We start from the raw sequence: 256,352 nt of genomic DNA on the forward strand, positions 1-256,352 counted from the left end.
TCTATTAGAACCTAGAACCATTATAAAGTAAGTATTGGACATTGAACTATGACATTCAAATCTCTACTCCAACTTGGTTCGTCTGGGCTGCTACAACGAAGGAGAAAATCAGGTATTTTACAATTTGTGTAATTTACATTGTTTGGTTTTATTTGAGGTTAAGCTAGAAAAATCTCAAAGTTGTTGGTTATCTGAGGAGAGCCAAAAAACTCAGAAGTGAGGGTTTTTAGAATTGTGTAAGCCCTTTAAAAAAGACAATTGTGAAGGTTTTAGGTGAACCTGTGAAAACTTATTTGATAGTGAATGCTAATATCCCCTGTGTGAGGATATTAGGAGTGGAGTAGCATTCTGTGTGGCTGTTGTTTAACAGCTGGTGAACACACAGGCGAACTACTATAATTCTATGTGTTGTGGATGTGTGATTTATATTTCCTATCTTTTATCATTTAGAATTGTGGAATGTATGTGTAAATGTGAATGTTGTAATCATTTCATTTCAAGCACAGTGGGGAATGTTGTAATAATTTATATTTACATTTCAGCATTAAATTTTTGCTATCTCTTTATTACGTTGAGCTTCAGTTTCTCTATTTATTCTAAAAATAAGGTTGTCCTACCATAAACTTTGGTTTTTGGTGTAAGGTTGTCCTTAGAACAATTTTTGTTTCAATTTCTCTATTTTAGGTTACTTTCCATTCCTATACTGTGATTGGTGTATAGTGCTATCTATTCCTTGTTTCATATTCCACAGTATTTATTTTTAATTTGGCATAGTCCTATTCACCCCCCCTCTAAGACAGATAGCTTGGCCATTTCACCAAATACAAAATTATAAGTTTAACCATGCTAAATAAACAAACTAAATCTAACAACTACTGATTCAACCCAAAATACTTTGTCGCCTCCTGACGCGGCTCTTCCTCATAGAACTATTCCTCTGCTCCTGCTGCATCGACTCCGGAATCCGTACCATAGTCATCCCTGCTTGCACCTGCATTCTCTGTCGGTTAAAAATTAGATGAATGAATGGCAAACTCAGTGTGAATTCCCCTCAAGATTACACCCCTCCACCTTAGACAAGTATAGCATGAAAATCAACAAGGCATACAAAACATAATAAGATGTAATCTTATTATATGTATGGATGCATGAATACATCATCGACCTGGGGATGCTCATCCAGTTGGACTTGGGCTCGTCACCCAAGCAAAAAGGGTGGTCATCAGCGCAGCACATCACGTGCATACATCACGTATCACATAATGACCAAGCCATCGTACATCACATTCGTAGATCATAGTCGGTGGTTTGGTAGCGAGCAAAATGATACCCCAATAAACCTAAGGGCACATGCTACAACATCCTGAAATAGCCACCCGTCATCGCCAATATGCCATGTATGCATGATTAGCTAGGCCATTATTTGTCCAATTACAATCAACTGGTTTAATAAAGCTCAAGGTCACTACTGGGGACTCATCGCCCAGTATAGGCTAACGGCTTAGTCAAAGTGTCCCATACCACCATCCCTGGCCCATGAGTCTACCTCCTTAGGTTGTTGATAGAACCCGTTAACACATGGCCAATCAACTCTCAACATATGGGAAGCTACTATCGTATGTTGAGTAGGAATGAAATGTCGAAGATACTAAATACAATGATTAAAATGAGTCGATATGTATGCTTTAAATATGAATAAACAATGGTGATCAAAATGTTAAATGGTTCATACCATAGACAGGTAGGTGGAATCACCCCATTGATGGTAAATCCCATGAATAATTTGCCACTAACTTAACCTCCATGTTAAGGGTCTATTCTCAGCATAACCAATCTCATTACACCCTAAGTACGGACTCTCTTTCATAGATAGAAGTTCCCCTCTTTGCCTAGAGAGATTTCGATTCCATATGTGTCTTGCGAACAATCCTATAGCATGTGAGAATGATATAGAAATCAAGTAAAGGAACCATCTTAAGTGACTAAGGTATCATTCAAATAATTAAGGTAAAACTTAAGTACACATGCAAATATAATTCAAGAGTCACTTAATGAATCAAGTTCTAGCATTTGCATTGGATATTTATGATCATGTATTATCAATGCTCAAACATATATTCAGGTAAGCTAATCAAATGATTAATCAAACTCTAGGACATCATTTATAGTCAATGTAAAAGTTATCCTTGATCTAATTTAGAGATGGAAAGCCCAAGGGGAGAAGTCATCACCTGGCGGTTCGTAGTTTCTTCCTTGATCCAAATTTCTACGGTCAACTAGCGGCCTGACACCACACGATTGATTACATAGGGTTATTCCCAAACTAAGAGTTTGTATTAGATAAGTGTTCTCAAGACCTATAACAGTCTGAATCATTACAATTAGGTGGGTTTTGTAAGGACCCATTAACATGTGAATTGGGCCTAAATTGGCCTAACACTTGAGGCCTGAACTGGCCCTGGTTTAGCCCAGTCTGTATTATACAATCAAGGCCCAGAAACTGGCTAAGTTGGACCATTCCTGGCCCAGCCAAGGACTTGTTCTATAGGCTTGTACTTCTCTATTCTTAGTGCTAAGGAGATAGGTAATAAGGTCTGGTGGATGAGATCTGATTGTCAGTTTAAGGTGTGATTAATGGCTGAGATCTCTTTGTAGGACAAAGTTCCAGCCCTTTTAAAACCTGGGCTAGGCCATCCCTGGCCCACCAGTTACCGTACGTGGGCTACCAGTTAGTGGCCCACAGGTTGGGCTGGACTCCTCGTAGCCCAACGATTGCATTCACATAACCCACACAGTGGTTGTTAGGCTGGGTTCGTCCTGGCCCAACTCCAGTTCCATTCACACAACCCACACAGTGGTCTGGGACGGGTCGATTCTGGCCAGCAACATGGTTGCAATCAAGGTGGGTTGGGCCGGATTCACTCTAGCCCAACAGCTACACCACCATGGGATGGACTGGTTGGACCGTTTCTGGCCTAGCGTTTGCTGACCAGAGGTCGGCTGGGCTGGCTTGCTTCAGCCCAGCAACAGCAGAATGTACCCAGCCCAAAGGCTGGCTGGGCAGGCTTGTTTCGGCCTAGCAATAGGGTCAAGTGCACAACTAAGGGCTAGTTTATTTATCCCATCTCTGGGCTGAGTTTGGCTCAGTTGCAACACCAACATGAGATGGGCTGGGGCTGAGCTGGGCCTACCATGGCGTAGCTGATTGATCTAAATCCATGGGGCCCATTAATTCGCAAATGGGACATGGCCCACTGCATCTAAACGGGAGTGCAACCCACTGAGTTATGTGGTGTGGCCCATTGAGTTCCAACTCAGGTGCGGCCCACTACGTTACTTGGTGTGGTCCACTGAGTTCCAACTCAGGTGTGGCCCATCGTGTGTGTGGTGTGCCCTACTAAGAAACGGAGAGATTACCTGGCTGTCTCTGAGTGCCTGCTGAGTCGGCCAATCGGTCCTCACAGATGAACAGTTCAACCCCGGGTGAACTCGAAGCGAACTCGGAGCTCGCTGAGTCGTTCCGACAGCTGCAATGGCTGGTAGACTTTCCTTCTTCCAAAGTTGAGAGTACCAGCCCATGGCTCTCTCTTTCTTTGGCTGCCCCTGGCCCACACTAACCTAACTCAATCCGAGCGAAATGGAGTGACTTAGTGCAGTGCGACACCGATCCAACACTCAAGCAAGCTCTCCCTTATCTCTTTCTTTCACTCTTTCTCCCACTTTTCTCTCCTTCTCTCTCTCTTCTCTATCTCTCTCTAGTGTGAATCCCAAGACGAACGCCCTCTCTTTATAGCCGATGGAATTGCTTACATGGCTCATCCAACGACTGAGATAAATGGACATATTCTCACACCTATCTTCATTTCCTGGATGCATGGGGTCCACCATCATGAGGGATGTGATCTGGCTGCCCTGGCCCGTCGAAAAAGTACATTTTCATCTATTGTGGGGTCCATCTCGTTAGAGTGGGTTGGACGAGTTAATGGAGAAGATGAGATGGCCATTAATTGCCAATCTCCGCCTACAATATTTCAGCAAGATCCGGTCTATTTGAACGGATTAGATAGGGCAGTTAATCACTGTGGGGCCCACTTTTAAGGCCATTCATCCGTGTTTCGGAAGTTCTCACGAGATAATCCTCATCTCCCAATCTTCTTATGAGACGAGTTGGTCTCCGCTTTCAGATCATGCCGCCCTAGGAGGGACGGTCGGAGCTCATCCACGTGGCCCAGGGAGGGCTCTGATCGAGCCAGCTGCCCTTACTAAAAGTGGCACTGTCTCCTCTAGCTTTTTCTTGATGCACGCGGGTACCTGTCCATTTTTAGCAATGGCAGGAGGGCGTGGATAATCCTCTGGATGAACGGCTAGGATGACGGGAGGGAGGCCGACGTGGATTGCCATGTGGAGCCTCAGAAGTCGCTTGATCTTCGGAGAATCATTGTGTCGTTACTGGCTGTCCACGGCTTGAGTACATGCTTGCTTACATGGAGAGGCTCGGATGACATGGGTCCGGTCATCCCGAACCTCCTTATGAGATGGATGGTTCGGATTACCCAGATGGTGTCCCGAGGTGGGCCACAACTTGTGATGAACGGACATTGTCCGTCCATTGCGTTTAACATATGTAACAGGGAGGTTTGCCTCCTTTTTTCAAATTTTTACGGGTCAGCGCCCGTTTAACCCTCAATGTGGTCCGGTGCACTTCATGCACGGGCGGTTGTGGTGTGCATGCACCCTGTGTGGGGGTCCTCCATGATGTTTGTGATAATTCCACTCCGTCCATTCTTTTAAGGAGCTCTACCTTGGGATCTTGGACCGTTGATCAGGATCGTCGGTGTGGGCCACTTACCCAAGCTCATGCACTCCATTCCTTAAGGAGTCTATGGTTGGATTTAATGGTTGGGTTAATCTCATAGGAAGTGGTGGATCCTAAGCTGGTGATTCGATAGTTAAAGTTGTTACTGTCCTGTTATTCTACGACCAGATGATTTGAAATCTACTCTAATTTGAGATGGTCAGTTAGGCTTACCATTGTGGCTAGTGTAGGGTCCTTCTTAGCTCATGGGGTGTCTGATGGATGGCCTCAATGATGAGTGGAGCCCCCTTCCTGTATAGTTGAATTAAAATTGTTTATTAACTAAGTTTGAAACTCCCCTCATACGGGTTTGAATGGTAACACCCACATACCAAAGGTGCGGGGTGTTATAGTCTACTCCTCTAAAAAAGAATTTCTCCCTCGAAATTACCTATGGTGTGTTATTGAATGGGTGAGGGTACTTCTCCATAACTTCTGCTTCCCTTTCCCAGGTTGCCTCCTCTTCGCCATGGTGTGACCAGAGAACCTTGACCAGTAGTATTGTTTTCATCCGCAAGACCTACTTGTTGCGATCAAGGATGCGAATAGGTTCCTCGGTGTAGGAAGCATCCTCGGTGAGCTCGACCTACTCCCAACTGACAATATGTGACTCATCTGGCTTGTACTTCTTCAGCATGGATACATGGAAGACGTTGTGGATGTTAGCCAGCACAGTAGGCAGTGCCAAGCGGTACGCCACAGCTCTCACACAATCCAGGATCTCGAACGGCCCAATGCAACTTCCCCTTTATTCAAACCTCATCAAACCCTTCATAGGTGAAATCTTTATGAACAAATGATCGCCTGCTGTAAATTTTAGGTCGTGACGTCGATTATCTGCATAACTCTTCTACCTACTTTGAGCGGTGCACAGTTGTTTCCAAACCACATCGATCACTTAAGTAGTAGGTTAGACAAGCTTAGGCCCTAGTAGACTCCTTTCTTTGACTTCTGCCCAACACTGGGGAACTCGGCAAGGGTGGCCATAGAGAGCCTCATAAGGAGCCATGCCTATGCTGGACTAGAAACTATTATTATATGCAAACTCCGCCAAAGCCAAATGATTGTCCCAGTTACCTTGAAAGTCCAGAACGCATATCCGTAACATATCTTCCAGAATCTAGTTTACCCTCTCAGTCTTCCTGTCTACCTGAGGATGGAAGGTCATGCTAAACTTGAGCTCTGCGCTCATCGCTTCCTGTAACCTCTTTCAAAAAGTAGAAGTAAACCTAGAGTCTCGGTCCGATATGATTTCCCGTGGGACTCCGTAGGACCACACGACTTCCCGAATGTATAACCTTGCCAGACAATCTGTCGAATCTATCGTATGAATCGAAAGGAACCGGGTAGACTTTGTTAGCCTGTCCACAATTACCCAAATCGAGTCATGCTTCCTTTGAGTCCCGGGAGTCCAGTGATGAAGTCCATTGAGATGTTGTCCCACTTCCATTCTGCCAGCGGTAGCAACTGAAGAAGGCCTGCAGGCTTGCGATGCTCGGCCTTTATCTTTTGGTGCACCATACATCTAACTACAAAGTCTGCTATGTCCCTCTTCATATTGCTCCACCAATACTGTCTCTTCACATTGTTGTACATCTTCATACTACTTGGGTGTATGGCCAATCTGGAATGATGCACTTCTACCATCACCCCTCTCTTCAGGTCTGCATTGTCGGGTACGCACACACGTCCCTGATATCGAAGACCGTCGTCACTTTCAACCCTCCAATCAGGCATTTCTTCATTTTTACATCTTTCCTTCATCTTGCTAAGCCATTCGTCCTGGCCTTGAGCAAGGATTATATGACGGACTAAGGTTGACTCTGTAGTTAAAAGAGCCACATAAGCATCTGGCTCATCGAGTGTGAGCTGGACATCGAAGTCTTAGACAAACTCCATCATTTCTCATTCCTTGATCATCAGGGTAGCTATCAGCTCATGCTTCTTCTTCCAACTCAGAGCGTCGGCCATGGAGTTTGCCTTACCAAGATGGTAAGATATATCAAAGTGGAAGTCCTTAAATGTCTCCATCCACCGACGCTGGCGCATATTCAAGTCCTTCTGCATGAAGATATATTTTAGACTTTTGTAGTCATAGAATAACTGGAATTCCTCCCCATAAAGATAATGCCTCCATATCTTTAAAGCGAAGACCACTGCTGCCAACTCTAGGTCATGCGTCGGGTAATTCTCCACGTGCTTCTTCAGCTGTCTCGAAGCATAAGCAATCACCCTATCATTCTGCATCAGCACACATCCTAGCCCCAACATCGATGCATCGCTATACACCATGAACTTTTCTCCCTCCTGTGGAAGAGTGAGTACTGGTGTGGAAGTCAATCTCATCTTTAGCTCTTGGAAGGCCGCTTCCGCATTCTCGTCCCATGTGAATCAGTTCTTTTTCTTCATCAGTTAGGTGAGCGGCCGCACAATCCTGGAGAATTCCTTGATGAAGCGTCTGTAATACCCTGCGATGCCTAGAAAACTCTGAACCTCAGTGACTGTGGTGGGCTGTTGCCATTTAAACACTGCTTCTACCTTGGCGGGATCAACTGCTATGCCTTCTGCTTTCACTACTTGTCCCAGGAACTTCACTGCCTCTTCCCAAAACTCACACTTGGTCAGCTTGGTGTATAGCTAATTTTCTTTCAGGGTGTTCAAGACCGTGCGCAGGTGTTGTTCGTGTTCTTCCTGGCTCTTCGAGTAGACCAAGATATTGTCAATGAACATGATTACAAACTGATCCAGGTACGACATGAATATCCAGTTCATCAGGTCCATAAATATGGCCGGGGCATTTTGAGGCCGAAAGACATTACCAAGAACTTATAGTTCCCATAGCGAGTTTTGAATGCCGTCTTAGGGATATCCTCATCCCTGATCCTCAACTGGTGGTACCCTGATTGCAGATCGATCTTAGAGAAATATCTGGCACCCTTAAGCTAATCAAACAAATTGTCGATGTGCAGTAGAGGGTACTTGTTCTTTATCATCACTTCGTTCAGTCTCCGATAATCAATACAGAGACGCATTGACCCGTCCTTCTTCTTCTCAAAAAGGACTGGCACTCCCCACAGGGAAACGCTGGTGTGGATGAATCCTTAGGTCAGCAACTCGTCTATCTGACTCCTCACTTCCTCCATCTCACAAGGAGGCATGCGAAATGGAGGTAGTGATATGGGGGCGGTCCCTGGCTTAAGGTCTATACAGAAGTCTACCGCTCACCTAGGGGGCAGTCCTGGTATTTCTTGAAACACCACAGGGAAGTCTCTCACTATTGGTACCGAGCTGATGGTAGCTTCAACTGTCTTGGGTTCACCTAGAGCCTGCAAACTTTCGAACATCTTGCACCTATCCCTCCCCTTCAGGGTGAAGGAGGCCGATCGGGGAATGGATATAGTGACTGTCTTGTCACGACAGTCCATGATTGCTCGTACCAACATAAGCCAATCCATCCCAAGGATGAGGTCAAACTATCTGACGGATATGACGATCAACTTCACAGTTACTTCATGATTCGTGAGAGTTATGAGACATGTCTTGCATACTTTGTCTATTTTTACGACTTTACCCATATGGGATGCTACGACTAGGGGGGCATGCATTTAAGTTGTGTTCAATTCTAGCCTAGTTGCAATAGCAAAATCAATGAAAGACAAAGTTGCATCGGAATCAAATAAGGTGAGTACAGGGGTACCGTTGATGTGACCGGTACCGTGAATGGTCTGGAGAGGGTCTTCTTCGGCCTCCGTAATGGCGACTGCATACATACGTGCTAGGGGAATCCTCTTCTGAGCTGGAGGTCCCTGTCTGGGTTGATGGGGCCTAGGTGCTGCCTTGGCTATTGCTCAATTTAGCTGGGGACGGTTTGCTCGTAACGGAATGCCCTCATTCCGCATTCTCTTATAGCAGTTCCGGGCAATGTGGTTCTCTCTACCATAGTAATCACAATGCTTGTTGGGAGGTACAAGCGGAGAACTCGCAGGTAGGATCTTGAACCTCCTCTTTGGGACAGGCAGGCGGGAGGCACCTACCTCGATCTGCCTGGGGCGTCTCTGACTGGGGGGCGTGCCCTGATAGTGCGCTCGAAGTCCTTCTTGACCCTCATCACCTTGTCCACCAATTCCGAGAAGTTCTTGAAGTCCCATGCACACAACCGCGACTGGATTCTTGGCTTGAGCCCCTCCTTGAACTTCTGTAACTTGTATTCCGCATCCTCGAGGGCCTTAGGCATGTACCAGGAGAGCTCATCAAATTGTGCCTCATATTGGGCTACGGTCATGTTCCCCTGCTCTAGGTTTAGAAATTGTGCGATCTTCTCATTTTTGCACGATTGCGAGAAATACTTCTCTAGGAACTTCATCCTGAATCCTGCCCATGTCCATGCATACCCAGATGACACGCCTCACTATATGCCTTGCCACCAATTCTCAGCTTCTCCCTCCAGCAGATATGTCGCCCCATGATTCCAGTCTCGCAGGGTTTCCATCATGAGGGCATGTGTGGCCTGCTGCTGTTGCATAAAGATAGCTTGCTACTATTGTATGGCCGCCACCATCTATTCGAAGGCTGCGAAAGCTACGGCCCCTGTCTATGCGTCTGCAGATCTGTCAGCGGAGGGTGTCCTCTGCTTAAAGTAGCGCGAAGGCATCGATGATGGAATAACCTCACGGAGGAGGAGAGTCCCCTCTAGCCTCAGACTCCATGTCCTAATCTGCCACTCCAGGCGGGAGTCCTAGTGTGTATACGGGGCTGTGCCCTCACTGGTGCTCCGTTGGCGGAAAGACCGGTATATCGATAGTATGGGCCCGCTACGATCGTAACACGGGTGGCATGGCTTCCTGTGAGGTTAGAATTTTATGGTTCAGGCATTAGGGAAAAGCGATTTTAGTCAAATGATAAAACAACACAAGGGTTAGAGATTTGTTATCTTCTTGTCACACTCACGTCATGGTGAGTATTTGTTCTCACATGATACACGAATCTAGTTCCTAAGTCTAATCGATACCCCTAGTAGCATTTCAAGGGGAATAACTTCATGTTCCTAGATTCAAACGACTAACCTAATGTTTTCTAAGGGATTTTAAATTCATTCCTAGCCTTAGTATCATTTAAGAAACCTTTTTAGGGAACCTAGGACTTCAAGTCATATTCTAAATTCCTTCTAGGTACTGGGGATTTCTTCGTAGGTTCAAGTGGTTATAATATCTGAGGGGGACCCTAAGTGTTTTGTTTCTATATTTGTTCATCCTAACTACTTTTGTAGGGGAATTTTCTAAGTTTCACCTAAGTTACTCCCTTATGAATTTTGTATATTGATCCCACAGCCTAGCTATCTCAGACTCCGCTTTGATACTAACTAATAACGCCCTGATTTTCAGAACCCGAGTATACAACTCGTTCCCTGAAAACTCGGGTGTTAACGATCAAACCAGTGGCAACAATAGCAAAATCAAAGCGTGATAACAAAACCAAGCATGGATAAAGCTGTAAAACTAATTAGTAATATCCTGGTCCACTCAGCTGGGGACCTAAATACAAGATTATAATTTTAACTGTGCTAAATAAACAAACTAAATCCAACAACTACTGATTCAACCCAAAATACTCTGCCACCTCCTGAGGTGGCTCTTCCTCGTAGAACTCTTCCTCCGCTCCTGCTGCATCGACTCTGGAATCTGTACCATAGTCGTCCCTGCTTGCACTTGCATTCTCTATATGGTTGAACATTGGATGAATGAGTGGCCAGCTCAGTGTGAATTCTGTAAGTGTTGTGTTGTAAGTGCACCATGTTTTATCAAATTTTGGTGTGCCAAACCACTCTAGAATCACTGACTCATTTTGATAGAAGGAAAGTTACCTTCATTCAAAGTTGTGTATCAAGATATCTACATTAACATCTAAAGGGTAGTCAACTTCAAGACAGTGTACATCCCTCAAGAACTCAAGCTCAAGTAATCTACTCAAGTTAAAGTTCATATACTCATACCTCAAGTTGGAACTCGAGTACTCGAACTCAAGCTCAAGTCACAAGGACTCAAGCTCAAGTCACAAGGGCACAAGCTAAAGCTCATGTTCGAGTATACAAGGACAAGCTTCATATACTTCAAGATAAACTATCAACCGAAGCGGACGATGTTTCAATGTTCTATATTCACCTATAAGATATGAATGACCCTAGGTTGACCATAGGTTAGGTCATATTGATTGCATATTTAATTTGGGTCATTATATAATTTTATAGGCTTTTTCTCGACTAGTTCAAGCACTGGCTTGACTAGTCTAGGGATTTTCTCAACCAGTCCAAGAATTGTTAAGGAATTTTGAAAATTTCTAGTGAAGGTTTGACGAGTCGAGCATCCTGCTCGACCGGTCGTGTACACTGGTTCGACCAGTCGATCAGGGCTCGACTCGAACTCCAGCAACGTGATTTTTATTCACTCGACCAGTCGAAAGCATTGCTCGACTGGTAGAGCAAGCCACTCGACTAGTCGAGCAAGTCACTCGACCAGTCAAGAAACTGTTTTTTTTATCGCGCCAGAAAATTTAAAAATTGGTTTTGTCTCGACCAGTCGATCTGAATCTTAGACCAGTCGAGAAACCCAATTTTCAGCCTATAAATTGAGGACATTTCTCAGAGATTTCAATTCATTTCATTCCAAATTAAGCCATCACTCTAAGAGATAAGTCCCCACTATTGTGAAGCTATTGGTTAGTAATTTTATATTTTTTTATAGCTTTTCTATTTGATTTTATTGATCTCCTTATTTGAATCTATTCTATTAAAAGGAACTCTGCTTAACCCTTTAAGATCTAAAATTAAATTCAAGCTAGCCCTAGGTTGATTTAATTTAAAATTCATCTAGACTTAGAACCCTTCCACTTGTGAGATTGAACATTGAACATCTACATCTACAAGGAATCGGTTCTACAGGGCTACATTGAAAAAGAATCTTTAGATAAGTATTATTTCAATTTTCTGTATTTTTGGTTTGTGAGATTCAGCCAGGAAAATCTCATCTTTTGGTTTTGTCTAAGATCAGCTAGGAAAATCTCCGAGTGGGATTTTTGTAATTGTGTAAGCCTATTTGAAAAACACAATTGTGAAGGTTTTAAGGTGAACCTTGGAAAACCTTATTTCATAGTGAATGTCAGTATCCCGTGGGTGTGGATATTGGGAGTGAAGTAGTTGTGTGGCTGTTTGCAAACAGTTGGTGTACACACATGAACCACTATAATTCTTGGAATTTTGATGATGATGATGGTACACGTGTTGTGGTGAATGTTGTAATAACTTAGTTTATTTTCTTCGCCTCTTTATTGGTTTGAGTTTTTGATACTTACCAAGGTTCTAGTAAGGTTGTCCTGCCATAAGCCTGGTACACATACATTCAGGCACGTGTACCACGTGTGGGACCATCTGAATTTCATATCTGTCTCATTCTCTTGTACTGCTGTGAAATGATCTCTATAGAGGATGGACAGTATGGGTCACACGTACAACGAGTGGGTCCCACCTTCTGGTGGACGGTGTGGATACAACAGATACATCATGGTGTGGGTCCCATCGTATAGCCATCTGGATGGTGTGGATAAGACCCATACATCACGGTGGGGTCCACAGAACTTGCTGGCTGCAATACAATAGCTATATAGCTAGTGTCAGCGTATACCAGCCAATCCTTTTCCATCAGGTGGGTCTCATACGGAGTGCTCCACCTAAGATTTGAATCTGCTTCATTCCTAGATGGACGATGTGGATTCACACGTACATTATGGTGGCCACATACAACCTAGATAAAATACATGGATCAGGTGGGTCCACATGTGTGGCCCACCAAAGCTTTGGGATAAAGCTAATATTTGTGTTTTCCCCTTAGTCCGGGCTAGTCCAAACGGATAGCAAGGTAAGCCCTGGACATGGCAGTGAGGTGGTGTAATAACCCAAATAAATCTTGACCGTCAAATTTTAACCGTTGACCAATGTACCCAATTAGCCTGATATGACCGTCGATCTACAAGATCAATTGGTTCAATCTCAACCATTAATTTGGACATATCCAATCCAACTGTTCGTTAACTAATAAATCCAACCATATATTTAACCATCCATCCAACAATACAACCATCAAACCGTCCATATGCTGAAATCATCAGAATACTTATCCATCCATCTACCATCCATCTAAACTGACCGTCCATCTCACCAATAATCCACAGGTACATAACAAAGTCCATTCCCCGATCTCATCTAGCCGTACATTTATCCATCCATCTACCCATACATCTATCCGTCCATCTATTATACACTAATCCATCCATCCATCTACATCATCCATGTACCATCAAATACATCCCAACCACACACATACACCAAACACATCACATACATACCTCTCACACACACGCAAGTAGCCATGCATGCATCATAGCTTACACATACATGTGGCACATGCATGTGGTGCACATAAGATGCATGGTGAATGTGTGTATTTAACCAGCCCACGTTGCAAAAGAAAAAAAAAGAAAGAAAGAAAAAAAAGAAACGTTATGAAAAGAATTGCAAAACGGAAGCATAAATGCATGTGAAGCATTTAGATTTGTGCACGTGGTGTAAACCAAAAGAAAGAAAGAAAGAAAGAAAGAAAAACGAAAGAAAACTGAAATTTTAAAAGACATTAATAGCACACGTGAGATGCTATCCTTATAAATAAGGAGCAAAGGAAGAGAAGTGGGATGTGGTGTGACTCTTACAAAAGAGAAGTAGATTGTTGGACATTCACGTTGGAAAGAGAGGAAGAGAGAGAAGAGAGAGAAAAAGGAAGAAAGAAAAGAAGAGAGAGAAAAAGGAAGAGAGAGGAAGAAAAGAAAAAAAAAAAAGAAAAAAAGAAAAAGAAAATACTTTTAAGAAAACGTGAGTTTTCTCTCACTTGATATTTATGAAAACTTTATATAATTTAATTTAATTCATTTTATTTGTTAATTCAATTGTACTTGTAATACAAAATTGCCATCTTGGATGTACTTTTTAATTTGACGTAATTACTTACCCTGCTTCTTAAAATGTTGTTTAAATTATTATTTTTATTGTCATTGCTTTAATATGATTTCATTGAAGTTTTATAGTCTTATTGTTAATCCTATCTATATATATATATATATATATATAGATATATATATATATTTAATATATATATATATATATATATTTTATTTATTTGCATTTAGATTTTGTTTTGTTAAAAGTTATTGCAAAATCTTGAGTTTATATATATTTTTTTATATAGATCTTAAATCGTATAAATCATGTTGCATGCTTATCTTTTTAATCAAGATTTAATAAATCACGTTGCATGTTTATTTTTTTCATTGTATTTTAACCATGATCTAATAGATTATGTCGAATGTTTATTTTATTTTTATGTAAAATTTTAATTATCTACATTCAATTTACATTGATTGAAAATTTTGTTTTTAGTTTATTAAATCATGTACATCAAGTATTATGGATTGACCAAAGAATAGTAGTCATTGAAGATATTTAGAAATATTTGATTTATGCAATATTAAAATCATGCATCATTAAAACAGTTATAAAACACCAGAAAATAGGTGAGGCGATCAAGTCCTCTGGGTTGAAAATCCCTAAAGCGTAAATAGGTAGGGCGATTAAGACCCTTGGGTTGAAAGTCCCAGAAACTCAACTGGTACCTTTTGGAACATCTACCGTACCCATTGAGTGGGTGAGCATGTCAGGATTGCAAAAGGTTCCCACTGCCAGGTTCGGTAGGGTAGTAGTTTGACCAGCTAACGTACAAATGGGTCCCTCACCAAGTGCCCTTTGGATGGGTGAGCATGTCATGCAAGAGGTTCCCATTGTCAGGCTAGGTGTTGTATTGGCGCAGGTGTTGGCCAACCGGTGTAAACTGGCCCTGGTGTTAAAAAGAATAAACCACACCTTTATTATGGAATATATCATATGTTGATTTCATTCATTCATGTTTCTTTGAATTTACGTTGAAATTTGGTGTTTATTAGATCTCCTCATTTGTTGTTTTACCTAAATAGATATTGTATCTTTTAATACTTTTATTCATGTTATATGAGGTTATTTTGAAACCTGTGTTGAGATTACTCACTAGACTTCGCAGCTTACCCTGTTGGGATTTTAAAATTTCAGGATCAGGATCACATGGAGGAGCTTAAAGAGATTTTCTTTTATTTATTTTGTTTCTTTACCATTTTCTAAATAAGTGTAAAGAACATTTAGTATGACAACATTACGATGATATGTGTTTGATGATAATCTTGAATAGTCGGAACATGGACATTTTTCTTTAAATAAATGTTTAATTATTAAAATTTTGGATTGTTATATTTTATGAATGAGGTTATTTTGTCAATATATGCGTGGAATATGAAGTGTAAACATACAAAACATAAGTCATGCCTGCGGGTACGGAATCGGGGTCGGATATACCCAGGTGCCGGATTTCGGGGCGTGACAGGTGGGCCCCACTTGGATAGTGGTGTGGTCCACTAAGTGTACGGCGTGGATAAAATACTTACATCATGGTGGTGGGCCATCAACAGGGAAAGAGAGAGAGAGAGAGAGAGAGAGAGAGAGAGAGATCAACTGATGGAGGGTTCCGCCACTATGAGCCCTCCTAGGATTATAATACATACAACAAGATGGGTCCCAAATAAGATCCATACCATCAATCGGTAGGCCCCACTTGGTCCATCACAAAAATCACAATCTAATCCTATAAACACTCACCTAAGGTCCTCTTCTTTAGCTCTTTGGAATGCTAAGCTCCTAAGTTCCTTCTTTAATGGAAGATGATGAAGATTGAAGGGTGGAAATGAAGATTTAGGGGTAGGGAGTGGGCCACACACTAAGCTTTCTCTCCTTAGAATTTTTTCTTATGGAGGCTTGGAAATGGTGAAGAGAATGAGAGAAGAGAGGGTGTTGTAAGAGAGATAGAATGGGAGGAATGGGTAAGGAAGGGATGGGTGGTGTAAGAGAGAGTTGACTTATGGGGAGTGAGGTGGCATGGGGTATAGGTTGCTTGTCTTTGTTGGTAAGAAAGGGATGAGAGAGGCATGGGTTGTGTACTTGACTAGTACTTAACGATTGATGTAATGGGTTGTAGAGATTCTCTCATAATTCGCAACATGTGACGTTTCTTTGAAATATATGCGGGCCCACAACTCCTGACCTGGGTATCGCATCGGTGTGCAAGACGCGGTGATGGTGCGGTCGCGATGGTATAAGTTTTGAGTCAAGCCAACTCAGATCTATTGGATGCGACTCAAGGTCGCATGCAAATGCCGATTATGGGTCGCGGGTTCTGAAATTTGACAGAGAGGATCACGGGAGTCTACAAAATAGTACAAACTAGGATACGGGCCTTACATTTGTGTGTTTTACTTCCCAAATTGAGCCAGCTAATGCGAAAGAGGCATTTACTGATGAAAACTGGATAGTAGCCATGCAAGATTAATTAAATCAATTTATAAGAAATGATGTATAGTATCTAGTTCCTAGACTAAATGATAAACATAAACATATCATAGGAACTAAGTGGATCTTTAAAAATAAATTTGATGAGTTAGGGAACATTATAAGAAATAAGGCAAGACTAGTTGTACAAGGGTACACTCAGATAGAAGGCATTGATTATGATGAAACCTTTGCTCCAGTAGCTCATCTTAAAACTATCAAATTATTCATATCCATTGCTTGTTTCAAAAAGTTTAAAATTTATCAGATAATGTCAAGAGTGCTTTCTTGAATGGTGATTTACATGAAGAGGTGTATGTTGAACAACTTAAAGGGTTTGAAGATCCTAAACACTCTGATCATGTGTATCGCCTGAAAAAGGCACTCTATGATTTAAAACAAGCTCCCAGAGCATGGTACGAGAAATTGACTAAGTTTTTACTAAGTCATAACTTTGTGATGGGGAGTGTTGATAAGGCACTGTTTGTAAAGAAACACAATGATCACATACTTATAGTACAGATGTATGTTGATGATATTATCTATGGTTCTACATGTTCTAACCTGTCTACTGAGTTTGCAGAGTTGATGAAATCCAAGTTCAAAATGAGCATGGTAGGAGAATTGAATTATTTCCTTGGACTACAAATGAAACAGCTTAAAGATGGAATTTTCATTTCTCAGACCAAGTATGCCCTAAACTTGGTTAAGAAGTTTAGATTTGAGAATGGTAAAAACTTCGATACTCCTATGAGTACAACTCTTAAGCTTTCTAAAGATGCTTCAGGTAAAAGTGTAGAGCCTAGGTTGTATCGCAGTATAATTGGAAGTTTATTTTATTTAATTGCATGCCAACCAGATATAGCATTCAGCGTAGGTATTTATGCTAGATATCAATCAGGCCCTAAGGAATCTCACCTAATTGTTGTTAAGAGAATTATTAGATATGTCACAAGTTTGGTTAATTTAGGTTTATGGTATCCACATGATATTAATGTTCAATTAGCCGGTTACTCGGATGCTAACTGGGCTGGGAATATAGATGATCGAAAGTCCACTAGTGGTGGATGTTTTTATGTTGGGAACTGTTTGGTTTCCTGGCATAGCAAGAAACAAAGTTCTGTATCTTTATCCACAGCTGAGGCTAAATATATTGCAGCCAGAAATGCTTGCACTCAACTTGTATGGATGAAAAGAATGTTACTTGACTATGGTATTTGCGCAAGATACTATGATTTTATATTGTGATAACTCGAGCACAATAAATATATCTAAGAATCCCATCCAGCATTCCCTTACCAAACATATTGATATACGGTATCATTATATTCGGGAATTAGTTGAAGAAAAAATTATTTTATTAGATTATGTGCAATATGAAAATCAACTTTCAGACATTTACTAAACCTCTGGATAGAAACAGGTTTTCTAAATTAAAGATTGATATTGGCATATGTAATTCTAATTGAGATTATCATGTTTAAATTGCTTTATTTTTGTACATTTTTACGTATTTTATTTCTGCATTTAAATTGAAAATTATGCAAACTTTTTTGTGCTTGCACAACCGATTGACCACCATACTTGACCAGTCGTGGTACGACCTGTCGAGTACTATACTCAACCAGTCATGGTGCACAAGCGGAATCCCCTTTTATGTGGAAAAAATCACTTTTTCACCATTTTTCTCATCTTCCTCAAGTGTTCCTTCCACGACCCGTCGAACCTATCTTTGATTCTTGCAAGTAAGTGCTCCATTTTATTTCCTTTTGGATTTAGGTTCCTAGAGTCACATCTTGCTTGGATCTTGTTTTTATTTAATTGATTATAGTGGTTTATTGGATCTTTTTGAGAAAATCTTGTTGGGTTTCATTTCCTAGCTTTCTTTGGTAGATCTTCTTGATTCATTGTGGTAATGGAACGTCGCACTAAGAAAACTTGAGCTTCTACTTCTTGTGAATCATTTGTTAGGGTGAGAACCCTACGGGCTCCTGGTGATGATCCGAATTATGTGCGTGACTTCCGTCAATGGAATGTCATTGTTGAACGGCTTGTTAATGCAAATCATATCACTCAATTCCAGATTATTCCTCTCCTTGTCGTTGTACGATTGGAAAATATTTTGAAACAGGGTGGACCTGCATACCAGTCCATTGCGCAGGCCATGTTTGCATGCATCATAGATGTCTCTCTAGATGACCTAACCTTCGAGAAGGCACCTTTAAAATTGATAAATTTATGATTGCTGATCAATTAGATGTAAGTGTGAATGATGAAGGTATTCCTATAACGGTCCTAGCTGAGAGAATTTCTGAGTCAGAAAAATGCCTTTTGACTCGTAAGTTATACAATATGGATACGGAATGGGTTTCTGGGAATGCACTCTGGGCCAATCAAATGTTGCCCAGATACAGAGCGCTTCATCGTATTTTTATTGCTAATGTGTATCCCAAATCAGGAAACAAGGCTGAATTAACTTCTTTTATGGTCCGTATCCTTCATTCTGTAGTGTCTGGTACTCCTGTTTATCTTCCTTCCTTGATATATTATATGATCATTCAGTTTAGACTTCATCCGGGTCACAGTGATATTCCTTTTGCTTATGTGATGACCACACTTGTCTTGCATTGCAATGTAGTCATGCCACCCGGTGAAGCACCTATCACTCTTCTCCCATTCAATAATTCAAACATTAATAAGATAAATTTGAAGTTAGCTCTTAGACAAACAGATGGGGAAGCTAAGGAAGCTAGAGAATGAGATGACTTGCCCACTAACACTAATATGAATGATTTGTTTGATGAACTAGAAGAAGATGATCCTGAGGTTGATCCTGACTTTTTGCCTTTTGATTTTGATGAGCGCCTTCACGCTTTGGAAGAAAAGGTGGATGGTTTGCATGTATCCCACGAGTCATAATTTAAATATATGCGGAAATATCTTCATCACATTAATAGGGGATTACATCAAATTGACCCATCTATTCCTCCGCCTTCTTCGTCTGGTTCTAATTAGTTTTTATTTGGGCATGTACTAAATATTAATACTTTCCTTTGCTTGGTTGTTACTTGATCATGTTACCTTGATGATACTCTATGGACATGTTATGTTTATTTGAGCTTGATGGATATATTTATAACTCTTGATGTTAACTCTATTTCTTACTCCTCTCTTTAAATTTTTTTTTACTCAATCATATATATATGTGTGTGTGTGTGTGTGTGTGTGTGTGTGTGTGTGTATCTTTTCTTCCTTTGTCATTTTGTGACAAAAAGGGGGAGAAATAATGAGGTATAATCGGTATAAGCAGCGTGATAATTTTTTTGATGATTGGTGGATGTGGTTGGTTATAGAGAAATATGGAAGTGCATATATGTATTTGCTTAATACAGGTACTCTACAATCATGCTTGGATTGAGGGGGAGTAGTAGATTGAGGGGGAGTAATATCATTGTCTCTCGATGTTATCATTGTCTTGCAATGTTTATAATCTAGTGCATGATTCTTTAGTTGGTTTTGTCACAAATTTGACAAAGGGGGAGATTGTAAGTGCACCATGTTTTGTCAAATTTTGGTGTGCCAAACCACTCTAGAATCATCGACTCATTTTGATAGATGGAAAGTTCACCTTCATTCGAAGTTGTATATCAAGCTGTCTACAACAACATCTAAAGGGTAGTCAACTTCATGATAGTGTGCATCCCTCAAGAACTCAAGCTCAAGTAATCTACTCAAGTTAACGTTCATATACTCATACCTCAAGTTGGAACTCAAGTACTCGGACTCAAGCTCAAGTCACAAGGACTCAAGCTTAAGCTCATGTTCGAGTATACAAAGACAAGCTTCATATACTTTAAGATAAACTATCAACCGAAGCGGACGATGTTTCAATGTTCTATATTCACCTATAAGGTATGAATAACCCTAGATTGACCATAGGTTAGGTCATATTGATTGCATATATCATTTGGGTCATTATATAATTTTATGGGCTTTTTCTCGACTAGTCCTAGCTATTGTTCGACTAGTCTAAGCACTGGCTTGACCAGTCTAGGGATTTTCTCGACCAGTCTAAGAATTGTTGAGGATTTTCGGGAATTTCTGGTGAAGGTTCAACCAGTCGAGCATCCTGCTCGACCGGTCGTGGAGACTGGTTCGACCAGTCGAGAAACTATTTTTTCTTATCATGCTAGAAAATTTGAAAATTGGTTTTGTCTCGACCAGTCAATCCGAATCTTAGACCAGTCAAGAAACCCGATTTTCAGCCTATAAATTGAGGATATTTCTCAGAGATTTCAATTCATTTCATTCCAAATCAAGCCATCACTCTAAGAGATAAGTCCCCACTATTGTAAAGCTATTGGTTAGTAATTTTATATTCTTTTATAGCTTTTCTATTTGATTTTATTGATCTTCTTATTCGAATCTATTCTATTAAAGGAAACTCTGCTTTACCCTTTGAGATCTAAAATTAAATTCAATCTAGCCCTAGGTTGATTTAATTTAAAATTCATCTAGACCTAGAACCCTTCCACTTGTGAGATTCAACAATAAACATATACATCTACAAGGAATTGGTTCTACCGAGCTACGCTGAAGAAGAATCTTCAGATAAGTATTATTTCAATTTTCTATATTTTTGGTTTGTGAGATTCAGCCAGGAAAAACTCATCTTTTGGTTTTGTCAGAGATCAACCAAGAAAATCTCCGAGTGGGATTTTTGTAATTGTGTAAGGCCATTTGAAAAATACAATTGTGAAGGTTTTAAGGTGAACCTTGGAAAACCTTATTTTATAGTGAGTGTCAGTATCCCATGGGTGTGGATATTGGGAGTGGAGTAGTTGTGTGGCTGTTTACGAACAGTTGGTGTACACACACGAACCACTATAATTCTTGCAGTTTTGATGATGATGATGGTACATGTGTTGTGATAAATGTTGTAATTTACTTTATGCACTTGTGGTGAATGTTGTGATAACTTAGTTTATTTCCTTTGCCTCTTTATTGGTTTGAGTTTTTTATACTTACCAACATTCTAGTAAGGTTGTCCTGCCATAAGCCTTTGGTTTTTGGTGTTAGGATTTACTTATGCTATCTTATTATTTATTTGTGATATCTGCCTTTATTTTTCACATTTATTTTTATTTGATATAGTCCTATTCACCCCCCCCCCCCCCCCCCAAGACTTAGAGCTCGCCCTTTTCAAATTCCCCTCAAAATTACACACCGCCGCCTTAAACAAGTATAGCATGAAAATCAACAAGGCATACAAAGCATAACAAGATGCATTCTTATTATATGCATAGATGTATGAATGGATCATCGACCTGGGGTGCTCATCCAGTCGGACTTGGGCTCGTCACCCATGCAAAAAGTCTGGTCATCAGCGCAGCATATCATGTACCCCATAATAACCAAGCCATCGTACATCACATAAGTAGCTCGATAGTCAGTGGTCTGACAGCTAGCGAAACGATATCCCAACAAACCTAAGGGCACGTGCTACAGCTGTAACGCCCCGTGTTTTAAGGACCCGAGTATATGACGTATTTCCTAAAAACCCGAGTGTTAACCTATAGAGAGCCAAATTCCATATGTGTGTGTGTGTATAATCTTTCAGAGTTAGCTATATATATATATAATCTTTTAGAGTTAGCAGTTTAGTGTAGAATGGACAAATCAACATAAAGAAAAATTTGCATTTACATTTAGAATATACAAGAGGCTGCCCATAATGACTTATACAAACCAATGTCCCAATACTTACAATTACAAAATGAGACAACATCACATGTGAAACGAATGCATCATAACAATCCTTGAGTTGTAAAATCACGTAGCAACTCTTAGCAATACAATCATGCATCTTTGACAATGGTACCCTGCTCCTCATTAATATGAACACGAATATCATCTAGGCCACCTGCTCTACCTGTATGGTTATATATTCGATAAATGAGTGGCCAACTCAATGTGAATTCCCTTTAAGATTACACACCACTGTATTAGGTAAGCATATTTATAAAAACATAACAAGTCATACAAAATAATACATGATGTAGTCTTATTAGATGCATGGATGCGTGAATGCATTATCAACCCGGGAATGCTCATCCGTTCGGCAGTTGGGCTCGTCACCCATGCAAAAGCTGGCCATTAGTGAAGCACATCACATGCGTACATCATGTATTGCATAATGACTACCTATCGTACATCACGTACGTAAATCGATAGTTGATGGTCTGGCAGCTAGTAAAACGATACCCCAATAACTGGGAGGCACGTGCTACAACATCCAGAAATATCCACCCATCATCGTAAATATGTCTTGTATGCATGATTAGGCAAACCATTATTAGTCCATTTACAATCAACTGATTTAATAAAGCTCAAAGGTCACTACTGGGAGTTCATAACCCAGCGCAGGCCGACAGCTCGAGCATAGGTCCCATATCACCATCTCCGGCTCATGAGGCTACCACCTTAGGATATTTAATGGAAACTCGTCGACTAGTGGCCAATCATATTTCAGTAAATGGGGCTTACCATTGCATGGTTGCCCAAAATAAAACGTCAAACCCATGTAAGGCAAATACCAAAACAAAGCCACCTATGGCGAATATCAAAACTAAGCCACATAGGGCAATTATCAAAACTAAGCCACATAGGGCCAATATCAAAACTAAGCCACATAGGGCCAATATCAAAACCATGGGATAAAAGACTATCCTTAAAAACTACTTAGACACATTAACCCCTAGATGATATGCCCGCATCAATATTCGATTTAAGCCACCATTCAATAACCACTAAGTCGAAGGTCCATTATAATCACAATCAATAAAGTTACATCCCAAGTATGGGTATACATTTATAAGTGGGGGTTTTCCACTGACGTACTAGTTTAAGTTCCATAAGAAATCCACAAGTAATCCACAAGCATAAGGATGTATATGTAAGATAATTATTAAGCATGTTATCTAGCATTTCAATTCTAACAATTAACACATGTGATTATAAGATAAAGATATCAATTAACAATCGAGATTAAAATTAAAACTATCACTTAAGCTAATGGGAAAATAGAAAGCTCAAGGGGAAGAAATCATCACCTGATGAAATGAATCCTTCTAGTGTCATTAAGTGCTTGCGCCCTTAGAATTGAATCCTATCACAAATCATGGACTTATACAATTAAATCCAAGTTCCATGCACTACGTAGGTTTAAGATCATAGCCTAGGGTTTGAATTACTTATCTTAGGGTTTTGATGTAAGATTAGGATTTTCATCCTAGGGTTTAATCTTAAACTTAGATTCTAGGATTTGAATCTTAAATTATTATTGTTGTTGTTGTTGTTGTTGTTGTTGTTATTGTTGTACAATAGATCGAATAATATTCATAATAGGAGTATTAATCCATCAATATTAATAATGATGGTTCATAGGTTCATATTTATATGTACTGATATTATCTAATTTCTTATAATGACTAATAATGTAAGACTCGACCCGAGTGCATGTGTGTGTGTGCATTTCGTTTCTCTTGGTCCCGCGGTCCTACTGGTCGAATCCCTGTGAACCGCGACCCTCGGATAGTGTTTGCGGTCATTGTCATGCCCCAAACTCAGAAATCGGCTCACAAAATTCCTGATCACCGAATCTAGTGCCAACAGCCTTCATAGTACCCCATTCTCGGCTCCTGGCACCCATACACCAGGTTCCGATCCTGGGATTCTACAAGGAGGATTTCAAACATGATTTTGATTCGTAATAAGCATAACCCACAAACAACAACCAACAACATCATCACAAAACCACTATGATAAAAAACTTTGAGTATAATATGCATAAAGGGAAATAAAGGATAATAATAATAGAAACTCCTGAAGCTCGACTGTACGCTCCTACTGTGGCGAGGCTACGGCTACATCCTGGTGTCACCTGTACGCATCAATCATGCATAAGATTATAGAAAGCTTAGAGGGTGGTGTAAGTATGTGCGTAATATGAACGTGCTCAGAATGTAATATTAGAGTAATGTGAAATCATGCTGATGGGTACATGAATGCAATCAGCCGTACCAAGGCTATGTGGTGCAAGATATGAATGTTATCGGCCATATCAAGACCATGCGATGTGAGATGCAACTCAAGCATGCCACATATCAATGCAACTCATGACTAAAGTATCAAATATCAGTATAGTTCTCACTCTGGATAATCACTGGGGTTTAGTACACTCCAAATGGCACTGCCCCTTTCCCAGGCGCGCAGTCCAAGTGAGCATTAGAAACCTCACTATCCACCTAGCCAATAGTTTGCCAATACCTATTTAGCACGTCGATAGTGAACTCATTTATGAGCTGGTCATACTCAGCCTAGCAATGCCCCCTACCCTTGGGCGGGTAAGGCCACACCCCTTTCCAACCAACCACGACACAGTGGGAGACGCGGCCTCCTGGTATTTGGCCTTCGTGCGCTCATGTATCCACTCGGTCTCGACATTGGAGTCATCCTCTGGTACCATCAGGTTTAGAGATTTTCACCCAGGGACTTCTATGGCGCCCCAATGCTAAAAATAGTATTTTCAGTATCCAATCTGGCCACCCACAATGTGTGTGTGGAGGCTATGGCCCTGATGTCGCTAGGGCATATAGTAATCACAATCACACAAATGCAAAGTGCATAAGTCATGTAGTCCAATCATGCATCAATCCTGCGCATATCGTGCGCTCATGTGGGATAACTCTACCTATCAGGGAGTCCCATAAACCACCTGCACTATGGTATATGCAATGGCCAATCACATTTCATAATAAACATACAGATGATGCATATGGGCATGTATCATAATGCTATGTTGTTACAAACTCATAATCGGTAACGGTAGCCTGTATCGGCAATCGGCATCGATAATCAACCTCAATGCGAGGCGGGGTCCATAGATGGACGACCGATGATGGATCAATTAAAATCAATGGGGCCAAGGTTTGGGTTAACCCACTAGAGAATAATGAGAATGGGCCTAACAAGGCCTAAGGGAAGGTCACAATGTGGACGTTCAACCATCATTGCCCATTAATGTGGTCCTTTAACCAACATTGCTCCCAAGGAGTGGCCCACATAGGGCTAAACATACAGTGGGCCCACGGCCTCGTGCAAGGGCCTAATATACATCATTATGGGCATCAATTGCATCAAATGGGCCGATTCAAATGGGCTGAATCAAATGGGCCGATCAAATAAGTCGAATCAAATAAGCCGAATCAAATGGGTCGATTCAAATGGGCCAAATCAAATGGGCCGAATCAAATGAGCCGAGTCGAATGTGCCGATCAAATGAGTCGAATTATATGGGCCATATCAAATGGGACAAATTAAATGGGCCGAATCAAATAGGCCAAGTCGAATGGGGCCAAACAACCACACCATTCATCTATAACTAGAGATCATTTTAGAGCATTATCACAAAATGAATCATATCCCAAGGATCATTGGACCATACCACAAATGGCAGTGGTGATAATGATTTCCACTATTGAATTCTAGTGGGTCCCACCATAGTATTCCATCCAGTCTGTTTATAAGGTCACAAGGACCTGAACAGGGAGGGAAAAATAAATATTATATTGATTTAAAACTTTTGCAATCCCAAAAGGGATTTCAATGGTAGACGTTCAACTCCAATGTTCACTGTAGTGTAGTCCACCTGATAACAAGATTTATCTTATTTTTAGTCTCAAGCCTTAGACCAGTTGCCAAATGGATGGACGATTCAGATGTAACACATACATCAAGGGTGGGGTCCACGTACGTGGCCCACCAGATATTTGAATCTGCTTCTTTTTTTGTCTCAAGCACTAAGATAAGCTCGTCAAATGGATAGACGGTTTGGATGTAATATATACATCATGGGAGGGCCCACATCCCTACTAGATGGTGGAGACCCCACACGTGTGGCTCCCACCATCCAGCCAGGTGGACGATGTAGATATAACACATATGGGGTGGGTCCCACCCGTTCAGAATTTTGGACGGTGTGGATAAGAACCATACATCACGTGCGACCCATCCAGCACCATCCAGAAGTGGATGGTGCGGATACAACACATACGTCAGCGGTGGGTCCCACATAGGTGGGCCACCCCACTTCCCTCTCCCTCTATATATATTATAATATATTATATTATATTAATTATTATATTTTATATATATATATATTTTATTTTTTTACACGCCAGTCATCCAGCGTCCTAGACGGACAGCTGGATGTAGGACCAGGGCATCAGGGGCCCACCGTCCTTAACATATGGACAGTGAAGGTAAATCACACGCATCATGGTGGTGCCATGTGGGTGGGCCACCATGATCTGGATCAAGATTATATTCGTGCTTTCCCTCCGTCCAGACCTAGTGTCTGGACGGTCTGGATGACTTAAACATCACGTGGCCCCACGTTTTCATCAAGCTAATATTTTTATTTTCTCTTCAACTGGACCTATCTAGACGGACAGGCCAGTGGGCCTGCTGCTAGACAGTCCAGCACGGTGGGCTGATATATGGATGGCATGGATATAATACATACTTCATGGTGGGCCACACACACACACCAGGTGGGCCACACACCTCTTCATCATCATCACCATACAAAGGAAGAGAGAGAGAGAGAGAGAGAGAGACAGTGATGGAGGGACCCTGCCACTATGGACCCCTCTTAATTACAACACATACATCAAAATGGGTCCCACCTACAAGTGGGCCCTCAAATGCAAATCAACGATAGATCACCCACTTATATCACTCCTTCTTTAGCTCCCTGCACTCCTAGGCTCCTTAGCTTGATGGAAGATGATGAAGTTTTGATGGTGGGGATGAGAGATTGGGTGGTAGAGAAGTGGGCCATAGTTGGGTTGCTCTTGGAATGCTTAGACGTTAGATTTTTTTGTTGCTTGGGAGTGAAGAGAGAGAATGAGAGAGAGAGAGGGGGAAGTGATGGAATGAAAAGAGATGGAGTGATGGGTGATGGGTGATGGGTGGAATGATGGAATTGTAAGAAAGGGATGGGTGGAGAGAGAGAGAGAGTTGACTTTGGGAATGGGAAAGGGATGGGTTGCTTGTACTTGTGGTATGGTATGTACTTAACTTGATTGATCGATTGATAGGATAGGTCATAGAGATTCTCTCGGAATTCGCACATGTGACGTTTTCCTTGAAATGAATGCGGGCCCACATCTTTTGCCCTAGTATCAGATAGGCGCATGAGACACGATGTTGGAAATGCGATCGCTAGGGTACAAGTTTCAGGACGAGCCGAATTCGCGATGTAGGACTCAGCTTAGGATCTCGCGCAAACGTCGAATATAGGTTGAGGGTTGCCAAAATCAACCGGGAGGACCGTGGAAGCCTACGGAATGGTACGGACTATGATACGGGTCTTACAGTCATCCTCAAGTCCGGTCACGTTGACCCGACACAGATCGACCCAAAACCTATGCCATCTTGTTCACATCGTCATTACAGTTCAGATGTCGCGTCCTGTGTGTCCAACCGATGTGTAGATCATAAGTTGTAGGCATTTCATTTTTAGCCCTTTAATCATGATCATGTGGCCCACCTAAAGAGATAAGCACATTTTTCTAAGATGGCCTACCCATTTGCACAATTTCCAACACACACTACCCACACCACCTAAGACTTCCATCTCCCACACTACCCACAACACCAAAACCACCCATCCTACCCCATAGCCCCCATATAGCTCTTCTTTTGCTAGCTCATGATGAGCTCTCTATCCAAGACACCATGATTGCTCTTTTCTAGCCATTTGTAATGATGGACTTTCTACAACTCCTTTCTCTCTCTTCTCTCCCTCTCATTTCTCCCTTCTCTCTTTTCATTCTCTCCCTAGCAAGAGGCTGGGATGTCCCCACCATCCTCTCACATTCCAAGGTCATGCAACGCAAGATGTAACTCAAGCATACCAATCCTCAACTGAGTTCACATATCAATATAGCTCAATTCTGAAATATCACCATGGTTTAGTACACTCCAAACCAGATTGCTGCCCCATCTTGTGTAACAATGTGACTGGAAGAGGCCTCACTATCCGCCTGCCAATATCGGGCTCAGCTCGTTGATAGCGGACCCATTCCTCGAGCTGGTCAAACTCATCCTAGCTTTGTCCCCTCCTCTCGGGCGGGTAAGGCCGCACCCCCTTCCAACCGACTACGAATAGTGGAAAGTGCGGTCTTCTGGTATCGGCACTCAGCGCTCATGCATCCACTTAGTCTAGACATTGGAGCAACCTCTTGGTACCATAACGGTTTAGGGAATTTCACCCAGAGACATCTATAGCACCCCATGTAGAACAATATTTTCGGTATCCAATCCTGCCAACCATGATATGCCTATGGAGGCTATGGCCCTGATGTCTCTAGGCCATACAGTAATCATGTCACACAATGTGAATTGCACGAATCACACTATTCAATCATGCAACAATTCTATCTGTATCGCGCGGTCATGTGGGAAATTCCCCCTATCAGGGAGTACCATAATAATCTGCCCAATGGCATGTACTATGATCAATCACTCCTCAAATCAAGCATACATATGATGCGTATGGGCATGGATCGTTGAGCTATACTAAGCATATTATTTGATGATCATATATTCCCCCTTATATCAAGGTTGGGCCTAAGCAGCCTACCTACAATCCTAGAGATCCAGAAAGGGCTCCTTCACCATACTATTGCATGGCCCGCTAGATACCTTGGGGGCCCAAAGGAGTCCTAGATGGACTCCAAAATAAAAGAAGTAATCCCACTAACAACTAATGGGGGCCCAACATCTTAGGACAACCCAATGAGAATAGATGGATCATACAAATGGAGCCCAATGACTAAGGTCAACCCACTTAGAGAATGATGAGAATGGGCCTAACAAGGCCCAAGGAAAGGTCACAACGTGGTCATTTAACCATCATTGCCCATCAATGTGGTCATCTAACCAACACTGCTCCCAAGGAGTGGCCCACATGGAGCCTAGCATATTGTGGTCCTATGGCCTCATTTAATGTAACGGGCCTCACGTACACCGTATTGGGCCTCACCCATGGGCCTCAAATACATCACAATGGGCCTTACCCATAGGCCTCGGATACATCACAATGGGCCTTGCCCATGGGCCTCATATTTAAACAGGTGGGCCCCATCATATGGCTCTTAAATACAAGGCAGGTGGGCCCTATTACATGGGCCTCAAATACAAGGCAGGTTAGCTCTATCACATGGGCCTCAAATATAAGGCAGGTGGGCCCTATCACATGGTTCTCAAATATATGTCATGATGGGCCTTAAATGGGCTTGGAACACACCAAAAATCATTTCAATAGTTGTAGGTGTAACATGCGTATCACTGTACACTATCATTTCATGGGGCACAAGGCCCACAATGATGATCAGCACTGTCCAAACATTGTCTAGGTAAATCAGCACCATTCAAACATTTTCCATGTAAATCAGCACCATCCAAATATTGCCTATGTAAATCAGCACCATCCAAACATTTCTCATGTAAATCAGTACCATCCAAACATTGTCCAGCGCTGTCTAGCACTATCTGGACAGTGTGGAGGAAACAAATACATCATGTGGGCCCTATGGTGGATGGATGGTTTAGATCCAACACATATCACACGTGGGACCCATAGAACTGCTGACGTCAGTCCAACGGTGGGTCCCACCATCTGGACGACTTGGATATAACATATACATCACATGGGACCCATGGAACTTGCTAACGTCAGTCAACAGATGGGTCCCACCATCTAGATAGCTTGGATATAACATATACATCACATGAGACCCACAGAACTTGCTGACATCAATCAGCAAATGGGTCCCACCATCTGGACAGCTTGGATATCACGTGGGTCGGTGGGCTCCACAGTGATAGATGAAACACACACGCCATGGTGGGGACCCACCGTCCAAGTTGTTGGACGGTGCAGATGCACCACATACATGAAGTGGGCTCCACCATGATAAATGGCGTGGATACACCACACGCATCAGGTGGGCCGCACGACATTAAGAGAGAGAGAGAGAGATATCGGCGGTGATGGAGGGGCCCTGCCACTATGGGCCCCTCATTGATACAAAGCATACAATAAGGTGGGTCCCACCATATGTGGGCCCTTAAATCACAAAGAAATACATAAATAAATAAATAAAAATAACAAAAATATAGATCCAAGATCACCCACCGTAGATTTCTCTTCCTTCTTCCGCCAATGCGATCTAGAGCTCCAAGGGGTGCAATTCAACGGTCGAGATGGACTTTGGATGGTGGGATTGGGGGGTAGGAAGGTGGGCCACACCTAGCTCTCTCATGGAGCTAGGATGATTCTCAAGTTTTCTTAGGAGATGGGTTTGAAAAATGAGAGAGAGAGAGAGGGTTGTAAGGAGAGAGAGGGATGGGTGAAGTGATGGGGAGTGATGGGTGTACTTGATGGGTGGAGAGAGAGAGAGTTGACTTTAGGGGTTGCTTGGGGATGGGGTTGTGAGGTGATGTGTACTTGACAATTGATGGGATGGATGGGACATGATTTGAAATTTATCTTAGGTTTGCAAATGCACTGCATTTTTCCTCAAACTGAACGCGGGCCCACATCTCCTGGCCTGGGTATCTCCTTGGTGCGTGAGACGCAGCGTTGGAATCACGGTGACGACGCGGTCGCTAGGGTACAAGTCTCAGCTTGAGTCGACTCAGGTTGACAGGGTGCGACTCAAGGTCACGCGTAAACGCCGATTACAGGTCGCGAGTCATCAAAATTTGACAAGGAGGATCGTAAGAATCTACGGAATGGTACGAAGTAAGATACAGGCCTTACAATTAGAAGCCTAGAGTTGGAGTTTTGGTGGAGATCAAGAGGTGGGTGATGTATATGGAGCTTCTTCCTTCTTTTCTTCTTGTATTTCTTTTCTAGAACATTTGGTGGTATGTAGGACCCACCAATCAATGGTGGAGGTCCTACATCACTCCATGATGAGAGGCCAAAGGCCTATTTCATGCATGCATGTTTTCATGGTGGGTCATTCTCCATGGACCCACCATGATGGATTTCTTTAATATAGGATCTTGTTTGGTCATCTAGAACATAGAACATATGTTAGGGATAGCATCAACAACTTCTTTGGATTGTAAGATCACATGCACGCATGACCTATGAAGGATGTATGTGTGATTATAATGGTGGAGGATTCATAGTACTGAAATCCTCCCCTATGGCCATTGATCTCTCTCTCCCTCCCTCTCTCTCTCTCTCTCTCTCTCTCTCTCTCTTTCTCTCTATTTATTTTCTCTATTTTTCTCCTGATGATTGGTGGCCCACTGATGTGCCACAAATGTCCCAAACCCCCAGATTTTTGGGACGTCCAGGCCCACTAGGTTGGACATCCCTATGCATGTTGCAAGCATGGGTTGGATGACCCCAAATGCTTGATTTTCTTGGAGATCTTTGATTGGGGATGGGCCTGGAATTTTTCTGGTCCATCTAAGTGGACCCCACTTGTATTATTCAAGCATTAATCCCCTTGGATATTTTTCTATTGGCTGGAAATGGACAACATATGTTGTTGTCCAAATTTCATACCCATTGGATGTATGATTTTGGGCATTGTTTTAGGCCTATTTGCAAGGCTTTTCTCCCTGATTTCTTTTAGGGTTTTCTAAGGTGTGGACCCCACCTTGATGTAGGATTGATCCCACACCACCTATCCCTGATTTGAGACCTATGGAGTGGTCCCAAGAGGGCTGGACTGTCCAGCAATCCTGCATGCAGAAAATGGACCTATTCACTTTGATTTTTGGGAAAGTGGGCCACTCCAGTGGACCCCACTTGCTGTCCATATATGGGACCATCAAATCCACCCATGTCCCCTTTGATTTGGCAGGACTAGGCCCACCCCATTAGGTGCCAAAGTTGGGGACAACAGCATTTTTTACAGCAGCAGATTTTAAATATACCTTACTGTCCATAAATTGTATAAATTCATTAGCATGCCTATTGGCCTCAAAATTTCTCTCCACCGTGGCCCACCTTGCTGCGACCCATCATACATGATTGGGGGCCATGTGGACCATCAGAACTTGGGGGAAACATGGCTGACTGGCAGCCATGCTGGGCATCCCATGGTGGTTGACGTCCAACATGGGCTGGCCTTCCCACCCCCAAACAGCCCACCTTGATGTATGGTTCAATCCACGCCATTCCTCCAGTGGGATGTCCACATGTGGGGCCCACTTTGATGTCTTTTAGGGGCAACCGCCCATGGCCCAAGACCGTCCACCAAGGATGCCCAGCCTATGGGCTGCTGTTGGACCTCTATTCCAGCAGCTGGCCCACTTGATATGTGTTGTATCCACCCCTTTCATCGGTGGGACCCACTATGACATGTGTGGGTCACCAAGGAACAAAACATTATATAAATTAAATTATTGTTGGATGCCATCTGGCCCAGAAAGTGGGTGGGTTAGAATTTCAGCAATAGGCCCAAACTTACTACCCATAAGTTTTTATTTTGGGGCAGCATGGCCCATCAGATTTGGGGATGTTTGCACACACATCTTGCCCTATTTCCTATCATGCTTTGGGCTTAATTAGTACAGGCCCACCCCAGTTGGGTTTTATTGGGTCCATGTACATAGTTAATTGGTGGATTCTTTTAGGCCTTATTAAGTTAGAACTTTCTAGATAGGTCCATTAGGCCCTTGGGCTCATATTTTAGTACATATTGTGATGGGTTTATGGGCCAAAATTTCACAAGTAGTTGGGCCTTTGGATTGCCCACCAAAATAACCTTATACTTGGGCCAAGTTGCAAGGCCTAATTCACTTGAATTAAACATAAGAATTGCCCATATGGTTGGAATAACGGACTACCCATTAGGCCCACCACAATATGTGGGTTTATGACCTTTATGATTGGGCCCAAACCTTGCTTATGAGCCCACAATATTGCTTATGAGTTGGGCTTTGTATGATTGCACACTAGGCCCATGATTTGGTATAGGCCTTGGGCCTTGATTCGTATTTGGTTAGAGGTGGGCTACCTCTTGGGAACTAATTGAGGTTGGATGTCCTCCTTGGTGATCCTAAGGTAGGCCCACGGGTTTTCTATGGGTGGTTAAAGGTCCACCATAAACCCTTATTAGGACTGCTTATCCTTTTAAGCTCATATATTGTATTCCTTAACCTTGTGGGCTACCCCAATCTATTGGGCCCCCACTAGAGGATGTCTCCTTAGAGGATCTATCTAAGTGCCTAGACTTGATCCCTCCTTGGGAAGGAGGAGTGTATTCCATGTCATCATTGCCATATGGCTGTAACGCCCAGGATTTCGAGGGTCGAGCAAAGCTCTACTCCCGAGATCCAGCACATCACTTATGCAACATGGATGATGATGTTCAGATTTCATCCATATTAATGAGTTAAACATGAGTGGGATTATACCAAATCAGCATATCATACTCCAGATATAATTAAATTAAGCAAGCGAAAGACTGAAACATATATATTTGAATAGGTAAGTGTTTCACAACCTCCAGAGTATGATTATGTAACCGGGCTGAATACTTACATGTATTGTTTCAAAATTTACAAAATATCAAAATGTAAAGTGTTCAACTAATCTATATGTCCCTGTAATCCCATTGAATTAGCACGAGATCTACATAGACCCGCCTAAGAGTTGAACGTAGGAAAATTCTTCCTCCTCATCTATGAAGTCCAACTCCGCTGCATAGGCTTCCCCATCACCTGCATTTAAACCATAGTCTGGTTGGTGTTTTAAAACACCATCCTAGGGTGGGAGTTAGTGATCAACTCAGTGGTACTATAAGGCAAAAGTTAACATGTTATCAAGTCAATCAAGCAGTAATGATAAAGCAATACAACAATCATTTCCTAACTACTCTTGTTAATGTAGGGATGGTATGCAGTAATGATGTATGCCCTTGCACAAAGCTCCCTCACAAGCGACTCCAACAACCAAATTCGCAGATGACAACCTCCCTAAAGTACACCTTCCTCACCAAAGCACATGCAATGAGGTGCATGGTTGTGTTAGCCGAATACTTAATTAAGCTTGTTCATACAATAGGTTCGGGAAGCTAAGGTACCTCCCTTTATATCATTAACCCAAACTAAGGATCCATCTAAGGTCGTCAATCTTAGTAAACCACATACGATAGGCAAGTTGCAGGGCATCACCCCTAATGGAAAGCAGTTGATAGGCAAATTCAAAAGTTTATACTCGTGGTCACTATGGGGAGGCTCGTCACCTCAGCATAGGCCGATAGCTAGAACATAGTGTCCCATACCACCATGCCCGGCACACGAGTCTGGGTTGCCACTGGTCACTACGGGGAGGCTTGTCACCCCAGCGTATGCCAACAGCTTGACCACGGTGTCCCATACCACCATGCCCGGCTTATAAGTCTTAGCGGATCGTGGTACCATGGTTGAAACGGGCTTTTACATTGGTAAGTGGTACCTTATATTCAAGCAGTAATGACCATACATGGTAAACACACAAAAGGATAATCGGTTTGTTTAGTAAATTCGAATGGTACGAGCACACGTTGACTGGATCGACATAGAGTGCAAAAGCACCCCTTGTGGCCTAACCACTGTCGACTCAAATACAATAGGTAGACACATGTGATAATCATATAGCATTTAACAAACAATCCAAATACAGCCCTCATTTGAGCATTCTATCAAACACATTGAACATGTCACCAAACACTTGCATTTTATCCATAAATTGCGTAGCAGCAATATGATTACATGAAAGAAGCTATACATATGATTGAAGTAATTGAGAATCCTATCTTAATACACATAATGAATACAAATCATTAACATTTTCTCATTCAGACATTTTATCAAACACTTAAGTTACACTTCACTAAATACATAGACTAGATTAGTTACGACGTATATTGTGGTAATTCCTTACATAGAGATCATTGTGCATACAACAAACATGAATCCTAGATTAATAGTCATGGCAAGCACAAATCACAATTTCATGTTCATTCAAACATTTCAACAAACACATGGGATGCATCTTCTATTCAACATAGTTCACACATGTATAACATATCGAAAACGTCGTATCTAAGACAATATGGCAGCAATCAAGTCAGACATAAATCATTAGCTGACATTGAAAGCATTGAAAACCATAACCTAAACGTTTATAGTCCGCACCTTTCGTCGGAATACACGATTCGGACTCGGTTCAAACACTACGTTCCCGACAACAGAACAACAGGTACCTAAACCATGAAATAGGTTAGCTAGTTTATCGATTACTCTATCTGGATCTCTAAATCAAGATTAGGGTTAGGGTTTCTTACCCAAATTGTAGTTAAAACAGGTTGGGTAGCGTAATAGAGAGGTGATTCAGTGCGTGGAGTAGTGGGAGAGAATCACAACAATAATCTCCCACTTGCATTCTTCTCTCTTTCTGCTTTTCTCTCCTTTTCTCTATCCCTTAAGGTTTTTTAAAAATTCTTATGAGAGAGAGATGGGGTGGTTTAAGGGATTTATATAGGCCCAGAACTGATGTAAATGGCCCCAGGGTCATGGTATACTTAGTTTATAACCAAAGGGCATCTGTTTTCAACAAACATGGCTCATATGGAGGTCCACTACTCACCTACGTCATAGGGTAAGTTCCCTGACAATGGATCTATGCCAGGATGTAATTTCGATGCGATCGGATAAGCAGATCGACTGTGGAGGACCTGTGTTAGATTAACAGTCATACTTACTCGATTGGGACCATAAGTATACGGATATGAGCAGGAAATTTTTTTTCCCATGGGTGAAGTTTGGTCAGAAACTAACGGTCCAAAATCCTCAATTTCGCGTGTGAGCGAATGGTCCAATTCACTTAAGTTTCAATACATTTTCTAAAGGTATTTGCATTTCTCACACACTTTACTCAGGCCTCAAGTTGTGCATTTCTAGATACTATCTGGGCTTGATTCCCGTGATGGTTGTCAAGCCTAGTAAGACGGATATAACCTATAGTTTCGCGGTCATCGGACTTTCGACGTGCGGTCCAGGTCTGATACGGAGTTTCAATGTACTCCCGAGAGCGACTGGCTCTTAGGATTTCTCCTAGATTTTTAAGGGATGTTGAGTCAGTGGTATTAATAGTTTTAGGTCTTGTCATTTCTGGAAACAGTGGTTTAAGTTAAATCCACTGATTATTTAGTTTTGCACTTAACCTATTTTCGCCTAAATTTCTACGGGATGCGATCCTTAGGCATTTCTGCCTGAGGTAGTACTCAGGTCTTTGTACGGATTTTTTCGAGACGTTACAATCTACCGCCCTTAAAGAAAAATTTCATCCCTAAAATTAGTACCTTTTCGTACTCCTTGAGGATCTGAGGGTAGTTCTTACGGACTTCGGCTTCTGTTTCCCAAGTAACCTCTTCCTCAGTGCGGTGTGTCCATAACACTTTCACGAGCAGGATCACTTTGCTGCGTAGCACTTGTTCCTTCCTATCTAGAATACGTATTGGTGGCAACACATAGGTAGCATCTTCACTTAGTTGTACTTGCTCCCATTTGATAATATGGGTAGGGTCAGGATCATATTTCTTTAGCATCGATACGTGAAACATATTGTGCATGCCTGCGAGTGGTGTGGGCAAGGCGAGACGGTATGCCACCACACCCACTCGGTCTAGAATCTGGAATGGGTTAATAAATCTTGGCGTGAATTTTCTTTTCTTGTCAAAATGAAGGACTCCCTTCATTGGGGAAACTTTAAGGAATACATGGTCTCCAACTTCAAATTCTAACTGTCTACGTCTTGTATCGACATAACTCTTCTATCTACTCTACGCTGCAAGAAGTCAACGCCTGATAATGTCTATCTTCTCTGAGGTTGCCTGTACCAAATCTGGGCCAACCAAACTTTTTTCGCCAACTTCTGCCCAATAATGTGGAGCTCGACATGGGCATCCATACAGAGCTTTGTAAGGAGCCATGCCAATGCTTGCTTGGAAGCTGTTTTTATAAGCAAACTTGGCAAAGGGGAGATAGTCATCCCAACTGTCCTTGAAATCAAGCATGCACGCTCGCAACATGTTTTCAAGTATCTGGTTTACCCGTTCCGTCTACCCATCGGTCTATGGGTGGAATACGGTACTGAACTTCAGTTTCACTCCCATTGCTTCTTGAATCCGAGTCCAGAAAATAGACGTGAATCGTGTGTCTCGGTCTGATATAATCTCCATAGGAACCCCATGTGGTCATACTATCTCCCTGATGTACAGCTTGGGTAGATCATCTGCCGAGTTAGAAATTCTGATCGGGAGGAAATGGGCTGATTTTGTCAATCAGTCCACAATCACCCAAATGGAGTCATACCCTTTTCTCGTCTTTGGTAACCCGAAAATGAAATCCATGGATATGAAATCCCATTTCTATTCAGCTATGGGCATGGGCTAAAGTAAACCAGGGGGTCGGCGATGCTCGGCCTTGACTTGCTGGCACGTGAGACAACGAGATATGAAGTCTGCTATCTGGGCCTTCATGTTGTCCCACCAGTACGAACGCTTCATGTCTCGATACATCTTCATACTACCTAGATGCATTGCCATCTTTGAATTGTGGGCGGCCTCTAAGACTTCTCTCCTCAAGTTGTGGCGGTTCGGGACGCATATGCGGCCACGATAAAGTCAATCCTCCATTCGGATTCTTCATTGTTGCTCGCACGCTCTCTCATTTCCATCAGTAGCTCATCTTCCTTCTGAGCCACAATGATTCGGCCATCAATAAGTGGCTGCAAGTGGAAGTGTGCGACGCTCTTGAATGGCTCCTCCATTGTCAGCTTCAGTTCAAAATCTCGCACAAATTCCACCATATTCCACTCTTCTATCATCAGTGGGGCCGCAAATTCTATAGTTTTCTTGTGGCTCAATGCATCGGACACAAGATTGGCCTTGTCAGGATGGTAGGAGACCTCAAACTTGAAGTCTTTTAAGGTTTTCATCCAACGACGTTGCCTCATATTCAGGTCCCTCTGTGTAAAGATGTACTTGAGGCTTTTGTGGTGGCAAAAGAGCTCGAACTCCTCTCCGTAGAGGTAGTGTTCCAAAGATTTAATGCAAAGATGACTGCCGCCAATTCCAGGTCATGAGTGGGGTAATTTTCTTCGTGTTTTCTCAACTGTCGCGAGGTATAGGCGATCACCCTATCCTTCTGCATAAGTATACATCCCAAACCAACACGAGAGGCATCAGTGTATATAGTATATTTGACCCCTTGCTCTGGCAGTACTAGCACGGGTGTGCACGTTAGCTTGTCCTTTAATTCTAAAAAGGCTACTTCTACTTTCTCGTTCCAAGAAAACTTAAGATCTTTCTGAGTGAGTTGCGACAATGGTCGGGCTATCTTGGAGAAATCTTTAATGAATCGACGATAATAGCCGGCAAGTGTAAGGAAGCTCCTCACTTTTATTACTGAACTGGGCTGCTCCTAGTCTTGTACCATAGCCACCTTGGCAAGGTCCACGGCTATTCCTTCCTTGAAAATCACGTGCCCTAAGAACTTGACTTCTTCCTTCTAGAAGTTGCATTTTCGGTACTGCCCAAATAATTGACTCTGCCTGAGAGTATTAAGGATTACTCGCAGGTGCTCTTCATGATCTTTCCGACTCTTAGAGTATATAAAAATGTCATCTATAAACACGATGACGAATCAGTACAGATACGGCCGAAATACCTTGTTCATGAGATCCATGAATACGGCCGGTGTGTTCGTAAGTCTAAATGACATCACGATGAATTCGTAGTGCCCAAAACTAATCCTGAATGTCGTTTTCTGCACGTCTTCATTCCTGACGCACAACTAATGATACCCAGACTGTAATTCTATCTTAGAAAAATACTGCGCCCCCTTCAACTGGTCAAACAGGTCATCTATCCTGGGCAAAGGATACTTGTTCTTAACCGTGACGTGATTCAGTCTGCAAAAATCAATACATAACCGTAGCGATCCATCTTTCTTTTTCACAAACAACACTGCTGCTCACCAAGGAGATACGCTCAGCCGTATAAAACCCGAATCCAATAAATCATTTGTCACGCCCCAAACTCGAAAACTGGGCTCACAAAAATTCCCGATCGCCGGATCCAGTGCCGACAGCCTCCATAATACCCCATTCTTGGCTTCCAGCGTCCATACACCAGATTCCAATCTTAAGATCCTACAAGGAGGATTTTTTAATGCATATTTAACTCGTAATAAGCATAACCACAAGTTTACCCAAATTACAAAGGCAACATGATCATCACATATCCACTAATATAAACATTTGAATACAATGCTGAAGAGGAAATACATAGACAAAATCAAAGCTCTAGAAGACCGCTGCACGCTCCATGCTTAACTTTGCTGCAACCTAACGCCCCCTGCACGTATCTATCGTGCATAAGCTTATAGAAAGCCTAAAGGGTGGTGTAGGTGTGTGCACAAGATAAGTACCAAGTAAGCCATATCAGAGTAATCAGAGCAAGCAGAAATACTGACAACCCCATAAATCATACAATATCAGAAATATTGGCAAGATCATAAATCATACGATTTCAGAGTAATGCAAAAACTTGCTGATAGGCCCATAAAAATCATCAGCCTTATCCAGGCTATACGATGCAAAAATATAATAAAAACAATATCATATACTGATGAAGCAATATAGATCAGCTATGCAATGCAGAGACAGTAAGCCAAATATCAGATGCTGATGATGTAATGCAATAGGCAAATCCTTATGAGTCCACGAATACCGTCAGCTGTATCTAGGTCATATAAATGCAGAAACATGGCAACCCAAAATGCTAAATGTCGTGGATGCAATGCAATATGCGGTGCGAATGAAATGACAAAGTTGGAGTAAAGTCGGAATGATAGTACGTAGTATCGTAGGCTATGGGGTCCATCACAAGGGACTTCTATCCAAACCAGTCCCATACCTAAATTTGGATAGCCAGACTCAATGTATTAGACTCCTGATCTCAAGTTAGTTGCGCGCCCTAACCGAAATCCTGGCCACTGGGAAGGTACACATAACAATTAGTTGCACACCACTAGCTCGAGTGGATAGTGAATGAATGAATAAATGAATATAATACTGAGTATACAACTCCTACTCCACAAATCAGTACTGTACATCTCCGGGATCATCACTGGGGTCTAGTATACTCTACACCAACTGCCGCCCCATCAAGCACACAACTAGGTAAGTGAAAAAGACATCACTATCCGCCTACCAATATCGGGCCCGACACATTGATAGCGGACCCATTCCTCAAGCTGGTTAGACTCAGCCTAGCTTTGCCTACTCCCTCAGGCGAGTAAGGCCACACCCACTCCCAACTGACCACGACACAGTGGGAGACATGGCCTACTGGTATACGGCCCTCATGTGCTCATATATATCCACTCGGTCTCGACGTTGGGGCATCCTCTAGTACCAAGAGGGTTTAGAGATTTTCACCCAGGGCCATCTATGGCAGCCCGATGCTAATAACATATTTTCAGTGTCCTATCTGGCCATCCACGATATGCCTGTGGAGGCTACGGCCCTAATGTCGCTAGAGCGTATAGTAATCACAACACACAATGTATGAGTCATACAATCCAGACATGCATCATTCCTGCGCATACCGTGCACTCATGTGAGATAACCTCCGCCTATCAGGGAATCTCATAACAACCTGTCCAATGACATATGCAATGGTCAACCACATCTCATAACAAACATGCAGATGATGCACATGGGCATGTATCATGATGCTATGCTATCATATACTCATAATCAGTATCAATAATCGGCACTGATAATCGGCATCGATAATCGGCCTTGACAATCGGAATTGGCCTTGACAATCAAAATCAGCCTCACAATCGAAATTAGCCTCGACAATCGGACTCAGCCTCGACAACGAAATCGGCCTCGGTAATTAGAATCAGCTTCAGCAATCGAAATCGGCCTCGACAATCGAAATCGACCTCGACAATCAAAATCGGCCTTGACAATCAGAATCAACCTCGACAATCGAAATCGGCCTCAACAATCGACCTCGGTAATTGAAATCAGCCTCGACAATTGGCCTTGACAATCAGAATCGGATTCTACAATCAAAATCAACCTTGATAATCGGAATCGACCTCGACAATCGGAATCAGCCTCGATAATCAGAATCGGTGAGAATGTGCCTAACAAGGCCTAAGGGAAGGTTATAATGTGGACATTCAACCATCATTGTCCATCAATGTGAACATTTAACCGACATTGCTCTCAAGGAGTGGCCCACATAGGGCCAAACATATAGCGGGCCCATGGCTTCACACAAGGGTGTAATATACATCACCATGGGCCTCACTCAAGGGCCTAATACACATCATATTAGGCCTCAAATACATCACAATGGGCCACGTCCCATGGGCCTCGAATACATCATATGGGCCTTAACATATGGGCCTCAAACATGGGCCATAAATACATCTCATCAGGCCTTGCCCATGGGCCTCGAATACATCACAATGGGCCCCACCCATGGGCCTCGTGTACATTACAATGGGCCTCGCCCATGGGCCTCGAGTACATCACAATGGGCTTCTCCCATAGGCCTTGAGTTCATCGCAATGGGCCTCACCCATGGGCCTTGAGTACATCACAATGGGCCACAACCCATTGGCTTCAAATACACAATAGGTGAGCCCTACACATGGGTCTTATACACATTAAATGGGCTACATCATTGGGCCACACTAATGGGCCTCATGCACATCAAGTGGGCTACTTCAATGGGCTGCACTAATGGGCCTCATACACATCAAGTGGGCTACATCAATGGGCCGCACTAATGGGCCTCATACACATTAAGTGGGCTACATCAATGGGCCGTACCACATGCCAAAAATAAATCATATCGAAAGATCATCTGGACCGCATTCCAAATAGCGGCGGAGATGATGATTGGAAGATCATTTGACCATACCACAAATAGTAGTGGTGATAATGATCTCCACCATTAAAATCCTATAGGACCCATGACAGAAAACCGTGGGAGCAACCACACCCACCATTAAACATTTATAGGACTCACCGTGATGCATTTTTGATATCTAACTATTCATAAGTTAACATAGAGATAGATGAAGTGAAAACAAAATATCATCTTGTTTGGAAACTATTGTGGCCCTTAGGAGTTTGAACGGTGGATGTCACTGTGCCCCACTATTATTGCAAATGGTGCGGTCCACTTGAACTTTGGATCTAACTCACTCATTTTTCCCGTGCCATAAAATGATCTCACAAATGGTTGGACAGTTTGGATACAACACATGCATCATGGTGGGTCCCATAGATAGACAACATGGATGAACAAGTGGGACCCACAGAAATTGTTGTTGTTAGTACAGCAGTTAGCTGTGGGGTCCACATAGCCGGACGGTGTGGATTACATCCACATGTACAGCAGGTCCCACAGACCTTGCTAACATCAATATAGCAGCTATATAGCTGCTATACGTTGCAGCTTTAAAAGGGGTAGAGGTGGGTCCCACGTAGGGCCCACCACAACATTTATATATAATAATATATATTAATATATCACAACGTCCAGGCCCTGGACGGCCTAAACAGATGGATACATCAAGGTGCAACCCCACACGTAGGGTGGGTCACACCATCCAAGGACGCTGAGGATGAAATACATGAGGTGGGTCCCATGTGATGGGCCACCCTCCCCAAATAATAATATTATTTTTATTTTACATGTTATGATAATATTATATATTATATATTTTATTATTTTTGTTTGTAGCTGGCTAGTACACCTCACTGTCAGTTCACACTTCATTGTTGGACGGACGATGTGGATATATATGCATCAAGGTGGGTACCACTGTCATGCTGTGTGGACGGTGAGGATGTACCACATCATCACGGTGGGTCCACATTAGTGTGGCCCACCATTTTTGAGATCAAGCTCATATTTATGTTTTCCCATCATCCATCAAGGTAGGGCCCACATGGCACCATCTAGATGGATGGATCTCTCAAAATGGTTGGACGGTGTAGATCCAACACATCCATTAAGTGGGTCCCACGAAGGTGGATGACATGGATAAGTTACATACATCATGGGGCCAATAACAAGGGAAAAAGAGAGAGAGAGAGAGAGACGTGAGAAGGGGAGGGACCCCGCCACTATGGGCCCTCCCTAAATACAAAGCATTCATCAAGATGGGTCTCACCATATGCGGGCCCTCAAATAAAAATCGACGGTTAGATCACCCACCTATGGCCTCCTTCTTTAGCTCCTTGGACTCCTTGGCTCCTAAGCACCTTCTTTAATGGAAGATGATGAAAGTTGGATGGCTAGGATGGGAGATTGGGTGGTAGGAAGCGGGCCACACTTGGGGTTCTCTCTTCTTAGGGATTGCTTGGACGTTAGCTCTCTTGCTTGGGAATGGTTAGAGAATGAGAGAGAGAGAGAGAGATGTGTGTAGGGAGAGAGGGATGGGTGACTGATGGGTGTACTTGACTTTGATTGATGGATTGATGTGATGTTGAGGGTAGAGATTCTCTCGGGATTCGCAACGCGCAGTATTTTTTTCAAAATATGAGCAGGCTCACAACTCCTAGCCTGGGTATCACATCGGCGCGCAAGACGCGGCATTGGAACCGCGGTGATGGCACGGTCGCACTGGTTCAAGTCTCGAGTCAAGTCGACTCAGATATATAGGACTCGGCTTAGGATTACGTGCAAACGCCGGTTATAGATTGTGAGTTGCCAAAATTCGACCGAGAGGACCTTGGGAGTCTACAAAACGATACGGTCTAAGATACGGGCCTTACATCATCAATCTGCTTCCTCAGTTACTCCATTTCACATGGAGGCATACGGTACGTCGGTAAAGAGATAGGTGTCATGCTTGGCACAGGGTCGATGGTAAAATCAATTTTACATTAAAGAGGTAGTCCAGGGATCATTCTGAACACGTCCGTAAAATCTTAGACTACAGGCGTGTCCCCAAGTGTCGGACCATCAATATTTTCTAATAAGGAAGTGTAACAACTAATACGGCAGGGCCAATTGACCTGAACTGGGAAAATGAAGGTCATGTTTTCGGGCCCATTTCCTGTCACCATTCTGGTTTCACAATCAATCTCTGCCTTCATTTCAGTGAGCCAATCCATACAGAGGATGGCATTGTAATGATATATCATGGTGACAATCAGGTCAATGCACACCACCCTGCTCCCTAAGTCTATCGGGCACTCCTTACTGAGCTTAGTAGCGTCAGTAAAAGCTCCTGCTACTGCGATGACTCTCACCCCAACCATAGGGGTAGTGTTTAGCCCTAATCACTTGACTTAGAGTACGCAATCATGGAAATAGTGGACCTGATGTCTACCAATAGAAATACAGGTGTATCTTGGATATGGGCAGTGACTTCAAAAGCTAGCGATGCTGCAAGCGCAGATTCAGACACTTCGGTTGCGAGGGCATGTACTCGAGATTGTTGAGGGTGATTGGCTTGCACTGCCATATGTCGTTGAGGCGGCCTATATCGAGGTGCAGGAGGTCTGTTGAATGGTTGTGCTGGTGGCATAGATCGCAACGGTGGAGCTGAAATAACTTATGGCGGCTGGCGATTGATCTTCTAAGGCGGCGTAAAGCCGTTGTCCCTCATCTTAGTAAAATAAAAGGATGTTATATGGCCCGCCTTGTTACAATAGATGCACCAAAGATCAGATCGTCTCTGCTGGACTGGCGGAGCCAGTTGTCTTGGATGCGAATTTGTATGCAGCCTCTTGCCGAGGAACAGTCGGTTCGGCAGTTTAGGCCGAGGCCTTGGGCCCATTGGCATACATGTCTGAGACAATCTCTCACCATCTTGCTCAGCTCGCAGGGACATGTTCACTAGCTCAGCGTAATTGGGAATGCTAGCACAACACATCTTAGTGTGGATATCAGGTCGCAGACCCTCTAAAAACTGCCACATTTTCATTGGCACATTGCTAGGATCAATGGAGCATATCTGGCCAGCTCCGTGAAGTGATTCTCTTATTCAATCATCCCCCCTTATCGAAGGCGGATGAATTCACCCTCCTTTTCATTACGGTAGGTGAGGGGGAAGTACTTTTCATAGAAACGAGTCTCGAACGTGTCCCACGTCCACATGTAGCCTACGGGAATGGTTCATAGTATGCTATCCCACCAAAGACTAGCCTCCTTCTCGAACATATAAGTAATAAGCTCCACTTGCTCTGCCTCAGTATAGTGCAACAGCTTCAACATCTTGGATATACGATCCAACCAGTACTCAGCTTCCTCAAGTCTATAAGTACTCACAAAAGTGGGCGGACGGCGGCGCTGAAAGCGCTCAAATAGACCACTTGTATTCATAGTTCCAGTAGGCTGCATTGGTGGTGTAGGCGGGACTATATTCATGTTTTGGGCATTAACCCCTGCAATAGTAGCTAAAACTTGTTATTGTTGCTGCATTAGGAGCATCATCTGCTCTAACCTATCAGGAGGAGAGGCTGCATGAGGCACGTGTGGCGTCGATGTAGATGTACGTTGCTGTCCTAGAACCAGTGGTGCACTAGGAGTTGGCCCATTGGTGGGGCCAGTGGCCGGCTGTGAATCCGGCATTGTCTCAATATTCGAGCCCAAACTGGGGTCCGTATGGCTATCGCTTAGGGGAGGTGCCCCATCAAATGATCTGCCAAGTGGGAGACGTGCCATATTCTGAGTGTTTTTAGGAGGCATTCCCTATATACAACATAGGGTGCAACATGTGTAAGGTTAGGACAATATTACCCACTTTTCCAATCATTCTACACATTTCAAATCAAAAGAAGCTTCATGCATTTCATTAATCAAAATTTGTCACAATACATATGTTGTAGTATCATATGAATTATGACAAAGAATGCATGTGAGCTAATTACAAAAGGCTTTAACACTAACTACTCTAACATCCAACTAAGCCAACCAGGGCTATTATAAAGAAAAATAAGAAAAGAACAACAACACATGACTAGTCCTCCGACTCTGGCAAAGGTGGAGGCGCACCCTTATCCTGCATACAACACAGGAGGGCCTTCAAACTGAGAGATATTCTCTTGAATTTCTATTTCAGATGGGCCTAATTCTCCTTAAACTCCTACTTCAGGGCAGCCTGGTTTTCTTCAATATTGGCCATGCAGACTTCTAAGACGGCCCGATCATGACAGCCTTCATGTGTAGTAGGAGGTCCCTCATCTGAGCCTTGGGCCTCCTCTTCTTCTTCCTTCTCTTGCTCCTCACTGCCTTCCTCACCATTTCCTTCCTCATCCTCACTACCTTCTTCCTCTCCATTTCCTTCCTCATCTTCACTACCTTCTTCCTCTCTATTTCCTTCCTCATCTTCACTACCTTCTTCCTCTTCACTTTCTTCTTCTATTTCATCCCCGTACTCATCGAGTCAGGCTTGGCGTTGCCTGGGGCCAATTCCCATATTGTTGAGTGTAGTTGTAACGCCCCGTACCTTTCAGTACTCAGGTGTTACCAGGTAACCTAACTTAGCATAAATACAAACCCATCTTATTCAACACCTATGTTCATTCTAATCTGAGTCCAACCGTTGGAAGTGATTAACTCCCACATGGCTATATTTTTAGGATTCCAATTCCACTTGTGGACGAGCTAACCAACTAGCTTGGGTATAACACCCTGAATCATGAGGTCCACTGTTCAACAACCACTAGGTTCTATAGAGCGACCAATCACTTGACGCACTAATCAAATAATTTAGGGATTAAATCAGGCAATTTAAAAGTCCACTTATATAGAACTTAGGACTGCTAGGACTCCTAATAAAGGATTTTAAATCAATCCAACCGTGGATTTATGATGTAAACATTGTAGTTGCGAATATAACTATAAAGATGCACGTTCGCTCAAAGGATAACTTAATCGGATGATTGGATGGAAATATACACTATAGTTGTGAATTAGATTACTTGAGAATCATGTGGAATCATTCATATTAACACCTGAAGCCAATCCGACCATTAGGTTGGTGGGAATCATTAGTTGGCCATGAGATTACTAAATATGGCCACTTATGATTTAAATGATTTAATCTTTCTGACAAAAGCCCTGTAGGGGCTGAGTGAGTAAATAGATGGTGCTGATTAGGATGGGACCCATGTAAATAACTTAGAGGAAGATAATAGTAATAATGATAAGAATAATAATAATGATAATGAAAAAAATGATATTAATATTAACATATGGTTGGTATTATGTAAAAAGGGTCCTACCAATGATCCACCAGGATCTTTTGGACCATTGACGCTCGGGTTAAGGTTGATCCGACCATTGAACCTATGTAGACGCCCTTAAAGAACGTAAATGAATTCATATGGCCCACCAAAGCCGTGGATCCACCTGATCTTTGACCAATGTCCCTTATATAGGGCCTTCCAAGATGACTAAACGGGATGGATTAGTCACAAAACATCACAGTGGACCCCACAACCATTTTGTGTACCATAAGTGGTACACTTGAGGTGCACCAGACCACCAAGCCCGGTCAACACGGGTCTGACCCGCTGTTTCCATAAACAGAGAGACACCTCTCTCCCGCTGCAGCTTCATTTGAAACGGACGTCGTCCGTGTGTTTTGCAAATAGCCCACCATCATGGATCCCACGAAGGATCCAAACCGTCCATCGTGTGCATGACGTGGACCTGACCAGAACCACGTCACTCGTGTAGCTACATGCACACGTCCGTTGCACAACAACCAACACAAACAGGCCCTACAAAACCATATTTCTGAAAATAGAAACATATCTGCACGCCAGCGGGGTGATCCGTGTGAACTCCTCGCCCTTAACCTCAGCCGTTCATTAAGGGCAATCTCAGCCGTCCGTTCTAGCTGAGCGGTTTAGGGCTTCCTTAGCAAAGAAAACCACATAGTTTCAAATTTGCCCACCGTTTTGGAGATGGTTTCAGCCAGGGTGATCCGAACCTTTTGTTATCAATCCTACGGTCTAGGATTCACTGGAAAAACTTTATATGAGAGCTTGGAACTGGATTTCATTAGGGCTCCTCTCTGTCTCTGCGGCTGCACTTGAGAAATCGGCCGAGAGCTCCTCCATGCGAACCCACCAACCAAACCCTCCTAGAGCTTCGAAAAAACCCTTCCACAAGCTTCTTAAGACTTATACGAACCGTCTGAAAGGAGCAGATTGGAGGGAGAAGCCTCCGCTCGAGATCTGCCATTAATGGTTGTCTCGTCTTCCTCGTCCAAATTGCATCGGGTTCGGTTTAGGTCGAACGGAATCAAATCGTCTAGGGGTGTTGGACCTTCAACAGAGAGGAAGAAGGAGAAAGAAAAAATATAGAGAGAAGAAACAGATAGAAAGAAAGAGGAGAAGGAAGAAAGAAGAGGTGGTGCGGTTACTCAATCCAAGCTGGGCTGAGTTGGGTCCGAGCACGGTTGAGTCTGATCAAATCCAGACCGTTCACCTGGTTAAAGTAGTGAGGAGAAGAAAGAGAAGAGAGATAGGAAAGGAAGAAAGAAAAGAGAAGGAGAGTGAGGAGGTAGATGGCAAACCAGCGGAGTCGAGTGCAGGTTGCGCTGCCAGCCCAAGCACTACTGACTTAGTTCTCCTTGAGCCGAACTGAGTCTTTGGACCGAGTCAGACAACACCTGATGTCTACTACTGGGTGTCCATCATAGAAGAAGAAATAAGGAAAGAAAGAAGAAGAAGAAAGAAGGAAGATGGGCGTGTTGCACCAAGTTGACTCTAACTGAGTCAACTCAGTTGGGTGGGGCCTAGTGTTTTGCTGGCTTCAATCTGGCTGCTAAAAAAGAAGAAGGTAGAGGAGAGGACCAAGTTAGATTGCTGTCCATTGGGTGGTTGAGTCCAACAACCCTGCTGGTGCATGGGTCTAAGTAAGAGAGAGGAAGAAAAGAAGATGGGTTGGTGGCAACCGAGCCAACTCGGCTCAAACCGAGTCAACGTATGTAAGTCAACCTTCTCCCAAAATAGATTGTTTTAACTATCTTTAGCATTATCATAATTAGTGCGGTATTCAAACCTGATTAGGCACTAGCATATTACTACTCTAGAGATAATTGTTATAGAAGGAACTACAACGGTTAGGTATTTGAAGCTTATTCACCATTCTTAACTGTTGTCAATGACAGTAGAAGTGTACTAATTATTGCTATTACCCTGATTAACTAATATCAGCATTATCATTAATGTGATGATTATGCTATGGTTACTAGATTAGCATGGTAATTAATTTGACCTTGATTAGCATACAAATCCTAACCTTAAGTTAAATATGGGTCAAGTCCACCATATAACCTAGTTGGTGTAAACAAAATTGTAATTATTAAAGAATAGTATTTTGCTTAATGATAGATTATAAGTATCATGACTAGACTCATTATCAATAACTATTATTATTATCTTTAGAAATTATTATCATTTTCATTATGGGATTAGTATATATAATTCTCGTTAATATGGTTATTAGTATTAGTCCTTATTATATTAATGGATTAATACACCCATCATGAATGTTATTTGACCCGTTGCGCAGTATTAATGGTAATAATAATATTTAAAATAATTTAGGATCCAAATCCTAGGATCTAAGGTTAGAACTAAACTCTAAGATGAAAACCTAAGTAATCCAAGCCCTAGGTTATATTAATCTAGGCCATGGACACTTTGTAGAACATTGATCTCATGTACAACTTCACCATTCATGGTAGGATTCGATTCTAAGGGTGCACGCGCTCGCTAGCAACACCAGTTGGCGATTCAAAGTGTAAGGTGATGATTCTTCCCCTTGAGCTTTCCATCTTCTCATTAGCTTAAGTTATAGTTTTTATTTAAATTCATAATTGATATCTCCATTTATAATCACATGTGTTAGCTGGTGGAAATTGAATTGATGTATTACATGCTTTATGATATCATGTATAATTGTTCATGCTTGTGAGTTTCTTTTTGTGGATTGCTTATGGAACTTAAACTGGTACATTAGTGGAAAATTCCCACATATGAATGTACACCCATACTTGGGATGTAACTTGACTAGTTGTGATCGTAATGGACCTTCGACTTGGTGGTTATTGAGTGATGATCTAGATGGATCATTGATGTGGGCCTACCATCCAGGGTTGTTGTGTCTAATGGCTTTCAAGGATGGTCCTTTATCGCACGGTTCTGATACTCGCCCTATGTGGCTTTGTTCTAGTATTTTCCCTATATGGGTCCGATGTTTTACACTATGCAACCATGTGATGGTAAGCCCCATATATTGTAATGTGATTGGCCACTAGTCGATGGGGTTCCATTAAACATCCTAAGGTGGTAATCTCATGGGCCGGGGATGGTGGCAATGGGACACTATGCCCGAGTCGTCGGCCTACGCTGGGCCATGTGCTCCCCGTAGTGACTTTGAGCTTACTTAAATTGGCTGGTTGCAAATGGACTAATAATGGGCTGACAAGTCATGCATACATGGCATATATCGATGACTTGGATCACTCTGCCCTGCGATTACGCTGCGTGTTGCACTTATGACCAGCCATTCGATTGTGATATTGACTCAGATTATCATGCCCTGCAATTACGCTGCGTGTTGCGCTAATAACCAGTCTTATCCCTGGGTGACGACCCCATTGCCCGTCCGGATGTTTTACCCGGGGCACAGACCGTCTGGATGTTTTACCTGGGTCGATCATTGCATTCATGCATCCATGCATCTAACAAGACTGCATTTACTCTATTTTGGTTGTCTGTATGTTTTATACTATTTCTTACCTAATGCGGCGGTGTGTAATCTTGAGGGGAATTCATACTGAGTTGGCCACTCATCCATCAAATATAAAACCGTATAGGTAGTACAGGTGGCTTAAGTGATATGCATGTTCAGACTTGATAAGGAGCAGGGTACGATCACCAGGAATGCTTGACTGTATGCTTGGAGGAGTTGTGTGATCTTGCGATTTATATTTATATGCTTTATATTATTTCTCATGTATTAGATCATGTAATTCTTGTATTTGTTAATTTTGGAGACATTGGTTTGTATAAGTCATTATGGGCATATTTGAATGATAATGAAATTTTTCTTTATGTCGATTTGTCCATACTACGCTCATTTGCTTACTCTGATGAAAGAAAAAATATATATATACTCGAATTTGACCATCCTTTAAGGTTAACACTCGAGTTTTTGGGAAACGGGTCGTGTACTCAGGTCCTGAAAAGTCGGGGCGTTACAGTAGTCTCACTGATAAGTGGATCGGTGCAAGATTATCCATATTAAGTCTGAAACCGAAGTTATAAGCAATCCTGTAGATAAGTAGGCCGAATGGGAGGGATGCATCTCCCCGAGTAGATCGTACAGTCTTGATTATCTGTGACAAGGTGAGAGTAGGCAGGCACAGCTTGTCTCCCTGTTCAACTCTATAAAGGAGGTCCACCATGAAGCGAGTGCATTCTATGCGGTTATTCCACCTAGGATACACGTTATACGTGCATATGTGGGGGAGTAGGCGGAAGTCTACCATCATGCATGTCGATGCAAGGCTATTGTCTTACATCCAATGAGCCAGTCAACTGCAAAGGAAATGTGTGCGGCGATCTTTCTCTCGTCTACTAACGAGATGACTTGCACTAGCATGTACCACCCCACGTTCAATTCCCATGATACGGGCCATCACATCCACATTGACTACGGCTTCCTGCCTCCCCAAAGGGATAGTAAACTGAAGAGGCTCCAGCATTGGGTTCCGTATGTGGGAATAGAAGGCTCGCACAGTGCCTTCACTTGCATGAGCCTTCCCTTCAAACATAGGACCCCACCTGGTCTCCGACAAAAGGTCAATAACTGGATACAACCCAAATAGTTTCTCATCAACATAAGCTTCAAATACAACTTTGCGATCACGGAACTTACCAAGTTCGGTACCCGCCGGTAGAGACCTTTCTATCGGGATTCAAGGATCGAGGTCTCATTTTGATCTTCACTCTCGTTCGGTACTTGCACTAGCCTCGGCGCTCACCTTCTTCCGCGAGCGGCTTGGACGGCTAGGCCCAGCCTCATCCGGGGTCACCCTTTTCTTTCCCATAAGGGAAAGGAGCGTTGAGATTGAGAAAATGGTGGTGACAAGCTCAAAGAGTATCATGGAAGTGGAAAAGCTTGGAGAATGGGGTGGACTTGAAGGTTTGAAGGTTATGAGGCACAAAATGTGGGTTTTGTGCCCAAAAGAGTGGAAATAATGAAGATAGAGAGTTGTAAGGAATAGTTTTTAGGGGAATGGTGGTGGATGGGTGTAAGATGTAGAAGATTTGAGATATTTGAGTGAATAGAAATGAGGATTTGAGAGAGGAAAGGAGTTTTGGAGGATTTGGGGATATTTGGAGGGTTGAAAATGATGAAATGAGGGAGAAATGGGGCTAGGGTGTTAAGAAGAGGGACCCCACACGTGGGAGGGCCCCACATGGTCGGCCAGCCGACAGCGCGTCACCCCCCTGGGGTGTCTGGCGGTGGCTCCACCCTAGGGCAGTGGCCACCCCCTCCCAAGGTGCCTTACGTGTACATGGGACCCTCTAGGGCCCACCGAATTTTACGGTTTGGGTCCCTAGGCCCATAAGATGTACTTCCTTGGTCCAACAAGCATGTATTCACACCTTTTGGCTTGTTTCAAGTTTGAGATTCCCTGACATATAGTCCAAACCCATCAATTGACGGCCTAAAAGGGACTAAGATCAATTCACATGATCTCACACGATCTAGGATGCGTACGGAGAAAGCTACTGTAGTTAATCTCGCCCGTTGGTGAAATTTTAGGGTCCTACGATCGTTTCTACATTCCATCGTCCCCTTCCTAAGTCAGAGTGCATCAGAGTGCGTCATGTTACCAATAACCCAGGTCTAGTTTAATCCAAATCATGCTCTGATACCAAATTGTAATGCCCTGGATTTCGAGGGCCGATCAAAGCTCTACTCTCGAGATCCAGCACATCACTAATGCAACATGGATGATGATGTTCAAATTCCGTCCATATTAATGAGTTAAAGATGAGTGGGATTATACTAAATCAGCATATCATACTCCAGATATAATTAAATTAAGCAAACGATAGACTGAAACATATATATTTGAACAGGTAAGTGTTTTACAACCTCCAGAATATGATTATGTAACCGGGCTGAATACTTACATGTATTGTTTCAAAATTTACAAAATATAAAAATGTAAAGTGTTCAACCAATCCATTCCCTATAATCTCGTTGAATCAGTACGAGGTCTACATAGACCCACCCGAGAGCTGAACGTAGGAAAATTCTTCCTCCTCATCTACGAAGTCCAACTCCGCTACATAGGCTTCCCCATCACTTGCATTTAAACCATAGTCTGGTTGGTGTTTGAAAACACTGTCCCAAGGTGGGAGTGAGTGATCAACTCAGTGATACTATAAGGCAAAGGTTAACATGTTATCAAGTCAATCAAGCAGTAATGATAAAGCAATACAACAATCATTTCCTAACTACTCTTGTTAATGCAGGGATGGTATGCAGTAATGATGTATGCCCTCACACAAAGCTCCCTCACAAGAGACTCCGACAACCAAATTTGTGCATGACAACCTCCCTAAAGTGCACCTTCCTCACCAAAGCACATGTAATGTGGTGCATGGTCCTGTTAGCCGATTACTTAATTAAGCTTATTCATATAGCAGGTTCGGGAAGCTAAGGTACCTCCCTTTATATCATTAAACCAAACTAAGGATCCATCTAGGGTCATCAATCTTACTAAACCACATACGATAGGCAAGTTGTAGGGCATCACTCCTAATGGAAAGCAGTCGATAGGCAAATTTAAAAGTTTATACTCGCGGTCACTACGAGGAGGCTCATCACCTCAGCATAGGCTGACAGCTCGAACATGGTGTCCCATACCACCATACCAGGCTCGCGAGTCTGGGTTACTCACTGGTAACACGGGGAGGCTCGTCACCCCAGCGTAGGATGACGCTCGACTACGGTGTCCCATACCACCATGCCCGGCTTATGAGTCTTAACGGATCGTGGTACCATGGTTGAAACGGGCTTTTACATTGGTAAGTGGTACTTTAGATTCAAGCAGTAATGTCCATACATGGTAAACACACAATAGGCTAATCGATTTGTTTGGTAAGTTCGATTGGTATGAGCACACGTTAACTGGATCGACATAGAGCGCATAAGCACCCCTTGTGGCCTAACCAATGTCGACAATTGCCATGCGACACGGATTCGTCGAGTTACCCAATGTGGCAAGACTAATTCAGTCACCTGTACAAGGATTATTACCGATTGCCTGCGCCACGTTGTAGCCCCAATCTTACACAGATGCAATAGGTTGACACATGTGATAATCATATCAATATTTAACAAACAATCCAAATACAACCCTCATTTGAGCATTTTATCAAACACATTGAACATGTCACCAAACACTTGTATTTTATCCATAAATTGTGTAGCAGCAATATGATTACATGAAAGAAGCTATACATATGATTAAGGTAATTGAGAATCCTATCTTAATACACTTAATGAATACAAATCATCAACATTTTCTCATTCAGACATTTTATCAAACACTTAAGTTACACTTCACTAAATACATAGACTAGATTAGTTACGACATATATTGTGGCAATTCCTTACACAAAGAGATCATTATGCATACAACAAACATGAATCCTATATTAACAGTCATGGCAAGCAAAAATCACAATTTCATGTTCATTCAAACACTTCAACAAACACATGGGATGCATCTTGTATTCAACATAGTTCACACATGTATAACATATCGAAAACGTCGTATCTAAGACAATATGGCAGCAATCAAGTCAGACATTAATCATTAGCTGACATTGAAAGCATTGAAAATCATAACCTAAATGTTTATAGTCTGCACCTTTCGTCGGAATACACAATTTAGACTCGGTTCAAACACTACGTTCCCGACAACAGAACAACGGGTACCTAAACCATGAAATAGGTCATCTTGTTTATCGATTACTCTATCTGGATCTCTAAATCAAGATTAGGGTTAGGGTTTCATACCCAAATCGTAGTTGAAACAGGTTGGATAGCGTAATAGAGAGGTGATTTAATGCGTGGAGTAGTGGGAGAGAATCATAGCAACGATCTCACACTTGCCTTCTTCTCTCTTTTTTCTTTTCTCTCCTTTTCTCTCTCTCTCTCTCCCTTAGGGTTTTTAAAAAATTCGTATGAGGGAGAGATGGGGTGGTTTAAGGGCTTCATATAGGCCCAAAACTAATGTAAATGGCCCCAGGGCCATGGTATACTTAGTTTATAACCAAAGGGCATCTATTTTCAACAAACAGAGCTCATATGGAGGTCTACTACTCACCTACGTCATAGGATAAGTTCCCTGATAATGGATCTATGTCAGGATGTGATTTTGGTGCGAACGGTGAAGTTTGTTCAAAAACTGACGGTCCGAAGTCCACAATTTCACTTAAGTTTCAATACATTTTCTAAAGGTATTCGCATTTCTCACACACGTTACTCAGGGCTCAAGTTGTGCGTTTCTGGATACTATCTGTGTTTAATTCCCACGGTAGTTGTCAAGCCCAGTAAGATGGATATAATCCTATAGCTTCCGGTCATCGGACTTTTGACATGCGGTCCAGATCCGATATAAAGTTTCAATGTACTCCCAAGAGTGACTGGCTCTTGGGATTTCTCCTAAGTTTTTAAGGGACGTTGAGTCAGTGGTATTAATAGTTTTAGGTCTTGCCATTTGTGAAAATGGTGGTTCGAGTTAAATCCACCGATTATTTAGTTTTTCACTAAGCCTATTTTCGCCTAAATTTCTATAGGATGCGATCCTTAGGTATTTTTGCCTAAGGTGGTACTTGGGTCTTTGTACGGATTTTTCTGAGACGTTACAATGGCCCACCTATTTCACCCTCATGACCCATGTGCATCATTGTGTAGTTGGATTGCATTAGTGTGGGGTCATTGGGTTGGTATGATAGAGGTATGGAGTTTTCCCCTCTTGTGCACATTGAGTGCTTGGAGCTGGTGCATGATTGGTGTGTGTGATTCATTCATCTAGCATCACATCTCATGGATATTATCATCCTTGCTTCACTAAAGCCTTGCCACCACAGGTATATTCGTGGATGGCTGTATGTGGACATCAAAAATATATTATTTGAGCATTTGCGGTGCATAGGATATTCCTGGGTGAAAGCCCCTAAACCTTCAAGGTACCTAGAAGACGCCTCAACGCCGTGACCAAGTGAAAATTATGAGCGCCTGAGTGCCTTACATCGTTAGGCCATGTCTCTCACTGTCGTGTAGTCGGTTGAGATGAGATGTGGCCTTATCCGCCTGAGTGAGTGGGCATTACTCTCGTAAGTGGGTCCACTACCGTCAAGCATCGCTGGTGATTGACTGTCCACAAGCAGGTAGTGAGGTCTCCTACACTCATTTGACTGTATGGGTCTTTAAAGCGGCAGTCATCCTGCAGTGTATTTGACCCCGATGTATTCCTTATTATGAAATTGTACTTATTATATTGATTGGATATGAGGACTAGCATTACTTCGGATTGCATTGGTATTGGCTCTATAAGCCTCATATTGCATCGCCTTGGCATGGCATCCAGTACTCATGTATAGCATTGCATAGCCTTGGTATGGCTTACTGCATTCATAGTTTAGCCTCGGTTGGCTAGTGGCATTAGTATCATTCCTGTTCCCTTCTACATTCTGCCCTATCTTCTTCTGAGCACCATTGTCACACACCTTCACCACCCTCTAAGCTTTCTATAAGCTTGTGCATGATTAATACGTGCAGGTGATTCTAGGTTAACGCAGTAGTGGTCGGGGCATTAGATTGGAGTGAGCTGAGGACCTGTTACAGACCTTTCCTTCCCTCTCTCTACATTATGTATTTCCTTTTAAACCTCGTACTTGTAAATGTTTTAAAATTCATAGTGGATTTTGCAGTATGTTCCATGGTTTATTTCTGGGATTTACTTGTTATGATCTTGGGTATGCTCTATTGGATTGGAATTGTGATATGAAACTCCTCCTTTTAGGATCCCAGGATTGGAATCCTGCCTTAGGAGCCGAGAATGGGGTGCTACAGAGGCCGTTACGGCCGGAACTGGCTATTAGGTTCCTTGTGAATCCGATCACCGAGTCTGGGGCATGACAAATAATCTCTTAAATAATATGGGTAATAATAATAGAATATTTAATAATGATGATATAATAAGAACTAATACTGATAATTATATTAACAAGTATTATACTAATCCCATAAGGAAAATGATAAATATTTTCTAATGCTAATAGTCATAACTATCAATAATGAATCTAATCATGATAATAGATACTATGACCTACCATAAATTATGAAATTCTACAATTAGCTCAAACCTAACACACTATCTATGTTTAGGGTATTGACCTAGAGTTTAGACCACTTAGGTCTAGAATTTTATCCTAGAGTTTAAGACTAGGCTAGATTTTTAGGGTTTAAACCCTAGTTGATGTACAATTGTTCATGATGTTAATAATGTCCATAACTACGAAATCATCATTAATATTAATGATATAATTAATATTAGCTAACATGATGGCAATAACCATTATGATGGTAATAACTAGCATGATCTACTATCCATGATAATATTTAAGGATGGTAAATAAAATACTACTATTTAATAATTATAATTATGTTTATAATATTTAATATAAGTGTAATTAGTCTACCAATGGCTAATCATGTTTAATAATCATAATAATTTTCACAATAACAATTTATGGTAAATTACACAATCTAATTTAGGGAGAAAGGTTGACTTACATTAGTCGACTTGGTAACTCGACTCGACGCAACTGGGCTGCCCTAACTCGACCTCAGCACCTGTACGAGGCCCAAGCATGACCCGACCTAGTTGGACTCTGTCCCAACCGAGTTGACTCGGCTCTGGCCAAGTTGACTCAGACTCAACTCTCTCTAGTTTTTCTTCTTCTTTTCTTCTTATTTCTCTTCTTCCACCTCCCTCTCCCTTTCCTACTCTTCCATTACCATCTCGGTTCATACCTTCTTACTGGAAAAGGTCCAGCGACAGTTGTCAAACCTGGCACGACTTAGTCCAGCGAGTCGATGACTCGCCCGACTTGTCGACAGCCGCACACCCCCTCTCTTTTTCTTTCTTCTTCTCTTCCTTTTCCTTTCTTTCTGCCTCCTACCTAACTCCGTGACTCGGTAACAAAACAACCAGCAACTCGCTAGTGTTTTTATCAACTCAACGAGCCGGTGCACCCCAAACTCGGCTCGGTTCGAGCTGCTGCCGCACAGGGCAGTCGCTCTCTCTTTCTCTCTATTCTTTCTTTTTCTATTTTTCTTCCTTCTTCTCGTTCTCTTTTCTTCCAGATGGAACATCCAGCAAGGGACGTCAATGCTGACCTAACTCACGCTCGATCGAGCTAGTTAGCGTGGTAACTGCACCATCACTGCCTCCTCTCCCATCCTTGCTCTCGGCTTTCCTCTGAGGTGACCAGCAGGCCTTTCAACCAAGTCTTTAAGTTCCAAAAAGATGCCCCAGACCCACTTGAACTTACCCTAACCCAAGCTGATGCAGCTTGAACAGGGAAGAAGAAGATGGCCATTAATGGCGTCTTTAATGATGTTGCTCCTTCATCAGATCTAACCCTTGCAAATGGTCTTAATAGACCCTCGGAAGCTTCTAGATGATGTTTTTCGAAGCTTGGGGAAGATTAGGCCGGTGGGTTTGAGCTCAGAAGGAAACAGTCGGTTTCTCTTTGTGTTGCGCAAGAACAGGAGACAGGGTGTTTTCTCTCCCTTCATGTAGGGATTCCAATGTCCTTAGGGTCGTTGGATGCGAATGAAAGGCTAGGATTTAATCCCAACGTCTGGTTTCTTGAAATGGCTAATACCATGGCGGTTTTGGCATCGATTTTCCATAGCAAGCCCTAACACGTGCGTAGCGCGTAGGTGGTTTGGATTTGTTTGAAATAGAGGTCTGTGATTGGAGGAAGGATCCTCACATGGATCGTGACAGTTGGCTGGAGAAGGTGGTGGGATAGTTTCCATTTTTTTGGAATGGGTCACTCGTGCAAGGGTGTTTTTTGGCCGGATATCAACATACACACGTATGTATGCATTGTCATGGGGTCCACCATCCTGGGTGGATTTGAGAGGCATATAATCTAAACAGTTTGGATCGACTCAAGGTGGCCTACATTGATCACAAACGGTTGATTTTAACAGGGCTAGAAACACAAATTTTCCTGCACGCCAGTCTTCTTGTGACCGACGCTGTGTGTACACACAAGCTCTCTAGCATGCGAAACACTTGGCTTTTGGTCAGAGCCATGCTCCGAATCTGATGGACAGTTTGAATCGTCTAAGTGGGCGATCATGGTGGGCCATAGTACGTCCCAAACGGATGTTATCCGTCCGTCAAGGTGCAATAGAAGACAAACTAGAGAGAGAAATTCTCTCTCTTTATAGAAATTGCGGGTCAACCCGCTTTGACCGGGCTCCCTAGACTGGTGCACAGTGAGTGCACGTCCCTCCTATGCACTCACAGTTCAAGGTGGGGTCCACCATGATGTTTTTGAGGAATCCACTCCATCCATGATGTTCCATGGCTCAACCAAGCCATCTTAACCAAAGATGTGGCAGATCCAATGCTTAGGTGGGCCATACTACTTGATTGGAGAGTCTAGTCATAGATCTACATTGAACTGATAGTCGGATCATTCTGAAATTGCACGTCAATGGTCAAAAGCTTTTTAGGGTCCCTTAGATGGAAATCAATTGTCTGATTAGTGATTGGATTAGGGATTTGATGACTTTATATGCTTTTAATAACCTTATTATCGTTATCATTATTATCGTTATTATTATTATTATTATTATTATTTTCTAAAATTTCTTCTACTTCTCTGTAATTTGTTTAAGTGGTCTACCCTTCTCAATGTCATTAAAGTCTACAATAATATTATTTGCATTGCTTATTTCATCTCACCTTATTACTATATGTGCATACATAGATATTCGCTTATTTATTTATTTTTCTTTATTAATAGTAGGATTTTACGCAGGACCCATCTTTGATTAAGGTCATCGGTGGTTTGAATTACGTCTTGTTAAGCCATGTGTCCAAATCTCGGGCACAACTACTACTTGGACACTTTATGGTTAAATTTACAACTCGATGGTTGAGTTAGGGAAATTGATCATTAGATCGATCAATGGAGTGTTGTGATTGATTCATTATATATCTAAGGAGTCCTAATGTAAATGTATGGTCTACCTGATGTTGTTAATGAATGGCTTGGTTGTAGAGGTCAGTTAATGGATTCCAACATTGAGTGGCAGGACCTTATAGATGGTGGATCTTAGGTTTCAGGGTTTGATGTTGACAATGGACGGTTTGATTTATTTATTAAAGCAGTTGATTTATTAGGGTGGTTGGAATCCTAAAAATAGAGTTACTTGATGATGTAGTGGTCCGTTCTTAAACACAGTAGATGGACGGCCTAATTATGTATGGATTACTTTCGTCCATTGGATTTAGGCTAGAATGCACGTGAACGTTTGCTAAAGCTAAGCTTATATTTATTTCTAAATTTGGTTATACAGTAACACCTGAGTACTGGAAAGTACGGGGTGTTACAACAGCATCCAGAAATAGCCACCCTGGATCGCCAATATGCCATGTATGTATGATTAGCTAGACCATTATTAGTCTAATTCCAATCAGCTAGTTTAATAAAGCTCAAGGTCACTACGGGGGGCTCATCGCCCAGCATAGGCCGACGGCTCGGGCATGTGTCCCTTACCACCATCCCCGGCCCATGAGTCTACCGCCTTAGGTTGTTGATAGAACCCGTCAACACATGGCCAATCAGCTCTCATTGTATGGGAAGCTACCATCGTATGTTGAGTGGGAATGAAATGTCGAAGATACTAAATATAACAATTAAAATGAGTCTAAATGTATGCTTCAAATATGAATAAACAACACTGATACAAATGTTAAATGGTTCATCCCATAGTCAGGTAGGTGGAATCACCGGTAAATCCCATGAAAAATTTGCCACTAACTTAACCTCCATGTTAAATGTCTATTCTCAGCATAACCAATCTCATTACACCCTAAGTACGGACTCTCTTTCATAGATAGAGGTTCCCCTCTTTGCCTAGAGAGATTTTGATTCCATATGTGTCTTGCAAACAGTCCTATAGCATGTGAGAATGACATAGAGATCAAGTAAACGAACCATCTTAAGTGACTAAGGTATCATTCAAATAATTAAGGTAAAACTTAAGTACACATGCAAATATAATTCAAGAGACACTTAATGAATCAAGTTCTAGCATTTCCATTGGATATTTTTGATCATGGATTATCAATTCTCAAACATATATTCAGGTAAGCTAATCAAATGATTAATCAAACTCTGAGACATCATTTATAGTCAATGTAAAAGTTATCCTTGATCTAATTTAGAGATGGAAAGCCCAAGGGGAGAAGTCATCACCTGGTAGTTCGTAGTTTCTTCCTTGATCCAAATTTTTGCGGTCAACTAGCGGCCTAACACCACATGATTGATTACTTAGGGTTATTCCCAAACCAAGAGTTTATATTAGATAAGTGTTCTCAAGACCTATAACAATCTGAATCATTGCAATTAGGTGAGTTTTGTAAGGACCCATTAACATGTGAATTGGGCCTGAATTGGCCCAACACTCGAGGCCCGAACTGGGCCTGGTTTGGCCCAGTCTGTGTTATACACCAAGGCCCAGAAACTGGCTGAGCTAGACTATTCCTGGCCCAGCCAACATGACCTATTTTATAGGTTTGTACTTCTGTATTCTTAGTGCTAAGGAGATAGGTAACAAGGTCTGGTGGATGAGATCTGATTGTCAGATCAAGGTGCGATTAATGGTTGAGATCTCTTTGTAAGACAAAGCTCCAGCCCATTTAAAACCTGAGCTAGGCCATCCCTGGCCCACCAGTTATCGTACATGGGCTGCCTGTTGGTGGCCCATAAGCTAGGTTGGGCTCGTCCTGGCCCAGCGGTTGCATTCACACAGCCCACACAGTGGCTGTTGGGCTAGGCTCGTCCTGACCTAGCTCTAGTTCCATTCACACAACCCACACAATGGTCTGGGCTGGGCCGATTCTGGCCAGCAACATGGTTGCAGTCAAGGCGGGTTGGGCCGGATTCACTCTGGCCCAACAATTACACCACCATGGGATGGAATGGCTGGACCATTTCTAGCCCAACATTTGCTAACCAGAGGCCAGCTGGGCTGGCTTGCTTCGGCCCAACAATAGCAGAATGTACCCAGCCCGAAGGCTGGCTGGGCAGGCTTGTTTCGGCCCAGTAATAGGGTCAAGTGCACAGCCCAAGGGCTGGTTTGTTTGGCCCATCTCTGGGCTAATTTTGGCCCAACTACAACACTAACATGAGATGGGCTGGGGCTGAGCTGGGCCTGCCATGGCCTAGCTGATTGATCCAAATCCTTGGGGCCCATTAATTCGTAAATGGGACGTGGCCCACTGCGTCTGAATGGGAGTGCGGCCCACTGAGTTATGTGGTGTGGCCCATTGAGTTCCAACTCAGGTGTGGCCCACTACGTTACTTTGTGTGGCCCACTGAGTTATGTGGTGTCATTCACTGAGTTTTTTTACTCAGGTGAGGCCTGTTACGTGCATGGTGTGGCCCACTAAATTCCAACTCAGGTGCGGTCCATCGTGTGTGTGGTGTGCCCTACTAAGAAACTCAAAGATTACCTGGCTATCTCTGAGTGCATGCTAAGTTGGCCAATCGATCCTCACAGACGAACTATTCAACCCCGGGTGAACTCGGAGCTGACCGAGTCATTCCGATGGCTACAATGGTTGGCAGACCTTCCTCCTTCCAAAGTTGAGAGTACTAGCCCACAGCTCTCTCTTTCTTTGGCTACCCCTGGCCCACACTGACCTGACTCAGTCCGAGCTAAACGGAGTGACTCAGTGCAGTGCGGCCTCAATCCAACACTCGAGCAAGCTCTCCCTTCTCTCTTTCTTTCACTCTTTCTCCCTCTTTCCTCTCCTTCTCTCTCTCTTCTGTCTCTGTGGTGTGAATCCCAAGAAGAACGCCCTCTCTTTATAGCCAAGGGAATTACTTACATGGCTCATCCAACAGCTGAGATAAATGAACATATTCTCGCACATATCTTTATTTCCCATATGCATGAGGTCCATCCATCATGAGGGATGTGATCTGGATGCCCTGGCCCATAAAAAAAGTACATTTTCATCTATTGTGGGGTCCATCTCATTAGAGTGGGTTAGACGAGTTAATGGAGAAGATAAGATGGCCGTCAATGGCCAATCTCCACCTATGGTATTTCGGCAAGATCCCGTCCATTTGAACGGACCAGATGGGGCTGTTGATCACCTCAGGGCCCACTTTTTGGGCCATTCATCCACGTTTCGAAACTTCTCACGAGATAATCCTCATCTCGCTATCTTCTCATGAGACAAGATGGTCTCCGCTTTCAGATTGTGCCGCCCTAAGAGGGATGGTCGGAGCTCGTCAACATGGCCCAGGGAGGGCTCGGATCGAGCCAGCTACCCTTGCGGAAAGTGGCACTGTCTCCTCTAGCTTTTTCTTGATGTAGGCTGCTGCCTACCCATTTTTAGCAACGGAAGGAGGGTGTGGATAATCCTCTAAACGAACGGCTAGGATGACGGAAGGAGGCCGACGTGGATTGCCACGTGGAGCCGCAGAAATTGCTTGATCTTCAGATAATCATTACGTCGTTACTGGCTGTCCACGGCTCGAGTACATGCTTGCTTGCATGGAGAGGCTCGGATGACATGGGTCTGTTCGTCCCGGACCTCCTTACGAGATGGATGGTTCAGATTGCCCAGATGGTGGCCCGAGGTGGGCCACAACTTGTGATGAACGGACACTGTCTATCCATTGCATTTAACGTACATAGCAGGGAGGTTTGCCTCCTCTTTTTAAATTTTTACGCATCAGCGCCCGTTTAACCCTTGCTGTGGTCCGGTGCACTTCGTGCACGGGCGGTTGTGATGTGTACGCACCCTATGTGGGGTCCACCGTGATGTTTATGATAAATCCACTTCATCCATTCTTCTAAGGAGCTCTACCTTGGGATCTTGGACCGTTGATCAGGATTGTCGGTGTGGGCCACCTACCCAAGCTCATGCACTCCCATTCCTTAAGGAGTCTATGGTTGGATTCAATGGTTAGGTTAATCTTGTAAGAAGTGGTGGATCCTAAGCCGGTGATTCGATAGTTAAAGTTGTTAGTGTCCCATTATTCTACAACCAGATGATTTGAAATCTACTCTAATTTGAGATGGTCAGTTAGGCTTACCCTTGTGGCTAGTGTAGGATCCTTCTTAGCTCATGAGGTCTTTGATGGACGGCCTCAATGATGAATGGGGGCCCCTTCCTGTATAAGTTGAATTAAAATTGTTTATTAACTAAGTTTAAAACTCCATTGATACGGGTTTAAATAGTAACACCCACGTACTAGAGGTGTGGCGTGTTACAATGTCCCCAACCATGGTGAAGCAAGCTAACTTGGCTCGGAGCCTGCATGCCTCTGGACGATTTTCGGGTAACTTTTCCTCCTTGAGATAGTAGATTATTGGGTCCATCCAGATCGGTTCTGAATTTATTAGGAGAATTGTACCGGGATTTGGTTCATTGATGCTTGGTTCAGTTAGAAACTTGATCGGGATCGGTCTTGGAATATCATCCTCGACTGTTGTGGCCAGCTTTGCCAGCATGTCTGCTTTAGAGTTTTCCTCTCTAAGGATCAATCTGATTTTGCACTTCAGGAAATTGCTGATCAATTCTCGGGCTCTTTGTAAATAGGCTTTCATTCGTTCCTTTTTGGCCTAGTACTCGTTGGCTATCTTGTTGACGACTAGCTATGAGTAGCTATAAACTTTCAAGTGTTGGGCTCCCATGGCAGCTACTAGCCTGAGCCCGGCCAATAGTGCTTTGTATTTTACTGCATTGTTTGATGCCTGGATTCCAAATCTCAAGGCATATTGCATGCATATTTGGTCGGGAGCCTCTAGAACTATGCCGACCCTGTTACCTTTGGAATTTGATGAACCATCAACATAAACCGTCCACGTAGGTTGGTTTTGGGCAGCCGCTTGGTGCTTGGTCTACTCGGGCTGGATGTCAGGACTGGATTCCAACTCGGCATAATCCAACTTGGCGGGACTTAGGTTGTTTTCGAGTGTGAGCTTCGTGATGAAGTCAGCCACTACTTGGCTTTTGATCGTTGTCCGGGATTGATACTTGATAACGAAGTCGCTAAGCTTGATTGTCCATTTTGTAAGTCTCCCTGATATTTCAGGTTTCAAGGGCACCTGGCGAAGAGGTTGATTGGTCGGGACGATAATAGTATGGGCTTGGAAGTATGGTCATAAGCGTCGTGACAAGATGACAAGGGCTAGGGCTAGCTTTTCTATGTCTAGATATCTGATCTCAACAGGGACCAGGGCCTTACTGATGTAGTATACTAGAAGTTGTTTTCCTTCTTGTTCTCAGATGAGGGCTGAGTTAACTGCTGCTGCTGAAACTATTAGGTATCATAATGTCTCGGAAAAATCCATACAAAGACCCGAGTACCACCTCAGGCCGAAATCACTAAGGGTCGAATTCTATAGAAATTAGACGAGAATTAATTAAGTACTAAATTGAATTAATCGGTAAATGAGCTTGACCTACTTTTTATACAAACTGTAAGACCCAAAACTATTAGAATCACTAACTTAACATTTTCTAAAAACCTAGGATCAATCTCAAAACCCAGTTGCTCTCGGGAGCACATTGAAACTCCGTATCGGACCTGGACCACGCGTCGAAAGTCCGATGACTACGAAACTATAAGGTTATGACCATCTTACTGGGCTTGACAACTATTGTGAGAATCAAGTCCTAATAGTATCCAGAAATGCACAACTTGAGCCTGGAGCGAAGTGTGTGAGAAATGCGAATATCTTCAGAAAATGAACTCAAACTTAAGTGAATTGGGCCGTTCGCTTGCAGGCCAAATTTAAGGTTTCAGACCATCAGATTTTGACCCAACTGCACCCTTGGATCAGGGAAATTTTCCTGCACCCATCGGTATACTTGTGGCCTTGATCGAGTGACGATGACCGTCGAACTAAAACAGGTCCTCCACGGCTGATCCACTAAATCGATCAGACTGAAATAATCTGGCCTAGATCCATTGTCAGGGAACTTTCCCCAGACCGTATGCGAGCAATGAACCTCCAGATGAGCTCCGTTGGCCTGAAACAGACGCCTTAGGGCTATAACCTAAGTATACCATGGCCCTAGGGCCATTTGGACTAGTTTTGGGCTTATATAAAGACCTTAACCCACCCCTCTCTCATTCCATACGAATTTTCCTAACCCTAGGAGAGAGAAGAGAGAAAAGAGGAGAAAAGAGTGAGGAAAAGAGAGAGAGTTCAGGAGATCATTACTGGGATTCATTCCCACTACCCCTCGTGTTGAATCACCACCCCATCATCGCTACATCATCAATTCTAGTTTCGATTTGGGTAAGAAATCCAAACCCTAATCTCATTTTAGGAACCCAAATAGAGGAATCAATGAAATAGAAACCTATTTCGTGATTTAGGTAGCCATTGTGCCATAAACAAAGACGTGATGTACAAAACGAGTTCGTAACGAGCAAACCAACGAAAGGTGCAGATTATAAATGTTTAGGTTATGGTTTTCAAGGCTTTCAATGTCAGCAATGATTTATGTCTAACTTGATTGTTGCCACATGACCTTAGTTATGATGTATTCGATGAATTATACATGAGTGTGAACTATGTGAATATATTATGCATTCCATGTGTTTGTTGAAATGTTTGAATGAAAGTGAAATTATGATTTATGCTTTCCATGACTATTAATCTAGAATACATGTGTGTTGTGTATATGACAACTCCTTTATGAAAGGAATTGTTAAAATATATGTTATAACTAATTTAGTTTGTGTATATGGTATTATGTAGTCTAAATGTTTGATAAAATGTTTGAATAAGAAAGTGTTTGATAAATTGCTTCCAACAAGGGTGTTGAGATAGGATTCTCAACTACCTTGTCCATAGTTATAGTTTCTTTCATGTAATGTAATTTGCTACTACGTGATTTATAGTTGAAATGCATATGTATGACAATAGGTCCATAGTTAGACACGTTCGATGAATCTGAGTCGTACGCTAATTGTCGACAGTGGTTAGGCCATGCGGAGTGCTTATGCACTCCATGTCGATCAATTCAATGTGCGCTCGTACCAATTAAACTTATCAAATAACCCGATTAGCCTTTGTGTGTTTACCATGTATGGACGTTACTGTTTGAATCTAAGGTACCACTTACTGATATAAAGCCCGTTTCAACCTTGGTACCATGATCCGCTAAGACTCATGAGCTGGGCATGGTGGTATAGGACACCGTGGTCAAGCTGTCAGCCTACGCTAGGGTGACGAGCCTCCCCATAGTGTCCAGTGAGCAACCCAAACTCGTGAGCCGAATACGGTGGTATGGGACACTGTATTCGAGCTGTCAGCTTACGCTAAGGTGACGAGGCTTTCCGTAGTGACCTCGAGTATAAACTAAGCCTACACTGAGGTGACGAGCCTCCCGTAACAACCTGAACTTTGCCTATCCATTGCTTTTAAATCAGAGGTGATGTTGCCATATAACTTGCCTATCGTATATGATTAACTAAGATTGACGACCCTAGATGGATCATCATTTGGGTAAATGATATAAAGGGAGGTACCTTAGCTTCCCAAATCTTCTGTATGAATATGCCTAATAAATTACTTGGCTAACCGATCATGCACCGCATTGCATGTGCTTTGGCGAGGAAGCGCACGTTTATGGAGTTTGCCTTGTGCGATCGTGAGATGATGTTGTTGAGGGAGTGCAGGTGAGGGCATGCATCATTATAGCATATCATTCCTGTGTTAACAAGAGTACTTAGGACATGATTGTTGTATTGCCTTATCATTACTGCTTGACTGAATTGATAACATGTTAACCATTGCCTTATAATTCCACTGAGTTAATCACTCACTCCCACTCTGGAACGATGTTTTAAAACACCAACCAGACTTTGTTTTAGCTGCAGATGATAGCGAGGCATATGAGGCGGATCCAAACTTTTATGACGATGAGGAGTTCTCCTATGTATAGCTATCAGGCGGGTCTATGTAGACCATGTATTGATCGACGAGATTACAGGGATATGAATTAGTTGGACATTACACTTTGTCATTTTGTATATTTTGGAACAAACATGTATATACTCAGCCTGGTGACATGATTATACTCTGGGGTTTATAACCACTTATATACTTTATATGTCTATCACAGTCTTCCGCTTGCCAAATTTAATCATCTCTAGAGTATGATATGCTGATTTAGTATAATCCCATTCATGTTTAATGCACTAACACGGACAACATTTAACCATCATTATCTATGCTGCATAAGTGATGCGACGGATCTCAGGAGTTGAGCCTTTGCTTAACCCTTAATTTTCAGGGCATTATAAGTTGGTATCAGAGCATGATTTGGATTACACTAGACCTGGGTTATGGTAACACAATGCACACTGACGTACTTTGACTTAGGAGGGGGCGATAAACTGTAGAAACGAACGTAGGATTCTAAGTTTCACTGACAGGTGAAACTGATCGTTGAAAGATGATCCGTATGCATCTGCGATCATGTGAGATAATCCCAGTTCCTTTCTAGACTGTCAATCGGTGGGTTTAGACGATTATTCAGAGTATTCCACACTCAAATAACCCGAAAAGCGTGAATATGCGCGAGATGGACTCTGAAAACACCTCAAACGGGCGTAGGGGCCCAAAACACATTTTTCGGTGGGACCCGGGGGGTCCCCCGTACATTTTCGACACCCCGGAAGGGGGATGCCATCGCCCCCAGGGTGGCCCCATCGCCCTAGGTCCAGTGGACAGCGATGGCATCGCGCCTACTGCGAGGCCTCGCGGTCGGAACTAACAGGCCACGGCGGGCTCGCAGGTCCAGCGGCCCACCGACCCTTTATATGTGTGTGGGCCCATGAAAACTGTGTGGGACCCCCTATATGTGCCCTCTTTGCTCATTTCACTCTCTCACTTAGCTTTTAAACCCTTTTAATCCCTCTAAAAACCTAATTTTTCACCTCAAATCCCCAGCCATTCTCATATCATCTTCTTCTTCTTCTTCATTACATACCCACCTCCACCATTTTCATCAAAACCCATCTCCTATCTCCCTTATTTCCTCCTATTTGAGCACACAAACCCTCCTTTGTGTCTCATAAACCTCAAAATCCACCAATCCATCTTATCCTTCAACCGTACTTCACTCTCATGGCTCTTTTTGAGCTAGTGGCCGCTATCTTTTCCCTTTCCACACTTCTCTCCCTCATAGGAAAGAAGAGGGCACCAGCGGATGAAGCCAGACCTAGCCGCCCTACCCGTCCAAGGAAGCAGAGAGGGGCCGAGGCTAGCACTAGCGTTGAGCGGGAGCGAAGGATGAAGCAGGATCTCGATCCCCAAATTCCTACGAAAGAGCTCTGTCGACGGGCATCGGACATGGTAGGTTTAAAGGCCGTAGAGTTATCTTTGAAGTACACATGGACGAGAGACTATTTGGACTATATCTGGTGATGGACCTTCTGTTGGACGCCGGGTGGGGTCCCATATTTAAGAGCAAGTCACGTGGGTGTGTGAGCACTATCCGAGCCTTCTACACCCGCATACGAGATCCACTGCTGGAGCTTCTTCAGTTCATTATTCTCATGGGAAGGTGGGAGGCCATTGTCGATGTAGACATGATGGCCCGGATTATGGGGTTTCCGCGTGGGGAGGTACATGCTAGCGAGAAGAATCTCAAGAGTATGCGTGAAAGAGATCGCCGCACGCGATTTCTTTGTGGCCGACTGATCCAATGAAAGCGAGAAAATTACCTCCCAGCGACCGAGATGACTCCTGACTTCCGCCTACTCCACTACGTATTCACAAATAATGTGTATCCTAGGTGGAGCAATCACAGCGAATGCACGTGTTTGATGGTGGACTTTCTATACAGAGCGGGGTAGGGAGACAAGCTATGTCTGCCTACATACGTACTACTACAGATAGTCCAGACCACATGCGCCGTTAGGACAGATATTTCACTCTCATTTGGTCGACTCATATGCAAGCTTGCCCGTGAATTCGGCTACAGACTTAACACGGATGATCTTGCGCCGATCCACTTCATCAATGACACCACACTTAACAACATGGGTATTGGGCCACGACAATGCTAAGGCCGTCTTAATGAGTATGGTAATGAGATAGAGGAAGAAAGTGAAGAGGATGAGGGGAGTGAAGATGAAGAAGGCGATGAAGGAAGTGTGGGAGAAGGCAATGAAGATGAAGGGGGAAGTAATGAGGAAGAGCAGGAAGAAGAAGAAGAAGAGGAGGCCTAAGACTCTGATGGGGGCTCTCCTCCTGCTACCCAAGAACACCACCGTGATCGGGCTGCCTTAGAAGCCCGCTTGGCTTAGCTTGAGGAGAGCCAAGTCACCCTGAGACGGGAGGTCAGAGAGACCCGGGCTGAAGTAAGGCAAAAGCTTGATGGAGTCAGGCTTACATGAAACAAAGGTTTAAGAAGGTGTCTCACACCTTGAAGGCTCTGATGTACTGTATGCATGACAAGGGTGCTCCTCCACCATCACCAAATTCGGAAGACTAATCATATGTTATAATTATCCTTGGGTTTTCCTTCTTTTCTTGCTTTCTATGTTACAGCCTTGATAGGCTTAGTAGTAGGGTAGAGTCGTTGGTGTGTTTTAGTGTTTAAAGCTTTGTTAGATTAGCTCACATGGATCTTTCGTCACGATCCATGTAAGACTACATCTCATGTATTGTGACAATTTTGGTTAAATGAAATACATGAAGCTCCTTTGGTTATGAAATGTGTAGAATGCTTGAAAAATTGAGTGTTGTTATGCTAAATCTTACACATGTTGCACCCTATGTTGTATATAAGGAATGTCACCTAAGGCCACTCGGAGTATGACACGTCTTACGCTTGGCGAATCGAGTGACGGGGCACCTCCCCTAAGCAATAGCCACACGGACCCCAGGTTTGGGCCTGAATCACAAGACTATGCTGGATTCTCTATCGGCCACTGGCCACATAAATGGGCCAACACCTAGTGCCCCACAGGTTTCGGAACAAAGCTGTACGTCTACCTCGACGCCCCACATGCATCAGGCAACTCCTCCTGATAGGTTAGAGCAGATGATGCTCCTTATGTAACAGTAGCAGCAAATTTGGACCACCATTGCGAGGGCTCTTGCCCAGATCATGAACGTGGCCCTGCCTACACCACCTGTGCACCCTGCTGAAAACAGGAATGTCAGCGGCTTATTTGAACGATTCCAGTGCTTTCGACCTCCCACTTTTGTGGGTACTCACAGACCCTAGGAGGCCGAGTACTGGCTTGACTGCATCTCTAAGATGTTGAAGCCGCTGCACTGCACTGAGGGAGAGCAGGTTGAGTTAGTTACGTACATGCTCGAGAAGGAGGCTAGTCCATGGTGGGACAGCATCCTACGGACAATGGCTACTAGGTATGTATGGACGTAAGAAGCTTTTGAGACCGCTTCCATGGGAAGTACTTCCCCCTCACGTACCATAATGAGAAGGAGGGAAAGTTTCTTCGCCTCCGACAGGGAGGGATGACCGTTGCCGAGTACGAGAACAGGTTTACGGAGCTGGCCAGTTACGCCCCTTTGATCCTAGCAAATGAGCTGATGAAGATGTGGCGTTTCTCAGATGGTCTATGGCCCAATATCCGCACGAAGATATGTTGCACTAGCATTCCTAACTATGTTGAGCTAGTGAACATGTCTCTGCGAGTTAAGTAGGATCGGGACAGACTATCCTGTACACGTGTGCCCATGGGTCCTAGGCCTCAAACTGATTTTCCGAGCAGACCATTTCTCGGCAAGAGGCCACGTGCAGATTCACCTCCCAGACTTATGGCTCCACCAACACAGCCAAGGCGATCAGATCTGTGGTGCACCTACTACAAGAGATCGGGCCATACTAATACTTACTGCTTTACCAGGATGAGAGACAATAGCTTCGCGGCTCCTCAGAAAATTAACCATCAGATGCCACAGGCTATCTCAACTCCACCTCTACGATCAGTGCCACCTACATAACCATCCCACCGACCACCTGCACCTCGATTTAGGCCACCTCAATGACCTATGGCACCACAACCGAACCGTTCTCAATAGGCGTGAGTGTGCTTGCAGCTGAAGCGTCTGAGTCAGTAGCTACAGTGCCTTTAGCCTTCAAAGTCACTGCCCACATCTAAGGTACACCCGTATTTTTATTGGTGGACACTGGGCCCACTATTTCGATGATATCATGTTCTACGATCAAGTGATTAGGGTTAAATACGACCCCTATGGTTGGGGTGAGAGTTATCGCAGCAGAAGGAACTTTTATAGATGCCACTAAGTTGTGTGAGGGTTGCTTAAAAGATTTAAGGAGCAGAATGATACACATTGACCTGATTGTCACCACGATATACCATTATGACGTCATCCTCGGCATGGATTCGCTCACTGACATGAAGCCAGATATCGATTGTGAAACCAAATTGGTGACAGCTCATGGGCCTGAGGGCATAGCCTTCACCTTCCCAGTTCAGGTCAGTTACCCTTTCCACGTCCTTTGTTATGCTTCCCTATTGAAAGATCATGATGGTCCGACACTTGGAGACATGCCAGTAGTACAGGATTTCACGGATAAGTTTAAAAAGATACCTGGATTACCTCCTCAGTGCGAGATCGACTTTACTATCAACCTTGTGCCTGGTGCGACACCCATTTCCTTACCCACGTATTGCATTCCTCCATGTGAGATAGAGGAACTGAGGAGATAGATCGATGATCTGTTAGATGCGAGCTTCATACGACTGAGTGTATCTCCTTGGGGAGCCCCCATGTTGTTTGTAAAGAAGAATGATGGATCACTACGATTGTGTATTGATTATCACAGGTTGAACCAAGTGACAGTGAAGAACAAGTATCCTTGGTCTAGGATAAATGATCTGTTCGATCAGTTGAAAGGGGCATGGTACTTCGCTAAGATTGACTTACAGTCAGGGTATCACCAGTTGTGCGTTAGGGATGAAGACATGGAGAAAATAGCGTTCAAAACCAGCTTTGGGCACTATGAATTCCTTGTGATGTCATTTGGACTCACAAACACACCGGCCGTGTTCATGGACCTAATGAACCAGGTGTTTCAGCCGTATTTGTACCGATTCATCATCTTATTTATAGATGACATCCTAATATACTCCAAGAGACGGAAAGATCACGAAGAGCACCTGCGAGTAGTCTTTGATACTCTCAGGAAGGACTAGTTGTTTGTCCGGTACAATAAGTATGACTTCTAGAAAGAAGAGGTCAAGTTCCTGGGACATGTGATGTCCAAGGAAGGAATAGCTGTGGACCTTGCTAAGGTGACTGCAGTTCAGGACTGGGAGCAGCCCGGTTCGGTTACTGAGGTGAGGAGCTTCTTGGGACTTGCTGGCTACTACCGTTGGTTTATTAAGGACTTTTCTAAGATAGCCAGACCGTTGTCTCAGCTCACTTGGAAGGATCTCAAGTTTGCTTGGAATGAGAAGGCAGAAGCAGCTTTTCAGGAACTGAAGGATAAGCTGACATCCGCCCCTGTACTAGTATTGCCAGAACAAGGGGTCGGGTATACCATATACACCGACGCCTCTCATGTTGGTTTGGATTATATTCTTATGCAGAAGGACAGGGTGATTGCTTATGCCTAACGACAGTTGAGGAAATACGAGGAAAACTACATTATGCACAACCTGGAGTTAGTGGCTATCATCTTTGCATTAAAGCTCTGGAGACATTACCTCTACGGAGAGGAGTTCAAGCTCTTTTGTGACTATAAGAGCCTCAGGGACATATTCACACAGAGAGACCTGAATATGAGGCAATGATGATGGATAGAAACCTTGAAAGACTTCAAGTTTGAGGTCTCCTACCATCCTGACAAGGCCAACCTTGTGGCAGATGTGTTGAGCCGCAAGAAGACGTTAGCATTTGCAGCTCCGCTGATGATAGAGGAATGGAATATGGTAGAATTTATGCGAGACTTCAAGCAAAGGCTTACAGTAGAGGAGCCGTTCGAGAGCGTCGCACACATCTGCTTGCAGCCACTTATTGATGGCTGAATTATTGTGGCTCAGAGAGAAGATGAATGGTTGATGAAGATGAGAGAGCAAGCAACCGACAACGAAGAGTCCGAATGGAGAGTTGGTTTGGATAAGGGCTTACGTTATTGTGGTCGTCTATGCGTTCCAAATCTTCATGACTTGAGAAAGGAAGTTCTAGAAGCTGCTCACAATTCGAGGATGGTAATGTATCCTAACAGTACGAAGATGTACTGAGACATGAAGCGTTCGTACTAGTGGGACAACATGAAGGCCCACATAGCAGAGTATGTGTCCCGTTGTCTCACGTGTCAGCAGGTTAAGGCTGAGCATCGTCGACCCCCTGGTTTACTTCAGCCCATACCTATAGCTGAATGGAAATGGGATTTCATCTCTATGGATTTCATTTCAGGGTTGTCGAAGACGAGGAAGGGACATGACTCCATTTGGGTGATTGTAGACCGATTGACGAAATCGGCTCATTTTCTCCCGATTAGAGTCTCAAACTCAGCAGACGATTTGGTCAGGCTGTACATCAAGGAGATAGTACGTCTGCATGGAGTTCCTATGGGATTGTGTCGGATCGAGACACTTGATTCACGTCTATCTTTTAGACTCATATCCAAGAAGCAATGGGGATAAAACTAAAGTTCAGTACTGCATTCCACCCACAGATTGACGAACAGACGGAATGGGTAAATCAGGTGTTAGAAGACATGTTGCGGGCATGTGTGCTTGACTTCAAAGACAGTTGGGATGACTGTCTTCCTTACGCTAAGTTCGCTTATAACAATAATTTTCAAGCGAGCATTGGCATGACTCCCTACGAAGCATTGTATGGGTGTCCATGTCGAGCACTGCATTGCTAAGCAGAAGTTGGTGAGAAGAGTTTGATTGGCCCAGATTTGGTAGACGACCTCAGAGAAGATCGACATTATCAGGCATCGACTTCTTACAGCACAGAGCAGATAGAGGAGTTATACCGATACAAGACGGCGACAGCTAGAGTTTAAGGTTGGGGACCATGTATTCCTGAAGGTTTTCCCCATGAAGGGAGTCCTCTGATTTGGCAAGAAGGAGAAACTCACGCCACGATTCATTGGCCCATTTCAGATACTAGACCGACTGGGTGTGGTGGCATACCATCTCGCCCTACCCACACCACTTGCAAGCGTGCACAACATATTTCATATATCGATGCTGAAGAAATACATTTCTGATCCTTCCCACATTATCAACTGGGAGCAGGTACAGTTGAGTGAAGATGCTACTTATGTACTGCGACTGACGCGTAAACTAGACAGGAAGGAACAGGTGCTGTGTAGTTAAGTTGTCCCGCTTGTGAAGGTACTGTGGATGCATCACACTGAGGAAGAGGCTACTTAGGAAACAGAAGCCGAGGTCCGTAAGAACTACCTTCAGATTCTTGAGGAATACGAAAAGGTACTAATTTCGAGGATAAAATTTTTCTTTAAGGGGCGTATATTGTAACATCTCGGAAAAATTCATACAAAGACACGAGTACCGCCTTAGGCCGAAATCAATAAGGATCGAATTCTGTAGAAATTAGACGAAAATTTATTAAGTACTAAACTGAATTAATCGGTAAATTAGCTTGAACTACTTCTATACAAACTGTAAGACCTAAAACTATTAGAGTCACTAAATTAACATTTTGTAAAAACCTAGGATCAGTCTCAAAACCCAGTTGCTCTTGGGAGCGCATTGAAACTCTGTATCGGACCTGAACCGCACGTCGAAAGTCCGATGACCGCGAAACTATAAGGTTATGACCACCTTACTGGGCTTGACAACCATCACAGGAATCAAGTCCAAATAGTATCCAGAAACGCACAACTTGAGCCTGGAGCGAAATGTGTGAGAAATGCGAATATCTTCAGAAAATGAACTCAAACTTAAGTGAATTGGGTCGTTCGTTTGCAGGCCAAATTTAAGGTTTTAGACCGTCAAATTTTGACCCAACTATACCCTTGGATCAAGAAAATTTCCCTGCACTCATCGGTATACTTGTGACCCTGATCGAGTGACGATGACCATTGAACTGAAACCGGTCCTCCACGGTTGATCAACTAATCCGATCGGACTAAAATCATAACCTAGCCTAGATCCATTGTCAGGGAACTTTTTCTAGACCATATGCGAGCAATGGATCTCCATATAAGCTCCGTTGGCCTAAAGCAGATGCCTTTGGGCTATAACCTAAGTATACTATGGCCCTGGGGCCATTTAGACCAGTTTTGGGCCTATATAAGGACCTTAACCCACCCCTCTCTCATTCCATACGAATTTTCCTCACCCTAGGAGAGAGAAGAGAGAAAAGAGGAGAAAAGAGTGAGGAGAAGAGAGAGAGTTCAAGAGGTCGTTACTGGGATTCATTCCCACTGCTCCTCATGTTGAATCACCACCCCACCATCGCTACACTATCAATTCTAGCTTCAATTTGGGTAAGAAATCCTAACCCTAATCTCATTTTAAGAATCCAAATAGAGGAATCGACGAAATAGCTAACCTATTTCATGATTTAGGTAGCCGTTGTGCCGTAAACAAAGACATGTTATACGAACCGAGTTCGTAACGAGCAAACCAACGAAATGTGTGGACTATAAATGTTTAGGTTATGGTTTTCAAGGCTTTCAATGTCAGCAATGATTTATGTCTAACTTGATTGCTGCCACATGACCTTAGTTATGATGTATTCGATGAATTATACATGTGTGTGAACTATATGAATATATTATGCATTCCAGGTGTTTGTTGAAATGTTTGAATGAAAGTGAAATTATGATTTATGCTTGTCATGACTATTAATCTAGAATACATATGTGTGTTATGTGTATGACAACTCTTTTATGAAAGGAATTACCAAAATATATGCTATAACTAATTTAATTTGTGCATATGGTATTATGTAATCTAAGTGTTTGATAAAATGTTTGAATAAGAAAGTGTTTGATAAATTGCTTCCAACAAGGGTGTTGAGATAGGATTCTCAACTACCTTGTCCACAGTTATAGTTTCTTTCATGTAATATAATTTGCTACTACGTGATTTATGGTTAAAATGCATATGTATAACAATAGGTTCAATGTGTTTGATGAAATGCTTGAATGAGAATTATATTTAAATTATCTATTAAATGCTGTTATGAATATCACATGTATCCACATGCTGCATTTGAGTATGTTTGGGACTACTACATAGTCCAGGCAATCGGTAACGATTCCTGATTTAGTGGCCGAATTCGTTTCGCCACATTAGACACGTTTGATGAATCTGAGTCGTACGCTGATTGTCGACAGTGGTTAGGCCATGGCAGAGTGATTACGTGCTCCATGTCGATCAATTCAACGTGCGCTCATACCAATTGAACTTGTCCAATAACCCGATTGGCCTATTGTGTGTTTACCATGTATGGGCACTACTGCATGAATCTAAGGTACCACTTACCGATATAAAGCCCATTTCAACCTTGGTACCATGATCCGCTAAGACTCATGAGCTGAGCATGGTGGTTTGGGACACCGTAGTCGAGCTGTCGGCATACGCTGGGGTGACAAGCCTCCCCGTAGTGTCTAATGAGCAACCCAAACTCGTGAGCCGAATATAGTGGTATGGGACACTGTAATCGAGCTGTCGGCCTACGTTAAGGTGACGAGCCTTTCTGTAGTGACCTCGAGTATAAACTAGGCCTACACTAAGGTGACGAGCCTCCCATAGTGACCTGAACTTGCCTATCCACTACTTTTAAATCAGGGGTGATGTTGCTCTATAACTTGCCTATCGTATGTGATTAACTAGGATTGACAACCCTAGATGGATCATCGTTTGGGTAAATGATATAAAATGAGGTACCTTAGCTTCCCGAATCTGCTGTATGAATATGCCTAATGAATTACTAGGCTAACACGATCATGCACCGCATTGCATGTGCTTTGGCGAGGAAGCGCACGTTTAGGGAGTTTACCATGTGCGATCGTGAGATGATGTCGTTGAGGGAGTGCAGGTGAGGGCATGCATCATTATAGCATATCATTCCGGCATTAATAAGAGTACTTAGGACATGATTGTTGTACTGCCTTATCATTACTGCTTGACTAAATTGATAATATGTTAACCTTTGCCTTATAGTTCCACTAAGTTGATCACTCACTCCCACTCTAGGATGGTGCTTTAAAACACCAACTAGACTCTATTTTAGCTGCAGATGATGGCGAAGCATATGAGGCAGAGCCAGACTTTTATGACGATAAGGAAGAGTTCTCCTATGACAGTTATCAGGCGGGTCTTGTATACCATGTACTGATCGACGGGATTATAGGGATACGAATTAGTTGAAAATTACACTTTGTCATTTTATACATTTTGGAATAAAGATGTATATACTCAGCCCGGTGACATGATTATACTTTGGGGTTTATAACCACTTATATACTTTATATGTTTATCACAGTCTTCCACTTGCCAAATTTAATCATCTCTGGAGTATGATATGCTAATTTAGTGTAATCCCATTCATGTTTAATGCACTAACACGGACAACATTTAACCATCATTATCTATGTTGCATAAGTGATGCGACGGATCTCAAGAGTTGAGCCTTTGCTCGACCCCCGATTTTCGGAGCATTACAGGTATAGCAGTAATGGTTCTCCTTGCTTACGTTTAAAGAGTAATAATGATGATCTCAGGTACTGCTTAAGTTGTTGAAAGATGAGCTCGCACTCTTCCATCCACTCTATCTTCTTTTTTCCTTTCAATTGCTTGAAAAATAGAAGACATTTGTCGGTAGCTTGAGATATGAAACGATTCAGGGTGGCTATTCTTCCTATAAGGCATTAGACTTCTTTCATCATCCTGGGAGAGCTCATGTCAAGCAGAGCTTGAATTTTCTCAGTGTTGGCCTTAATTCCTCTCTGGCTGACTAAGAATCCGAGGAATTTTCCCGAGCTAACGCCGAATGTGCACTTGCTTGGATTCAATTTCATATTGTATTCTCGCAGGATTACAAATGTTTCTTCGAGGTCGAAAATATGGTCCGAAGCTTTAATGCTCTTGACGAGCATGTTGTCAATGTAAACCTCTATGGAGCGCCCAATTTAGCAGGCAAACATCTTGTGACGAGCCTTTGGTATGTAGCCCTAACGTTCTTTAATCCAAAAGGCATGACCTTGTAGCAGTAGAGTCCTTTATTTGTGACGATAGTCATCTTCTGCTTGTCATATGAGTGCATAGTGATTTGATTGTAGCCTGAGTAAGTGTCCATGAAGCTCAGGAGTTCATGTCCAACCGTGCTGTCAATGAGTTGGTCGATCTTGGGGAGAGGAAAGTTATCCTTGGGGCAGGCTTTATTTAAGTCAGTGTAATCAACACAGACCTTCAACTTCCCATTAGACTTTTTAACCAAGATGACATTGGCTATCCAGTTCAAATAGTAAATTTCCTCAATGAAGTTGGCCTTAAGGAGTTTTTCAACTTCTTCTCTGATTACGGTGTACCGTTCAAGCTCGAATGATCTTTTCTTCTGTCGGATTGGTCGATAGTAGGGGTCGACATTTAACCTATGGACCACAACCTTTGGACTGATGCCGGGCATGTCCTAATAAGACCATGCGAACACATCGGCATATCGTCGAAGGAGGCTCATGACTTTGTCTCACAATGGTGGTTCAGGGATGACCTGATCTGCACCGTTCTGGTCAGGTTGAAGTCGTCGAGCAGGACGAGTATAAGGTGTTCCATGGGGCACCTTCTCTCAATTGAGTCTTATCAGGGATTGAGAGAGGTGATGGTCATTGCCAAGTGCTGGGTCCTTAGTGCAATTAAATAGCACTGTCGAGCTTCTTGTTGGTCTCGTACCATATTCAGTGGGGAACTTCATTGCGAGATGGTACATCGACACGACGACCCAAAGAGCGTTGAGTGAAGGTCATCCAAGAATAACATTGTAGACGGAGGGGCAATCCCCACCAGGAAGTCGATCATGGTTATTGTTTGGTTCTGCCCTTCTCCAGCCATGACTAGGAGTTAAATCAATCCTTCTAATGTGACTTTGTCTCCCGCAAATCCAATCAAGGGAGTTTTGAGGGCTCAGAGTTGAGGTCTCCCAACTCCCATTTTATCGAATGCTTTTGCTAAGATGATATCTGTCGAGTTGTCGGTGTCCACTAGGATCCGAAACACTTTGTGGTTAGCTATGATCATAGTAACCACAAGGCCATAGTCATGGGAATGGTGAATTCCTCGAGTATCCTCTTCGATGAAAGTCAGATCACAAGGTGTTATCTTTTGCTCTTTCAAGGGCCTACTGGTGACGAGGACCTGATGCTTCGAGCTGGAGAGATTGATACTTCTAGCATGAGATATCTGATTTCGGTTTAAGTCACCTCCCCCAACTGGCCCACTGAAGATTGTGTGAATTTCCCTAGTTGGTTCATTGTTGATAGGTTACTTATTCTTCGAGTCAGCTCGTTCTTCCCTTCTGTTGACATATTCACGCAGGTGCTCGTTGCGGATGAGGGCCTCAATTTCCTCTTTTAAGTCAAAATGGTCACTAGTTGAGTGGCCGTTGTCTCAGTGGAAGTGATAGTATTTTCGCTTGTCTCGCTTGTCTGCGTCAGATTTAATCTTGTTTGGCCATTTGAGGATCTGTTTGTCTTAGACCTCCATGAGAACCTGCTCGAGCGTTGTGCTGAGGGGGGTATATGAACTAAACCTGCTATCAAGTCATCTGTTCGGGCGTTCGTTCCTCGACGGCTCATTATCTTTCTTCTCTTGTTGTCGTTGGCCGAGGTTGGCTCCTCCTTGGGTCACTTTTCTTTGGTTAACCCTCCCTTATTCCAAACAGCTTTCCGCAAAGTAGTAATTTCCTCGGTGTTAGAGTATTTTTGAGCTCTATTGAGAATGTCGGCCATCTTTGTTGGAGGGTTTTGTCGAGTGAGAAGAGGAACCTTCCTTCTCTTAGGCCTCTCATCATGACAGTCAAAGTAATCTCTTCCGAATGGGCCTGCATTTGCATTGTTTATAGGTTGAAATGTTTGATGTAATCAGAACTGATCGATTGCGGCTTCAGTTGTCGGAACCACTTCCAGGCTATTCCTGTCAGGGTTAGTGAAAATGCACGGCACATGACTGCAGTTGATGCGTCATGCAATTCCACCAAGCTCTGAAGTACTCCAGGTGCTCGGTCGGGTCGGTGCTTCCATAGTATGAAGTGATCTGAAGCATACAGAACCTCTGTGGGAGTTGCGCATGCATGATATCGGCAATGAATGAAGGCTCAGTCTCTTCCAGTATTGCCTCCACTGAGGTCAGGGTGTTTGAGCAGTACACATGTCCTATGTCGCCAATATGACCTCACAAATCATTGAGCTAAGCCTCCCAGGGATCACCGCTCTCAGGTTGGAAGCTATCAACACAGCTATGCCAGAGACGTGAGAAGGTGCCAGCCTTGATGCTCTGAGTTATCGGCTCCTGCAGGAGACAACAAGCACGTCGGATGGTTCGAGGAGCTCTCGAGCTGCCGGTCCTGCTACTTACTCGACCCCTTGCGCAGGACAGGGCTGTAGTTGTTCCAATAGCTGCTTCATGGAGTTCATATTATTGTTTAATATTTCAACTTATTGCTCAAGGGAGACAAGTCGTCCTCCCCGACTACGGGATCGTTGTATCGGCCCTATAGGTGTGGAATCACCCTGCAGCTGGGAAGAGGAATCCCAGTGGCTAGCTGACTGCTCTGGTGGTACAAGGTCAGGTGCAACCGAGGAGGCCGGAGCTTTCTTTTTCCCTTTCGCCATTATTGAACTTTGGTGAGATGAGAACGACTTTTGATATCGTTCTCATAAACAGTGCCAAACTGTTGATGCAGAAATTTAGTTAACCCTCTTTCGATCGATGGACCTGCACAAGGAACGAACAACGAAGACCCTGGCTTTAACAGGGGACCCTCTGATGCCTAAGTAAGGAAAAGGAATCTGGGTCAAGTTGAGTGTTGAGAATTTAGGGCTAGAGATTGTGCGTACTGCTCACCATTAGAGGCGTCTCTATTTATAGTTTAGGAGAGGCAGTAACATAGATGAGATCTTCCTACTTAGTAGGTGCGTATTGTAGAGAGATTTAGATTCTGAACCGGTAAGAGAATCCTTCGAGATCCCTAGCGAAGACCTCAGGATCACGATCATGTCACAGATATCTTCCGTGATCTTAGGAGAAGGCCTAGGGCGAATCTCTCTTATATAAGGTCTGATTATGCAGAACTAGTGTAGTAGGAGGCCAAGGTGGCCTTGTCCGACCTGACCTGGGAGTGGTATGCCATATTGAGCCATGCCAACCTGGGTCGTGCCGACCTGTGTCATACTAATCTGGGACGTGCCGACCTAAAACATAAACATGTCTCCTTAGTCGAGCGGTTGGGCTCTTTTGAGGTATGTGGTCCCTATGGCCTGCTAGTTGGACATCGAGCTTGAATTTATCTCTTTCTCGACTTTGGGGTCACTTGTCCGGTTGAGATGCACCACAGTTACTGTCGTCTTCCTTATCGTCGTCGTCATCATTGTCGGGCAAAGGAATGGGGTGTTCCTGATGAACTCTGGAGATCTTGGAATCGATGGAGGTAGTACTCTTATGGGTATGTTCCTCGGTTATGGACTCTGAGTAGGAGGCATGCTCTCATGGTTATTGAGCTACTCGTCATTATTTACTCGGTCAAGTGTATAAGGTTCCTACCTGACCTTTTCTCATAGGTCGATCCGATTTTCCCATAACAAAAGGTATGAGCATTTTTGGGATAGGAAATTTTTGCATATGAGTGATGTCGGGTTCCTCGCGTGATATCTCACAACCAGATATGTGTAATGACACATGAGGAATACCGATGGATTCGTGGCGATGGCATGGTCGTGTTGATGTTGGTTTCAAGTCCTCGAAATTATGTTCACTCAGATGTGTACTCGCACGCTTGGTTTGGGTCCTGCCAAAAATGTCAGACGTCCCGCAGACAGAATTGGGGGCGTGTGATTCGAGTACTATCAGGTTTTGGGTATTACACGGTACACCCCTCTTAGGTAAACATCATTCTTAAGCCCCTTAGATTAACTCAAGGCAGTTAAGCCCTTCAAGAGCCACCCACTCTTATACTAATTGAAATTGCATGTGGTGTAGGATGCTATGACTACGAGCGAAAGCTTGATGGAGCTAAGTAGTGAAGGCTATGTCGTAGAGGGGGGTGATTAGGAACAAATAAATTATGGCTTTTAAAACAAAATTGCCTAACTTTGGCTAATATGCATTCAAGCTAAGTAAGACAATTAACTCTAAGGCTTCCAAGCCAATGGAGAGTCCAATCACATAGACTACAAATCATATTCCTATGACACAACTAGTTTATATAAGAGTGTAAATGTGTGTGTGGGATATGTTATGGCATAAAAAAAATCATTAAGGAATGTGTTCTATGGGGTTTTGAAGGATTTGTGTGGGTTCTGAAGGATTTGTGTAGGTTTTAAAGAAGTCATGCAAGTTTTGAAGGTGTTGTGTTGGTTTTGAAGGTGTCATGTGGGTTTTGAAGTTGTTGTGTTGGTTCTGAAGGTGTCGGCGGGTTCTGAAGGTGTCATACGGGTTATGAACATGTTACGCGGGTTCTTAAGGAGTTGTGTGGTTTTGAACATGTTGTGCGGGTTCTGAAGATTTAGCTCGATCATACAACAAGGCAGTATCGTGCGACCGTACAACATGGCAGTGTTGTGTAGCCCCATAAAGGAAAGTTACGCGACCACACAATAGTTTTACTTCAAAGATGTTTTGTGCGACCGCGCAACAATATAGAGTTTTGTGAATTGTGTTTCACAGTGTGGATGCCTATAAATGCCCAATCGTCCCTCTCATTTGCATATTGGGAACGAGAAGTTCACAGAGTTGAGGAAGAAAGAGAAATAATAAGTGTAGGAATTAAGCAAAATGGCTGCCTTGCGCACCGTGCAATAGGTCTACCTTGTGCGACCGTGCAAAAGGGTTACCTTGCGCACCGCGCAACAAGACTACCTTACGCGACCGCCCAATAGTGGTCTCACGTAAATCATTCAACAAAGTCGTTATTAGACACATAATCATGGCTATAGATTATTAATTCAAGTCTTTTAGCTTGTATATCATAATGAAGTCATGGTTTCAAACCCACACAACTCTTTTATCATTTCAACGGACAATCTACAAGGCCGAAATGCTGTCAAAATTACTAGTCTTAATTGTCACGAAATGTTATACAATTATCTATATCCTGCTTTAAAATCATGGGCAACGTAAGGAATGTAATAAGAACTCAGATTAATAAAATCTTGGATGATGAGCATTCTTTCATTTGATCGTTCCTTGTTATATTAAAATACATATATTATAACCCCCAAACCAAAACAAAACAACATTTTGTCCTAACAAGATGTGCTAACTATCAACACCTAGCATTAATCTAATCATGCATACATATAATTCGTCTAAGCAATCACATAAGCATATTAAAATAAGTGCTCAAAAGATAATCCCAAACACGAGCATGTATAATGGTTCTATTTTCTTAATTATATCGGAAATCCTGCATCCATCTCCCCCCATCTTTTTCTTTCCCTTTTCCTTTCTTCTATCTTTTCTAGAGTTCTGGAACAACAACGGCCAACCCATGGTTTAAACAAACTTAAACTCGGCTTGAGTCGAAGGTCGACTTGCTGACTCGGTAGCAACCCCGAATGCTCTCTCTCTCTCTCTCTCTCTCTCTCTCTCTCTCTCTCTCTCTATTTTTAGGGCCGGCTGCCTGAAACAAAAAAGGAGCTTTTATAACTCTGGCAATTCTATCTGGAACCTACGGAAATAACTAATCAGAGGATTAGTTACGGTTTACCTTTTTAATCATTTAATAAATATGGCGATAAACCCTGAATCTTCTTACATGGGGGTAATCCACCATTGAAGATGGACTTTTGCCAACAGTGTCCACGGAATTAACGCCTTAGATCAGGGAGTGGAGGTCCATATCATGAAAATGGGTTTTTCGGTTTGGATGGGGAAGATGACGAGCTCGTTCATGGGGGATTCAGATCTGATGGGTAAGCTTCTAATCCAATGCACATGGAGGGCATGGATTGGATCACTAAACCCCGTGGGACCCTCCAAACGGATGATCATTAGCTTTTACCTAATGGGTTCGAGGTTAGCATGCAGTGGTGAGGAATTCGACCAATGGTTACTGAAGCCCTAACTGTGGTTTGAAAAGCCCTAAGGTGGAGGGCTAAGATGATTCCATGTGAACTGCCAGACTATCATAGACAATTTCTGTTTTCGGAGTAATGTCGTAACACAACCGTTTGCACCGATAGCCGTGTGCATGCACTCATGCTTCAATGTATGTAATGAGTTGGGTTTTCTTCAAAAACCCTTCCTAGACAAGATGAATGGTTCAGATCGCCTGGACATTTTCTCAAGATGGGCCACAGTTGGATTAAATGGACAATGCTTGTTTGAAATGCAGCTCAAGTGCTGTATGCTAGCATTACACACTCGTACGCATGCAGCTACGTGAGGAACTGCCTAAGGTTGGTCAGATTTGGGTGCCGCACATGATGGACGGTTTGGATCATCCTAATGTGGGGTGATGGTGGGCCACTCGCGAGCATTTAGCGACGGCTCGTTTTAAACTCGTCGTGGCGGGAAAACAAAGGAGAGAGAGAGAAGTCTCTCTCTCTTTTTTTTTTTGGAAAGTTTTAGGTCAAACCTAGTTTGACCCATTTCTTTGGTAAGTGCACAGCTTGTGCATCTCCTCAGGTGTACATGCACAGTGGGTGTGGGACCCACATGGATGTATGGTGAAATCCACTCCATCCATTCTCCTTGGAGGTCCTAATCAGGGCCTTTGACCATAAATTAGATAAATCCAAAGCTCAGGTGGGCTAGACATCTTGATTGGAGTGTCCGGTTATGGCTCTCCATCAATTTGATGGTCAGATTACATGCAATCTAATCATCAGTTGTTACAAGGGCCCTAGGGTTTGCTTAGATCAAATCCAAAGGTTAAATTAGTGGCCTGATGGCCTAAGTGTGATAATTAGGTGGTAAACCAAAAAATTGGATGTTGTGGAATTGATGAACGATGGATTTACTGAGTTGGGTCCTGAAACTGACGATGTACGGTTCAACTATTCTGATAAAGCATTATGTGAAATTTCGTTGCGATCGGATTCCCATAATTAGGTCCTTTGAGGTTTGACATCGATTCCACTAAGGTGTGATGGTCCATCTTTAAAATTAACGGATGGATCACTTGATTTAAGGATGGTGATTTCTTCCACATGTTATAAGGGTCATAAACTAGTCTAGGTGCACCCAAATAGTCAACATTACTATCTAACAGTCAGATTCGCACAATTTAGAGTTAAGTCGTTGAATAAGATACCACATACTTGATGAATGGTAGATCTTTAGATTTAGGTCCTGCAATCGATGATGAATAGTTTAATTAGTCTATTGAGTTGATTGAGATCCTAAAATAGATGTCTCTGAAGTTGTGATGGATTATTTTGAAAATCAATCGGATGGATGGCTTGTTCCATGAGTGAAGATTTCCCTTATCGGTTGTACATAGGTTGAAGTGAGGTGTATACTTCAATAAGCTAGTTATTCATGGTAACACCCGAGTACTAATAAGTACGGGGTCTTACACTACTTCACTCTCGGTGGATGCACTGAACCCATGAGTGTACCAAATTTTACCGTTGGAGGACTCTAACCTTTATAGTCCTACACAAGGACCCTAACGTACACTCCTGTCGGAGGCTCTTACAAGAGACTTAAGTTAGCTTTCTATCAGCTAACTAACAACCTCGGTCATAATCCAATGACCTACATTTACTCCCGCCAGAAGCTCCTTCGAAGACTAATGCGTACACACCCATCTCCAGTGGCCTACATAAGGACTTTATTTATGTCCTACACGAGAACCAATGTCCTACACAAGAAGCTAATCGAGTTTGGCAATCAAACTCTTACAATCAATCCTACGTGAGGAAGGAGTGCATATAGACTCACTCTATGACACTTGTCGAATTGAGACATGTTAATGCGCCATCTTGGATTGATTGATCGATGCTTTTGGTGCTTTAATCAGCTCCCATTTGCTCCCCCGATCATGTTTCCAATGTTTTGCCAATGCTTTAGCTCTAAGATCAAATACTTTACATGTAGTGCTCTTTTGAGGTAATCAAGGTGATGTGAGGTTGCTAGAATCTTCTACAATTAATGAAAAGTTGAATTCCTAAGGAATTCAACTTGATGGACACTCTAGAGGTTGATAGACACTAGTGTTTGCCAATAGAGATGATGTCTAGACTCTAAAGAAGGCTTGAGATCATGATCTTATTGTAGAGGAGCTTATAATACTAATTATAGTGAAGAATCATTAAGAAGAAGCATGAATCTCATTGCGATAGAGCATAAGAGGTTTGGTAGAGCCTGTGATGCACTAGGGTCTCTAAAATGACAAAATCTATCATATCCACAAAGACCCAATCACTAGATTTATAGGAAAAAAGCTCAAACGATCTTATTTTCAGTCCGACCAAAACTGCCAATGTAAGGTCAATTTGACTGAAACTGTTAGGACATGGTCATTTCTGAAAACTGTAGGTTCGAGCTTAGGTTGGACCAAAGTTGTCTTTAGTTGCACTGAAGCCAGCTGAAGGATTCTTCGGCTAGATCTAAATTATACAAATTTCAGGGCTTGCTGTTGTCCTATTTTGAGAACTTTCAGTGGGATCGATGGTAGTGTAAAATAGGTAAGGTTAGGATATACCAAGGCATCTCATGTTTAACTATTTATTCACTCCTTGATGTTCCACTTTCACTTATGTCTTCGGTTTTCAACTTCCAAGGGCTCAATTGACTACATGACATAATGGACTCACGTGATTGACAAATAAGTGCATAAATCATTGCACTAACAATTTGGGCCATCCATTATGTCAGACATTGGATGTGTATTGTCCATCATATGGAGCCCACCTTTGATGTGGACCTTTCATCGTGTGAATCAAACCTTCAAAGTGGGTTGTCCATCATGCAAGACCCACTTGGATGTGAACCATTCATCATTAGGGGCCCACCTCGATGTAGGTCATCCATCATGTGGGCCCACCATCAATGTTAATTGTCCTTTATGTGGGGTCGTCAATGTCTACTACCGATCACCCATCACATTTTATGTGTCCATTGTGTGGGTCCTACATTCAAATTTGATTGTCCATCATGTGGGGCCCACTTTTGATATCCACCATTCATCGCGTGGGCGTGCACCTTCTATGTGCATCATATATCATGTGAGCCACTTTGGATATGGGCTATCCTTCATGAGAGGCCTTGGATCGAAATTGTTCGTTAGGTGGGGGCCACTTTTAATGTCGATTGCCCATCATGAGGGGCTGCACTTTAATATGGGTCATCCATCATGTGAAGCCCACTCCGTCCATTATGTGGGCCTACCTTGATGTGGACCATTCAATGTCTGGGGCTCACCTTTAATATGGGTTGTTTATTGTGTGGGCCCATGATGTAGAGCGGGTCCCGGACAGTTTCATGGCCAAGATGGACCAGAAAAGGGTTGGTCGACGACAAAAGTGATGCGGACCTTCGAACCTTAGATCGGGCGTATCTCACAATCCGGAATGAGTTATCAGGCATAAAATATATGATTTTGGAGTAGAACGAGCTACTTTAGCCAACCAACCCCCTATGCCGGGTTACACAAGCCGGAATTATGAAATACCCTTGGATACGGTCGTTTCCCTGTTTTAATTTCGTTTTTACTATAAATAGTAAGTTTTAGTTTGACTATAACTCTTCATTCGTCGGGCTTTAGGAGTCACGCCCAACATGAAAAGAGCTTAGAATAATTAGGAGAACGGTTTAGTGAAGCCAAATAGGACACTTACTATTTTTGGCCAAAAACCTTGCACACTAGTAGACATCACGACTGTCTATAAATAGTAAGTTTACTATTTATAGTATGTCGCGGATTCTAGGAGTTTTAGTTGTAGTTTGATTCTGATTTCTTTCCCATTGCTTGGTACCCCTATTTAAAGGGTTGTGAACTCATTTTTATTCATTAATTAATCAATTTTGAATTTATTAGAATTTATTTCTATTTTCTGCTTTCTTTCCTCGTGGATTTGAGAAGTCTTTGTGAGGAGTCCAGAGAAGCTCCGTGGATTTGAAGTAGTTATCCTCATCACGTTCATCCCTGTGTCAATTGGTATCAGAGCGAGGATTCCCCTCAAGCTGATGGTAAACAATGAAGGTATGAATCAAAATCCTGTGGACGGTGATCCAGGGATTCGTTATCTTTCAGAAAGAATGGAAGCTTTCCACCGGGAAAGTCAATTGACCATGCAAGGGCTGCAGGTAACCCTCGACCGTCTTGCGGATGTGCTACTTCCGTCCCGAGCCCTAAGTGGTGCTCCACCACCTATAGTTACTCCACCACTCGTGGTTGCTGTATGACGCAACCCCAATTTTTGTAGAGCACTACCAGTGGCAAACCATAGGGCTACAACAGATGATTTAAGTTCTAGCGACGAGGACCTTAATGAGGATTTTACCCGACGACCAATCCATGGAGGCGATCATCTAGATCGTATTAAAAGAGACAATCAAGGTAAGGCTGAACTTCCTAGTTTTAACGGTTTATTACGTATAGAAGATTTTCTCGATTGGCTAGCCGAAGTAGAGAGATATTTTGATTCTATGGACGTGCAAGATCATAAAAGGGTACAAGTGGAAGCATTTAAATTAAAATCTGGTGCTTCTGCATGGTGAGAACAATTACAACTCTCACGAGCTCGTCAGAACAAGGCTCCCATCTCATCATAGCCACGGATGAGACGTCTTCTTCGATCATGATTTCTCCCCAGTGATTATGGGCAGATATTATTCCAGCAATATCAAAATTACCGATAAGGAAATCGAACCATCACAGATAACACTGAAGAATTCCAACGGTTGCTACACGAAACGTTCTGTTAGAGTCTGAGTCACAGAAGGTGGCACGGTTTATAGGTGGGTTGCGACCGACAATTCAGGACCGAGTTCAGATGTACCCAATCGGGACCGTGGATGAAGCAGTTCAATTAGCGGGTAGGGCAGAAACACAACTTGCAAGAGCTCCTGCTGGTCTATATCCTTCAACTCGAGCCCCCATGACGGGTCCCACGCAGGATCTAGTGTTGGCACTAGGAAAAGATCCGGTAGGAGAACATCCTCAACCTCCTACAACCGCAAACCGTGATACGGGGAGCAACTCATCCAGACCTCAATGTGCAGCACCCACAACAGCGGGCCCGAGTAGGATTCCAAATCCTTATGCTCGGCTAAGGCCGAACAATTGTTACTGCTATGGCCAGTCAGACCACTTATCAAACACTTGCCCTCAACGTCCCGCAGTACACTTGACTATAAATGAAGGGGGCACTGAAGATGAGGCCATAGAAGAAGACCATGACTTTGATGAACATGAACAAACCACTAAGAAATAGCAGGTGGCGATGAAGTGACGGGCGAGGATCGTGGCGAATTTCTAGTTGTGAGGCGATTACTGTATACCCCACAAAAGGAATTACATCCACAGCGACACGATATATTTCATACTCGGTGCACTGTCAACGGAAAGGTCTGTGATGTGATCATAGACAGTGGTAGTAGCGAGAACATCTTCTCAAGAGTGATGGTGAATAAGTTGCAGCTACCAACAACGAAACATCCTTCCCCGTACTCAATTGGCTGGATAAAAAAGGTGAATAAGACCAAGGTAACTGAACAATGCACTATCTCGTTTTCAATTGGTAAAAATTATAAAGATCAAATACTTTGTGACGTGGTTGACATGGAAGCTTGTCATATGCTACTCGGTCGACCTTAACCGTCGGACCGTGATGCGACCCATTGGGGACGAGATAATGTCTACATATTCGTCAAGGATAGTTGAAAAATAATTCTTGCCCCTATGGCACCAGAGAACCACCCTGAAGCCTCTAAAGTGGAGGGGAGTTCCCTCTTGACTATTTGGAATTTTCTGGAGGAATCCAAGGAAACCAGCAAGGTATACGCCGTAGTGGTGAAGGGCGAAGAAGAGGAACCCTCAAACATCCCTCCAAGTTTAAGCCTATTGCTAAACGAATTCAAAGAAGTCTAGCCTAAGGATTTACCTGATGGATTGCCCCCCATGAGGGACATCCAATATCACATAGACCTCGTCCCTGGGGCTAGCCTGCCCAACTGCCCTCATTATTAGATGAGTCCAAAGGAGTGTGAGATACTTCAGGGGCAAGTGGAGGAATTGATCCATAAGGGTCTCTTGAGAAAGAGCATGAGCCCATGTGTCATACCAGCATTATTAACGCCAAAAAAAGATGGAATCTGGCGCATGTGTGTCAACAGTTGGGCAATCAACAAAATTACCATTAAATATCGGTTCCCAATACCAGAGTTGGACGACATGCTCGATATACTAGAAGGGGCCAAGGTGTTCTCTAAACTAGATCTAAGGAGCGGGTATTATCAGATTCGTATCTGACCCCATGATGAGTGGAAAACGACATTCAAACCAAGGAAGGGTTGTATGAGTGGCTGGTCATGCCCTTCGGCCTATCGAACGCACCAAGTACTTTTATGTGCTTGATGAATCAAGTTCTAAAACCGTTCACTGGCCGATTTGTGGTAGTATATTTTGATGACATATTGATATATAGCCAGGATGAGGCGGAGCATAGGAAATATCTCAGGCAGGTGCTGAAGGTCCTACAAATTAACAAATTGTACCTCAACTTGAAGAAGTGTATTTTTTTTAACTAATAGCCCGTTGTTTCTAGGATTTGTTGTAACATCCACAGGCATTAGTGTGAACAATGAAAATGTGCGGGTTATTAGGAAATGGCCGATCCCGACAAACATTCATGAGGTGAGGAGTTTTCACGGGTTGACAACTTTCTATCATCGATTTGTGTGAGATTTTAGCACCATAGTCACGCCTATAACAGATTGCATGAAAAAGGGACCATTCCAGTGGACTGATAAAGCTAATAGAGCTTTCATGAGATCAAGCATCATTTGTCTACAACACCGGTCTTGGTGCTTCCTAATTTCAAAAAATTGTTTGAGATTGAGTGTGACGCTTCATACGTCGGAATTGGAGGAGTATTATCACAGGAAGGCAGGCCGGTAGCCTTCTATAGCAAGAAGCTCAGCGAAGCCCGAAAGAAGTGGTCTACTTATAAGCTTGTGTTGTATGCAGTTATTCAGGCGCTGTGACACTGGCGGCATTATCTGATTCAAAGAGAGTTTGTTCTGTACACTGACCATCAAGCATTAAAGTTTATTAATAGTCAGACTAACGTGAACCGTGTGGATGCTAGATGGGTTACGTTTTTACAGGAATTTACGTTCGTTCTAAAGTATAAGTCAGGGCAGCAAAACAAGATGGCTGATGCACCTAGTCGTTGTGCATCACTACTTGTTATGATGAGCAACGAGGTGGTCGGCTTCGACTGTCTCAAGGAACTGTATGCTGAGGATGATGACTTCAAAGATTCTTGGATGAAATGCCAAGAAGGTCACCCTAGTGACCTTCATATACAGGACGATTTTCTCTTCAAAAGGAATCGATTGTGCATCCCCCAAAGTTCTTTGAGGGAACAGATTATTCAGGAGCTACATGGAGGTGGCCTCGGTGGACACCTTGGGCGAGACAAGACGCGAGCTCTTGTGGAAGAGCGGTATTAATGGCCACAATTAGTACATAATGTGGGAAAAGCCGTACAACGTTATCATGTTTGTCAGACCTCCAAGGGGCAATCTCAGAATACGGGCCTTTACACCCTGTTACCTGTGCCTGACAGTCTTTGGGAGAATTTATCAATGGACTTCGTGCTCGGTCTCCCACGAATACAACGCGGCATGAATTCGGCGTTCGTGGTGGTAGATCGTTTCTCCAAGATGACACACTTTATCCCATATAAGAAGACCCTTGATGCAACATATGTGACGAATCTATTCTTCAGGGAGGTCGTATAGCTACACGGGGTCTCCAAGACCATTACTTTTGATCGTGACATGAAGTTCATTAGCCACTTTTGGCGGACTTTGTGGACTCGATTCGATACATGACTTTAATTCAGCAGTGCTTACCACCCACAGACTGATGGGCAGACCGAAGTGATGAATCACACGTTGGAAAACCTCCTTCGCTATATTTCAAGAGAAAAACCGAAGCAGTGATTTGGCCTTGTCTCAAGCAGAGTTTGCATTCAACAACATGGTGAACCGCTCGACAGAAAAATCTCCGTTCCAGTTTATCTACGGACGAGTGCCTCGCCACACACTTGACTTGGTCCCTCTGCCCAAGCACCCAGGCACGAGCATTGCAACAGAACATATGGTAGACAAGATTATGGGCATCTATGCGGAAGTACAGACTAAGCTACATGCCTCGAACGAGAAGTACAAGGAACAAGCAGACAAGCACCAGCGACAAAAAGTGTTCGAGGTGGGCGACCGCGTTATGGTCCATCTGCGCAAAGAGAGATTTCCGACCGGGACGTACAACAAGTTGAAAAATAAGAAGATTGGACCCGTCCCAAACATTCAAAAGATCAATGACAACGCTTATGTTGTTGATCTTCCATATGACATGACGATCTCACGGACTTTGAACGTCACAGACCTGACCGAGTATCATGAACTGGAGCAGGATGAGAACTCGAGGACGAGTTCTTTTGAAGTAGAGGGGACTGATGTAGAGTGGGTCGCGGACAGTTTCATGGCCAAGATGGACCAGAAAAGGGCCGGTCGACGATAGAAGTGATGCGGACCGTCGGACCTTAGATCGGGCGTATCTCACAATCCGGAATGAGTTATTGGGCATAAAATATATGATTTTGGGGTAGAACGAGCTACTTTATCCAACTAACCCTACTACGCCAGGTTGCGCAAGCTGGAATTGCGAAATACCCCTGGATCGACGGTCGTTTTCCTGTTTTAATTTCGTTTTTACTATAAATAGTAAGTTTTAGTTTGATTATAACTCTTCATCCGTCGAGCTTTAGGAGTTGTGCCCAACGTGAAAAGAGCTTAGAATAATTAGGAGAACGGTTTGGTAAAGCCAAACAGGACACTTACTATTTTTGGCCGAAAACCTTGTACACTAGTAGACATCACGGCGTCTATAAATAGTAAGTTTACTATTTATAGTAAGTCACGGATTCTAGGAGTTTTAGTTGTAGTTTGATTCTGATTTCTTTCCCATTGCTTGGTACCCCTATTTAAAGGGTTGTGAACTCGTTTTTATTCATTAATTAATCAATTTTGAATTTATTAGAATTCATTTCTATTTTCTGCTTTCTTTCCTCGTGGATTCGAGAAGTCTCTGTGATGAGTCCAGAGAAGCTCCGTGGATTCAGAGTAGTTATCCTCATCACGTTCATCCCTGCGCCAGCCCACCTTTGATGTCAACCATCATCATGTGGGCCCACCTTCAATATCCATCGTCCATAATGTGGGTCTTGCCCTTGATGTCGACCGCCCATTAAGTGGGGACCATTTGATGTGGATGGTCCATCATGTTGGGCCACACTTTGATATGGGTCATCCATCATGTGGGGCCCACATTTGATGTGAACCATGCATTTTGTGGGCCCACCTTGATGTGGACCATTCATCATGTGGGGCACCACCTTCAATATGAGCCTTTCATCATGTGGGCCCACCTTTGATGTCCACCATCCATAATGTGGGTCCCACCTTTGTTGTGGACCATCTATCATATGGGGCCAACTTGATGTGGATAGTCCATTATGTGGAGCCACATTTTGACTCGGGTCATCCATCATGTGGGACTACATCTGATTTCCATCATCCATCATGTCGGAACCACCTTTGTTGTGAACCATCCATCATGTGGGGCTCACTTGTTATGGAATGTCCATTATGCAAGGCCACATTTTGATGTGGGCCATCCATCATGTGAGACCCACCTTTGATGTCCATTATCCATCATGTAGGTCTCACATTTGCTATCGACTGTCCATCATGTGGGGCCAACTTTCAGTATGGGGTCGTCATCATATGGGTGGGGTCATCATCATATGGGCCCACCTTTAATATCAACCTTCTATCACGGGTCCCACATTTAATGTCCACTATCCATTCTCACTTTTGGTGTGAACAGTACATTAGGTGGGGCCTGTTTGATGTGGATCATCCATTATGTGGGGCCACACTTTGAACTGGGTCATCTATCATATGGGCCCACAGTTGATATGACTTTACATCAAGTGGGCTCACCTTGACGTGGACTGTTTATCATGTGGGGCCACATTCAATATAAGTCATTCATCACGTCGCCTACCTCAGAGAGATTGTAGAGAAGAGGAGAGGGAAAGATGAAAATTATTTAAAAAAATTAAAATTAAATTTTTTCCGAGCAGTCTATTTTTAAAATAAGAGTTTATATATTTTTAGTATGAGCATTTGATACCCAGCAATGAGGCGTTAAAAATTCAAAGGTGCACAATGTTCGGAATGACGTAGATTTGTGCCACGTGCCGGTGTCTGCTTGCAAGCCTGAACCAAAATAACTTCCCCTCCGCCTCCCTTCAGTTCAAGCCACTCTCTAAAATATCGGGCTGCAATCCATCTTCTCATACATCCGGAAGAAACGGGTGACAGAGAATGAGAGAAGTGCAGCTGCTGCTCATCACAGCAGCTTCTTCCTCATTTCTCCTCCCTTCTCACCACCCATCTCTCAACCGCACCAAGACCTCGGCCAGTGAAAGGCCATGGCCTTTCCTCCTCCACAACGCCCGCTCCCTTCTCATGCCAGGCCACGGCACTCGCCTCAAATACTACGCCACGGAGAGCAGCATGGTTGCAGAGAGCCTGCTGGCCTCCACCAGCTCCCCTGTTGATGTCAAGCTAATGTCAGCGGGGATCTCGGGCTCCCTCCGTGAAGGGAAGATCCGGGCAATTGTTGAGATTTTGGGCAGGGTTGAGAAGCTTGGGATTTGCCCTTTGTCTCTGTTTGATGGGTCAGCAAGGGAGTTGCTTCGGTTGGAATGCTGCCGGCTGGTGGACGGTGGCAGGCTAGATGAATTCGTTGAGTTAGTGGAAATCCTTGCAGGTACTTTATATGGTTTGTATTTCATTTTATTTTTAGGCTCATCCAGTCCCTTTTTGTGTGTGTGTGTGTGTGTGTGTGTGTGTGTGTGTGTGTGTGTCCGCGCGTGCATTGACAAGAAGGAATCATAGAAATGTGGCTTGACTAGGACAGAGCTGGCCATGGCATTAGCAAATCGTGAGGTGCACACTTACAGTGCCTGAAGCATATCAATGTACATTAATCCAAACCATCCAAATTGTTGGTCCCATTGTGAATGGCACATTTTCCAAAAATCATATGAATAGGAGGAGCATCCCTGTTCCATTGGCGGCCATTAAATGGATGCTCTCAAGGAAGCTGTTCAGCTGTTCAAATTCACCAGGTGAAACTGGACTGTTAAGATTGACTGATCAGTGTGATTTAAGGTCTATGATCTGTCCACAATGATTCCCAAGTTCTGTATGGCTTTGATAGGCATTCATGTATGCGCCTCATGCATGGTTATCTCGCTGCTTGTGCTCTTTTACAGTGTTAGAAACTCACATTGTAGTCAAATGTCAAAAGTTCTGCGTTATGTGTGAATAGGGGATTGGAATTGGTAATATTAGGGAGTGAAACTGGGTGCTTTGAGCAAATAGTGGTGGAGGTTTGGGGAAGAATTAGAAACTTTGTAGACTAGAGAAACATGATCGTTGGGAAATATGGCATGTCCGACTGATGGTAGTGGTTTATGGGTCTTTGCCATATATCTGTTAAGATCCATTGAGCCTGATCATTAGATGTGTACTGTTCATCCAACCAACACTTTCACAGGTTGAGCTCCATGCTGAGCTCATAGGGGGGTATTGCCCTCGTCCCCGGTCCAAAGGGAAAATTCCTAATTTCACATGGAGTTTTATGTAAACCCTAGTTCGTTTGGGGTAATATATATTCTGTCGTGAGAGAGAGAGAGAGAGAGAGAGAGAGAGAGAGAGAGAGAGAGAGAGAGAGAGAGAGCCATAATTGTATTGATAGCCGCTTCTTCATTTTTTGCCTTTGAGCATAGTGGATTGGTGTGAATCCGTGGACTATTGAAAGGGAACCATGTAAATTTCTATGTTGTGGTTTGCATCTCTCTCTCTCTCTCTCTCTCTCTCTCTCTCTCCCGCTTTCTTTTAATTCCGATATTGTTGTGCGTGTGGTCGAGTAGGGATCTTTCTCCCAACAAGATCAAGGGGATCCGCAGTTTGGAAAGTTATTACTAAGATAGGTGAGTGCCATCTTGAGTATATTGGGGTTATGTTGAGCGGGGTTGGAAGGTAATTTGGTAAGGATATCTAATTTCTGGTTGGTAAAGGCAAAAGATTAAGGTTTTGGAGGGATGCTTAGTTGGAAGATAAAGCTTTCGAATCATCATACCAAGCCTTGTTTGAGCTTGTGATAGATAAGGAAGAAAAAGTTCAGGATCGCCATGGGAAAGTGTGGTGTAGATATCATATTACAAAGATTATTTATTTAATTTTATTTTTATGATGAGTCATGCCTATTTTCTAACATCTTAAGTAGGTTGTGCCAAACACACATTGGCCTTTCAATTGACCATAGGAAACTGTGGAAATTGTCACCAAATGGACAATTTCGCCTGACTCTTTCTATTTGGTGTTAACAACAAGTGAGGGTGCTTCTTCTTGTACAAAAGTGTGGAAGGAATTTGTTTCTGCAAGAGTTCAAAATTTTGCATGGTTAGTTATGCCATAAAATCCTAACATTAACTTAAAGAAGCGGAATAATATTTCCTGTCAAACATATGCGCCATATGTAGGAAAGTGGAAGACTCTATTAACTACCCCTTCATGTTCATCCATTGCTTGTGTAGGAAAATATATGTAACTGTGTATGCTATCTGTGTAAGCCTATGGAGCACTATATGTTTCCCTCATTGTGTTTACACACACACACACACACACATATACTCATGTCTGCGCGTGTGTGTGTGTAGGGATTTGCTAATGTCCCCACCTTCATGGGGATGTTAACAACATTCCCGAAGTTTTTAAATGACACATGGGGTGAACCATCATCAATCTCAATTGTTCATTTAGTGATACAACTAGGAGCAAGCCATGGGTGTAAAAATCATGCCATCTGATGATTCTAAACGTCTGATTAATGACATGGAAAATGGACAGCCAAGATTGAGTGGAGAAACAAAATAGCTCTAATCATCATCTTGAGACATCTATTAGATAGACTTTGCATTCCTTATGATTCCAAAGTAGCACATTGGTTTGATGATTTTAACCATGTGATCTATGGCTCATAAACAACAACTGGCCCTATTCAAAGAGTTAGGATCATCTGATCGGCATGATTTTTGCATCATGCTTGCTCCCATTGGTACTATTGAATGAACCATCCCGAGTGATAATTGGGCATCCCATGTGTCATTCAAAAGGTTTAAGACTTTGCTAACATCTCCATAAAGGTGTGGACATTAGTAAAATCCATGCACACACAAACCCCCCCACACACACACACACGGTTTTGGAAGATGAGCAGAAATTTAGGGGAGTTGAAAGTGGTGCAACCCGATTATCAAGTCAATGCCACAAAGAAATGGAGAAGTGTGCACCTATAAGAAAAATGCTGGTATCAGAGTGGGGCACGGGGCACTGCGAGTTGATCGGCGTCATCGAATCCTATTGACATCAGCAACGGTACGACTGATGTTAGCACTGTACACTCTGTAAGGGTCGTTTTTCAACGGGAAGAACATGGTTTGAAACAACTCGATTTTAGGAGATTTATGGTGATTTTTGTAGAATTTTTGGAGGCCATTTGAGGTATGTTTGGACTAGTTTTCACATTCGATAGAAAAACCCCAAATCGTAAAGTTTTCGTGGTTCTTCTCAAATTGGCCGATGTTGCTTTGATTTTTCTTCATTGTGGGGGTCAGATTCATGGTCCTTGATGATCCATGGAGTTTTTTCCTTGTGCTGGGAGGATTTGAGAGAGCAGGAAGCCAAACTGTGGTCCGACTGTACTGCTTTTGGGGCCTAGGGCCCGTGGTTGTACACCAAATCTCTCGATGTATGCCAAAGGTGATGATCTAGTGTAGTGGGGTGGCTTTTTTGCCTGATTCAAATCTTGATGTGAGTGTGGCTATTACTCTCCTCTTCTAAAGTTGTTTTTGGGACCTCAGGTGGGTTCTCTTCTGGGATCTAGATTTGTACAAACCTGAGAGTGCCTCATCGTGTGTGCTCTCATGTAGCTATTGTGGCCTTGTGTGTTGTTAGGCCCCTAGGGAGGACAAAACCTTTTCCTTATCCAGAGTTGGATAATCAGAATCACGTCCCTTGTTGATTACTATAGTTAAGTTGAATGGCAATAACTATTTGCAGTGCGCCCAATCAGTAAAATTGTTTCTAGGAGGAAGGGATAGACTTTCTTACATACTAGATGAAGCCCCAGATCCTTCAGATGTGAGCTTTAAGACTTGGATCAAGGAGAACTACCAAGTTATGACTTGGTTACTTAACAAGATGGAGGCTACTGTGAGTAATTCAGTTATGTTTCTGATGTCTGCTAAGAGTATATGGGACTGTATCTATAATTTTCCAATTGACCTCAGATATTGGGAAGTTTCCACAAGATTCAAGACCCCTGAAGGAGTATTTTTTAGCTCTTCGGGATATGTGGCATGAGTTGGATCTTTATCATCCACTCCTTTCCCATTGTACCATGGACTATGAATATGCATAGAAGCAGCATGAAGCAACCAGGATCATGCAATTTCTATCTGACCTCAATTATAATTGTTATAGTGTTCGAAAGCAAATCATAGTCATGGGCCCTTTTCCTTCTCTAACAACCATCTATGTCAAGTGTCGAAGGGTCGATACATCATCCAACCCTACTTTTACTTCTCTTGACTGATTTGCTTTTGTTGCTAGGGACTAACCTTCCTTTAGCTATAGGACTTGAGCTCCAATGTGGAGCCATTAGGGACGTGGACGCGGTAGTGGATCGAGTAATTAAGGCAAGGGTTGTGACACTGATTGGGGTAGTTATGGTAGTCAAGGCTGCAGTGGATGAGGATGAGAACGTGACAGACCACGCCACTGTACACGCTATGGGGGAACAAATCACTCTATTAAAAGATGTTGTGATCTTGTTGGCCGTCCGTCATGGGCTGGTGTATTTGTAGCCACTAGTGCCTCCACTAGCTCTGAGAAGACTTCACCTTCACTTGTAGTGGAGAAGCCTTCCTCGATTGATTCGGTTCTTGTCTCATGAGGCTTATGATGCATTAATGTGACTACATTTCGTGATGTTCCTAATACTTTTAGAGCCGCCATAGCCTAGTTAGGTATTGCTCTCAGTATGTCCTCTTCTCCTTCTCCCTAGGTCAACTTCGGAGACACCTCTCACATGACTGGGAGGTTTTATCTGTTTAGTTCTTATCTTCATTCTAGCCAATCCCACTTTGTCAGATGTTGCTGATGGAAACCAAACTCTTGTAATTGCAATGGGTTCCATCAAGCTCTCTCCATCTATGCATTCATCATCAGTTTTACACGTCCCTAGTTTTCCTCTTAATATATTATCTATTAGTTCACTTACCAAATCTCAAAATTGCTCCGTAACCTCCTTCTCTTCTCACAGTGTGTTTTAGGACCATGGTGTTTTATCTTGTACTTCATGTCTATGAACACTTTAACAAAATGACATTGCTGAGAGAAAGAACCATCACCTTCTTGATGTCATCCACCCGTGCCCTCTTACTTGGTATTAATATTCCGAAACAATATTGGGATGATGCCTTGCTTATTGCTGTAATTTTGATTAATTGCATTCTATCCTGAACATCATCACACATGTTCTCATTATCACACAAGTCCTCATTAGTAACCAAGACAAAAAGGAGCTCTTGTATAGGAGGTAGAACATCTATATGTTTCATTGTTTTGTGTCTTCTTTAGTAACCAAGACATAAACGATGCCGGTCTTCTTGTTTTTCTCTTCAGATTTTTCTACACTAAGTGATCTCTCACCCTTGTCTTTATCAGATTTGGGTGTTGGAAGATGTTTCATTGGGTTCAATGTGATATTAACACTATCCTTGATGAAAGAATATGTGTTAGCCTGAGTCAAATGCACTTCCACAACCACGGTCTTCCTGACAAAATGTGGCATACATCCATTGGGACCACATCATATCACATTCTACTTGTACTTAGATTCAATAGAGGGTGAAGATAAACAACTGACGTTAGAAACTTCTCCTCATTTATTAAACCAACGAAGTTGGTATGAGCGTGTGAAAGTGCCTTTGTCTGTCAATTAGCGTAACGGTTGAGTCAGTAAGTCAAGTGAGCCCCATGTGAAGAAAATACAAGATGCTGCCTCAACCGAATGGGTGATTTAGGAACGTCAAAGGTAAATTAAGCCTCACATCCCATGACCAAAACACCCCAGGTATATAATTCCCTCTAAAAGTCTTAAGAACAATAATGAATTTAATGTTTGAAAACTTGGTTCAAATAAGTAAACTCTATAAGTTTTCTGCATGTCACTTCGAGTTATCGAACTTGGGTCGATGACATCGAACACACCTGTTCGATGACATCGAAAAGCGACTCATATGTCCAGCAACCACATAAATATATGGATGGAAAATTCGATTCATCGAACGTACCTTCGATGACATTAAACATGTATATTCGATGACATCGATGGTGATTCGTTGACATCGAAGAACTTGTCCAGCAAGCTTCTTGGAAAAACTTCTGAAAATTCGAGGGATCGAACTAGACTCGATGTCATCGAGATTCAAACTTCGATGACATTGAATCAGGTTTGATGACATCGAAAAAGGTCAAGAAAATGTCCAACGAGCTTCCAAGGAAAATCTTCTAAAGAGTTCGAGGAATCAAACTACATTCGATGACATCGAGATTCAAACCTCGATGACATCGAACAAGGACACGAAATTGTCCAGCAAGCCTTGAAGAAAAATCACTCATAAGTTCGAGGAATCGAACTAGATTCGATGACATCGAAATTTAAATTTCGATGACATCAAATCAAGTTCGATGACATCAAACGTAGTCAGATTTTGACAATTATATTACCGTTGGACTTTTTGCCTTTATAAACAGAAGCTTGGTTCTAGTGGTTGGATTGAGAAAAAGAGTGAGCTTTGAGAGAGTTGTTGCTTACCTAACATCCTTTACCTTTTTCTCATGGGAGTTCATCCTTCAATCCTCTCTTAATCATTGATACTCAATAGATTGGATTGAAGAATGAACTTCACCATTCAAGGATTTTCCAGCTACCTTCTTAATGGTATATCATTAAGCTGGAATCTCTTGATTGCATAAACTTTGGAATCTCTCTGTCTCTTAAATGATCAACATTCATTAGAGTAGATTCCACAAAATACCTTGACCCAACCCTGGCTACTTATATTGGAGCATCTTCAAGTGTTGCGGTTCAAGGGAGCTAAAGAATCTCTGTCATCAAGGGAGATCGTCTTCATCAGGCGCTGAATGAGACCCATCTACTTACAAGTAAGTCGTTAGAGTCCAGAGATCCTATAGATCATTCCTTGTGTAGGATTGGGTCGCAGGTTGTATCTTAAACTTACCAAGCCCTCAGTGGAGGCCTCCGACGGGAGAGTACGTTTAGGTTCTTTGTGTAGAACCTTGGCTTGTGTGGCCTAAACCTAGGCCCTTGTGTAGGACCTTGGCCTGTGTAGCCTAAACCTATGTTCTTTGTGTAGGATCTTGGCCTGTGTGGCCTAAACCTAGGTTCTTTGTGTAGGACCTTGGCCTGTGTGACCTAAACCTAGGTTCTTTGTGTAGAACCTTGTCCTGTGTGGCCTAAACCTATGCCCTTGTGTGGCCTAAACCTAGGTGTTTTGTGTAGGACCTTTGCTCTTGTGTAGGGCATAAATTGTTGAGTCCTTGTATAGGATGATTTGCCTTGTGTAGGCATCCCTAGGAACCTTGTGTAGGTCCTAGTGTCAACCTTGTGTGGGTTGTAATGGTTTGAGGTGAACCTAATTTGAAACCTCCATTAGTGAAATCCGGTACACTCAAGGGTTGAGTGTGTCCACCGGGAGTGGAGTAGGCACATAGCCGAACCACTATATATGATTGTGTTTGGGATTGCTATTTGCACACTCATTTGATTATGCTTATCTTAAATGCTTAAAATGATGCATGTGAATGGTTAGAACTGATAGGAATCACATCCCACACACTCATATACACGATTCTACATAGACTAATTGCTTACATTGTTCAACCTAAGTAGTCTATTGTTTGGATCCTCTACTTGGCTTGGAAGCTTGTAGAGTTAAGATTGCTACATCTTGATTAATTGCATATTAGTTCGAGATTAGGGGATTAGGATTTTAAATTGACATAAATTTTATAAAGTCCTATTCACCCCCCTCTAGGACACTTTGACCTATTCCATACTTCTACTATAGCGGTCTAAACCGCAATTTCAGCGTGGATGCTTAATTTTTTTGATTATTAATTTATCTACCATTTCTTGTGAGACAATGTTCCCACCACTCCCCTTCTCGATCAAAATCATCGATATCTTCTCACCAAAAGTGCAAGTGGTATGGAAGATATTGTGTCGCAACTCGCAACCATTGTTTCACATCAATCACCCGAGGCATCGATAACATAATCCGTTAGATACCCAATGACTTGCTCCTATCACCATACACATCTGCTACATCTTCCCTAACATGCATCCCATCCTCATATTCATGTTCTTCATATTTTGTATCATCTTTAGTTTTCATTTGAATGTGGTTGGGAGTGTTTTCAACATATTCTCCTTCTTTGTCCATGTTTACTTTAATTGTGGATTGATGTTCAGGATAATGAAAAAAAAGATCTCCTGGTTGCCCACACTTAAAGCATGTGAAAATAGTGGTGTTTTGCCTCGTCCTAAGTGTACTAGCCTCTTGTCTATAACCATCGTCCCTCAACCTTCCTGTGGTTGCCTTGCGTGGGATGTTAGTATGCTACCCTATCATTGATGACGGTCCTTGTAGGGCACCAAATCATCTCCCAAATCCTGAATTAATTATCTCCTTGGCTTTTAATGCAAGTGTGTATGCATTGGACATCCTAAATATATCTTTGAAAGCCAATTCATTTTTGATGTCTGGGTTAAGTGACCATTAGGGGGTCATTTAGCACCATGGATTTGGGGGGATTTCAAATCCCCTGCTTGTTTGGCACCATAAAGTAACCGGGGGTTTCAAATCTAGGGGGTTTCAAATCCCCTCAAAGAGGGGGTTTGAAATCCATGGTGAGAGATTGGATTACATCTAAAATCCTTCCAAAAGTTGCATGTGTAACATGTATGTCACCAGACTATTATTCTATTGCGCACATGGCCTGCTAATGATGTCCCAAAACAATTAGATTATCAATTGCATCACTATAATTACTTTAATATGATGATCAGCACCGTCCAAACATTGTCCATGTAAATCAACGGTTAAAAATCATTGGTTAGTCACTCGGACATGATTTTGTGATTGTGGCCCATCAGAGACTTGTAATTTCATCATTTTCGGGCAAATCATATATTTCAGCGGGCTTATTGCAACCATTGTGTTAAACATTACATACGTTCACTAATTAGAGATATTAAAGTTGATTTAGTAATTAAATTCAAGCCCCTGTAAATATACCATGCATAGCTACTTTTGGATTAAAGTTGATTCACAATCCAGGGTGCCAAACACAATAGGAGGATTTCAAATCTAGGGGGTTCCAAATCCACGCTCCCAAACAGGCCCTTATGATATATTCAAATATTTTGGTCTTCATGCTCATGAAATCCTGCCCATGATGTCAATGCATAGAACTCTTTGATATATTCATTTACCGATTTGTTCTCTTGACATAGATTGACATCTTTGAAAGAGGTTATGGGCATAAGTTGCTAGTAGGAATTTCCTTTTTAACTTCTTTTTCATCTTTTCCTAAGAATTTACTTTCTCCATACCTTGATGGATTCGTTCGGCTTGAAGATCATACCACTATGCTAACGGGTTACTAGAAAACTTCATAGCTATTAACTTAACCTTTCAATTGTTTGCGATTTCCTTGAACTTGAACACCTTTTCCATCTTGCTCAGCTAATTGATGAAGTTGTCAACATGCAATCGACCATGAAATTATGGAATTTCAACCTTATTCCAGGTTTCCTGATACATTCCAACAATTGAAGGATTCGATTATTAGTGTCTTCACAAGCCGGGGCCGATTGTTGTTGGTTAGGATCTTGGTAGGGACTTTCCTCTATGTGTCCATGTGCTCCAATTTTGATCTTCAGATTCCCTTGACGCCAGAGCTCTTCCATTTGATTAGTGAGATTGTCCACCGTATGCATGAGTTGATCTACCTATTTTGTGAGTGCGAGGATCAATTGGATTACTTGCGCAAGCTCTTCTTGCGTTAACTTGTAAAGTATTGAAACCAAGGTTTTCCTTATTTGTTATGATACGCCCGTAAAGGCTAATACGTATAGGTAACGACCATGACCGTTACATGATAAGGGGGTGAAACGGGGAGGTTGGTTTTTTGGGATCGTATTGTCCGTTATGATGGCTGTAAAGGCTATTACAGGGCATAATGACCGTTACCCCTGTAACGGTATAAAAACAACAACTTTTTCCTATTTAAATCCATTTTCCCCACATTTTTTTTTTTTTGCTTTTCTCATTCCAAAAACTCTCCTAGATCATTTTATAATAGATTTCGACCACTCTTATGATGACCTCAACTTGTTGATATAGCGACACATCTCAACAACTTCCTTGTCTAGGTAGGACCCCATAATCTCATGTGGACCAGGTGGAACACACTCTTGGCCCCATGTTGCACTTTAGTGATCATATTTTTAAAGTGCTTGTCACTGTATTGGCTGACACGTGGTCATAAATGAAAAACTTGGCTACAAACTTTTCTACCTTGATTCTCACATCTCCTCCACAAATCCATCAGTTGCTTATGCTTTTCCCCTTCCTCTCAATACATTGCTAGGTCTAAAGATACATCTAACATTTGCATGCTGCTCGTACAATGCCTATTAACTAGTCGCCAACTCCCCCTCCTACCATCTCCCTCTTGCACTATCACCCCCATGACTGTTGCTCCCTACACCACTCCTCTCATTGGCCTCTCGTGTATAGACCCCTTAAAAGTGGGCCTACTAGCTTCTCACCTCCTCTTTTGTTCCCCATCCCGCTCCTCCTATAATGACTCCTTAACAACACATCTATAGTTCGGTTCCTCATACTCGTCCACCTCCTCTACTGACTCAAGGCTCCATGCTGGATGTGCTCCCTTTCATGCTTAGCACACTCATCTCTTATCTCCACCCATTTCCTTATCATTTCATTCGTCTTTGATCTTATCTCCTTCGGAACACTTGGGTTGTCGACAAAATTTCGATGCCCTCAACTAGGTGTTCCTTTAAAAGGGACACCCATTGCTCTTTGACACATGCTCACAATAGTTGCACTTATACTCGTGTTAGTTGTCGGGAAGCAGGGTCCCATGTTGCCGGTCAATGTCGCGATTCTTTTCTTTTCCAGACATTTTCTACTTGCATGGCAACATTAGGCAAAAAGAATGTTAGCATATTCGATGTACTAAGTACATACTTATTAGCCTAAATATGTTTGATTAGTCTGCTTTTTAGAATATATTTTTAAATTATTTTGCAATATTTTTAATTAAAAATATGTTTTTTTTTTTTTTCCAAAAATTTCAAAAAGTTCCATCAATCTGTGTCAACCACCAATTACTCTTACATCGTTTTTCCACACTCCAATTGCAGGTTAAATCGGTGAAATGGGGAAAATTTTGGATTTCTCCACATTCGAGAATTAGAGTATAACTAAATTAAGATCAACCAACACTCATAAACACGTAAATATTAAGGCTAAATAACATCTGGTTGATCTTTTTTTAAATAATTATTTTTAATTACTTTTCAATATTTTAATTAAAGAAATTAGTTTTTTATTTACAAAAATTTCATCTAGTTCTATCAATTTGTCGATCAACCTCCAACCTCTCTAATGCAATTTTTTCACACTTTAATTGCAAGTTAAATGGGGAAAATTTTGGATTTTCCCCAAATTCGTAAATTAGAGGGTTCAAATCTATGATTGAGCACGCAAGCTTGCAGAATCATGGATTATAATCTTTCTTATACTAAAGCAGAAAAACTATTTAAATTAAAAAAAACTCATCAATTTCATTTTTGATCCACTCGCTCCTCAATTTCTATTTCCACACCCAAATCCCCTTCTCTCCAAACAATTGAAAAAGAGTGGTCGAAATCAGCTTCATAGGCCAATAAAAGAAAAAATAAATTTGATGAAAAATAAAATTTTGGTGATTCCCCCCAATATCTTGTTGATACATTGCGAAATACAGGTCATATTGTGCAATAGTGGGGATTTTTGTAAGTCATAACTACACATGGTTTCGTATCACCCATGTGGATTTCAGTACTATTGATGCTAAAATAATTGAGTTTGTGGATTTTAGTACTATTGATGCTGAAATCATTGAGTTTATGGCCTGTTTGGGAGCGTGCATTTGGAACCCCCTGGATTTGAAACCCCTTGGATTTGAAATCCTCCTATTGTGTTTGGCACCCTGGATTGGGAATCAACTTTAATCCAAAAGTAGCTATGCATGGTGTATTCACGGGGGTTTGATTTTTATTACTAAATCAACTTTAATATCTCTAATTAGTTACATATGTAATGTTTGACACAATGGTTGCAATAAGCCCGTTGAAATATATGCTTTGCCCGAACATGATGAAATTCCAAGTCACAGATGGGCCACAAGCACAAGATCATGTTCGAATGACTAACCAACGAGTTTTAATATTTGATTTACATGGATAAAGTTTGGACGGTGTTGATCATCATATTAAAGTAATTAATAGTGATGCAATTGATAATCTAATTATTTTTTGATATCATTAGCGGGTCATGTGCCCAATAGAATAATATGATGGTGAGTGGTGCACACATGTTACACATGCAACTATTGAAATGATTTTGGGTGTAATCCAAGCTCTCACTGTGGATTTCAAACCCCCTCTTTGAGGGGATTTGAAACCCCTAGTTACTTTATGCTGCCAAACAACAAGGGGATTTGAAATCCCCTCAAATCCCCCCAAATCCATGGTGCCAAACGACTCCTTGTTCACTTGTTGTGCAGTGATGCATGTATGTCTTTGAGAGGATTTTGCATATAAATGGTGGTTTGGTGGCTCAATTATCCTAGAGTTTGGGTGCCTACTATTTGACGAGAAGATTCAATACCGACGAAAGCTCAATCTAAAGACAAGCAGCAATTGAAGATCTTGTATCCCACAATGTTGTGTTTGAGGGGGAGTTGTGGCTCAAGCTATTTGTCATTAACTTCTTCGTATGTGTTTCAAGCTGGGTGTGATCAATATCCTTGGTCCAGCTGGAGGAAGAGTGTAGGAAAATACATGTAATTGTGTGTATTCCCATGTAAGGTGTCCCGTATTGGTATTGGTTGGCGTAACGGTGCCCTTCGAAACCGATACGGATACGGAGGCGTAACGGCCTATAACGGCGCAATTTTTTTTTTTTTGCCAAAAAAATATGGATTAAATCCGGAATATTCTAAGCATTCCAAATATGTATTCATTTATAAATTGGAACATGTTTATGGTGGTGTAACGGTCCACTCTTTGGTGAGAAGTTGTATCGGACTGTCTGATGAATTTATGAACCAGATAACTTGATTTTGACTACAAAATTCATATATTTAATTTTCTAACTATCTACTATCAATGATAGATATATTAAAATGAATGTAATATGAAAATATCTTACATTAGGTGTTTGCAATTATTTTTGAGAAATTTCTCAAACATACCTGTGCACGTGACTGTGATTCCTGTCTATGACCTCTCATCCTCAAGTCAAGAATATTAAAAAAAATATAAAAATTAGTAGTGTCTGATATACTCCCCTGCAACTTGATTAAGGATTACTTGATTGGTTGTCAGGGGAGCTATTTTAAATACAAGTTTGGCAGTGTCAAGTGTGTGCATGGCTTCTTGCAATAATATTGCTGTGAGCTGTCTGCTGCAAATACTTACCTTAATACAAATATATACTCACAATCAAAAGTCACCACCAAAATGAAAATCTGCTTTTTTGTGGTTGCTCGACCTCCACATCATCATCATCGTCACCATCAGGCTGAGGCTGTCCAATAGGTTTAGGTGCTGGATATCCATAATATCTAGTGTCAGAAGGAAATACTAGATCAACGAAACCAGAGGATGACTGATCCTGACTAGGCAACGACTCTGACCCTGAGTAAGGATATCCACTAGTGCCTGTCTAATAGCCATACTGGTGCCCATACTCAGGTTGTTGAGAATCTTGAGATTGAGAGTGCGTCTGCTGTGATGAGTAACTTGGATTTGGATCTGGATATCTATAATCATATGGATATTGATCGGGAGGGCTACTCCAACATGAATGTTATGGAACAGGCTCAGTATAATCATCATAATCATAATCCAATTGACCATAAGAATATCCATCATAATAACCAAGACCATGAGCCTGCTGTTGTTCCGGACCTCCCGGACCCGGTGCACGACTAGATGTACCCTCCTCCTGCTGGCTGTATCGTGACTCAGTACACTCATAAGTCCAACCTCGTATACCACCTCGTTGATTTTCATCGGCATCACGATCTGTAGACGGCTGTATAAGGCGCTGAGCAACACCAGAAGTGCCAGCACCAGGGGCAGGGGGGTCATCGTCACCATCATCCGACATGGTCACGCTACCACTGCTCATACTATTTTGTTGATCTTGAGCAGTACCCGTACTTGGCATAAACGCTGCCCCTCTTACTGGGTCTAACACATCTGCACGACTCTCTTGTTGCGCTCTACGTATTTCTGGGTCATCAATTTCCAATTATTCACTATTCTCTTCAATTTGCTTTTCCCTTGTTTCCAACCAAGGTAGAAGCGGGTCATCCTTATCATAAATATTGTCCAAGTTTATTGGACAGTAGTCTCCGTCATCGACAGCTGTAATGCTTCTATGATGTCGTCGCATTCTTAGTTTTATATTGTAGTGCATGAAGACAAGTCTATTTAATGTTCTAGTTTGCAATTTATTCCTATTCTTTGAATGAATAAGCGCAAAACAACTCGAATTCCTTTCGCAGCTAGATGAAGATGTTATTTGGCTTAAAACTTTTACTGCAATTTTTTAGATAGCCTTCGTACTCTCTCCGAAATTAATCCACCATTCGGTCGGTTGCAACCTAGATACTGCATGCTGTGCAAGAACATCTCTAAAGCTACCAAGGCGATTTCCAAATGTATCTAATTCATTCAACGCTTTTATTTGCAGATCTAAGTCAGGCTCTAATCTCTTTATCACATTTTTTAGCCCGACACGAACTTCATCATCCTCAACAAATGATTGGGCATATCTATACCTAGGATTTAGATAATAACCTGCTGCATGAAGATCATGATGGAGTTGTCTTGTCCATCTCTTGTCGATCATCCTCCAATAAGACTCCTAGTTTCTACAATCACGTCAAATTGCCAATTCTGCCTTATCCATGACATCGTATAGGAAGCCCATGGTAGGTGCTTTGTTGGTTTCAACAAGACGGAGTATCCTCATTAGTGGCTCCATCACCTTTAGGATCGACTTGACCCTCTTCCAATATTTGTTGTCCTGTATGATGTTCACAACTTCAACCGGTGTCCCTGATGTCTTCTTCCCATGTTTTGTGTTGAGTCATTCTCGGGAAGCGAACATCTCACTCAACTCTCCCCTATACTGGAATAAACTCTCTAATGCTATAAAGTTTGTTGCGAATCTAGTCGCCGCAGGCCTCAACAACTCTCGTCCTTTTGTGAACTTTCTCATTATTGTGACTACTTGATTATGGTTGTAAATAAACGTTGTCACTTCTCTTGCCCTTTCGACCATTTCCTTAACATTCTTCTTCTTTCCAATATCTTCCAATATAAGATCAATACAATGGGCAGCACATGGTGACCAAAAAAGATGTTTTCTGTTATCCATCAACATATGTCCTGCAAGCTTATATGATGCTTCATTATTTGTCACAATCTGCATTACATTATCCTCTCAATCTCTTTTACAACTTTATCCATTAGTTTAGTAATATAATTGGAATCTTTTGTTACTTCTGAGGCATAAATTAACTTGTGGTATATAGTTCCTTAGTGGCAGTACACCATGAAGTTGATCATGCTGCGTCTGGTTGGGCCAGTCCAACCATCACACATGATCGTGCATTCTCTGGCTTGCCATACAGGTTTAAAGGTAGCCACGTATGCTTTCACATCCGCATACTCTGCATCTGTCCATTTCCCCCTAATCTCCTTAGCCGTGGGAGCTTTTATTCCTTCACCTGCTTCTGCTGCTACATCAATTACTACCTGCCAATATGGAGAATTGACCACGTTAGGAGGTATGTTGGCATGTATAAATAACTTTGCTGCTGCTCTACCTAATTTCTCAACGGAAGTTCTACTTCACATTTGTTTTATCTTCTTTTGTTTAGTTGATTCTTTCCTAAAGAGGATTGGATCAATAGAGGGTCTCCTAGGCTCATTTACTTCTTCATCCAAACGTATAGGGGCATCACGTGAAGATGTCTGTCGTCGGCTCCCAAACACACGTCGTAACCCACCAAACCTACCCCCCCCCTGTATCACGCACTGACCCATGCGTGCCATACATGCAGCGACGTTCTTCCTCTTCACGAGCTAGACGCAAGCTCTCTCTCCTAGCTATAGTTACTTCCCGATCAGAATCTTCATCAGAATCAATAATATCTTCATCACGAACGCCTATATATTCGGGACCAAATACCTCCTGTCGAGCTGCATCCAAAACATCATCTTTCTTCTTTTGTACAGCAGCACGTTTACCCTTCGACTCATCCAGACTAGCTTGCATTAAATGCATTATCTCTTTCGGTACTCTAGTACATGACGCAACTTGACCCTTTCGATGTGCCAAATGTTGTTTGAGACGGGTAATTCCACTAGTCACTATTCTATCACAATACTTGCACATCATTTGGTGCCTAGTACCACCAACCCTCTCACAATGTTGCCATCCAATATCCTCACTTACTTTTTGTTGGCCAGACCCAGACATTTCTTTAGGTTTAGGTAGATACTAGATAATTAGATATAGATTAGAGTAAGAGTGTATGACTTATGTCAATAAAGATGATTTTATGTTCTAACTAAACCCTAAGAAGCTCCAAAACCTGTCTAATATAAGCAAATAAAAACATGAAGTCACTAATTCAAAAATAGAAAAAAATATAAAATGGTACCCCAAATCTGTAAAATGCACATTAACATGTTCTACTATGATTAACACATCATATGACATGATTAAAACAGCAAAACAATCATTAAAAAATGATTTTTCAAATTTTAAACAAAAGGGCCAAAATTAATGCGTGAATAGAAAAAAATATAAAATGGCACCCCAAATCTGTAAAATGCACATTAACATGTTCTACTATGATTAACACATCATATGGCATGATTAAAACAACAAAACAATCATTAAAAAATAATTTTTTGAATTTAAAAAAAAAGGGCCAAAATTAATGCGTAAATAGAAAAAATATAAAAAAAATAAAATGGCACCCCAAATCTGTAAAATGCACATTAACATGTTCTACTATGATTAATACATCATATGGCATGATTAAAATAACAAAACAACCATTAAAAATTGATTTTTCGATTTTTTTAAAAAAGGACCAAAATTAATGTGTAAATAGAAAAAAATATAAAAAAATATAAAATGGCACCCCAAATCTGTAAAATGCACATTAACATGTTCTACTATGATTAACACATCAAATGACATGATTAAAACAACAAAACAACCATTAAAAATTGATTTTTCGAATTTTTAAAAAGAGGGCCAAAATTAAATGTGTAAATAGAAAAAAATATAAAATGGCATCCCAAATCTGTAAAATGCACATTAACATGTTCTACTATGATTAACACATCATATGGCATGATTAAAACAACAAAACAACCATTAAAAATTGATTTTTCGATTTTTTTATAAAAAAGGCCAAAATTAATGCGTAAATAGAAAAAAAAATAAAATGGCACCCCAAATCTGTAAAATACACATCAACATGTTCTACTATGATCAACACATCATATGGCATGATTAAAACAACAAAACATATTAAAAGAAGTATAAATACCTATTTTTGACGAATTTCTGAAAAATGGCCCACCGAGCTTTGATTCAAGAAAATTCGTAATATAATGTGTTTTTATCTCAAATACCAAGCCAAGATTGGTCGAAATTAGTAGTAGAAGGATTGAGTGAGAGTTTGGAAGCAAATGGTTTTTAAAAAAAATAAAAAAACGGAGCTTAAAAAGGCAAAAAAAAAAGTTACCGTGATATGACCGTTACGGGCTAGCCGTAACGGGCCTGTAACGGCTGTTACGGGTACAAAAATGGGACACCGGCCGATACGGCCCCGAAACGCGTAACGGTTCCCATCGTTACCGATACGTATCGGCTGTTACGGCCAATACGTATCTGATTTGGGATGCCTTGCTCCCATGGGGAACCGTATATTTCTCTTAAGTTAATATACATGTGTGTGTGTGTGTGTGTGTGTGTGTGTGTGTGTGTGTGTGTGTTAGTAAACACTCCTTTAGGTGAGCACACAACTTGTCGACCTAAAATTCTCTCTCTCTCTCTCTCTCTCTCTCTCTCTCTCTTTCCCTCTCTCCCCCTTCTCTTCCCTACTAGGTGATGAGAGAGGTTTGGGATGCCCTCGTTTCTCATTTTGGGATTCATTGAATCTTAATAATTTGGTGATACGTTGTGGGAATGGTATTGTGGGCCATCCGAATGCAGCAACTTTTGTGGAAGTGTCTTCGGGTTCTTATGGGGTTTGTGGCAAGAAGAGTGTTAGAATTTTTGAAGACAGGGATATGTTTGTTGAATCAGTCAAAAGAAGGATTTGATTCTCTCATTGTTAATTATTTGGCATTGCTGAGGTAGGAATTTGTTATGTGGTGGTACACTCACAGGATGGGGGCATGTCTGTTGAATTAGTCAAAAGAAGGATTTCTCTCATGGTTAATAATTGGGTGTTGCTAAGCTAGGAATTTCAAGTATGCTATATGATACAAGACATGAGATTTTAAACATGATATGCGAGATTCCGGGCTTTAGATCATACTGGTTCAAAACAATCACACAAAATTCCACATCCCACATAAAGTCAAGCACTCAATCAAGGGGAATTTATGCGGGTCCAGGCCTACACATGTTAGGGCTGGATCAATTAAAGTTATAGACCAAACAATGCTCAAAGGATAGTAAATTCATCCACACATGTACAGAAATATTTCCCAAACCCAAGGGATTCACAGGTTTCAATTCGGGGAGTCGAAGAAAAGGGCATAAAAATTGGGATTTAAAACAATTTAGGGTTAGGGTTTTAGAAATAAGGCGAGAGAGGAGTGAAATAGGGACGAGAGGGAACCTGTGATCAGCCCTCGTGTGTGGGCAGCAAACCGGCCTGATGCACGTGCGTGAATGGCAGCCCGCACATGTGTGGGGCCCACAATTCTGGAATTGGTCAGCTAGGGCCTGGTAGGCCAGGGTTGGGCCACCTTCCCTCCAAATTTCAAGCTAAACGGATGATCGGTTTGAACGCGGTGCTCCGCCGAAGTTTCAGCCCTCCCGCAGGGCCAGATTCTGAAAATCGTAGGAGAAAGATTAGTTGCAAACATGGGTGGATTTGATGAGGGGATGACTATAGGAAATGAGGAATATGGAGGGTAGGAGATGCGGGTGATTTGGGATGGGTGTGGCTTTGTACCACGGTACTTAGCCCTTCGAAGAAGGGAGGGTTTCGCACCCAATTAGGTTTCCACAACTCAGAGAATTAGAGAAGCAGGAAAACGCAGAATTTTATTAATCATCTTTAATGAAAAAAACCCTACAAGGGGTTGCCTATTTATAAGAAAAACCTATACCCCAAAAGCCGCGCCATGTGCTCATACTATTACTTAAAGACGAAGTAATAAAAAATAACAACTAATCAATGCAATCTAAACCGTTCATGATGTTCCTAATAACAGTAATAAACAAGACTAAAAAGTCCTAGGTCACCTAAGGTAGCGGGCCACGATCATGAGATCCAATGATGGGATCCACATGATGATTGGGTCCACCCCAAGGAACCAAAGCACAATCCTCTAACTAGGAGGCCCTCCATGGATGTCGTCATCGATCCAGATCGAAGGTGGGGCCCTCCTCCTTGCGTACGTGCGTAAGGGGGGCGTGCGTGTGCGCAAGATGTCCCCATCAATACTTATTTGATCTCTTGTTTTTCAGGGAACGTGTAATTCTGTGGTTAGTTTCTCTGTTGGGTGTGGGATTCTGGGAGTCTCCTGTTTTTGTTTTGTCTTTCATCGTTAGCTTGGTTCTTGAGTGACAACTGACAAGAGGCTCACTTGAGCTTGGCTGCTCGTTGTAGCTGTTCATCTTTTAGTAAAGTTGTCAAATTTCAAGAAGAAGAAGAAGAAGAAGAAGAAGAAAGGAAAACACAGAAAAGAAAAAGAAAATAGAAATGTGTTATGGTTGTGAGTCTAATGTTGTTAGGTCTTTAGTTTAGTATCTTGAGGCATCTATAGTATTTTCTTGATTAATACATCAATTCTTACTGTGCTGCAGGACTTGTGAATTCATTGCTGACGTAAGCTGGTTAATGCTGCTTTTAGAAGATGCATTTCATTTAATAGTGGTATGGTCCTTGATAGAGTGGAATGGCAGAACAAGATTCTTGTTAGCCGACCCCATTTAGGTGGGATGGGGCTTTGATGACAACAATGATGATTTGCAAATGGAAGTTACTGAAAATCTAGAAGCTTTTCTACAACATTAATACATTTGAGTATTTTGGGCGGAAACATGTATATATTTCTATGCGGAGAAAAACTCCCATTTCATTTTATGATGAATTGTTTATTTTGGTCTAGGTTATGGGTTTTCTATTAAAGACCTAGTGGAGCCAATTGCCATTATAAGAATGTGTGTTGAGAGACGTGATCCACATATGGCTGTAAGGTACGATGTTTCTTATTGCTGTTCCTTGGAAGATCTTTTGTAATATATATATATATATATATATATATATATATATATTTCTGGGGCCCAGTTGAGAATTGGTTTAGATGCTTTCTCTGTTTCCTTTTTGCTTTTACTGATGTGCTCCATAATTAGTTTATAATGGTTCTCAAGTAGCTGAATGTTCATTCAAAATTTGGTAAAATGTACCATTGAAATACCTGGTTAGTATGCTTCCCATTTAATCTGTTCCCTATAATTCATGTGCGGGGCCTATTAGTGGCAAAATATGTCATAATTTGATCTTGTACCGTCACATCATTTTATTATCCTGTTCTTATTCAAGGATACGAGGGAAATTAATTGGTGCAAATCATAGTACGTATGTATTAGGTTTAGATTTATTTTGTTGTAGGCTGGATGTTGTGATCATACTTTAACAGAAACAACCTCTATCGCCTGCAGGGATTTCTATCAACAAAGCTTGAAAGTTAAATGATCTTTCATTCCAATTGTTAAATCCTGCACTAGTTATTTAAGCAGGCCAGTGATGCCATAGCTGATGATTGAATGATTCAGAACGTTTGAGATTTGAGGTATGCATCTACAAAGATGTAAAATATAGTGCTAGTACAACTAAGGAAAAATATCTATACAACATTTATTGGTACTCATTAAGTTGCAGCATTGAAGTTAATCCTTACTAGCTTGTTTAATAATGTAATATGTTCTTCTCAAATTTCTTGGTGAAGATGTTGGGAAATTGAACTCCAGTTAGAAAATCTTGCATTTGAAAGATCCATAATTTAAAGATCCCTTTTGTTGAAAGAAACATATTTGTGTGCGAGTTGAATAGGTTGTTAATATGTGTTGAATAACTTAGTGGATATATTCGAATCAATGAGAAAAGTGTAAATAGCTAGAGGTGTTAGGCCCAACCCATGTTAGAGGGTCCAGTACACATAACTTACACGGCATTGGATATATAAAAGGAGATTGGATGTTTAGGGTTCGCAAAACTGATGGGGACATCTCGCGCACATGCACGCCCCCCTTACGCACGTGCGCAAGGAGGAGGGCCCCACCATCGATCTGGATCGATGACGACGTCCAGGGAGAGCCTACTAGTTAGAGGACCGCGTTTTGGTTCGTTGGAGTGGACCCGATCGACATGTGAATCCCACCATGGGTTCTTATGATCGTGGCCCACTATTCTAAATAATCTAGTACTTTGGGTTTTGCTTATTATTGTTATTTGGAATATCGTGGACGGTTTAGATTGCTTTGATTGCTTGTTATTTTTTATTATTTCATCTCCAAGTAATAGGGTGCGCACATGGCGCGAGTTTTGGGTTATAGGATTTTATTATAAATAGGCACCCCTTGTAGTTTTTTTTTTTTTTTTTTTTTATTAATAAAATTTTGCGTTTTCTTGCTTCTCTAATTCTCTGAGTTGTGGAAACCTAATTGGGTGCGAAACCCTCCCTTCTTCGAAGGGCTAACTACCGTGGTGCGAAGCCACACCCATCCCAAATCGCCCCCATCTCCTACCATCCATATTCTTCATCTCCTACAGCCATCCCCTCATCAAATCCACTCACGTTTGCAGCTAATCTTTCCCTTACAATAGATTTCCAGAATCTGGCCCTGCAGGAGGGCTGAAACTTCTGCGGAGCACCGTGTTCAAATCGATCATCCGTTTGACCTGAAATTTGGAGGGAAAGTGGCCCATCCCTGGCTGATTCCAGATTCGTGGGCCCCACACACGTGCGGGCTACCATCCACGCATGTGCGGGCCGCCATCCACGCACGTGCGTTAGGCTGGTTTGCTGTCCACACATGCGGGCTGATCATAGGTTCCCTCTCGTCTCTATTTCACTCCTCTTTCGCCTTATTTCCATAACCCTAACCCTAGATCATCTGAGATCCCCAAGTTCTATTCCACTTTTGAAACCCTAGGTTTTCCCGAATTGAAACGTGAGAATCCCTTGGATTGGGAAATAATCCTTTTCATGTGTGGATGAATCTACTATCCTTTAAGCATTGTTTGGTCTATAAGTTTTAATTGATTCAGCCCTAATATGTGTAGGCTTGGACCCTCGTAGATTCCCCTTGTTGAATGCTTGACTTTATGTGGGATGTGGAATTATTGTGATTGTTTCTAAATTATTATGATCTAAAGCCTGAAATCTTGCACATCATATCTAATTTTCATGTCCTGCATCAAATTTGGTATTAGAGCTCAGGGTTTTTTTTTGTAGGGAAATGCATTACATGTTTAGGGTTTGGTCTATTCACGTTTAGTTTGCATTAACTCTCATCATAAAGTCCTATAGGATCATTTAGTCCCATTTAGTCGCATATAGTTGTGTTAGAAGGTCTTTGAGTTGAGGAGTAGTTGTATGCCCACACGTACTCGTCGCGGTTTTGGATTGCACCCTGCATTAAACATAGAGCAATTACAAGAGTCAATGGATGACATAACCCGACAGCTTGAGTCTTTGGGTAGGCGCTTGGAACAACGTATTGACCAACGCTGAGATCAACTTAATGTGCACGTTACTCAACTAGAGACTTCTGCCTGGGCAAACCCCGCCATTGGGGAAGATGCCCAATCTCAGGTAGGTGGGCAGGAGGATAAACAAGTGAATGAGGGTGGCCAAAGAAACAGACATCGGTGTGCACTTGTGCACCCACCCCGCGAGGGTTATCATGATCATTATAACCCAGATGCGCAACTCCTCAAGGGAATTAGAGTAGAGGCCCCTACGTTTAATGACCACTTGGGCCTTAAAGCTTTTCTAGATTGGTTGACGGATATGGACCACTATTTTGAGTGGTACGACATGTCGAATGCTCGTCGAGTCCGATTTGCCAAGATGAAGCTTGTGGGCCAAGCAAAGAGGTTTTGGGCTACTGTGGAGCGAAAGAAAGAGAGGTTGTGGGAACCCCCAGTAGTCCATTAGGGAGAAATGAAAGAAACTCTTAAGGAAAAATACCACCTTTTCTCTTATCACTTGAGGTTGGTTGAGGAATTGAAGTCCAAGTCTGAGCCTCTCCATATTCTAAATACCAAAGACTTTGAGCGAGAGACTGAGTCGGACTCGATGGTGTACTCCCTTGTGGCTAGGCAAAGTGCATCAGAGGCTAGTGCAGAGTTATCCACTGAGGCCATTCCGGTAGTGGATGAGTTTCGTGATGTCTTTTGCGATGATCTACCAGATGAGCTTCCCCCTATGAGGGATATACAGCACGCCATTGATTTAGTCCCTGGGGCGACTCTACCCAACCTGTCCGAGGTGGTCAATAGGAGTCTGGGAAATTTGCTCAGGTGTTTAGTGGGGGAGCACACCAAGACGTGAGACATCGCACTACATATAGCCGAGTTTGCATTTAATAGTTCTGTCAATAGTTCCATAGGTTTAAGTCCTTTTGAAGTTGTTACTGGTTATAAACCTAGGAAGCCTATTGATCTTGTCCCTATGTCATTGTCCCATAGGCCATCAGAGTCTGCAGAGTCCTTTGCGCATCACATTCATTCATTGTATCAGGAAATCAGGTGAAATATCACTATTTAGTAATGAATATTACAAACTTTCTGTAGACCAATATAAACGTTTCAAGGAATTCAATGTAGGGGACTCTGTGATGGTTCGCATCAGGCCAGAGCAGTATCCTCAGGGAGCAGTTCGTAAATTACATGCGCGTAGCGCTGGACCATTCAAAATTATAAAACGAAACGGTCTCAATGCATATGTGGTAGATCTTCCACCTTCCATGGGAATTAGTTCCACATTCAATGTGGAGGATCTAGTTGCATTTCAGGGGATCACTGATACATTGTCCAACCTGTCACCTAACCGTCCTGATTCCCCAGACCTTTCCTTTGATCCATGACCCTCTCTCGACTCATCTTCCCAGCCTTTACCTCCCATACCTACCTTTCCCACACCCGGAGAGGAGATAGAGGATGTTCTAGACCATCAAATAATATCGACGTCAAACGGCGAATTTCAAAAGTTCCTGATTAAGTGGAAGTCACGCCCAACTTCAGACAGTATGTGGCTCACTGAGGAGCTTCGGAGACTTGATCCTGACATCTTAGAGTGGTTTAGGAGTTTTGTTTCGCCAGTGGCCAAATCTTCGTAGCCGGGGAGAGTTGATGGGGACATCTCGTGCACACGCACGCCCCCCTTACGTACGTATGCAAGGAGGAGGGCTCCACCATCGATTTGGATAAATGACGACATCCAGGGAGGGCCTCTTAGTTAGAGGGCTGTGTTTGGGTTCGTTGGAGTGGACCCGATCGGCATGTGAATCCCACCATAGGTTCTTATGATCGTGGCCCACTATTCTAAATAATCTAGTACTTTGGGTTTTGCTTATTATTGTTATAAGGAATATCATGGACGGTTTAGATTGCTTTGATTAGTTGTTATTTTTGCTTACTTAATCTCCAAGTAATAGGGTGCGCACATGGCGCAAGTTTTGGGGTATAAGATTTTATTATAAATAGGCACCCCTTGTAGTTTTTTTTTTTTCTCTTTGAAGATGATCAATAAAATTCTGTGTTTTCCTGCTTCTCTAATTCTTTGAGTTGTGGAAACCTGTGTGAAACCTCCCCTTCTTCGAAGGGCTAACTACCGTGGTGTGAAGCCACACCCATTCCAAATCGCCCCCACCTCTTACCCTCCATATTCCTCATCTCCTATATAGCCATCCCCTCATCAAATCCACTCACGTTTGCAGTTAATCTTTCCTCTACAGCAGATTTCCAGAATATGGCCCTGCGAAGCCACACCCATCCCAAATTGCCCCCACCTCCTACCGTGTTCAAACCAATCATCCATTTGACCTGAAATTTGGAGGGAAGGTGGCCCATCCCTGGCCGACCAGGCCTTAGCTGGCCGATTCTAGATTCGTGGGCCCCACACACGTTCAAGCCGCCATCCACGGATGTGCGTCAGGCCAGTTTGCTGTTCACACGTGTGGGCTGATCACAGGTTCCCTCTCATCTCTATTTCACTCCTCTTTTGCCTTGTTTCCATAACACTAACCCTAAATCATCTTAGATCCCCAAGTTCTAATCCACTTTCGAAACCCTAGGTTTTCTCGAATTAAACATGAGAATTCCTTGGATTGGGAAATAATCCTTTGCATGCATGGATGAATCTACTATCCTTTGAGCATTGTTTGGTCTATAATTTTTAATTGATTCAACCCTAACATGTGTAGGCTTGGACCCTCGTAGATTCCCCTCGTTGAATGCTTGACTTTATGTGGGATGTGGAATTATTGTGATTGTTTCTAAATTATTATGATCTAAAGCCTGAAATCTTGCACATCATATCTAATTTTCATGTCCTGCATCAAAAACCCTCTCTCTCTCTCTCTCATCAATTTTCTCTTCTCCTCTCCTTCCTCTCCTTCTCCCTTCTCTTGCATTTTGTTGCTGTTGTGCATCTTCAATAACAACATCAATGTCCATATGTGCGTTTTCATGGCATTAGATCGGCCGTTTTGATTGGTTGAAGAAGATCCGAGTAATTTTTCCTTTTTTTATTTTATTTTATTTTTAATTTATAAAAAAATTAAATCCAAGGAAGTTGTGATCTCTTGGAGTTTCTCCTAAGATTGGCGTTTTGATCGGCTGAAGAAGCTCTCGCTCCTCCTTCTCGCCAAACTTGTTGGGTTCTATCTAATGCTGTAAAGACGCTGTGCGTCTCGTTAGTTTCTTCTGTGTTTGGATTAGTTGGGTCCCAAAGAAATTGGGGCCGTTGTTTTCTATTTGATCGACGATGGTTGTGACCGGGAAACTGCGATGAACCCAACAAAATCGAGATCAAAGATACTGGGTCTCCTTCTGCTCACTCAGATTTCCTGTTGCAATTTTTTCTATTTGATTCATGAACATCATCAGGATCATCATCATCTGCTGTTGAAGTCAGCCTACCCACCCATCTCTGATTGTGTTTGCTCAACATCGTTGGTTTTTTTTTTTTTTTTACCATTGGTCTTTTATCACTGATTGTTTGATCCCTGCATGTGTTGATTGAGATCTCTAGATTCATCACCATTCGATGCACTGTTTTGCTACCTCACTCAACGTTGCTTTGGATGCAAGTTGTTTCGTATCCATTACGATATGCCTGTAAAGGCCGATACGTATAGGTAACGGCCATGACCGTTATGCGATGCGGGGGTGAAACGGGGCAGCTGGTTTCTTGGGACCGTATCGGCCGTTACAATGGCCGTAAAGGCTGTTATGAGGCATAATGACCGTTACCCTCGTAACTGTTGAAAAATGGCCACTTTTTTCTATTTAAAGCCATTTTTCTCCCCCTCTTTTTAAAAAAAAATTACTTTTCTCATTCCAAAAACTCTCTTAGATCATTTTACAATAAATTTTGACCACTCTTATTATAGTTTTTAATATTAAAATCGTAGATTGAAGTGATTTGAGTGAATAGAAGCTCCAATAGCCCCTTTTTTTTTCAAAAAATTGAAAAAGTAGTATTTATGCCTTTTTTCTTATTTCTAGTTATAATGCTTGATTGTGATGTGTAAACATTAGATACATATAATCATGTTCACAAATTCACTAGATAGCCCAATACAACACTCTCACCAAAGAGTGGACCGTTACACTACCGTAAACATGTTCAAAACATAAAATGAAGATATATTTGGAATATTTACATTATTCTTGATTTTCTAAATATTTTTTCAGAATTTTTTGGGCAAAAGAAAATTTTCAACCGTTATGGTAGTCGTAACACTCGTTACGCTCCCATATCAGCCGTTACAACCGATACCCGTATCAGTAATGGTGGTGACCGTTATGGCCACTGTTCCCGATATGGAATACCTTGTCTGGATGTCTGATGGATCATGTTTGATTGCTGATCGCTGGTGGCCGTGTTTGGATGTTTCTCACCATTTGATAGTCAATACAATGATTCGCTGCCCCAACTGCCCCAATCGGGATTGATTGTGCCCATGATTGCTTAGTGATCATTTTTTATTGTGCTTGCTGATCCCTGCTCGTGTTAATCAGGGTCATGCTCGCTGATCATGACTGATCACTGATCTGTGATCGCCGTAGCTGGTTGCTCGATCTATTGATTGTTGATCGACAACGCTACTTAAATCCATCTGATCTCTACTCATTCTCGGTGTGGTCCACATTCCATCAGTGCCATCGACCACTGTTCTCTGTACAGGGTGCACATTGCCACCTTTATTCGCTACAATTGTCCCAGCCCATTGCTTCATTTGTGCTGCTGTTTTTGCTGCTTCAATACTGCTCTTATCGCCATGGTTGACGAGGGCCCACATTGTTATTACACTCTTGATCTGTGTCACTGTGCTATGGCCTGTGGCTCATTTCTCCGTGATTGAGGTTTGTTATCTATCTGCATTGTGCTACCATTTCCTCACTTTTTATTTGTGCCACTAACTTTTTATTTCTTGCTGACCCTCGTGTGTGGCGTCATTGGGCTGATAGGCCCAATGTTTTAAATATCATTATTGCATAATGTATCGCACTCTTGGGATACGGATATGTATTGGTTATCGCATGGGATATATCGGTTGTATCGCGTAATGTATCGCTGTTGTTGGGAAACATGGGAACATTGGGAAATTGGTCAAATTTTTCAATGAAACTTCAGGGATTGTTGAAAAAGACATCAATACACACTTCGAAATAAAAACATTACAAAAAAAAGTGCACATAAAAGGGGTTTCCTTTGTATAGGGTCCTAATATATGTGTATTTCAATTGAACTGATGCAAGTATATTCCAAGTCTATTCATATAATTTATAAACGTAAAAAGACATGTATGAAAACACAAACAATACATTCAAAAGCAAAAGAATAATCAGTAAATCAGGTTACATACATGTTTAATTTTGTGTTTGGATACAAAGATTGCAACCGATTGTGAGAAATTGAGAAATTTTGATTTTTCCAATTTTCTGCAACTTGGCCCACTCCCTAAATCTCGAAATTGAAGCTCCAAATCCATGATTTTTAATGGAAAACATGAATAATCATAGATTTACAATCATTTGACATTGGTTTAACATGATTTACAACAAAAAATGGATCAGAAATCGAAAATGTTCACTGGATCGAATAGGTGGGATATATCGGCACTATCTACGTGTTTCGTATCTTACAAGTGGGATACAAGATATATCATGGGATATATCGGCCAATATCATTGATATTTAAAACACTAGATAGGCCTACCTTCTTCTTTAGTTCATTTGTATCGCTATATTTAGGAGTTCATTCTTTTGGATATTTACTCAGGTGTCTTTTGCCCAAAACCACAATGAATGCCAAGTCTGAAAATTGAATGGATATGCCACAAATCTCCTTCGATAAACTTCGCAGAGTTGAAAATTACCTTCAATGGGTTCGATTTATTGGAATCTATCTAACATTCAAACACAAATTGAAACATCTGGCTGATGAGGGGCCATATGCGGATTCTAATGCATTTGCTCAATGGAAGGAAGATGACTGCCGAGTAATGAATTGGCTATTTCATAGCATGGGGGAACAAGTTTATCACAACATTATGTATGGTGATAGTTCTAAGGAACTCTGGAATAACCTACAACAACTCTATTCCAATGAGAAAAATATTTAGCGTCTCTATGGCATCTTTAAAGAGTTCCAAACATTGCAAGACATATTTAAAGAGTTCTAGACATTGCGTCAAGGAGACAATCTCCATGAGCACTATGCCAATTTCCATGGGCTTGTTAATGAATGGAAGCTCTACTATCTATTTACTAATGACATTGCTTATCAACAATGCCAAAGGGAATAAATTCGTGTTGCCTTGTTCCTTACCACCATACAACCGTATCTTGACCCCATAAATGCTCAACTTTTGGGAAGTGAACAGACTCCTTCCCTGTCAGATGTATTCATTAGGGTGTTATGAGTGCTACCTCCCTTGCCCTCCCTCTCTACTCCTCCCACTGGTGACGGAGCGACTCTTCGTTTTGGTATGAGTAGCATACTTGATGTGGATGATCACCATGGCATAGTGCCCACTTTGGCAGAAAGGGTCATGGATGCTCATTTTCTCTTGATAGCTCCAAATGTCTTGCTGGACAACAACACTTATGTCCTTATTGTAAGAAGAATCATCACATTGTAGACAAGTGTCAGGATGTACTCCGGTGCAATGGAGGTCCACAGGTTTCCCAAGCACATCTTGCATTCTATAATGGTAACTCCTTTCTTAATGGGAGCACTCCACCCATCACTAGTGACCCATTGATGATATCTCGTGTAGACCTTGAGCAATTGCTTCATAGGAGCATTGTTGTAGAATCAGCCCCTACGATAATGCGGGGGCATTTTCGCACTGGGCTCAAGTGTGGTGGCCTGTGGGATGCAGGGGCACACTTGGGGTGGGTGGCCCGCAGAACCCATGGATTTGGGGCCTGTGTGAGGTGGGTGGCTCGTGTGAGGCGAAACTCAGGATTTGGGACCCACGACCCATGGAATTGGGGCCCATGAGGTGGGTTCGGCCGAGGACCTAACCCATGGAATTGGGGCTTGAGCTATGAGATAAATGGATTAATTCGCCATGCTCTATTAGTTCGAGCTTTTAGAGCAAATGGTTAATTGTCCTGCATCGAATTGGTATCAGAGTGGGAGGTCTCGTGTTCGAGACTTCTCATCGGGGGTGATTAATGCGTGTGCATTTTCACACCGGGCTCGAGTGGGGTAGCCTGTGGGATGCATGGGCACACTTGGGGTGGACGGCCGGCGGAGCCCATGGATTTGGGGCCCGTATGAGGCGGCTATGAGATCAAAGGATTAATTTGCCATGCTCTATCAGTTTGAGCTTTTAGAGCAAGTGGTTAATTCTCCTGCATCATACTACCTCCACCTTCCTTGCCAATTCAGGTGATGTCCTTGTCGCATCCTTTAGTTCATCTCCTTGGGCGATTGAATTAGGGGCCACTGATCACATGATAGGTAACTTATCTCTTCCCTTGTCTCTAGATTCTTCAATTCCTTATACCTATGTCCTTAGCCAATGGATCATTATCCACTATCCTTGGCAAGGGGAGTGCCTCTTTTAATAATCACATTACTCTTCCTTTTGTTCTTTATGTGCCCAAATTCCTTGTCAATCTTCCTTTCGTGAGTCAAATTACGAAAAATCTTAACTACTCTATAACCTTTTATCGATCACATTGTCTATTTTAAGAACTCACGACCAGGGAGATGATTGGTGTGGGGTGTGAGCTATGTGGCCTATATTACTTTGAACCTGGCAGTCGTGGGGGCGCTTGCCTTCCAAACGACAACACTACTCTCCAATGGCACGCATGTTACGTTCATCCATCTTTGAAGTCCCTTTAAAGGCTAGTTTCCCTTTTTGCATTATGTTGCTTCAATAAATTATGAAGCCTGTTAGTTGGCCCAGCACACTCGTTCAAGTTATGTTCCTAGGTTTGATAATCGTCTTTTTGTTTTGTTTGGTTCGGTTCACTTGGATGTATGGAGTCCCATGTTTGAACAAATTTAAATATTTTATTACTTCCATTGGTGACTTCTCTCACATGATTTGGGTGTACATGATGCAATGCTTGAATTGAGGTGCTTGATAAATTTAAATCTTTTCATGCTGAAATTAAAACACTATTTCAAACAGAAATTTGATGTTTCCATGTGGATGATGCCCCGGATTACATGTTTGACTCTTTCCAAGACTACTTATCTTTTGCTGGCATTACCCATCAAACATTGTGTTCATATACACCTCAACAAAATAGTGTGGTTGAGAATTAAAATGGCATTTATTAGAGGCACAATCTCTATTAACACACATGCATGTTTTGAAGCATTTTTGGCCTTTTGTATTTGAAAGTCCTTTTGTACAGAAGTCAAGGTGCGACCCATTTTTGGAGGACGAACCCTACCCTCTGATAATCACCTGATCATCTTAAACAACTTATGAGTGGCTGAATAGGTGGCCGATCCCCTCAGATCTCTGTCATATACAATCAAGTTTGACGTATCTGCCTATCTTGGCACTTGGGGTCAAAGTTGTTCAGTTGGAATCAAGCCGCACAGTCGGTTCTGGCACGCCCACACATATCACATGCAGTGTTTAAATTGTCGGCGATATTATCGAAATATTGCCGATAATATCGGTATCGCTGGACCAGCGATACCAAAACCCCATTATTTCGTTTCTCTTCGGATTATCGGCGAAATATCAGGGATGTCGGCGAAATATCGGAGATATCAGCGAAAATCTTGGATTATCGCCGACAATATCGAGATTATCGCTCCCAAAAATCCAATAAATAGGTAAGAAAACCCCTCTTTCAAAAAATCGAAAAAAATATCGGAACTGGGAAGATCTCCTACTTGTTTGTCAGAAGTCGGAGCTCGGAAGAACGCCTCGATCAACAATGGAAGAACGCCCTCGATCAACAGCGCTGGTCTTTGTCCGTTCGGATTTACAGGTAAGACATCCCCCTTTCTTCGGCAACAATCCTCCTTCAAAAACTCCCTTTCTTCGGCGGCGATTTCTCTTCGACGAGATTTTAGGGATTTTTTTTTTTTTTTTAAAGAAGGGAAGATCCGCTGTTATGTAGCGTGACTAGCATCAAGCGCGTGACGCGGTTTCGCTGGTGACGTTGCCAGGTGGTGGTCGTAAGTGTTATGTGGGCCCCACCATGATCTATGTGTTTTATCAATACCGTCCATTCATTTTTACAAGTCATTTTAATATCTGTTCTCATAAATGAGGTTGATTAGAATCTCAGGTGGACCACACCATTGGAAAACAATAATGATTGAACGTCTATCATTAAAAACCTCTTAGGCCCACTGTAACGTTTATTTGACATCTAACATGTAGATCAGGTCACACGGCCTATAGATTAGGTCATACGGACCTAGATGAAGGTAAAAAACAAATATCAGCTTGATCCAAAAAACAAATACGGACCTGGAAGTTTTTAACGGTGAGAGTTCAATCAACGCTATGTGGTCCACTTGAGATTTTGATCCAATTCAGTTTCAGGTTCTTACCATAAAATTATCTTTAAAATTAATTAGACGGCATGGATGATTACATACATCATGTTTGAGGTCCACGGAGCACCAACCATTAGCGTAGGGAGTATCCAATCAGCAGTGAGTTCCTCGTACGCTTATGGAAACTGAGTAAACTCGATGAGGTCCACCGTGATTTATTTATGTTATCCAATCCGTCCATACATTTTAAAAGATAATTTTATGCCTTGAGCCAAAAAATGAGGCATATCCAATGTTCAAATGGACCACGCCACCAGAAATAGTTAAATTGAATGTCTACCGTTGAAAAATACTTGGAGGACCACAGAAGTTTTGGATCAAGCTTATATTTGTGTTTTCCATTCATCCATGTTTGTATGATCTTATGAACAGGTTGGATGAAAAATAAACATCAATAGGGGCCTAGAATGGTTTCAACGGTGGAAATCATTACCCCCACTATTTACATTGGTATGATGTACTTAATTTTTGGATACACATCAATTTTGGGCTCAACCCCTTAAATTAGATGGAAAAACGAATGGACGGCGTGGATAGACCACATACATTCAAGGTGGGCCCAAATGAGTTTACTCAGTACGATAAGAGCGTACGGAGGCTTACTGAGCAACTCAGTACGCAATCTGGAATTTCTAATTAAGCCTTTCGCATGACATTATTGCTACATAGGGCCCAGTATGATGTTGATTAAAAATCCACCTCGTTCATTCATTTTTTTAGATCATTTTAGGGGATGAAACAAAAAATCAGGTGGATCCAAAACCCAATGTGGACACACGAGAATGAAAATTGGAGAGATTTTTCCACCGTTGAAACCTCCCTGGGCACCATCTTGATGTATATATGCCATCCAAACTGTTTATAAGTTCATTTTGATTGGGATGAAGTGAAAACACAAAACTATAGCTTTATAATAAACTTTTGTGGCCAGACAAATGTTTAAATGGTGGTCACTAAATCTCCACTATTTCCTCTCGTGCGGCTGCCCTGAGTTTTGGATCCAAATGATTTTTTTACTGATGTCCTAAAATTATCTAAAAAAATGGATGGACGAGGTGGATTTTTTTATAAACATCATGGTGGGCCCCACGTAGCATCCCAGTGGAGGAAATAAATCAACCTCTTGATGCGAATTAGCTATTGACAGGTTGAGCAGCGAGACTCGCTACTGAGGTGACGTCACCAAGTTTTGTAAGCCCCACCATGATGTATGTGTTGTATCCTCACCGTCCATATATTTTTATAGACCATTTTAGAGTATGAGACCAAAAATGAGGTATATCCCAATCTCAAGTGGATCACATTAACTTAGACCATTAAAAACTTTTTTGCTCTAAAAGTTTTGGATCAAGATAATCTTTGATTTTTCCCCTCATCTAGGTCTGCATGACCTAATCAACAGATTGGATGTCCAATAAACAATACAGTGGGCCCATCTATGCTCGTACAGATTGGATTTTAATGGTGGATATCCAATTACTATTGTTTTCATGTGGTGTGGTCTATTGGAGATTTTGGATCAAGATCGTATTTTTTTTAATTCATTTACTATTGCATGTCTTAATTGTTGTAAGCTCGCATTTGTATTATATAAAACTCATTTTGGTTATTATTTAAGTGATTTCTTATGACAATGCATGCCTTTTGGCCCCCATTAAATGGAAACTTCTAATTTAATATATTCTTTTTACAATTTTTTCATTCCTGAATATGTAAATATGTGTATTTAGGCATGTCCTGAAGTTTCACTGAAAAATTCCATCAATTTCTCCATGTTTCCCCCTTTTTCCCTGCATTTCCGGTTTTCGGCGATATTATCGGCGATAATGATATTATATCTTTATCTCCGGCCAGCAAAACTTGTAGCGATACCGACAACTCGAACATTGATCCTTCCTCATCTTGCCACTCATTCATCTTGACATCCACATTTTAGGTACACCCATCCTATGAACATGTTGTTCCTTGACTGTCCAACATTCTGTCCCATAAGGACATGAAATTATTTGTTATTTGTTTTTGTTCATGAACCATAATAGTCGCCTCTCTTCAACATAATTTATATTCAATTGAGAAAATAAGACCTTGATTTAGGCTTGCCAAGCTCTATATATTAATACTTTTTAAAAAAAAAATAAAATATCTTGTTAATCCAATTCCTCTAATCGTGGTTGTTATGAAAGGATGGTGAAGTGGTACTTTAAAACCAAGGTGTTATAAAAGGATTGGAGCAATTAGGAAGCTATTCCTTTTTCTTTCAATATTACTTTGCTTTTGATTTTTTCTTAAACAATAATTTGAAACATGCTCTTTTTACAAAAATAGCAATTTTTCTGCATAGTTTGTTTTTTGGCAGGCACTTTTTTTTTTTGGACATACTTTGCTTCATGTTAGTTAATTCTATTAAATAGTATTATTATCTTTGCAGGTACACGAGTATTCTTCCACACTCGCACATTTTGTTCAGTTCCATCATACATGAATTTGGAAAGAAGAAAGATTTGGAATCCGCATTGATTGTGTTTAACGAATCCAAGGAGAAGTTAGATGCTCCTAATATGTACGTTTGCCGCAGTATGATAGATATTTGTGGTCTCTGTGGTGACTCCTTAAGATCTAGGTGCATTTTTGAGGTAATTTCTTGGGAGTCTATTCATGAATCTTAACTACTCATCTGGATGCTTTGTTAGTGTGTTAATTGGTTTTGTGTGTGTTCATGCTTGTGCTCATTTCATGCATCTTTTAGAAGTCGTGTGGCATCTGTGTTTTGCACTGGCATAAACTTGTGCATGTATGGTTTACATGTAAGAAATTTTGAGTGCTTCTATGCAATGTGAAGCTCTGATCCTTGTATAATATGTATTTTTGCACTTGTTTGTGAATTTGTTTGCACTTACGTAGGTAATGGGTGTGTTCTGCATTGGTGTGCCCTAATCAAGGTTGTGGATATTTGTGTGCTTGTGCGTGGATACTTAATTTAAGATCTAAGGATTATCAGTTATGCTTAATTATGTAATATACATACATACGCATATATACATGGACACACACAGGCACATCCACCCACACCCACACCTACACCCACCTTTGTGCGTGTGTATATACTAGCTTTGCTTGTGCAATGCACAAGGAACAATAAAGAAACATGGGTGTGCATTGTGCACTATAATTTTTGCTACTCATCCACATTTTTACTACCAGAAATGTACATGTAAATGCGTGCTACTGAAGATACTTCTGTTTGTGTGCGTTAGATAGTCCAATCACGTAATTCTTGTAATGTGGTATATCCATGTGAATTTCTATTAGATGGATGGTCCTAATTATGGAACTGTGTAGCACACGTACTGCATGCATTGCACAAAACGACCAGACATGGTCATATGAACAAGATGGTAATGCAAGTTTGAATTAGTTATTCTTACGATAAATTGTAGGCCAAAATGTTGCTTGTCGTGAACTGTGGAGTTAATATTGTATAGTGTTCGAATTGTTGGTATCACTACAAGTTTCGCTAGCCGGGGACACAGAAACAATAACTTTATCGTCAATAATATTGCCGATAATTGGAAATGTGTAGGAAACATGGGAAGACGGTGAAATTTTTCAGTGAAACTTCAGGAGATGCCTAAATTCACATATTTACATATTTAGGAATTAAAAAATTGTAAAAAAGAATGCATATACAAAAGTTTTGCATTTAATGGGGGCCTAAAAGCATGTGCAGTTGTAAGAAATCAATTCAATAGTAACACAATAATTACTTAAATTTCATTAAACCAATTAACAAGCAAACAAACAAGCATAATGCATTCATAAGTTTACATCCATGCATAAATAAGCATATATCCATCCAATATCTATCCATCCATCCATCCATCCATCGATGGGGACACAATAAACACAATAAATGCTGATCCAACTATCTATCCATACAACCATCTCATCCATCGATCCATCCAACCACCCATCCATCCATTTATCCAATCCAACCAACCATCCATCCATCCCATCCCATTCATCCATCCATCCATCCAACCACCCAACCATCCCATCCATCCATCCATCTATCCATCCAATCATCCATCCAACAATTTAACCATCCCATCCAATTATCCAAACATCCATCCATCCTTCCCATCTAACCAACCATCTATCCATCCCATCTATCCATCCAAACATCCACCGCATCCAATCATCCAAACATCCACCAATCGCATCTATCCCATCCAAACATCCATGCATCCATCCATCCCTTCTATCCATCCAACCATCTGTCCATCCATCCAACTATCCATCTAACCATCAGGAGAGAATTAGGTGTGGTCTTCGCCTCACTAAAGATGGAGGCCCTTACCACGGGGCCCACCTTGATGTATATAGTCTATATTCATTTGTTTTGCAAGATCCTTTTAGGGCATGAGCCTAAAAATGAAGTAGATCCAATTCTCAAGTGAACCTTATCACAAGAAACAATGGTTAATGGCCACAAAAGGTTTATATCAAGCTGATATTTGTTTTTTTTCCCTTCATCCATGTTTATGTGACCTTATCAACAGGTTGGATGGCAGATAAACATTATGGAAACATTAAGGTGGGCCTTAGGAAGTTTTTAATGGTATGACACTCAATCACTATTGTTGTATGGTCCACCTGAGATTTGAATCTTCTTTATTTTTAGGCTCATGCCCTAAAACATTCTAGAAAAAATGGATGGACAAATACATTATGGTGGGCCCCATAGTAAGAGCTGCACCTAATCCACTCCCCTAACCATCCCATCCCTAGTGCCTTTTTTTTTTTTTTTTTTTAAAAAAAAAGAAGTTTTCTTTTAACTATAACTTTTGTATGTAAAATGGTGGAGAACTAGTCTTATTATGTGGTGTGCAACTGATGGGGACATCTCGCGCACACGCACGCCCCCCTTATGCACGTACGCAAAGAGGAGGGCCCCACCTTCAATTTGGATCAATGATGACATCCATGAAGGGCTTCCTAGTTAGAGGACTGTTTTAGTTCCTTGGGGTGGACCCGGTCATCATGTGGATCCCATCATTGGATCTCATGATCGTGGCCCACTACCCTAGGTGACCTAGGACTTTTAGTTTTGCTTATTACCGTTATCAGAAACATCATGAACAGTTTAGATTGCATTGATTAGTTGTTATTTTTGATTACTTCGTCTTTAAGTAATAGTATGCGCACATGGCGCGGCTTTTGGGGTATAGGTTTTTCTTATAAATAGGTTGGCACCCCTTTTAGGGTTTTTTTCTCATGGATGATTGGAATAAAATTTCTGCGTTTTTTTGCTTTCTCTGAGTTGTGAAAACCTAATTGAGTGCAAAACCCTCCATTCTTCGAAGGGCTAACTACCGTGGTGTGAAGCCACATCCATCCCAAATCGCCCCCATCTTCTACCCTCCATATTCCTCATCTCCTACAGCCATAACCTTATCAAATCCACCCACATTTGTAGGTAATCTTTCTCCTACAACAAATTTTCAGAATCTGGCCTTGCAAGAGGGCTAAAACTTCGGCGGATCACCACGTTCAAACCAATCATCCGTTTGACTTGAAATTTGGAGGAAAGGTGGCCCAACCCTGGCCGATCAAGCCCTAGCTGACCGATTCCAGAATTGTGGGCCCCACACACGTGCGGGTCGTTATTCACGCACGTGCGTCAGGCCGGTTTGTTGCCCACACGCGCGGGCCGATCACAGGTTCCCTCTCGTCTATATTTCACTCATCTCTCGCCTTGTTTCTAAAACCCTAACCCTAGATCATTTCAAATCCCCAAGTTCTATTCCACCTTTTCAACCCTAGGGTTTCCCAAATTAAAACATGTGAATCCCTTGGATTGGAGAAATATTCTTATGCATGTGTGGATGAATTTACTCTCCTTTGAGCATTGTTTGGTCTATAACTTTAATTGATCCAGCCCTAGCATGTGTAGGCCTGGACCCGCATAGATTCCCCCTGATTGAGTGCTTGACTTTATGTGGGATGTGGAATTTTGTGTGATTGTTTTGAACTAGTATGATCTAAAGCCTGGAATCTCGCATATCATGTTTAAAATTTCATGTCCTGCATCAGCAACTCACACTATAAAACTAATTTAAAAGTTATCTAAACTATTAGTTTTGTTTTTAGGCAAAATGGTGGTGACCCATGTTTTATAATGGTGTCAAACGCACATTTTAGAAAAAACTTGAAAGTTAAGTTAAAAGGAAAGAGCTTCGACTTTCAAAACCTTAAGTCGACAAAAGTTCCTCTCCGCAGCCGCAGGTAGCTCTCCATTCGATTCTCCCTCTGCAAGTTTGTCTCCATTCGAATTTGTCGATCTAATATAAGATCCCTCGTTTTTTTTTGTTTTTGTTTTTTTTTTTTTTTTTTTTTTTTGAATTTAAGACTATATACGCATATCCTCATCTCATATATTATCGTGATTGTTGACATTTTCGTTTTCATCGATATTATCGATGACATATCGTTGAGATTTGGAAGAGAAACAAAATTCTGGATTTTCGGTATCGCAAGTCCATCGTTACCAAAATTATTGGCGATGATATTGATTTTTCGCTAATAACACGAACACTGGTGGTGTGAAACTCGCACTATAAAACTAACTTAAAAGTTATCTAAACTATTAGTTTTGTTTCGAGGCAAAATGAGGGTGACCCATGCTTTTTGAAGGTGTTAAACACATGTTTTAGAAAAACTTAAAATTTAAGTTAAAAGGAAAGAGCTTCGAAAGAGGGGTTTTGAAAACCCCTCTTTGAAAACCTTAAGTTGATAAAAGTTCATCTCCTTAGCAACAACTGTAAGTAGCTCTCTAGTTGTTTTTTTTTGGCTATATACGCAGATCCTCAACTCTGATATTATTGTGATGTCGACATTTTTGTTTTCATCGACATTATCGACGACATATCGTTGAGATTTAGAAGAGAATAAAAATTAGGGGTTTTCGGTATCGCAAGCCTAGCATTACCGAAAATATCTGCGATAACGATAATATTGATTTTTCGCTGACAACACAAACACCGGTGGTGCGAAACTCGCATTATAAAACTAACTTAAAAGTTATCTAAACTATTAGTTTTGTTTCAAGGAAAAATGGTGGTGATCCATGCTTTTTGATGGTGTCAAGCACACATTTTAGAAAAGCTTAGAAGTTAAGTTAGAAGGAAAGAGCTTCAAAAGAGGGGTTTTGAAAACACTAAGTCGACAAAAGTTCCTCTCCTTCGCCGCAACTGTAGGCCACTCTCTATTTGATTCTCCCTCATTATTTGAATCTCTCCGTTCGATTCCCCCTCTGTAGGTATGTCTTTATTCGATTCTCTCGATCTAATCTAAGATATCTTTTTCTAAAAATTAAAAAAATAATTTAAGGCTATGTACGTAGATCCTCAATTCAGATATTATCGGGATTGTCGATGTTTTTGTTTTCATCAACATTATCGATGACATATCGCTGAGATTTGGAAGAGAAATGAAATTCTGGGTTTTTGGTATCACAAGTTCTGCATTACTGAAATTATCGGCGATAATATCGATTTTTCGCTGACGACACGAACAATGGTGGTGTGAAACTTGCACTATAAAACTAACTGACAACACGAACAATGGTGGTGTGAAACTCACTGATGTAGGATACATGTATGGATGTCATGTTTCATAGGAGATTATTCAAAGGACAATTCAAAGCATACAAATCCTAGGACCTGTGGGTTATGGGCCAAGCCCACTAAGCAATAATTTCAGCAGAACAGTTCACCAAACAGTAATTTCAGTAAGTAAAAATTCATGTCATTTCATTAGAAATCATCCCCACATGCACACAATCATATAAAGATTAAATCGCAAGATGTCAAGGTTGTTAAAACAACCCCTTAGAATATGTACAAAATACTCATGGGCAGATTCATACACACATAGAATTTACCATACTCATTCACCACACAAACTATGTTTAGAGGAGATGAAGATCACGTGAAATATGGGGTAGGATAAATTTGTAATTTGGGAATTAAGGGTTGTGGGAGGAATTTGGGAGAGGCTCTAGGGTAGGTTTTATGTGGGAGGCAGGGACATAGGGTGTCGAGGTTTTGGGCGCAATGGATTGAAGGATTTAGGCTAGATAGGATCAAAAAGGTTTTTTTATAGGAATAGAAAGAGATGGAAAGACCATACCTTGCAGAAGATAAACACGTGAGTGAGTCGCACACCTACAAAAAGATGGAATCTCACCACCTTGCTCCAAGTCTCATGGAGGGTTCTTCCAAGTCGCATGGAAGAAAGAAAAGCTACTCTTTAGAAAACAAACGTGTACTCTTCATTTCCTAGGGTTGGACGTTTCCCCCCCTTAAATAGAGTTTTTACATTTAAAAGTAAAATGACCAACATGCCCCTTTTTAAAATCTAGCAAAGTAGGGGCCCACTAAGAAATCCAAACCAATCAAAATGTGCAGAAAAATAACAAAACATAAATGGACACTAAAAATTGAAAAAGGACTTGATCACATGGTGGCACATGGTGGGCCACCATGTGATCGGATCTCAACAAAAACTCTCAAAAACTATCCTGGCACTTCAAATAATGCAGCCCATGTGCATCCTCCCAGTTTGGGGTCTTCATGATGCACATCCTATGCACATGTGGTCTTTAAAGTGGCTCACGGGCCAGGCCCAAGTAGTGATCATCCAAATAAAGTGTGGGCTGGGTTGGGCCAAGGCTTGGGGCTCTCATACGGCGATGCTAGTACACTCTGATGTTCTCATCAACTCTCCCCGGCTGAGAAAGTCTCGCCGCTGGTGAGACAAAACTCTTGTAACACTCTAGTAGATCAGGTTCAAGCCGCTGTAGCTCTGCCTCTGTAATCCACGTGCAGTCTGATGTAGGTCAATCCTTCCACTTGACGAGAAACTTCTGGAATCCACCGTCGCGGGTAGACACTATCTGCTCATCCAGAATGTCCTCGATCTTCTCTCTCATGTGTACAGATGGTATGGGGGGTGCAGGCTGAGAAGAGGGCTCAGGTATAGGCCATGGGTCAGGGGACTAATAAGTGGGAGGCTCAAGGTGTGGATCATGAGGTGGGCCTCTAAATGGCACGAGATGTTCCACATTGAATGTAGAGCTGATATTCAATGTATGTGGAAGCTCGAGAACATACGCATTGGGATCCATATGGTTTAAAATTTTATATCGTCCCGCGCTGCGGGCATGTAATTTCTTAGCGGCACCAGGTGGTATCTGCTCTGGCCTAATACGGACCATGACCTCATCACCCACTTGAAATTCCCTGAATCGACGGTACATGTCTGCTTGAAGTTTATAATTTATATTACTTGAATTAATCCTTTGTCTAATCTCCCTGTGTAAATCATGCATGTAATGTGCAAAGGTCTTAGTAGACTCAGAAGGATGACGTGACATAGACATGGGAATCAAATCTATAGGTCTCCTAGGCTTATAACCAAGAACAATCTCAAACGGACTCTTACCCGTAGACCTATTTATTGAACTATTATATGTGAACTCTGCAGTTAGCAAGACTGCGTCCCAAGTCCTAATATGATCACCAACTAGACATCTCAACAAGTTGCCTAGGCTCCTATTCACCACCTCAGTCTGGCCATCAGTCTGAGGATGGTATGCCGAAGAAAACTGCATACAAGTTCCCATAATATGCCATAGTGTCTTCCAAAAATAGCTCACAAACTTGACATCCCGGTCAGACACTATGGTTTTTGGCAAACCATGCAATCGAACAACCTCATCAAAGAAGATCCGAGCAATGTGTGAGGCGTCAGATGTCTTGGAGCACGCAATCCATTTTGGAAAAATGGTCCACCACGACAAATATGGAATCGTGCTTCTTGATAGTCTTGGGAAGGCCCAACACGAAATCCATACTAAGATCGTCCCAAGGGGCATATGGCACAGGCAAAGGAGTATACAATCCTGTGTTCTGTTTCTTTTGCTTTGCCAGCTGACATGTACAACATTGCTCTACAATTCTAGCCACATCTCGCTTGCGACTTGGCCAGTAAAATCGGTCCTCAACAAGGGTTATCGTTTTATCCCTTCCAAAATGGCCAGCTACACCACCTGCGTGTAGCTCCCATATCAGGAAATCCTGTAGGGACGTGCGAGGAATGTAGAGCCGATCTCCACGAAACAGGTAATAATCATGAATGACAAACTCACTATCTGTCCTTGTGGGATCCTCTAGAAGTGACACATATCTCTCTTCAAAGTCCGGACACTCAGGATATTCGTCTTTTAACCGCTCAAAACCCCTAACCTCTACTCTCAGAGAATGGAGAGTCACAACCCTACGACTAAGGGCATCCGCAGGTTTGTTCTCGACTCCGGCCTTATGCTTGAGAACAAACGAGTACTCTTGAAGAAATTCGACCCATTTGGCAGGCCTAGGGTTCAACTTCTTCTGAGGGCTTAAATATCGCAAGGCCTCATGGTCAGAGAATAAGACGAACTTATGCGGGAGTAAATAGTGGCGCCAATGCCTCAATGACTGCACCACCGCATAAAATTCCTTGTCATAGGTGGAGTATTTCTATTTTGCTTCATTTAATTTCTCATTGAAATAGGCAACTGGGCGTCCCTCCTGACTTAGTACTCCCCCTATTCCCACACCTAAGGCGTCACATGGCACTTCAAAGACTTTAGAAAAATCTGGAAGTCGCATGACAGGGGCCTCAATCATCTTGCCCTTTATGTCTTTAAAGGCCTTAGAGGCTGCACTGGTCCACTGGAACTCCCCTTTTTTGATGCAATTGGTAATGAGAGCCATAATGGAACTAAAGCCTTTAATGAACCGACGATAAAAGGTAACGAAGCTGTGAAAGCTACGCACCTCATGAATGTTCTGTGGTTCTGGCCAACTCACTATGGCCTGGACCTTTTCAGGACACTCATACCCTCGGACGACATTATGAACCCTAAGAAGATAACTCGATCTGACATAAAAGCGTACTTCTTCAGGTTCGCATATAATTGATCCGTCCTAAGGATCTCACAGACCTGCCTCAAATGGTGGAGATGTTGTTCCTTAGTGGTACTATAAATGAGAATATTGTCAAAATAAACCACCGGGAACTTGCCCATGAAGGGCCTCAACACCTGGGTCATCACTCGCATGAAAGTACTTGGGGCATTAGTCAACCCAAAGGGCATGACCTGCCATTCGTACAGCCCATCCTTCGTCTTGAAGGCCGTCTTCCATTCATCACCTGGGCGAATGTGAATTTGGTGACACCCGCTCTTGAGGTCAATCTTCGAGAAAATCGTGGCATCGGCCATCATGTCAAGCATATCATTACGCCTCGGTATAGGAAACCGATACTTGATTGTGATCTTGTTAATTGCTCGGCTGTCCACGCACATGCGCCACTTGCCATCCTTCTTGGGTGTGAGGAGTGCAGGCACAATACATGGACTCAAACTCTCTCGAATGAACCCTTTTCTTAATAACTCATCGACTTGCCTCTTCAACTTGGCATGCTCGGTCGGGTTCATTCGGTAGTGAGGAAGGTTTGAGAGAGTAGACCCAGGGACTAAGTCAATGACATGCTGGATGTCCCTCATGGGTGGAAGTTCATTTGGTAAGTCCTTAAGAAATACATCACTAAACTCCTCTAAAACTGGACTCACCCTAGAGGGGATCTTTGCCCTAACCTCTAGTGTAACCTCTCTTGCCACTAGGGCATACACCTCCAAACTCTCTGTAGCCTCTTTCTCAAATTCTTTCGCATTAATAATGTGAAGAGACTTAATTTGGGATTTCCTTACTTCTTTTCCATCACCCTTCTTGACGTCTCCCCTTTTAGCCTGGGTGTTCTTGGGAGGCAGAGGCTTTAGAATAATCTTTCTGCCTTCATGTAAGAATGTACATGCATTTGAACGACCATATATCGTGACATCCTTATCAAAGAGCCAAGGCCGACCCAAGATGATGTGTCCCACATCCATGGGCAAGACATCACAACACAGTGTGTCTTTATAGGATCCAAACTTCAAAGGCACCAGACAACACCGGGACACTGGCATGGAAGAGTCGTCAACCCAAGAGACTTTATAGGGTTGAGGGTGGGGAGTGGGCTTCCGGCCCAAACGATCCAAGGTGCTAGCGGAGACCACATTTGCACAACTTCTACTGTCGACAATGACTTTGCAATTCTTTTCCCCACTTTTGGTGTAAGTATGGAAAATAGTAGAACGACGTCAATCATCCTGGTCCTTAGCCTGAGTTAGGATACGTTTGACTATAGCAAGTGGGATAGTCTCCTCATCGTCTTCATCACTAGCACCAACATTAGGGCAATACTCTTTTTCTTCATAGTCGCCCTGGTCATTATGATCTTCCCCTTGATCTTCAATCAGGAGGGCCTTTCCTTGCACCTTTTGGGGACACGTGCGAAATGACCCGTTTTGCCGCACTGGTAGCATTTTGTAGGCTCACCTCCTCAAGGTTGTTAGAACAACCCCTTAACACAGAATGTGAACAAAATACTCATGGGCAGATTCTTACACACAGAATTTACCATACTCATTCACCACACAAACTATGTTTAGAGGAGATAAAGATCACGTGGGATATGGGGTGGGATAAATTTGTAATTTGGGAATTGAGGGTTGTGGGAGGAATTTAGGAGAGGGTCTAGGGTAGGTTTTATGTGGGAGGCAGGGACATAGGGTATCGAGGTTTTGGGCGCAATGGATTGAAGGATTTAGGCTAGATAGGATCAAAGAGGTTTTTTTAAAGGAGTAGAAAGAGATGGAAATACCATACCTTGCAGAAGATAAACACGTGAGCGAGTCGCACGCCCACAAAAAGATGAAATCTCACCACCTTGCTCCGAGTCTCATGGAGGGTTCTTCTAAGTCGCATGGAAGAAAGAAAGGCTTATCTTTAGAAAACAAACGTGTACTCTTCATTTCCTAGGGTTGGACGTTCCTCCCCCCCCCCCCCCCCCAAATAAATAGAGTTTTTACATTTAAAAGTAAAATGACCAACATGCCCCTTTTTTAAATCTAGCAAAGTAGGGGCTCACTAGGAAGTCCAAACCAACCAAAATGTGTAGAAAAATAACAAAACTTAAATGGACACTAAAAACTGAAAAAGGACTTGATCACATGGTGGGCCACCATGTGATCGGATGCGATCCAACGGTTGGATCTCAACAAAAACTCTCAAAAATTATCCTGGCACTCCAAATAATGCAGCCCATGTGCATCCTCCCAGTCTGGGGTCTTCATGATGCACAGCCTATGCACATGGGGTCTTCAAAGTGGCCCACGAGCCAGTCTCAAGTAGTGATCGCCCAAATAAAGTGTGGGCTGGGTTGGGCCAGGGCCTGGGGCTCTCTTACAGCGACGCTAGTACACTTTGATGTCTGCATCACTCAAACTGTAAAATTAACTTAAAAGTTATCTAAACTATTAGTTTTGTTTCGAGGCAAAATGGTGGTGACTCATGCTTTTTAATGGTGTCAAATGCACATTTTAGAAAAACTTAAAAGTTAAGTTAAAAGGAGAGCTTCAAACGCACATTTTGAAATCCCTAAGTCGACAAAAGTTCCTCTCCTCACACCGTACGACTGATGTCAGCATTGTACGGATGGGGTCCCCTTGATGGAAAAAATTACATATTCTAAGATAGCTCCATTTTAGAAGATTTATGGTTATTTCTTTGAAGATTTTTTAGTGCTATTTTATCGAGTTTTTCCAAATCTAGCAAAAAAAAGAAGGGAAAATGGTAAAGTTTTGTTTTTTGCTGTGTACGATTCAAGTGGAATTCTCTCTTGTGGCACTTTAGCTACACCTAGTTTGTTCAAATCAGTGTTACAGATGCACCATTGCTTGAAGAATCACCTCAGATTGGAGGTGTTGTGGTCATTTTTCGTGGAATAGTGTTACTGCACAACAGTTTCTTGCATTTTTCGGGACATTCTTCATATGCTTTGCTTCTTAATTATGGGAGATTGCTATAAGGTGTGTTTCTGTTTATTATCCATCTTGTTTTTGTTGTGATTGAATGCAATGGAAAAATCTGGGCATTCAAGTGGAGGGATTTCCTGAAGAGTAAGTGGTTCCTCTATTTCTATCTCAAATTTGAAGGGTTATCATGTGGTTTGGTGTTCTTGAGCACTTGGGATTACAAATTACTATTGTGAAATTTTTTGAGTGGTCCAAGTCTGCTCAAATATTTATTGGGGGAAATGGGAAGTGGGGTATATCAGTGGTACCACTGTGGAGCCCTCATCTATCGATGTATCGATTGCTGATCGGCTGATCGAGAATATGATGGTCATGGCATGGATACTTAATTCTTTGAAGCCGGAGATCGGTAGGACCTTTATGTAGTATGAGATTGAAGGGAATCTAGGACTATTGCTGCCTCATACTCATAAAAAAAGAATATAGTTAGGATATTTCAGTCGACAAGAGGGATTACTCAATTTAGCCAAGGGGACTTGTCTGTGGAAGCCTTGTATACGACCCTTCATCAAATGTGGCTTGAACTGAACCATTGTTGTCTTATATCATCATGTTGTGACAAGGAACCCGGACAGAGATTGAAGAACAACGGATCATTGATCTTCTTGCTGGTCTTAATTGAGAATATGACTCTTTGCTCTCAAATTCTAAGCAGAGTCTCGACCTTCTTGTGGTACTGTGTATGCATTATTACAATGAGAAGAAAGTAGATGTAAAGTGATGTTATCAATTGATACAGTTGTTCCAAAATGATCTACCTTTGTTGGATCATATCGTGGAGGTCATGTTGTTAAAGGAAGAGGTAATGGTGGTTGTTTTCAGGGTTGTCATCATTGTGCAGGCCATACTAGCAACTATAGTGATCAAGGTGATATAGGCCATGGTCGTGGCTATGATAGCATTCTTGGTGATGATAAAGACAAACTCTATTGTACCCATTGTGGTCAAACTCGGCATACAAGAGAGACATGTTGGGACATAGTTCGTTGACCTCTAAGGAAGGCCTACTCCACTACTGTTGATATTGGGAGGTCTCTTCACACTGACACCCTATGTCTTCTTCAGGTCCCTCACAGATATCCTATGGAGGAAAGCTATGCACTTAATTGTCGGCTTGCCATCCTTGAGGGTGCTTCTTCATCTCATTCTTCTTCATCTCTTCAGTTTGTTCCAGCTCAGTCCTGTATCTCTGCCTTTACTCATGTTGTGTTCACTGCCCCTACTAGATCCTTTTGGATTATTGACTCTAGAGCATCGGATCACATGACAGGTATGAAATCTCACTTTTCATCATACTCTTTACATCCTAATTTTGGTTGTGTAAAAATTATTGATGGGTCCTATACTTATGTTGATGGTACGGGATCCATCAATCTCTGTCTTCAGTTCTTCATGTTTTGAAGTTGTTCACTAACTTGTTATCTGTCAACAGTCTTACTAAATCTCTGAATTATACTATGACTTCTTTTTAAAAAAAAAAATCATCTCATTGTGTTTTTCAGGACCTGAGGACTGGATAGATGATTGAGGGTGGTGGCCTTTATCTGTTTGATTCACTGAACTATGTTTAAAATTGCTTCTTCCGTCGTTGTTGATCTTTAATAAATTGAGGGAGATTCAGTGTGATTCATGTCAGCTAGCTAAGCATTGTAGAACATCTTATCCTATTAGTTTAATAAAAAGTGTGATGTTCCACTTTCCTTAAATCACTATGATGTTTGGGGTCCAACACCTGTTGTGTCTTTGTTTGGATTTAAATGCTTTGTCTCATTTATTGATGATTTTTCCTGTGTGACTTAGATCTATCTTATGAAATCTAAAGATGAAGTCTTTTCATTCTCAATAGTTTCCATAAGATGGTTTTAAATCAATTTGATGCGAGCTAAAATTTTGCATTCTGACAATGGTGGGAATACATTGCATCTGAATTTCAGAAATATTTACTTGACAATGGTATTGAATTGCAAACTACATGCCCATACACCCCTCAACAAAATGGTGTTTTGGAGAGGAAAAACAAACACCATCTTGAGGTATCTTGTGCTTTTTGTAATGATTGTTTCAAAAATGTTTTGGTTTGATGTCATCCTTACTGCGTCTACTTGATCAATCACACGCCTTCAAGAGTTTTAGGTGGGAAGTTTCCTATTCAAATTCTTGAACCTGACAAGCCATTGTTTTATATACCATCCAAAGTGTTTAGGTGTGCATGCTTCGTTCATATTCATAACATTCGAGCAGTAAATTGGATGCCAAAGCTGTTCAGGGTATATCCTTGGTTATTTTAGTTCTAAGAAAAGATACGAGTGTTATATACCTGGAACTCAAGGCAAACAATTTATTTCAATGGATTTTACCTTTTTTGAAAAGTCATAGGTTGCGGATCTCACCTTGTCTTCTCAGCTTCAGGGGGAACTCATGTTCCTCTTCCTATTGTTGATACAATTTCTAATAAATTATACCTCTAGTTGTGAAACTCCCTCTTTATCTCAATCTTCTACTCCATCTCTTGTTCTACTAAGACAACCTAAAATTACGATGACATATGTTTGAAGAAAAGATAGAGAATGAACATCTCCTCAGGATCCTGTTCCATCTAATGTTCTGGATTTATGGAGTGTTTTAAATATCGACGATATTGACCGATATATCCCACGATATTTCTTGTATCCCACCTATGTGATATGAAATGCCCAAATAATGGGATATATCCCACATGTTCGATCTTGTGAGCATTTTTTTATTTTCGATCCTTTTTTTTTTTTGTAAATCATGTTAAATCAGCGTCAAATTGTTACAAATCCGTGTTTTTTCATGTTTTGTATGAAAAATCATGGATTGGGAGATTTGATTTTGAGATTTAGAGGAGAAGGACCAAGTTGCGGAAAATTGAAAAAAATTAAAATTTTTCCAATTTCTTGCAAATCAATTGCAATCTTTATGTCCAAACAAAATTAAACATGTACGTAACCTGATTTAGTGATTCTTCTACTTTTGAATGTATTGCTTGTGTTTGCACACGTCTTCTTACATTTATAAATTATATGAATAAACTTTGAATATACTTGCTTCAATTCAGTTAGACAACGCATAGATTAGGACCTTATATAAAGAAAACCTATTATGTACACTTGTTTTTTGTAATGTTTTGATAAGTAAGTGTGTATTGATGTCTTTTTTTGACAATCATTGAAATTTCATGGAAAAATTTGACCAATTTCCAATGTTTCCCCATTTTTCCATCAACAACGATACATTACGCAATACAACCGATATATCCCATGCGATAACCGATACATATCATATCCCAAGGGTGCGATACGTAACACGATACCGATATTTCGAACACTGGATTTAGTTTTTATCACTGATCTTCTAGATATTGATGTTCCTATTGCCTTGCGCAAAGGAAGATGTACTCGTACTTCTACTTCTCATCTGAACCCTATCCTCATATCAGTCCGTATTGTGTTTTTTTGTCCAGTATCTATTTCCTCAATTTTGTGCCTTCTAATGTCCGTCGTGCTTTATCTCATCCAAAGTGGAGAGAAGCTATTCTTGAGGAGATGTGAGCTCTTTAAAGGAATCAGACATGGGAGATTTTGCAATTACCACCAGGAAAAATGTTACGGGTTGTAATTGGGTGTTTACGCTGAAGCATAAACTTGATGGCAAGATGGAGTGGTATAAAGCCCGATTAGTGGCTAAAGGTTTTACTCAAACCCTTGGGTTGACTTTCATGAAACCTTGGTTCCAGTTGCTAAACTGAATTCTGCGCGTCTGCTTTTGTCTTTTGCTGCTAATAATGGTTGGCCTCTTCATCAACTTGATGTTAAAAATGCATTCATTCACAGTGACTTGTTGAAAGAAGTGTATATACCCTTTCGGTTCATCTACTGATTTTGGCATCAAGTGTAGACCAAAAAAAATAATGCTTAATATGGTCTAAAGCAGTCTCCCCATGCGATGATAAAAAAAGCAATGATCAAAGTGGTTTTGATGACATAAAAAATGTGATGATCGACTTGCTGACTTTCTCACTAAAGGCTTTGGTTGTCATCATCTGCATCAAACATGTTTCAAGCTGGGCATGCTTGACAACATGCTCCCGCTTGACATGCCAATCTCCCTTGTTAATAAAATGTGTTAGTAAAATGCAGGGTCATCTACTTCAGTTGTTCGGGGTTCTATGGGTCATTTCCAAATCGGTAGACGAATTCTTTCTATCTTGGCATGGTGGGGGGATAGGGAAAGTTGGGAAAAGGATGTGGAGATTAAGCTTGCTAGCAATTCTATGAGCTTTATGGTGGGAAAGAAATGATCGATGCTTCATGGATAAAAAGAGAGGAGCAATAGAAGTCTTCAGAAGAGCAATTCTCAATGTAAAGGAGTGGGCGGAAGCGTAGAATGCTTACCTCTATGGCCAGTTTTTCTGGGTGGTTGTTTTAGTCATTTCAGTTGTATTTTTGTACATTTGTATATCTTGGCTTTGGCCTTTTATGAAATATCATCATAGTTTCAAAAAAAGAAAAAAGAAAAAAAAAGAAAAAAAAAGGGCTAACGCACTCGTTATGTCCTAAAACTCTCTCTCTCTCCTCCCTCTCTATTCTTCTCTTCTTCGTTCCTCCTTCCTATCTTTTTCCTTCTTCTTTATTCTGTTAATTGGTTCCGTCGATCTAATGGTTATAGCAATTGGACCATTTTTTCAAATAATGGGCCTAAAAGTGTAGAGTGATATGTTGTCATCAAGCCATATGGATGGCGTTAACACCAGACGCTCATTGGTCCCTTTGAAGGAAAGAAAACTATAGTGTAGTAAATCTTGAATGTATAATATTTATCGTGATTTTTTTGAAGATTTTTTTGGTGATACTTCTCTAGTTAATAAGAAAAAACCAAAGAAACAATGTTTTCAATTTTGGCCTATATAGTTTTAACGAAGTTTTTTTTTAAGAAGGCGTTGGCTATATCTATCTGATGCATATAATAAATTTGAAACTCCAGAAAGTTGAATTGCATAGATTCGTGGAGTATTGGAGGAGCTGGATGTCTTTTATGGAGCAGGTTTGGCAACCATGCCTATTGAACCCATTTATGGGGATCGGTTCAAACTGATTTTTGGTTGAGGGTTTTGATTGATGTATGGAAGTGTGTTAATGGTGTCTTTTGATGATTAATAGGAGGCTTTGGTGGTAGATGGGTGTTTGAATACGATAAATTTGATTACAAATCTAGCATGATTTGGTAGATTTGGGCCCATTACATATGAATACAACAGAAATGAGAAGAAAAGAAAGAGAAAGTGATGTTTTACCATTCTTTTGATTTTCCCAAAATGGTCCTTCTCGATTCGATTTGTTGAATCCCAGTCAAGTCTTGTGTTTTGATCCTCAAAACAGGCTTACATCTAGTCTAAAATTAGTTTCTAAGCTCCATTCATGGTTGGAACGAAGAAGTGGAAAAAAGAGAGAATTTTAAAATAAATTTTTTAAATGGACTTTTATGGCCATATCAGGCTAAAATGACCATAACGACCCTGGATCAGTGCTAATGCAGGGCATATTAGCATGTATCGGCTGATATGGGTTTTTATGCCCCATTTTTTATTTTTATTTTTCCTTATTGGACTAGTTCACTTCTATTTCACGTAACAGGGGTGTTTGATATGGTAACCAATAATCATATACAGAAACGGTTATGTAACAGTAATCGCCGTTACATAACGGTAATGGCTATAACCGTTACGTGTTACGAGGCCGAAACAGCCATTACAGAATAAACTGCCCGTAACGGCCATGAACGGACCTGTAATGGTCTCGAAACAGGTTTTTTTTAAAAATAATAAAAAAGGCTGTAACGGCGCATATCGTAATGGTATCAGCGGTGGCCATTACAGCCACCGTTATCTTTATGGAACACCTTGTAACCAATATTTAAAACCACGGCATACTAATGAATGATGTCAATTACTTCTTGCCTCAAACCTGTTTAATTGGTAGAGCCCATTTCTCATTCTCCTAACCAATATCTTTACCCTTCAAGTCTTTATCTACAACTAACCATATCCCCTTTTTGGTAATAATCCTTCTCGATCTACACAACCTCTAGCTGTCACGAACCTATTTGGCTTTTGCTCCTTTCCACTTTCTCTCTAGCATGCTTGCGATTCCAGTCCTCTTTTTCATTGTACTGAAAAACTCCATGCTCTTACCTTGACAATGTTGCCACATTCCAAGTGACGAGAGGAAGTTTCATCATCTGCACTTGCTTCTTTACATGCACCTGTCCATTCATGAGTCAGAACCCTTGCTTGCTTTTAACCATAATCCGGAGCTGTTGCAATGTCTTGCTTCTTCGGAGCCCTATCCCATCATTCTACACTTCCAAACACAGTCAGATTTGAAATGGTACATATTTTCATGGGTCCTTGCACACTTCAAACGGAAAAGGGTTTACAAATCGTGACTTCTAGGGAAGAACACTAGCTTAATCAAAGATTTGAAACAGGATTTCTCCTGATTATTGCCATAAGTTTTGCAACTAGCCGGTCACCTGCTCTCCATCCTCCTTTAACTAGGCTTGGGACTGGCTAGCATGTCTCTACCTGGCTGAGTTTTACCTTAATACCTACTGTTAAAACAAACTACTAAAATTATATGCAGTGGATTTTACAGAATAAAAAAAAAGTTTTCATAATTTCTGTTTTGCAAATAGTAATGGAATTTGTTTATCTAAATGGATTTGGATTTGCTGGCGTGGGTGTAAGTAGGTGGTGTGGGTGCAATTCTTGCATGCATATTTTCTGATATATCGTGGTGTCTTAAAATGCATATTGCTTGCTCTTGTTGTTTATTTAACTTTCCTCATTTATCACTGTGCCTTAGATTTAAATAAGGGATTTTTCCACATGGGCATCTGCCTTTTTGTCTAGGACCAAAAACTTCCCACTTTTAAACTATTTCCCAAAACCTGCCCACCTATTTCATATACGTCATACAACTGCTTACACTAACGGATGCTTAACAGATGGAGCTATTAACTGTATAAAAATCCATTTTACCCTTCATTGACTGTAGATATTACTGTTTGACCTTGCTCATGTGGATTGAATGCCACCGTTGAAATATTCGGGGGACCTAGAAGTTGTGTGAGAAATCCATCCTGTCCATCAGATTTTCCATCTCATTTTAAGGCATTGGCCCAAAACGTAGTAGATATGAAGCTCAAGTGGGCCACACGGCAGGAAAAGTAGAATTGAACGCCCACTGTTGAATTATCTTGAGGCCATTGTGGGGCCCACTTTGAGGTTTGGATCTACCTCATTTTTGGTCTCATGCCCTAAAATGAGCTTCCAAAACAGATGAACAGGGAGGATTTCTCACAACATCAAGGTGGGTCCTATGTATGGGTTAGGGTGGCACCCAAATCCATGCCAATAAAAGGGGTTTGAAGAGGTTAGGGTGAGGGTTGCCTGACTGTAGGTGGGGCCCATCATGATGTTATGATGAATCCACTCCATCCATCAAACTTTCCATCTCATGTTAGGTCATGAATCCAAAAATGAGGTGGATCCGAAGCTCAAGTGAGCCAGACAACAGGAAATAGTGGGATTGAATGTTAGAAACATCTTGGAGACATCGTGGGACCCACCTTGAGCTTTGGATATTCTTCATTTTGGGCCCATGCCTAAAATGAGCTGGAAAAACAGTTGGACTGGGTAGATTCTCACAGACATCAAAAGTGGGCCCCATGCGCGGTCAGAGTTAGTGTTGCATGTAAATCCAAGTCAATAAATAGGATTTAGAGAGGTTTCGACAGCTGGCGGGGTTGATCTACTATATGTAGGGCCCACCATAATGTTTCTGACAAATCCACCTTGTCCATTGGATTTTCCATATCATTTTAGAGCATGGGCCCAAACCAGAGGCAGATATGAAGCTCAATGGGTCAGGCGATAGGAAACAGTGGGATTGAACGCACACCGTTGAAGCATCTTGGGTCCATTGTGGAGCCCACTTTGAGCTTTGGATCTACCTTATTTTTGGGCCCATACCTAAAATGAGGTAGAAAAACAGATGGACGGGATGGATTTCTCACAAACATCAAGGTAGACCCTATGTACAGTCAGGGTTAGGCTAGCATGGCAATCAATGTCAATCAATGCGCCAGCCAAGGTTTGTGGAATTTAAGTCCAACAGAAGGGTTGTCAATTGTAGGTGGGCCCACCATGTTGTTTGTGACAAATCCACCCTGTCCATCGAATTTTCCATCTCATTTTAGAGCATGGACTTAACAATGAGGTAGATCTAAAGCTCAAGTGGTTCACATGATAGGAAGTAGTGGGATTGAATGAGTAGTCTTTGTAAAAGTTGTAGAGAGAGATGGGAGAGGAGGAAAAGTTGAGAGAGAGCTCAAAACGTGAGCAACCTCTTTTTCTGATTCTGTTTATATGTAGGGTTTTCCCTCTTTACAAATTCAAATTACATAATAACCCCCTAATAAATATAAAATTACACATAAGACTCCACTTTGCATATTTACAGGTAAACCCCTAGATAACAAATAAATGTTCTAACACTCCCCCTCGAGTTGGTGTATGAATATCTATCATACCCAACTTGCTTGAAATCTCTTGCAACATAGGAGAACTGAGCACCTTTGTGAAAATGTTAGCTAACTGCTTAGTTGATTTGACGAACGGAGTGCACAACGTTCCGGAGGAAATCTTCTCTCGAATGAATTAGAGATCTACTTCAATATGTTTTGTCCTTATGGAAGACTAAATCAGATGCAATGTGGATGGCAGCTTGGTTATCACAGTAGAGAGGAGTAGTAGAGTTGGTAGGGAAACCAAGCTCTACCATAATATATCTCAACCATAGAATCTCACAAGGTCCCTTAGCCATCGCTTGATATTCTACTTCTGCACTGGATCTAGACATCACTAACTGTTTTTACTTCTCCAAGTCACCAGATTACCTCCAACAAAGGTACAATAGCCAAAAGTTGACTTTTTGTCAGTTGGACACCCCGCCTAGTCAGCATCAGAATATCCAGTAATATGAACATGTCTATGATTAGCATAGAGAATACTGCATCTTGGACAATATTTCAAGTATCTCAGTATATGGTACATAGCATTAAGATGTGACGATTTCGGCGAATGCATGAACCTGCTAACAACACTCACAACCTGAGTGATATCTGGCCTTGTAATAGTTAAGTAGATCAGCTTCCCAACCAATCTTTGATACATGCCAAGGTTTGTCAGACTATTACCCTCAGATTCATGTAAAGAATGCTTTTAATCCATAGGAGATGAGGCAGGGCAAGTACCAAGCTTACCAGTTTCATTCAACAAGTCTACAGTGTATTTTCTTTGAGATATAAAGATACCCTTGGATGAACAGGCAACTTCAATTTGTAAGAAGTATCGAATAAAACCAAGGTCCTTAATTTTAAATTCTTTACTCAACATCTGTTTGACATGTTCTATAAAGTCCAAATCATCTCCAGTGACAATTATATTATCCACATAAATGAGTATAATGGTTTGGCTCTCTTGCCGAGTGTGAACAAACACAGTATGATCCGACTGGCATCACCTAAAGCCAAATGAGAGAACTGTAGAATTGAATCGGGCAAACCATGCTCTTGGAGATTGCTTCAGGCCATAAAGAGCCTTTTTCAGCTTGCACACTTTCCCAGTCTCCCCCTTAAGGCTTAAGCTGAAGCCCAGGGGGAAGATCCATATAAACTTCTTTAGTCAGATCCCCATGAAGGAAGGCGTTCTTAATGACCAGTTGATATAATGGCGAGGAAAGATTGGCTGCTAAGGAGATGATAAGGTGAACTGAGTTCAATTTGGCCACAAGAGAAGGTCTCATTATAATCAACACCATAATTTTGCATGTACCCTTTAGCAACTAGACGCACCTTGTAATGTTCAATAGATCTATCAGCCTGATACTTGATAGAATACACCCACTTGCACCCTACAGTATGCTTGCTCACAGGTAAGGAAACAAGATCTCACGTGCCGTTCTTATCAATGGTGGTCATTTCTGCCTCCATCGCTTGCTTCCACGCAGAAACTGTAAGTGCCTCAACAACTGATTTGGAAAGAGGAAGAGATGACAGTAAGGAAAACATGATATGTAGGAGAGACAAAGTCATAAGAAACAAAGTTAGAAATAGGATACAAGGTAAGCAACATGAGAGGATGGATGAGTAATGGAAGTGGGACTGAGAGACTTACCTAATGCAGGAAGAGGAGCTACTTGGAGCATTGATGGTTGTCTCGACTTTCTGCGAACATAGGTGAGAATCTACTTAGGCGCCTCAGGAGGAGGAACAAACTGGTCACTAACCACAGACATAGGTAAAGGAGCATGTGGGGCAATTAAATCTGGATGATTAGACATGATAGAGAAAAAAGGATGATCTTCAAAGAAAGTGACATTCATGGACAGAAAATAACTTTTAGTGCATGGATCATAACACTAATAGCCTTTGTACTGAAGAGAGTACCCACGGAAGATCCATTTGATGGAACGATTGGCAAACTTGTCTTGGGATGGACCTAGAGAGTGAACAAAACAAATACACCAAAAACCTTAGGTGGAATACCAAAAAGAGAATAACCAGGCTTAATTGTATGAAAAGAATGTGACATCCATGGACAGAAAATACCTTTTAGTGCATGGATCATAATACTTATAGCCTTTTTGTTGAAGAGAGTACCCAAGGAAGATGCATTTGATCGAACGATTGGCAAACTTGTCTCGGGATGGACCCAGAGAGTGAATAAAACAAATGCACCAAAAAACCTTGGGTGGAATACCAAAAAGAGAAAAACCAGACTTAAGTGTATGAAAATGAATCTTGGCATTTAAGACACGATAAGGCATACGATTAATTAAATAGCAAGAAGTCAACAAAGTAGCACACAAGTATGACTTGGGAACTTTCATTCCAGTTAGAAGAGAGCGAGTAACTTCTAGAAGATGGCGTTTCTTGCGCTCAGCCACTCCATTTTGTTGCGGAGTGTAAGCACATGAAAACTGATGAAGAATGCAATTTTCTTGAAGATAAGATGTGAAACTTTGGGATATATACTCACCACCATTATCAGACCGAATGGATTGAATATTGCAATCATATTGAGTCTTAATCAGTTGATGAAATGACTTAAACAAGCGTGGCAATTTGTCACACTGTTTCATCAAATAAACCCAAGTAACACGAGAAAAATCATCAATGAAAGTCACAAAGTATGAAAAACCATCAATCGAAGTAACAAGGCTAGGACCCCAAATATCAGAATGTATCAAAGCAAACATTTTATTAGAACGACGTGAAAGTGCAGGAAATGAGGTTTGGACATGCTTGCTAAATTGACATGTTTCACATTGGAAAGAAACATCATTCAACTTATTAAACTTAGGAAGAAAAAATTGCAATGTCTTGAAAGACACATGACCAAGTCGCGCATTCCATAAGATAGCTGACTCCTGACTAGACTCAAAACAATGAGAAACAGAAGTAAAAGAACTCAATGAAGCATCACTCCTAGCAGACAACTCCCCATGATGTAAAAAGTAGAGACCACTAGGCTCATTGCCCACACCAATATTCCTCTTCTTATTTAAATCTTGAAAGATGCAATGAGAAGGGAAGAAAATCACACAATAGTTGAGGGCTTTTGTAAGGCTATGAATAGAGATCAAATTTGCATGAAATTTAGGAACATAGAGAACATTGGAAAATGTGAGATTAGGTGAAAAAGACACAGAGCCAATGGATTCTACAGGAGTAGAAGTCCCATCAACTAGATGTACTATATGACTTCAAGTAGAGGAACTAGATGGAATAAGACAAGTGTGCTCACTAGTCATATGATATGATGCCCCTGAATCAATAATCTTGGTCGCAGGAGTGGAAGAGGCATGGAGTCAAAGTACTTGTGGTCGCAACGAATGAGGAAGCAGATGGCTGTGAAGCAGAAGTGGCAGGAGGCACGTACTAGGTTTGAAGCATCCGAAGGCGCTGAAGATACATAACATCGGCTCTGGTCATGGTAACTGTGTCCAACTAATCGGAGACAAGAGAGATATCAAGTGGACAACCAACAGAAGAGTCAGATATGGTCTCGATCTAATTAGAAGTAGCAACATGAATAGTAGGACATCCATATAATTTGAAGCACCGATCTCGGGTGTGTCTGGACCAATTGCAAAAGATGCACATAAACTTGCCACGACCACGACCTCGTCCTCTGATAAAACCTCCTCAAGAATCTGAACCACCACTTTGGTCACCAGATGAGACAATGGTGGAGATAAATGCAGTCCTTTCCTGAGTAGCAGCAGGTGCTAACATCACTCGCCTGCGGGCTTCCTCAGTATGAACAATAGAATATGTTGCCTGAAGAGAGGGAAATGGAGTTGTAGTAACAAGTTGGGTACGGAGGGCCTCATATTCACTGTTTAATCTAGCAAAAAATTTACATCTTTTTGCTTCTTCTTCCTGTATCCTCACAATCTCTGCATTGTGGCTATCTGGAAGCTCACTTAAGGGTTGCAGATGACTTAGTTCTTCCCAACGACTCTTTAGTGCACCAAAATATTCAGTAACTGACAAATTCTCAGAATAGAGTTCAATGGTCAAATGGAAGATACGAGGCTTGTTAGATATGGTCCCATATGTCTCATTGAGGGATTTCCATAGAATGACGTCAAAATTATAGAAGAAATAGGAAGAGGCAATACCCGGTTCCATAGAGTTGTGGATCCAACCCATAACAATAGCATTTGAGGAATCCCATGTGTCAATTTGGGACGATTGTGATGAATCACTAGATCGAGAAGTAGACGGTCTCTTGGATGTGCTAGCAAGAAATCCAAGTTTCTCCTTGCCAATAACATACATGAGGACAGCTCGGGACCACAAAAGAAAATTGTTCCCACTAAATTTTGTGGAGGTAATTGAGAGGGCCCCTTGGAGCTATGTCCAGATGACTTGGAATCCATGGATATGTGAAGAAGAGGTGGAGAAATATCATAAACTGAAGTAGTATGAGAAAAACCAGCAGCATGGATATACATCGAGATCCGGTGTATACGCTAGACCTCCAAAAACAAAAAAAGGTCCAGCTGACCCACGTTTTTGCTCAGAAAATGCATAAAAACGTCTCGAATCTGCACAAGGGAAGCATTCCTTGATAGAGCATAAAAAACGGTCCATAATGGGTGGATTCCAAGGATTAAAAACCATCGATTCAAAAGAAATTTGAGAAATTTACGATTTGGGGCCGTTTTTCAGAAAAAAATGATAAAAGTCATAAAAAAAATACCAAATGAATCGAGAAAATTATGACAAAGTGTAGCCGCATCTAGTGGTGTGGATCTCAACCCAAATCGATCCGTACGGCTGACATCAACGTCCGTACGACTAATGTTGGCAGCCTCCTGTGTTACAAATCCTTCGGGCTTCGATGCTCCTTGTGTATAGATCCTTAATCTCACATAGAACTGACCGAATAAAGCTCTTGTACCAAGTAGTCTTTGTAGAAGTTGCAGAGAGAGAGAGAGAGAGAGAGAGAGAGAGAGAGAGAGAGAGAGAGAGAGCTCAAAACACGAGCAACCTCTTTTTCTTATTCTGTTTATATGTAGGGTTTCCCCTATTTACAAATTACATCATAACCCCTTAAGAAATATAAAATTACACATAAGACTCTGCATATTTACAACTAAACCCCTACATAACAAATAAATGTTCCAACAGAATGCTCGCCGTTGAAACATCTTGGGACATGTAGCCCACTCTGAGCTTTAGATCTACCTCATTTTTGGGCCCATTCTCTAAAATGAGGTGGAAAATAGATGGAAGGGATGGATTTCTCACAAACATCAAGGTGGGCCTCGCGTACGGTTGGGGTTAGGATGGCATGACAATCAACAACAACAACGCCAGTCAATGTGTGAGCTAGGTTTGGTGGAGAGTAAAGACCTAGGAAGGGTTATTCGACCTTAGGTGGGGCCCACCATGATGTTTTTGATAAATCCACTCTGTCCATGTGTTTTTTCCATCTCATTTTGAGGTTTGGCCCAAAAAATGAGGCGGTTTCAAAGCTAAGTGGGCCAAATGAACTTGAAACATTGGGGATTGAGCGCTCGCTGTTGAAACATTCGTGGGCCTACATGGTATTTGTGACAAATCCGCCACGTCCATTTGTTTTACCAGTTCATTTTATGGCAAAGGCCCAAAAAATGAGGCCGGTAGAAAGCTCTAGTGGGCCAAATGACAGGAAACAGTGGGGATTGAACGCATGATCTGAGGTTGCCAAGTGCAGTAAAAAGGGCAGTTTTTTCAATACAAAAATACAAAACTCATTAGCAGTTCAATTTCTAACTGTGAAAACCATAGGTGGATTTTGAGAAATAGTTTAAAAGTGAGAGGTTTTTGATCCATAGCCAAAAAGGCAGGCGGCCATATGTAAAAATCCCTTTAAATAATCTGACATTTTGATTTTTATTTTTTTCAGGAGTTGCTTGCTCAGAATGTCACTCCAAATACTTACATTTTCAACAGTCTCATGAATGTCAATGCCCATGATTTGCACTACACTTTGCATGTCTACAAGCGTATGCAAGTAATGCTATATCCCTTTTTAATGTTGCTCCTCTTTAGAAGGGTTTTGTTGAAGTTCCTCTTTTTCCATGTAAATGGTATGGGAATTTTTCTATGCACAACACATAAACTGGAACTCCTTCCTCGTTTGTTTCATCTTCTGTTGGGTGCATTACTTGCTCAGAGTAAAGATCAAGACTGGAATAACATGAAAAAAAAGAAAAAAAAGAAAAAAAAAGAAAAGGAATATGATTATTAGGACAGGCCCATTGCTTGAGCTTTACCTTTTGTTCATATTTTGATTGATGAAGAGACTTGATGGTCCAAATTTTGAAAAGACTTGATAACCTATGGTTTATGAGGATATTGTCTTTGGTTGAGTGCAAAGGTGGAACCCGATTCATGTAGTCGACCCTGACCAGGATAACCCTTAGATGATGATGAAGTAGTTGGCTGGCACTGGATAAGGAGGTCCCAAACACAGCCTTGAAGAGGCAGTAGAGCTCCATTGTTGGGCCCAATTCATGACCTTGAAAGAAGAATGGAAGGGGCCTACAAGGATCAAGGATAAGTAGGCCGAATTTACTGAGAAAGTTTGTCAATGTTAATCCTCATTGAGCCCTTGAGTTGAGTGAATCAGTGGTTCGTTAGTTGTTAGGTCAAGTTGGGTTATGGTTCTACTTTGGAATTTAGAAAAGTAAGAAGTCAGGTCGCGAGTCTTGAAGTTAATTTCCATAGTTTGGTTAGTTTTGTTTCAAGTATTTCATATCCTATTCAAAGCAAGAAGTCTGCTTGGACATGGATTAGGGTTTCTTTGTTTACAAGTTATAGAAGGGATGCTTTTGGTAAGTCAAGTGTGAGTCAAATAATTTAAGAAAATTCCATGTTGGATTTTTGGGTAAAGGGAAATCCATTTTCTTTTCTTGGCTAAATGTTTCTGGAAACATGGAGTAGGAAATGACACTAGTCAAGAAGGGTTACTGGAGACTAGGGGGTATTGCACATGCAACACACATGGAGAGAGTAGAGGAGATAATAAAGAAGTAGAGAGATGGAGGAAAGGGACTTGCTTAAATACATCCCGGGGTATTGCAATGAGAAATGTTGGGACTCAAGTTGCTGGATTTGATTATTTTCCCAATATTCCAAACTGTTTACATGACGGGGCTCCAGTTGGATAGGAGATTCCCAAAAAATACTCTCGGATTTAATATCTCAAACCTTTGATTATACAAAGGTTATGGAAATCATTTCAAAGAAACAGAGCCATATCATCAAATGGTTGAAGTAATTCAACTGAGATCTTTTATTTGTTAGAGGAGGGAGGGAAGGAGTGAGGGAGTGGTCAATAGAATCAAATACCACTTTCTCCAATGTGATTCTACGCTTGAAAGGGAAAAATTATTGAAAGACTCTTGTATGTTTTTAAGGTATAGTTCTTGAGCATAAAACATGAAGTAAAGACAAGAATCCTTTAACATTATCACAATATGTATACCATACGCAAGTTCTCAATTGCCAATATCATGACATGTAGTACTTGGTGCACATTGATAGGAAATGGATGATTGATTAGTTCTTTATTTTTTCATGATTTATTTATAGTTTTCCTGACTTTTTCTTTTCTATTTTTAAGAAAATCAGAAAGAATTCTCATGATTTATGATTCAATACAATTCAAGCTCTATTACGGCTTGTGATATGATAACGATTTTGACAATATTGCATGCATGTAGGATCGGATGCAATCGGGAAAGGCAATAAAGCATAGAGTTTTTTCGGATTTCAACTTGAGAGAGTAGTAGGTAGTAGCATACCTCTTTGAGAAGATGGCGAGGAGAGGGGAGAAAGGTTCTAGCCGCAACCCTTGTTAAAAAGGTTCTAGCTGCAACCCTTTTTAGGAGCCTCGGCGTCGAAGACTATTCACCCCTAATGCCCTAGCTGTCCACATCTTTGAGAGGATCTTGTCGAGCTCTTGAGTCGAGAAAGGCAAAGCAATGGGTTCGTTTTATGGAAACTTGTTTCCTAAGTGAACTTCCATGTCAAATCAAGAAGTGCTCTTTGAATAGAATTAGGGTTTCTTGGTTTACAACTGAAGTTAGAATATCATTTCTTTGGGACAATCAAGTCAAGAAGTGTGAGTCAACATCAAACATGCAAATTTAGAGCTCTTGGGGAAACCCCAAAATCTGCTCATTAATGGAGTACCCCAAGATTATCATTCTATTTATTTGAGTTTTCCATCAATTCATGCTTATTGCTGACATTTCATCCACATTTATTTGAGTTTTCCATCAATTCATGCTTATTGCTGACATTTCATCCACTTATCCTTGTCTAGTGAGATCATTTGTGGGTTGTAGAATGAGTTGTTCTCTTCTTTCTTTGCACCACTGGCTGTGATCAACCTCGCACTTTTAGTATTTCCTTTGCCCTGGAATTTAGTCCCAATGACATTTGCTGTAGCTCACTTCCAAACCATCAATTCAGTGTATACTTTAAGGGAATCTAGTTGAATACGAGGCTAAATATAAGGTCCTGTATTCTTATCACTGACACAACTTTGCTAACCCTTGTTCACTGATATATTCAGGCCATAGGTGTTACTGCTGATGTCGCTTCTTATAATATACTTTTAAAGGCATGCCGTCTTGCTGGAAGAGTTGATTTGGCTCAAGACATATATAAGGAAGTAATGCAAATGGAATCAACAGGGGCCCTAAAGTTGGATATTATCACGTACAGCACGATTATAAAGGTTCATCTGAATGATATATAGGAGCATCATATTCTTAATTAATGCCTGGACCCTGATTGCTATTTTACTGCATTTACATATCTTGGTTAGGTTTTTCTTCTGTGTAACTTGCTGCCATGGTTTTTCTCCTAAAATATCTCTACCTTTACTTGTCTCTGAATTTCCAGGTCTTTGCAGATGCCAAAATGTGGCAAATGGCATTGAAAATAAAAGAAGAAATGCTTTATGCTGGCGTCAATCCTAACATAGTTACGTGGTCATCATTGGTCAGTGCATTTGCCAATGCGGGTTTAGTGGAGAAGGCCGTTCAGGTCTTTGAAGAGATGCTTCATGCTGGTTGTGAACCTAATTCTCAATGTTGCAACATCCTTCTCTCTGCTTGTGTTGAGTCCTGCCAATATGACAGGGCTTTTCGTTTTTTCCGTTCCTGGATGACAAGTGGGTTCCAGAAGGCTCATACTAAAGTGCGCAATAGGAATGCATTTTCACATATCGGTATGGGTGTGGAGCATGCAAGTAAAAATGGAGTAACTCAGATGTCTTGTAACGTCGATCAACATCATTCATGCTTCACTAACGTGGTTGGCTTTAAACCCACAATTGCAACATATAACATTTTGATGAAGGCTTGTGGTACTGATTACTACCATGCAAAAGCTCTGATGGATGAAATGAGGACAGTGGGGCTCTATCCTAATCACATAAGCTGGTCTATTTTAATTGATATTTGTGGAGGCTCGCACAATATGAGAGGTGCTATGCAGGTGAAGTGTACTAAAGATTTGTAGCTAAGATTTGTAACTAGTAAGACTTGGTTACTTGGTATGATGAAATCTGGACTGCTACCCTTTAAAGATTTGTTTGCACTTGTATGTTTATTTCATAGTAGCATTAGAATATAGGTTATTTCTGGTGGGATTTATGGTCGAGTGAATGAGGTGGGGCTACTGTTACAGAACAATGGCATGTAGCTTTCTCTTGTTATACATATAGCTGAATCTCTATGTTCGTTTACTTGTCTGATCCCTACATGCTGTTTATTGATGCTCATATTTATAACCTTGTCAGCTCAAAAGCTTTACAAGGAAAAAATTTGGGATTTTGTCTGAAGTTTTGATCCCCCATTGTTCTTCCTCACTAACATGGTTTTTATGGCTTCATATTCAATGGAAATTTCCATAACTAGTTCCTCATGATATAATACAATGTAACAGTAGGAGATCGTGTACTTGTGTGTTCGTGTGTATGGATGTAGATGTATTTGTTGGGTATTTTATTATTTTTATCATGGCGTGGGTTATGTTTTGGTGCTCCCTCAGGACACCACACCATTTTTTTTATGGGTTTAAGAGTGTGGAAGATTAATCTAAACTCTACACAACCATCTAGACTTCTTATTCGAAAATACATTCTCTGCGTCTCCTCCTCATACCATTTGATTGATTACATGGTATTAGAACCTTTGGATTAGATCCACACCTAGAGAAAAAAATTCTTTACTTTGTTCCTTATTTCAATTTTCCGCTCTCTCTCTCTCTCTCTCTCTCTCTCTCTCTCTCTCTCTCTCTCTCTCTCTCTCTCTCTCCTTCCCATTGGCAACAATATTTGGTGCGCCGGCTAGCATACCTAATTGGCACATCTAGCCAGTGTAACTAGCCGTTGGCTTTAGCCTCCGATATTTGCTAGTTTTCCCGCATCAGTGTTGTTTGTCGCTGTCTCCTGGTACCGTTCACCCCATCTAATTCATGATTACCTGATCTGGGAGGTATGTGGTAAATCTAACAGGTAGATTAAATTTCTTCAATTTTCAAGTTTGTAGATGTAAGACGGCAGTATGGGAGACGATATAGGTTCAAGTAATCAGAAAACCATGATGTCTATGGGGTCGAGTCAATAATACCACCACCTAGGGTTAATGATCATCATTGTCAAACTTGATGGGAAGAACTATTTGGAATGGTCTCAGTCGGCCAAGATGTTCATTTGCAGTAGGAAGTGTTGGTTTTATGTGCCTTGGAAAGCCAATGATGATGGCTATGACCATGTTTGAAAATGACCATTTGTTTGGTTTACACCATGGATGCCATGATTAATGGGTCGGAAACCTTACCAGCCATGATATTACAGGTTGCAGGGAGGGATTCAGTTGTCCTAGGGGAAGGTGAATTTGCACAAGACCACTAGCCAAGGGCGAGTTATGTTTCATGGATCTCAATACCCAAAGGTCCATGACCATGGTAGCAGGATTGGGAAATCTGTGAACGCTTAATAGCTCATCTTGTGTGAGGGAACTAAAGTTGGGATTGAAGGTCTCCACCATCGGGATAATTGTGCCATAGCCCTACCCCATATAGGAATTTGAGTGTTCACGGAATACATGTTCTTGTATTTAGGCTTGGTTGAGCACTTGCATTGGAGGATCGAATCAACTCTCTAGTTTGGGAGACCCATCATGCCCAGATCGGATCAACTTGATTATGTACTTGCTTTGACTAATCCTTATTCCCGAGGTCTTATAGGGAGAACAAGCTCCTTGTGTTTTGTGCTTTGACTCACCCCTGTGAGGTTATATTAGTGTCGAACATATGGGTAGTTGCGTACATGCATCAAGGATGCGGTTGGGGGAAAATATTAGTGGCTCAGATCTTGGTGAGCGGACTGTTCATCAAGTGGTTTTCTAGCTGGGCCTTGCACTTTAAATTTTAAATGTTTAATTGAAAGGTTTTTAACCATGAATTTTTCCTTTCTTTCTTTTTATTTTTTTACTGTTAAGTGTTCTTGATGGGCAATTGATGGTTGAGATCTTGTGGTTCACGTGTTAGGCTAGCATGAGATTATGATCAAGAGTTGATGCCATTGGATAGAGGCATCGATAGCGATATTTAAATCATTGAATTGGACCATATTCCATGTTCATGAAGTTGTAATCTCTCTCTCTCTCTCTCTCTCTCTCTCTCTCTCTCTCTCTTCATAGATCTCAATGTTCTTAGCATCATAGATGACCTTCATTAATCGGGAGTTTGATGTTAATTGATAGATCTAGTATTTTAAAATCAAACTTTAACACTTTCCATTCTCGTATCTCTTTGGAAAGATCCACCTTTCATGAGGACTTGACATTCTCCTTCATCAAGCGGTTGGGTGGAGAGTGTTGACTTCATCTGTGGACACTAGAACACATTTTGTTCATATGATAGTCCCTTAAGGAGGGCTACTAACCTTATATATGACAAATTAAGGAAAGAATAAACAATTATGTATTTGTATTCTACAGAAGATGCACTCAGAAATATGCCTTAGATTGTATCGTTACTTTGATATTATTTGTGTTTGTAATTTTTGTATTTATGTAAATTGCCAATTGAAGCTTCATGTGAATATGAATTTATTGGGAGGACTTTTGGCATTCTCTATCGAGCTCCCAATTAGTGATTCAAAATATTGGTATCGATGCATGTATCTCATCCTTGGGATATGAAAACATATTGGTATTGCATTGGAATATGAAATGTATCACTTGTTTTTTTTTTTTTTTTTTCGTAAACATTGGGAAATTGAATCAATGAAACTTCAGTGGATGTTAAAAAAGACATTATTACACACTGAGAATTCAAACGATCTTTAAAAAAAAAAAAACAAATACACATAATAAGTTTCCTTTGTGTAGGGTCCTAAACTATGTGCTATCTAACAGAAGTGATGCAATTATATCCAAAATGAGTTCATTTATGTTGAAATGCATGATATATACAATAGTTTGAATAAGTGTAACACTGACTTGAATCAATAAGAAATAGTTAGTTGAATAAATTGGGCCTTGGGCCTGGGCACTTAAGCCGGACCCAAGGACCCACGCACGGAATGTACATGGCTGGCCTCTTTACATAATAACAAGAGAGAGGGTTTTTCCAATATACAGCAAACCCTTTTCTCCATCTCATTCAGGATATCCGTCCTCTCTTCTCATCTTTCATCTTCTTCTCTCTCCTCCTTTTCATGGTATCGGAGACATACCTCTGATCTTTCCATATTCTCAAGCCTTCTAATCCCATCTCGTACTCTTCATCATCCCAGCAAACTCGACCAAATCTAATTTTGGTTGGGTGTAAGGAATCCAAATTTGTTTACAGAACCAATTGGGTTCTGCACAGTTGCCAGCCATTAATGGCACGGAGATGACTTATGTTGTCCATCTCCCTGGAACAGTTGGATCCTCCTAACGTGATGCTGTCCAGTTCAAAATCGCGTCAATAGATCCAATTGTTGCTGTTCATTAGAAGCAGATCTCCGCCATTGAAGGTCGTTGCTGCTGTCCTAGAGAAGACATACTGGCCCACTTCTCAGATTTCTGCCAGATAGTGATGGATCTCCCACAGATCTGCCTTCAGCTTCAGCAGATCTGTTGCAGATTGGAGGTTACAGAATCATACATCTGGTGGTGATCTCTCCTCGCAGATTATGTGATTGGTCTTGGTATCGATTCCCAAGTGGGGTGTGGCTAACATTGGGGTTTGTGTGTGTACTAATGTGCTAACCAATACCAAAAAAAAGAAAAAAAGAAAAAAGAAAAAAGATTATGTGATTGGTCACTGTCGCACAATTACAGATTGCTGCTGCTGTCCTTTTTTTTTTTTTTTTTTTTTTTTTTTTTGCCATTGGATTTTGGACTGGACCACCGTGATGCTCTGTTGGGCTGTCTTCTTTTCTTGGGCCAGATATCCATTGGCTCGGATCTTCGCCTCCAGTTGGGCTCATCTCATTGTACAACTGGACCATTCATCTGTGCTGAACTGTAGAAGGATTGCAACACCGGATCCATGTCACTGATCCTTCTTGTTGGCCTGTGTCTTTGTCGACCTAGTGGTTCTGTTTGCTGGTTGTAGTCATGAGCCAGGATAAACATGGCCTCACTATTAGCCCTCCTTTGTTGCTACATTTTTTTTTTTTTTTTTTGTGAGAAACGTTACATCATTACTAAGGATGGAAGATACTTGGACAGATTTTGTGACAATCTCTCGGGCTGATCTTGACAAGCTTCTGAAAATGACCGCAATGGCCAACCCTCTTCCTTGCTTTGCAACTTTTTTCAGCCACCTCAGGTAACAAGCTAAATGCATCTGGTGTGATTGATTCTAGTGCCACCAATCACATGACAGGAAACAAGTCTTTGTTTACCTTTGTTACCACCTCCATTCCCTACCCTGACCCTCCTGTTTCACTTGCTGATGGTTCTTTTTTCTCCTATCCTTGGTGAGGGCATTGTCTCGCCTAATGCAGATATAGTACTATCTTCTGTCCTTTATGCAGTAAAACTTCCTCTAAATCTCATGTCGGTTAGTCAACTAACCAAATCCTTGAACTGTTCAATCACATTTTATCCTCTCCATTGTGTTTTTTAGGATCTTGAAACAAAAGTGACAATTGGTCGAGGACGTGAACTACATGGTCTATACTACTTTGAACCAACGGATATTGGAGTCACTCTTAATGCTCGAAACAACAAGGATATATCACCTCTATTGTGGCGCGCTAGGTTTGGTCATCCCTCTCTTGAATCCCTTCGCAAACTTGTCCCTTCATTGTCCAAAATAGTTTCCATCAATTGTGAAGCATGCCAATTAGCAAAGCACACTTGATCTACTTCTTTACCCAGAACTGTTAATCGCAGCCATTCTCCGTTCTCCCTAGTTGACTCTGATGTGTGGGGACCCATTTGCATACCAAACTTGCAAAAATCTCAGTACTTTGTTACCTCTGTTGATGACTTTTCCTGTATGACATGGATCTTCTTAATGCATGATCGTTCCAAAGGTGCTGAACATGTTTAAAATATTTCATGCTGAAGTCAAAAATCAGTTCCGGTTTGCACTTAAATGTCTACGTACTGATAATGCGTTGGAATACATGTCCAACAACTTTTATACCTACCTCACAACTGCCGGCATTATCCATCAGACTTCATGTAGCTATACACCCCAACAAAACAGGGTTGCAGAACGGAAGAACCGACACCTCCTTGAGGTCTCACGGCCCTTCCTTACCACATGAATGTCCCCAAACATTTCTGGAGTGACGCTGTTTTGATAGCATGTCATCTGATCAACCGGCAATTGTCTTCCATTCTTCATGGACCAACACTATTCTCTATTTTATTCCCTGATGGTGTTCCCTTTCCTTTACTTGCTTGTATCTTTAGATGCACAACATTTGCCCACAAAAGTGATCCATGGTGTGATAAACTTGATTCCTATGCCACCAAGTGCATCTTTCTTGGCTATCGCCGCACATAGAAGGGGTATCGGTATTTTGATCCTCAAACTAATCGCAGATTGACAAGCGCTAATGTCACATTCTTCGAGGATGTTCCTTATTTTTCTCATGGGGGGTGGGGAGGATCATTCTAAACCCACCTCATCTTTTGACATTACCCCGCGACCATCCCTTTCATTTACTCCAACTTCATCATCCCAAAGTGACAAAGATGGATCACATACTTCATGCATGCCACACTCACCATTGGTTGAGGATCTCGCACTTGACGGTTCATCATATTCCGACCTTGATCTCCCATTCTCTCTTTGAAAAGGTGCTTGCTCATATACTTTACATCCAATTTCCAACTTTATTTCTTATAATTGTCTCCATCCTACTCCTCATGCATATGCTTTAGCCCTGTCATGTGATGTGGTTCCTATCTTCATTCATGATGCACTTGCACATCTGGGGTGGTGAAGATTTGTGTAAGAGGAATTGTCCGCTATGCATCGTACTGGTAATTGGACATTGGTTCCTTTGCCTCTCGGAAAGAAAACAGTTGGTTGTCGTTGGGTCTTCACAATCAAATACCTACCCGATGGATCTATTGAACACTTGAAAGCAATAGTGGTAGCCAAAGGCTACACTCAAACTGCTACGCTAGATTATGAGGATACTTTTTCTCCTGTGGCTAAACTCACCTCTCCCGTGGATGCTTTATCAATTGGGTGTTAAGAATGCATTTGAAAATGGTGACATCGCTGAAGAAGTATACATGGAGCAAGCTCTTGGGTTTGTTGCTCAGGGGAAGAATGGGAAAGTATGTCGACTCAAAAAAGCCATTTATGGGTTAAAACAATCCCCATGCTAATCTAATAAGTTCAGTAGTCGTCGTCTGACCAATCGGCTCGGACACCAGACCGCCCGCGCTTGCCCATTTTGTTTGGCCACCGGCCAGCAACTTCCATGCATTCTTCGTGCCTGGTCCAACCTCACAACCCTTCGCAGGTTGGTAAGAAGTTAGTCGTCAGTTGGTAAGACGGAATTGGATAGAAAAGAGAGTGCTCGATTGGAACAGCGGCCAGCAAGGACCGTAATTACCAACAAATTTAGCCAAGTTCTGATAAAATTTAGCTTTTAGAGATGTCGTGTAGACCTTTTTGTGTTCATGAAGAAGACGTCCAAAGGAATGCTAGCATTGATTGTATATGTGGATGATATAATTATCACAAGAAATGATTAGGATGACATAACTAAAGTCAAGCAACATATGAAAGAAAAATTCCAAACCAAGGATCTAGGCCATTTAAAATATTTTCTGGGCATTGAAGTTGCTTGGTCGGCCGCAGGGATAGACCTGTCCTAGTGGAAATATGTTTTGGATCTATTAAAAGAAACTAGTTTCTCGGGATGAGAACCATGTGACACTCCAATGGATCTAAACACCAGGCTTTCTGATGGTCAAGATAAACCATTTGAAGTGTGAGATGAGATACAGATGTCCTGGGGGGGTGGGGGGCGTGAATTTTTGATAATCAATCACGGAAAATATATTCTCAATTGCAAAAGATATTGAAACCTCGATTTCATCTAAGTCGTATGACAACCTTCACCTAAAACTTTAGGCAAGACAACCTTATTTCACGACGTCCTTGAAACCAATCTTTTAAAATAATAAAAGTAGAGAATACGATTATCAATCACCACAATACACAGAATTATAGTGGTTCAGTGTTTAACACAAACCTACTCCACTCCCAAAATTACGTGGAGTAGTAATTTTGGCTTTCCACTATTTTCAAGGTTTTCACAGAATCACCTCAACAACCTCTTATAGTTCTTGTGATTTTCACAGGTTTACCACAATAAAACCTCAAGTGATTTTTGAAAGTACCATTATTTGTCAATATACGTGTGAGTTTAGTTTTAGAGTCAAGTGAGCTCCATATGAAGACTACAAGACCAAAGACTCACCAAGTTGAAGAAGTTCGAGTGCGCTACATAGGTATATTAAGCCTCACTTCCCTAACCAAACCCTATCAGGTAAAAGCCCAACTTAAAATGGTCTAAACTTGCCCAAAACTATGTTTGCAAAACCCTTGATAAGCTTAGATTTAGAGTTAAAGTTTGTGAAGAATGAATCAATTGGCAAATATTCATGTTCTGTCGATTGCAATTGAAGTGCAATCAAGACATCTTTGATGGCATCGAACACCAATTTTATGGCATCGAAACAATGGCTAAACAGTCCAGCAAGTAAACTGTGAAAATCCTGGATATATTCGATGGAATCGAAGGAAGTTTGATGACATTAAAACTTAAGTTTCGATGGCATTGAACCCACTTCGATGACATCGATATATGGCCAATTATCTCCAGCAAGCTTTGAAAAACTCTTAAGTGTTTTCGATGCAATTAAACCACTTTCAATGGCATCGAAAAAGGTTTGATAGCATCAAAATTTGGACCAGTTTGTCTAGCAAGCTTTCAAGGAAAAGCCTATAATTCTCGATGGCATTGTAAACCTTTCGATGACATCGAAATTCAAATTTTGATGGCATTGAAAGTCTGATCGATGACATCAAAATATGGACACAATTGTCTAGAGAGTTTTCAAAGGAAAATCAGTTTATTCCTGATGGCATCGAAATGTCTTCGATGACATCGAGATTCAAATCTCGATGGCATCGAAGCATGTTCGATGACATCGAAATTGAGCTCAAATTGTCCATCGACCAAAGTGTATGTTTCAAGGAAAATTTTGATGGCATCGAGCCATCTTTCGATGACATCAAAGGTCCCTTCAATGACATCGAAGGATGATTGATGGCATCGGACAAAATCTGTCCAGCATCTATTTGAAAATCTTGGTGCAGGATGTCGATGGCATCGAAGGCAACTTCGATGGCATGAACAATGATAGATTTCTGCCTATTTTTTGACCATTGGGATTTGACTCTATATAACACTTGGGGTTGCTTCTTGGCTTTGTGAGCGAGCATTGAAAAGAGCTTTGAGATAGTGATTGCTATAGTTAATACCCTTTCTCTCAAGCCCTCTTTCCCATATGAGTTCATCATTCAATCCATGGCTTTAAGGCATTTATTGGTATATGCGTAGCCTTGATTGAACTATGAACTTCAGCCTTCATTGATCATCTAGCAGCACTCTTTAATGGAAAATCATTATGTTGGGATCCTTGAATGCTTTGCTTTTGAGAATCTTCTCTAGCTTTTAAAGACCTATCATTAACTATAGTAGATCAAACCAAACCCTAACCCAATAACCTCGGTACCCTCGATTGGAGCATCTACAAGCGGTTGCGGTTCAAGGGAGCCGAAGACTCTTCATCAATAGGAAGATCTTCATCAACATGTGCTAAAACGGGGCTCACTCACTTAAAAGTATTAGAGTCCATTGAATCTGAAGCCCTTTCCTTGTGTAGGATTGAGATTTAGAGTTTGGTTCTACAAACTCGCTAATACCTTTCGTAAGCCTTCGACGAGAGAATACATATATTGTCCTTGTGTAGGCATTTGTGATTGCCTTGTGTAGGCATTGTCGGTGGCCTTGTGCAGGCACCTTAGGTTGTCTTGGGTAGGCACCTTAGATAACCTTGTGTAGGTTGTGAAGGTTTATGGTTAACCTGATTTAAAACCATTGGATAGTGAAATTCGGTACACTCATGGGTTGAGTGCGTCTGCTGGGAGTGGAGTAGGCACGTAGCCGAACCACTATATACTGTTGTGTTTGTGATACATACTTTTGTCTATGTTATGTTGATTCATGATATGATTAATTTCTGCACACTACATGTTTGATGCAATGCAACTTTTGTGTATTTCACTATCCTAACTTTTGATTGTGAATGTTTTTTTTTTTTTTTTTTAAATCCTGTTTGATAAGAGCTTGATTGTTAGTATTTGTTTTAAAATATGATTAAAGTTTAGAAAACTCCTATTCACCCCGCTTTAGGACACTTGGACATAATTCCGTACTTCACTAATAGCGGTTTATCCGCAATTTCAATTTTCACAGCCTAACTGCTACACAACCCGATGAGATTTCTGAGCAATCTCAACAAACCCAAATGAAAGAAATATAATCAAAACGAATACTTATCTTCTTGAGGATGAAATTTCGATGCAAAGATACTGATGAAGCCTTGTAGATGCTTCAATCAATGTAGCAATCCTCTTTCTTTGATGATGATGAATCAATGTATGTTCAACCAGAAAGGATCTAGGGATATATAATTTCTCAAGGAATAAAACTCTAAAAGCTGCAGATTCAATTCTCTAATCTCAAGTTGAGTTACTCTCTAATTGAATTTAAATCTACTTGAGAAAGGGAATTGAATAGACTATAAACAAAATAAGAATTATCACACAAATAGCTTGGAAAGGACTAGATTTTCTATATTTGTTTGAGGAAGAATTATTTCACCTTTTTGTGTTTAAAATGATGAGAAAATGTCTCTATTTATAGCCAAAGGTTTTGGTCTTTCGGCCAGCCTAAGATTTGCTTCAGCTGGCTAGATTTCCACGATACTGTTCCAACGACTATCAGATTTCGCCAGATCTGATTTTATCAAAAATTCGGTTGGTTGAATTCCCCTGAAATCCGAAATAATGCATTGCTGTAAACTTGACCCGGTTCACCCTCAGGCTAACCTGAGTTAAATTCGGCTGGCCGAACACCGGGTTGGACTGGCCGAATTTCTAACTGATTTTACAATTGAGGCTGCTGGAAACTTGACCTAGGTTGATGTCGGGCTGACCCGAGCTAAGTTGGGTTGGTCGAACATCCTTAAATTTTTATGTAAAATTTTCACAAATTAAGTATATATTCCATGGTCTTTTCTAAGGTCATTTTTATCTTAGGTTGGCATACACTTGATCTTTTACTTGAAATCATTCTGAACCTTCAATTCTTGAAATGTTAAGTCGCGCTCTTGAAGTGTTGTAGAGGACTGAAGTGCACTGAAGATCTATATCATATTTTGTCTACAAAATTTGACAATTACATGTGTGCTTAGAACATTAGCATGTACATGAAGATCCAGAGCAATACAAAAGACTGGTTGGGAAGCTTATTTATTTCATTTCTAGTTGGGGTCATGAGTAGATTCATGCATCAACCCAAAATTCAACATTGGAAAGCCATCATTTGTATCCTTCGATATCTGAAAAAGGCTCTTAGACGAGGACTTCTCTACAAATCTCATTGGCATCTCAAAATCGATTCTTATGTAGATGCTAATTGGGTAGGTCTGTCTTAGATAGAAGATCAACATCAGGATACTGTACCTTTGTAACGAGCAACTTAGTGTCTTAGAAAAGTAAAATAAAAAAACAAACAGTTGTCGCTAGATCAAGCGCTGAAGCGAAATACAAGGCCATGGGACATGCGGTATGTGAGCTATTATGGATTCAATCGCTTCTATAGGAACTTCAGCTCTTCAATGGAGGATTGATGGTTCTATACTGTGATAATCAAGCATCATCACATATAGCCAATAATCCGGTCTTTTATGGACGGACAAAAGCACATAGAGGTGGATTGTCACTTCATCAGAGAGAAGATAACATCCGAGGAAGTTCTCACCCAGTATGTCCCATCCAAAACATAGTTAGTAAACATATTCACCAAGTCTTGGCCACGTACACAAGGAGTGATTATTAGTAGCAAGCTGGGCATGATCGATATATATGCTCCAGCTTGAGAGGGAGTGTTGAAATACATGATATATACATAGTCGAATAAGTGTAGCACTAAGTTGAATCAATAAGAAATAGCGAGTTGAATAAATTGGGCCTTGGGCCTAGGCACTTAAGCCCAACCCAAGAGAGGGTTTTTGTAATATATAGCAAACCCTTTTCTCCATCTCATTTAAAACATCTCTCTCCTTTCTTCTCATCTTTTCATCCTCTTCTTTCTCCTCCTTTTCAATATCATTTAGAAATCATATAGGATAAATATGAAAACACAACTAATACATTTAAAAGTAAAAAAGAAGTAAAAATGTACAAGTGCCTTCATTGTACCTATGTAGCTGTGCCTCAAACCGTGCATAGAGTTATGAGGTGGCTAAAGTCATCATCTCCATGTTCACTAGGGTGGGTATATTATTGCTGATTTGTTGCTAAACGAATTGGCAATACTGTTCCCAGGTCATAGAAGAATGATACCAACTTAGATACTCTCTCAGGTATTGCTAATACTCATCTTCTCCTAATTGGATCAGTACGAACATCAATGTGTACTTCGTAATCATCTCCATTTGTGGCTGGTGTGGATTTGGAGCTAGATACGGACTGTGTATATGTTTTACTCTTAGATACATTTGTCTATAGTTATATTCTATATATCCTTGCCTATATGCGTAAGCATGCTCTTGTAGTTATCTGTAGTTGAATGACTAGATCTGTGTATTGCAACTACTACAATTGCTCGTTGTATACCCATGAGGTCCATAACCATATAATCTATATCTATACTATGGCAAAGAACTAGAGCTGCCCTATCTCCACTAACGTCCATTGAGTAGAGAAGGATTTGATGAGGATAATGTGAAGAAGAGATGAGAATATTGAGAGAGAAGGAGGAGGAGAGTTTGGGAGAGATGATGTGTTAGGCTTGCTTGCCCTAACACATAATATTTTATTATGATAAAGCATATAGTACACTGCAGGGGAATAGGGAAGTGTGCACATGCACTTACACTAAAAGGACACACAATAAATTCAATATACTAGCATTCTCTATACTCCCCCTCAAGTTGGAGCATAGATGTTGATCATGCCCAACTTGTCACGAACGCGATGAAGAGCATCTCGACTCAAGGACTTTGTAAGAACATCAGCAAGTTGATCCCCAGATCGAACAAAAGGAGTGACAATTTCCTTAGAAGCGACTTTCTCCCGAATAAAGTGACAGTCAACCTCAATATGCTTGGTTCGCTCGTGGAAAACTGGGTTACGAGCAATATGGATGGCCGTTTGATTGTCACAGTGAAGAGGAATAGAACCCGAAGGAGGATAGCCAAGTTCTTCAAGAAGATTGCGAAGCTACACAAGTTCACATGTCGCATGAGCCATAGCACGATATTCAGCTTCAGCCGAGGACCGGGCAACAACTGGCTGCTTTTTGCTCTTCCAGGTTATAAGATTGCCACCTAGGAAGGTACAGAAGCCGGATGTAGAGCGGCGATCAAAAGTACTACCTGCACAATCAGCATCGGAATAGCCAGAAAGATGAAGATGACCATGCAACTGAAAGTAGAGGCCAAGACCCGGGGCTGATTTTAAATACCGAAGTATGCGGTAGACAGCCGTGAGATGAGAAGTACAGGGAGCTTGCATGAATTGGCTAACAACCCCCACTGCAAATGAGAGATCTGGGCGAGTAATAGTCAGGTAAATAAGCCGGCCTACAAGTCGTCGATACATCTCGGGATCAGTAAGGAGAGTACCATCATCTGGTCGAAGCTTCTGTGAAGTATCCATGGGAGTGGTAGCAGGCTTGCATCCTAACATGCCGGTCTCCATGAGAAGATCGAGCGCATATTTTCGTTGTGAGAAGACCAATTTGGATGATGAGCGAGCAACTTCAATTCTGAGGAAGTAGCGAAGAGGACCAAGATCCTTGATTTTAAACTTGGTCTTCAAAAAATCTTTGACCTCCCTCATTCCAGTAGAATCACTACCGGATAAAACAATATCATCCACATAGACAATGAGAACCATGATGCCCGTCGATCGACGACATATAAAGAGAGAATGATCAGCATGACTACGAACAAAGCCAAACTCCAAGAGAGCCTGACTAAATTTTTCGAACCATGCACGTGGAGATTGTTTGAGTCCATAAAGAGCCTTCTTCAACCGACATACAAGTGCAGGGTTGTGAGAAGCAACAAAGCCAGGAGGTTGATGCATGTAAACTTCCTCTGTAAGATCCCCATGGAGAAATGCATTCTTAACATCAAGCTGAAACAAGGGCCATGATAAGTTAACGGCCAAGGAGAGCACAACACGAATTGAATTAAGCTTAGCCACTGGAGAAAATGTCTCGAAGTAATCCACACCATGAGTCTGGGTGTAACCTTTAGCAACAAGATGGGCTTTATAGCGATCAATTGAGCCATCTAGAAGAAACTTGATTGTATAAACCCATCGAACCAACAAAGCTTATGGCCTACAGTGAAGTGGCACAAGATCCCGTGTATGATTCTTCTCAAGAGCAGGACATTTCTTCCATCATCGCCTTTGTCCAATCGGACTTCGAAGAGCATGTGAGAGAGATCTAGGAATAGTCTGTGATGAAAGGGAAGCTGCAAACGACTGAAAAGACGGTGAAAGATGATCATATGAAACGAAATTACTAATGGGGTGTTGAGTACAAGATCGTGACCCTTTGCGCAAGACAATGGGAAGATCTAAACTCGAGTTAGGAGAGTCACTTGAACTAACATCCAAAGTAAGCGGAAGGGTAGATGACTGAGCTTGTGAAGATTTATCTCGACGCTGATACACCCGCAGAGGCTTAGGCTCACCCATATCACCAACAGGATGCTGAATAGAGGGGAGAGGAGTTTTCCCATGATCACTAGTGGAAAGAGGATAAGAGTCATACTCCCCCTGACGCGCAAGAGGATCACAGAGGGATCGGCCTGGAGAGGAGAAAAAAGACAGATCCTCAAAGAAGGTGACATCGGCAGAGACATATTTCTTGCGAGTTAATGGGTCAAAGCATTTATAACCTTTCTGACTCCGAGTATACCCTATAAAGACACATTTAACACCCTGGGACTAAGTTTATCATTACTCCCATCCAAAATTTGAACAAAGCATGTACAACCAAAAACTTTAGGTGGTAGAGGAAATGGATTATCATGAGGATACAATATAGTAAATGAAGATTTATAAGACAGAATACGCGAGGGTATACGATTAATAAGAAAAGTAGCAGTTAAAAGAGCATCACCCCAAAAATGTTTGGGTAGATGCATACCAAGTAGAAGGGTGCGAGCAACTTCAAGAAGATGACGATTCTTTCGTTCTGCAATACCATTTTGTTGAGGAGTGCGAGCACATGACGTCCTAGATAAAATACCACGTTCCTGCAAGAAGGACAGAAAGGCAGTAGACATGTATTCTCCCCCATTATCAGAATGGAGGGATTTGATGGAACAATGAAATTGAGTGCACACTTCATGATAAAACACTTTAAACGCATCAAACACTTCACTTTTAGATTTCAAAAGATAAATCCAAGTCATGCGGGAATAATCATCAATAAAGGTAACAAAATATCTAAATCTAAAAGTCGAGGTAACCGGAGCTGGTCCCCAAACATCCGAGTGAACCAGAAGAAAAGGTTGAGATTTCCTCCCAGAAGAGCTAGAAGGAAACGTAGCACGATGATGTTTAGACAATTCACAAATATCACAGCATAATGGTTTAGTGACAGGTAAGGAGGGAAACAAAAGTCTCAATCTAGCAATGGATGGGTGGCCTAAGCGGCAATGCCACCGAGTCATGGACTCTTGATCTAGAGAAAGGGTACTAGAAGCGGCAACAGGTGTATCATCGAGAAGATAAACGCCTCCTGGCTCATGCCCCCCACCAATCACTCTCTTCGTCTGTAGGTCCTGAAACAAACAATAAGAAGGAAAGAAGGTGATTGAACAATTGAGTGATTTGGTAAGAGAGCTAACAGACAATAAGTTTAATGGAAAACGAGGCACATGCAATACGGAGGACAAAGACAAGGAAGAAGAGAGAGGGATGGAACCAATCCCAGAGATGGGAGATTGGGTTCCATCTGCGACTGTGACATACTGAGTGGGAGAAGAAGAATAAGAAGAAAAGAATTGTAACTTACCAGTCATATGGGAGGAAGCTCCAGAGTCGATGACCCAGGAGGTAGGAGAGGATGACGCGAGAAAGGCGGTACCTGACTGGGCCGAAGCTGCGTGAGAAGGCTCAGGAATATCCCGAATGTGAAGCCGCATAAGGGCATCATATGCCGCCTGAGAAATAATAAGAGACTCCCCTGAAGTAGACTGCTCAGCTGTCGGGGTGGAAGACCGTGTCTCAGAAGCAACAGTGGAAGCAATAGAAGCAGCGGCATACGTAGGACGACCATGTAGCTGCCAGCAATAATCAATAGTGTGATTAGTTCCACCGCAATGTGAACAAATGCGGGAACCATCACGTCCTCGTCCACGTCCACCACGACCACGAAGACTACGGCCGCCGCGACTGCGATCTCCCTCGCGACCTCTACCACGACCACCAAAATCAGAAATGCGCCCTGAGCTCAAGGATGGTGCCTAAAGACCAAGGGAGGACTGATCGCCAACAAGATATGCCGAACGCTCGGGTGGCACAAATGAATGAGAAGGAAGAGTAGAGATCATAGCACGCTGACACATGGAATAGACTGTTGTCAATGGGGGAAGAGGATCCTGCATAACAACCTGATCGCGAACGTGAAGATAATCAGAACTCAACCCAGCGAGGAACTGCATGATACGAGTATCATCCCGTTGCTTATGAGCATGTTCATGATCCTCTTTACATTTGGAAGGAAGAGGCTGATACATATCCAACTCATCCCACATACCCCGAAGCATCGAATAGTAATCTTTTAAGGATCTGGAGTTTTGTTGAAACCGACCAATTTCTTGAATAAGTTGGAATACCCGTGAAAAATTCTGAGATTCCGAGAATATATCATGAAGCGTATCTCAAATGCCTTTAGCCGAGGATAAAAACATCACTGAGTGGCTAATCGAGGAATCCATGCTATTCAACAACCATGCAATGACTTGATAATTCTCCTTTGTCCAAGACTTGTAGGTAACATCTGTAGAGCTTGGGGAATCATCCAAAATATACGACAACTTGTCACGGGCTCCTAAAAATACTTTTACAGATTGTGCCCATTGAAGATAGTTGTCACCATTCAACTTAATGGAGGTAATCTGCAAGGGGTTGGATTCAAGAGACCCTATGCCAAGAGATGAGGGCCCTTTGTCAGCCATAATAGAGTCCAAGAGAAATAAACCTATGCCAAGAGACCTCCTATGCCAAGAAAGATTGATTCAAACAACTCTATCTCACTCAATCCTTCAACATAACAAGAGATAAACCTCAAACAAATATCAATCATCCAAAATACCATGAAACGCAGTCAAATAGGGCTTGACCGAGTGAAAAACGGCCCAGCCGCACGCCTATTTGAGGTTAAAAACCTCTCAAACATTGATCTTAAGTAAAAAATCCACCATGGATAGCTTGGGAGGAAGATTTCGGTCCATCTTGAGCAAAGAAACCGAAGAAAAGCTTACCGATTTGAGGTAGATCGAAGAAAAACGGAATCTGGAATCGATTTTCGAATTTCTCTATTTCGCCCAAAATACCATGAAATGAGGTCTAATAAATTCTGAAAAAATCATGACAAATCTTCTAAAATCAAGATCTATCAAACCCCTAAACTTTTAGCTCAAACAGAGCCCATGCGTCCGTACAACGCTGACACATTGACCCCATGTTCTTTGCTAAAGACTCCACTTCAGCGCCACCCAGCTGTTTCTGACAACAATCATGGTTATTTTTTGGCTGAGAAGCCTATGTTGAGACGACGAGAATTATGGTCTTCATCCTTGATGGCATGCTCAAATTCTCTCCATAGTGAACGGGTTAAGAGGCAAGGTATTCCGTAACGGTAATGGTTGCCATAATGGCTACCACCATTACCTTTATGATATGGGCCATAGTAGCGGTTACGACCTCTCTCTCTCTCTCTCTCTCTCTCTCTCTCTCTCTCTCTCTCTCTTTTAAATTGAAAAAATAAACTGAAAAATATGTATTTGCCTCGTAAGGTTGAAAAAAAAGTCTGAAAAACCTATATATGCCTCGTAACAGACCATTATGGGGCTGTTATGGCCTTTATAGGGGAAGTAACGGGCCGTTAACAATGGTTATGGGTCGTTTTTTTCCATAACACCTGTTACGGCCCGTAATGGGTAATGGTTGCCACCATTACCTTTACGTAACGTCCTTTATGACACACCATGTTAAGAGGCCCTTGATTCTGACTCTTTATGGACATTATTGTTGTCGTCATCCTTGTTGCCGTTGCCATCTTCGTCATCAACACCATTGCCGCCACCACCGTGTCTTTGTGTCGGATAGAGTGTGGCCACCACATGTCCCTTGAGATCCCGATGCTTGATTGTCTTTAGCACCCCACGATAATGGGTGAAAAGCTTCAGGGAGATATCTTGCCTCCTCCACCATCGCATCATCTTAAATGCCTTGTGTTGTTGTCTCCTTTGGCAACTTGGGATCCGATTGGCTATCTACTATATCCATATTAGTTGACTTAACCCACTCGTAAAGTAGTTCGTTTGCATCCTCTTCATAAAATGTGTTGTGACCAATCATCATAAGATCTAGTGGGTCCTCTTCTGCTTTTCTTGCACCTTCTACCTATTGCAGCCTCTCTCAAAGATTATAGTGGCAGATACTAGCTTCTGGAGCCTCTTGTTAATGAACTTGTTCTGCTTATTTGTGTGAATGAGCGTGAACGTGCTCCAATTTTACTCACACGGTGATGATGACACTGTTTGTTCAAGTATGCAAATAGTTAATTTGCAAGGTTTCGCAATCACTCCCATACATGGACCATCATTCGCTTGCAAATTGATCATGGCTGTCTCTTAGTTCCATATGTAATTTTAAAACAGGAAACTAACTTTTAACTACAAGCCTACATGCAACAACTCACATGGCATTATCGTCTTCCTTGACTCTCTCACAGTTTTGCACTCAAACATGCCCCTCGCATCTCGAAAGTCCACAATTCGTTGATGACTTTTAATACCATTTGTTAATATAAGGTGTTGTAGGAACTTATACAAGAATTAAATGCAATAGTTTACCTCGTTGCCAAAATGAGCTTTCCTTGAGAATTAGGGAATAACTTCTTGTATACTTTGTGCATTGAAATTGTTGTCCTTATTGAGTCGACTGTAGTGGTACTTGGGGTTCAAGAACTATACTGAAACCCCACCACAGGGCACATATTGACTTATAGTCAAGAAATTAACTAAACAATTCCACTTAATTTTATTTTCTGATAATTTTTTTTCCAAAAATTCCAAAAACATCTATTGATCTATTGATCAGCTTACAAGAACTAGCACATATTGATGCAGGACATGGAAAATTAAATATGATATGCAAGATTTCAGGCTTAGATCCTACCAATTCAGAAACAATCACACAAATTCCACGTCCCACCTGAAAATCCAAACATTCAATTAAAAAGGGGAATCTATGCGGGTCCAAGCCGACATAGGCTTAGGACTGGACCAATAAAAATTATAAACCAAACGATGTCAAAGGGAAATAAAATCAACTACTCATGCATAAAAATCAGTCCCTAATCCAAGAGATTCCCTAATTTCAATTCAAGGAACCCTAAGGTGATAAAAAGGGGGCAAATCAATTAGCGATCATGTAAGCTAGGGTTAGGATTCATGAAAAACGGCTATGAGAGGATAAAAGAGGATAAAAACCTGAGCCAAAAGATGATCCCGCGTGTGGACAGTAACAATGGCCCAGACAGACGTGCGTGTGATCCCGGCCGCATGTGTGTGGGGACTCCAAAACCCCTAAATTTCAGCTCGATCTGATGTACGGTTTGTGCGTGGTGCTCCGCCGAAGTTTCAGCTCGCTTGCGGGCCGAAATCTGGAAACCTGCTGTATTGAAGAAATCTGATGCAACAAAAGGACAAATTTGAAGTACGGATGGTGGGGGAAGATGGAAACAAAAGATGATGGAAGATGGGGGTGAATTGAGATCGATGTGGCTTCACACCACGGTAGTTAGCCCTTTGAAAAATGAGGGCTTCGCACCCACTTTTGAATTCTTCCACAACTCACGAAGAGAGCAGAAAAATAAAGCAAGAATTTTTTATTAACTTAAATGAATGAAAAGAACTACAAGGGGTGCCTATTTATAGGGAGAACCCTATACCCAAAAACTTGCACCATGTGCGACACCTATTACTTGGCGATGAAATAAACTAAAATAAAAACCAAACAAGGAAATCTAAAGCGTTCACGATGTTCTAAATAATAACAATAAGCAAAACCTAAAATATAAAACTAATCCGACGAGTGGGCCACGATCATGAGATCCTATGGTGGGCTTTTCTTGACTATCGGGCCACTTTTCTGAACCAAAACTTGACTTCTAGCTAGGTGGCCCTCCCTGGACGTCGTCATCAAGCCAGATTGATGGTGGGGTCCTCCTTCTACGTACGTACATGCATAGGGGGGCGGCGTGAGTGCTCGTGTGCGCATGATGTCCCCATCGCTTCCTGAATTAAATCACCCACCACCGCCAAGGACACAATGAACAATAAGATGTCAGGATCAAGTCTCTGAAGCTCCTCTTCAGTGAGCCACGTGTTGTCTGAAGCTGGGCGTGACTTCCATTTAACCACGTAATTCTGAAACCCGCCGTCCGACGTTGAAACTATCTGATGGTCCAGGATATCCTCTATTTCCTTTTTGAGTGTGTGAAGGTTAGGTATGGGAGATAGAGGCTGGGAAAATGAGTCGGGAAGGATAGTTATGGGAGGTAGAGACTGGGAAGATGGGTCGGGATGGGTAGGTATGGGAGGTAGAGGCTGGGAACATGGGTAGGGACGAGTAGGTATGGGACGTAGAGGTTGGAAAAATGGGTTGGGAAGTGTAGATATGGGAGGTAGAGGCTGGGAAAATGGGTTGGGACGGGTAGGTATGAGATGTAGAGGCTGGGAAAATGGGTCGGGAAGGGTAGGTATGGGAGGTAGAGGCTGGGAAGAAAGGTTAGGAAAAGTAGATATGTGAGGTAGAGGCTAGGAAAATGGGTTGGGAAGGGGCCATGGTTCAAGGGATAAATATAGGGAATCGGGATGGATGGGCGAAGGGCCGAACAAAGTATCAGTGGTCTCCTGAAAAGTAACTAAATCCTCCACATCGGATGTGAAACTAATTCCCATGAAAGGTGGAAGATCTACCTCATACACATTGAGACCGTTTCGTTTTATAATTTTGACGGGTCCAGCGCTACATACGTGTAACTTACGAACGGCCCTCGAAGGATACCACTCGGGCCTGATGCAGACCATCACAGTGTCCCCAATATTGAATCCTTTGAAACATTTATATTGGTCTGTAGAAAATGTGCAATGTTCATTATTAGTCATGATCTTCTGCCTGATTTCTTGATGCCATGAATGAATGTGATGCGCAAAAGACTCTGCAGACTCTGACGGCCTATGGGACTGACATAGGGACAAGATCAATAAGTTTCCTAGGTTTATAATCAGTAACGACTTCACGAGGACTTGGACCTGTGGACCTATCGACAAAATTATTCAACGTAAACTCGGTTGTAGGTATTACGATGTCCCATGTTCTGGTGTGCTCTATATCCCTCCTAGGGGACTCATCCGGTAGATCATCAGGACAAACATCACGAAACTCATCCACTACCGGAATGACCTCAGTGGGTAACTCTACACTAACATCTGGTGCACTCTTTCCAGTCACAAGGCTGCACATCTTGTACCCCTTAAAATAGTGGTCTTGATGTCCCTCATGGGGTGGGTACACGGGTGCACACCCATAACTGATTCTTGGGCCAACTCCATTCATTGGTCTATCCTTTAGGCCACCTGCCTGAGATTGGACATCTACCCCAATGGTGGGGTTTGTCCTGGCGATGGTCTTTAGTCGGGCAATGCGTTCATCAAGCTGCTCAAAGCATTGGTCCATTTCCAAGCGCTTAATCATAAACTCCAACTTCTGGGACAACTTGTTTAGTGACTCTTGCAATTGTTCCATGTTTAGTGTAGGGTGCCAACCAAAATTCAGCAATATAGTTGTCAAAATATAAGAGATTATTATTTTTTTTTTATTTTTTATTTTTATTTTTTTTTATTTTTAAATTTAAGAATCGACCTAGTTTCTAAAAAACGAAAAAGGAAAGTTTCTAAAAAAACAAATTAGGAAAGCTTCTAAAAAAAAAACAAATTAGAAAAGTTTCTAAAAAAAATAACCTAGTTTCTAAAGAAAAAGAAAAAAGGAAAGTTGCTAAAAATAGAAAGTAAGTTAGTTTCTAAAAAAGAAAAAGAAAAGTAAATTAGTTTCTAAAAAAGAAAAAGGAAAGGAAATTAGTTTCTAAAAACAGATTAAGAAAGTTTCTAAAAAATTAGTTTATAAAAAAACAAAAAAGGAAAGTTTCTAAACCTAAAAATAGAAAACTAAGTTAATTTCTAAAATAATTCAAATAAGGGGATAACAAAAAATTTCAGCAGCTTATTTCAGGGTTTATGGACCTCTAAACAGCCATATATGATGAGAATTGATGCATAATGAACATAAACAACCAAACCCTAAACATGTAATGAATTCCCCTACAAGAAACCTAGGCTCTGATACCAAATTTGATGTAGGACATGGAAAATTAAATATGATATGCAAGATTTCAGGCTTAGATCCTACCAATTCAGAAACAATCACACAAATTCCACGTCCCACATGAAAATCCAAACATTCAATTAAAAAGGGGAATTTATGCGGGTCCAAGCCGACATAGGCTAGGACTGGACCAATAAAAATTATAAACCAAACGATGTCAAAGGGAAATAAAATCAACTACTCATGCATAAAAATTAGTTCCTAATCTAAGGGATTCCCTAATTTCAATTCAAGGAACCCTAAGGTGATAAAACGGGGCAAATCAATTAGCGATCATGTAATCTAGGGTTAGGATTCATGAAAAACGGCTATGAGAGGATAAAAACCTGAGCCAAAAGATGATCCCGAGTGTGGACAACAACAATGGCCCAGATGGACGTGCGTGTGATCCCGGCCGCACTTGTGTGGGGCCCACTATTCAGAAAAAGGCCACCTTGGCCCTAGTCGGCCAAGGATGGACTCCAAAACCCCCAAATCTCAGCTCGATCTGATGTACGGTTTGTATGTGGTGCTTCGCCGAAGTTTCAGCTTGCCTGCGGGCTGAAATCTGGAAACCTGCTGTATTGAAGAAATCTGATGCAACAAAAGGACAAATTCGAAGTACGGATGGTGGGGGAAGATGGAAAAAAAAAGATGATGGAAGATGGGGGTGAATTGGGATCGATGTGGCTTCGCACCACGGTAGTTAGCCCTTTGAAAAGGGAGGGCTTCGCACCCACTTTTGAATTCTTCCACAACTCACGAAGAGAGCAGAAAAATAAAGCACGAATTTTTTATTAATTTCAATGAATGAAAAGAACTAAAAGGGGTGCCTATTTATAGGGAGAACCCTATACCCAAAAACTCGCACCATGTGCAACACCTATTACTTGGCGATGAAGTAAACTAAAATAAAAACCAAACAAGGAAATCTAAAGCGTTCACGATGTTTTAAATAATAATAATAAGCAAAACCTAAAATATAAAATTAATCCGATGAGTGGGCCACGATCATGAGATCCTATGGTGGGCTTTTCTTGACTATCGGGCCACTTTTCTGAACCAAAACTTGACTTCTACCTAGGAGGCCCTCCCTGGACGTCGTCATCGAGCCAGATCGATGGTGGGGTCCTCCTTCTACGTACGTATGTGCGTAGGAGGGCGGCGTGAGTGCGCGTGTGCCCGTGATGTCCCCATCACATATTTTTCTACACTCTATTTGCAAGTTAAATTGGTGAATTTTGGATTTCCTCAAATTATTCCATTTTCCCTGAAATTGAAATCAGAGGTAAAAATCCATGATTGAGTATGCAAAATATTCAAACTCATAGATTACTAAGTTGGTTCCATAGACTCTAAACCATTTAAGTAAGAAAAAACACTTTAAATTATTATTATTATTATTATTATTATTATTATTTGTTTTTTCACAAAGGGGGCACTAGTCTCTTGGTATTGTTGATACATATCCCATGTATCAACAATATTCGGGAATGTTATACTGCGATATATGCAAAAGATCGCAATGTATTGATATATCGTCGATACATTGAGATATTTCGATGATATGGGGGATTTTGATGGCTCCTTATTGATTTTGTGTCTCTGGAATGCGATATTTAAATCATTGCTCCAAGCTGAAGAGTGTTTCCTTCCATTTGTGGATGTTAGAACATACTTAAGTCTTCTTATGATATTCCTTGTAAGTAGGACCATTGGCTTTGGACACTTGAGGAGGCAATATTATTGTACCAATGTATTTGTATTCTGCATATGCTGAACTCATAGTACTATCTATTAGACTATTACAATATTTTACCATTCCTTGGATATTTTCTTTATTTTTTTTTAGCATTTCGTATTGGTGGCAATTGTTGATTGAAAATTTTATGTGAACACGAATTGTTATTTACTCTCCTTTGTCCTTTTGCATAGGCCTTCAAAGCTATGCGTGATGCAGGAATTAGCCCTGATGTTGTTGCATACACAACAGCTATAAAGGTTCGGAGCATTTTATAGGTTCATTTTGATGTTTCATACTGTTTCTCCAATTATAATGTTCATGTTACTGAATTCATTGTTTTGGCATGTCTACTATTTCTTTAACTAAGATTTTATTTGATTTCCACCTAATGTTGTGCCAGAATGATGCTTTCACCCTCAAAACATGAGAGCAGCATGCAGGTAGTACTTGCAAATTCTGGCACTTGTGCCTTGGGGGTGGAAAAGTGTCATTTGGGATTCAAATTTGGTAATAGAGCACACTGGGGTGATGATTTATTATCTGAAAAATGTGCATGTCACACTGTATTCCTGTACTTGACCTAAGCAGAATGGTTGTTATTGTTTCTGTTTTTCCTGATATTGTTATATGTTTCCTAATGGGGTATTAACATCCAGATGGCCTCATCAACTTGTTTTCTTGGGATTTATTGACATTTTAATTGTGGAGCCAATTTGGATTCTAACTTGAATAATCTTTGCTTTAAAAAGATTTTGGTGACACAATCCACTTAGGGCATTGCCAAATAAATGGTTTTTGTGTTCAACTATTCAAACTTGGAAGCTCATTTTTGTGTTACGACTTATGAGTTGCTGCGGTTGTAGTCTGGGATCTTTGAGTTGTTTGAATCTTCAAAGGTGGCACTGATCGGGTGGTACTAACAAGCTGACAAAAAAAAAAAAAAAAAAAAAAAAAGAATGAAAAAAAGATCGGGTGGTACTCATGGTCACCCATACTAGCAGTTTATGGGTGAACAACTAACTAGCATATTTATCCCAAGGAATCATAGTTTTAGTACTCATTAGAAGCCTACAAACTGTTAGAATGGTCACACGTGTGACGTGATCACATGTGTGGTCATCCTATTGGGGGTTCAGTCCTTGTGCATGTGTACGTGTGTATTTGAGTCTTTACTAGTATTTCTTTCTATAAGTGTATTATTGTAATTTCAACTCCTAAGCAAAAGCCCTAGTAATAAAACGAAAGAGGGTGGGCATGTGGAGCTTCTTATGCTCTCCACTCTCTCTCACGTTCTCTCTTCTCCTTCCATTCTTTCTTTCTTTTGGATCAACAAGATGGTATCAGAGACACATCGATCCGTTTTTGCTTCTTGATCTCTCTTCTTTATCTTTTTATTTATTTTCTTTGCATTCTCTCTAGTGGGAAACACTAATGTGTTTGGGGCTGATCTAACCTAATCTCTTCCGTTGTTGTACCCCCACATGTCGAAGGTAAGGCCTACTTTTGCATTATACCCACGTGATGGGACAAAGTGGGTCATCGTTTATCCAACATGCAATCTACATTCAGTTTTTTGAAGCATGAAATTAGATTTGACAGCTGAAAATTCTGAAGTTCATGAAGCCCCTCCTTTATTGTGTTGATCAAGACAAGTTGAAGCTCGGAGTAAGGTATTGACTTAGTACGTCAGTTTGTTGAATGATTTGTGTTCGAGAAAAATTATTGTTATTATTCAAATGGATTCCAAAAATGATACCCAGAGCAGTATTATCCTCATCGGATTTGGTGCCCCCTCCAAATAACATCAATGAAATTAAATGGCAAGAATTATCTACAGTGGGCCACATTTGTAGTTTTTGTCTAGAAAGAGAAAAGTTAAATATTCGACATCCTCCAAACCTAATATCACTGTGATAGACTATGATGATGGGGAGGCAGAGGATGCCGAAATTAGGGCATTGTTGTGGAATAGTATGGAACCACACATCAATGCTAATGTAATCTTCCTCAAGATCGCCAAAGATGTCTAGGACACCTTGAAGGAGATGTATTCTAGTGAGAAAAACTTAATCCGTATTTGTGGACCCCTACATAATATATTTGCATTCCAGCAGGGAGATAAAAGTGTGGGAGAATATTATTATGCCCAATGCGGCATGTGGGAAGAGTTGAATGTATATCAACTGTTTTCAACAGATTTTGAGGTTATGCTTAGGCAAAGGGAGGAATTCCATGTTGCTAAATATCTCTCTGGCCTTCGATCTGAGTTCGAGCTTGTGATGTCCCAGATTCTTAGAGGTAGTGAAATTCCCTCAGTGACATAAGCGTTCACCAGAGTTTAGAGGACAACTGGCATATCTACTTAGAGTTCTACTTCGTCAGATCGTTCAACTTTGATCTTTGTAGCGGGCAGAGGTGATGGTGGAAGTCGAGGTGGTTATGGTCGAGGGGCTGGATTTGAAGGTGGTCATGGTCATGGTGACATTAATGGTTGTGGTCACGGTAATCATCATTGCACCTATTGTGGCCTCAATAATCATAATACTAATTCATGTTGGGATCTACATGGGAAGTGTGGTTGGGCTAATCAAGTCAACTCTCTGGAAGATATTTTAGAAGGTTATGTATCCAATCATGCCACTCTTGCTGAACTGAGTACTTCAGGTGATCACTATGTCTAAGGAAGATAACGCCAAGCTTTTGAAGAATCATTCCATTCATGCATCTTCCTCCATTGCTATCCTTAGTCAGGTACATCTTGTCTTACATTTTGAGTGTACTCCATGGATTATTAATTCTGGTGCTTCCTATCCTATGATTGATAAGCGTAATTTGTTGTCCAAGTTAGTCCAGTCTTCATCCATTTCATCTGTCACCCTGGCCAGTGGCACTTAAACTAGCAAACTAGGGCACTTAAACTAGCAAACTAGGATTAGGATCTGAGACCTCAGCGAGGCCTGCTGGAGATTGAGCTGAAAATAATTTGGAGGTGAATCGGGCTTGCTGGCCTTCTCTCTTAAGTCCTTGATTCGGGAGGTCCACCTCCTCCTCTGCTCCCCTCTCTGGATACCTGAGCCCCTGATTCCCTGCGAAGAAGAACTACTCTCGGGCTACCTTTGGTGTAAAAGCATAAAGATTTACTTGTTGAAGGAAAAGGGACTGGAGACTCGACCGAGTCACATGTGAAGAGAGGTACATGTGATATGGGGGGACCTTTAGCTGGCATGTTTGCTTCAACTTCCGCACGAGTCGGGGAGGGATGAGAGGCAATAATACCTCTCTGTTGACACATCGTGAAAGGGGCACCGATCGTCTCATTGATGAGGACAAATGTCACCCTACAAGGCAATTCGCCGAAGGATCGGGACGAACCCAATTCCCGGGCCTACTTAGAAGCTGGATCTGGGCCCATGCCTAAAAAAATCTCCCCTGGCTCGGGCTGAACCTAGACACATGTCCTCGAAGCATTTGTCTTCTCCTTCGTTAGCTCAGGGCGCTCCAAAGCAGACTCGTGTGAAGGCTTCCTTGCCTCCACGTTACAGGGAGGCGGATCACCCGACCTTCCCAGAGCACCCGCGGAGTACCCAGCTGAAAGGAAAGGAAGGGGAGCCATTTGGCCATTATCTCCCTGCGGCGCCTCCCGCTCCAAGCACCTCATCACTGGATTAACCTATGCACCTCCGGACTTCTAGAGGGGTGCACCTTCTTCACAAATCGAAACCCTAGAAATCCTCCAATGGGCCTCCAATTCCCTTCGTTTCCAAGCTTCCCCCCATCTGCTTGGAACACCCCATTCAACCTCCTTTTCCAACTTGATCGAAAGTCGAACCTCTCCAACCACAAGAAATCGATTCCAGCAAGGGGACAACCCTTCGCCTCCTAATACACAGACGAGCAATGCTAATATCCTTGCCTACCTCTGACGCTTCATCGATAGCTTGGACTTCCCCAACACAACTCCTAAGAGCTAGGAAAACCTCATTTTTTTTTGAATTTTGGGCATGTAAATGTTATGTATTTTGGATGATATTTTGGTGACATGTGGATTTAGTTTTGGCGACCCTTCCTTGGAAGGAGCAGGGCTCCCCTTTTTATGGATGTTATGTGGATGCGTTGTTTTATATATCATTATATATATAGCTTGCCTAACAACAATAAAAATAAAAAATCCCTCCGCAGTCTGGTGCATGGCGAGGTAGTTGGAGCAACCTGAGATTGGCGCTTTGGTAGTTGGAGAGCTCCTATTTATGGTCTATACTCTTATTTAGAGAGTTGATTTCTCGTCTCCTATTATTCTTATCGAAACCGATAGATCTGCCTACATAGCTATAGATCGCCCTTCTCCTAGTTCTAGTTCTAGGGCTTCTAACTGGAGCTCCTCGTGTAGTAGTTGTTCTCCTAGTTATGGTGGCCATGGCAAGGGTCGAGCTCATGATAGAGGCATTTGTGGTATTAGCACCTTTGGTGGACGTGGCCGTGGTCGTGATAGTTCTCCTTGTTCTTGCACCCATTGTTGTGGTACTAATCATACAGTTGATCGATGTTGGAATATTGTTGGCTGACCTTCGTGGGCAGGTGCTTGTATGACCGGTACAATGTCATTTGACTCTAAGAAGACTTGTTCGGTGCCTTCAACATTATCTTGTGACATGTCTGCTTCAGGCGACTCTTCACTATATCCAGAGAGTCATATGATGTTTTGATGCAGCATTATAATCAAGACGTGAGTTCCACTACCAACGCTAGCTTGGCCCAGTCAGGTATTGCCCTCCTTGTATCCTCTTCATCTCCCTCCTGGGTCATTGACTCTAGGGCTACATCTCACATGACTAGTAGGCTCCAACTTTTTTGACTCTTATCAAAATTCTAGTCAGATTAGCTTTGTTATAGTTGCAGATGGTAATCGATCTTGCGTCTTCGGGACTGGGTCCAATACCCTATCTCCCTTCATGCCGTTATCTTTTGTTCTACATGTTCCTTCTTTTCCATTGAACCTATTGTCTGTTAGTTCTCATTGTGTAACATTCCCTTCTCATTGTGTCTTTCAGGACCTCCGGACAAAGCAAATGATTGGTGGGGGTCATGAATGTGCTGGGGTGTACTTTCTCGATGATACTCATGCGAGTCCTATGATCCCTTTGTCCTTAGAGACTCTGTACCTAAATGGCATTGTCATTTAGGGCATCCATCTTTATGCAAACTAAACTTATCTTTCTTTCTATTAATGTTCTTAAACCATTATGTTGTGATACTTGTGAATTTTCTAGGCATTAAGGAACTGTGTTTCATCCAAGCTCAACTGGATGGAAGTCCAAAACTTTTGAACTAGTTCATTTTGATGTTTGGGGTTCGACACCTATGGAGTCTATCTTTGGTTACAAATATTTTTTGTCTTTCATTGATGACCATGTCAATCAGGACAACATAAATTTAGCAGGGACAACATATATTTAGCCATAATCAGGACAACAACATATATTTAGCAGGGACAGCATAATTAGGACATCATATATTTAGCAAGGACAGCAGGGACAACAGGGACAACATATATTTAGCAGGGACAACAGGGACAACATATATTTAGCCATAATCAGGACAGCAACATATATTTAGCAGGGACAGCAAGGACAACATAATCAGGACAGCATTAACATATATTTAGCTATAATTAAGTCCTCTAATTATGGCATGATTGTGTCAATCTTTTACAGTTACTGATTGAATATATCTTGTACAGTTATTGTTTCCTTATTTGTTAGCCTAGATTGATGTTAATGGCTACAATTCAGCCTTGTAATTAGCCTAGAGTTTCTATATAAACAGAGGAACCTCACAATAAGGACAATCCAAAATACTTACATGGTATCATAGCCTTCTATTACCTGTTCTGAGATTTCTGGGTTGGGTTGGGACTAATCTGTTGGTCTCCTTGGTTGTCGATACCTTCAAAGGAAGGTGTAGATAATTCTAGTGGGTTATAAACTGCTGTTCGGCAGTTTCTGTTGAGGGTAGGAAGTTTCTTTCTTGCTGGAAATTTTCATTTTGTGGTGATTAGTGGCTGTCGGCGTGTCCAGTTCTTGTTGGAAACTCTCATTTTGGTCTCCTTTTATTTTGGACTTGCTGGTTGTAGGTTTGTTTTTGGACTAGGGGTGAGGTGGATTTAGTATTATCAGTTTTTATTATTGTGTTTCGGGCACCATGTCTACTAGCAACTTGGATTCTTTTGGTGTGCGCTTCACTGGCAAGAATTATTTTGCCTATTTGTCCTGGGGAAAGAGTTATGGGGTCACATAGATGGAAGTGATCCAGCTCATACTGAACTGTCTAAATTGGCTCAGTGGAAAGTGAAAGATGCTAGAGTCATGACATAGATTTTAGGATCTGTTGATCCTCTGATTGTCCTATATCTGAGGCCGTACAAGACTGCATGAGATATGTGGGAGTATTTAAAGAAGGTTTACAATCAGGACCACACAGCCAAACGCATTCAGTTGGAATATGAGATCGCCAATAACACTCAGGGCGATCTCTCCATACAAGATTATTTTTCTGGGTTTCAGAACTTGGGTGAATTTGCTGACATTATTTATCTAAGATACCAGCTGCATCTCTCGCTGCTGTTCAAGAGGTTCATGAACAGAGCAAGAGAGATTAGTTTCTAATGAAGTTACGGCTGGAATTTGAGGCAACTCACTCCAATTTGATGAATCGTGATCCTCCTCCCTCTTTGGATTTGTGCTTTGGGGAATTACTTCATGAAGAGCAGCATCTTGCAACACAAGCTACTTTTCATCAGAATCGCGTGACCTCTAATGACGTCACTTATGCAGCTCATGGGAAAGGCAAGGGTCGGGATATGCGGAAGGTCCAATGCTTCAGCTGCAAGGAATATGGGCATATCGCTGCTCACTGTGCCAAGAAATCTTGCAATTATTGCAAGAAGCCAGGACATATTATCAAAGACTGTCCGACTCGTCCCCAGAATCGCCAAACTAATGCCTATCAAGCTGCGGTGGGTACTTCTGCGTCCGCTAATTCCTCTACAACTGGTGATCCCTTTGTTCTTACTCCTGAAACAGTTCAGCAAATGATTATTTCAGCCTTTTCAGCCTTAGGGCTTCAAGGTAACAGTACACTACCATCTTTACCTTGGCTTGCTGATTCTGCTGCGTCTAATCATATAATTAGTTCCTCCAACACTCTTACCAATGTTTGACATTATCATGGCTCATCGTGCATTCAGATTGCTAATGGTAGTTAGTTACCTATTCATGCTGTTGGGGATATTAATTCATTAGTTAAAGAAGTTTTTGTATCTCCTGAGCTTTCTACTAGTCTCATTTCCGTCGGACAATTGGTTGATAACAACTGTAATGTTGGGTTTTCTCGTGATGGTTGTATTGTGCAGGATCAGGTATCGGGGAAGATAGTCACGAAGGGGCCTAAAGTTGGCCGATTGTTTCCTCTACATTTTTCCATTCCTTCTTGCATTTCTTTGGCTTGTACTACTGTGAACAATAAGGGTGAAGTATGGCACAAACATTTGGGTCATCCTAACTCTATTGTTCTGTCTCATTTAGTAAACTCTAGTTTGTTGGGTAATAAAGATCAATTTTCCTCTCATCTCTCTTTTGATTGCTCAACATGTAAATTAGGTAAGAGTAAATCTCTTTCCTTTCCTGCTCATGGTAGTCGTGCTGAAAGCTGTTTTGATTTGATCCATAGTGATGTGTGGGGTATTACTCCTGTTATATCTCATGCAAATTATAAATATTTTGCCATGTTCATTGATGATTATAGTAGGTATATTTGGATTTATTTTCTTCGTTCTAAATTTTAGGTATTTTCTATATTTCAACAATTTGTGGCTTATATTGAAACTCAATTCTCTTTAGGCATTAAAGTGTTAAGGTCCGATTCGGGTGGTGAATATATGTCTCATGAATTTCATGCCTTTCTCAACCTGAAAGGAATTGTTTCTGAGCGTTCTTGTCCTTATACACTTCAGCAGAATGGTGTTGCTGAATGTAAGAATCGCCACCTGTTGGAGGTTGTTCGAACGTTATTGCTTGAATCTTCAGTTCCTTCTAAATTTTGGGTGGAAGCGTTATCCACGGCAGTTTATTTAATTAATAGATTGCCTTCAAGTGTCTTGAATTTTGAAACTCCCTATTATCGTCTTCATCATTAGCATCCCAACTATCTTGATATGCATACCTTTGGTTGTGTTTGTTTTGTTCATTTGCCATCACATGAACGACACAAACTTTCTGCACAATCTGTTAAATGCGCTTTTATGGGTTACAGTAATTCACACAAAGGTTATGTTTGCTATGATCCATGCTTTAACAGATTTCGTATTTCTCGTCATGTTGTTTTCTTTGAAAATCTGTCTTTCTTTTCTACTCATGTTGCATCCTTGCCTGAGATCAATGTTCTTCCTCATTTTGATGACTTGACTCCTATTCCTGAGCGATTCAAATCTGGATTTGTGTATGAACGCAGACGACCGACTTTGCCCCTTCCTGAGCCTAACCCGACATCTGAGCCTGTTCAGCCTGTTCCTTCTGCAGCTGATCCGGGTTCTGACATTATTCCTCGCCGGTCTACTAGAGTCTCTCATCCTCCTGATTGGTATGACTTTTCACATACATCTCTTCATGCTACTTTATCCTCTATTTCAATTCCATCATGTTATTTCGAGGCTGTTAAGCATGAATGTTGGCATGAGGCGATGGCCGAAGAACTTCGGACTCTTTGAGGACAATCACACATGGGATGTTATTCCTTGTCCAGGGAATGTTAAAGCCATTGGCTATAAATGGGTTTACTCAATTAAGCTGCGTTCTGATGGTACTCTGGATCGCTATAAGGCCCGGTTGGTTGCACTTGGTAATAGACAGGAATATGGGGTGGACTATGAGGAGACCTTTGCTCCAGTAGCCAAGATGACTATGGTGCGGATGGTTATTTCTATTACAGCGTCTCAAGGCTGGCCACTCGACGTTAAAAACGCATTTCTTCTTGGTGATTTGAAAGAGGAAATTTACATGGCCCTGTCGCCTGGCTTGACCTCCTTCTCTTCTTCTAATGTATGTAAATTGAAGCGATCTCTGTATGGGTTGAAACAGGCTCCCCGGGCATGATTTGATAAGTTCCGGTCTACCTTACTTCAGTTTTCCTTTGAGCAGAGTCAATATGACTCCTCTTTGTTTCTTCGTAAGACCTCTGCCGGTATTGTTCTTCTTCTTGTTTACGTTGATGATATTGTTATCATCGGGACGGATTCAGACTTGATCACTTGTCTACAGCAACATCTTCGAGCCTCGTTTCATATGAAGGATCTTGGTCCTCTTACATACTTCTTGGGGTTGGAAGTTCACACGGATCCTTCTGGTATCATTCTGAATCAACATGGGTACACACAGGATTTGATTGCTTTAGCTGGTCTTCATGATACTTCTTCTATGGATACTCCTCTATAAGTAAACACGAAGTATCCTCGTGAGGAGGGTGATCTCCTGTCTAATCCTACTCTGTTTCGACAGTTGGTAGGCAGTTTGAACTATTTGACTATTACTCGGCCTGATATTTCCTTCGTTGTCCAGTAGGTTAGCCAGTTCATGCAGACTCCACGCCATTTACATTTGGCTGTTGTTCGTTGTGTCATCCAATACCTTCGAGGATCCCCTAGCCATGGGTTGTTCTTCCCAACCGGCTTTCCTCTTCGCCTTGTTGCATATAGTGATGCGGATTGGGGCGGATGTCCCGATACTCGACGGTATGTCACAGGTTGGTGCATGTTTCTTGGTGATTTCTTGATCTCTTGGAAGAGTAAGAAACAACCTCGTGTTTCTAAATCTTCTACTGAATCCGAATACCGTGCCATGTCTACTGCTTGTTCTGAGATTGTCTGGCTTCGTGGGCTTCTGGCTGAGCTTGGTTTTTCCCAGTCTGATCCTACACCTCTTCATGCTGATAATACTAGTGCCATTCAAATTGTTGCTAATCCCGTTTTCCATGAATGAACGAAGCACATTGAGGTGGACTGTCACTCTATTCTGGAAGCGTTAGACACTTGTATTATTTCTCTTCCTCATGTTTCCACTGACCTTCAGATAGCTGACGTGTTTACCAAGGCCATGACACGACCGCGCCATCAGTTCCTTGTGGGCAAATTAATGCTTCTTGATCAACCAACATCAATTTGAGGGGGGATGTCAATCAGGACAACATATATTTAGCAGGGACAACATATATTTAGCCATAATCAGGACAACAACATATATTTAGCAGGGACAACATATATTTAGCCATAATCAAGACAACAACATATATTTAGCAGGGACAGTAGGGACAACATTAGCATATATTTAGCTATAATTAGGTCCTCTAATTATGGCATGATTGTGTCAATCTTGTACAGTTACTGATTATATATATCTTGTATAGTTATTGTTTTCTTGTTTGTTAGCCTAGATTGATGTTAATGGCTGCAATTCAGCCTTGTAATTAGCCTAGAGTTTCTATATAAACAAAGGAACCTCACAATGAGGACTTTCAATCCAAAATACTTACAGACCATTCTCGAATGACATCAATCTATCTTATGAAATTTAAACATGAAATGTTTGATATATTTAAAGCCTTTTGTAATGAAGTTGTCAACCAATTCCAATGTTCCATTAAAGTTCTTTGCCTTGAAAATGGAGGCGAATATATATTGAAATCCTTCTTGAGTTTTTTGCAAGGTCATGGTATACCATCTTAGAATTCTTGCCCGAGGATTCCCCAACAAAATAGTTTTGCTGAAAGGAAGAACCGCATCTTCTCAAATTTACTCGTTCTCTCCTTCTAGGTATGAATGTTCCGAAACATTTCTAGGATGGTGCTTTACGTACTGTTGTCTTTCTTATTAATAGATTTCCATCTCGAATTCTATAAAATATATATATTTTTTGAAATCCTCCATCCTCATGAGAAAGCATTTCCATTATCTCTTAGGGTTTTTGGATGCACTTGTTTTGTTCACAAACTTGATGGTAGTAATGACAAGTTAAGTTCTCGATCGGAAAAATGTGTATTTTTGGGATATTCTCGATCTCAGAATTGTTATAAATGCTATTATTCCTTGACTTGCAAGAAATGTGTCAGTGGATGTCACTTTCTTTGAGAATGTTCCCTACTTCTCACCTGAAGGGAATTCGCTACATGATCCTCTTGTAAGTTAGGGGAGACTGTTAAATCACCCCATTCTTCTTCTAGTTCCCTCTCTCGATGAAGATTCCCATCCTCCTGAACCTCTCAAGCCATTTCTTGTGTATCAACGATGGAAGAAATCCCCCACTATTTAGACTTCCATCATGCCATCTACTTGTCATGGAGATCTAGCTACGATTCTTCCATCTTCTGATGACCTCCCTATTGCTTTACGTAAGTCTACTTGTGCATGTACTCGGTATCTTATCGATCATTATGTCTCTTTTAGTGTTTGTCTCCTACCTTCTGGGCCTTCACTACCTCAGTATCCTCTTCCTCTGTTCCTAGGACTCTTAGGGAGGCCCTTAGTAGCCCTGACTGGAAGCAAAATATGATAGAAGAGATGCTTGCCCTCAAGCAAAATGATACTTGGGAATTGGTTCCCTTGCCTAAGGACAAGCAGACTGTGGGATGCCATTGGGTTTATTTTATTAAGTACCTCCTAGATGGAATGATTGACAAATACGATTATTAGCCAAGGGCTAAACTTTAACATATGATGTGGACTACTTTGAGATTTTCTCACCCATAGCAAAGCTCAACTCAGTTCGCGTGATCATCTCTTTGTCCGCAAATCTGTCTTGGCCATTATTTTAGTTGGACATAAAGAATGCCTTTCTACATGGTGACCTTGTTACGGAAGTCTATATGGATCATCTACTAGGTTTTTTCTTTAACTAATAGTTCACATTGGGTATGCTGCCTCAAGAAGCCTATCTATGGACTTAAGCAATCTCCTTGAGCCTGATTTGACAAGTTTACCCGTGCATGGTTAGACTTTGGCTTTGTTCGTAGTCATTCAAATCACTCTCTCTTCATTTGTCGGCGTACTTTTGGGATTATAGTTATGTTAGTAATGACATCATCTTGGTTGGTGAGGATGTTGTAGGCCTTATTGACCTCAAATCCTTCCTTCAAGTGCATTTTGCAATAAGGGATTTGGGTACTCTTCGCTATTTTCTTGGCATTGAGGTGGCTAGATTTAAATATGGCATTGTCCTATCACAACAAAAAATATACTCTTGGCCTCTTGCCTGAAACTGAAATGCTTGGGTGTCATCCAATTGCCACCCTTATGGAGGTTGCTCAGAAGCTTAGTATTGAAGACAATGACTTCCTATCAGATTTGGGCATGTATCGTCGTTCAGTTAGTTGTCTCATTTACCTAACTATTACTTGACTTGATCTATCATATGCAGTAGGGGTGGTGAACTCGTTTATGCATTCTCCTTATACAACACATCTCACTGTCATATATTGGATCCTTTGTTACATCAAATTGGCTCCTGGTAAAGGCTTACGATTTCAACGACATGGTCATCTTCATATCTCTGGTTACTCTGACGTTGATTGTGCCAGTAGCCTCTATAATCGGAGGTCTACATCTAGCTATTGCACTTTTGTTGGTGGGAATCTGGTCACTTGGAAGAGTAAGAAGCAGTCAATAGTTGCTCGGTCCTCTGCAGAAGTTGAATATAGGGTAATGGCACATGCAATGTGTGAACTTATGTGGCTCCAGACGTTGTTACAAGAACTTGGCTACTCCTCTCCCGAATCCCGATCATATTCCTTTGCACTGTGATAATCAAGCCACTATGCGCATGAAACATATTGAAATAGATTGTCACTTCATTCATGAAAAGGTGGCTGCTAAGGAAATTTACACTCCTTTAATTCATTCAAGCGAGCAACTGGTTGATATGTTCACTAAATCTCTTGCTCAAGATGTCTTATGTCGCCTAGTGGACAAGTTCGGCATGATTGACATCCACGCTCCAACTTGAGGGGGAGTATTGACATCTATGTATATGTATTCTTTTTTGTGTGTGCATATATAGTTTGTATACTCCACTAGTGTACCATACTTTTATATCAATATATGTTAGCCGGGTGTTGTAGAGAGGAATTCAACACAGAACCCTAACTTTTTTCCTCGTTCTTGTCTCTTTCTCACATCTTCTTCTAATCATCTCATTCTTCTACATCCTTCATCTGCTGTTAGCATGTGATGGATTACTTAGTACAAGAACCAAAGTAGATTTGCCTTTTTGTAAATACGGTGTGACAGGAAAGGCTACCAGAAATCCATTGCTTAAGGCACTCAGGTCAGGGGAACTTCTGTAGATTATATACAGTGATATATGCGGACCATTGAATGTGCGAGCTCGAAATGGTTGCTAATATTTCATGACTTATTGATGAGTATTTGTGGTATGGTATAATCACACTTTGTTGGAGAATCGAACAAATGTTTCCCATGTCTCGCCAATGACTTCCTCTCTCTCCATGGTCATTTCATGTGCCATATCTACTAGTATGCTTAAGAAATACAAACATAGCAGGTGAGAGCAGTGTCCCTATGATTCATTGATTTGGTAAAAACCCTGGCCACAACCAATTGGCTGGGGTGTGAAGGGCACATGCATAACTACACTGGAATCTTTTCTAACGGTCTAGACTTGATATGAGAATGACCCTAGATGAAATTGTAGTACTGAAAGGGGCTCCTGAGTACTATGAAGAGAACTGTTTTACGTGCCTATAACCTTTTACTCCTCTTTAGGGTCTCCTAGTTTAATACCTCCATATCAGGCTTATATGGCACTGCGCAACTCTACAATTTTCCTTACTCATATTTCCTTCCTTGGGGTTGCATGGATTGCCATGTTGAAATCATTATTCACACCAAACAACTTGGGTCATAAGCACTTTAAACTAATCTACTCTTCTATTCCTTTCATCTGCATTGGATCAAAATTTTATTTGAGCTAGAGATGTTCACATATTGGTGAGAGTCACATTTATATGAACCAAAATTTCCTTTCATTCATACGGATGTCCCCATATTGATGATGAGATTGCATTTTGTAAAGGATGTGACTTGATACTGTATTGAACAAGAAAATCTTGTCACAAATGATTTGTTCTAAACAATAAATACATTGCTGATTGGATGTATGAATTTAAATTATGCATTTTTTGAAGGATGATTTCTTATTGGATCTTTTGTTCTCGCTGTATATGGATATCATAGGTTTAGATACATGGATTTTCATATTTCTGGGTATACCACTTCAAATTCTCATATTAGCTAAGCTAAATGTTGCAAATTGCAATAACGATGGTGCTATGTTTTTCATGGAAAATTACAAGCTAATGTGCTGTGTTTGTCTACTTTTAGGCTTGTGTCCAAAATAAAAATTTGAAGATAGCATTTTCATTATTTGAAGAGATGAAAAGATATCAACTGAAGCCAAATTTGGTGAGCTCTATATACTCCGTGCCTTTGAATTTCTAAGCTGCTTTTGAATATACATTCTTCAACAGATTTTGGGGTTTTTCCACTATCTAGTCATGGTGGCATGCACACTAAATTGTGACAGATATCAAGCTTTGTACCCTTGCTAAATTAACATATGCTGAGTAACAAGTTATTCAATGACTTTCTCTTACTTAGCTTTTGCTACGAAATGTTGAATATCATTCACTAGAAAACCTGTATTTATCAGCATATTTAACTTTGTTGGGAGCCATTTCCTCTCTATTTCATTTCTTCTTTCTTATGCTATTGCTTAGTGGTAGATATTTTGAAGTTCTAGTGGTTGATTTTTGAAGTTCCTTTGAATTTCTCTCCACCTTTAATGGCATATATGATGCATCCAGGCCATCCAGTCATTTGAACACAATCTAGATTGGATCCAATACTGGCTGATTGATGATCAAGAACCATTCAAAACTTTAGATCACTGTTATAAATATCGAATATGGTATGGCGGTATCGTCTGTATTGTATCTGTATCGGCCCACCTTGATACATGATACAAGGGGGCTGATCCTGGTCAATATGGGGCCGATACAGGCCAATATGGGGCCATGTTGTACTTGTCCCATACCATACTTCTTATTTTTGGGTTTAAGGTTGGGGGGTGTTGGGGTGTTGATACTAATATTTAAAACCATGGTTTATAATGTAGTCCATACCCATATGAGGGTTCAGATTGAAGATCAAGCCCATCCAAGGGTCCATATTGAAGATTTGGACCACATCAAGGGCTCATATTGAGTTGATTGATCAATTGGACCAGATCATGGGCTCAGTGAGATGTATGGATGAATTCCACAATATAATTGGATTCTTGGCATCAAAGACCTATTGGGATGGCGAATGAGTTCAACTAATTGTAATTTCAAGTTGTCTTTTATAAAAACCTACAAGTTGGAAAGGCCTATACACAAATTGATTGGCACGAAAAACAACCCTATGAGAGCATAAGAGTTAAGGGGCTGCATAGGCTATGTACGTGTGTACACAATATGTTTTTGTTGGTTTTTGCCTTAAAGATGAAAGGAGGAATGTTCCCGTTAGGAATTTCCATTTTCTGCACCACTTGTAGTACCAAAATGGCCTTTTGATAGTTAGCATTTAGGATAATATGTGCAAAAGAGAGAAGAGAACTCGAGATTCTGGGTTTAGTCCCCAATGGGGTTGCAACCCTTTTTTTTTTTTTTAACACCAAGGTCTAATGTTCGATAAGGTTTGATGATATTATAACCCCATTGCAAGGATGTGCACCTAAATATGTCCTGTTTAGAGGCTTTCATTAATATGGGAAACAAATACATTCCAGGCTATGGTTTAGCACAGGCCCTTAATTACATTTCCTGTGGAAAAAAAATAAAAAATCCTTGATTAAATGGTAAAATTCAGTGAAAACTAATATGTTACATGCAATTTTCAAGTTATTGGTATCCCTATAAAAGTTTCACTGGCCGGTGATACGGAAAAAATATTGTTATCGCCAGTGTTCGAAGTACTGGTATCGCTACAAGTTTCGCTGGTTGGGGATACGGAAACAATATTGCTATCATTGATAACTGGAAATGCGAGGAAATATGGGGAAAATGGTGGAATTTTTAGTGAAACTTTAGGATATGCTAAAATACACATTTGCATATTTAGGAATAAAAAAATTGCAAAAAGAATGCATACATAATAAGTTTCCATTAATTGGGAACCTAAAAGCATGTGTTGTCATAAGAAATCAGTCCAATCATCCCATCTAACCTTTCATCCAAACATCCATCGATATTTCAGCATATCGATAACACACTATATTTCGCTAACAAATCATCAACAACTGGAAAGGAAATGAAAGATTGTCGTCTCAATATCGCGCATGTTGTGGTAACGATAATATTGAGATATCATCAATATTATCATTGATAAATTGAAGAGTGCATACAACCATGTGCCCATTAAAAAATATGAAATGGAAATTTTTTAACAAACAAATTTTTGGTGATATCGATACGTTGGCGAAATTATCGAAATATTGCCGATACACTTTTGATACAAGCAACACCGAAAATTTACATAGTCGAAAATATTGGTGATATCGATACATTGGCAATACAAGCGACACCTGGAATTTACATAGTTGAAAATATTGGCGATATCGATACATTGGTGATACTCAGTGTTCGAATTATCTCCAATATTATTGATATATCTCTGATATTAACTTTATCTCCAGCTCAGCGATACCGATAACGCTGGTAGTATCAGAAATTTCAGATATTAGGAATGTATCGCTATTGTAATTGCCAATATTTTCAACTATGTAAATTCTAGGTGTCGCTTGTCTTGCCAATGCATCAATATCGCCAATGTATTGCCAATATTTTCGACTATGTAAATTCTAGGTAATGCTTCCATCATAAGTGTATTGATGATATTTTAATAATATCACCAACGTATTGATATCATCAAAATTTTGTTTATTAGAAAAAAATTTATTTCAACATTTTTTTTCATGGGCACATGGTTGTATGTAATGTTCAATTTGTCATTGATAATATTGATAATATCTTGATATTATCGATATCGCAACATGCGCGATATTGAGACCACAATCTTTCATTTCCTTTACAATTGTTGATGATTTATTGGTGAATATCATGTGTTGATATTTTGCATTATCGATGGATGTTTGGATGGAAGATTGGATAGTTAAATAGGTTAGATGGGATGGTTGGACTGATTTCTTACAAATACACATGCTTTTAAGGCCACATTAAATGGAAACTTGTTATGTATTCATTCTTTTTGCATTTTTATTTTTATTTTTTAATTTCTAAATATGCAAATATGTACATTTTAACATCTCTTGAAGTTTCGCTAAAAATTCCACCGTTATTCAATTTTTCTTGCATTTCCGGTTATCAGCATTATTATCGGCGATATCGATATTGTTTCCGTATCCCTGGCCAGCAAAACTTGTAGTGATACCAATAATTCAAACATTGGTGATACTTAGCAATACATTGTTAATACCTGGTATTTCTGATACTACCAGTGTTATCGGCATGACTAGTAGTGTTATCGGTATCGTCTAGCTAGAGATAAAGATAATATCATGGATATTTCGATGATATCGAGGATACTTCGAACAATTGTTGTCTCTAATAACCGAAAATGCAAGGAAAGATGGGGCAAACGGTGGAATTTTTCAGTGAAACTTTAGGAGTTGTTAAAATACATATATTTGCATATTTAGGGATAAAAGATTTGCAAAAAGAATGCATACAATATAGGTGCTAAAAAAATGCACACATAAGTTTCCATTTAATGCGGGCCTAAAAGCATGTGTTGTCGTAAGAAATTAGTCAAATAGTAACCAAAATGAGTTTATATAATACAAATGCATGTACCATACAAGAATAAGGGCATGTGAAAGTAAAAGAACTCGAAAAGCATACCTATCCGGCCATCCCTGATACCCACATGGAGCTACGAGGTGGCTCATGGTTGTCATCCAGTTCCCTATGCAGTCCGCCATAATACTGCTGCTCAATATGTTGGCAATACTCTTCCTAGCTCATCCTTTTCTTGTACGAATGGTGGTACCCTCTTATGTATCTCTGATAGTCATCCTCCCCAAACTGTATGAGTATGCCTAGAGTGGGTGGCCACAATGGTGGAGGATATGGTCCATTTGGGTGTATGTTTGTGATGTGTGCACTTTTGATGATGTGCGACATATTGAAGTGCATGGGTGGTGACTTCCATACTTATGGTGGAGCACCAAAATCCTAATCTCCTCTATAAATAGGTTATATTCTCAAGACAATAGGAAACCTTAACAATGGAGAGAGCTTGAATGTTCAGCTATTCCCTGTTCACAAGTTTTCCAAGGAGAGAGGAGAGAGCAAGAGAAGGTCATTCTCTTCTCCTTCTCCATCACTTGCATGAGCAATTTCTTGGGTTGATCTCAACCCTTGGATCTAGATCTCAGCCCTATAGTGAGATCTAAATTTACTTAGGTATCCATTCTTCATTGAGGATAGATCGTAGAGAGACTTCCTTTATTTGCGGAAGAACTGCATCATCAATCTCATCCTTTGCTGCATCGATTTGAGGTATAAGATCTAAACCTTTTTTTTTTTTTTTTTTTTGGTTTTGTACTAAAAATCTAAAATCTGAACATTTCAATTCATGTTCAGGTTAAGAGAACTATTTTTGAAAATTATGCTTGCGATTATGTCTTTCCAAAATCCCATCAAGTAAACATTTTTTTCACCTAACTTAGAGTTTGGCATTTTGGGAATGAGAGAAAAAAGAGCCCTTGAAATGTCCAGACAACTACCCATCAACCACTTTCTGCAGGCCATAGGAGCGATTTGGCTTTTCTGTTGAATGTAGTTTTTGGGAGAGATTTGATGGAGAAGAGTGATGAAATAAAGGTTGTAGAGGTTGTGACTTGTGAGATAGGTATGAGAGTCGTGGAGAAAAATAAAATAAAATAAAGGAGAACAAGTAACTCATTTTTATGACAAAATAGGAGCCTTCTTCTTCTTCTTCTTCACTAGAAAAAGAGGACAATTTTTAAGAGTTTTAAAAATTACTTTTTGTTCTTGTTCTAGACAATGTTGGGGTAACCAGCTCCTATACCATGAATGTGGAAAATTTGAGTGTAATAGAGAAAGAGAGAAGAAGAGGAATAGTAAAGAGGCAGAGGAGACTTGTATTGCTTGATTAGAATGAGCACATGAGAGCAGTACTTGTGGACTTCTTATATCTTGGAGATTTCTTTAATATCTTGGAGGATTCTAAACTCCTAAATTTACAAGAATGGATCCAAAGATTATCTGGTAGACTTCTGGATTATCTATTAATCATCCCCTCTACAATGTTACAGGATGGCCATCTTATACAAATCATCCTGCCCTTGCTAGAAACTTCTTAAAGAAAAACTTATTTTCTCTATGCAGTTGTTACACAAGCATAGTTGACATATTACTGGAGGGGTAGTTTGTTTGTTTGTAGATGCAGAAGGTACGATGAGAAACATAAACAACTTCATTCAAAAAAGAAAGAATAGATTCTGAAAGTCAGCATTTCAGGTGACATATAATACACTGCTAAGAGCTCGTAGCAGATATGGATCCTTATACGAAGTTCAGCAATGTTTGGCCATATATCAGGATATGCGGAGAGCAGGGTACATTCAACCCATAATGCATTTTCTAAGAATGTTTCTTCCATATAGATTTTGATGTCCTGTCCTATGGGGTTTTCCCCTTCAATAACGGGAGATGCATTTCCACTGCAGGTACAGTTCCAATGATTATTTTCTCAAGGAGCTACTTGAGGAATGGTGTGAAGGAGTAATAAAGGATAGTGGGAAAGGCTTACTAGGCCTTGGCAAGTCTTCCAATAAAACTAATGCATACAGATCTCAAAGTCTGCTTCTTGAAAAAGTCGCAGTTCTCTTGCAAAAGGATATCGCGAAGGGTCTGCTGATTGATCTTCAAGGTCTAACTAAGGTATGATTAATAACTATATAAAGAAATGGGAAGGACATCAAACATAATTATGAATGAACTAATTGAAGAAGCTTCATGTCTGGAACTCTAGCCACATTAAAGATCAGTGAGGTCGTGGTGGGTTCTAGATGATTGCAAGCTTGTATAAATGTGAAGACTTAAGGGACTTGAAGCATAAATCTTTTCAGAAAGGTTTATAAAAAATAATAATCTGAAGTGAGGTCAGCCTGAAAACTCAACAATTGAGTTGTCATTTGTGGGGTTTTCTTGTTTTAATTTTTTTCTTTCTCAATGACAAGTCGGCTGCGGGAGATCTTGGTGCAGGCCCTGTCATTTTTTAAATACTTTTTTACAAACCAGTTCTGGAAAATTATTTGGGTTGAAACAAACATGACAGAGCATTGGATGCTTTAGCCATGAGTATAGCATGGGTATGACATGGGAACATCATGGGCACTGCTATTGCATGTGATATCCAAGTCCTGGACATGGGTTTAGCACTATGCAGAGATACATTCAGAAAGAATTAGGTGTGGCATCCATATGGCATCTGTTTGAAATAGCAAAGAATTCTCTCTTATTTTCCTTCAGTAGTTGGTTCTCTTTATTATTTGTATTAATAATTAGTTTGTACATGCTTTCTATGCCTGAGAACGTTTATTTCCAAAGCTTATTTATGCTCTTTGCATTATTTTCAGTGGTGAATATCTGTATCATGGCACCCCCTTTTATAGTGCATGAAGATTGGCCTGCAAAATATCATCATTGTACTGATCTTAATGACCACTAACTTGGCACAAATATGGGACTGTTATGGCCAGATGCCATTTTACAAAATTAAGAATTAACATATTAATTAATTATTTTTATTTGAATGATTACAGTTAATGGTACATTATAATACTATTTCAGTATTATGTATTTATATTTAAAATTTTCCAAAAGCGTTGGTCAATTATGGCCATAACAGATGATATGCTATACAAAATTTCAGCTCCTAACTCTGTATTATAATTTATATATACGTGTCTGTCTGTGTATTGGTTGAGATATCAGGTGATATCTCACACCATCTCAAAATTGGGCCTTGGCCATTATGATACAATATAGTTGGACTTCAAACCTTAAACATATTTGATTTTTCTATTTTCCTGGACAGGTCGAAGCTCGAATTGTCATTCTTGCAGTCCTACGAATGATCAAAGAGAGCTACATTAAAGGTCAGAATGATTTCCAAATAAGATCATCACATCATCTCAAGGAGAGTTGATGTGCACATTATCTCCCACCATTTAAGGACAGTTAGATCTATATGAATTTCAAAGGTCCATTTTGAAATGCATGTTGATATTGCTACATTGGATGTTGGTAGAAATGTGCATTCTGACTCTCCATGCACTCTGAGTGCAGCTCTCTCCCTAATATTTTTTCATCGTTTACCATTGATATCTGTTGGTTAACCAAATCTGGTGTTGTGAATCATGCCTTCATATCTTTTACTGAAGCATGCATTAGATTTAGGAGTTTTAGAAGCTTGGAATTCTTTAAAAAGATCAACCATGGTTCAGACCTGAGTCGGATCCGTATTGGCCTGATACGTTATGTGATACAGGTTTATATCGACCTGTAACAAAAGAGGCCTATATTGGGCCTGATGCAGGACAATTAACCACTTGCTTTAAAAGCTCGAACTGTTAGAGCATGGCGAATTAATCCCTTTATCTCATAGCCCAGGCCCCACATCTCATGGGTTAGGACCTTGGTTGAACCCCCCTCATGAGCCCTAAATCACATAGGTACTGCCTCACACGAGCCACCCATCTCACATGGGTGGGGCCCGCCTTACACAAGCTACCCACCTCACACAGCTGCCCACCCCGAGTGTGCCCCTGTATCCCACAGGCAACCCCACTTGAGCCTGGTGTGAAAATGCCCCTGCATGAATCACCCTTGGTGACGAGTCTTGAACACGAGACCTCCCGCTCTGATACCAATTTGATGCAGGACAAATGACCACTTGTTCTAAAAGCTTGAACTTTTAGAATTAATCCCTTTATCTCATAGCCTAGGCCCCACATCTCATGGGTTAGGACCTCGGTCGAACCCCCCTCGTGGGCCCCAAATGACATGGGTACTGCCTCACATGAGCCACTCGCCTCACACTGGCCGCCCACCTCGAGTGTGCCCCTGTATCCCACAGGCAACCTTACTCGAGGCCGATGTGAAAGCATTAGGGCCGTATCAGCCAATACTGACAATATCAGCATCGCTATGGGGTTGATACAAGCATAAAGACCCGAAATTGATTTCCTTTTTCAAAATTTATCTCATTTTCTACTTCTTTTTGTATTTCAACCATGGAGGAAGCTTTGAAAGCCATTTTAGACTAGATCTAGCCCTATTTTAGGGATCAAAATAAAAGAGTTCGATGAGATTCGATGAAGCGCAGTGGGATGGACCATTATAAGAAAAATGGAAAAAAGGGCGAACCATCATTTATTTTCGTTTTTTATCTTCTTTTTGTTGTATGTCAATGTAATAGGCCTTCTTCCACAAAATTAGGCTTGATTTGTGTTCAGTTAGGCTCATGTGGTTGACTTTTAGCTGGTCAAGTCAGCATACAACATTCTTATTGAGGAATGGACTAATACACCGTTACATGCATATCCAAAACACAAAAAAAAGACTCTTGGATTAATCTTTTTTCCCATTTTTCTAGTAATTTGAAAATAATTTTTTGCCTAAAATATTGTCAACCGATACAAGCTGATATGATGAACTGATACAAAGCTGATATGACCGATACAGATATGATACACCCATATCATGTTGTTTTTTGACCACATCGAAACGCCCTCCAGTACTAATACTCAAAACAATGGAATCAATAAAATCCTTTTCTTATCAACATAACCAAACATGCTTTGAAATGTGAGGTTGTTTGGTTTCGACAAATTAATGTAGTTGTTTGTTAATGAAAAGCCAAATTACTGAATTTTGACCTACTTGATTTTGTAAATCGACACTAAAATACAAGAAATAGCTCCTTAAACATATATTTTCTCATTGCTAGCTTAGAGAGCTCATGAATTAGATTGGAAAGAAGGATAGATTCTTTGTGGTCGAAATAAATGAGAACTCCCCTTTTATAAGACAACTACATAGGATAGGTCACATTGTTGGAACAAATTAATTTTGACACTCTAATGGACTTCTCTGCCAACTATTTTCCTACATCTAAAGAGTAAGGTCCTGTTTGGCGTGCTTCATACCCATATTCAGATAGGAATAGCATTGTCAGCAGAGGTAATTTTGTGTTTGGTGCACTAAGTGATCATGTTGAAAGAGTATTGTATGCATGCTTGTGTCAGTTATTTCAGCCTGGGCCCAGCTAGGCCGTTACTTGTACTTGTGGGTTGTCTCCCTCTCTCATTCTCTCCCATGTCTCTTCACCTCTTCACTCTCTCCCTCTCTCACATTCCTTCTCTCTCACATTCCCTCTCTCTCTCTCTCTCTCTCTCTCTCTCTCTCTCTCTCTCTCTCTCTCTCATGTGCTCATGTGCTTCTCTTCTTCTTCCTCACATTCCTCTCTCTTAACATCAAGTTTACATGGTATCAGAGCATTGATTGACACTCGGGGCCTCCATTAGTTCAGATTACAAAAGAGAATTATTTGGGTATTATACACAAATCTGCTTGTTTGATCAGGTAAGTGTGCTTCTCCCTCTTTTGTTTCAGAACTAGTTGGGTTCTGCATTGGATCGTGTGATGCGGTGAAGACATCTTGTGTCTTTCGTTAGTGTGCTGGATTGGTTAGGCTCAGCGGCTGGTTGGCCCAGCATGGTGTGATTGTTATTTGTGTGCTGCACCAACGGTCGGACGTTGGACTGGTTAGGTTTGGTTGCTGGTGGCGATTAGTCATTAATGTGGTGTGGCATGTTATTCGATTTATTGAATCCATTTTCTATTGATGTTGAGATTACCTTGCCATTTTTTAAGTTGCATTGGAATATAGCGAGTTACAATTAGACATTGATCCATTTGGGTCGTATAACATTGAATGGTATTTCCCTTTTTTATTTTTGGTTATTGTGAACGCTGGGCATTAGGCAGATTGTGTCATGCCCCCAAATCCGAAACTAGGGTTAAGGCTGATCCTAGCCTCGAGTTTAGAGTCATGACTAAAGTTAAAGGAAAAGTAAACATTCACACCACAAAATCCACATCCAAACCATGCATACGGTACAACTACTAAACTTTATTTAAATTATTCCAATCTATTAAATCACCAATCCAAATCACAATATCCCAAAGTGAAATAAACATATAAACATAATCCAATGTCTAAAAAAATGTTTCACATCCAATGTCCATCTAGAGCAAGTGATCCACACTATTAGTCTCATCTGGCCAGCTTCGAAGCATCGTAACCTATTCCTTAGTATGCAGTTTTTCCATGAATGAATATTATGAGCAAGATTGCCCAACAAATGGTTCTAAATACAAGAATTTAGCAAGAGTTTTGCAAATATAGAAATTTAAGAAAAAAAATTGAAAAATGAGAGTTACATGCATATGATTTATCACAACTCAAAGTACGGTTATCAGTTAACACCAAGACCAATTCCTTTACAAATTGGTCAAATCATCACTCATCACTCAGCATTAATCATCACTCATATTCACTCATCACTCAACATTAATCAACACTCATTTCATTCATCACTCAACATTAATCATCACTCATATTCATTCATCACTCAACCTTAATCATCACTTATATTCATTCATCTCCAATTGGACAGACAGGTGCCTTCATCCTATCCACACTAAATTCCACAAGGAGTCGGTCACTCGTGGGGATTTAATCTTGATGGACATGCAATCCTTACACATAATTCATTCACTAAAAAAACATACCTCATAGTCAATCATATCAAACCTTACTATCACTCATAGAAGTCTCTCATGACCTCACCATCACTCTTATAAATCATTCTCAACATAGCCTCACCACCACTCATAATAATCCTCACCTTCATTCATCTGATTTCCTCTCTCTGGTGTTATAGGCACAAATGCGATCAACTTTCTAAAAATTAACTTGTTTTTCTCATAACTTTCCAAAAATAGAATAACCTTCCAAAACTAGCACTTTCCAAAAATAGTACATTTCACAATAATTTCCAAATATAGAAACTTTCCAAAAATAGCACATGTCACAATAATTTCCAAAAATAGCACGTCACAATAATTTCCAAATATAGAAACTTTTTGAAAATAGCACCTTGCCAATTTAAGTCAGGAAAATATAAGTGTCTTGGATTTAGAACCATTTTGGTAAGCGTTCCCACAAGTGTATACTGTATGCCCATCAGGGTCCCTAGCGTACACTTCTTGATTTTCCTTTTTGCCCTCCTTTTTGTTATCTGATGTCTTAGGCAGTGTTTTAAGTATCGACGATATCGGTCGATATATCCCATGATATATCTTGTATCCCACTTGTGCGATATGAAACCCACAAGTAATGGGATATATCCCACATGTTCAATTCGGTGAGTGTTTTTTATTTTATTTTTGATCTTCTTCTTTCTTTCTTTTCTTTTTCTTCTTCTTCTTCTTCTACTTTTTCTTTTGTAAATCATGTTAAATCAGTGTCAAATTATTACAAATCCATGATTTTTCATGTTTTGCATGAAAAACCATGGATTGGGAGCTTCCATTTTAAGATGTGGAGGAGATCAGCCAAGTTGCGGAAAATTGAAAAAAAAAAATCAAAATTTTCCAATTTCTCACAACTCAGTTGCAATCTTTGTGTCCAAACATGTATGTAACCTGATCTAGTGATTTTATTTATTTATTTATTTATTTATTTTGTTTAAAACTTATTGCTTGTGTTTCCACACGTCTTGTTACATTTATAATTTATATGAATAGACTTTGAATATACTTGCATCAATTCAGTTAGACAGTGCATAGATTAGGACCCCATACAAAGAAAACCTATTATGTGCGCTTGTTTTTTGTAATGTTTTGATTCTAAGTATATATTGATGTCTTTTTTAACAATCACCGAAGTTTCATTGAAAAATTCGACCAATTTCCTAATGTTTCCCTATGTTTCCAACAACAATGATACATTACGCGATACAACCGATATATCCCGTACGATAACCGATATGTATCTGTATCCCAAGGGTGCCATACGTAACACGATATTGATATTTCGAACATTGGTAGGTTTTTAATGGCGTGATCTTGGCCCTTCATAGTATTTCAGGAAACTTACCATAAATAAGCCTTCTTAATCGGGAATTCCTCCTAAGTACCACCACATAGATAACGTTCTTCGTTCGCCCCTCAGGTCTTCTAACCCAACCTAGACTCGCCCAAGTGCGTCAACGGTCCATGGGTGTGACCTTAAGGGAAATTTATCGTAATTTTGTTTTTGGTTTAATTACATGAACCATTCACGACTTAGGTCCACCTAGGTTAAGTTGCAAAGTTTTAGGTCCAAGTCTATCTTCTAAGGTCAGAATTATCTACCTAAGATTTAAACCCACATAAGTCTCACTCTAGGGTTCTAGGTCAACTTCTTGGGTTGATAGTGAACCTGCGACCAAAGTAGTCCATGACTAAGATGACTTGGCTCAATTGGGTCCTTTACATGAAATGGTAAATAAGATCACCAAAATTCTTCCTAAGTTCATTGAAGACCCAAATGTTGAAATCCTATGCCCCCAAAAGTGATGTCATGCATCCAATTGTCCCGATATTACAAATATCCATTTAATTTGGATGACTAATCACACTAGAAAACACGGTTGACACTACGGGAACATTAGTGGATCCTAATTGGTTTGTAAGTTCCTTCAGACTTACAATAAACTTAGGCCCAAATACGCCTTTTAATGTAATGCCCTTGATATAGGCCCACTGGGCTTTCACATGGTTTATACTTATAAAAGTATTACCCTTCCTTTATTTTCAAATGTCTCCAATGCAATGGGTCCCACCTCAATGTCCCATAGTCGCGGCAATTATACGAATACAATGGTACTAGTAAGTTACATTTATAAATGTTAAATTAGCCATAGGTCCAATTATTTTAAAAATTCATAACTCGGCCCAAATTATGAATCCATGGGCTTCCAAGGATGACCTCAAGTCCATGCATGATTTAATTTCCAGCAGCTAAGTCAATCAGGCCCAAAATAACATTTAGGTTGCTTGGGCCAACTTTATGCCCTATATTCAGGAAAATTTGGGGTAGTTTTCCTCATTGCCCAAGATGGCACTCTTTTAACCCGTGTATCAACTTGATCAAAGGCCATGATGACAGAACTTAATTTGATGCTAATTGGATCTATTATCCACCCCATGGTACCAATGGACCTGATTTTGAGTAAGTCTTGACATATTAGTGCATATATATAATGTTACGCTCATAAAACAATTTTTTAATAAAAGAAAGTCAGTCCACCGACTTTTGGCTATTCTGAGAAGTCTTTAATGGGTCCCACGTACTCCAAATCTCATGGCCATAACGCTCATTTGAGAGCCACAAACCAATGTTTCAAATCAGCCCCAAACCTGTTCTAAAGCCGGTCCCATGATGGATTCGTGTAGGCGTCCACACACTGTCTATCATGGGCAGCGTGGGACCCATTCATGGTCCATTCTACGGCCATTTCAGAGGTCCAAACACTGAAGATGGTGGGCCTCACATCCAGCCCCCACCAAAACTCAATAAATCAAAATGACAATTCCACTTTTGATCATTCAACATGATGTATGAAATAATCAATATAGAGCTCATAACGTAGCTGAATCAATGCCTTCAAAACATGCTTATGGTGGGCCCCACAATGCACCAGAAAACGCTGTCCAAAAGGGCCTTATCGGCCAATGTTTGGGGACCCAAATCCGACCCCATTTGATTAAGAAACCGGTCCCACAATGGGACTGTGTTTGGCCATCCACATGCGATGGACAGCGTGGGCCACCCACGGTCCATTTTGGGACCATGATCCCTGGCGTAAAAATACTCAAAATATTGCCCCCATTCAGATTCTTGCATGGCCCACTATCACAAGCATTGTTTTGGCAATCTTGATCGCAGCGATTGAATGGACTAGCGATCTTTGCAAAATTGGTTCCTTGGGCTAATTCCCCCCATCCGATCATTTCTAATGGTTTAGATTGATACAAAACACATTCAAAATATATTTTTACAGAGATCAGCCCTTAAGAACCTTCCCTTGCAAAAGATTAACAATGTACTAAAGATTTTTACTTCACAATGAAAAAAATAAATAAATAAATAAATAAAAGTCACTTGTTTGGACGGCTATGAAAAAAATAAATCTATTCCATGTGCATTGGGGCCTTCGATACCAAGACCTCTTCTCCCATAACAATGAAAAATACAATTCAATTCATATATATTCTAAGCGATAAGGCATTAAGGAAAAATTAAGAAAAAAAAGCATTGGCAAGGCTTTAACGCCCAACCTCTTCCAAGCCATAATTCTCACCAACCATACACCCAGAGATGTGGATGTGTTAGGGTTCCATAAACCATAGGTTTTCTAAAATTCTCATTATTTCACATGATCTCATCTATTTTTAGATTAGTGGCCAAGTCAAGGATGATCCTATTTAATCAATCATGAATGCGCATGTGTGGCCCACTTGATCAAGAGTTGTGAGTCTATATCAAGATTATGGATTTATCTACTTAACAAAACATGATTGAGTAGATTTAGACATTCAGGTAATATCTGAAATAACAAGTATAACAATAGCAGGTTTATTCTAATAATTTAAAGAAGAAATTTCTAGAAATAGGAAATGTACCAATTTAGCAGGTTTCTAAATTTAGTAAGTTCCAATTCTACCATAACAGGTTACCATGAATATCCCATGTATATCCATCAAGCATGTTAGAAATAGCTGATAACTCAGGGTTAACAAATTTTAGCATGTGATCCAAAAATAGCAGGTATTTCAGAATAGCTAGTATCCAAATATAGCAGGTTATGGAAAAAAATTCCCCCCCCCCCACCCTTTTTTTTTTTTTTTTTTTTGTGATGTCTGTTCTATTGTTGTGATTGTAAGCCATTATGTCCAATGCTGGGACCATTGTCAGTGAAGTATTGCTGGACTAGTGGGGTCTATCTATTCCATTTGTGGCCGAAATTAGCATTTATGTGGTGATCAAGAAACTGTTGTTGGGCTGGTTGGTTCCTTTTGTTGCAGGACAGTTGGTTCAATTGCTTAAATTAGAAATTGATTTTTTTTTTTTTGTGTGTGTGTGTGTGTGTGTGTGTTACCCTGAGTTGTTCTTTGTGGCCGAACAATTAATGGATTTCAAACTGGATGCTAGAGCAGACACTCAGGAAATTGGCTCTGTTAAACTAAGAGGCGTTGACAACCCCTTCTATATGAAAAGAGACCGTGACGGCCGTTACGGGGGCCGTAACAGCCGTTACAACCCATATCGTAAAGGTAATGGTGGTGGCCATTACGGCCACTGTTACTGTTACAGAACACCTTGATCTTAACCCATTAAGGTACAACTTCTTGGAATTGAACATGTTCCATCACTGTCCGATGTTTTTGCTTGAGTGTTGCGGACGTCGACTCCTTCCTCATCTATGTCGCCTTCATCTTGCGAGAATGCAACACTTAACTCTACTAGAGGCGGCAATGTTCGTGGTGGTCGTACAAATTGGCATGATGGCCGTACAGGAGGGAGAGGTCATGGGCACTTTACTGGGCGGCAACGCTTCTGCGTTTATTGTAAAATGCGAATCATATTATTGATAAATGTTGGGATTTTCTTTAGAAGATTGGTGCCCACTCATTTCCTAATGTGAGTCCAGTTGTATACATGGGAATCTTCCACTCTTTAGGCACAAATGATGCTGTAGAGATCTCTTGTGCCGATCTCGAGAAACTTCTCAATAGGATCACAGCTGTAGACTCTTACTTCCTCCTCAAGCTCTCTTGCCAATTTAGGTAATGCTCTGGCTGCATCCTCTAGTTCATTACCTTGAGTGATTGATTCTAAGGCCATCAATCACATGATACGTAACATATCCCTTTTCTCCTTTGTTAACACTTAAGTTCATTGATCCCCTTGTTTCTTTGGTTGATGGCTCACCATCAAAAGTCCTTGGTAAGGGAACTATCTCACCCAACAAACATATATTTTTGCCTTTAGTTCTTTATGTTCCAAACTTTTCTCTTAGACTCTTTTTGTTAGCCAATCAACCAAGAATTTAAACTGCTTAATAATATTTCATCCCTCTCATTTTGTTAGCCAATCAACCAAGGAGATGATTGGTGGGGGGTTGAGTTGCGCAACTTATACTACCTTGAAACAGGGACCATTAAAGCAACTCTCAACATACGAGATAACACGAGTATCACTCATTTACAGTTGCATGCTCGGTTTGGTCATCCTTCTCTAGGGTCCCTAAAGAAACTTGTTCCTTCATTGAAAAATTTGCACTCAATAAACTGTAAAGTGTGCTAGTTATCAAAACATAGTCTATCTACTTATTTGCCCAGGCTTATTAATTGTAGTCATGTACCTTTTTTATTAGTACATTCTAATGTGTGGAGTCCCATTTGGTTACCTAGTTTGAATAAACTTTGGCACTGTTACGTTTATTGATGATTATCTCGAATGATGTGGGTATTTATGATGTATGATAGATCCAAAGTGTTTGATATGTTCAAATCTTTTCACATTGAGGTTAAAACTCAATTTAGTTTGGAGGTTCAATTTCTTTGGTCTGACAATGCTTTAGAGTATTTGTCAAACTTATTTCACGAATAACTTACCTCAGCCGGTATTACCTATCAAACTTCGTGTGCCTACATAACTCTAGGAAACGGGGTTGCGGAAAGAAAAACTGTCATTTTCTAGAGGTGGTGAGGTCTCTTTTAATTCATATGAACGTTTCCAAATGTTTCTAGAGCCATGCCGTCCTTACCACGTATCATTTGATTCACCAGCAGCGATGGACTGTCCTTCCTGCTTAAACATTTTTTTCTGTGTTGTTTCCGAATGCTTTACCATTTCCATTGCCAGTTTGAGTGTTTGGTTGCACTTCTTTTGTCCAGAAAATGATTTGCCGTTGGATAAACTAGATTAGCATGTTACTAAGCGTGTTTTTCATGGTTACTCACACACATATAAAGGTTACAAGTGCTTTGATCCGCTAACTAGTCATCTACATACTAGTGTTAGTGTTACTTTTTTGTTGTATATACTCCTTATTTCTCTACCTCTTCTCTTGAGGGGGAGTTGGTGTCTGAACATCCTCTTGCGGCCCCTTGACTAGTGGGTATGCCTGTCTCCATGCCATCTACTCCTGCTCCAATGCCCGTAGGAGATAGTCACAGACCATCCAATTCACACACCACCTCACCTTTAAATGAGGTTCCTGCATCAATACTATCTCTTCAGATATTGATCTACCCATTGCACTTTGGAAAGGTACCTGCTCTTGCACCTTACATCCCATCTCTCATTTTGTATCTAAGTCGTACTTCCTACGACTATGCTTTGACCTTGTCACCATGATGCTCTAGCTCATCCCGGGTGGCTGAGAGCCACGGGAGAGGAAATTGTGACTATGCACTGTACTAACACGTGGATGCTCATCTCTCTGCCCCCTGGAAAGGGAACACTTGGCTGTCAGTGGGTATACAATATTTAGTACCAACTGATGTGTCAGTTGAACATTTAAAAGTGATGCTTTTGCGAAAGGAAATACCCAAACTATGGGGTTGGATTATGAGGAAACCTTTTCTCATGTTGCCAAACTAACTTCGGTTTAAGTCTTGATTTCTGTAGCAGCTAACAGGACATGGTCCCTCTATCAGCTGGATGTCAAGAATGCCTTCCTTAATGGTGCCTTAACTGAAGAAGTCTAGATGGAGCAATCCTATTGTTTAACCAAGGAGGGTATTACCTGCTGGTCATGTTGTTTCAGAAGTCATTACCTATCTCTTGATGTTTCTAACCCCAAAGACAAGAAAATGAAAAGTTCTAAAAATATGTCCGTCATGATTCTTATCATCAAAGCTTTGTCCCAACTAATTGGTGTCAGCCAGTGTTCGAAATATCGGTATCGTGTTGCATATCGCACTCTTGGGATACGGATATGTATCGGTTATCGCATGGGATACATCGGTTGTATCGTGTAATGTATCGCTGTTGTTTGAAACATGGGGAAACATTCGGAAAATGGTTGAATTTTTCGATGAAACTTTGGTGATTGTTAAAAAAGACATCAATACACACTTATAAATCAAAACATTACAAAAAACAAGTACACATAATAGGTTTTCTTTGTATGGGGTCCTTATCTATGCGTTGTCTAACTGAATTGATGCAAGTATATTCAATTTCTGTTCATATAATTTATAAATGTAAGAAGACATGTGGAAACATAAACAATACATTCAAAAGCAAAAGAAGAAACACTAGATTAGGTGACAAACATTTTTTTATGTATGTTTGAACATAAAGAATGCAAACGATTTACAAGAAATTGAGAAATTTTGATTTTTTTTTCAATTTTTCGCAACTCGGCCCATCTCCTCCAAATCTCGAAATTGAAGCTCTCAATCCATGATTTTTCATGCAACAATTTGACACTAATTTAACATGAATTACAGAAAATAAGAGTATCAAAATTCGAAAATGCTCACTAGATCAAACATGTGGGATACAAGATATATCGTGGGATATATCGGCCGATATAATTGATATTTAAAACAGTGGTGTCAGCTACATGAATCCTGTTCCCCCATTCGACTCTATAAAGGACCATATCTCAGTTAAACCACTCTTGGAGATTCTACATTACGTTCCTCTTTAGGTTGCTCACTCTCCACTTGCTGTCTTCTCTGTCATCTGAGATATGTTTCTGATCTGATTGTCCATGGTCAGTTCACTGTTACTTGGACTAAGGACACATGGATGGCTCAATGTTATACTGCACAACCAATGAGGAGCTGTTAAGGGATCCAACCCATTACCAACAACTTCTTGCTGTCTTGCGTTTTTGACCATCTCTCATCTTGACAGTATATTTCATATTTTCAGTCAGCTGTTTTTGCTCCTATCTCTATTTGCTATGTTGTTTCCCTTGTATCATTGGTTATTTTACGCCACATTACAATGCAATCTTTTGTACTTCACAAACTCTGGACAGTTGTGACATCAATGGGGAGAGAAGAGGTGGGGTACTCTGTACAGTTGTAAAGGGACATTCTGTCATTGTCATTTCATCAAATATACACGTCTTAGGTTCACACCAATTATAGTTGTATTCATTCTTCTGAGACCTTTTGGCTTCAAGTTTCAATTCCTACACTCCCAGCACATGCTACACCCAACTATGTGCAAACCTTTGGTGCATTTCTTAGTTCCCAAATTAATAAATAAATAAAAACATTCCATCGCAATATATTTGCTGATGGTGATTTTGGACAGGCCACAAGACAACATGTATATCATAGTTTTAAAACGCTGTTTGGCTTGTCAAGTGACAGAGCTGAGTGTGATTTGGTGTCTTACTTGTATGATCATATCATTTCTTTTACTTTCATGTCTATTTAGTTTTGGCTGAGTGACCTGTTTCTACCATTTAAAACATGACTCCAAGCTGCCTAAGTTGATGCAGAGTAGTTCTAGCTACAAACAAGTGTCTAATCTATTTATTGCAAACTCAACATCACTTTCTGTCTCTTGCATCGGTCCCTCCATTAGGCAGTGGGACTTTACTATGAAGGATCCTCTTTAACTTAATGTGGTTGGCTATCTTTGTTGTAGGACTCCCAATCAAGGATGATATGATTATCATCACAGGAGTTGAGATAGAAGTGCTGGGTTCTGCAAACAATGAGCCCCAGATTCGGGCTGCAGTAATCAAAGTGTTGCGCAATGAATTGGGCCTTGATGTTTTGGCTGGATCTGGAAATGAGCTTGTTAGAAATGATCCAACTTCCCCTCCTAACTCCAGTCTAGTCCATGGAATTCTTAGAAAGCATGGTTATTCCAGTGACTTAAAATTTTCCACTAGAAGGCCACCTGATTTGGGAAGATTAATGGTCCCAAGGAAGTCTTTGCGTAATTGGCTACAGAAAAGGATATGTGCTAGAAGATAAGTACTAAGTTCAGTTCCTTCTTCAATTCTAATTGTTGGCATGAATTGCCATGCTTATTTACAGTTTTCTTGTAAAAAGTTTCAATCTATATATATATATATATATATATCATCATTAGAGTGGCTTACCTGCAATTTTATTTTCTGATACCCATGCTCGTTAAAAATGCTTCCTCAGCTGTCCATTGCATCGGGTGAGATGCATTTCTATCCGAATCTCCGAATGGGTCTTGACTTTGGCTGGAAATGCTGTTGAAATCAAAGTTTTAAAACTTGATTTGGTTATGACTAGGCCAAAACTCTCAAGCTTGGCAAAGCTTGGAAGAAACTCAGGAAAAAAAAAAAGAAGTAAAAAAAGTCGATAATTGACTCAACTGTGCATGTGTGTGTGTGTGTGTGTGTGTGTGTGTGTGTGAGAGAGAGAGAGAGAGAGAGAGAGAGAGAGAGAGAACTCAGAAAATACTCGAAGAGGCTTAGCTGAGTTACTCGAATTGACGGACTTTCAAGTTGATTCGTGTTTTCAAATTTCCAAATTATGGTTGAAATTATAGTTTTTTTTTTTTTTCTTAAAGAAACGTGCTCCCGAGTTTGGTTGAGTTGATGTCTCAACTAAATCTTCACTTGCCTTGACTTGGTATTAAATAACTGAATAACTCAAATATCTGAAAAGTACTTAGAACTCATGAAATAAAGCTTGTCTTGGATAGGGTGTTCGGTTTTATGTTTTGAGATCTTGTGTCTGATTCTAGTTAGCCTCTCCTAATATCACCAAAACAATTGTCCATTTGTTGATCAAGAGTTTCCTGCCAATTCTTTGACCGTATCATTGTTATGACGGTGTAACCAGCTGTTGTATATGAGAACTTCATGCAACTAGCTACCTGTGGGGCTAATGCAGTTAATGTGGGCTGCATTTATCTGGAGGACATGACTGAGAGAAAGGCCAGATGTGTTCATCTCTATTTTGGCAGAATATGGATTCTTTCTTTTATAAATTTTAGCTCTTGTCAGGTTATTTTGTTAATTTCTTTTTAGTTGTTAGTTGTCTGTTATAGGAGATCTATAAATGCCTTGTAATAAGCATTGTCATGTAGTTTTGGGAAGGATTGTATTGAAAAGATATCATGAGAGAAATTTTGAGAGAATGTAGCTGAGAGCCTACAAAATGAAAAATTTCAGTACTCGAGTGTTAGATGTAATCGGGTAACGCTATAAATTTTTTTTCTGATTTACCTGACAATCATAGGTGCAAATGCTGAATTTAGAACCCTAAAACTACTTAAAACATATAAACATGAAACTCGAATTATGGAACTCTGAATCCATCAAAACTTTGTAGAATCTTTGGATATACAAATTTAACCATCCAAGTTCAATTAGCTTCACTTGTAAAGTTTTATTATTATTATTATTATTATTATTATTATTATTATAAATTTCGCTTGATCACCTAATCTTGTGATTGATCACATGATCTATGAATCTCAAGCCACGATTTAAGGAACCCTCCACTAATTGACCCAAGTAACTGAATCAAAATATAGATCCACCATGAAATTGTGCCTGCTGGTGGGATGCCATAGTTATGCACGGAAGCGCCAAGGCTTCCAAGCTAATAGTGGGTCCAATCACTTAAATTACAATAGATATGCTAATAATGGAAGGAGTCTATTTATGATAGTGTACATATGTGTGTGAGATATGCTAATTATCAACTCTTAGCATTCATCTAATCATGTATGCATATAATTCAACTAAACAATCACATGAGTATGATTATAAATGTACTCAAAAGAAAATCTCAAACACGGGCATGCATAGTGGTTCAGTTTTCCTACTCCACTCCCGGTGGACTCTTCTTGAGAGTATCAAATTTCACTATCGAATGTTTTAAATCAGATTCACCTCTAACCTTTACAGCCCTGCACAAAGACCTACTGTACACTTTCACCTGAAGCTCCTATAGGAGACTTGAGTTGGTTTTCTATCGGATAACCAACAACTTCGGTCCTAGTCCAATGACAAACATTTACTCGTGTCGGATGCTCTCACAGAGACTAACATATATACACTTATGTCTGGTGATTTCGGTCCTACATAAGAGCTTAAGTCTTACACAAGAACCTATCGAGTTTGGATTACAAACTCTTATCATCAATCCTACACAAGGAAAGAGATTATGGACTCACTAATTGATATTTGTCGAATTAAACCCCTTTGATGCACCGTCTTGGGTTGCTTGATCGATGCTCTCCCGTGCTTCAAGTATCTCTCCTTTTACTCTCCCGATTGTTGATGCTAATATGTTGTCAATGCTTCTACTCAAAGATCAAACACCCTGTATGTGATGCTCCTTTGAGGTAACTAATGTAAGACTTGTAACCTCGGGAGACCTTTCGTACACTTAAACAACTACATGTTCCCGGTAGACCAGATCGACGAGTTTTGATCGTTACCCTACTTTTGTACAGCGATACCATGAGACATGTACTCTAGCGACCGCGTGGGCGTTACGTTTCGAACGCCCTGTGGCATGCACCATTTCGACCCTTAGATTAGAAGTTACAATTTTGATACAATATGAAATGGGTCGCGCAATGCACGCAGGCCACACTTGCATAAATCTCCATGTTGTGAAATCAATCAATCCATCAATCCATCAACTTATCCATCAATCAAGCCATCCATCACTCATGTCATTCTCTCCCCATTAGTCAAACAAACTCATGCCATTCTCATGCAACCCATACCCCTACCTATGCTAGCCATCATTATTTTCTTATTTTTCTCTCCATTTTACCCCTCCATCTTCCCCTTATTCTCTCCCTATCCTAAAATCTCTACCACAAAAATACTCTAACTCCCTCTCATTTTTACCATTTCCTAGCAAGAGTAGAGAGAGATTAATACAGAGAAAAACATTAGAAAGATTAGGAAGGAGTTGAGAGAGAGAGAGAGAGGGAGAGAGAGAGAGAGAGAGAGATAGAAAAAAGAAATAGAGTTTGTGAGAGTATTAACATCGATCAAGAGAGTAAGAGTAAGAGAATAGAGAAAAGTGAGATTAAAGAAGATTAGGGGTGGAGAGGAGCATGGTGGACCGTCCGATCGCCGATTCAAACCGTTCCAATCGTCCATCATTCTAAGTGAGTGCATGGGAGGGTCAAAACCCTCCATTTCTTTGTGATTTCTCTATTTGGTGGGCCCATAAAGGTGGGACCCACTTCGATCATGTATTGAGTATGTGGTGGACCCCATAGTGGCGGGGGGTCACCCCGATGGCCGGATCTATTTCCCTTCATTTCACTTTCTTTCTTATTCTCATGGTGTTGTGGGACCCACAAGTGGGCCACGCTATTGGATAGCGTGTCCCGCACACTATCATAGCGTGGACAACCTTGTATGGCCCACTGTGATACTTATTTTCTATTTAAACTAATTGATTGTGTAAGCACACTTGGATGGTGAAAATACACCAAAAATGGATGTGATACAAAGCTTCTTGGCCCCACCATGAGTTAGACATTCAAATGGATAGAGTGGATTTCCTGGGTGGGCCCTACCTCACCCTTAAAACACGAGAGGGAGAGGGGTAGTGGCACCATGTCCCTGTACACAACAATGTCCAAAGACATGTCTCTGTTACAAATACCTTATAAAGCCACCATGTGTGCTTCTCTAGTAGGCTCCATCATGATATATATATATATATATATATATATATATATATATATATATATATATATATATATATATATATATATATATATATATATATATCATCCACACTGTCCATCCAATTTCCCTTATCATTTTAGGCGTTGAGCTAAAAATCAAAGCTAATCTGAATCCTAGGTGGGCCATACCACAAATACTAGAGGAGTTGGGTTACCCAGGTCATTTCTCACCTTGCATGGGAGGTTTGGAGTGAGTTTTCACCTGTGGGACCCATATTGATGTATTTCTTAGATCCACACCATTTATCTGTCTGCTGGCTTATTTTAGCCGTGGAGCCCAAAAATCTAGCCGATACAACCATTAAGTGGACCACACCGCAACCGATGGGGGGAGTGGGAGCACCCCCTCACGTCAACCATGCGGACGTGGGGGTGGGGGTGTCCAACCATGGACCCCACCTTAATGTATTTATTTAATCTACGCCGTCTACCACCTTCCCCATTTTAGGCAATAAGACAAAAAATGAGACAAATCTGAGTTCCTAGTGGACCGTGCCAGGGAAAACAAAGTCCCACTATTGAAACTTCCTAAGGCCGACTGTTGTGTGTATAGGTGGTGGACCTACCTAACATTGAACTCCTTTGGTCCATAGAGAGTTGGCCGATATAATAGATGGAATTGGTTATCCACTAGTGGACCCCACGCAGTAGAAAAAAAATAAAAATAAAGGAAGAGTGAAAAAAAAAAACAACAAAAGTGTCACTGGGCATTTCTGCCAAGTGACGTGAGGGTGTAAGCCTATTTTGGGCTGCCCTCCCACGTGGACCCCACCATAATGAGTTTGTTTAATCCACACCGTCCATCATCTACTTTAGATAATTTCAGGTCATGGGCCAAAATTTGAGGCATATCTTAGTCTCAAGTGGGCCATACTAAGGAGAACAATGCTCATTTGTCGAAACCTTCTAGGGCCCACTTTGGAGTCCCTGATCATTCAAATCGGTCATAGTCATAGTCTATTTAACCTCATTCGAGGTGGCCAAGACGGTGAACGAATTAGATTATCCACTTGGGGTCCACATTAATAGTATATGCAAAATATACAACGAATATAATAATAACATGAAAAATACATAAATGCCATGCACGTTGGGGTAACCCATTCTTATCTGAATTTTTGAGTCTCACAAGTGGGACCCTGTTCTAATGTTTATATTGAATCCACACCGTCCACCGACTCTTTAAAATTATTTTTGGCCATGAGCCAAAAGATGAGACAGATTCGGCTCTCAAGTGGGCCTTAATGAGGGAAACGAACCATTGCTGTTGAAATCTTCCAAGGCCTACTATGGAGTATCTGTTCGTCCAAATCAACCCAAATCGGTGCCCATTAGACCCGCTCGGGATGGACTACGCTGTGAACAAAGTAGAAAATTCACGTGGGGCCCGCACTGATGCTGCATTAAAGAGAGAGAGAGAGAGAGAGAGAGAGAGAGAGAGAGAGAGAGGAGAACGTGTCACTAGGCATTATTGCCCATTAACGTGAGGGAGGAAGCCTCCTTGGGCTGCCCCCATATATCGGACCCTACATGATGTATGTATCATATCCACTCCGTTCATCCGTCTTATTAGACATGTTAGGCCATGGGCCCAAAACTCAGGTTGATCCAGATCTTAGGTGGGCTGCACTATAGGGTAATAAGGGGCTAGAAACCTCTTGGACTTTGAGATTTCTTGATTTTGGGATTCCTTGGACTTGGGAATCCCTAGTTTTGGAATCCCTTGGGCTTGGGAATCCCTGGAATCAAGATCCCTTAGGTCTTTGGTTATGGTTGACATCCTGAATTTAAATCCTTAAATTAGTTGGTGTATGGATGTTGAAATTATGGTTTTATTAAATCCATTTAAGCATATACTTTGACTAAACTGATAAGTCTCGAGACTCAGATGGGCCATGAACATATGCTCACATTCTAGTGACTAACCAATGATCTGTAACCGTTAATTTACATTAGCAATGATTAAACGGTGCAGATCATCCTACTAAAGTAATTATAGTTATGTCACTGATAATCTAATTATTTCGATACATCATTGGTGGGCCATGTGCCCAAATGGATTGGTAGCCTAGTGACACATGTGTTGTACGTGTGGGTGTCCATCCAGGTCACTCCCAATGGACCCTACCTTGTCTTTATATATATATATATATATATATATATATATATATATATATATATATATATATATATATATATATATATATATATATATATATGTATGTATTATTATTATTATTCATGCCTTATAGGCTATATGAGGAGCTGATGTTAGTCTAACGTGAGCCATACCACATGGACTTGTATATTTATGGTGGGGCATGTTGTTCAGTTCCTGCTCTTTGTATATGATGTGTCGATTAAGGCCGATTATTGTCTGATATGTCTGATAACATGTTAGTGTACTTGGCCTGGTGGGACACATTAAGAACATGCTTAGTATAATGACATCATGTCCAAACATATGCCCATACGCATCATTTGTATGCATGTTGTGGGTGGTGACTGATCATAGCATATGTCATTGGGCTGAAATACTTAGGGGACTCCATATGAGCTAGGGTTGCCCCGCATGATCACGCTGTAAGCGCAGGTTTGATGCATGACTTGGATGGTATGACTCATGCATTTCACATCTTGTATGTCACGATGACTTTACGCCCTAGCTACATCAGAGTTATGGCCTTCATAGGCATATCGTTGATGGCTAGATTGGATGCCGAAAATATCTGTTCTAGCATTAGGGCACTATGGATGTCCTTAGGTGAAAATCCCTAAACCCTTGTAGTACCGGCAGTGTAAGACTTGTATCCTAGCCATATAGTTCCGTAGGCCTCCACAGTCCTCCTGGTCGAATTTCGACGACTTGCAATCTATTATCGACATTTGCGCACGACCCTAAGTCGTGTCTCGTATTCCAGAGTCGGATCAACCCGAGACTTGTACTCTTGCAATCGCGTCGTCACTGCGGTTCCAACACTGTGTCTCGTGCGCTGAGGTCATACCCGGGCCAGGAAATGTGGGCTCGTGTTCAGTTCGAGGAAAAACACCGCGCGTTGCAATCCCAAGAGAATGTCTCATCAATCACATCAATCAAGTACACATCACTCCTATCACTCACACGTATCCCCAAGTATAACCACCCATCCCTAAAGTCAACTCTCTCTCTCTCTCTCTCTCCACCCATCACTCCCCATCACTCACCCATCACTCTCTCTCTCTTACAACTCTCTCTCTCTCATCTCTCTCCCTCATTCTCCAAGCAACCCACTTCCAACATTTCCATGGGAGAGAAGAGAAGCTAGTGTGGCCCACCTCCATACCACTCAATCCCACCATGTAAAGACCATCTCCACCATTCAAATGCATCCCTTGGAGCTCTAGGATGCGTTGATGGAAGAAGAAGTCCAAGAAGATAAAAGGTGGGTGATTTTTGTATGATTTTGATGATTAGAGGGCCTACTTGTTGTGGGACCCACTTGATGTATGCATTGTATAAGGGAGGGGCCCATAGTGGCGGGGTCCCTCCATCTCACCGTTTTTTCCCTCTCTCTCTCTCTCTTGTATGAATGATGGTGTGTGTGGCCCACTATGAGTATATATTTTATCCATGCCATCCACCTTTGTGGGACCCACTAGATGCATCCAGACCGTTCATCAGCGGACGCTGCTGGACTGTTGTCCAGTAGCTGCTGGGATACTCCATAATGTATGTTTTGATCCACCCATCTAGCTGTGGTACCCACCTTGATTTATGTATTTAATCTGCACCGTCCAGATGTACTTGACGGTGGTACCCACCTTGCTAGATGAAGAGAAAATACAAATGTCAGCTTAATCCAAATGGTGGTGGGCCACCACGTGGACCCACCATGATGGATGTGTTTTATCCAGGTCCGTCCAGTCCCTGGACGTGGACTAGACCCCACATGATGTGTATGCTTTACATCCACACCGTCAAGTGGGTCTAGACGGTGGGGACCACCACTGTGATGTATGGTTTTATCTACACCGTCCATTCATTTAGCTAGGACGAGCAGGAGCTTTGAGCAGCCACTTGATGTATGTAATATATCCTAACCGTCGATCAGGACAGGTGGAGTGGGACGCCACCATGTTATATGTGTTTATAATCCAGGCCGTCCAGGGCCTGGACGCTGGGATTTAAAATAATAATAATAAAAGATATTATAATAGTATAATATATACTATATGATATATGATAGTGGGCCCCACGTGGGACCCACCTAGATTTGGGAGCGGATTGGCTGGTGTGTGCTGACAGCAGCAAGATAGCTGCTATCATGACGTCATCAAGTTCTGTGGATCCCACCTGTATTGACGTCAACAGGGTCTGTGGGACCCACATGTGGTAAGTGTGATATCCAATCGTTCATCCATTTTGCATCTACATCGTACACTCATGTGGGCCCCTCCATGATGTATTGTATTTGCATGTCATCCACCTGTTTGGTCCCGTGCAGCACACAGCTGCTGCTTCCCTGCACATCAGCGGTTTTGCGGGCCACACCTTGATGAATGTGGTGTATGCACACCATCCAGCAGATCTGGACGGTGGACCACACCATGATGTATTTGTTTCGATCCACACTGTCCAGACAGTGCTGGACAGTGCTAGACATGTTTGGGTGGTGCTAATTTACCCGAACAATGTTTGGACAGTGCTAATCATCGTTAGTGGGCCATGTGCCCCATGGAATGATAGGGTACAGTGATACACATGTTACACCTACAACTATTGAAATGATTTTTGGTGTGGTCCAAGCCCACTTGAGGCCCATTGGCGCGACCAATCCATGAGGCCCATCATGATGTATATTTGAGGTCCATGTGATAGGGCCCATTTGCCTTGTATTTGAGACCCATATGATGGGGCCCACCTGCTTAAATCTGAGGCCCATGGGTGAGGCCCATTTTGATGTATTTGAGGCCTATGGGCAAGGCCCATTGTAATGTATTCGTGGCATATGGGTAAGGCCCATTGTAATATGTATTAGGCCTAGACGTGTGGCCTATTTGATGCATATAAGACTCATATGTAAGGCCCACATGTTATGTATTTGAGGCCCATGTGATAGAGCCCATTTACCTTGTATTTGAGGCCATGGTGATGTATATTAGGCCCATATGAGCGGCCCATTGTGATATATTTCCGGGCCATGCGTTGAGGATCATTGTCATGTATTTTTGACTCGTATGATGTGGCCCATTGTGATGTATTTTCGGCCCATATGTGTGGCCCATTAAGTTGTATATGTTGCTCGGGAGTGAGGCCCAGTGTGATATATGTGAGGCCCAGATGGCGAGGCTTGATGTGATGTGCGAGAGGCTCATGCGATGCAGCCTACTTGATGTGTATATGGCCCTTATGAGAGGCCACGAGCCCACTATATGTTACGCCCTGTGTGGGCTACTCCTTGGGAGCAATGTTGGTTAAATGTTCACATTGATGGGCAGTGATGGTTAAATGTCTTCATTGTGACCTTCCCTTAGGCCCTTTGTTAGGTCGTTTATCGAGGCCGATTCCGATTGTCGATTCCGATTGTCGAGACCGATTCTGATTTGTCGAGGCCGATTCCAATTGTCTCGGCCGATTCTGATTTGTCGAGGCCGATTCTGATTGTCGAGGTCGATTCCGATTATCGAGGTTGATTCTGATTGTCGAGGCCGATTCCGATTGGTCGAGGCCGATTCTGATTGTTGAGGCCGATTCCGATTGTCGAGGCCGATTCCGTTTGTCGAGGCCGATTTCGATTGTTGAGGCCGATTTTGATTTGTCGATGCCGATTGTCGAGGCCAATTATCGAGGCCTAATGTGATGTATATGCGGCCTGTATTTAAGACCCATTGTGATGTGTATTCAGCCCGTGTTTAAGGCCCAATGTGATGTATATGAGGCCTATGTGATGAGGCCCAGTGATGTGCATTTGAGGGCCGGACGATGGAGCCCGTTGTGATGTATATTAGGCTTATGTGAGAGGCTCATCGTGATGTGTATTAAGCTCTTGAGTGAGGCCCATGGTGTTGTATATTAGGCCCTTGTGTGAGGCCATGAGTCCACTATATGTTAGGCTCTATGTGGGCTATTCCTTGGGGGTAATGTTGGTTAAATGTCCACATTGTCAAGGCCGATTGTCGATGCCGATTATTAATACCGATTATGAGTATGTGAAAGCATAACATCATGATACATGCCATACGCATCATCTGCATGTTTATTATGAGATGTGATTAACCATTGCAATGTCATAACACAAATGGTTCATGAGACTCCCTGATAGGTGGAGTTATCTCACATGAGCACACGGTATGCGCAAGATTGATGCATGATTGGGTTACATGACTCATATAACTTGCATTGTGTGATTATGATTACTGTACGCTCTAGCGACAACAGGGCTGTGACCTCCACAGGCATGTCGTGGATGGCCAGATGGGACACCGAAATGTTTGGTTCGAGCATCTAGACACTTTGGATGTCCGTGGGTGAAAGTCCCTAAACCTCTGAGGCCAGGAGACGCCCCAACGTCTAGAGTGAGTGGATACATGAGCGCCTAAGTGTCGGATACCAGTAGGCCGCGTCTCCCACTATGTCGTGGTCCGTTGGGAAGGGGTGTGGCCTTATCCGCCCAAGTGAGGGGGTTGTAAGCTAGGCTGAGTTTGACCAGCTCCCAAATGGGTCCGCTATCGACGAGCCAGGTAGGCATTGGTATACTACTAGCAAGCGGGTAGTGAGGTCTTTCTTAGAGTGTAATAGACCCTGGTAATGATCACAAAGATGTACGGTACTGATATGTGGACTTATTGAGCAGGAGTTGCATACTTATTCATTCATTCAATCACTATCCACTTGGGCTGGTGGTGTGTAACTATTTGTTACGTGTACATTCGTAATGGTCAGGATTTCAGTTGGGGCGCATGACTAACCAGAGATCAGGAGTTTACCACATTGAGTCTAACTCTTCAAATTTAGGTATGAGACTGGTTTGGATAGAAGTCCCTTGTGGTGGACCCCGTAACCTGTGATACTACGTACTATCATCCCAACTTCACACTCCAGCATGGTCATTCCATTCGCACTGCATATTACATTACATCCGCGGTATATGACATTTTGGGTTACTATGTTCTGCATTTATATGGCCTTGGTATGGCTGACGGTATTGGTGAACTCATCAGGAATTGTATATTGCATTGCATCCTCGGCATCTGATATTCGGCTCTTTATGACTCCTCATTTGTATAGTTGAGTTGTATTATGTACTCTGATATTGTATGACTCATGGACTTGTTAGTATTTCCGCTTACTCTGACATTGTATGATTTATGATCTTGTCAGTACTTCCAATAGTGTATGATTATGGCATTGTATTAAATACTTGGCACTTATCTTGTGCACACACTTACAACACCCTCTAAGCTTTCTATAAGCTTATGCACAATAGATGCGTGCAGATGACTCATGGACTTGTTAGTATTTCCGCTTACTCTGACATTGTATGATTTATGATCTTGTCAGTACTTCCAATAGTGTATGATTATGGCATTGTATTAAATACTTGGCACTTATCTTGTGCACACACTTACAACACCCTCTAAGCTTTCTATAAGCTTATGCACAATAGATGCGTGCAGATGATATTAGGTTGCAGCAGCAATGAGCTTGGAGCATGCAGCGGTCTTTTGGAGCTTTAATTTTCGATATATGTATTTCCCTTTTAACACTGTATTTAACTGTTTATATTAGTGGATATGTGATGATGATGTTGCCTTTGTGATTTGGGTATACTTGTGATTATGCCTCTTACGAGAAAAACGTACATTGAAAAATCCTCCTTGTAGGATTCCAGGATCGAAATCTGACATATGGACACCGGGAGTCGAGAATGGGGTACTACGGAGGCTGTCGGAACCGGATTAGGCAATCGAGAATTTTGTGAGCCTAGTTTCCCAGTTTGAGGCGTGACAGGTATGATGCTTGAACGTCAAGACCGAGTGAATAACATGAGCGCCCGATTGCCGAATACTAGTAAGTTGTGTTTCCCACTGTGTTGTGGTCAGTTGAAAAGGTATGTGGCCTTATCTGCCTAAGGGTAGGGGGCTGTAAGTTAAGTTAAATTTGACCAGTTCATAAATGGGTCCGCTATCGACGAGCCGGGTGGGCATTATCATTCCACTGGCAAGGCGGATAGTGAGGTCTCTTCCACTCGCTTGGTCATGTGTGCAATGGGGCGGCAGCCAGTGTTGAAGTGTACTAGACTCCGGTGATGTTTCCATTAACGAACCGTACTGATACGTGGACTAGTTGAGGATTGGCATGTTTGCGTTGCATCTAGCATATGACATTTGATCATGTAGGACTTGCATTACATAGCCTTGGTATGACTAACATCATTTATGGACTTGCCAGTTAAGCCTTTCATCATTTCCGCTTACTCTGACATTTGTATGCTTGACACATCCATTGTGCACATGCACGCACTCTCTAAGCTTCGTAGTGAGCTTATGCACGTTCGTTACGTGCAGGTTATGCTAGACCGCAGCAACATCGAGGTAGGAACATGTGCTCGATCTTTTGGACTATTTCTATATGATTTATTTCCCTTTCAACATTGTACTCAAATATTATATTAGTGGATATGTGGTGATGATGTTTTGTAACTTAAGGTACACTTGTGGTTATGCTCCTTTACAAAAAAAAATCACCCTGAAAAGCCTTATTTTAGGATCCCAGGATCGGAACTTAGCGCATGGGAGATGAGAGTCGAGAATGGGGTATTACGGAGGCTGTCGGCACCGGATTCGATGGCCGAAAATTTTGTGAGCCCGATTCCTAAGTTTAGGGCATGACAGTTGTTGGTATCAAAGCATAACTTGGAAATACCTGAGGATAACATCACATATCTGCTAATGGTCTTAGAATAACTACCCTTCACTATATGATTGTTGTGAACTTAGAATGATTAGGTCCTCGAACTCGAATACTTAGAAACTCACCTTATGATCAATTTTGAAACTCAGTTTAAAATAGGATTCACTTATGTGAACTTAGAAACCTTCGGATATAGCTCCCTAACGTGTGTGCATTCGAGAGTACTCATGGCTAAAAGGTCTCTTGTTCCTTCCTCTAGGACATGGCACCCAAGAGGCCGAGGAGAGGGGCTGACACATCCCAGATAGGGGCAGCCCCAACTATATCAGTGAGTGCAGACCAGCTTTGGCAGATGCTGCATGCGATGACCTCTATACTATAGAGGCAGGATATGCGATCCACTCATACATCAGTCTAGGTCGAGCAGGAGCACACAAGCTCCCTTTTGCGTGATTTTAGACAACTGGATCCCCCACATTTCCAGGGCAAGCCTGATCCGACGGCAGCGGAGTGATGGAGATCGGGGTAGAGAAGATCTTTGACACGATGAGATGTAGTATGACAGAATAGCGGGTCCATTTGGCAGTATTCCGTTACAGGGTGAGGCCGAGCATTGGTGGGCGTCGATTACCTGAGCAGCAGGAGCTGATTTTGAGTGGACCTGGGAGGACTCTGTAGACCGGTTCGATTGGAAGTTCTCCCCAGAGTATGTTTGACAGTAGTGCGCATTAGAGTTCGAGACTCTAGTCCATGGAAACATGACTGTGTCTCAGTACGAGGCTCAGTTCGTTGAACTATCTAGATTCGCGCCATATCTTGTGGATGAGGAGGGGTGGAAGGCTCATCATTTTGAGGGCGGCTTGCGCCTTGGCCTTCGAAGTCGTGTCACTTGACACAAGCTCCCATCATTTGAGGAGGTTATAGAGCGGGCCCTGATCTATGAGGCAGAGTGGACCGATCGCAGTGGATCTGCAATCAGGGAAGAGATTGGAAGAGGAAGGCCCCCTCTGGTAGCTCCCAACAGCAGCAGCGGCTTCGACAACCTTAGAGGCGCACGACCCGTCTATCCTTTCGAGTACCAGCAGCACCCACAACACCACCATAGAGACCGTTTTTAGGTGTTTGCTACGGATGTGGTGGGACGGGACATCGTAGGCATGAGTGCCCTTACCCACAATAGCAACCAAGAGCGCCTCAACAACCTCAACAGTAGTAGCAGTGATAGCAGTATCCACTGTCGAGACCCCAACAGTAGCAGCGGTAGTCGTATCAGCCACCTAGACCTCCCCCATAGCAGCAGAGGCAATAGTATATGCCGCCACAACAGCAGCAACAGCAGTTGTCAACCCCCAAACCTGGAGATCGAACTCACAGGAATCCCGATCACCGAATCCGGTACCGACAGCCTCCGTAGTACCCCATTCTCAGCTCTCGACGCCCATATGCCAGATTCCGATCCTGGGACCCTACAAGGAGGATTTTCCAATGTACATTTATCTTGTAAGAAGCATAACCACAAGTTTATCCAAATCACAAAGGCAACATCATCGTCACATATCTACTAATATAATTATTTGAATACAATGTTGAAAGGGAAATACATATATCGAAAATCAAAGCTCCAGAAGTCCACTGCACGCTCCAAGCTCAACGTTGCTGCAACCTAATGCCACCTGCACGCATCTATTGTGCATAAGCTTATAGAAAGCTTAGAGTGTGGTGAAAGTGTGTGCACAAGGTAAGTGACAAGTAAGCAATATCAGATTAATCAGAGTGAGCAGAAATACTAACAAGCCCATAAATCATACAATATCAGAGAAATGTGAAAACATGCTGATAGGCCCATAAATACCATCAACCTTATCCAAGTTATGTGATGCAAAAATATAATAAAAATAATATCATGTACAGATGAAATAATGTAGACCACCTATGCAATGCGGAGACAGTAAGCCAAATATTAGATGCCGATGATGTAATGCAATATGCGGTGCGAATGAAATGACTAAGCTGGAGTGAAGTCGGGATGATATGACGTAGTATCGCAGGCTATGGGGTCCATCACAAGGAACTTCTATCCAAACCAGTCATGTCACGCCCTAAACTCGGAAAACGGGCTCACAAAATTTTCAATCGCCGAACCTGGCGCCGACAGCCTCCGTAGTGCCCCATTCTCAGATCCTAGCACTCACGTGCCTGATTCCAATCCTGAGATCCTACAAGGAGGATTTTCAGTATGATTTTTTTTTTGTAATGGAGCATAACCACAAGCATAACCAAGTCACAAAACAACATCACCAGATCTCTACTATATCAAAAACTTTAAGTACAATGCTAAAAGGGAAATACATAAGTCAGAATAAGATCAAAGCTTTGGAAGACAGCTACATGCTCTAAGCTCTACGCTGTTGCAACCTAACATCACCGCACGCATCTATCATGCATAAGCTTATAGAAAGCTTAGAGGGTGGTGTAAGTGTGTGCGCAAGGCAAGCGCCAAGTGTACAATATTAGAGTAATGCAGAAATATGCGTGTAAATCCATGAATGATATCAGCTATACCGAAGCTATGTGATGCAAGGCATGAATGCTATCGGCCATACCAAGGCCATGCGATGCGAGGCCTATGTAGCCAAATGCCATATGCGAGATACAAAGCAAGCATGCCAGTCCTCATCAAGTACACATATCAGTACAGTTCCTCTCTGGATATCACCGGGGTCTAATATACTTCACACTAACTGCCTCCTCCCTAGCTGCACAGCCAAGTAAGTGGAAGAGACCACACTATTCGCCTGACCAGTAATCTGCCAATACTTACCCGGCTCGTCGATAGCGGACTCATTTGCAAGCTGGTCAAACTCAGCCTAGCTTATAGCCCCCTCACTCGGGCGGATAAGGCCACACCCCCTTCTAACCGACCACGATACAGTGGGAGAAGCGGCCTACTAGTATTCGGCACTCGGGCGCTCGTGTATCCACTCGGTCTAGACGTTTGAGCATATCCTTGTACCAAAAAGGTTCTGAAATTTTCACCCAAGGACATCCTAAGTGCCCACAATGCTAGAGCCAATATTTTTGGTATCCGATACGACCATCCACGACGTACCTGTGGAGGCCACGACCCTGATGTCGCTAGGGCGTGTAGTGATCACGACACACAATGCGAAATGCATGAGTCACACCGTCAGTCATGCAGCAATCCTGTGTGTATCGCGTGATCATGTGGGGCACTCCGTCTTATGAGGAGTCGCGTAAATGTCTCAACCCAACGGCTTATGCTATGATCAAACATTCCTCATATCAAGCATACATATGATGCATATGGGCATGCATCATGGAGCTATACTAAGCATGTTATAAAGTGATGAATTGTCCTTACAATGAAGATGGGCCTAAATGGCCTACACACAACAAGTACGGGCCTATCAATGGGCCCTAGGGAGAGTTATAATGCGGACATTTAACCAACATTATTCTTACAATGTGGATGTCAAACCAACATTGCTCCCAAGGCATGGCCCGCCATAAATATCATTACACAAACCATGGTGGAATTGCATATTGCAATGGACCTTATGTACATCCCATTGGGCCTCGACCCATGGGCCTTAAATACATCAATGGGCCGTATCACATGGGCCTCATATATATCAAGGTGGGCCTCAACAATGGGCCTCATATATATCAAGGTGGGACTCAACAACGGGCCTCATATATATCAAGGTGGGCCTCAATGGATGGGCCACAAATACATCAAGATGGGCCTCATCACATGGGCCGAAAATATATCACAATGGGCCACAACATATGAACCGGAAACACATCACAATGGGCCACGACCCACGGGCTTCAAATACGCAACAGGTGGGCCCTGCACCTGGGCCTTAAAACACGCAATAGGTGGGCCCTACTCATGGGTCAAAGATACATCATGATGAGCCACATGTGTATCAAAGTGGGCCTCTCGAATGGGCCACAAAATACATCAAAGTAGCCCTGACGGTTGGGCCACAAAGTACATCAAGGTGGGCCTCACAAATGGCCACAAAATACATCAAGGTGGGCCTCACAGATGGCCACAAAATACATCAAGGTGGGCCTCACAGATGGCCACAAAATACATCATGGTGGGCTTCATGGATGGGCCATAAACACATCAAAGGTGGGCCTCATGGATGGGCCATAAACACATCAAAGGTGCGCCCCACATGCTGACGGACGGCGTGTATAAAACACATACACAATAGGGGGCCCCACCGTCCAGGGGCAAATGGACAGTGTGCATATAGATTACATGCATCAAGGTGGGTCATCCCACACGTGCAACACGTGTGGGGTGGGCCCCCAGGCCCCCACACGTCTGCCAGAAGGGTGGGCAGTAGGGATAAAATACATATATCATGGTGTCCGACGAGGCTGGGCAGCGTGAATATACAACACATACACCATCTTGGGCCTCGCAATACAATCCATGGTGGGACGCCCTAAGTGAATAATCTAATTCGTTTACCATCTTGGCCACCTCAAATGAGGTCAAATAGACTCTGACTAGGACTGGTTTAGGTGACAAGGGATTCCAAAGAGGGCCCTAGAGTATTTCAATAGATGGGCATTAATACCCTTAGTATGGCCCATTCGAGACTCATATTTGCCTCAAAATTTGGCACATGCCCTAAAATTATAAGGAGAAGATGGTGGATGGTGTGGATTAAACAATTTCATCATGGTAGGGTCCACATGTGGTGGCAGCCCAGTAATGCTTCCACCCTCACCGTCACTGGACAAAAACGTCCAGGGACTTACTCTTTTTTTTCTTCTTTCTTTTCTTTCTTCCTTTATTTTTATTTTATTCTACTATATGGGGCCCACTAGTGGATAATCCATTCCGTCTATTATATCGACCAGCTCTCTATGGACCAAAGAAGTCTAATGATGGATAAGTCCACCACTTATACACACAACAGTAGGTATTATAAGGTTCCAACAGTGGGACTTTGTTTCCCTCGGTGCGGTCCACTAAGAACTAAGATTTGTCTCATTTTTCAACTCATAGCCTAAAACTACACGGGGAAGGTGGTGAACAGCATGGATTAAACAAATACATCAAGGTGGGGTCCATGGTTAGGACGCCCCCACCCCACGTCTGCATGGTTGACATGAGGGGTGCTCCTATTACCACCATCGGTTGTGGTGTGGTCCACCTGATGGTTGGATCGAGTAGATTTTATGGGCTCCACGGCTAAAATGTGCTAGAAAATGGACGTATGGTGTGGATCTAAAAAATACATCAATATGGGTCCCATGAGTGAAAACTCACTCCATACCTCCCATGCAAAAAGTAAGAAATGACGTGGGTAGCCCAACCCCTTAGCATTTATGGTGGGGCCTACATCGATAGCCTTTCCTAATAGCTTTGAACCAAAGCTAATATTTGTTTTTTTTTTCCAGTTAACGTCCAGCATCCTTGGACGCTGGACGGTTTGGGCTCACACATATATAAGGTGGGCCCTGCTCATGTGGGCCACCAAATGATGGATGGTGTGGATACAACACATATAAAGTGGGCCCCACTAATAGATAACTTGGATAAAATACATGACTCATGGTGGGGTCCATCCAAGTGGGCCACACGGCCACATCATAACACATTAAAAAATATATGAAAAAGAGAAGGAAAAAGAGATAGAAAGAGAGAGGGACACGTGTGATGTAGGGCTCCACCAGTATAAGCCCTCCCTTGCATTCAATCATACATCAAGTGAGTCCCAATACATGTGGGCCCATCAAATTAAAGATCAACGGTGGCAATTTCTTCTCCACCAAAATGGAAGGTCTAGATGACCTCTTTCAAACTTAGAAAGTAAACATCACGATGGGGTCCATGGAGAATGGCCCCATCATGGAATGATCATGATAATCAAGGTGAGCCATCGGCCACATCTTAGGGTCCAAAGTGAGATCCATATCATCGATCGGTAGGCCTCACTTGGCCCATCATAAAAACATGAAAACTAGCCTATAGAAGCACCCACCGTTCGATCTTCTTGGTCCGTTAGAAAGCTGATCTCCTTGTGCTTCTCTTTGATGGAGGGTGATGAGGTTTGAATGGATGGGATGAAGGATTTGTGATGGGAAAGTGGGCCACACACATGCACTTTCTCTCCTTAGAATGCATGGACATCCATCCTATCCTCTTGCTTGGAATATGTGAATGAGAGAGAGAGAAAGAGAGAGAGGTGGTTGTAAGGGAGAGGTGATGGATGTGAGGTGAGTGATGGATGTGAGGTGAGAGACTTGTTGACTTTTGTGCTTGACTTGTGGAGAAAGAAAGCATGGGTGTGTGTACTTGACATGAGGTGATTGATTAATTAAGTGATGGGACATGTTGTAGAGATTCTCTTGGGATTGCAAATGCGCGGCGTTTTCTTTGAAAAAATGCCATCCCACATCTCCCTACCAGGGTATCAGATCGGTATGCAAGACGTGGCATTGGAACCACGGCAATGGTGCGGTCGCAATGGTACAAGTCTCTGATTAGACCGACTCAAATCTACGGGATACGACTTAGGGTCATTCGCAAACATCGATTATATAGGTCATAAGTCGCCGGAATTCATCAGGAAGGATCGCAAGAGTCGAAGGAACAGTACGGACTAGGATACGGGTTTTACAAGTCCCATACCTAAATTTGGATAGTCAGACTCAATGTGGTAAACTCCTAATCTCAGGTTAGTCGCGCGCCCCAACCGAAATCCTGGCCATTGTGAAGGTACACGTAACACATAGTTGTGCACCACCGCCCAAGTGGATAGTGAATGAATGAATGAATGAGTATGCAACTCCTACTCAATAAGTCCACATATCAGTATGGTTCCTCTCTGAAAAATCACCGAGGTCTATTACACTCCAAACCAAATTGCCGCCTCATCGCGCGCAACAAGGTGAGTGGAAGAGACCTCACTATTCGCCTGCTAATATCGGGCCCGGCTCGTCGATAACGGACCCATTCCTCGAGCTGGTCAAACTCAGCTTAGCTTTGCCCCCTCCTCTCGGGTAGGTAAGGCTGCACCCCCTTCCAACTGACCATGACACAGTGGGAGATGCGGCCTAACGGTATACGGACCTCATGCGCTCATGCATCCACTCGGTCTAGACGTTGGAGCAATCTCTGGAACCAAGAGGGTTTAGGGACTTTCACCCAGGGATATCTATAGCATCCCATGTGAAACAAATTTCCTGTGTCCCATTTGACCATCCACGATTATGCCTGTGGAGGCTACGACCCTGATGTCGCTAGGGCATACAGTAATCATAATTACATAATGCGAGATGCATGAGTCACATAGTCCAATCAAGCATCAATCCTGCGCATACCGTGCGCTCATGTGAGACAACTCCACCTACCAGGGAGTCTCATAACACCCTGCCCAATGACATATGCAATGGTCAACCACATCTCATAACAAACATGTAAATGATGCGTATGGGCATGTATCATGATGCTATGCTGTCACATACTCATACGCGGCCTCGACAATCGACACCGATAATCGGCCTCGATAATCAAAATCGAAATCAGCCTCGACAATCTGACTCGGCCTCGACAATCAGAATCAGCCTCGATTAATCGGAATCGGTGAGAATAGGCCTAACAAGGCCTAAGAAAAAGTCACAATGTGGACATTCAACCATCATTGCCATCAATGTGGACATTTAACCAACATTGTTCCTAAGGAATGATCTACATAAGGCCAAACATATAGTGGGCCCATGGCCTCACACAAGAGCCTAATATACATCACCATGGGCCTAATATACATCATATTGGGCCTCATACCTGGGCCTCAAATACATAACAATGATCCTCAACTCATGGCCCGGAAACATATCACAATGGGCCGCTCACATGGGCCTAACACACATCACTATGGGCCACATCACATGGGCCGCTCACACATCACTATGGGACGCATCACATGGGCTTCAAATACAAAACAGGTGGGCCCCATCACATGGGCCAAAAGTATAAACTGGTGGGCCCCGCACATGGGCCAAAAATACATCATGATGGGCCTCATGGATGGGCCACACCAATGGGCCATAAATACGCAACTAGTGGGCCCTGCACATGGGCCTTAAATACATAACATATGGGCCCAACACACATGGGTCTAATACGCAACACTATAGGCCGCTCACATGGACCTACTACACAACACTATGCGTCGCTTACATGGGCCTACTACACATCACTATGGGTCGTTCACATGGGCCTTCTATACAACATTATGGGCCGCTCACATGGGCCTACTACACAACACTATGGGCCGCTCACATGTGCTTACTACACATCACTATGGGCCGCATCACATGGGCCTACTACACATCACTATGGGCCACATCACATGGGCCTACTACACAACATTATGGGCCGCTTACATGGCCCTTCTACACAACACTATGGGCCGCATCACATGGGCCTTCTGCACAACACTATGAGCCACTTACATGTGCCTTCTACACAACACTATGGGCCGCTTACATGGGCCTACTATACATCACTATGAGCCGCATCACATGAGCCTACTACACATCACTTGGGCCACATCAGATGGGCTTACTACACAACACTATGGGCCGCTTACATGGGCCTTCTACACAACACTATAGGCCGCTTACATGGGCCTACTACACATCACTATGGGCCGCATCACACGGGCCTACTACACAACACTATGGGCCGCTCACATGGGCCTTCTACACAACACTATGGGCCGCTCACATGAGCCTACCACACAACACTATGGGCCGCTCACATGGGCCTACTACACATCACTATGGGCCGCATCATATGGGCCTACTACACAAGACTATGGGCCGCTCACATGGGCCTTGTACACAAGACTATGGGCCGCTCACATGGGCCTTCTACACAATACTATGGGCCACTTACATGGGCATTCTACACATCACATGGGCCTATTACACATCACTATGGGCCGCATCACATGAGGTAAATACACATCATAGTGGGCCTCTCATACATCAAGTGGGCCGCATGACATGGGCAGCTCGGATCAAACACGTACATTACGTGGGGGCCACATGAATGGACGGTGTGAATATACATAACATATATATTATGGTGGGTCCAACGTCTTGATGGACGGTGGGAGCTTGGATTACATCTAAAATCATTTCAATAGTGGCAGGTGCACATGTGTATCATTGTATACTATTATAGGGGTACATGGCTCACTAATGTGATCACCACTGCCCAAACATTGTCCATGTACATCGGCACCATCCAAACATTGTCCAGTGCTATCCAACACCATCTGGACGGTATGGATGGAATAAATACATCATGGTGGGGTCCCACAGAACCTGGTGATGCCAAAATAGGTGGGACCCATAGAACTTGCTGATGTCATGACAGCAGCAATAGAGCTGCTGTCAGCGCACACCAGTAAATTTGTTTCCAAAAGGGTGGGTCCCACGTGGGGCCCTCCATATACACATATGGTGTGTATATATATATATATATATATATAACAAATTAGCCCAGCATCCAGCGTCCTGGACGTACGAGCTGGATGCAAGGCACATGTATGGTGGGTCGCTGGACCATGGTGAAATGAATAGACGGTCTGGATACAATATATATCAAGGTGGGCCCCACCTGCCCACGTCCTGGCCAGTACGGACGGACTGGTTGGATTGCAAATACATCACGGTGGGAGGTCCACTTGCTGGCTGCACTATAGCAGCACCAACCAAACCGCTTATAGAGGTGGGTCCCACGTGGGGCCCACCAGATATATTATATTTATATATATAATATAAATATTATATTATATCATTATTATTATTATTATTATTATTATTATTATTATCATTATTATTATTATAATAATCAACCAGCATCCAGTGTCTTGTGTCCAGCAATGGACAGACGGCTGGATGCGCAGCTTGGTAGGTGGAGTCCCACCGTCCCTGATGGACGGTGGATAGGACACATACAGCAGGGTGGTGCCACATCAATGTGGCCCACCCGATTGGGGTCAAGCTGATATTTATGTCTCCCTTTCATGATGTCCAGCAACGTCTGATGCTGGACGTATCAGGGTTGGACGGTCAGCAATCTGGCCCACTAGGTGGACGACCAGGGTAAAATACACATCTCACATGGGCCCCACGGGCCGGGCAGCCATGGATACAGCACATACGCTAGGGGGGCTCCACCGTGGATGGATGGTGTGGATGACACACATACGTCATGGTGGGTCTCACCATCCAAGGTGTTGGACGGAATGGATACACCACATACATCAAAGTGGGTTCCATCGTGATGGATGGCGTGGATGTACCACACGCATCAGGTGGGCCACACGACATCAAAGGGAGAGAGAGAGAGAGAGAGAGAGAGAGAGAGAGAGAGAGAGAGAGAGGAATCAGTTGGTGGAGGGACCCCACCACTACGGGTCCCTCTTTGACATAACACATACACCAAGATGGGTCTCACATGAGGGCCCTTAAATCATAAATCAAATAAATAAAATTAACCACCTATTGGCCTCCTTCTTGGTCCAATGGAACGCCGAACTCCTTGGATTTGATTTCAACGGAAGATGATGAAGTTTTGATGGTTGAGATGGGAGATGAGAGGGTAGGAAGTGGGCCACATTGGAGCTTCTCCATGAGAGCTTAGGAAGCTCATACGTTGGAGCTTGGTTGCTTGGGAGATGGGTTTGAGAAATGAGAGAGAGAGGGTTGTAAGGAGAGAGAGAGAGAGAGAGAGAGAGAGAGAGAGAGAGAGAGAGGGATGGGTGATGGAGTGATGGGTGAGGTGAGTGATGAGGGAGGTGAGAGATTTGTTGACTTTTGGGATAGATTGTGTAAGAGGGGTATGGGTTGCTGTGACTTTGGGGTTGCTTGGGGATGGGGTTTGTACTTGACATGTGAGGTGATGTGGTACTTGATTGATGGGATGTGACGTGATTGATTTGAAAGATTGTCTTAGGTATGCAAATGTGCGACATTTTCCTCCAACTGAATGCAGGCCTATATCTCTTGGTCTGGGTATCGCCTCGGCGTGTAATACGCTGCGTCGGAACTGCAACGATGGCGCGGTCGCAAGGATACAAGTTTCGAGTCGAGCCGACTTTGATATACTGGACACAGTTTAGGATTGCGCGCAAACACTGATAACAGATTGTGGGTCATCAGAATTCGACCGGGAGGACCGCGGAAGCCTACAGAACAATACAAGCTAGGATACGGGTCTTACAACAGCGACGACAACAGAGGGAACATGCACCTCCCTAGTAGGCCCAGGGCAGGTTTTATGCAGCCCAGCAGGATCCTCAAGCATCAGGAGGAGTCGTCGAGGGTACACTCCTTGTTTCCTCATACATAACATATGTCTTATTTGATTTTGGTGCATCGCATTCATTTGTATCTGAGGATTTTTGCCGATTGACTAGTTTGCCGCTAGAGTCTACACGTGAGGGTCTATCAGTGTCGACGCCCTTAGGGAAGATTACAGTATTAGGTTGGTTTTGTTTGTCTTGCCCTATTCTGATAGGCGAGACCTTTTTGCTAGCTGACCTGTTTGCCTTGCTGATGTTCGAATTTAATGTTATCCTGGGCATGGATTAACTTGCTGAGTACCTTGTCATATTGGACTGGTCCGTGAGGACAGTCACGTTTTGTATACCAGGTGTGCCGTGGTTTCAGTTTGTAGCCAATCCCAGAGGTGAGCAGTTCTCTTGCTTTATGTCATGTGCTGTAGAGGATCTAGTTGTCTTAAGCATTGACCAACTGCCCGTCGTTTGCGATTTTTCAAATGTGTTTCAGGAGATTCCGGGGTTGCCATCTCATCGGCATACTGAGTTCTAAATTGATCTCATGCTCGGTACCATACTTATTTCAAAGGGCCCGTATCGTATGACACCATTGGAGTTACGAGAGTTGCATAAGCAGTTGGATGAGTTGCACGAGTTGGGTTTTATCCGTCCAAGCAGTTCACCGTGGGGAGTGTTGGTACTTTTCATGAAGAAAAAGGATGACTCATTAAGGCTTTGCGTAGATTACCACGAGCTCAACAAGGTCACGATTAAGAATAAGTACCCGCTTTTGAGGATTAATGATTTGTTCGACCGGCTGCAAGAGGCACAGTTCTTTTCGAAGACAGCCCTGCGGTCCAGTTATTACCAAGTTCGTGTTCGGGAGGAGGATATCTCGAAGACAACATTTAGGAGGTGGTGTGGTCATTTTGAGTTTCAAGTCATGTCCTTCGGACTGACCAATGCACTCGCAGTGTTTATGCAGTTGATGAACGAGGTCTTCCGTCCATATCTTGATCAGTTTGTTGTAGTATTCATCGATGACATCCTCATATATTCAAAGACCCGGGAGGAGCATGAGCAGCATTTGGAGATCACTCTGCAGACCCTCTGTGCACACTAACTTTATGCGAAGCTGGAGAAGTGCGAGTTCTGGCAGGAGGAGGTGAGGTTCCTTGGTCACGTGGTGACAAGGCATGGCGTAACAGTAGACCCTTCAAAGATTAATGCTGTGCGTCAGTGGGGCCAACCTACGAACACGTCCGAGATCCATAGTTTCCTTCGATTAGCGGGCTACTATCGACGTTTCATTGAGGGATTCTCTCGTATTGCTTCCCCATTGACCAGGTTAACCCGAAAGGGCGCTAAGTTCCTTTGGAGTGACGCATGTGAGCGAGCATTTGTAGAGCTGAAGAACCGTCTTACGTCCGCACCAGTCCTCACTCTCCCATTTGGAAGTGAAGGATTCGTGATTTTTACTGATGTTTCGCATGTTGGGTTGGGTGCCGTCCTAATGCAGCGTAGGATGCCTGTGGCCTTCGCGTCTTGCCAACTCAAGGTTCATGAGCAGAACTACCCCACACATGATTTGGAGTTGGCTGCAGTTGTCTTTGCACTGAAAGTGTGGAGGCACTACCGTTATGGGGTTAGGTTCGAGCTCTTCTCTGACCATAAGAGCTTGGAGTATCTTTTCTCGTAGTTTAAGTTGAATATGAGACAGAAGCGCTAGATGGAGCTCCTGAAGGACTATGATTTTGATCTTCAGTACCACCCTAGCAAGGCTAACGTGGTGGCGGATGCCCTTAGCCGTCAGTCACGGGGCCTGGTGGCACACATGATGGTCCAAGAGTGGAGAATGCTTGAGGATGTTGTTAAGTATGACTTCAAGTTGAGCCTGCAGTCTTCCATCGTTCAGTTATCAAGCTTTCGATTCAACCCTCTCTTGTCGCAAAGGTGATCGAAGCTCAGTAGGCAGACAAATGTTGCAGGATTACTGAGTAGAGGCCGCATCTGAGAGTCAGTCGGATTGACAGATTGGGTCCGATGGTGGACTTCATTTAGAGGCAGATTGTGTGTTCCAAATATTCCAGAGTTGCGTAGAGATCTTATGACCAAGGCACACCGATCGAGGTTTACTATCCACCCTGGCTCCGCCAAGATGTATTGCAATATTAGTAGGCAATATATTTGGGCAGGGATGAAGCGTTAGATTGCTAGTTTTGTGGTTGAGTGTGACACCTAGTAGCGTGTCAAGGCCGATCATCAGAGGCCTCTAGGTTCCTTGTAGCTGTTGAGCGTCCAATTGAGAAGTGGGAGCACGTGACCACAGACTTTATCATGGGCTTACCGAGGACTCAGCATGCTCATGATGCCATTTGGGTTGTCGTTGATCGTTGACGAAGTCGGTACACTTTCTTGCGATTCGTGTGACCTGGCCTTTGGACAATCTTGCTAGATTGTTCATCGATGAGATTATGAGACTACACGGTGTTCTAGTTTCGATCATCTCTAACCGAGATTCACGTCTTAGTTTTGGAGGACTTTCCATAAGGTGATGGAGCCTACCTTGAAGTTCAGCACCGTGTATCATTCGCGGACCGATGGGTAGACTAAAAGGGTTAACTAGATCCTTGAGGATATTCTTCAGGCTTGCATGATGGATTTCTCGAGTAGCTGGGATGATCGCCTGCGTTTGGCTGAGTTTGCGTATAATAACAGCTATCAGGTGACTATTGGCATGGATCCCTTCGAGGCGTTATATAACAGACCTTGCAGATCCCCAAGTTGTTGGATCAAGGTTGGAAAGCATCATCTTTTAGGTCATGAGTTTGTGCAGAGGACATCAGAGGCCATCGATATCATTAGGCAGAGGATGCGCACAGCTCAAAGCTGGCAGAAGAGTTTTCTAGATCGTCCGTGTCGTCCCTTAGAGTTTGCTATTAGGGACCACATGTATCTCAAGGTCTCACCGAAGAAGGGTGTAGTTCATTTTGGAGTGAAGGGAAGCTTGGCCCGAGGTATATTGGACCTTTCGAGATCATTGGGCGCGTTGGCGCCGTGGCTTATCGGCTTGCCTTGCCAATTTAGTTGTCTGGTGTCCACAATGTATTCCATGTTTTTATGTTGCGGAAGTATGAGTCAGACGTCATTCCCGTGATAGATTGACAGGCTTTAGAGGTTCGTGAGGACGCTTCTTATATTGAGCAGTCAGTTCGTATCCTTGATCGAAAGGAGCAAGTCCTCCAGACCAAGGTCATCCCCTTGGTGAAGGTTCAGTGGAGTCATCATAGTGTGGATGTGGCATCTTCGAAGCGAGAAGCTGAGATTCGTGAGCGTTATCCCCATCTCTTTGATGTTTGATTGTATTTGTATGTTGTGTTTTTTATTATACATAGTGATATAATTTCCATTCCTCTATGAGCTTTGTCTAGTTTGGGTTATAATGTAAATTTTGAGGATAAAATTTTCTATTAGGAGGGGAGAGTTGTAGGACTTGTAACCTCGCGAGACCTTCCGTACACTTCTACTTAAACAACGACATGTTTCCGACGAACCAGATCGACGAGTTTTGATCGTTATCCTACTTTTGTACTGCGATACCCCGAGACATGCACCCTAGTGATCGTGCGGACGTTACATTTCCAAACGCTGCGTGGCAAGCCCCATTTCAACCCTTAGATTAGAAGTTACAATTTTAACACAAACTGAGATGGGTTGCGCAATGCATGCGGGCCCCGCTTGCACAAATCCCCATGTTATCAAATCAATCCATCAACCCATCCATCAATTAACCCATCCATCACTCATGTCATTCTCTCCCCATTAGTCAAACAAACCCATGCCATTCTCATGCAACCCATACCCCTACCTATGCTAGCCATCATTCTTTTCTTATTTTTCTCCCCATTTAAACCCTCCATGTTTCCCTTATTCTCTTCCTATACTAAAATATTTACCACAAAAACAGTCTAACTCCCTCTCATTTTTACCATTTCCCAGCAAGAATCGAGAGGGATTAAGAGAGAAAAATATTAGAAAGATTAGGGAGAAATTAAGAGGGAAAGAAAGAAAAGAAAGAAAGATTAGGAAGAGATTAAGAGAAAAGAAAGAGAGCTTGTGAGAGTATTAGGAAAGATCATGAGAGTAAGAGTAAGATAATATAGAAAAGTGAGATTAAAGAAGACTAGGAGTGGAGAGGAGCTTGGTAGACCGTTCGATCGCCGATTCAAGCCGATCCAATCGTCTATCCTTCTAAGTGAATGCATGAGAGGGTCAAAACCCTTCATTTCTTTGTGATTTCTCTATTTTGGTGGGACAATAAGGGTGAGACTCACCTTGATCATGTATTGAGTATGTGGTGGACCCCATATTGGCGGGGAGCCACTACTAGAAAAGGGGCAAAGGCTACGGATAAAAACCATAGCTAAAGACCTATTGCTACGGTTATAGTCCGTAACACGTCCATAGCAATTTGTACAGTAATAATAGGTAAAAAAGATATGGCTACGGATTAAATCCGTAGCAATAGATATCAATAGCTATGGATATAGTTCATAGCCATACCTTCTGTAGCGAAATGTACATACAGCTATGGATAATATCTATAGCTAAAAGTAGAACGAAATCTGTAGCAAGATGCTGAAGTTAGCAATAGCTACGGTTTTTAGAACAAGAGCTACAGTTAATATCCATAGCTACTTTTTTTTATTAAATTATATATATATATATAATAATGGTCTGTTGCCATTACAAGTACCTACTGTGATTGATCAACTCATCTAAGCTAATACAGTTAATGCTGCTAGGAATAGTACATAAAATGCAATCAGGAAAGAAAACGATGCATTCATATTACAAATAGCAATCAAATTATACAATGCAGCCTACATTCACATTTCTAAATAAACAAATTTCAGCATACAACATATCGTTGCTTGTAAGTATAATAGGAGCAGAAAACGATGATCAAACAGAGCAAGTTAGAGGATCAAACCCAAAACCATCCAGAATTGCTAGTAGGTTCACTGGAACACAACTTTGAGAATAACCACTATAGCCTTACTTTGACATGGTGACACCAAGCACATTCTAACCCCAATTCTCCATTAAGACTTCATCATCTAGCTCCTGGATCTAAAGAGAAAATGCTTCAGCTAAAAACATGAATTCAGATTCATCCAAATGTAATGGAAGTAGCTGGAACTACAAGCAGCGTATCACACTCCAAACATTAGCAGGAAAAACTTTCCCATTCCAACCAACATCAGCTAAAACCTGTCTAAACGAAGGAATTTGTAACCAATACCTGAACCAAAACACTTAAATACACACTCATCGATTTCAAACTTTAAAGGATATTAAATAGATAAGAATGACAACCATCCATATTCAACAAATGCATGTGATCTACCATATGAGTGGACCGGCCTGACTTTTAGGCCATGAGCTCGTATCAACATGCACACCATTAGATAACATATCATGCAATGCACCATATGCTATGAGGCATGATAGATTCAAACAGATCCCACACAATTGCATAGGAGCTTGTTTTGCTAAGGCCACAACTTAGGATCAACAACATGTGTTGCCCCATGGGGGCTAACATGTAATGAGGTTCAAAAATCAAAACCATCCTTCCAATTTTGAGGAGACTATCTAATCATCACATTATAACATGATTTAGACCATTGTTTGGTGGAGTTGAATGAAAATTTCTTTTCAATGGTCCATGTTAAACTAGATATGATGATCACAATCATCATTTCATGGAATTTTCTTACTGTAGCACATCTATGAAAGCACCTGGAGGGTGGACAGTTTTGATCATCAGTGCATGTGGGCCCCACCAGGGTGACACATGCTATAAGACTTGTATCCTAGACCATACCATTCCGTAGACTTCTGCGATCCTCCCTGTTGAATTTTGGCAAACCGCGACCTATAACCGGCGTTTGCGCTGACCTTGAGTCGCATCCTGTATATTTGAGTCGACTCGACCCGAGACTTGTACCATTGCGACCGCGCCGTCGCCGCGGTTCCAACGCCACGTCTTGCATACCGATGCGATACCTAGGCCAGGAGTTGTGGGCCTCTGTATATTTCAAAGAAATGCTGCGCGTTGTAAATTTCAAGAGAATTTCTATAACCCATCAAATCAATCAATCAATGTACAAGTCAAGTACACATCGATCACTCACCCATCCCTCTCTCAACCAAAGTCAACTCTCAAGTCAAGTACACCCATCACTCACCCATCACAGCCATCCCTCTCTCCTTACATCACTCTCCCTCTCTCATTTCTCTCTCCATTCCAAGCAATTCCCAAGAGAGAGAACTGTTCAAGCTCTAAGGAGAACCTAGTGTGGCCCACTTTCTACCCCAAGATCTTTCATCTTAGCCTTTCAATCATCATCATCTTCCATCAAAGAGGGAGCTTAGGAGCTTAGCATCCCAAGGAGCCTAGAAGATTTGTAATCAGTGGGTGATCTAGGATTCCTATTATTGATCTTGATGATTTGAGGGCCCACATGTGGTGGGACCCATTTGATGTATGCATTATATGAAATGGAGGGCCCATAGTAGTGGGGTCCCTCCCCTCCATCACAATCTCTCTCTCTCTCTTGTGATGGGTGTGACCCACTTGATCCATGCTGTACAAAGCCGTATGGGCCCACCTGGATGAATGTAGCTGGTGGGCCACGTGTATGTGGACCTCACCTTGATGGAGGTATTGTATCCACCGTCCAGTCGTGGATCATCCAGCAGCTGAGGCTGCTGGACTGCGTGAAAGGAAAACAAATATCAGCCCTATTCACACTGAGGTGGGCCACACATGTGGACCCACCTCTAATGTACGTGTTTCATCTATGCCATCTGTCTATCTAGACGGTGGGTCCCATGCAGCTCAGAGCTGTTATTGACGTCACCAAGTTTTGTGGGTCTTTACTTGAGGTATGTGTAATACCGTCCATCCATTAGCGCATGTGGGACCCACCCCACATGTGTTGTGCGTGTGGGATGGGACCCACCTTGATGTATATGCCCTACATCCTCACCGTCCATCGGGCTAGAACGATGGGACTGACCATGAGATATATGTTATATCATAACCGTCCATCTCTTTTCCATGGACGTGGACCCACCCCACACGTGTGGGGGTGGGGTCCACCCTAATATATGTATTCTGTATCCAGTCGTCCATCTATTTCCCACATGAGACAGGCGAGGCCTACATTGATGTACTTATTCAATATCCTAGTTGTCCGTTCATTCTGGGCGGGTGTGGCCCACATTGATGTACATATTATATCCCTACTGTCCATCCATTTTTCAGGACGATGGGTCCCACTGTTGACTGACGTCAGCAAGTCCTGTGGGCCACCAAGATGTATGTGTTTCCCTAGCTATCCATCTATTTCGGTGTGGGCCGCACCATGATGTGTGTGTTTTTTATACACACCGACCATTTGTTTTAAGGGTGGGCCCACCCCACACATGTGACATGTGTGGATAGGTGGGACCCACCTTGTTTATGTATTTGTATCCACACCGTCCATCTGGATGGTGTCCTAAGTGGGGCCAGCTTTGATGTATGTGTTATATACACACCATCCATTCCAGCTGCACATGGACCCCACCTTGATGTCGTGTTTCATCTATGTTGTCCACTTGTGTGGCCCACCGTGATGTATGTACTTTGTAACCACGTCACCCATCTATTTTCTGTTGTGCCGGACCGACCGTGATATTTAGGTCTCATCCACGCCGTCCACCTATTTTGCATCAATGTCGTCCATCTATTTTATATTCACACCATCCATCTGACGGTATGACCCACCTCTAATGTATGTACAGCCTCACCGCCCATCTATTTTGGTTGGGACATGGGGCCCAGATGATGTATATCCACCGTCTGTTTGCTGGACGGGTAAGACCCACCTTGTAATGTGTTGTACATTCGCACCATCCTTCCACGTGGCCCCCACGTGATGAACGTGTTTGACTCAAGTTGTCCATCTAATGGGGCCTATTTAGAATGTACAAGGTCCACCTTAATCTGATGTATTGATGCGACCCAATGTGATGTATTTGAGGCCTATGGGATGAGGCCCATTGTGATGTGATGAGGCCCATGCGATGCGGCCCATTGATGTATATTGAGCCCATGTGATGTGGCCCAATTGTGATGTGATGAGGCCCATGTGATGAGGCCCATGTAATGTAGCCATTGATGTAATTGAGCCCATGTGATGTGGTCCATGATGATGTATATGAGGTCCATTGTGATGTATGAGAGGCCCAGGTGATGTATTTATGACCTATTTGGCGAGGCCCAATATGATGTATTTGGGGCCCATTTGATGAGCCCCGATGTGATATATATATTTTGGCCCATATGTTGAGGCCCAATATGATGTATTTGCGGCCCATTTGATGAGGCCCAATGTGATGTATATGAGGCCCATGAGTGAGGCACAATGTGATGCATATGTGGCCCATGATGAGGCCCATCGTGATGTGTATTAGGCCCTTGAGTGAGGCCCATGGTGATGTATCTTAGGCCCTTATATGAGGCCATGAGCCCACTATATGTTAGGCTTTATGTGGGTCACTCCTTGGGAGCAATGTTGGTTAAATCTCCACATTGATGGGTAATGATGGTTGAATGTCCACATTGTGACCTTCCCTTAGGCCTTATTAGGCCCATTCTCATCGATGCTGATTATCGAGGCTGATTATCAATGCCGATTATCGATGCTGATTATTGGTGCCGATTATCGAGGCCGATTATCGGTGCCGATTATCGATGTTGTATCGGTGCCGATATTGATGCTAATTATTAGTGCCAATTATTGATTCTGATTATCGGTGCCGATTATCGAGGTCGATTATTGGTGCCGATTATCGATGCTGATCATCGGTGTCGATTATTGAGGCCAATGCTGATCATCGATGCCGATTATCGAGGCCGATTATCGATTTGATTATTGGTGTCAGTTATCGATACCGATTATAAGTATGTGACAGTATAGCATCATGATACATGCTCATAAGCATCATCTGCATATTTGTTATGAGATTTGGTTGACCATTGCATATGCCATAGGGCAGGTTATTCATGGGACTCCCTGATAGGCGGAGTCGTCCCACATGAGCGCACGGTATTCGCAGGATTGATGCATGATTGGACTGTGTGACTCATGCATCTTACATTTTGTGATATGACTACTATATGCCCTAGTGATATCAGGGCCGTAGCCTCCACAGGCATATCGTGGATGGTCAGATGGGATACCGGAAATGTTTGGTTCAAGCATGTGGGCACGTTAGATGTCCGGGGGTGAAAGTCCCTAAACCTCTGTGGCCAAGAGACGCTTCAACGTCTAGACTAAGTGGATACATGAGCGCCCGAGTGCCGAATACCAGTAGGCTGCATCTCCTACTGTGTCATGGTCGGTTGGAAGGGGGTGTGGCCTTATCCACCCGAGTGAGGGGGCTGTAAGCTAGGCTGAGTTTGACCAACTCCCAAATGGGTCCGTTATCGACGAACCGGGTAGGCATCAGTATACTGCTGGCAGGCGGGTAGTGAGGTCTTTTCCATTTGAATGTTTGTGTAGCTAAAGAGGCGGCAGCCAATGTGGAGTGTACTAGACTCTGGTGATGATCTCAGAGATGTACAATACTAATATGTGGACTTATTGAGCAGGAGTTGTATACTCAGCATTTTACTCATTCATTCACTATCCACTCAGGCTGGTGGTGCACAACTAATTGTTGTGTACCTTCGCAATGGCCAGGATTTCGGTTGGGGTACGCGACTAACTTGATATCAGGAGTTTACCACATTGAGTCTATCTATCTAAATTTAGGTATAAGACTAGTTTGGATAGAAGTCCCTTGTGATGGACCCCATAGCCTGCGATACTACGTAGTATCATCCCGACTTTACACTCCAGCTTCATCATTTCTTTCACACCGCATATTGTATTGCATCCGCAGCATATGGCATTTTGGGTGGCTATGTTTCTGCATTTGTATGGCTTAGATACGACTGACAGTATTTATGGACTTGTCAGGATTTACATATTGCATTACATCCTCAGTATATGATATTTGGCGTACTGTCTCTGTATTGCATAGCTGATCTACATTGCTTCCTTAGTATATGATATTGGCTTATTATGTTTTTGCATCGCATAGCCTAGATAAGGCTGATGGTATTTATGGACTCAGCAGCATATTTCCACATTGCTCTAATATTGTATACTTGGCACTTACCTTGTGCACATACTTACACCACCCTCTATGCTTTCTATAAGCATATGCAGGATAGATGCATGCAGGTGGCGTTAGGTCGTAGCAGCGTTGAGCTTGAAGGGCACAACTGTCTTTTGGAGCTTGATTATCGATATATGTATTTCCCTTTCAACATTGTATTCAACTGTTTATATTAGTGGATATGTGATGATGTTGTTGCCTTTGTGATTTGGGTAAACTTGTGGTTATGCTTCTTACGAGAAAAATACACATTGAAAAATCCTCCTTGTAGGATCCCAGGATCGGAATCTGGTGTATGGGCGTTGGGAGCCAAGAACGGGGTACTACGGAGGCTGTCGGCATCGGATTCGGTGATCAGGAGTTTTGTTTTTCCGATTTTCGAGTTTGGGGCATGACACATGCTGGCTATCCAATGGCCTAAAATGGGCAAAACAAATTTTGTGCAAAGAAGGCTTTTTGGAGAGAAGGATGAGTCAACGCTTTATTTAGGAAAAAAATTTAAAAAATAAATAAGCTAACTAAGGTGGTTGCTCTAGATTAACTTTCAATAGTGTTTTGGTTCTGAAAACCGTATTAGCTAAGGGCACTTCTATAACACAAAACATGAAAGGTCAAAAATCCCGATACAAAAGGTGGTTGCTCTAGATTAACTTCCAATAGTCAATTAGAGCCTAGAGAATAATACATGAATAATCTGTTTCATATGAACCCGAAGGCATGCTTCAACCTTTGACTGGTCTCTCTAAAATCACAAGATACAACTCAACATTAACTCATCAAGAAGAATATGAATGATGGAATCAAACTCTATAGGGAATAAATAATTACCAACGGATGTATGGTGGACTAAAAGGAAGCTACCCAACAAGCTAAGGCATCTTTCATTACTTGCCAGTCCCTAATTAAGATGATAAATCAGTTCTTATGCGCCATGCATGGATTACAAAATACATTATAGGCTAAGACATCATAACTAATGTTTCAACAAAACAAATAGTCCAGATTAATGACTAATTCTGGTTTTTAAACTTGCAGTACTGGCACAGAGATCCCTAGATAATGGCTGAGAAAAAGCATGACCTTGGAAAGAAATAAACAATGCGTGACTAATTGCATGAGCTTTGAATAGATCATAGCGTGGACCACCTTGTGTGGCCCACTGTGATATTTATTTTCTATTTAAACCAATTGATTATGTAAGCACACTTAGATGGTGAAAATACACCAAAAATGGATGTGTCCAAAGCTTCTTGGCCCTACCATGAGTTGGACATTCAAATGGATGGAGTGAATTTCCTAGGTGGGCCCTACCTCACTCTTAAAACACAAGAGAGGGAGAGGGGTAGTGGCACCGTGTCCCTGGACACAACAATGTCTAGAAGCCACCATGTGGACTTCTCTAGTGGGCCCCATCATGATGTGTGTTTGTGTGTGTGTGTGTGTGTATCAGCCACACCATCCATCAGATTTCCCTTCTCATTTTAGGCGTTGAGCTAAAAAATGAAGCTAATCTGAATCCAGGTGGGCCTTACACAAATACTAGAGGAGTTGGATTACCCACGTCATGTCTTACCTTGCATGGGAGGTTTGGAGTGAGTTTTCACTCATGGGACCTATATTGATGTATTTCTTAGATCCACACCATCCATCCATCTGCTAGCTCATTTTAGCCATGGAGCCCAAAAATCTAGTCGATATAATCATCAGGTGGACCACACTGCAACTGATGGTGGGAGTGGGAGCATCCCCTCACATCAATCATGCGGACGTGGGGTGAGGGCCTCCAACCATGGACCCCACCTGATGTATTTGTTTAATCCACACCATCCACCACCTTCCCTATGTCATTTTAAGGTATGAGACTAAAAATGAGACAAATCTGAGTTCATAGTGGACTGTACCGAGGGAAACAAAGTCCCACTGTTGGAACTTTCTAAGGCCGACTGTTGTGTGTAGGTGGTGGACCTACCCATCATTGGATTCCTTTGGTCCATAGAGAGCTGGCCGATATAATGGACGGAATTGATTATCCACTAGTGGACCCCACATAGTAGAAAAAATAAAAATAAAGGAAGAAAGAAAAAAAAAACAACAAAAAGTGTCACTAGTCATTTTTGCCAAGTGACATGAGGGTGGAAGCCTATATGGGTTGTGTAACACCCCGTACTTTTCAGTACTCGAGTGTTACCGTATAACCAAGATTTAGGATAATTGCAAACCTAGCTTAGTGAACATTCACGTGCAACCTAGTTTAAATCTGACCGTCGAAGGTGATCCCTATCCACATATCAAACCATCCAATGGTCAAATTAAATATACTAAGTATATTATCTTATCTATTTATTATATTATAAATTTTACATAAACATGGATTAAAAGATTATGGATGTATTTTGATAATTTATTTATCAAATAAATAAAGTATGAAAATGCA

The 256,352-nt window shown here is 41.7% G+C and overlaps 1 protein-coding gene across 8 annotated transcripts; it reads left to right on the top strand.

The window, feature by feature from the left end:
* Window positions 1-96,502: 96,502 nt before the first annotated feature.
* On the top strand, window positions 96,503-219,750 carry LOC131243157 (pentatricopeptide repeat-containing protein At5g02830, chloroplastic). Of its 8 annotated transcripts, XM_058242289.1 has the most exons (13): window positions 96,506-97,129; window positions 117,263-117,350; window positions 131,871-132,075; window positions 158,011-158,118; window positions 160,690-160,854; window positions 161,022-161,618; window positions 185,574-185,639; window positions 192,791-192,910; window positions 199,823-199,903; window positions 205,045-205,142; window positions 205,254-205,467; window positions 206,627-206,687; window positions 219,326-219,750. In XM_058242289.1, exons 1-13 carry the CDS (start codon window positions 96,682-96,684, stop codon window positions 219,658-219,660), a joined length of 2,586 nt encoding a protein of 861 aa, XP_058098272.1. In that variant the 5' UTR covers window positions 96,506-96,681; the 3' UTR covers window positions 219,661-219,750. The 8 variants fall into 8 exon arrangements, with proteins under 8 accessions (XP_058098278.1, XP_058098275.1, XP_058098276.1 ...); XM_058242292.1 differs by lacking the exon at window positions 160,690-160,854 and having other exon boundaries at window positions 96,504-97,129; XM_058242297.1 differs by lacking the exon at window positions 161,022-161,618 and having other exon boundaries at window positions 96,505-97,129.
* The last annotated feature ends 36,602 nt before the right edge of the window (window positions 219,751-256,352 follow it).

This window comes from Magnolia sinica, chromosome 4, assembly GCF_029962835.1.
Source record: "Magnolia sinica isolate HGM2019 chromosome 4, MsV1, whole genome shotgun sequence".
Lineage (NCBI taxonomy): Eukaryota > Viridiplantae > Streptophyta > Magnoliopsida > Magnoliales > Magnoliaceae > Magnolia > Magnolia sinica.

Coding starts and splice junctions, on each gene's coding strand:
- LOC131243157 (XM_058242289.1), top strand. CDS start 96,682: ATGAGAGAAGTGCAGCTGCTGCTCATCACAGCAGCTTCTTCCTCATTT. Junction 158,119..160,689: donor ATGTCTACAAGCGTATGCAA/GTAATGCTATAT, acceptor TGATATATTCAG/GCCATAGGTGTTACTGCTGA. Junction 206,688..219,325: donor CAAAGAGAGCTACATTAAAG/GTCAGAATGATT, acceptor TCTTTGTTGTAG/GACTCCCAATCAAGGATGAT.